The following is a 288,358-nucleotide window of genomic DNA, read 5'->3' on the forward strand; positions in this document are numbered from 1 at the left end:
ATTCATCCAGTCAAACACCTTGATGCCTCTACACCTCTTACCGATACTGTCACAGACAGATACATCAGTGGCTGACAGATTGGTAAGGATGAGGTTTTGTATGTTTTCCCCTGTTGTTGGTCCCCTCACCATCTGCTGCAGAGCCAGTCTAGCAGTGATGTCCTTTAGGACCTGACATGTTGCTGCTGAGCCAGTGTGGACAGTGCAATCCCCCACCCAGAGCACATTTTGCATCAAAGGGTTAATCATGAAGGAGCAGTAATTCATCAGCGAGGGGGGGGGGGGACAGTACGTGGTAATCAGCAGGGAGGTTTCCTTGCCCACATTTAACCAGATGCCATGAGACCTCATGAGATCCACAGTCAACACTGAAGACCCCCAGAACAACTCCCCAACTGTATCCCACGGTGTCACTCCCTCCCCTGGGTCTGTCCTGCTGGCAGAACAGGACATATCCAAGGATGGTGATGGTGGGATCTGGAACATGGTCTCACAGTCATACCTTACAGACAGAGTCGAGAGTGTGGCGCTAGAAAAGCACAGCAGGTCTGGCAGCGTCCAAGGAGCAGGACAGACGATGTTTCAGGCACAAGCCCTTCATCAGGAATGTGTGGCTAGGGGATAGGGGACTCAGAGATAAATGGGAGGAGAGTGGGGCTGGGGGAAAGGTAACTGGGAGTGTTACAGGTAGATGCAGGTGGGGGGGGGTGGCGATAGGTTGTGAGAGAGGTGGAAGTGGATAGGTGGGAAGGGAGATGGACAGGTCAAGAGGGTGGTGCCAAGTTGGAAGATTGGAACTGGGATAAGGTGGGGACAGGGGAAATGAGGAAACTCAGTCATCCCGTGTGGTTGGGGGGTCCCAAGGCAGAAGATGAGGTGTTCTTCGTCCAGACGTAGGGTGGCTCGGATTTGGTGGTGGAGAAGGCCCAGTCCATGTCCTTGGCAGAGTGGGAGGGGGAGTTGAAGTGTTCGGCCACGGGGCGGTGTGGTTGGTTGGTGCGGGTATCCCAGAGGTGTTCTCTGAAACATTCTGCAAGTTGGCGCCCTGTCTCCCCAATGTAGAGAAGACCACATCGAGGGCAACAGACACAGTAAATGAGGTTTTTGGATGTGCAGGAAAATCTCTGACAGATATAGAAGAATCCTTTGGGACCTTGTGGAGTCTTAGTATTTTGATCCAAATGAATGATCTGCCACCCCAATAACATTGAGGCCAAGTCACATGGTGGCCAGAACAGGAAGTGACCTGATGGGGCTTTTATTACAATTGACAATAGCTTTACGGTCATCATTAGATTTTTAATTCCAGACATTCTTCTTTTATTCAAAATGCACCAACTGCTGTGGTGGGAGGTGAACCCTGGCCCCAGATCACCTTTCTACTTCAGCCCCAGTTCCCAGCCCTTGGCCTGATGCTTCACGTAAATCATCTAAATAATTCTTCAACGTTGTGAGGGTTCCTCACCCCTACCATCCTGTCAGGGACCGAGGGTTACAAATTTCCACCACCCTTTGGGGGATCAAAAATTCTCTTTCTTAAAACCCTCTTGGTTTTTAATCATCAATTAATGACACCAGGGTTATTGATCCCTGTGCTGAGGGGAGATTTGTTGCTGCCGACCCTATCCATTGCCCCTCGCAGTTGTGGATATAACTTTGGTTTCGTCCAGTTCTCTCCCACAGCTCCGTCCACTGCGATAGGATGTAAGCTGCTGTGCTGTTGCCCAATCTCGGTTGATGATATTTCCATTTCCCTTATTTCAGTCACCACTCCTACACATTGTGGCCATGGTTCCAGATGACGCCAAAATACATCCCATGTCATATTCTCACACTTCTTCCTGCCATGATCCTTCAGTCTCCCTGAAAAGGCAGGGCAAGGGAGCCTGGGCTCACACAGAATTCACAATTCCTTGTGGAGCCCATGTCTTTTGGATACAGGGTGTGGCACTATCACCGGGCTAAGTAAAATCGAGCAACTGATGACTGGGCATCCATGAGGTGCTGTGGGCCATCACCAGCAGAACTGTACTCCAGCACAATCTGTAACCTCCTGGCCCGGCATATGCCCCACTCAACCATTACCATCAGGCCAGAGGATCAACCCTGGTTCAGTGGAGAGTGTAGGAGGGCTTGCAAGGAACAGCATCAGACGTTCCTGAAGACGAGGTATCAGTCTGGTGAAGCCACCAAACAGGACTATTTGCCAAACAGCATAAAGCAGTAAGTGACAGACAGAGCTCAGTGATCCCACAGCCAATGGGATGGCTCTGCAGTTCTGTCACATCCAATCGTGAATGGTGGTGGATGATTCAACAACTCACTGGAGGATGAGGCTCCACCAATCTCCCCCTCCTCGATGGCGGAGGAGCCCAGCACATCACGGCAAAAGATAAGGCTGAAACTTTCACAGCAATCTTCAGCCAGAAATGCCGAGTGGATGAACCATCTCAGCCTCCCCCAGTGGTCTCCAGTGTCAGAGAGACCAGGCTCCAGCCAGTCTCCAATTCACTCCATGGGATATCAATAAATGGTTGGAGACACTGAATACTGCAAAGACTATGGGGGCCCTGACAACATTCCAACAATAGGACTAAAGACTTGTGCTCCAGAACTTGCTGCTCCCCTAACCAGGTTTGTGGAACAGGATGTTGTGAATCTCACCAGGGATCAAGCTATTTTGGATCTGATAACGTGTAATGAGGCAGCTTTAATAAATGATATGCTCAAAGGATCCCCAGGAAACATGGGATTCTCATTCTCTAAGAGACTTTTATTCATTTTTGGCTTCTCGCTACCTTTTAGGGCGGCACGGTGGCACAGTGGTTAGCACTGCTGCCTCTCAGTGCCTGAGACCTGGGTTCAATTCCCGACTCAAGCGACTGACTGTGTGGAGTTTGCACGTTCTCCCCGTGTCTGCGTGGGTTTCCTCCGGGTGCTCCGGTTTCCTCCCACATTCCAAAGATGTGAGGGTCAGGTGAATTGGCCATGCTAAATTGTCCGTAGTGTTAGGTAAGGGGTAAATGTAGGGGTATGGGTGGGTTGCGCTTCGGCGGGTCGGTGTGGACTTGTTGGGCCGAAGGGCCTGTTTCCACACTGTAAGTAATCTAATCTAATGTAATATTTTTACTTAAAGAAGCTCTTCCTGTCTATTTTGACATTACCTACAAGTTTACCTTCAAAATGTGTTTTCTCCCTTCTTTCCTCAACTTTCTTTACTTTTAAAAACATTCCCAATCCTCAGACACACCAATAATCTTTACCACATTGTATGTTTTTCCTTATAATTGTCCTTAACTTGCCTAGTTAATATATGGGAATCTATTATGAAGGTTGTGATAGCAGAGCATTTAGAAAGACATAGGATGATTAAGCAGGGTCAGCGTGGGTTCATGAGGGGGAAATCATGCCTGATCATTTTACTTGAACTCTTTGGGGAAGTAACAAGCAAAATAGATAAAGGGAAAGCTGTGGATGTAATGTGTTTGGATTATCAGCAGGAATTTGATAAGGAGCCACACATTAGGGTATTTAATCAGAGCCTGTGGTGTTGGGGGAAGTATATTAGAATGCACAGAGGATTGGCTAACTAATGGAAGACAGAGAGTTGGGACAAAGGGGGGCATTCTCAGGATGACACCCTGTAATCCAATGTGTGCCACAGGATCAGTGCTGGTGCCACAATTCTTTAGAATGTAAATGAATGACTTGGATGAGGAAGCGAATGGACTATCACCAAGTTTTTATGGATGACACAAATACAGATGGGGAGGCCAGTGAGGAGAGTGACACACAGAGTATGCAGAGGGATGTAGACAGATTAATAGAGTGGGCAAAACCTTGGCAAATGGCGTAACATAGGAAACATGAGGCAATTCTTCCTGCCAACATCCAGAGAGGAGCAGAGGGCAGTGAAATGTCCCCTACATTGCTGTGGGTCTGGAATCACGTGCAGGCCAGATTAGGGAAGGACAAAATAAAAGTGTCAGGCAGAAGGCTGGAAGAACACAGCAAGCCAGAAGTCCGGAAGAAGGGTTACACCAGAAACTTCAACTTCTGCATCTCCTGATGCTGCCTGGCTTGCTGTGTTCTCCCGGCCTCCTGCCTGTCTAGACCAGGTAAGGAAAGCAGATTTCCTTCCCTAAGGGACATTAATGAGCCAGATTGACATTTCTAACAATTGACAACAGTTTAACAGTCACCATTAAACCTAATTACAGATTTTTTTCATTGAATTGAAATTCCATCACCTGGCATTGTGGGGTTCAAACTCAGATGCCCCTGAAGTCACAAAGCCCACTAAACCATCAGCTCTCTGGAATCCAGTGACAGGCTGAGGCAGAGTTTACAGGAGTTTCTGGTGTCAAAGAAGGGGCTGTTTCTGACAGGGGACAGACACCAAGCAATGGGCCAAATAACCCGCTTCCGGGCTCTAAGGTGCTGAAGAGCCGCCAGCATTTTGTCACCGTTTCAAAAAGTGACAAACACATATCCCATAGCAACCACCGCGCCATCTGCACAAGGCCTGAGGCCTCCTTCGTGAAAGCAAATCAGAGACAGTACAAATCATCATTTAGAAAAACACAAATCAATCATACCTTAACCAGACGTGGACTAGATAAGGAAAGGTCATGCCTGACTAATTGTGATTGAAGTGTTTTGAGGAATTAACAGTCGGTTGATGACAGCAGCACGTGTGACACGTGAGCGAGGTTTTTGATCAGGGCACACCTGTCAGGCTGCTTGGAAAAGTAAACCGTTTGCAGGGACAAAGTTAACCAGTTTCCATCTGAGCCCACCCTGTCTTATTGGAACTGTCCCACTGAAAGGTCATCACAAACCGAAATGTTAACTCAGTTTCTCTCTCCACAGATGCTGTCAGACCTGCTGAGTTTTTCCACATTATGTTTGTATCAGATCTCCATCATCCAAAGTCCATTGAGTGTCTCCAGCCATTCACTTGAATCCGATTAATTCTCCCTTTTTGTATCAGGGCCTAAGAGAAAGGGAGATGTTGGACTCCTCATGCTTTTCCAGTCACACATCAATGACCCTGAGTTAACCACATGGGAGGAGAAAGTGAGGACTGCAGTTGCTGGAGATCAGAGCTGAAAATGTGTTGCTGGAAAAGCGCAGCAGGTCAGGCAGCATCCAAGGAGCAGGAGAATCGACATTTCGGGCATGAGCCCTTCTTCAGGATGCGTTATGTATGACGCGTTAACCACATAGGGCAGGTTAGAAAGCTGGAAGATGGGATAATTTATATTTCACTGTCCCTTCATGGTCACTGGGTCAAAATCTCGGAATTCCCTCCAGAATGTCAATGTGGACTGAATGGACAGCAGCAGTTCAAAATGGTAGCTCTCCACCATCTTCTTAGTTCATAAGATATAGGCGCTAAATTTGGCCATTCGGCCCATTGAATCTGCTCTGCTATTCAATCATGGCTGACATTCTCCTCATCCCCATTCTCCTGCTCTCTCGACCTATCCCTTCAACCCATTGACAATTAAAAACCTGTCCAACTCCTCCTTAAATTTACCCACTGTCCCAGCATCCACTGCACTCTGGGGCAGCGAATTCCACAGATTCACAACCCTTTGGTGGAAGCACACTCGCCCCAGCCCTGTTTTAAATTTTCTCCCCCTTGCCCCTGCTGAAGTGCAAGTAGGGACAGGCCATAAATACTGACCCAGCCAGCGACACCCACATCCTGAGTGAAATTTTACAAACAAAAGGAATTGAATCCAGAAGACAGAGTGATGCATTTGAGGAGGATAAAGATGGTGAAGGGATGAGGTAATGGAATGCTGGAACGTATAAAAGAACAGAGGCACCTTGGAGCACATGCCCACAGGGCTCACAACAGTGAGGAAGGCACACACAATGATAGTCTCTCGCAGCTGAGGCTAGGGTTAGGGAGGTTCACCAGTAAACCATAGTTAGAGGGCTGAGTACAATACAATACAGGAACGACATAGAGGCACAGAGGAGGATATGGAGGATGATCACCAACCCAGTGCCAGGACTGGAGGGTGTGCACCACAAGGAGAGACTGGACACAGCAGGAAGGTTTCCTACAACAGGGGAACGCAGGAGGAGATTTAATCAAAGTCACAGGATGCTCACAGCACAAGTGGGGAGGGAGGGGTGTATGACAGTGACACTGGGTTTGTTATCCAGAATATATTTCGGATCACAGCAATGGTGAAATTGATTTCAATAAATAGCTGGGATTTTAAAAACTAGCTTACCGTTAACTATGTAAACACTGCGGCCTGTTGTAAAAACCCAACTGGGTTCACTAATGTCTTTCAGGGAAGGATATCTGCCATCCCTCCTCCAGTCTGGCCTACATGTGACTCCAGACCCACAGCAACGGTGTTGGTTCTTAACTGTCCTCTGGGCAATAAATTCTGGGCCTGGTCAGTGACACCCACATCCCCTGAACAGGGTAAACGGGAGGAGTACTCAGCTCTCCAGATAAACCTAGTGCCAATGCCTTTACACTGTCACCCTGCACATTCTACCTTTTCAAATAACGCTCTGATTCCCTTGATGAACCTCGAGTGAACCTGCCTCCTCCGCACTCTGACAGCTCACTTCAGACTCTAACCACTCGCTACGTGAAAATCTATCCTTTCACAAGTGGGAATAGATCCCCCAATCTTCTGTGAATCACCCCTCGCGACATTGACTACATCAGTTGGATCTCCTCTAACCTATCGATATCCTCATCCCTGCATCCATTCTGGTGACTGAGAGACAGGTTTGGGGGGGGGGGGGTCTGGATAGAGGGGATCAGGATGCTCTCTTTTCTTTATACAAGAAGTCAGTAAGCAGGACACAACAGTAGAAAGTAAGCGGCAGAATGAATAGAGGGACCTTGAGACACTCTTGTGAGATAAGTATTGGTTTCAAAACAATATACAGAGAGTGGGCCTTTCTCTCCAAGTGACTGGTGGGATACCACAAGGTTCAGTGCTTGGAGCCCAGCTATTCATGGTACATACAAACGACCTGGATGAGGGGTCCTAACTTAACATTTCCACGTTTACGAATGATATAAAACTTCACAGGATTGATACCCAGAGGCTTCAAGGTGATTTAAACATGTCCCAGTTAGTAGATAAACACATGGAACACAACACAGCTAAATGTGAATGATACACTTTGGTGTGAAAACCAGAAAGGAAGGGCGTTATTTAAATGGTAATATATTGGATAGTGTGGACGTACAAAGGAATCATTGTAGCCAGTAAATGAAGGTACTGAGGGGCAGCAAGCAATTAGGAAGCAAATCATACACTGACATTCAACTGTAACAGGATTGGAGTTGAGAGTAGGAATGTTATACAGTGAAATTATACAGGGCCTTTGGTGAGACCACCCCTGGAGTACTGCCCACGGTCTTGGTCTCCATCCCTAAGAAAGGATATACTTACCAGAGGGAGTGCAGAAAAGGTTCACTAGGCTGTTACCAGGTGTGGTAGGACTCCCACGAGGTGAGATTGGTTTGACCAGGTCTGTATTCACTCGAGTTTAAAAGGATGAGGGGGGATCGGATTGAACCATACAAAATTCAAACAGGGCTGGACAGACTAGGTGCAGGGAGGATGTTTCCCTAGCTGGAGTGTCAGGATTCAGGGGTCAGAGTTTTCGGATGTGAGGTAGACCACTTAGAACTGAGATGAGGAAAGATTTCTTCATTCAAAGGGTAATGAACCTATGGAGACCAAGTCACTGAATATACTCAAGAAAGAATTGGATAATATTTTAGATTTTAAAGAGATCACACAGAACAGAGGGAAAGCAGAGATGGGGGGGGGGGGGGGGGGGGGGGGGGAGTCAAACACGATGGTAATGTACAGATGAGTAGGGCCGAATGCCAACTCCTGCTTCTAGTTTCTTTGCTTCTTGTCAGTCAGAGGGAATTGGGGGTATCTCTGAGTCAAACAGGCAGAACCACCCCCCCCATCCCAACTTTAAGAACTGCCACAAACTACAGGGGGAGCTGACAAAGGGGATTGGACTGGATACTGTACTAGCTCTCAGTGCCGGCAAAACCAAGGAACTCATTACTACCTTTCGGTGGGATGTTACTCACACCCCCCCTACACATTAACAGCACAGAGATGGAACGAGTGGAGAGTGTCAAGCTCCTGGGCATGGTCATCCACAACAAGCTTTCTGGGACTCTCCATGTGGATGCACTGGTTACAAAGACCCAACAATGTCTCTTCTTCTGAGGAAATTTGGCATGACAATGTTGACCCTTGCCACCTTTTATAGGTGCACCATCGAGAGCATTCAGTCTGGATGTACCACTACCCGGTATGGCAACTGTACCATTCAAGATCGGAGACAGTTACAGAGAGTGGGGAACTCAGCCCAGACAATCACACAGGCCAACCTCCCATCTATAGAATCCATCTCCCAGGCCCCGCTGTCAGGGAAAGGCCGTCAGCATTCTCAAAGATCCATCCCACCCTGGCAATGTTTTTCTACAACCTCTACCATCGGGGAGAAGGTACAGAAACCTGAACACACACACCAGCTGGTTTCATAACAGTTTCTACAGTACTGTTGTTAGAATACTGAATGGACTCACAAACTGTTAACTTAGCCTGTACCTGTGTTTTTGTTTTTGCCGCTGTTTACCTATTACTTACTATTGATGCTCCTTAACTCTGATCGGTCTGTATTGCTCACAAGACAAAGCTTTTCACTGTGCCTCGGTACACGTGACAATAAATTCAATTCCATTCAATTCAGTTTTTTCCCCTCCCAGCCAGCACAGAGACGATGGGCCGAACAGCCGTCCTCTGCCCTTCCGAGTGCAGACCCTGAACAATCAAACAAGCGGAGTTCTCATCTTTATTCCTCAGCCCCTGCTCACAGCTCCCAAGGAGAGAGAGAGAGAGACCGACACTGGGACTGGAGGCAAAATCTCACAGTAAGTCCAGCGAGTCCGGCTTGGTGTTTCAGAGAATGTATCACAGATCAAACAGCAAAAAGGGACCAAATCAACATGAACTTACCCCTTTGGCCATTCCCACTTCCAGCCCTGGAGAGTTCAACAACATCAAAGCCCCAGAGACCTCCCAATGAGATCACAAACCTCGTCTGGACTCTGACAGCAGCGTCTTTGTCCTTCCCAATCGCCCCTGAGTCGAGTCGCTGTGTTCTCTGTCTCTCCCACTCTCTCAAATCTCTCTCAACTTGTGGCGAACTTTCTTGAGTTTGCAAAGTTGTTGGCAGAAGCTGCCCTGTGGAATTCCTGATCGCGGGGGGTGGGGGTGGATTTAAAATCCCAGGAGAACCCACTCCGGGATAAATGAAGATCAGTTTCTGGGTTTTTTTTCCCCAGGAGTTTGTGAGCACACGTGATGCCGAGGTTTAATATCCCATCGACAACTCTCGGCTCTTTCCGACTCTCTGACCCCAGTCCCCTGTGTCCTATTTCCTTCTCTCCGTGACCATCCCTGCACTTGCTGCGGCGGCGCAAGCCCGAGAGCACAGCAAGATCCCAGTCTGACTGGCACACCCCCTCTCCACCACTTCCTCCTCCTCTGAGGTCGATGTGGGTGGTGACAGGTACCATGAAAGCATTTAAATAGCCAGTTTGGACACGAGGAAGATGCAGGGTCACCATGAGATATAGTTGCAAAATTAGGCCATTCAGCCCATCGAGCCTGCTCCGTTATTTGATCATGGCTGATATGTTTCTCAACCCCATTCTCCTGCCTTCTCCCCATGACCCTTACCAATCAATAACCTATCTATCTCTGTCTTAAATACAGTTAAAAATCATACAACACCAGGTTATAGTCCAACAGGTTTATTTGGAAGCACTAGCTTTCATAACGCTGCTCCTTCAACATATTATTTAGCTGCAGCATCATGTGCAGCTTTCTGGAAATCCAAATAGATCACATCCACTAGCTCTCCTTTGTCTCTGGGTCAGGTCTGTGGACGACACCTTTGTAATCATTAAAAACACAGAAATAGAGAACACACACCGGATCATCAACGCCACACTCACAGGAATCCAATTCACTAGAGAGGAAGAAAAGGACAACCAACTCCCATTCCTAGACGTGATGGTACAGAGAACACCGAACGGAGAATTCACCACAAAGGTATACAGAAAAGCCACACACACACAGACCAAGTCCTAAACTACAAAAGCAACCACCCCAACACACACAAAAGAAGTTGCATCAAGACACTGTTCAAAAGGGCCACAACACACTGCAGTACACCAGAACTGCAAAAAGAGGAAGAAGAACACCTATACAATGTATTCGCCAAAAACGGATACCTGCGCAATTTCATCAACAGATGCCTAAGGGAAAGACAACGGAACGAGGACATGCCACAACCCAAAGGACTAGCCACACTACCATACATCAGGAGCATTTCCGAACTGACAGCCAGACTACTGCGACTACTAGGACTCGTAACAGCATACAAACCAACAGCCACTCTCAGACAACAACTCACCAGAATGAAGGACCCGATACCCAGCATGAGCAAAACCAATGTAGTGTACAAAATCCCATGCAAGGACTGCACAAAACACTAGATAGGACAAACAGGAAGACACATAACGATCCACATCCATGAACATCAACTAGTCACGAAACGACACGACCAGCTTTCCTTAGTAGCCACACACGCAGATGACAAGCAACATGAGTTCGACTGGGACAACACTACTATTATAGGACAAGGAGAAAGTGAGGACTGCAGATGCTGGAGATCAGAGCTGAAAATGTGTTGCTGGAAAAGCGCAGCAGGTCAGGCAGAATCCAAGGAGCAGGAGAATCGACATTTCGGGCATGAGCCCAAAGAAGGGCTCATGCCCGAAACGTCAATTCTCCTGCTCTTTGGATGCTGCCTGACCTGCTGCACTTTTCTAGCAACACATTTTCAGCTATTGTAGGACAAGCCAAACAGAGAACCACCAGGGAATTCCTAGAGGCATGGCACTCATCCACAGATTCAATCAATAAGCACATCGACCTGGACCCAATATACCGGCCACTGCAGTGGACAGCTGGAACTGACAACTGGAAGCGGCAGATTCAAACCACTACAAATGCCGGAGGAAAGATCACAGAAGCGCTTCACAGGAGGCTCCCAAGCACTGAGGATGTCACCTAGACAGGGGACGAAATGTCTGCAACACAAATTCCCAGCTCAGCGAACAGAACCACAACAACGAGCACCTGAGCTACAAATCTTCTCACAAACTTTGAACACCTACAGGTGAGAGACGCTAAGACAAGCCAGGAAATGGGAATCCTGTGCCAACCGCCTAAGCGCCACATATGAACAACTCCGATTCCTGCATGAATGCCAGAAGAATCGAATCCTTCCACCATGTGTCAGATACAGACCACCAGTCAACAATCCACAAGCCAGGGACACAGCCAGACAGAACAGACTCAGGATGATCCAGGTAATGATTACAGACGCTCACAATAGACTTCACAAGTACAGACAAGAAATTGCGCGCCAAAAATCGTTAATTTCAAAAACTACCAATCAGGAATGGACCCGGACCATAGAACAGGCCATCACCATAGTACAGAACAGGACCACACACCACAAAAAAACGGCTCTAAAAGAAAAAAATGGCCAAACTAACACACAACAGAGAGGACACCACAACACACAACTGGGTTAAAAACCTCTCCCACAGACAGCTCACAGACACAGAAAGAACAATACTGGCCAAGGGACTCAACTACAACCACAGGGACGCCAAGACAGCAGACCTCCCAGCAGCAGTAGAATGCAAACTCAGGAACAATGGACTGATAGAAGAGACACAACAAACAGTGAGACAAAGTATCGTACCTATGATAACAAGGAAAAGACAAACACATAACCTCAACACCCAGGAGAGGGAAGCACTAAAATCACTAAGAAACGATAAGAACATAATCATACTACCAGCAGGCAAAGGCAGAATGACGGTCATCCTGGACAAAGCAGACTACATCCAAAAAGCACAACTACTTGCAGATACCAACACCTACCAAAAGAGGGAGTTTGACCCCACCCCACAGCTCACCAATTGGATAAACAACACAGTGAGGAACCTACAAAAAAACAGACAGATAACCAGGTCTGACCTACAGAGAATGAAACCGGAAAGCAACAACACCCCCAAACTCCATGGACTACCCAAAGTACACAAACCAGACATCCCACTCAGACCCATAGTATCACTACAGGAACACCATCACACAAACTGGCTAAAGAACTACAGCAGAAACTGAAACACCTGATCAGCGGATCCAGACACTCTATACAGTCAACACAGGAATTCTTGGACATCATCAGAAATATACACACAGACAAGGAAAAAACTATGGTCTCATTCGATGTAATGGCACTGTTCACCTCTATCGACAAAACCCTAGCCAGAGAAACAATAGCCAACCTGCTGGACATACAGAACAGACAACAGGACGTTGAACCTATCAACAAAGACGGCATACTCAAACTACTGGACCTGTGCCTCACAACACACTTCACATTCAACAACCAAATATATGAACAAATCAACGGCACACCCATGGGCTCACCCATCTCTGGACTCATAGCAGAAGAGTTAATGCAAAGATTAGAACAAAGTCTTACCACAAATTCAACCCAAACTCTGGGTCAGATATGTAGATGACACCTTTGTAATCATTAAAAACTCAGAAATAGAGAACACACACCGGATCATCAACACCACACTCACAGGAATCCGATTCACTAGAGAGGAAGAAAAGGACAACCAACTCCCATTCCTAGATGTGATGGTACAGAGAACACCGAATGGAGAATTCACCACAAAGGTATACAGGAAAGCCACACACACAGACCAAGTCCTAAACTACGAAAGCAACCACCCCAACACACACAAAAGAAGTTGCATCAAGACACTATTCAAAAGGGCCACAACACACTGCAGTACACCAGAACTGCAAAAAGAGGAAGAAGAACACCTATACAATGTATTCGCCAAAAACGGATACCTGCGCAATTTCATCAACAGATGCCTAAAGGAAAGACAACAAAACGAGGACATGCCACAACCCAAAGGACTAGCCACACTACCATACATCAGGAGCATTTCCGAACTGACAGCCAGACTACTGCGACCACTAGGACTCATAACAGCACACAAACCAACAGCCACTCTCAGACAACAACTCACCAGGACAAAGGACCCGATACCCAGCATGAGCAAAACCAACGTAGTGTACAAAATCCCATGCAAGGACTGCACAAAACACTACATAGGACAAACAGGAAGACAGCTAACGATCCGCATCCATGAACACCAACTAGCCACGAAACGACACGACCAGCTATCCTTAGTAGCCACACATGCAGATGACAAGCAACATGAGTTCGACTGGGACAACACTACTATTATAGGCCAAGCCAAACAGAGAAAAGCAAAGGAATTCTTAGAGGCATGGCACTCATCCACAGATTCAATCAATAAGCACATTGACCTGGACCCAATATACCGGCCACTGCAGTGGACAGCTGGAACTGACAACCACTACAAATGCCGGAGGAAATATCACAGAAGCGCTTCACAGGAGGCTCCCAAGCACTGAGGATGTCACTGAGACAGGGGACGAAACTCTGAAACACAAATTGCCAGCTCGGCAAACAGAACCACAACAACGAGCACCCGAGCTACAAATCCTCTCACAAACTTTGGTCATATTATGGTCACTGCCCCCTTGGAGAGGGGGGGCTCCTTCACCTTAAGCTCCCTAATCAGGTCTGTCTCATTACAGTCACCAAATCCAGACCTGCCTGTTCTTTCAGGAACCAACCACAAGCTGCTCCAAAAAAATCCATCTCAGACATTCCACAAATTCCTTTCCTCATGTCCCTGCTCCCACCCTGATTTTCCGGGCCCCCTGCATATTGAAGTCCCTCAGGATTATTGTAATAGTATTTCTGACCTGCCTTTTCTAACTGCGGGTTTATTATCGACCCCACACCCTGACCACAGCTCGGGGCGGGGTGGTGGGGGGGGGGGGGGGGGGAGGAGTTGGTGACTTGTGTATAACTCCCATCCCACAACTCGACCCACACAGATATGACACCTTCCCACGCGGTCACTTTGTGCTATTGATCTACCTTCACGTCTTACTCACAAGGGAACCCCTCCCCTCTGCCCATCCCCCTGACCTTCCGAGGACATGGATCCCTTGGGATATTTAATTCCCAGCCCTGATCCCCAATTTGACCCTGATTCTGTGAGACCCCACAACATTGTACCCATCAATTCCAATCTGTGCTAGAAGCCCTTTTGCCTGGTTTCATACACTGTGTGTATTTCAGTACAACACCCTCAATCCTGCATTCACTACACACCCTTCTTCTGATAGGTGTCCCCTCTCTGTTGGGACTGAAGTTTAATTCCTGATCTTTTCCATACTCTCTGTCCTATTAATTGTTCTTGAAACTTTAAAACCTCTGCTGAGCTCTCCCTCTCCTTAATATTTTTCATAATTTCCATGCTACTGAACCCACCCCCCCCTATTATTTAGTTAAAGCCCTACCCACAGCCATGGTTATGTGATTCACCAAGACCCTGGTCCCAGCTCCCCACTCCCCCAGTGCTGAGGCTAATGTCCCATGAATTCAAATCTGTTTCTCCCACACCGGTCTCTGAGACACGCGTTTCTCTCTTTAGTCTTGTTGACCCTGTGCCAACTTGCTTGTGGCTCAGGTGGTAATCCAGAGATTAGTACCTTTTTTGTTCTGCAATTTAATTTAGCCCCGAGCTGCTCATGTTCCCTCAGCAGAACCTTTTTCCTCTTTCTGTCATTGGTACCTACATGGACCACGATAGCTGGATCTTTCCCTCTCACTCCACGCTCCTCTGCAGCCCAGATGAGAGATCCCGAAATCAGGCGTCAGGCTAGACAGCCCTGGGGACTCTCGATCCTGGTCTCAGAGAACAGTCTCTATTCCCCTGACTATCCGATCTCCAATTACAACGACATTTCTCTTTTCTCCTCCATTTTGATTGGCTCCCTGTCGCATGATGCAGTGGTCAGTTTGACCAACTTCCCTACAGCCCCCACTCTCTTTTCAGAGATGGTCATTGCCTGGTATTTGTGAGCCTCTGTGTCACGTGTCAGGCCAGGCTGGGATGTTGTCTGCTTCCTGCTGCTTTTGGACATGTGTTGAGTGTGAGATGATGGAGTGGTCTGAGTGTGAGATGTTGGGGTGGTCTGAGTGTGAGATGTGAGGTGGTCTGAGTGTGAGATGTGGGGTGGTCTGAGTGTGCGATGATGGGGTGGATTGAGTGTGAGATGATGGGGTGGTCTGAGTGTGAGATGATTGGGTGGATTAAGTGTGAGATGATGGGGTGGATTGAGTATGAGATGATGGGGTGGACTGAGTGTGAGATGATTGGGTGTATTGAGTGTGAGATGATGGGGTGGATTGAGTGTGAGATGATGGGGTAGACTGAGTGTGAGATGATTGGGTGGATTAAGTGTGAGGTGATGGGGTGGATTGAGTGTGCGATGATGGGATGGTCTGAGTGTGAGATAATGGGGGTGAGTGAGTGTGAGATGTGGGGTGGAATGAGTGTGAAATGTTGGGTGGATAGAATGTGAGATGATGGGTTGGATTGAGTGTGAGATAATGGGGATGAGTGAGTGTGAGATGTGGGGTGGAGTGAGTGTGAGATGTGGGGTGGAATGAGTGTGAGATGTTGGGGTGAATTGAGTGTGAGATGTTGGATGGACTGAATGTGAGATGATGGGATGGATTGAATGTGAGATGATGGGGTGGTCTGAGTGTGAGATGATGGGGTGGATGAGTGTCAGATGATGGGGTGGATTGAGTGTGTGATAATGGGGTAGATTGACTGTGAGATAATGGGGTGGATTGAGTGTGAGATGATGGGGTGGTCTGAGTGTGAGATGATTGGGTGGATTAAGTGTGAGATGATGGGGTGGATTGAGTGTGAGATGATGGGGTGATCTGAGTGTGAGATGATGGGATGGATTGAGTGTGAGATGATGGGGTGGATTGAGTGTGTGATAATGGAGTAGATTGACTGTGAGATAATGTGGTGGATTGAGTGTGCGATGTTGGGTGGACTGAGTGTGAGATGATGGGGTGATCTGAGTGTGAGATGATGGGATGGATTGAGTGTGAGATGATGGGGTGGTCTGAGTGTGAGATGATTGGGTGGATTAAGTGTGAGATGATGGGGTGGATTGAGTGTGAGATGATGGGGTGATCTGAGTGTGAGATGATGGGATGGATTGAGTGTGAGATGATGGGGTGGATTGAATGTGTGATAATGGGGTAGATTGACTGTGAGATAATGTGGTGGATTGAGTGTGCGATGTTGGGTGGACTGAGTGTGAGATGATGGGGTGATCTGAGTGTGAGATGATGGGATGGATTGAGTGTGAGATGATGGGGTGGATTGAGTGTGAGATGATGGGGTGGTCTGAGTGTGCGATGATGGGGTGGATTGAGTGTGAGATGATGGGGTGGATTGAGTGTGAGATGATGGGGTAGACTGACTGTATGATTGGGTGGATTAAGTGTGAGATGATGGGGTGGATTGAGTGTGAGATGATGGGGTTGTCTGAGTGTGAGATGATTGGGTGGATTAAGTGTGAGATGATGGGGTGGATTGAGTGTGAGATGATGGGGTAGACTGAGTGTATGATTGGGTGGATTAAGTGTGAGATGATGGGGTGGATTGAGTGTGAGATGATGGGGTGGTCTGAGTGTGAGATGATTGGGTGGATTGAGTGTGAGATGATGGGGTAGACTGAGTGTGAGATGATTGGGTGGATTAAGTGTGAGATGATGGGGTGGATTGAGTGTGAGATGACGGGGTGGATTGAGTGTGAGATGATGGGGTGGCATTAGTGTGAGATAATGGGGTGGATTGAGTGTGAGATGAGGAGTGGACTGTGTGTGAGATGTAGGATGGACTGAGTGTGAGATGTAGGGGTGGTTTGAGTGTGAGATGTTGTGTGGACTAAGTATGAGATGATAGGGTGGATGAGTGTGAGATGATGGGGTGGTCTGAGTGTGAGATGATGGGGTGGTCTGAGTGTGTGATGATGGGGTGGATTGAGTGTGAGATGATGGGGTGGATTGAGTGTGAGATGTTGGGGTGGTCTGAGTGTGAGATGATGGGGTGGATGGAGTGTGTGATGATGGGGTGGTCTGAGTGTGAGATGATGGGGTGGCATGAGTGTGAGATAATGGGGTAGACTGAGTGTGAGATGATTGGGTGGATTAAGTGTGAGATGATGGGGTGTATTGAGTGTGAGATGATGGGGTGGCATGAGTGTGAGATAATGGGGGTGAGTGAGTGTGAGATGTGGGGTGGAATGAGTGTGAGATGTTGGGTGGATAGAATGTGAGATGATGGGTTGGATTGAGTGTGAGATAATGGGGTGGCATGAGTGTGAGATAATGGGGATGAGTGAGTGTGAGATGTGGGGTGGAATGAGTGTGAGATGTTGGGGTGGATTGAGTGTGAGATGTTGGATGGACTGAATGTGAGATGATGGGGTGGATTGAATGTGAGATGATGGGGTGGTCTGAGTGTGAGATGATGGGGTGGATGAGTGTCAGATGATGGGGTGGATTGAGTGTGTGATAATGGGGTAGATTGAGTGTGAGATGATGGGATGGATTGAGTGTGAGATGATGGGGTGGACTGAGTGTCAGATGATGGGGTGGTCTGAGTGTGAGATGATGGGGTGGATTGAGTGTGTGATAATGGGGTAGATTGACTGTGAGATAATGTGGTGGATTGAGTGTGCGATGTTGGGTGGATTGAGTGTGAGATGATGGGGTGATCTGAGTGTGAGATGATGGGATGGATTGAGTGTGAGATGATGGGGTGGATTGAGTGTGTGATAATGGGGTAGATTGACTGTGAGATAATGGGGTGGATTGAGTGTGCGATGTTGGGTGGATTGAGTGTGAGATGATGGGGTGATCTGAGTGTGAGATGATGGGATGGATTGAGTGTGAGATGATGGGGTGGATTGAGTGTGTGATAATGGGGTAGATTGACTGTGAGATAATGGGGTGGATTGAGTGTGCGATGTTGGGTGGATTAAGTGTGAGATGATGGGGTGGATTGAGTGTGAGATGATAGGGTTGTCTGAGTGTGAGATGATTGGGTGGATTAAGTGTGAGATGATGGGGTGGATTGAGTGTGAGATGATGGTGTAGACTGAGTGTATGATTGGGTGGATTAAGTGTGAGATGATGGGGTGGATTGAGTGTGAGATGATGGGGTGGTCTGACTGTGAGATGATGGGGTGGATTAAATGTGAAATGATGGGGTGGATTGAGTGTGAGATGACGGGGTGGATTGAGTGTGAGATGATGGGGTGGCATTAGTGTGAGATAATGGGGTGGATTGAGTGTGAGATGAGGAGTGGACTGTGTGTGAGATGTAGGATTGACTGAGTGTGAGATGTAGGGGTGGTTTGAGTGTGAGATGTTGTGTGGACTGAGTATGAGATGATAGGGTGGATGAGTGTGAGATGATGGGGTGGTCTGAGTGTGAGATGATGGGGTGGTCTGAGTGTGCGATGATGGGGTGGTCTGAGTGTGAGATGATGGGGTGGTCTGAGTGTGTGATGATGGGGTGGATTGAGTGTGAGATGATGGGGTGGCATTAGTGTGAGATAATGGGGTGGATTGAGTGTGAGATGAGGAGTGGACTGTGTGTGAGATGTAGGATTGACTGAGTGTGAGATGTAGGGGTGGTTTGAGTGTGAGATGTTGTGTGGACTGAGTATGAGATGATAGGGTGGATGAGTGTGAGATGATGGGGTGGTCTGAGTGTGCGATGATGGGGTGGTCTGAGTGTGAGATGATGGGGTGGTCTGAGTGTGTGATGATGGGGTGGATTGAGTGTGAGATGATGGGGTGGATTGAGTGTGTGATAATGGGGTAGATTGAGTGTGAGATGATGTGGTAGACTGAGTGTGAGATGATGGGGTGGATGGATTGTGAGATAATAGGGTGGATTGAGTGTGAGATGACGGAGTGGTCTGAGTGTGAGATGATGGGGTATTCTGAGTGTGAGATGTGGGGTGGTCTGAGTGTGAGATGATGGGGTATTCTGAGTGTGAGATAATGGGGTGGTCTGAGTGTGAGATGATGGGGTGGATTGAGTGTGCGATGTTGGGGTGGATTGAGTGAGATGTTACGTGGTCTGATTGTGAGATAATGTGGTGGATTGAGTGTGAGATGATGGGGTGGTCTGAGTGTGAGATGATGGGGTGGTCTGAGTGTGAGATGATGGGGTGGTCTGAGTATGAGATGATGGGGTGGATTGAGTGTGAGATGATGGGGTGGATTGAGTGTGTGATAATGGGGTAGATTGAGTGTGAGATGATGTGGTAGACTGAGTGTGAGATGATGGGGTGGATGGATTGTGAGATAATAGGGTGGATTGAGTGTGAGATGACGGAGTGGTCTGAGTGTGAGATGATGGGGTATTCTGAGTGTGAGATGTGGGGTGGTCTGAGTGTGAGATGATGGGGTATTCTGAGTGTGAGATAATGGGGTGGTCTGAGTGTGAGATGATGGGGTGGATTGAGTGTGCGATGTTGGGGTGGATTGAGTGAGATGTTACGTGGTCTGATTGTGAGATAATGTGGTGGATTGAGTGTGAGATGATGGGGTGGTCTGAGTGTGAGATGATGGGGTGGTCTGAGTGTGAGATGATGGGGTGGATTGCGTGTGAGATGATGGGGTGGAAGATTGTGAGATGATGGGGTGGTCTGAGTGTGAGATGTTAGATGGTCTGAGTTTGAGATGTGGGTTGGACTGAGTGTGAGATGTTGGGGTGGATTGAGTGTGAGATGTGGGGTAGTCTGAGTGTGAGATGTGGGGTGGTCCGAGTGTGAGATGATGGGGTAATCCGAGTGTGACATGATGAGGTGGACTGAGTGTGAGATGATGGGGTGGATTGCTGAGCTCAGTAAGAAAGCTGTGGTGGGTTTCTTGCCCCCAACGCTTGGACAGAATTGGTCCACGGTCTCTGGCTGGATTCCTGCAAGGGCATGCCATTTTGCTGAGACTCACCTGCCCCTTGTACACTGTGCTGCCTTGAGACAGGTGGAAGGATGGGGATGCAGAGGGACAATAGACTGTGGGCAAGGATGTAGCTTTTACTGCACAGACACAGACCACTCGGCCCATCATCTATGTGCTGGTGTTTCTTCTTCTGTGTCCCTCCTGCTCCTATTACATACCTCAATTTCTTTCTCCCTCATGGATTTATCCAGTTGCCCCTTCAATGCATTGATGGTGTTCACCTCAATCTCTCTCTGTGGCAACAATTCCACATTCCCACCGTCCTCTGGATGACGATATTTTACCGAATTCCCAATCACATTTGTTGGTGACTGTCCAATACTGATGGCTCTAGTTCTGGTTCCCCACCCGAACATATCTCATCTACATTTTAGTTAGTAAACACGGTGGCTCAGGGGTTGGCACTGCTGCCTCACAGCGCCAGGACCCTGGTTTGCCTCCGCCCACTCCAGATCGTCTGTGTGGAGTTTGCACACTTTCCGCGTGTCTGCATGGGCGTCCTCTGGGTGCTCCAGTTCCCTCTCATAGTCCAAAGTTGTGTAGGTCAACTAGATTAGCCATGCTAAACTGCCCGTAGTGTCCAGCGATGCACGGGTTAAATGGACTAACCATGGCAAATGCAGTGTTACACGGGGGTGGGTCTGGGTGGGATGCTCTTTGGAGGGTCAGTGTGGACCTGATGGGCTGAATGGCCTGTGTCCACACTGTAGGGATTCAATGATAATAATTTCACCCCTATCTGATCACCCTCAGGCTAGAGAAGAATGTCAGACCTTTCGAAGCTCCCAGATAGATTATAGTTTCAGCTTTGTAAGGCACCTCCATAGATTCCACATCCTGTTGAACATAATATAGAGACCACAGCTATTTACAGTACTCCCGGTTCCGTGCAAATTTCACATGTCTCCACCACGTTACAATTCTCTTCCTCTAGAGGCGTTGATGCATACGTTTCCTTTTGTTGAGAGGAAGCCCTGATGCGTTACCCAAGGGCAGTGTGACTAGACTGAGCAGAGAGCTGGCAATGCACTGCTGAGTGGAATGTGGAACCAAAAACTCTGATCAAATGTCAGTTCTGCACTTCTGCCTGACATGTCAAACACTATCTGGCTGTGTGGTCAATGATTACACAAAAACATCTGAGGAGCAAACCTTTCAAACCGTACTGCAGAAATTCTCCCTTTCGTCAGCTGCACACCCTGAACATAGCAACAGTTGTTCATCATGAGAACCAACTTCCCGACCTCCTGGAAGTGTGGACAATGCTATACTTACGTCCAGCTCAGGGCCCATTCATGTTAGTGTCTAGACTGTCTCCCAAAAACAATAAGGTTTCATTTCATTCTTTAGTCACTGAATGAGTCAGTGAGATTCAGCCCACAGCAGCTCCATGATGCAGGACTCTATGCTGTATGGGCTGTTCCTGGGACGCACACAGAGACTGACATTAACTGTACTTTGAGGACCATCAACTTGGTGAAAGACACTCACTGGTCTGCCCACAGATTTTGGTCTTCCAGAGTAAAAGGTTGACCCTGACAAGTGTTGCAGACTGATGCATTCTAAGGTCCAGATCTATGTGATTTGGAGATGTTGGTGTTGGACTGGGGTGTACAAAGTTAAAAATCAGGTAGGTAAAAACAATGCCTGCAGATGCTGGAAACCAGATTCTGGATCAGTGGTGCTGGAAGAGCACAGCAGTTCAGGCAGCATCCAATGAGCAGCGAAATCGACGTTTCGGGCAAAAGCCCTTCATCAGGAATAAAGGCTACAGGTTATAGTCCAACAGGCTTAATTGGAAGCACACTAGTTTTCGGAGCGACGCTCCTTCATCAGGTGGTTGTGTCCACAACCACCTGATTCTGAAAGCTAGTGTGCTTCCAATTAAACCTGTTGGACTATAACCCAGCTCTATGTGCTAAGGGACACACTAAAGCTTGGGCAACTGCTGCCAAGGCTTGATGGGGAAAGACCACCGTCTAAGGTTTTTTCTGCCAAAGTGTAATGGGGGGTCCTTTCAGTTATCAGACCCTCTTGTTCCCTCACTGTATATCCGTTCAAACCTGCATGAGTAAGAAATGCCTTTGGATTTTGCAATTAGAGGGAATGTAAAATTCCAATGTTTGTTTTTCCTTGATTTGCCAAGTCCTTACAGAACTGTTTAAACTGTTTAAAAGAATAAAATAAAGTAATTTTATTCAGTCTCTCACTGTGTTCCATTTCTCCAAAACAGGAATAACTCATCAAGTCACCCTCAACCTGACACTGAGGAGTTTAGAGATTCCCGTGCCCTCAGCCCCCAGGAGGGGTGGGGGAATGGGCAGGATTTGTGAATGCAGCGTGCAAAACAATGTTTGGATGCACAGAACACAATTTCCAAATGATGCGAAACCTGGAAGTGTCGCAAACAGAAACTTAACCTCAGGGGGGGGACACTGGAGTGGGTGAAGTGGGCAGACAGGTGGCAGGTAAGGGTCTAGGCAGAGAAGCCTGAAGTGATAGCATTTTGGGAAAAGAGCATGGAGAGACACGATAATACAAAGGCTGCAACATTAAAGAGGCTGTAGGAGCAGGGGGAGATGTGAGCTATGTGTGTACAAAGGAGACAGTGAGGATTACAGATACTGGAGACATCACAGTCAGATAAAGTGTGGTGCTCGAAAAGCACAGCGAGTCAGTCCTGATGAGGGGCTATGCCAGAAACATTGACTCCTATTGCTCAGATGCTGCCTGACCTGCTGTGCTTTTCCAGCACCACTCTTTATCGACGATGTGTATACAAAACTATAATAGTGGCAGCACAGGCTGTGGGAGAAGTTCATTAAGAATGTCATATCCTGGGTTTCATTGATGGCAAGGAGATGACACTGAGGATGTAGAAAGCATCTGTTAGACCTCAGTTACAACACAGTCTGTGTGTTACACTTACAGCACAACGTCTGGCATTGGAGAGAGTGAGAGTGTATGAGAGCAGTTCCACAGGTGAGAAAATTTAAGGATGAAGATAGATTGGAGAAGCTGGGACTGGCTTCTTTTTTTTTAGATTAGATTACTTAGATTAGATTACTTACAGTGTGGAAACAGGCCCTTCGGCCCAACAAGTCCACACCGACCCGCCGAAGCGCAACCCACCCATACCCCTACACCTAACACCACAGGCAATTTAGCATGGCCAATTCAGCTGACCCGCACATCTTTTGGACTGTGGGAGGAAACCGGAGCACCCGGAGGAAACCCACGCAGACACGGGGAGAACGTGCAAACTCCACACAGTCAGTCGCCTGAGGTGGGAATTGAACCCAGGTCCCTGGCGCTGTGAGGCAGCAGTGCTAACCACTGTGCCACCGTGCCGCCCACATGTGCCACCGTGCCGCCCACAAAGAGACGGTGGAGAAGAGACGGTGAAAAGGAGAGTTGATTGAGAGGTTTGAGCAGAGTACAGAGGGAGAAGCTGCCCCCATTGTGAAAGGATTGAGGACAAGAAAGCACAGGTTTAAAAATAACGAGTAATAGAAGCTAAAGGGACTTGAAGAAATATGATTTCACCCAGTGAGGGGTTAGGGTCTGGAGCGTACTGTCTGAGAGTGTGGGGGGAGGCGGGGTTATGGGTAATGGTGGGGCAATGAGATGAAGTGACCTGCACTTTTGCACGCTTGTACAGACACAGTGGACTGAATGGCCTCCACCTGCACAGGAACAATCCTGCAATGGAAATGTGCACCTTCCCAGCTAGTTGTGCTTTGCTGTGACCGAAGGAGAGATGATGAGCTGAGCAGTATTACCTGTAAATCAGCCAAGGTTTCCCACTAGTACCTTATCTCTGTTTGCTTAGTAATAATTGGCATCATTCATTCCCACTAACAGCACTTACTCAGCACCATATAACATCTTCACTTATCAGGAATGATCAAGACAATGCTTTTACACAGAATCAACCGATCAGAGTTTTTTGCAAGGTATGTTTGACGGGAAGATAGAATACTTTTGAACAAGGATCTGGGGAGGCTGTGAGCGTGAACCCTGTGTCTTTTCCCTCAGTGTCACATATAGACAGGACAGTTAAGAAGGCATTTAGCACACTTGCCTTCAAGGTGGATTGGATAGGGAGGACAGGCAGTCAACTCTACACTACCCTCTTGACCTGTCCATCACCTTTCCCATCTATCTACTCCACCCCCCATGACCTATCACCTTCACCCTCACCTTCATCCACCTATCACATTCCCAGCTACCATTCCCCCCAGTTCCACCCCCTCCCATTTATCCCACTACCCCCTTGACCCATAAGCCTCATTCCTGATGAAGGGTTTTTGCCCGAAACGTTGGTTCTCCTGCTCCTCGGATGCTGCCTGACCTGCTGTGATGTTCCAGCACCACATTCTCGACTCTGATCTCCAGCATCTCTTTCTCTAGGTGACCTTATAGATGTTTATAAACTAACGAGGAGTATAGATAAGGTGACTTGCAAGGGACTTTTCCCTAGGGTGGGGGATTTCAAGACTAGGGGACACATTTTTAAGGTAAGAGGAAAAAGATTTAAAAAAGCATAGAGTCATAGAGTCATAGAGATGTACAGCACGGAAACAAACCCTTCGGTCCAACCCGTCCATGCCGACCAGATATCTCAACCCAATCAAGTCCCACCTGCCAGCACCCGGCCCATATCCCTCCAAACCCTTCCTATTCATATACCCATCCAGATGCCTCTTAAATGTTGTAACTGTACCAGCCTCCACCACATCCTCTGGTAGCTCATTCCATACACGTACCATCCTATGTGTGAAAAAGTTGCCCCTTGGGTCTCTTTTATATCTTTCCCCTAAACCTATGCCCCTCTAGTTCTGGACTCCCTGACCCCAGGGAAAAGACTTTGTCTATTTGCCCTATCCATGCCCCTCATGATTTTATAAGCCTCTATAAGGTCACCCCTCAGCCTCCTACGCTCCAGGGAAAACAGCCCCAGCCTGTTCAGCCTCTCCCTGTAGCCCAGATCCTCCAACCCTGGCAACGTCCTTGTAAATCTTTTCTGACACCTTTCAAGTTTTGCAACATCTTTCCAATAGGAAGGAGACCAGAATTGCACGCAATATTCCAACAGTGGCCTAACCAATGTCCTGTACAGTCACAACATGACCTTCGCAAACTTTTTACACAGTGGGGTTCGTGTGTGGAGTACATTCCTGAGGAAGTGATGGTTGTGGGTGCAGTTACATTTAAAAAACATTCCAATATGTACATTAATTGGAAATATTTGGAGGGATATGGACCAAACGCTGGCAGGTGGGACTAGTTTAGTTTGGGATTATGGTTGTCATGGAGCTCTGAGGAAAGGTGACTGGACCCGAAACATTAGCTCTGATTTCTCTCCACAGATGCTGCCAGACCTGCTGAGCTTTTCCAGCAATTTCTGTTTCTGATTTTGATTTCCAGTGTCCGCAGTTGTTTTGTTTTTTTTTAATTGGTTGGCATGGACTGGTTGGAGCAAAGAATGTGTTTCCGTGCTGTGTGACTCTATGAGTATATGTGATGCGCAATAATGTTCCCAACATGGGAATGGCCGTGGGAGTGAGGGCAAGACGTGGGCACTGCCAGGACTCCCATGGCATGTCCTTACGCAGGAGACCACAGTCTGGCGTTCAACATCATTGCCCTTAGGCTCAGGGCTGGAAAGGGAAAGGGAGAGGGAGAAAGAAGGGGAGAGAGACAGACAGACAGACGGAGGAAAGGAAGTGAAGAAGAGACAGGGTGAGGGGAAAAGAAAGCAGTGGAAAGAGATCTGTCTCTTGATTAAATTTTTAAAATGTAAACCGTAAGTACTAAGTTAGCCTGGAGCAGTGTTTTATAGAGCAATAAGACCATGCTATTTTCTGGGTCTGCAGATTATGAAGGAGTAAAGATGGCCTTTAATACAGTGATATGATTAGATCAGATTCCCTACATTGTGGAAACAGGCCCTTTGGCCCAACAAGTCCATACTGACCCTCCGAAGAGTAACCCACCCAGACCTATTTCCCTCTGACTAATGGCCCTAAACTATGAGCAATTTAGCACGATCTGCACATTTTTGGATTGAGGGAGGAAACCACAGCACCCAGAGGAAACCCACACAGACACAGGGTGAATATGCAAACTCCACACACAGTAGCCCAAGGCGGGAATTGAACTCAGGTTCCTGGTACTATGAGGGAAACAGTGCTAACCACTGAGCCATCATTCTACCCAGCCACTGTGCCACCCCACTTCCTGGCTCTTCCTGTTGGATATGGGAGTTTAGGGAGAGTTTCCATGTTACTGATGATTATGTCCGCAGAAAGTGTCTTTGGTTGCAAATCCAATCAGATCGCCTGGATCGGTGGGAGTGGCACTTAGAGGCAATGAGGAACTTACAAGAGCTAGGGGTTGTGATGGATGGCAGTTATAGGAAGGGAGAAAAACCGCAGACACAGTCAGGTAGAGGGGTTAGCTCCAGGAAGGGTAAGAGAGGTAGGCAGCTAGTGCAGGGGTCTTCTGTGGCTATCCCCATTTCAAACAGGTATGTTGTCTTGGAAAATGTAGGGGGTGATGGATTCTCATGGGAATGTAGCATGATGCCTGCCTCTTCGTAGGATATGTGGAACAGTCCATCTTCCGCAACTACACTGGCACCACCCCCCACCTTTTCCTCCGCTACATCGATGACTGTATCGGCGCTGCCTCGTGCTCCCACGAGGAGGTTGAACAGTTCATCAACTTTACTAACACCTTCCATCCCGACCTGAAATTCACCTGGACTGTCTCAGACTCCTCCCTCCCCTTCCTAGACCTTTCCATTTCTATCTCGGGCGACCGACTCAACACAGACATCTATTATAAACCGACTGACTCCCACAGCTACCTGGACTACACCTCCTCCCACCCTGCCCCCTGTAAAAACGCCATCCCATATTCCCAATTCCTTCGTCTCCGCCGCATCTGCTCCCAGGAGGACCAATTCCAACACCGCACAACCCAGATGGCCTCCTTCTTCAAGGACCGCAGATTCCCCCCAGACGTGATCGACGATGCCCTCCACCGCATCTCCTCCACTTCCCGCTCCTCCGCCCTTGAGCCCCGCTCCTCCAACCGCCACCAAGACAGAACCCCACTGGTTCTCACCTACCACCCCACCAACCTGCGCATACAACGTATTATCCGCCGCCATTTCCGCCACCTCCAAACGGACCCCACCACCAAGGATATATTTCCCTCCCCTCCCCTATCAGCGTTCCGCAAGGACCACTCCCTTCGTGACTCCCTTGTCAGATCCACACCCCCCACCAACCCAACCTCCACCCCCGGCACCTTCCCCTGCAACCGCAGGAAATGTAAAACTTGCGCCCACACCTCCACACTCACTTCCCTCCAAGGCCCCAAGGGATCCTTCCATATCCGCCACAAGTTCACCTGTACCTCCACACACATCATCTATTGCATCCGCTGCACCCGATGTGGCCTCCTCTATATTGGTGAGACAGGCCGCTTACTTGCGGAACGCTTCAGAGAACACCTCTGGGCCGCCCGAACCAACCAACCCAATCACCCCGTGGCTCAACACTTTAACTCCCCCTCCCACTCCACCGAGGACATGCAGGTCCTTGGACTCCTCCACCGGCAGAACACAACTACACGACGGCTGGAGGAGGAGCGCCTCATCTTCCGCCTGGGAACCCTCCAACCACAAGGTATGAATTCAGATTTCTCCAGCTTCCTCATTTCCCCTCCCCCCACCTTGTCTCAGTCGGTTCCCTCAACTCAGCACCGCCCTCCTAACCTGCAACCTCCTTACTGACCTCTCCGCCCCCACCCCACTCCGGCCTATCACCCTCACCTTGACCTCCTTCCACCTATCCCACCTCCATCGCCCCTCCCCCTAGTCCCTCCTCCCTACCTTTTATCTCAGCCGGCTTGGCTCTCTCTCTCTTATTCCTGATGAAGGGCTTATGCTCGAAACGTCGAATTCTCTATTCCTGAGATGCTGCCTAACCTGCTGTGCTTTGACCAGCAACACATTTGCAGCAATGTAGCATGAACAGCCAAGTGTCTGGTAATGAGACTGGTTCTAATGCAACAAGGGGTACGTTGGGTTCCAAGCAATCGATTGTGATAGGGGACTCTCTAGTCAGAGGGACAGACAGACGTTTCTGTGACCAGCAGCAAAAAATCAGAATGGTGTGTTACCTCTCTGGTGCCAGGATCAAGGATGTCTCAGAGAGGGTGCAGAATGTTCTCAAAGGGGAGAGGGATCAGCAAGAGGTCATTGCACACTTTGGAACGAATGACATAAGAAGGGAAAAGGTTGAGATTCTTAAGGGAGAATATAGAGAGTTAGGCAGGAATTTAAAAAGGAGGTCCTCGAGGGTAGTAATATGTGGATTACTCCTGGTGCTACGAGCTAGTGAGGGCATGAATAGGAGGATAGAGCGGATGAATGCATGGCTGAGGAGCTGGTGTATGGGAGAAGGATTCACATTTTTGAATCATTGGAATTTCCTTTGGGGTAGAATTGATCTGTACAAGAAGGACGGATTGCACCTGAATTAGAAGGGGACTAATGTACAGGCAGGGAGATTTGCTGGAGCTGCTCAAGAGGATTTAAACTAGTAAGGTGGGGGGGTGGGACCCAGGGAGATAGTGAGGAAAGAGATCAATCTGAGACTGGTACAGTTGAGAAAAGAAGCGAGTCAACAGTCAGGGCAGGCAGGGACAAGGTAGGACTAATAAATTAAACTGCATTTATTTCAATGCAAGGGGCCCAACAGGGAAGGCAGATGAACTCAGGGCATGGTTAGGAACATGGGACTGGGACATCAGAGCAATTACAGAAACATGGCTCAGGGATGGGCAGGAATGGCAGCTTAATGTTCCAGGATACAAATGCTACAGGAAGGATAGAAAGGAAGGCAAGAGAGGAGGGGGAGTGACATTTTTGATAAGGGATAGCATTACAGCTGTGCTGAGGGAGGATATTCCCAGAAATACATCCAGGGAAGTTATTTGGGTGGAACTGAGAAATACGAAAGGGATGATCATCTTATTGGGATTGTATTATAGACCCCCCAACAGTCAGAGGGAAATTGAGAAACAAACTTGTAAGGAGATCTCAGCTATCTGAAAGAATAATAAAGTTGTTATGGCAGGGAATTTTAACTTTCAAAACATAGACTGGGACTGCCGTAGTGTTAAAGGTTTAGATGGAGAGGAATTTGTTCAATGTGTACAGGGCAACTGATGCATCCGTGGAAGCGTTTTCCGCTGTTTCAAACAAATTATATGGAATGTTCCAGAACGGGACCTGGGATCTCCCGGGGACATAAATTTCCCATTGAAATTAATGGGATTGTTCCTGATCATTTCAGACCTCAGCGGTGGGTCTTGGAACATATCCTCCACGGGGACGGGAGGGATTACTGTACAAGACAATTTTCTGATTCAGTATGTGAATGTACCTACTAGAGAAGGTGTAAAACTTGACCTACTCTTGGGAAATAAGGCAGGGCAGGTGACTGAGGTGTCAGTGGGGAAGCACTTTGGGACCAGCGACCATAATTCTATTAGTTTTAAAATAGTGATGGAAAGGGATAGAGCAGATCTAAAAGTTGAAGTTCTAAATTGGAGCAAGGCCAATTTTGACAGTATTAGGCAAGAACTTTCGAAAGCTGATTGGGATCAAATGTTCGCAGGTAAAGGGATGTTTGGAAAATGGGAAGCCTTCAGAAATGAGATAACGAGAATCCAGAGAAAGTATATTCCTGTCAGGGTGAAAGGAAAGGCTGGTAGGTATAGGGAATGCTGGATGACTAAAGAAATTGAGGGTTTGGTTAAGAAAAAGAAGGAAGCATATGTCAGGTATAGACAGGATAGATCGAGTGAATCCTTAGAAGAGTATAAAGGCAGTAGGAGTATACTTAAGAGGGAAATCAGGAGGGCAAAAAGGGGGCATGAGATAGCTTTGGCAAATAGAATTAAGGAGAATCCAAAGGGTTTTTACAAATATGTTAAGGACAAAGGGTAACTAGGGAGAGAATAGGGCCCCTCAAAGATCAGCAAGGCGGCCTTTGTGTGGAGCCGCAGAAAATGGGGGAGATACTAAATGAGTATTTTGCATCAGTATTTACTGTGGAAGAGGATATGGAAGATATAGACTGTAGGGAAATAGATGGTGACATCTTGCAAAATCTCCAGATTACAGAGGAGGAAGTGCTGGATGTCTTGAAACGCATAAAAGTGATAAATCCCAAGGACCTGATCAGGTGTACCCGAGAACTCTGTGGGAAGCGAGAGAAGTGATTGCTGGGCCCCTTGCTGAGATATTCGATTAGGAGGAAGAGTTAGTAAGTTTGCAGATGACGCCAAAATTGGAGGTGTAGTGGACAGCGAAGAGGGTTACCTCAGATTACAACAGGATCTGGACCAGATGGGCCAATGGGCTGAGAAGTGGCAGATGGAGTTTAATTCAGATAAATGTGGGGTGCTGCATTTGAAAAGCAAATCAGAGCAGGACTTAATGGTAAGGTCCTAGGGAGTGTTGCTGAACAAAGAGACCTTGGAATGCAGGTTCATAGCTCCTTGAAAGTGAAGTCGCAGGTAGATAGGATAGTGAAGAAGGCGTTTGGTATGCTTTTTTTTATTGATCAGAGTATTGAGTACAGGAGTTGGAAGGTCATGTTGCGGCTGTACAGGACATTGGTTAGGCCACTGTTGGAATATTGTGTGCGATTCTGGTCTCCTTCCTATTGGAAAGATGTTGTGAAACTTGAAAGGGTTCAGAAAAGATTTACAAGGATGTTGCCAGGGTTGGAGATTTGAGCTATGGGGAGAGGCTGAACAGGCTGGGGTTGTTTTCCCTGGAGCGTCAGAGGCTGAGGGGTGACCTGATAGAGGTTTATAAAATTATGAGGGGCATGGATAGGATAAATAGACAAGGTCTTTTCCCTGGAGTTGGGGAGTCCAGAACTAGAGGGCATAGGTTTAGGGTGAGAGGGGAAAGATATAAAAGAGACCTATGGAGCAACTTTTTCACGCAGAGGGTGGTACGTGTATGGAATGAGCTGCCAGAGGATGTGGTGGAGGCTGGTACAATTACGGCATTTAAAGGCATTTGGATGGGTATATGAATAGGAAGGGTTTGGAGGGATATGGGCGGGTGCTGGCAGGTGGGACTAGATTGGGTTGGGATATCTGGTCGGCATGGACAGGTTGGACTGAAGGGTCTGTTTCCATGCTGTACATCTCTATGACTCGAACGCTCTAAGAGGGGAGGGGATAGAGGGAACAAAGGAAGGAAATAATGAAGAGGAGGAATAAAGAGGAACCACCAGCCGGTTTTGAAACAGTTTCTCCCCTCCTGTTGTTAGAATACTGAATGGACTCACAAACTCTTAACATTCGCCTATCCCTGTGTTTTTGTTTTTGCCGCTGTTTACCTATTATTTACTATCGATGCTCCTTAACTCTGTGATCTGTCTGTGTTGCTCACAAGACAAAGCTTTTCACTGTGCCTCGGTACACATGACAATAAATTCCATTCAATCCCCAAGAGGGAGAATGGAATTAGGGTGAAGAAGGAGGGGACAGAGATGATGGTGATGTGGTGATTGTTGTCATAGAATCCCTACAATGTGGAAACAAACTGTTCAGCCCAACCATCCACAATGATCTCTCCGAAAAGTATCCCACTGACACCCATTCCTCTACCTATTATCCTACATTTACCCTGACTAATACACTTAACCACACATCCCTGAGCAATTTCCCATGGCCAATTCACCTGACCTGCACATCTTTGGATTGTGGGAGGAAGCCCATGCAGACACGGGGGAGAATGTGCAAACTCCACACAGACAGTCACCCAAGATTGGAATCAAACCTGGGACGCTGGCGCTGTGAGGCAGCAGCACCAATCGCTGAGCCACCATGCTGCCCATTTTTTAAAAAAGTACCTATTAAATCGTACACTCTGTTCTGTCTCTGCTAATCATAGAATCCCTACAGAGTGTCAGAGAATTAGTAGTTTAACTGACTTACAAACACCCTTCTGCAATAAACTCCACCAATCAGGACTGTTCCTGGGACGAGCTAACTAGTGCATCACTGATTGTTGGTTATCGTAACAACAAGTTGTTAAAGCAGGAACAAGTGTTCCCTCTTAAGTCTGATATCTCATTATTTGAGATCAATGTGAGATGTATCTCCTGACTCCCCAAACCCAGTCCCACCATCTACAAGGCCCAAGTCCAGCGGGTGATGGAATACTCCCCACTTGCCCCTGGATGGGGGCAGCTCCAACAACACTCAAGAAGTTTGACACCATCCAGGACAAAGCAGCCCCTGTTTGATTGGCCCCACAGCCACAAACATCCCCTCCCTTCCCCCACCGACGCTCAGTAGCAGCAGTGTGTACTATCTACAAGATGCGCTGCAGATATTCACCAAAGATCCTCAGGCAGCACCTTCCAAACCCACGACCAGGATAAGGGCAGCAGATACATGGAAGCACCACCTCCCAAAAGTTCCCCTCCAAGCCACTCACCATCCTGACTTGGGAATATATCATCGTTCCTTCCCTGTTGCTGGGTCAAAATCCTGGAATTCCCTCCTTAAGGGCATTGTGGGTCAACCCACAGCACATGGACTGCAGTGGTTCAAAAAGGCAGCTCACCCCACATTCTCAAGGGGCAATTAGGGACGGGTGATAAATACTGAGCCCAGCAAGTGACACCCGTGTACCACAAGTGACTAAAAAACAATGGAACTAGTCAGGAAATACATCTGTAAGAAATCTATGTCCCTAAAGACCAAGCCTCTCTTCTGCCCAAGACATCATGAGGCCAACTTTCCCACTTGGTATCCATGATATCAACTCATACCAAGATGGTGGATAATGGGGCAATGAATCTACCCAGATTATTCCATATGTTTCCAAAGGAATCCAACATTTATGATCGAAATATCCACAGACTGGTCATGCGGATACCCAGGCTAATGCTCTGGGTCACGGCTTCAAACCTGACCATGGCCCCTGCCGAAATTTAAATTCAATGAACAAATAATTTCAAAGAACATCTCATTGAAGGTGACCATCAAACTACCACCAACTGTACCCTGATGGTCAATGGCCAACGATGGTCATTGTCTGGTAGATGCCAGTGTTGTAACTGGACTGGAACAGCTTGGTTAGACTTGCCAAGTCTTCAGTACTATTGCCAGAATGTTGACAGGGCCCATAGTCTTTGCAGTATATAATGCTTCTAATTATTTTTTAATCTCACATGGAGTGAATCAAATTGTCTGGGGACTGGTATCTGTGAAGACCACTGGGGGAGACTGAGATGGATCATCCACTCGGCATTTCTGGCTGAAGATTGCTGTGAAAGCTTCAGCCTTTTACTTTGCCCTGAGGTGCTGGGCTCCTCCATCACTGAGGGTTGGGAATATTTGTGGAGCCTCCTCCTCCAGTGAGTTGTTTAACTGTCCACCATCTTTCCCGACTGGATGTGGCAGGACTGCAGAGCTTGGGTCTGACCCGTTGTCTGTGGGATCACTGAGCTCTGTCTGTCACTTGCTGCTTTATACTGTTTGACAAGTAGTCCTGTTTTGTAGCTTCACCAGATTTTCAGGTGTACCTAGTGCTGCCCCTGCCATACCCTCCTACACTCTCCACTGAACCAGGGTTGATCCCCTGGCCTGATGGTAATGGTTGAGTGGGGGATATGCCGGACCATGGGGTTACAGATTGTGCTGGAGTACAGTTCTGCTGCTGGTGATGGCCCACAGCACCTCATGGATGCCCAGTCTTCAGTTGCTAGATCTGTTCAAAATCTGATCAAAAGACCATAAAATACTGGGGCAGAATTAGGCCAGTCAGCCCATTGAGTCTAGTCTGCCATTCCATCATGGCTGATATGTTTCTCAACCCCTTTCACCCTGTGACCCTTGACCCCCTTACTAATCAGGAACCTATCTATCTCTGTCTTAAACACACTCAATGACTTGGTCCCCACAGTCCCCTGTGGTAATGAGTCCCACAGATTCCCCACCCTCTGGCTGAAGAAACCCCTCCTCATCTCAGTTCTAAAGGGTCATCCCTTCACCCTGAGGCTGGGCCCTCGGGTCCTACTCTCTCCTCCTGATGGAAACATCTTCTCCACATCCTCTCTATCCAGGCCTCTCAGTATTCTGGAAGTTTCCGTGAGATCACCCCTCATCCTTCTAAACTCCATTGAGTACAGACCCAGGGTCCTCACCCGTTCCTCATATGACAATCCCTTCATCCCTGCGATCATTCTTGTAGACCTCCTGTGGACCCCCTCCAAGACCAGCACATCCTTCCCTAGATACGGGGCCCAAAACTGCTCACAAGATTCTGAATGTGGTCTGACCAGAGCCTTATCCAGCCTCAGCAGTACAGCTCTGCTCTTGTATTCCATCCCTCTTGAAATGAATGCTTACATTGCATCTGCCCTCCGAGCTGCCACCTAAACCTGCATGTTCACCTTCAGAGAATCCGGAACTGGGACTCCCAAGTCCCTTTGTGCTTCTGATTTCTGAAGCCTTTCAGTGTTTAGAAAATAGTCTGTGCCTCTATTCTTCCTACCAAACGGCGTAACCCCTCCCTTTCCCACATTGTATTCCATCTGCCACTTCCTTTCCCACTCTCCCGGCCTGTCCAAGTCCTTCTGCAGCCTCCCCACTTCCTCCCCACTATCCGTCCCTCCACCTATCCTTGTGTCATCTGTAAACTGAGCAGCAGTGCTAAAATAAAAGCAAATTACTGCGGATGCTGGAATCTGAAACAAAAGAGAAAATGCTGGAAAATCTCAGCAGGTCTTGCAGCATCTGGAAGGAGAGAAAAGAGCTGATGTTTCAAAGGGTCGGTTTGACTCGAAATGTCAGTTTTTTTCTCTCTTTACAGATGTTGCCAGACCTGCTGAGATTTTCCAGCATTTTCTCTTTTGGTGAGTAACAGTGCTCCCGGTGCCTTTGTACTTCATTCCCTGTGTCCCATTTATCGCGGTGACAGTGCCACACAACACGATGGAGGGTATTCTCAAGCTGAAGGTGAGACTTTGCTCCGTGAGGATTGTGCGGTGGTCACTGTTACCGAAATGTCATGGACAGATGTATCTGCAGCTGGCAGATTGGTGAGGACAAGCCTATGAAGCCCCCATCTTCCTGCTATTGACAGCTCCCCCTCCATCACGATTGGAGGTCCTGCTGGGATTTGGACCATCTGCAAGCTTCCCAATCGTGTCTCCCACAATAAATTCTAAATTATTAACCGATACCGTACACAGCGAGGGTCCCAATCCTGACCCAGTGAGAACTCCACTGGAAACTGCATTCCATTTGCAGCTACCCTTTGTTTCCTGTCACTGAGCCAATGTTTGCCTCATTCCCCTGTATCCCAGGCACTTTGTTAGAGTCTGTGCATAGGTGGGATATGGAATCTTTACTTGTGGTTGTCAGAGAACATTTGGGCGTTTGTTCTCAGCTAAAGGAGGAAGAGGACTGAGAACGTGGGGAGGCCACAACGACAGGTTTGAGGAAAACAGGCCTAAGATCCAACATGGAGAAAGTGAGGACTGCAGATGCTGGAGATCAGAGCTGAAAATGTGTTGCTGGAAAAGCGCAGCAGGTCAGGCAGCACCCAGGGAACAGGAGAAGGGCTTATGCCCGAAACGTCGAATCTCCTGTTCCCTGGATGCTGCCTGACCTGCTGCACTTTTTCAGCAACACATTTTCAGCTAAGGTCCAACATGGCAAAGAGCAGGACAAAGTACACGGTCATTGTGGGTCTTCCCACGGCACATAGACTGCAGCGGTTCAAGAAGGCAGCTCACCCCCACCTACCCAAGAGGCAACTAGGGATAGGCAATAAACGCTGGGCCTGTTACTGATGCCCATGTCCCATGAGTGAATGAAAATAAATGCTCTTCACTTCACTGGGAGAGTGTTTGGGTTGAAAGGTTGTCCAATGCAGTTTTGTTTTGAATTGCATTTTGAGACCATCCAGTTCTATGACATATCCGCACAGAACATAGAGTGCAGTTGATAATGCAGAGGTGCACAGAACCAGTGGGTAAAGGAAATAAGGTTCTCAGTTGTAGTGTTCGTCAGCATCATACAGATGTACAGCATAGAAACAGACCCTTCAGTCCACCTCGTCCATGCCGACCGGATATCCCAACCTAGTCTAGTCCCACCTCCCAGAACCCGGCCCATATCCCTCCAAATCCTTCCTATTCATATACCCATCTGGATGCCTTGTAAATGCTGTAAATGTACCAGCCTTCCCCACTTCCTCTGGCTGTTCGTTCCATACACACACCACCCTCTGTGTGAAAATGTTGCCCCTTTGGTCCATTTTGAATCTTTCCCCTTTCACCCTAAACCGATGCCCTCCAGTTCGGGATTCCCCTACCCTCTGGGGAAAAGACCTTGACTATTAACCTATCTATTCCCCTCATGATTTTATAAACCTTGATAAGGTCACCCCTCAGCCTTTGATGCTCCAGGGAAAACAGGCCCAGCCTGTTCAGCCTCTCCCTGTAGCTCAGATCCTCCAGTCCAAGATCTGAAACTGCATTCCAAACAATGACAAGCAGCTACAAGGAACATAAAACGCCAGTTTGGGGCAGATGGTGGTGTAGAGGGAATATTGTTTGGATCATTAATCCAGAGGCCTAGGTATATGCTTTAAATTTAAACCCCACCATGGCAGCTGGTTGAATTTAAATCAATGAATAAAAACATTTGGAATTAAAACTCACCTCAGTGATCGTGATCATGGTAACTATTATTGGACAAAATCTGCCATCCTTATGTGGTCTGACCAAAACGTGACTCCAGACCCACAGCAAAGGGGTTGGCTCTCACCTATCCTCCGGAATGGCCATGTGAGCCACTCAGTTCAAGGTGCAATTAGGGACAGACAACAAATGCCAGCCTTGCCAGCAACACCCACACCCCATGGAAGGATATGTTTGAAAGGAGATTCACTTCCATTGAAGGCCAGGAGACATAAAGATTGTGGGTCTTTACCTTGAACTCCATGACAGAGACAGCGTAAAAAATCCAAACAGCACATTGAACATTGCCACTCAGTCCAAAGCAAATTCAACTCCAGGGCCCTGGTTAGTGTGGTCGAACAGAGAGACCTAGGGGTTCAGATGCAGGACATTCTGCTGTAATGTGTGTTTCATTAACGCCAATTTGCCCTAACGCGATTGACAAATTGGGGAGACTATTTCTACAGCGCGAACTTTTAAAACGTGTGTTGGCAGTAACGCGATTACATTGCCAACATTTAAGCACTACTTCTGAAGCGTGATTATTCTATAACACAGGATTGCAGAAGAACGCAACCATCGCATTCTTGAAGAACTACCTGAACATAACTCTTTGGGAGTTGCATCACAGGTAGACAGGGTGGTTAAAAGGCATTTAGCACGCTAGCCTTCATTGCTCAGACCTTTGAGTACAGGAGCGGGGACGTCATGTTGAGGTTGTACAGGATGATGGTGAGACCTCTTCTGGAGTAAAAACTACAGGACAGAAGAAACCCTTCAGCTCAACAAGAATGTACCATCAAAACTACACTCAACACACAGACACACACACACAGACACACACACACAGACACACACACACACACTCACATACATACATACATGCGCATAAACAGGCTCTCACACATAGACGGACACACAGACACGCACACACAAACACACTCATACTCACACACAGACACGCACACACACATTCTCACACTCTCATACACACACTGACATGCACACATACACAACACACACACAGACATTCACACACAAACACACTGACATGCACACATACACAACACAGACTCTCACACTCTCATACGCACACACGCGCACACATTGGCTGCCACACTCTCATACGCACACACAGACTCTCACACTCACACACACACAGACATGCACACACGCAGACTCTCATACACATAGACATGCATACACACAGTCTCACACTCATACACTGACACACACACACACACATACACATACACAAATACACTCTCAGAGACACACAGACTCTGACACAAGCAGTGACTTGGATATGCCCTCTCACTGGCTGGTGCAGAGCTCGATGTGATGAGAGTGGGCTCAGTGGGGCATTGCAATGCACTGATTGCATTTGGTCACGACCCTTGGAAAGGCCCCTCAGGGGTGTGTGTGCGTGTGGCGGGGAGGAGGGTGCGGTGTAAGTAATCGTGTGGCAGACACAGCTCACCGGCCGCTTATGGGAGATTCTGACCTCACCTCATTGGGCCTGACCATCAGCCCCTGGCCCAGACAGGGAGGAGAGCCCAGAGCTACCTCAATTATCAAAGAACAACTGAAACCAAAATGGCCGGAGCCTGAGGAAGTGATGGAAGCTCCAGGAGGAAGTAGTTCAAACTGTGTGGGCCTGTTTCTGTTGGAGTTTAGAAGAATTGAGAGGTGACCTTATTGAAACATACACGATTCTCAGGGAATTGACGGGGGAGATGTGGAGAAATTATTTCCCTTTTTGGGGGAGTCTCAGACCAGAGGGCTCCATTTTAGAATAAGGATTCACCCATTTAAGACAGAGATGAGGAGGAATTTCCTCTCTTTGCGGGGAGTGAATCTGCGGAATCCTTTACCACAGAGGGCTGTCGAGGCTGGGTCACTGAGGATATTCAAGGCTGAGATTATTTAATCAGAAAGGGAATCGAGGGAAAAGACAGGAAAGTGGAGATCAGAGCAGCCACGATCTCAGTGAATGGGAGAGCAGACTCAAGGGCTGAATGGCTTCCTTCCACTCTGATATTGCTCCGTCTTGTATTTAATCACAGTTGGTAGCAATACTGCCTGTCGGACGAAAGAAAACCATGTGTCCCTTTCCTTTTCTGACGTTAGGTTCTGTACAACGAAGTGACTATTTCTGGCACCAATACTGAGACAATCTTCCCCACTGTGTGGGTAGAGGCAGGAAGTTATAAAAGGCAATGTTGGATTATGAATGGGTAACATCATAGCAATGGAATCCGAGGCAGTGTGGAAGTGTGAGCTCCTCAAGTTCGATTTGAGAGGAAGGATTGCGTTCTGTGATCGTGAGGTGCTTGGAGCTCTGCACAGGGGTAACTGAGCTCAGAGCCTCTGCACAGGAGTAATTGAGCTCAGAGCCCCCTGGACGGGGGTAACTGAGCTCAGAGCCTCTGCACAGGGGTAACTGAGCTCAGAGCCCCCTGGACGGAGGTAACTGAGCCTCAGACCCTCTGCACAGGAGTAATTGAGCTCAGAGCCCCCTGGACGGGGGTAACTGAGCTCAGAGCCCCCTGGACAGGGGTAACTGAGCTCAGAGCCCTCTGGACGGGGGTAACTGAGCTCAGAGCCTCTGCACAGGGGTAACTGAGCTCAGAGCCCCCTGGACGGGGGTAACTGAGCTCAGAGCCCCCTGGACGGGGGTAACTGAGCTCAGAGTCCCCTGGACAGGGGTAACTGAGCTCAGAGCCCTCTGGACGGGGGTAACTGAGCTCAGAGCCCCCGGACGGGGGTAACTGAGCTCAGAGCCCCCGGACGGGGGTAACTGAGCTCAGAGCCCTCTGGACGGGGGTAACTGAGCTGAGAGCCCCCTGGACGGGGGTAACTGAGCTCAGAGTCCCCTTGACGGGGGTAACTGAGCTCAGAGCCTCTGCACGGGGGTAACTGAGCTCAGAGCCTCTGGACGGGGGTAACTGAGCTCAGAGCCCCCTGGATGGGGGTAACTGAGCTCAGAGCCCCCTGGACGGGGGTAACTGAGCTCAGAGTCCCCTTGACGGGGGTAACTGAGCTCAGAGCCTCTGCACAGGGGTAACTGAGCTCAGAGCCCCCCGGACGGGGGTAACTGAGCTCAGAGCCTCTGCACAGGGGTAACTGAGCTCAGAGCCCCCTGGACGGGGGTAACTGAGCTCAGAGCCTCTGCACAGGGGTAACTGAGCTCAGAGCCCCCCGGACGGGGGTAACTGAGCTCAGAGCCCCCTGGACGGGGGTAACTGAGCTCAGAGCCCCCTGGACGGAGGTAACTGAGCCTCAGACCCTCTGGATGGGGGTAACTGAGCTCAGAGCCCTCTGGACGGGGGTAACTGAGCTCAGAGCCTCTGCACGGGGGTAACTGAGCTCAGAGCCTCTGCACAGGGGTAACTGAGCTCAGAGCCCCCTGGATGGGGGTAACTGAGCTCAGAGCCCCCTGGATGGGGGTAACTGAGCTCAGAGCCCCCTGGACGGGGGTAACTGTGCTCAGAGCCCCCTGGATGGGGGTAACTGAGCTCAGAGCCCCCTGGACGGGGGTAACTGAGCTCAGAGCCCCCTGGACGGGGGTAACTGAGCTCAGAGCCCCCTGGATGGGGGTAACTGAGCTCAGAGCCCCCTGGACGGGGGTAACTGAGCTCAGAGCCCCCTGGACGGGGGTAACTGAGCTCAGAGGCCCCTTGATAAACTGCATAACGAATGAGTGGCAGGTACAATCGAAGCAATTGTGGAACATTGGGGCAGGGTGGGGTGTTGCGATACAGAGCAGGGTGGAAAGATGGGGAAGTGGTGCTTTTGTTTAACAGAATCACAGCATCAGTACGGTGCAAGTGGAGATCCTACAGCCCAGCGTTCCCGATTGGATTTCCAACTCAGCTTCATTTTCCTTTTATTCACATTCATAGGACGGAGGCATTGCCGCCTGGGGCTTGGATTTATTGACCCATTGCTCATGGTACAGAAGGTAGTTGTGAGTCTGTGTGTCTAGGATCATACAGAAGGACACATTTCCTTCCCAGATGGGATCTTACAGCAGTAAAAAGTGAGGTCTGCAGATGCTGGAGATCAGGGCTGAAAATGTGTTGCTGGTTAAAGCACAGCAGGTCAGGCAGCATCCTAGGAACAGGAAATTCGACGTTTCGGGCCAGAGCCCTTCATCAGGAAATGAATCAGGATCTTACAGCAATCCATAATGGTTACAGTCATCATCATTCCAACTTTTTATTCCAGAGTTTTATTGAATTCAAATTCCAATAACTGCTTTGCTAGGACTCGAACCGTCAACCCCCAGAACAGGAGCCTGGGATTCTGAGTGTCCAGCCCAGTGCCTGGCCCATTGTGACTTCATGCTATTCTGCTGTAACCCTCCCTGTGACTGCCTGGAGTTCACTTGGTTCCATTCCGTGCCTCGTACCCTCAGGAAGAGAATCTCGGAAGGGCAACAGCAAGACTTTGCCAGAATGGTCCTGAGGATAAAATGGTTAAAACAAGGTACACAGGCTGGGGTAAGGAAGGGTTTAAAATCATAAAGGAGTTTGCTAGAGAACAGGAAAGTGAGTGAGAGAACGAGAGCACGAGAGAGAGAGAGACAGACACACAGATACACATTCTCCCTGTGCGGGTTTTCTCTGGAAGCTCTGGTTTCCTCCCATAGTCCAAAGATGCAAAGTCAGGGTGGATTGGCCATGGGAAATTCAGGGTTAGAGGGATGTGGGTAGGTCTGATAGGATACATTTCAGAGGGTTGGTGTAGACTTGATGGGCCGAGTGGTCTGCTTCCACACTGTGGGGATTCTATGATGAGACAAAGACACAGCGACACAGAAAGAACATCCCCCTCCCCCTGCTCCCAAGGGTGGAGAATCCAGGAGACAGCAAGGCATTGAGACAATTAAAACAACAGTAAAATAAAAGCAAAAACACAGGAAATGCTGGAGTAATCCGGCAGGTCTGGCAGCATCAGCAGAAACAGAAACAGTTTTTGAGTCTGGTATGACTCCTCATGAACTGGAAAATGGTGGTTTGGATGCTGTTGATGGGGGGAGAGGAGGAGTGAGTGGAACAGATGGTGAGGGGGCCCATGGCTAAAGACAATGGTGGTGAAGGAGAGACAGAGATGTAAAATAGATGTGAATGATAGTGCAAAAAAGAGAAAATGGACTCACTCTCTGCAGAGAGACAAAGTCAACAAAATACTGGCATGGTGCAGGGGTTAGGGGGAGGGGGAAGAGTTACTGGTGGGAATGAGTCACATGCAGTTCGGAGAAAATTTGGAACTCCCTGTCCCCAGAAAATCAGAGGCAGGAGCTCAACTGAAAATGTCAAGGCCAGAACTGGTCAGTTTTTGTAAATGGACAGGGGGCCAACTGGGTGACTGCAGCCGAAGTGCAGGGGAAGGACTCTCCAAGCTGAGAATCTAACACCCCCTCCCCCACACACACACCAGGAGCCTGGGATTCTGGACAACTAGCCCAATGCCTGGCCCATTCTGACTTCAAGGGCATTCTACATGCTCTCCCTGTGACTCTGCACAGTCCTGATCAGAGGGGCTGAATAGCCTCTTCCCATTCCCTTGGTGCCCTTCACAGAACCTGCCAGAATGGTCAAAGGACAGCCCGTTGGTAATTGGGGGTGGGGGTGGGGGGGTTATTTCTGACCTCCACCTCTACCCGTTTCCCCACCATCACCCACGGAACATCAGAGAGTCCTGGTTAAAGAAAGTGTTTTTTTTATTGGGTACATGGCACATGAGGCGTGTTGGGAGGGCACAATGCTTCTTCAGTTCACACTGTCTTCGTCACTGGCATCAGCCTTGTCATCCCGGGTTTCGGGAATTCCACTCTCGTCGATGTTTTCCAGGGAGTCGGCGTGTTGGATGGCGAGCTCAGAGAGCTGGATGGTGAGGAGCTGGCTCTGTTCCGGGTGCAGCCAGGGTTTGTAGGCCGGAGCGTGCATGTGTTTCCATTCCGGGTACTTCAGGCAAGCTTTGTATATCTTCTTCATCGCCTGGTTCCGTTTAAACACAGGGAGATCAGTTCACTCGGGGGTGCAAGGGCAGGAGACAGGCAGCAATGGGTTACAGGTCAAAGGTCAAAATACATGACGACAAGGCTCAGATATCACACCCTCCCCCTGTCCGATGTCACTCTCCCGCCCCATCACTGACCCTACCCATCCATTTAATCCCCCCTCCCACTGCTCTGTGAACACTCTCCCTCCATCACTGACTCTACCCCTCAATTGAACCCCCCCTCCCACTGTCCCGTGTACCCTCTCACAAACATCTTTAATATTAATATACGGGTGTTAAAAACGGATTTCTTGTTCCTTGGGCAGGTTGTTATAGGGTTGACAGCAGTTGGTCAGGAGCAGGAGCTGGGACTGATCTGACAGTGAAGGGAGTCTATTTGAACAATGCTGATGGTTACCATACACCCAGGGAGTCCAAGTGCACGTTTACACGGCTGGTGCAATCTGGTGCTATCAATGGTGACAGTAGAGGTTCCAATGTCAGTTTCAGCACAGGATTGGCCAGGAATCTCTCCTAGTTGGTACTACCAGCCATTGGCTGATAGCCCAGCTTTACCGCGGGATGCACCTTCGTTTGTGGTTAGCTCCTGGCGTAGGATTTGAACCCAGAGCTTCAGGCTCTGCGGCAACAACTCATCAAACACCAGCAAACAGTCTACAGAGTCTAACTCATCCAAGTCTAAATGAATACAGGACTCCAGGACCAGAGGGCACAGTCTCAGAATAAAGGGGCACCAGTTTCAGACCGAGATGGGGAAGAATTTCTCCTGAGGTTTGTGAGCCTTTGGAATTCCTTGTCACAGAGAGCTGTGGGGGCAGAGTCCCTGTGGATATTTAAGGCTAAGGTGGATTCTAGGTCAAGGGTTACAGGGAAAGGGGATGAACGTGGATGTGAGGACTATCAGTTCAACCATCATGTTATTGAATGGCAGAGCAGGCTTAATGGGCTGGATGGAAAAACGCAACGGGTCAGGCAGCATCCAAGGAGCAGGAGAATCGACGTTTCTTCAGCAATGAGGAGAGTGTGCCAAGCAGGCTAAGATAAAAGGTAGGGAGGAGGGACTTGGGGGAGGGGCGTTGGAAATGCGATAGATGGAAGGAGGTTAAGATGAAGGTGATAGGCCGGAGTGGGGTGGGGGCGGAGAGGTCAGGAAGAAGATTGCAGGTTAGGAGGGCGGTGCTGAGTTCGAGGGTTGGGACTGAGACAAGGTGGGGGGAGGGGAAATGAGGAAACTGGAGAAATCTGAGTTCATCCCTTGTGGTTGGAGGGTTCCTAGGTGGAAGATGAGGCACTCTTCCTCTAGCCGTCGTGTTGCTATGGTCTGGTGATGGAGGAGTCCAAGGACCTGCATGTCCTCGGTGGAGTGGGAGGAGGAGTTAAAGTGTTGAGCCACAGGGTGGTTGGGTTGGTTGGTCCGGGTGTCCCAGAGGTGTTCTCTGAAGCGTTCCGCAAGTAGGCGGCCTGTCTCCCCAATATAGAGGAGGCTACATCGGGTGCAGCGGATGCAATAGATGATGTGTGTGGAGGTGCAGGTAAATTTGTGGCGGATATGGAAGGATCCCTTGGGGCCTTGGAGGGAAGTAAGGGGGGAGGTGTGGGCACAAGTTTTGCATTTCTTGTGGTTGCAGGGGAAGGTGCTGGGAGTGGAGGTTGGGTTGGTGGGCGGTGTGGACCTGACGAGGGAGTTACGGAGGGAGTGGTCTTTTCGGAACACTGTAGGGGAGAGGAGGGAAATATATCCCTGGTGGTGGGGTCAGTTTAGAGGTGGCGGAAATGACGACGGATGATGTAATGTATATGGAGGTAGGTGACTAAGATAAAAAGATAGGGAGGAGGGATTTGGGGGAGGGGCGTTGGAAATGCAATAGGTGGAAGGAGGTTAAGGTGTCCACCAAGGACATGCAGGTCCTTGGCCTCCTCCATCGCCAGACCATAGCCACATGACGGCTGGAGGAAGAGCGCCTCATCTTCCGCCTAGGAACCCTCCAACCACAAGGAATGAACTCAGATTCTTCCAGTTTCCTCATTGCCCCTTCCCCCATCTTGTCTCAGTCCCAACCCTCGAACTCAGCACTACCTTCCTAATCTGCAATGTTCTTCCTGACCTCTCCGCCCCCACCCCCACTTATCACCCTCACCTTAACCTCCTTCCACCTATCGCATTTCCAACGCCCCTCCCCCAAGTCCCTCCTCCCTACCTTTTATCTTAGCCTGCTTGGCACACTCTCCTCATTCCTGAAGAAGGGCTCATGCCTGAAAAGTCGATTCTCCTGCTCCTTGGATGCTGCCTGACCTGCTGTGCTTTTCCAGCAACACAATTTCAGCTCTGATCTCCAGCATCTGCAGTCCTCACGTCCTCTGTAATGGGCTGAATGGCCTACTCTCCTTCCCCTTTCTTCTGGTCTTCCAGCATAACAAACATGTGAATAAAATCTCCAGAAAATGCTACCTCTTTGGTGGAACACTGAGTAGGGGACATATTATTTTATATTTGTATGACAACGGATATATAGTTTCTCTCACATTTATAAAAACAGCAACCTCCTTTTCCAATCTCTCTCTCTCTGACCTTCCCTCCACCCCCGTCGTCCCTCCCAACCTCCTCCTGTTCCAATAGCTGAAGCAAAATATTGCAGGTGCTGGAAATCTAAAACAAAAACAGGAAGTGATGGAGAAACTCAGCAGTTCTGGCAGAGAGAGAGAGAGAGAGAGTGTTCATGTTTCAGGGTCAGTGCTGACGTTAGGAAGGCAGTGGGGTTTGAGCCTGTGAAAGGGCTCAGTGAGGAAAAAGTAGAACAGGGCGGCTCTGTGTGGGGTAGGAGACTGGAGAGATTAAAGGGTGTAGATTCCAATGAGAATGGAATCCACCCATTGATGCTTCCGTCTATACTCCCCACTGCCTCGGAAAAAGCCTCTAAACAGAATCATAGACCCCTCCCACCCCAGTTATACTCTGTTCTCCCTCCTCCATTGGGCAGAAAGTATAAAAGTTTGAATACACAAACAAACAGATTCCAGTCCAGCTTCTTTCCCGCCATTATCAGACTCTCAAATGTTAATGCTGATCTCTCTCACTCTGCCCCTTCTCTGTGACAGTAACACTGTACTCTGATGCACTAAGTCCGGTACAATCCGTCTGGTCAGTACGCAAAACCACACTTTTCACTGTATCTCTGTGCATGTGACAACAGTAAATCAACGAACGTAGAATGAGAACAATAACGAAGCAAGAATGATGCTCCATCCAGGGGAGGTATGAATGGCAAAGATCATTCAGAGACTAAACTGAGAGAAAACAAGAGACTGAAAGCAAAAACAGCAAAGATAAGGAACTAAGAAGTGCACAGGAGTTTATGGTGTGAAATTGTTCAGCTCAGATGTCAAAGTTTGTGAAGTGATTCCATAAGGGCAGAGGAGCAGGAGTAGGCCATTCAGCCCATCAATTCTGCTCCACCATTCACAGAGATCATTGGCTGATCTGTTCATCCTCAACTCCACTTTCCTGCCTTTCCCTCTCGATTCCCTTCCTAACAATCGGATTGAAAGCTGGGGAACGGAAGTCATGATCCTGAAACGGATAGACATTGAGTTTGATTGGAACAATACAACAGACCAAGGGCAGAGTGGTCACAGTGAAGTTGGGTGGAGAATTAAAATGACAGGTCCACAGGAAACTCAGGGTCATTGGGGTCATGCTCATGAGCTGAGCTGAGGTGCTCCAAGTGGTCACCCCATCTGGATTCGGTCTCCTCACCTCCATCAGACCATATTGGGAACAGCAAGAATCACAGAATCCCTACAGTGCAGATAGAGGCCATTTGGCCCATCACATCTGCACACCAACCCTCCAAAGAGCAACCCATCCTATCCCTGAAACCCCACACTTCCCATAGCTAATCCCCCTGGCCTGCACATCCCTGGACACCACGGGGCAAAACATTTAGCATGGCCAATCTACCCTAACCTGTACAATTTTGGTCAAATGACACTTACTTCACTCCTTAACCTCTTACCTTGGGAGAGGATCTTTGTACCTGACCTTCAGCATCCTCATTATCCCAAGCCTCAAACCCTCCTTCCATGTGAAGCAGAGGTTTACTTGTACTTTCACTGATCTAGCCACTGGTAGAGTGAGTACACAATGTGGTGATGGAGTGTGTAAGAGGACAACATGGAGATAGAGTGAGTGTGGAAGAGAATGACGTGGAGATAGAGAAGGCAGTGCTGCTAAAGGGAGGAATGTGTTCCTGGTAGGACATGGTGTTGAGAGTGGATCTGGTGGAGAGTGGATCAGTCAGAGGGATTTTGAACATCTCATCGATAGGTCACTGCCGGCACATTCCAAACACAAGCAGTGGGATATTGGTTGGAAACCACATGGGCCAGGGCAGGGGGATACCTTTGCTGCTGAGAAGCAGGTGGCTGTTGTGTTCTGTGTATCTTACACATTCCCAGTTTCCCATTGCTCCACTATCCGTACCTTCAGCTGTGTGAGGCTCCGAGCTCCGGAATGCCATTCCGAAACCTTCCCCCTCCTTCTCTCGCTCGTACTGTAAGGTGCTCCTTCAGATCATGCCCAAGGTCACCTGTCCCTACAGCCTGTGGCATTCAGTGTGCTAAACATTCTTTGTCAACTCTCCCGTGGGATGTTCATGGTGCTACGTAAATGCTTGATATTTACAAGAAATGTTCATCGAACCAATCCAGTCCGCTGTTAGTCATTAGACGTGATGGGTAAACTGGGAGATTAGACAACCATTCGAGCGGGAACTACTGGTGTCACATGATGCAGACAGTCTCCCCATGTGTTTACTCTGCCTCTGCTCTAGGTGGCAGTACAGCTGGAGGAACACTCCAGCCATTGCTGACCAGACACGTCCATCCCCCAGACTCCACCTTCCCTACAAACACTGGGAAGGCCACCTTGTTGTTGGCCCAATGATATTGCTCCCACCGGCCTGATTATCGCTCGCTCACAACATCATGTGGCACATCATCTTCTTCCTCGAGTCCCCAAGGAAATTGGAGAGCGCAGGAGGAGGCCAATGCCATCCTCTGCCGAGTAATCCAGTTCGTCCCATTCCCCTGCTCAATCCTGTAAACTCTCCAACCTTACTTCCCTCAAATGTCTGTCCAATTTCCTTTCAAAGTCACTTCCAACTCCACGCCTCCTCGGGGGCAGCTTAGAAATGGTCTCCCTCAGTTAGCCCCTGGACTGCACTCCCCAAGTCTCCAACCAGTGTTCCCTAGCTCCTGTCCCATCAGCTAATAGGAGACAGGGTTTTCCCACCCTATCCAAACTTTGCCAGAGGAATGAGGATGTCCATCTCCGGGTTAAACATTATACTCACTTTGGGAGCTAGACGCTGCCATGATTGATTCACCACCCACTTTGGTAATGAGCCTTCAGAACAGAAAGGGAGAGAAAACACACAGGTTATTCACTTGGATTCTCACAAAGTCCTTTTCAAAGACAAGGCAACCAGAGACAAAGATCTATCAACTAAGGCTTCACTCACACACAGCCCTCTAAATCAAAGAATCGTATATTCAGGTCCCACTCCAGAAACACGCAATCCGGGTTACGCAGTACTGCACCGTCCGAGGCACACTCTCTCAGATTGATTTTCTTGTTTTTATTTAGATTAGATTAGATTCCCCAGTGTGGAAACAGGCCCTTTGGCCAAACAAGTCCACACCGACCCTCTGAACAGCAACCCACCCAGACCCATTTCCCTCTGACTACTGCACCTAATACCATGGGCAATTTAATGTGGCCAATCCACCCTGACCCGCACATCTTTGGACTGTGGGAGGAAACCCGAGCACCCGGAGGAAACCCACTCAGACACGGGGAGAACGTGCAAACTCCACACAGTCAGTCACCCGAGGCTGGAGTCGAACCTGGGTCCCTGGTGTTGTGAGGCAGCAGTGCTAACCACTGAGCCACCGTGCCACCCCATGGTCTTGCCAGACCATAGGGGCTACTCTCTCATTTGAGAGAAGCGACTGGTGGTGATTTAACCTGAGGGCCACCAAATCTCAGGCGAGGGAAGAGGTTGAGAAGGAGAGTCCTTCATGGTAACCTCAAACCAGTGATGGGAATTGAACCCACGCTGTTGGCATCACACTGCTCTGTAAACCAACAATCCAACCAACTGAGCTAAACCAATTGTAAGGAATAAAGGATCAGTCAGGTTCACAGAGTCAGGAAAGAGAGATCCCATCCAGAGAGAGCTTCTAGCACAGATTGGAATTGGTGGGTACAATGTTGTGGGGTCTCACAGAATCAGGACCGATATGGACCAGGGCTGGGAATTAAATATCCCAAGGGATACATGTCCTATCGGAAGGTCAGGGGGATGGGCAGAGGGGAGGGGTTCTCTTGTGAGTAAGACGTGAAGGTAGATCAATAGCACAAAGTGACCGCGTTGGAAGGTGTTGTATCCGTGTGGGTCGAGTTGAGGAACTGCAAAAGGAAAAAGCCCCCAATGGGAGTTATACACAGGACCCCCCAACCCCACCCCCCGCCCCGAGCTGTGGTCAGGGTGTGGGGTCGATAATAAACCCGCAGTTGGAAAAGGCAGATCAGAAAGACATTATTACAATAATCCTGAGGGACGTCAATATGCAGGGGGCCCGGAAAATCAGGGTGGGAGCAGGACATAAGGAAAGGAATTTGTGGAATGTCTGAGATGGATTTTTTTGGAGCAGCTTGTGGTTGGTTCCTGAAGGAACAGGCAGGTCTGGATTTGGTGACGTGTAATGAGACAGACCTGATTAGGGAGCTTAAGGTGAAGGAAACTCCCTCTCCAAGGGGGCAGTGACCATAATATGACCAAATTCACCCTGCAGTTTGAGAGGGAGTTTAATACAAATCTACAGACTCCCATAACTACCTGAACTACACCTCCTTGCACCCAAGATCCTGCAAGAACTCCATCCCCATCTCCCAATTCCTCTGCCTCTGCCACATCTGCTCGCGTTCCACTCCCAAGCTACCTAGATGCCCATTTATTTTGAACAACGTGCATTTCCTTCCTCTGTCATCCAGACAGCCCTCCACCACATTCATTCCCTGTTGCACTGCTCTAAACCCACCCTCCTCCAAACATGATGAAGACAGAGTCCCCCTTGACCTCACCGAGAACCCCACCAGTTTCCACATCCAACATACCATCCTTAAACACTTCCACCAACTCCAACTAGCTCCCACCCTCAAGAACATCTTCCCCTCCCCATCCCACCTTCCACAAGAACCGTTCCTTTCGACAGTTCGTGGTTTGCACCACTCTCCCCACCAACCCCCCTCCCTCAACCCCCAGGGACCTTCCCCTGCAAACAGAAAAGATGCAAAACCTGCTGGTATCCCACCACCCTCTCCCCTCCATCCAGGGCCCCAAACACTCCTTCCATGTCAGACAGATGTTCACCTGCCTCTCCTCCAACCTAATTTACTGCATCAGGTGCTCCCGATGTGGTCTCCTCTGCATTGGGGAGACGGAACGGAAACTTAGGGAACATTTCGCCAAGTGTCACAGCCGGCCTGCAGGGGCCGACTGGACCTCCCAGTCAATGCCCATTTTTAATTCCCTTTCCTCAGTCCCTTTCCAACATGACCATCCTTGGCCTCCTCCATTGCCACAATAAACCAAATTGCAAATTGGAGGCACAAGACCTCATCTTCCACCTGTCCACGCTACAGCCCAGAAGATTCTGCATTGAGTTCTCCAATTTCAAATAACCTCCCTCCCCATCCCCATCCCCAGACTCCCCTCCCAGCCCCTCTCCGTCCCTACCACCAACCCAATTCATTCTCACACCTGGCCAAACATGTCGCACCCTCCACTTGTCTTCACCAATCCCCAATTCACCACCCTACTCTGCCCTGCCACCTCCTTTATCTGCAGCTTCCCTCCACATCCACCCCCCAGTCCTGAAGAAGGGTTACACCCAAAACATTGACTTCTGCACCTCCTGATGCTGCCTGGCTTGCCGTGTTCTCCCGGCCTCCTGCCTGTCTATTTTGAGAGGGAGAAGCTGGAAGCAGAGGGAACGGAATTACAATTGGGTAGAGGAAATGACATGAGGGAGGAACTGGCCAGAGTTGATTGGAAGGGGAGCCCAGCAAGGCAGGGGTAGATTACAATCCCTACAGTGTGGAAACAGGCCCTTCGGCCCAACCAGTCCACACCGACTCTCCAAAGAGTAACCCACCCAAACCCATTTCCCTCTGACTAATGCGCCTAACACTACGGGCAATTTAGCATGGCCAATTCACCCTAACCTGCACATCATTGGACTGTGGGAGGAAACCGGAGCACCCGGAGGAAACCCACGCAGACACGGGGAGAATGTGCAAACTCCACACAGACAGTCGCCCGAGGCTGGAATCGAACCTGGGACCCTGGTGCTGTGAGGCAGCAGTGCTAACCACTGAGCCACCGTGCCACCCCGAGTTTGTGGGGGTGATTTGGGAGGCACAGCTGAAACCCATCCCAAGGAGGAAGAAACACACTCGAGGGAGGAGGAGCTGACCCTGGCTGGCCGGGGAATCCAGGGACAGCTTAAAGCTAAAGGAAAAGCGGACAATGTGGTGAAGATTAATGGGAAGGCAACGGATTGGGAAACCTTAAAAAACCAGCAGAGGGTCGTGAAAAACCAATGGGGGGGGAATGACGTGAAAGTAAGCTCACTAGTAATGTACAAGATGATTGCAAGGGGTTTCATTAACAGATATAAAAAGGTAAGAGAAAGGCAAGATTACTGGAATAGTGGGCGGCACGGTGGCACAGTGGTTAGCACTGCTGCCTCACAGCGCCTGAGACCCGGGTTCAATTCCCGACTCAGGCGACTGACTGTGTGGAGTTTGCACATTCTCCCCGTGTCTGCGTGGGTTTCCTCCGGGTGCTCCGGTTTCCTCCCACAGTCCAAAGATGTGCGGGTCAGGTGAATTGGCCATGCTAAATTGCCCGTAGTGTTAGGTAAGGGGTAAATATAGGGGTATGGGTGGGTTGCGCTTCGGCGGGTCAGTGTGGACTTGTTGGGCCGAAGGGCCTGTTTCCACACTGTAAATCTAATCTAATCTAATCAAATAAGGATAAAGGATTACTGGAAAATGAGGAGAAGTAAAAATGGGGAACAAAGTAATGGCGGAGGAACTGAATACGCACTTGGCATCAGCCTGCACATTGGAAGACACCAGCAAAATACACAAACTTCAAGAGAGTCGGGGGGCAGGGGGAAGTGTAGTGGAAACTAATCGGCTGGTTAGGCTGACCTCAGTCATTGGGAAAGTTTTAGCATCCATTATTAATGTTGAGATTGTCGAGTAGTTGGAAGTGCACGGTAACACAGGGCTGAGTCAGCACGGCTTCATCAGGGGGAGGGTCATGCCTGACAAATCTGTTCGAATTCTTTGAGGAGGCAATGAGCAAATTAGACAAAGGAGAGCCAGTGGATGTGATCTAGTTGGATTTCCAGAAGGTGCAGTATAGGAGACTGTGAAATAAGAAAGAGCCCACAGTGTTAAACGGAAAGTCTTGGAGGGGGTGGAATAGGCTGAATGACCTACCCCTGATCCCCTGGTGAAAGAGGAAGGAGTGAGGAACAGAGAGAATCCAGTTGGGTTTTCACTGTGACTATTCCCCGAGGGCAGGCTGCTCTGGGATTCCCTTTTCCCTGCTAATGAATGTGGAGAGATGGGGCAGCCTGGAAACGTTCTCCTTAGGGCCAGGAAAGCTCAGGGAAGAGGGGTTCAAAACCACGAGGGGTTTGGTATAAGACGGTATCTAGTGGCATAGTTGCTAGCTCATTAACCCAGTGAATGATCCATGGACCTCGGCAGATGGTGGAATTTGAATTCAATGAAAATCTGGGATTAGGGGTCTAATGAGGATTATGAATCCATTGCTGATTGTTGGAAAAACCCATCTGGTTCATTAATGCCCTTTAGGGAAGGAATCTGCCATCTTTACGTGGTATGGCCTACAAGTGACTCCAGACCCACAGCAACATGGTAAACTCTTAACTACCCTCTGGGCTATTAAGGATGGGCTTTAATGCTGGCCCAGCCAATGAACCTGATGGCTTTTTCTGACAATTGATGACTAAGACTGCCCAGCATTCCTTTAAAGTCCAAATGTGTTTGGGCCAAATCTGCCCAATGGTTCCTCAGAAGATCAACCCCTGGAGGCCAGGATCAGGTGAGCGAACCTTGTCTGTAACCCATACAGCTGCCATGCTCTTCAAATCAATCCCTTTCTCCTCCGTTAACTCTTTATGATCCCAATCTTTGGCGAAGCTATTGGCCCACTATCCTGCTGGTTTAGGCTGCAATTCTGTTCATAAAGCAACCGGCGGTAATGTGAGCATTGAAATCTGTGATCTATGGAGCTCCCAGCACTCCAGGGCTGGTCTTGGTATCACCACTTACCTTTCGGGTCCACCTGAGCCAGGTAAGTGAGGGTGCAGCTATTGGCACTGTTGGTTTCAACCAGGTATCCAGTCTGAACGGAAACCGCCCGAACTCGTTCCTTCCTAGGTGGGTATTTCTGAGGGTACAGGGCAACAAAGGAAACTGAAAATCAGTCAGGACCAACCTTTAATGTTGTAGGATTTCATTCAGATCAACCATGATCAGTCCAAAGATGTTAGGGTGGATTGGTTAGGTTGGATTGGCCGTGCTAAATTTCCCCATAGTGCCCAGGGATGTGCAGGTTAGGGTGGATTGGCCATGGGAAATTGTCCCATAGTATCCAGAGATATGCAGGCTAGGTGGACTGGCCATGGGAAATGGAGAGTTACAGGGATAGGGTGTGTGGGGAGGGTTGGTGAGTTGGGATGCTCTTTGGAGGGTCAGTGTGGACTTGTTGGGCTGAAAGTCCTGCTCCCACACTGTAGGGTTTCTATGATCCTACTAAATGGCAAGGCAGGCTCGAGGGGCCGAATGGCTTACTCTTGCTCATTGATCGTACGTTTGGATATTCACTTTTACCCAGCTCTCTTTAAAAAAGACCTTCCCGTCTCAGTAAACAACTTCATCATCCCATTTCAGGGCATGGTCCCTTTACACATCCCTGTGACTACACTGGAAGAAAATCCGTTGAAATGTTGATTGCAACCTATACATGTCCAAGTCACATTTCTCAGTTTTCTCTCGAGTTTTTGCCAATGGAGTGAATAAAAGGTTTTAAAAATGAAACAAAAACACAGGATGTGGGCATCGTTGGCGGGGCCAGTGTTTGTTCCCCATCCCTAGTTCCCCTGGAATGGAGTGTCCATCCCTCAGCCAGTTCAGAGGGCAAGTTAGGGTCTGGAGTCAATGGAGGCCAGACCAGGTGAAGATGGGAGCTGTCCTTCCCTAACGGGCATGAGTGAACCCAAAGGGGTTTCACAGAAATCAGTTGTGGTTACGTGGTCACTGTCAGAGTAGCATATTACCCTCATCCTTCCTTCCAAACCGTGTCAGACCCTCCCAGGACCCTCAATGAGCCTTCCTTATTGCAGGCGGAGGGGGTGAGCTCGCCGCTCTGTGGATTGGCAACTTACCGAGTGTTTGACCGAGTAGTTCATGATGATGTAATCACTCCCCATTGGTAGCCAAGACCTCAGCGTGACCACATCCCTATTCTTCAATGGCTTTGGACATCTCCCTGGACGTAAAAAAAATAAAAATTCTGGATTAGTGGTGATGGAAAAGCACAGCAGTCCAGGCAGCATCCGAGGAGCAGTAAAATTGACGTTTTGAGCAAAAGCCCTTCATCAGGAAGGGTGGAGAGATAAGGTGAGAGGAGGGTGGGGGTGGGGGTGGGGAGAAAGCAGCATAGAATACAATAGGTGAGTGGGGGAGGGGATGAAGGTGATAGGTCAGGGAGGAGGGTGGAGTGGATAGGTGGAAAAGGACAGGTCAGGTCATGGGGACAGTGCTGAGCTGGAAGTTTGGAGCTGGGGTGAGGTGGGGGAAGGGGAAATGAGGAAACTGTTGAAGTCCACATTGATGCCCTGGGGTTGAAGTGTTCCGAGGCAGAAGATGAGGTGTTCTTCCTCCAGGCGTCTGGTGGTGAGGGAGCGGCGGTGAAGGAGGCCCAGGATCTCCATGTCCTTGGCAGAGTGGGAGAGGGAATTGAAATGTTGGGCCACGGGGCGGTGTGGTTGATTGGTGCGGGTGTCCTGGAGATGTTCCCGAAAGCGCTCTGCTAGGAGGCGTCCAGTCTCCCCAGTGTACAGGAGACCGCATCGGGAGCAACAGATACAATAAATGATATTAGTGGATGTGCAGGTAAAACTTTGGTTGATGTGGAAGGCTCCTTTAGGGCCTTGGATAGAGGTGAGGGAGGAGGTGTGGGCACAGGTTTTACAGTTCCTGCGGTGGCAGGGGAAGGTGCCAGGATGGGAGAGTGGGTTGTAGGGGGGCGTGGACCTGAACAGGTAGTCACGGAGGGAACGGTCTTTGCGGAAGGCGGAAAGGGGTGGGGAGGGAAATATATCCCTGGTGGTGGGGTCTGTTTGGAGGTGGCAGAAATGTTGGCGGATGATTTGGTTTATGCGAAGATTGGTAGGGTGGAAGGTGAGCACCAGGGGCGTTCTGTCCTTGTTACGGTTGGAGGGGTGGGGTCTGAGGTGCAGGATGTGGACGAGATGCGTTGGAGGGCATCTTTAACCACGTGGGAAGGGAAATTGCGGTCTCTAAAGAAGGAGGCCATCTGGTGTGTTCTGTGGTGGAACTGGTCCTCCTGGGAGCAGATACGGCTGAGGCAGAGGAATTGGGAAAACGGGATGACATTTTTGCAGGAGGTAGGGTGGGAAGAGGTGTAATCCAGGTAGCTGTGGGAGTCGGTGGGTTTGTAAAGGTCCAGGAAGGGGAGGGAGGCAAAAAATAAAAACACAAACCAAGTTAGCTTCCTCTCAATTCTCACACAGAATGTGGTCATTACTTTATTATTATCCCTAATTGCCCCTTGAGAAGGCGAGCTGCCTTCTTGAATCGCTGCAGTCCATGGGCTGTGGGTAGACCCACAATGCCCTGAGGGAAAAAAATCTCCAGAAGTTTGACCCAGTGATACTGGAGGAATGGTTTCCAAGTCAGGATGATGAGGGGCTTGGAGGGGAACGTGCAGGGGGTGGTGTTCCCAAGTACCTGCTGCCCTTATCTTTCTAGATGGAAGTGGTGGTGGGTTTGGAAGGTGCTGCCTGAGGGTCTTTGGTGAATCTCTGCAGTGCAGCTTGTAGATGGTACACACTGCTGCTACTGAGCGTTGGTGGTGGAGAGAATGGATGTTTGTGGACGTGGTGCCAATCAAGTGGGGCCTGCTTTGTCCTGGATGGTGTCAAGTTGCTGGGGTGTAGTTGGAGCTGCACCGATCCAGGCAAGTGGGGAGTATTCCATCACACTCCTGACTTGAGCCTTGTCGAGGGCAGAGAGGCTTTGGGGAGTCACGGGGTGATCTGCTCTTGTAGCCGCTGTGTTTATGTGGAGAGTCCAGTTCGGTTTCTGATTCCCCCCAGGATGTTGATAATGGGGGATTCAGTGATGGTAACACCATTGAATATTAAGGGGTGATGGTTAGACTCTATCATGTTGGAGATCAGGTATTTGCACAATGCTTTAAAGCTAACAACACAAGCTGAGAAGGTTGTTTAATTAAAAACAATTAAGATCCTTGGCACAGAGTTAAGGCAGGAGAATCACAGGGGACACAAGGAGCAACCTTTTCACCCGGGGGGCGATGGGTGTGTGGAATACATTGCACAGTTTCAGATTGAGATAGAAAACTTCAACGAGGGTGGCACAGCGGCTAGCATTGCTGCCTCACAATGCCAGGGATCCGGGTTCAATTCCAACCTCTGCGTGGAGTTTGCATGTTCTGCCCGTGTCTGCGTGGGCTCCCTCCCACAATCCAAAGCTGTGTTGGTTAGGTAAATTGGCCACAGGAAATTGCCCATTGTGTCCAGGTTAGGTGTATTAGTTAGGGGTAAATGTCGAGTAATAGGACAGGGGAATGGGTCTGGGTGGGTCGCTCCTTGGGGGTTCGGTGTGGACTTGTTGGGTAGAAGGGCCTGTTTCCACACTGTAGGGAATCTATGATTCATTTAGAAGAATGAGAGGGGCTCCCATTGAAACATCCAGGATTCTGAAGGGGCTTGAGTGGGTCAATGCTGAGAGGATGTTTCCCTCATGGGAGGGTCTAGGACCAGAGGGCACAGTCTCAGAATAAAGGGGCACCAGTTTCAGACTGAGATGGGGAGGAATTTCTTCTGAGGGTTGAGAGTCTTTGGAACTCCTCGTCACAGAGAGCTGTGGGGGCAGAGTCCTTGTGGATATTTAAGGCCGAGAGAGATTCTTGATCAGTCAGGGAATCAGGGATACAGGGAAAAGGCAGGAAAGTGGATGTGTGGAATGTCAGATCAACCACGCTCCTACTGAACAGCAGGACAGACAAGGGGCTGAATGGCCTAAAGCTCTACCTATTTCTTATGGAACCCGAATCTGCTAGTGAAGCTCAGGAACCTGCGAGGGTACAGACAGGAGCTGGAAAGTGGAATTAGAATGGGTGGCTCAGCACATCACACACAAGGGCTGAATGGCCTCCCTATGCTGTACCATTTCAATGGGGGCTTCTCTGTTATAGAGCAATGAAAAGCCAGAACATTACGCTGAGTCTCTTGGGGATGGTGATAGCCTAGGGGCATTATCGCGAATCCAGAGACCCAGGTAATTTGACCTGGATTTAAATCCTGCCACGGCAGATGGTGAAAACTCAAGTCAATAAAGAGCTGGAATTAAGAGTCCAGTGATGACTAGCCAAAACCCTATTCAGGATGTGGAGAAAAAAGGCAGGAAATTGACACTTTGAAAAAGTAATGATATTCATTTGAAGGGATAGTGTGGGAAAGATGGACCAAAGGGCCTCCTTCGGCACCATTAACAGTTCAGAAAGAAATTGCAGTCTAACGGTTACATGTGACTCCAGATGCATAGCAATGGGGCTGACTCTTAACGATTAGGGACTGGCTCCTAAACACTGAGCCAGCCAGTGACACGCACGTCCCATGAATGAATAAAAATGAACTTTACAAAATGCTGGTTAGGCCTCAGCTGGAGGACTGCGTCCAGTTGTGGGTCCCATACTTTAGGAAGAATGTCAAGGCCTGAGAGGGCTGGGTGATGGTGGTGGGGGGAGAGTGGGAATGGGAATGGGAATGGGACCAGGGATGTGGAGAGATGAGAGAGGCTGGAATTGTCCTACTGAGAGCAGGCAAAGTTAAAGGGGGAGATTTAATTGATGGACTCAGAAGTGTGTGTTTTTTGGAAGAGTCAGTGTTAAAGGAATTAAATTGTTCCCAGAGGCAGGATGCTGGCTGTCTCGAGTGCTGTAATTGGCAAAGAGCCCAGAGAGAGAGTGAGCTATCGTGGTCTGCACATGCAGACTGAAAGGTCACTGGAAACAGAATCAAAAAGGGAATTTCATCAATAATTGAAAGACATACAACTGCTCGTCAGTGGGGACAGAGCAGGGAGGGAATGTGAGCTGCCAAATTGCTTTTTCAAAAGGTCACAGCTATTCCCTGTTCTGCCGGATCAATGATCAGGAGGCTGACAAACAGAGTGAAATATGTAGCAGAGAGTCACTGTCTCTGGTGTCCAATAGTGACAGCAGGGTTAAGGCTCCTATCCTCAAACCTCCCCTCTTGCTTGATGGTGATGGCCTGGTGGCATTGTCACTGGATTCTTAATCCAGAGACCCCAGGGAATGTTCCAAGGAGCTGGGCTCAAATCCAGCCACAGCAGATGGTGGGACTTGAATTCTATGTAAATCCAGAACGGAGTCTAATGATGACCAGGAAACCATTGTCGATTGTCGGAGAAAACCGGCTGGGTCAACTAATCTGCCTGTACTTCCCTGGTCTCACCAATACGTGACTCCAGACCCATAGCAATGCAGTTGACTCTAAACCGCCCTCTGGGTAATTAGGGATGGGCAATAAATGCTGGCCTGGTCAGGGATGCCTTCATCTCATGAATACATTTCTTAAAAGTTTCTCATGGTCTCCCCCTCCCCCAGGGATAGCTCCCCATCCCCCACCTTCTTTGTGTCCATGCACAATCAAGTCAAGAACCTTTTCAATTAGCTGGGAGCTTGGGGATGAGAGTGTGAGATGCTGAAAAAGCACAGCAGGTCTTGCAGCATCCAAGGAGCAGGAGGAACCCTTCACCGGGAATGAGGGAGCTTGGGGAGCCAATCACCTCCTATTATTTTCCTACTGCAACACCTCATCCAATCAGTGTTGACGTACCAGCCAATCAGCTCTCTTTTCTCCTGCAGTATAAATTGTTGTGTTCCAACTCTATTTTGATTTGATCCCTGCCCTCCCCTTCACTGTTTTGATCACACAGCATTGTCCTCTTTGATGTGAAGGGCACTGCTTGTCACTGGCCACTCGGGTGTTTTCCTATCTTCCTGGTGGTGGAAATTGAATAAAGATTCGTACACCTTGTGTCTCTCACTGTGTCTCACACCTGCGCGCACACACCATGGGTGCTGGGGTTAAAAATAATAAGCACTACCGCAGTTAGGCGGTATTGTGGGGGTTAATTCCGAAAAAAAGAGAAAAAGAAAAAAAAATAATTTGTTGTGTTCCAACTCTATTTTGATTTGATCCCTGCCCTCCCCTTCACTGTTTTGATCACACAGCATTGTCCTCTTTGATGTGAAGGGCACTGCTTGTCACTGGCCACTCGGGTGTTTTCCTATCTTCCTGGTGGTGGAAATTGAATAAAGATTCGTACACCTTGTGTCTCTCACTGTGTCTCACACCTGCGCGCACACACCATGGGTGCTGGGGTTAAAAATAATAAGCACTACCGCAGTTAGGCGGTATTGTGGGGGTTAATTCCGAAAAAAAGAGAAAAAGAAAAAAAAATAATTTGTTGTGTTCCAACTCTATTTTGATTTGATCCCTGCCCTCCCCTTCACTGTTTTGATCACACAGCATTGTCCTCTTTGATGTGAAGGGCACTGCTTGTCACTGGCCACTCGGGTGTTTTCCTATCTTCCTGGTGGTGGAAATTGAATAAAGATTCGTACACCTTGTGTCTCTCACTGTGTCTCACACCTGCGCGCACACACCATGGGTGCTGGGGGAAATATATATAAAAAAAAGTTAAAAAAAATAAATAAATTGTTGTGTTCCAACTCTATTTTGATTTGATCCCTGCCCTTCCCTTCACTGTTTGATCACACAGCATTGTCCTCTTTGATGTGAAGGGCACTGCTTGTCACTGGCCACTCGGGTGTTTTCCTATCTTCCTGGTGGTGGAAATTTGAATAAAGATTTGTGTATCTTGTGTCTCTCACTGTGTCTCACACCAGCGCACACACACCATGGGTGCTGGGGGAAAAATAAGCACTACTGCAGTTAGGCGGTAGTGTGGGGGATAATAAAAAAAATGAATTGTTGTGATGATTTGAAATTTGGAATTCTTGCATTTCATCCTGAGGAGTGTAACTCCATCGTCACCTCTCTCCCTAAGAAGGTTTTCCACTGAGTGGCTTCTCATCTCTGGTGGTCTCGAGGCTCTCCCCTCAGTCAGAGATATCTGGCCTATGCTCAGTCACCATCAGGACCGACCTCCCCTTGTAACATTCACAGATACTTTGAACTATCTACATGCCCTTGGTCTCCAGTAGCACCATGTCATCTCCAACCACTTCCACCTATCCCTCAACCTTTCATTTTCTAAAATCATACTCAGGATGAGGGTACGATAGGCGCTAGTGAAATTTACTGCTCATCCTTTGAATTGGGATTCATATTGAAGATGTCTCGATTCACTTGTGGGATACTGGGCCAGCATTTATTGCCCATCCCCAGTCGTTCTTCAACTGAGTGACTTGCTCAGCCATGACAGAGGGAAGTTGTGAGTCAGACACATTGCTGTGGGTGTGGAGTCTCATGTAGGCCACATTGGGTAAGGATGGCAGATCTCCTTCCCTGAAGGACATCCATGATCTACGTGGATCTTTCTGACAATCGATAATGGTCTTCAGCAGATTGTCAATTCCAGATTTTATGACCAAAGCTGAAAGGTCATGAGGAGTCCAATCACAATGTTGTGTGTCTGGGGTCATGGGTAGGCCTGGCAAGGGTTCCTTCCTCAACCATAGGGACCATAGTGAAATGGAAGGAATCCTTCCAGCAGCCTGACCGTTCCACCATCACTTCCTCTAAGCAGCTGGTTTTATACAAACTGGACTCACTACCAAACCAAACAAAGGACATTGGTTACACCACCGTTGGAATATTGCGTGCAGTTCTGGTCTCCATCCTACGAGAAGGATGATGTGAAACTCGAAAGGGTTCAGAAAAGATTTACAAGGATGTTGCCAGGGTTGGAGGGTTTGAGCTATAGGGGGAGGCTGAACAGGCTGGGGCTGTTTTCTTTGGAGCGTCGGAGGCTGAGGGGTGCCCTAATAAAGGTTTTGAAAATCATGAGGGGCATGGATAGGGTAAATAGACAAAGTTTTTTTCCCTGGGGTGGGGGAGTCCAGAACTAGAGGGCATAGGTTTAGGGTGAGGGGAGAAATATATTAAAAAAAAGAGACCTAAGGGGCAAATTTTTCACGCAGAGGGTGGTACGTGTATGGAATGAGGTGCCAGAGGATGTGGTGGAGGCTGGTACAATTGCAACATTTAAGAGGCGTTTGGATGGGTATATGAATAGGAAGGGTTTGGAGGGATATGGGCCAGGTGCTGGCAGGTTGGACTACGTTGGGTTGGGATATCTGGTCAGCATGGACGAGTTGGACCCAAAGGGTCTGTTTCCGTGCTGTACATCTCATGACTCTATAGCTGTCCTGCTCACATTTCAACCAAAACTCCTGGGATCAATTGGTGAGACCACACCTGGAGTATTGTGTGCAGTCTCGTGATCCAAGTATGGAGGTTCTGGCGTTAGACGGGATGTACCAGACTGATTTCTGCAGTGGCCACATCCACATGCACTGATCAATCGGAGAATGGCGTCCCCTACCCATGCTCAGTCACAGTAATGTGTACCATCGTCAAGGTGCAGTCTAGGCCACCTCCTTCAACAGCACCTTCCAAATATTGCAACCTTTATATGTTGTGCTCAATGGGACATACGCATCACTTGCTTGGTCAACATTTCACACAATCACAGAATCATCCCAGTGTGAGAGGCTATTTAGCCCATCTTGCCAGTTCTATCCTCTAGTGCCAATCTCCTAGCTTTCCCCCATATCCCCACACATCTTTTCTACCCAATTTGTGTGGCCTGGCATCCATAGCCCTGTTGGACAGGGAGATGTCTGTCTGAAAATGTGTTGCTGGAAAAGCGCAGCAGGTCAGGCATCATCCAAGGAGCAGGAAATTCAATGTTTTGGGCATAAGCCCTTCTTCAGGAAAAGAATCTCCTGCTCCTTGGATGCTGCCTGACCTGCTGCGCTTTTCCAGCAACACATTTTCAGCTCTGATCTCCAGCATCTGCAGTCCTCACTTTCTCCTAGAAGATGTCTGTCTGCCCCAGGATGGAACACTTCCCCACCCCCCAAGGAGGTGGGTATGTAGTGTTGGTGTTCAGGGGTTCCCCACTGGGTTTGGGTCACTCACAAGCGTAATAGCCAACATCTGCATTAACCGTCAGCTTGCCAATGTCGAAGGTCTCGATCATGTTCTCGTCCCATTTCTTGCGATACTCCGCATCGTGGAGAACATCATAGAGGGTCTCGGAGCAAATGTCTTTGCAGAACATCCTGCACTGAGAGAGAGAGCACAAGCCATAACTGTCTGGGGAACACTGACAGACTCCACTCACCTCAAACCCCCTCAGGAGGTAGTCCCAGGATATCTGTCGGCTCCACCCCCTGCCTCAGCTGATCGGCTGCTGAAACCCTAACCCGATCTTCCACCCTCCACCCACTTCACCTCAGCCCTTTCTCCCCTCCAGGGCCCAGGCCCCATCAAGCCCAGGGCTACGCTAGCTCAGCACTGAACAACATCTTAGAAATACTGAACATTGGAGCACACAAAGGCCATTCAACCCATCCACCTGCTCCCCCATTCATTACCATCACAGCTGATCACCCAATTCCATGCCCGGTTCCCATATTCTCCCCAAAGCCTTTGATCCCTTTAGCCCAGGGAACTATATTTATCACCTTTTTGAAAACATTCAATGTTTTAGCTTCAGTTTACTGTGGGGGAAGATTTCCAGAGGCTCCCCACTCTCTGGGTGAACACTCCTCCCCATCTCAGTCCCAAATGTCCCCCGCCCACACACCCCCAGCATCCTTTTGAACCTTGTTGCTGGCTTCAACATTTCTCAAGTTTATCTCTGGCCTGGCCACTGCTTCCTCACCCCCACCCCCACCCCCTCAGACACACACCTCTTCCCCCCCCGCCACCCCCTCAAACACACACCTCTTCCCCCCCCGCCACCCCCTCAAACACACACCTCTTCCCCCCCCGCCACCCCCTCAAACACACACCTCTTCCCCCCCCGCCACCCCCTCAAACACACACCTCTTCCCCCCCCGCCACCCCCTCAAACACACACCTCTTCCCCCCCCGCCACCCCCTCAAACACACACCTCTTCCCCCCCCGCCACCCCCTCAAACACACACCTCTTCCCCCCCCCGCCACCCCCTCAAACACACACCTCTTCCCCCCCCGCCACCCCCTCAAACACACACCTCTTTCCCCCCAGCTCCCTCACAAACACAGATCTCATTCGCCTCCCACTCCCTCAAACACACACCTCTTCCAACCCGCCCCCTCAAACACACCTCCCTCCCTCCTTACCCTCCCCCCTACCCCGTGTTCAGGCACCTTGGTTCAATTCCTGCCAATGGGCAGATGGTGGAATTTGAGTTCCACAACAGAACGTCTGTAGATTAATGTCTGATAGTGACTGTCGTCATAAAATCCCACCTGGCTCTCTCATGTCCTTTGGGGAGGGAAAGCTGTGTCCTACCTGGTCTGGCCTACATGTAACTCCAAACCTCAACAACACTCAAGTGCATGAGGGAGCTAGCCACCCAATGCAGGACACATGTTGGCCTGGCTTGTGACATTCCAGATCCCGTGAAAGAATTTTTAAAAATGCTAAACAAAAGGCATTCTCTGGTTGTTCATGCCTAACCAGATAAGGAGGATTCTAATTCTAGGTCAGTAAGAACTAGAGTCCTGACGATGCCCAAAACGTCAATTCTTCTGCTCCTCGGATGCTGCCTGACCCCGCTGTGCTTTTCCAGCACCATACTCTGGACTGGAGTTATCCTGTGTGGGGGACTGCTCATTGCTGCCCTCTGTGACAGGAATCACATTCCCTGAAGAGGCTGCGTCAAAAACTCAATCATAAACCCCACAGTCTGCTCCAAACACAAACTGCTGCCCATCCTGAAAGGAGAAGAGCAACTGGTGGATGTGTTTCAGTGAGCCAGCAACTCTCTCTCTCCCCCTCTCTGGGCCTGTTTTTCCTGCAGCGTCGGAGGCTGAGGGGTGACCTTATAGAGTTTTACAAAATTATGAGGGGCATGGATAGGATAAATAGGCAAAGTCTGTTTTCTGGGGTTGAGGAGTCCAGAACTAGAGGGCGTAGGTTTAGGGTGAGACGGGAAAAGATATAAAAGAGACCCAAGGGGCAACTTTTTCACACAGAGGGTGGTACGTGTATGGAATAAGCTGCCAGAGGATGTGGTGGAGGCTGGTACAATTGCAACATTTAAGAAGCATCTGGATGGGTATATGAATAGGAAGGGTTTGGAGGGATATGGGCCGGGTGCTGGCAGGTGGGACTAGATTAGGTTGGAATATCTAGTCGGCATGGACGGGTTGGACCGAAGGGTCTGTTTCCGTGCTGTACATCTCTATGACTCTCTCTCCCCAACAGCCTGTGTCTGATCCTCTCAAGCTTGGATCAGGAACACCAGGAGGAGCAACCAGCCAACAGCCCTCAGTTTCCCTGATTGTATTCTGAGGAGGGCTGTGCATTTACTCAAGTGCACTGTCACTTTAAACTTTTGGCAACTCTGGCAAAGCAACTCAGCAGTCCTGAATTCTGTGGCTGTGTGGTTTATACAGAGATGGCAAATGGAGCACTGGACTGACTGGGACTTAGAAGATCATCCCAGAGGGAGCTACATTTGAACCAGAGACACTGCTGTCATCAGGAAATCAGGCAGCTGCTTGTGGGATCTTGCTGTGTGACAAAGGGCAGTGTGATAATGAGCAGAGTATGCTCAAGGGGTTGGCTAATCCACACGGAGGGGGCAAAGATTCTGTCCCGCTACTGGACCCCTGTACCATTGCAGAATATATTAGACGCACCTGAAAAGGCAGATAGGACATGAGAGAATGTACTTCCGACAGTGTGGCACTCCCTCAGCGCTGACCCTCCGACAGCGCGGCGCTCCCTCAGCGCTGACCCTCCGACAGCGCGGCGCTCCCTCAGCGCTGACCCTCCGACAGCGCGGCGCTCCCTCAGCGCTGACCCTCCGACAGCGCGGCGCTCCCTCAGCGCTGACCCTCCGACAGCGCGGCGCTCCCTCAGCGCTGACCCTCCGACAGCGCGGCGCTCCCTCAGCGCTGACCCTCCGACAGCGCGGCGCTCCCTCAGCGCTGACCCTCCGACAGCGCGGCGCTCCCTCAGCGCTGACCCTCCGACAGCGCGGCGCTCCCTCAGCGCTGACCCTCCGACAGCGCGGCGCTCCCTCAGCGCTGACCCTCCGACAGCGCGGCGCTCCCTCAGCGCTGACCCTCCGACAGCGCGGCGCTCCCTCAGCGCTGACCCTCCGACAGCGCGGCGCTCCCTCAGCGCTGACCCTCCGACAGCGCGGCGCTCCCTCAGCGCTGACCCTCCGACAGCGCGGCGCTCCCTCAGCGCTGACCCTCCGACAGCGCGGCGCTCCCTCAGCGCTGACCCTCCGACAGCGCGGCGCTCCCTCAGCGCTGACCCTCCGACAGCGCGGCGCTCCCTCAGCGCTGACCCTCCGACAGCGCGGCGCTCCCTCAGCGCTGACCCTCCGACAGCGCGGCGCTCCCTCAGCGCTGACCCTCCGACAGCGCGGCGCTCCCTCAGGACTGTTGTGGCATTGTTGGCCTTGATGAGGGACTCCAGTTTCTGAAAAGAGTTTTGAACCGGTCACATTGTGTAACAGTTGAGATGCCCTGAGCCATGGCTGACGTCAGAGTTGAAGAGAGTTGCAATCCAGGTGAGTAATATCTGGCTGGCCTCCCAATCTCTTGTTCAAGGTGATTAAGGCAGCTTTATATTCAAATTAAAACAGATGGTCCTGAGCAGGAACCAGTTAAACTGGAAGAACCAGCAAGAGGAAGCCTTGTACTCCCGGGCTGTGTGCTTGATGCAGCAAATCCCCAAAGACCAGCGCACACAATCCCAAATCACTCCAGTTACCTCCCAGATCCATTTCTGGTCGAAAGCAGACAAAACCCAATCCAAGCAGCAAGAGAGAACACGATACAGGGCAGGTGATAACGTCATTGCTTACTGGACTCATAATCAAGAAATCACCAGTTATCAAATCCCACTTCGTCAGATCTGGAAATCTACAATCAACAGTCTGCAGTAACCGGGGAACAAGAACTGATTGTTGGGGAAAACCCACCTGGGTCACTACCGTCATTTAGGGAAGGAAACTGCCATCCTTACCTGGCCGAGCCTACACGTGACTCCAGATCCACAGCAATGGGGTTGACTCCAAAGTGCCCTCTGGGCAATTAAGGGTGGGCAATAATTTTTTTATTGTACTATAAACTTTATGTATAAAAAAAATTCAGCATGTACTAAAGCTACTGAAAAACTTCTGTAAGATCTTTGCAGAGATAAAAAGCAAAAAATTGAAATCCCTCAGAGCATCTCCACAGTTGCAAAAATATAAGGCATTTTCGACTTATTCAGGAAACTATTTATGTTCATATTAATGCCCCGATAATTGAAAGGACCCCATTACACTTTGGCAGAAAAACCCAAGACGGTGGTCTTTCCCCATTGCACCTTGGCAGTTACTGTCCAAGCTTTAGTGCGTCCCTTAGCACATAGATCTGGACCTTGGAATGCACCAGTCTGCAACACTCGGTCAGGAACAGCCCTTTCCACTGGGAGATCACCAAGACTCTCACCAAGTTGATGGTCCTCCAGGCACACCGATGTTTCTCTCAGTGCGCGTCTCAGCAAACAGCACAGAGAATCCTGGTCTGCTCAGTGACCCCCACATCCCATGATGGGAATAACAAGAAAGATAGTTGGTTATGTTATTGTCACCTTCAGTCAGGTGCCAGACCTCCCACACACAGGAACTGTGACACGCCACACAGGGAGGGTTAGCCAGAAACACAGCGTTCCTGAACCTTTCCTGTTTTCTCTCATTCCCGATCACCCCTTTCACGTTCACACACACAGGATGTGAGCATTTATTACCCATCCCTCCCTTCCCTTGCAGGAACGGTAGCGAGCTGAATTCTTGACCATTTGAGAGGTTTGCTTGTCTATTTCATGGTTGAAGGATTTGTGGTCATCATTAGACTTGTAAATTTTTTATCGAATTCAAATTTCACCATCTGCGTTGGCAGAACATCACCTGACTCTCTGGATTAACAGTCTAGCAATAACAGCACAAGGCCATCACCTCCTATGGGGGTTGCGGGAGATCGGAGGTTAGAGGGATAGATTAAGGCTGGAATCCCACTCTCCTTTAACCAGCAAGACGGTTAGGGACACGTCCTTGGTTTTGATTGCTGCCAGTTTGGGGAAATGTGGAGCTGAAGAGCTTTTGCCCAAAACATCGATTCTCCTGCTCCTCAGATGCTGCCTGACCTGCTGTGCTTTTCCAGCGCCACTCTAATCTTGACTCTGATCTCCAGCACCTGCAGTCCTCACTTTCGCTATGTCCCCCATCGTTAACCATCTCCGAGGAATACCCAAATTGAGAGAGATTGGGCTGAAACACCTTTAGCTACACGGTCAATATTGACCCAGCGCTGTAGATGCTGAGGAACTCTAGACCATATACCATTTACTGTTAGTTGTTACTGCACTGACTTGCAATGATAAGAGAGTGCGGTGTAGCTCAAACAAACCGAAACAACAGGCTCTTATGTTCGCCACGCACCCCCGATGTCTCTCACCGTGAAGCCGTTCACATCCAGTAGAATTACTTTGCAAGTGTATTCACAATTGTTATCCAACAAACACAGCAGAAAGTTTTGTTCACAGCAAGGTCCCACAAGCAGGATGGGATAATGTCTAGTTAATCCATTTGGGTGACATTGATTGAGATGGGTGCTACATCACTGCAGGGTTTTGGAAAGGAGCTCCCCCAGGTACTTAAGGTCAAGGTAAAGCCTGCCAAAGTCCCAGCGAGAGAGAGAGAGAGAGAGAGAAAGAGAGAGAGAGAAAGAAAAAGAGAGAGAGAGAAAAAGAGAGAGAGAAAAAAAGAGAGAGAGAGAGAAACAGAGAGAGAGAAAAAAAGAGAGAAAAAAAAGAGAAAGAGAGAGAGAGAAAAACAACTGGTGGTGGTTTAACAGGAGGGTCATTAGCCTCAGGCAAAGGGGGTGAGGTTGAGAAGGAGAGACCTTCAAGGTAATCTCAGCTAGTGCGGGAATTGAACCCGCGCTGTTAGTGTCACAGACCAACCATCTAGCCAACTGAGCTAACCAACATACTGACTCGTGGATGTTCCACACCACAATAGTGACAGCATTTTCGCCAAGAAGTCTTCCCTTGACCGTTGACCTTTGACACTGTGAAGCTATCAGATTCACAACTTTCATTGACTTTTTAAATGTTTAAGGAGCAAGGTCTTGGACAACACTGTAGCAGCCTCACAGCTGCTGTCCCAGGGAGGGGTGGTGTCTGGGGAGATATCAGTACGTGGCACTATTTGCTTAGTGGTGGTTACACAATACCACTATCCAATTCCCCCACACAACAGGATGTGGATAACCAGAAGCTAACCGTGCACAGGAGGTTGGCATGGTGACAGTGGGACGGCGACAGTGGATTAAATCACTAAGAAAGGAAACTAATAATTCACAGGCATCACACAATCAACAGTGTGTAGGTGAGGAATTTTGCACACAGGAAGATCCCACAAGCAGTAATCTGGTGACCAGTATCAGACAAGTGCTGTGCACACTCTGTGTGGTCACCTGATGGAAAGAGGAATGTAAGGACATTGCAAGCAGTCCAGAGAGAGTTGGCCAGACTAATGCCAGGAACAGCTGGGTGAAACTGGACAGTCCAGGCTTGTACCTACAGAGTGGGTGACTCAATTCAAACACGGCACCGTGAGGGAACTTGGCTGGGAACAGGGGAATGTTGAAATGATGTTTCCTCTTGATCAAAGGGTCACTGTTTCAAACTCAGAGGTCACCCATTGAAAACAGAGATGGGGAGAAGTGGATTAAGTGTCCCTAGAACTCTCTCAGGAGGTGGAAGTCCTTGGATATTTTTAAGGCAGAAGTAGATAGATGGAAACATGGAACAATCAGATCAGCCATGACCTTACTGAATGGCACAGCATGCTGGAGGGTCCGAATGGCCTGCTTTTGATCCTTTCTTGGATAGCTGTGTATAAAATAGAGACCGTGCACTAATATTCAGAGTGTGCTCCACACAAACCTCTACAGAAAATTAAACAGAATGTCTCTGTCTTTCAATTCTATCCCTTAAGAGATTAGACCCACTGCTTTTCTTTCAGAGAGGTAATAGCTCACGGCCTTATTGACAGGGGACAGCAGGGTTCTGAGGTCTAACCCTCAAGGTCTGTACCAAGGATCTCCAGACATCAACATCATTGTGTCCAACTAGCAATGCGGGCAGACTAGGGGGAGATGGGGTGGTTGGGGGGTGGGGAGGGATGGCAGGTCATTAGAGGGAAGGGAGGGTGTGGACAGAGGGAGGGTGGGATGGTCAGATCAGTGAGGAGGGACAGTTCGTTAGGGAAGTAGGGTGGAGGGGCAAATTGTTTGGGGAGTGGGGGAAATGGTGGTGGAGGAGAAGGGAGGGGCTGCGGATTGTTTGATTGGGGGGGGGATGATTAGATTAGATTACTTACAGTGTAGAAACAGGCCCTTCGGCCCAACAAGTCCACACTGACCCGCCGAAGCGCAACCCACCCATACCCCTACATTTACCCCTTACCTAACACTACGGGCAATTTAGCATGGCCAATTCACCTGACCCGCACATCTTTGGACTGTGGGAGGAAACTGGAGCACCCGGAGGAAACCCACGCAGACACGGGGAGAATGTGCAAACTGACAGTTGCTCAAGGGTGGAATTGAACTTGGGTTCTCGTCGCTGTGAGGCAACAAAGCTAACCACTGAGTCACCGTGCTACCCACAGAATCCTTTTAAGAATCTTGTAAATTTCCACAAGATATAATGTAATTGTCCTAAACACTGCAGAGTACAGGCCCAATCTCTGGGAGGTGATGTCTTGCTATAGTTATTGCTGGACTGTTCATCCAGAGCTCCAGGTAATGTTCAGGGACACAGGTTTGAATCTCAGCATGGCAGGGTGGTGGAATTTGAATTCAATAGGCTGAGGAAGGGGGTTGGGAGAGTCACATTCCCATCTGCAGGGAAGGCCAGAACTAAAGGGGCTGGTGATACAAGACCCACTCACTGATAAATGGTGAAAGAGATTCAGGAGAATCTGTTTACTCAGCTGGGCTGGAGTGAAAACCGAGAAGAGTATAGAGGCAGTCGGAGTATACTGAAGCAGGAAATCAAGAGGGCGTGAAATAGTGTTGGCAAATAGAGTTAAAGACAATCCAGTCTTTCCTTATAAGACCTTCCCCTCCAGACCAGGAACATTCTGGTAAATCTCCTCTGAACTTTTTCCAGTGCTTCCACATCCTTCCTGTAATGGGGTGACCAGGGCTGCACACAGTATTCCAAGTGAGGCCGCACTAGCCCATTGGTTTGGCAACAACTCTCTGTAAATGAGACCACCCCTTCCACCCTAACCCCACCATCCCATCCCCTCCACCCACCCCCACGCAACCCACTCTCACTCCATCCTGCTGCCTCACAGCGCCAGAGACCCGGGTTCAATTCCCGACTCAAGCGACTGACTGTGTGGAGTTTGCACATTCTCCCCGTGTCTGCGTGGGTTTCCTCCGGGTGCTCTGGTTTCCTCCCACAGTCCAAAGATGTGCAGGTCAGGGTGGATTGGACATGGGGGTTGTAGGGATAGGGTAGGGGGAGAGTCGGTGCTGACCTGTTGGGCCGAATGGCCTGTTTCCACACTGTAGGGATTCTATGATAGTCTCAAAATAATGGTTGGAGTACTGGAGACTGAGATGAGGAGGAATGCGTTCACTCAGACAGTGGAAAAGTCTCTACCCAGAGGGCTGTGAAAGTTCAATCATTGAGTCAGCTGAAAAGAGAGATGGATGGATTTCTCGAGACTAATGATGTTTGTTAATGAATAAATAAAATCTGTGAGGTGTATCTCTCACAGACACAAGGCTGTTTGAAGTGAGTCAGGGGGCCAGTGGGTTTCTAATGGGGGGGGGGGGGGGGCGGTTAAAGCAGAGGAGGAAGTGCTGGATATCTTGAAATGGTTAAAGGTGGATAAATCCCCAGGGACTGATCAGGTGTACCCGAGAACTCTGTGCGAAGCTGGAGAAGTGATTGCTGGGCCTCTTGCTGAGATATTTGTATCATCGATAGTCACAGGTGAGGTGCTGGAAGACTGGAGGTTGGCAAACGTGGTGCCACTGTTTAAGAAGGGCAGTAAAGACAAGCCAGGGAACTATAGACTGGTGAGCCTGACCTTGGTGGTGGGCAAATTGTTGGAGGGGATCCTGAGGGATAGGATGTACATGTATTTGGAAAGGCAAGGACTGATTAGGGATAGTTAACAAGGCTTTGTGTGTGGGAAATCATGTCTCACAAACTTGATTGAGTTTTTTGAAGTAACAAAGAAGATTGATGAGGGCAGAGCAGTAGATGTGATCCATATGGACTTCAGTAAGGCGTTCGACAAGGCTCCCCATGGGAGACTGATTAGCAAGATTAGATCTCACAGAATACAGGGAGAACTAGCCATTTGGATACAGAACCGGCTCAAAGGTAGAAGACAGAGGGTGGTGGTGGAGGGTTGCTTTTCAGACTGGAGGCCTGTGACCAGTGGAGTGCCACAAGGATCAGTGCTGGGTCCTCTACTTTTTGTCATTTACATAAATGATTTGGATGCGAGCATAACAGATACAGTTAGTAAGTTTGCAGATGACACCAAAATTGGAGATGTAGTGGACAGCGAAGAGGGTTACCTCAGATTACAACAGGATCTGGACCAGATGGGCCAATGGGCCGAGAAGTGGCAGATGGAGTTTAATTCAGATAAATGCGAGGTGCTGCATTTTGGGAAAGCAAATCTTAGCAGGACTTATACACTTAATGGTAAGGTCCTAGGGAGTGTTGCTGAACAAAGAGACCTTGGAGTGCAGGTTCATAGCTCCTTGAAAGTGGAGTCACAGGTAGATAGGATAGTGAAGAAGGTGTTTGGTTTGCTTTCCTTTATCGGTCAGAGTATTGAGTACAGGAGTTGGGAGGTCATGTTGCGGCTGTACAGGACATTAGTTAGACCACTGTTGGAATATTGCGTGCAATTCTGGTCTCCTCTCTATCGGAAAGATGTTGTGAAACTTGAAAGGGTTCAGAAAAGATTTACAAGGATGTTGCCAGGGTTGGAGGATCTGAGCTACAGGGAGAGGCTGAACAGGCTGGGGCTGTTTTCCCTGGAGCATCGGAGGCTGAGGGGTGACCTCATAGATGTTTACAAAATTATGAGGGGCATGGATAGGGTAAATAGACAAAGTCTTTTCCCTGGGGTCGGGGAGTCCAGAACTAGAGGGCATAGGTTTAAGGTGAGAGGGGAAAGATATAAAAGGGGCAACTTTTTCACACAGAGGGTGGTACGTGTATGGAATGAGCTGCCAGAGGAAGTGGTGGAGGCTGGTACAATTGCAACATTTAAGAGGCATTTGGATGGGTATATGAATAGGAAGGGTTTGGAGGGATATGGGCCGGGTGCTGGCAGGTGGGACTAGATTGGGTTGGGATATCTGGTCAGCATGGACGGGTTGGACCGAACGTAAAAACAATGACTGCAGATGCTGGAAACCAGATTCTGGATTAGTGGTGCTGGAAAAGCACAGCAGTTCAGGCAGCATCCGAGGAGCAGCAAAATCAACGTTTTGAGCAAATGCCCTTCATCAGGAATAAAAGGGCTGATTCCTGATGAAGGGTTTTTGCCCGAAATGTCGGGTTGGACCGAAGGGTCTGTTTCCATGCCCATAGAGTTTGTATGACTCTATGAACCATGATCAATTAATCATCGAGAAGTTTATAAAATCACAAGGGATATGGAGAGAGTGAATAGTGAAGGTCTTTTCCCCAGGGTAGGGGAGTCCAAAACGAGAGGGCATAGGTTTAAGCTAAGAGGTGGAAGATTTGAAAAAAAGACCCGATGCAACTTTTTCACACAGAGGGTGGTGCGTGCATGGAGTGAGCTACCAGAGGAAGTGGGATTTATTTTTAAAAAGTGTGTACAATCATATTTAAAAGAAAATTGGACAGGCAGATGGATAGGAAAGATGTAGCAGGATATGGGCCAAATACAGACAAGTTCAGTTTAGGAAATCTGGTCAGCATGGACAAGATGGGTCGAAGGGCCGAATTCTGCTCCAATAACTTTGGTCTAAATCAGGAGATCATGGAGGCATATAATCAAGAAGAGCGGTCAGGGTAGGGAGGGGGAAGAGAGAGGTTGAGAATGGGCTAGAGGGGGTGAGGATGGGGGTGGGATTGGGGCATTGGGATGGTGAGGAAGGGAGGGGGTGGAGGGGGGTGATGATAGGGTAAGCAGGGGGGCGATGTTGGGGGAGTGCAGGGGGCGATGTTGGGGGAGTGCAGGGGGGCGATGTTGGGGGTGTGGAGGGGGGCGATGTTGGGGGTGTGGGGGGGTGATGTTGGGGGTGTGGGGTGTGATGTTGGGGGTGTGGGGGGGTGATGTTGGGGGCGTGGAGGGAGTGGAGGGGGGTGATGTTGGGGGCCTTGGAGGGGGGCGATGTTGGGGGTGTGGAGGGGGCCGATGTTGGGGGTGTGGAGGGGGGCGATGTTGGGGGTGTGGAGGGGGGCGATGTTGGGGGTGTGGAGGGGGGCGATGTTGGGGGTGTGGAGGGGGGCGATGTTGGGGGTGTGGAGGGGGGCGATGTTGGGGGTGTGGAGGGGGGCGATGTTGGGGGTGTGGAGGGGGGCGATGTTGGGGGAGTGGGGGGTGATGTTGGGGGTGTGGGGGGGTGATGTTGGGGGAGTGGGGGGGTGATGTTGGGGGAGTGGGGGGGTGATGTTGGGGCGTGGAGGGAGTGGAGGGGGGCGATGTTGGGGGCGTGGAGGGGGCGATGTTGGGGGCGTGGAGGGGGGCGATGTTGGGGGCCTTGGAGGGGGGCGATGTTGGGGGAGTGGAGGGGGGCGATGTTGGGGGAGTGGAGGGGGGCGATGTTGGGGGCCTTGGAGGGGGGCGATGTTGGGGGCGTGGGGGAGTGGAGGGGGGCGATGTTGGGGGAGTGGGGGGTGATGTTGGGGGAGTGGAGGGGGTGATGTTGGGGGTGTGGGGGAGTGATGTTGGGGGGCGTGTTGGGGTGTGGAGGGGTTGATCTTGGAGGTGTGGAGTGGAGGGGATGGGGATGGGGCAGTGGAGGGGGTGGGGATTGGGGGGATGGAGGAGGTGGGGATTGGGGGGGGATGGAGGGGGTGGGGATTGGGGGGATGGAGGGGTGGAGGGGGTGGGGATTGGGGGTGATGGAGGGGGTGGGGAAGTGGAGTGGGATGAGGGGATGGAGGAGGTGGGGATTAGGGGGATGGAGGGATGGAGGAGGTGGGGATTGGGGGGGATGGAGGAGGTGGGGATTGGGGGGGATTGGGGGGGGATGGAGGGGGTGGGGATTGGGGGGGGATTGGGGGGGATGGAGGGGGTGGGGATTGGGGGGGATGGAGGGGGTGGGGATTGGGGGGGATGGAGGGGGTGGGGATTGGGGGGGTGGAGGGGGTGGGGATTGTGGGGGATGGAGGGGGTGGGGATTGGGGGGGATTGGGGGGGATGGAGGGGGTGGGGATTGGGGGGGATTGGGGGGGATGGAGGGGGTGGGGATTGGGGGGGGATTGGGGGGGATGGAGGGGGTGGGGATTGGGGGGGATGGAGGGGGTGGGGACTGTGGGGGATGGAGGGGGTGGGGATTGGGGGGGATGGAGGGGGTGGGGATTGGGGGGATGGAGGGATGGAGGAGGTGGGGATTGGGGGGGGATGGAGGGGGTGGGGATTGGGGGGGATGGAGGGGGTGGGGATGGGGGGGGGGTGGTCAATGTTTGTCACATTGAGGGAGCTGCAGGAAGGCACCCAGGAGGCAGCAGCTCCGTGGGGTATTTGCAGGTGTCTCCCCCCCCCCCGTGTCCCCCACCCCTGGGTGTTACCTTAATCCTGTGCAGGGCTCTGTCTCCCTCGGTCATCTGCACCCAGACCCTGATGCCTGACCCGTCGTGTTTCAGGGACCAGCCGCTCTCCGAGTGACACTCCTCCCGGAACGACCTGAAATCGCCATCGTCCGGCACTTGCACCGTCTCCTTGGCCATTTCTGCTGGACCCCCACCCCTCCCCACCCCCAGCTGCTGCTGTCAGGGTCAGGGTCAGGGCCAGGGCCAGGGTCAGAATCACAGACCCCAAACCCCTTCCCCCCCAAATAAACAACAACCAACAGAGAGAGGGAGAGGGAGAGGGATGCAACTGGAGGGAGACGAATTCAATTCAATACCCTGAGAATTCCGGATTGTTTTTGTTTTGCAAAATTAATGAGGGGTGAGTTGGAGCAGATTTTGGAGACTGGATCCCCCGGTTAATTGCAGCCTCTCCCTCTCTCTGCCTGGATCCCCCGGTTTAAAGGGACACTGCACCTTCCCAGCTCCAGCCCTGGGAATCTGCCGGTGATTGACAGCTCGAAGCCGGGGCTTCCGCATGGTCCTAAGCGCCTCCCCTTCATATTCCATCAGCTTCCCTCTTGGGCCTTTGTCAGATCTCATTTGCTTAACCCGGCCCCTTTGCCTCACAGTCATGGGGATGACACCCAGAGTCATACAGTTGTGCAGCACAGAAACTGACCCTTCAGTCCAACTAGGGTGCACAGTGGCTAGCACTTCACAGCACCAAGGTCCCAGGTTCAATTCCAACCTCGGGTGACTGTGTGGAGTTTGCACATTCTCTCAGTGTCTGTGTGGGTTTCCTCCCACTGTCCAAAGATGTGCAGGCCAGAGTGAATTGGTCATGTTAAATTGCCCACAGTGTTAGGTGCATTAGTCAGAGGGAAATGGGTCTGGGTGGGTTACTCTTCAGAGGGTCGGTGTGGACTGGTTGGGCCGAAGGGCCTGTTTCCACACTGTAGGGAATCTAATCTAAAAAAACTCATTCAGTATATTTAAGATTTAGGTTTTTGTGTATCAAGGGATACAGGGTGAAAGGGGGAGAATGGGGTTGAGAAAGTTATGAGCCATGGTTGAACGGCAGAGCAGACTCGATGGGCTGAATGGCCTAATTTCTGCTCCTATGTCTTATCGTTTAACTTATCCATGCCAACCAGATATCCTAAATTTGGCCCAAATCCCTCCAAACCCTTCCTATTCATATACCCATCCAGATGCCTCTTAAATGTTGCAATTGTACCAGCCTCCACCACATCCTCTGGCAGCTCATTCCATACACGTACCACCCTCTGCATAAAAGAAATTGCCCCTCAGATCCCTTTAAAATCTTTCCCCTCTCACCTTAAACCTATGCCCTCTAGTTCTGGACTCCTCTATCCAAGAGATAAGCCTTGTCTATTTACCCTATCCATGCCCCTCATGATTTTGTAAACCTCTATAAGGTCACCCCTCAGCCTCCAACACTCCAGGGAAAACAGCCCCAGCCTGTTCAGCCTCTCCCTATAGCTCTAATCCTCCAACCCTGGCAACATCCTTGTAAATCCTTTCAGAACCCTTTCACGTTTCACAACATCCTTCCTGTCGCAGGGAGATTCTATCTTTCAATTTCACCTTCCATTCTCCTAAACTCAATGGATACAGAGTTTATCCTGCCTGTCCTACTTTTCCACAGAAGGTAACATTACCACCTCACTAAGGTGTCAGTCAGTAAACCTGCTCAAATGCATGTACATTCTCTTTGAATAAGGAAACCAAAATCCTGCGAAGTATTTCAGAAGTGGCCTCACACACCTGGAACAAAATTTCCCTACTTTCTGCAATAAATAACAAGGAACCCTACTGCATTCAGATGACGCCATCAAAGGGGAACAATGAGCCTGTGGAATTCTGTCACAGGACCATGTGCAGGCAGATGGGATGGATTTAGAATGGCATCATGGTCAGCACAGACACGGTGGGCCAAATGGCCTGACCCTGTGCCGCACTACTCTATATTCTAAATTAAAGCTGTTGAGGTCAAAACATTGAATGTTTTCAAGAAGGAGTTAGAGGCGTTCCTGAGCCTTTGGGAACAGAGGGAAAAGGGTTAGGGCAGGGAAATGGCAGATGGAGTTAAATCCGGACACCTGTGAGGAGATGCATTTTGGGAGGTCAAACGTAAGAGGAAGGTGTACAGTAAATGGAGCATTGATATCCAGAGGGATCTGGGGTACAGAGGAACCTCGATTATCCGGCCTTCAATTATCGGAATATCAAATTATCCAGCAAGATCGCAAGGTCCCGATGTTTGGCTAAACTATTTGATATTTAACATTTGATAATCCAGAATTCGATTAACCTAAAGAAATACTCCCTGCCCATGTCCTTTGGATAATCGAGGTTCCCCGTACGTCTCTGTACAAGTCCACAGCTCTTTGAAAGTGGCAACTCAAATGTATACGGTGGTAGAGAAGGTGTATGGTACACTTGGCTTCCTCGTTCAGGGCATTGAGTATAAAAAAATCTACTAAAAAAATTGAGTATAAAAGTTGGCAAGTCATGTTGCGGCTGTATAAAACTTCAGTTCAGCCACATTTGGAGTGTTGTGTGCAGTTCCGGTCACCGCACTATAGGAAGGATGTAGAGGTTTTGGAGAGGGCGCAGAAGAGGTTTACTGGGATGTTGCCTGGATTGGAGTGTATCAGAGAGGTTGGACAAACTTGGATTGTTTTCACCAGAGTGTCAGAGGCTGAGGGGTCACCTGGTAGAGGTTTATAAAACAAGGAGAAGCATGGACAGGGTGGATGGTTGGAGTCTCTTTCCCAGGGTGATAATGTCAAACACTAGAGGACATTGGTTTACGGTGAGAGGGGGAGAGTTTAAAGGGGATATATGAGGCACGTATTTTACACAGAGGGTGGTATGTGCCCAGAACCCACTGCCAGGGGAGGTGGGAGAAGCAGATACAATAGCAACGTTTTAGAGGCATTTAGACAGACACATGGCCAGGAAGGGAAGAGAGGGATATGGAGCATGTACAGGCAGATGGGTTTAGTACAGAATGACATCATGGTCAGCACAGACATTGTGGGCTGAAGGGCCTGTTGCTACGCTGTACTGTTCTATGTTAAATAGGGGACTGAGTTGGATGATCAGCCATGACCATGTTAAATAGTGGAGAAGGCTGGACATTCCTAGTTTCTATGTTTCTGTGGAACACTTTGTGTTCCTTCTCTCCTAACCCCCACCCCCAAACTCCAACCATCCTTGCCCACCCCTCAAAAAAATCATAGCTCCATCCCCACTTCAACTCATCAGGTCTTAGCACAGGCACAATCCACTGCATTTGATTCAGAAGCTCTGGGGTTTGGTTTGAGGAGGGGGATGAATGGTTGAGATGTGTAGAGTTGTTAGGGTCCCAGATGGAGTTGACAGAAGGCACCTACTTACCCCGTAACAAGATCAGTGACCGGGGGGGGGGGGAGGCAAAAATTGGGACTAATTGTTGGAAAGGTGAAAGGGGAGATGAGGAAAGCTTTGTTCATTGAGAGAGAAATCTGGGATCAACTTACTGAGAGAGGGATTTGGGATTGACTCACTGAGGGGGGGATCAGGGTCTTGTACTCACAAGAGAGGGATCAGGGATCGACCTACTGAGAGAGGGAGCAGGGATCGACTCACTAAGTGAAAGGGGAGTAGAGGCAGGATCCCTTATCTCATTTAAAAAGTGTCTGGAAACACACCTGAACCATAAACCCAGAGGGAATGCTGGGAAGTACTGTGATCAGTGGGCTGGCTCATTTCTCAGTCAGCATGCACACAGTGGGCAGAGTGGCCTCTTTCTGTGCTGTAAGTGTCTCCACTGTTTCTAAATATCCAAGGAGTAGGAATGCACAGAGACTGTGGGAAGGAACAGGAAATGAATTGTCCCTTGGGATAGCCCAGTACAGTCATGATGGGTTGAATGGTCTTCTGTGCTGTGATAGGAAGGAGACAGCTACCTGAACTATTCGCAATAAGCAGGAGAATCCTGAGGGAATGTACCTGGTCAGCAATGAACCAAGTTTGAGACAAAAGAGAGGAGGTCAGTTAGCCAACTGATTGGCCATTGAGAAATATTGCACCATAATCCATTGACTGTCTGAAATTCATTGAGTTTACACTGGAATCCTATAACATTTTAACAAGACAGGACAGGGTATATGCAGGAAGGATGTTCCCACTGTTGGGGGAGTCCAGAACCAGGGGTCACAGTCTAACGAAACGTGTGGTGGGCCATTTAGGAATGAGATGGGGAGAAATGTCTTCACCCAGAGAATGGGGAACCTGTGGAATTCTCAGTCACAGAAAGCGGTTGTGGCCCAAACATTGAATGTTTTCAAGGAGGAGTTAGATATAGTTCTTGGTGCGAAACAGATCAAATGGTATGGGGGAGAAAGCAGGAACAGGAGACGGGGTTGGATCACATCGAGTGTCAGAGCAGGCTCGAAGGGCTGAATGGCTCACTCCTGTTGCTATCCCTGACATTTGTACAAGTGTCCAACGCAGAGTGCTCTCACCATCGCCTCCGGGAGCCCGTCCCATCGAGTCACCCAGTTGCTGAGTTGGTGGAAACTGCAGGGAGAGACAGAAGGATAAGGTGACAGGAAGAGAGGGTGGGGAGAGGATCACATGCAGGATAAATACCAGCACAGGGCAGATGGGCAGAATGGCTGTATTTTATAACATACACTCAATACAGTTCTATTTCAGCAGCCCGGTGTTGACTCTACCTTCCTCATCAAGGTTAAAAATCACACAACACCAGGTTATAGTCCAACAGGTTTATTTGGAAGCACTAGCTTTCAGAGCACTATTCCTTCATCAGGTGATAAAGAGGTAGTGCTCCGAAAGCTAGTGCTTCCAAATAACTTGTTGGACTATAACCTGGTGTTGTGTGATTTTTAACTTTGTCCACCCCAGTCCAACACTGGTACCTCCTTGTCAAGCACAGACAATGTGTTCTGTTTGCCTGTGCTTGGACAAGTGGATGATCAAATCCTTTGGTATTCTAAACAAAAAGAGCAAACAATCCTTATCACCGTTCAGCCTTCAACTTCCCAACTTAACATCACCGCTTGCCCTAGTCCAATCCCTCTGTCCCTTTAACTCTTGTACTTTCTGAATTCTGGTGATGAGCTGTAACACTGTCTCTGAGCTGTGTTTACATTGAACTGTTCTCTCCTGGGGAGACCAGACATGTTCCTGTGTGGCTCACCAGTGACCAGAAAGCCTTGGTAATATTAAAATGACCTGCTGATTCCAGAAGTTTCTTCAGCTGTCTTGCCAGCTCACTTAGTAAATAGATGACATGGAATTTGATCAGACAGCATTAACCCTTGCAGTGCTCAGTTTCAAGGACAGAGAAAAAAAAAGCCTTTTACCTCAAGGCCAGAGAAGATGTGGAATTCCACAAAATGACCAGCACAGAAACAGGCCATTCTGCCCATCTAGTTATGCTGATGATTGGAGCCTCCTCTAAACATACTTTAAGTGCCATCCTCATATCGTTCTATTTTCTTGTATGTTTACCCAGCCTCCTCTTCCATGCACGAGATATTGGTATCATGGTAACAATGTTGGATGAACAAATCAACGGTCCAACCTAATTCTCTGGGGACATGGGTTCAAATCCTACACAGCACTAGTGGAATTGAAATTCAATTAATAATTCTGGAAGAGAAACATTTGCCCAACTCAGTGCCCTGTGTCTACTCTCTTCCCAGCCCTTTAGCCCTAAGAATGAAACGTAACTCTGTTCCTTGAACATATTTAATGTTTTGAACTCCACAGTTTGCTGTGGCAGAGAATTCCCCAGGCTCCCCACTCTCTGAGTGAAGACATTTCTCCTCATCTCAGTCCTAAACGACCTACTCTGAATTCCAGGATTTTGACCCAGTGACACTGAAAGAATGGCGATATATTTCCAAGTCAGGATGGTGAGTGGTTCAGAGGAAAATCTGCAGGGGGTGGTGTTCCCATGTACCTGTTGCCCTTGTCCTTCTAGATGGAAGTGGTCATGGGTTGGAAGGTACTGCCTGAGGAGCTTCAGATTAAGGGGTTGGGAGTCGAGGTTTATGGGCGGACAGGAGGAAATTGGGGTTTAGACCACAGCCAGGTTAGCTGTGATCTTATTGAAAGGCAGAATAGGTTCTATGGGCAGAATGGCCCACTATCTGACCTTACATTCTTACGACTGTATCTTAGCCTGACCGACGCCCCAACAGACAAATGAAGTGAATGAATATGACTGAGGAAGTGTTAGTAGACTCGAAACATTACCTCTGTTTCTCTCTCCAGACCTACTGAGTCTCTCTGGTAATTTCTGTTTCAGATTCTCCTGCACGGAGAGGATATCAGTTATCATGGAGATGAATTATCATCTTGAGCAGCTGCTCTCTGTTTCCGTCTCTCACTCTCTGTCTCTCTCTCTCTGTTGGTCTCTCTCAATGTCTCTCTCTGTCTCTTTCTGACTCTCTCTCTCTCTCTCTCTTTCCCTCTCCCTCCCTCTGTCAGTCTATCTGTCTCTCTTTCTCTCTCTGTTTCTCTCTCTTCCCCCTCTCTCTGTCTCTTTCTCTCTGTCAGTCAGACTGCCAGTCTCTCTCTCTCTCTGTCTTCCTCTCTCTCTCTCCTTCAGTCAGTCTCTCCCTCTCTGTCTCTGTCTCTCTCAGTGGCTCTCTCTCTGTCTCTTTTTGTCAGTCTGTCTATCTCTCTGTCTCTCCCTCTCTGTCTCTCTAAATCTGTCTATGTCCCTCCCTCTTTCTCTCCCTCTCTCTATCTCTCTCTCTCTATCTCCATATCTCTCTCTCCCCCCCTCGGTTTCTCTGCCTCTCTCTCTCTCTCTCTCTCTCTCTCTCCCCCTCTCTCTGTCTGTCTCTGTCTCTCTCAGGACCTCTCTCTTTTCATTGGAAACTCTTTACACCATTTCGATGGTAGATTGACGTTTTGATTGTGATTGGATCCCTGGGTCGATGAGAAAGGAGCAGAGATTTAGTGGAGCCTTTGGGACATTTCCTTAGAGTCCACTGCTGTGGGGAGAGCCTGTCTTGGGATAGTCTCAGGTGGGACATTCTGATGATGTTCCTGGGTTACCAGGGTGGTGGATGTGGAGCAGTATCGTGGCCTGTGGACCCAGTGTCTGTGTCTCGGAGAACACTCGTTCTTGTTATTTAATTCTCCCACTTTACCCAAACTGTTGACGAGACAGTGTGGATGATGTTCCCTCTGGTCTGTAGGATCACGTGTCGGTCTTCCCGCCTCAGCCACCTATCCTGGTCATGGGTTCGCGCTCACACTCACCTCTGGGAGAAAATCTATTCTTCCTCACCCTGCCTCTGATCCTCCCACCAGTTACTTCCATGCTATATCGCCTGCTTATTGACATCAGTGCTGAGGGAGCTGTTACAGACTGATGTTGGGCACTAGGACCTGGGTGAGGAAGAGTCTGCCTCACCTTGAGATCCAGGAAGATAATTGCCAAGTGATAAAGTCACACGTATCCTCAAGCGGGCCAATGGGCAGTTGTGGGTTTCCTGGTTCTGCCAGGTGCCAAGAAGGCTTCCAAGGACAAGAAAAACAGTGTCTGTTTGATGTTCAGAGGTTGTTTCCATAGCACTGCAGAGACTTTTATTACTGCACTCCTTCAGTCCATGGGGCCTCCGGAAAGGTTTGAACTCTGAACCCAGGGAGCAGTTCACAGCAAATAACCTTCACCTGGTGGGAAGGTGACCATTCCAATCTGGTCATGATAGGGAACAGCACAGACAAAATCCCGGAATTCCCTCCCAAAGGGCACTGTGGGTCTACTCACAGCAAATGGACTGGAGCGGTTCAAGAAGGCAGCTCACCCCCACCTTCTTGCCGCATTGAGAATACTGTGTACAGTTCTGGGCGCCACATTACCAAAAGGATGTGGACGCTTTGGAGAGGGTGCAGAGAAGGTTTACGAGGATGTTGCCTGGTATGGAAGGTCCTCTCGAACTCAGCACCGCCTTCCTAACCTGCAATCTTCTTCCTGACCTCTCCACCCCCACCCCACTCCGGCCTATCACCCTCACCTTGACCTCCTTCCACCTATCCCACCTCCATCGCCCCTCCCCCTAGTCCCTCCTCCCTACCTTTTATCTTAGCCTGCTGGACACACTTTCCTCATTCCTGATGAAGGGCTTATGCCCGAAACATTGAATTTCCTGTTACTTGGATGCTGCCTGACCTGCTGCGCTTTTCCAGCAACACATTTTCCAGCTCTGGTATGGAAGGTGCTAGCTATGAAGAGAAGTTGAGTAGGTTAGGTTTATTTTCATTAGAAAAAAGGAGATTGAGAGGGGACCTGATTGAGGTTTACAAAATCGTGAAGGGTACAGACAGGGTGGATAGAGACAAGCTTTTTCCCAGAGTGAGGGATTCAATAACCAGAGGTCACACTTTCAAGGTGAGATGTGAAAGCTTAAGGGGGATACACACGGCAAGTACTTCACACAGAGGTCGGTGGGCGTTTGGAACGCGTTGTCAGCAGAGGTGGTAGAGGCTGGCACATTAGATTCATTTAAGATGCGTCTGGACAGATGCATGAGTCAGTGGGGAGCAGGAGGATACAGATGCTTAGGAATTGACCGTCAGGTTCAGACAGTACATTTGGATTGACTCAGGCTTGGAGGGTCGAAGGGCCTGTTCCGGGGCTGTAAATTTTCTTTGTTCTCTTTTTTTCTCAAGGGGTGACTAGGGATGGGTATTAAATGTCCAGCCAATGAAGCTATTTTTAAAAGCTGCAATGTCTTTCTAGAGTCGAAAAGCCCTCTAACAATTTGTGCAGCAAGGTTTTGATCCTATAATTCTCATCCCTGTTTGAATTCAAACCCAGCTCAGGCTCTGTAACCTCCTCCTGTTCCGGGATCTCGGTGTTCCTCCAGGAAGGGTCTTCAAGCACCCCCCATCTTTAGCTGCTCCACCATGAAGCCGAAACAGATACGGTGGCGTACTGGGACTGTCACTGCATCAAGGAGGAGCAAGTGAGGCCTGCAGATGCTGGAGATCAGAGTCAAAAAGTGTGGTGCTGGAAAAGCACAGCAGGTCAGGCAGCATCTGAGGAGCAGGGGAGTCTTCATCCAATCCTCATCATGGAGATCATGCTCAAAATGTTGACTCTCCTGCTCTTCGGATGCTGCCTGACCGGCTGTGCTTTTCCAGCACCACACTCTTGACTGTGACTGCATCAGTAATGCAAAGCCCCTGCCTGGGGACAGGGTTCCACAGAGCAAAGGGTATACTCTCAGAATAAAGGGGAACCACTTTCAGACCTTCTCTCAGAAGGTTGAGAGTCTTTGGAACTCCTTGTCACAGAGAGTGGTGGGGACAGAGTCCTGGTCACAGAGAGTGGTGGGGACAGAGTCCTTGTCACAGAGAGCGGTGGGGACAGAGTCCTGGTCACAGAGAGTGGTGGGGACAGAGTCCTGGTCACAGAGAGTGGTGGGGACAGAGTCCTTGTCACAGAGAGCGGTGGGGACAGAGTCCTGGTCACAGAGAGCGGTGGGGACAGAGTCCTTGTCACAGAGAGCGGTGGGGACAGAGTCCTGGTCACAGAGAGTGGTGGGGACAGAGTCCTTGTGGATATTTAGAGAGATTCTTGATCAGTTGGGCAATCAAGGGTTACTGGGAAAGAGCAGAAAAGTGGATGTAAGGAATTTCAGATCAGCCATGATCCTATTGAATGGAGGAGTAGGCTGGAGGGGCTGAATGGCCTCCTCCTGGTCCTATTTTTTATGGCTTGAGGTTTTACCTCACCCCCAGGCAGACAGTGAAACTTGAGTAAAGTGTTTTTTGAACAGATGGAACTAATGGGCTGAAGGGCCTTTTGCTGTGCTCCAGAAAGTCTATGAATCTAGTGACGGTAAAAAACACTGTTGGCTGATCCAATCAGATTCACCAATGTCCTTTAGGGAAGGAAATCTACCCTCCTTTCCTGGTCTGCACCACATGTGATTCCAGACTCATGCTGTCCCTGTCCTGGGAGTGTTTGATGAGGACAGTGTAGAGGGAGCTTTACTCTGTATCTAACCCCATGCTGTCCCTGCCCTGGGAGTGTTTGATGAGGACAGTGTAGAGGGAGCTTTACTCTGTATCTAACCCGTGCTGTCCCTGTCCTGGGAGTGTTTGATGGAGATGATGTAGAGGGAGCTTTACTCTGTCTCTAACCCCGTGCTGTCCCTGTCCTGGGAGTGTTTGATGGGGACGATGTAGAGGGAGCTTTACTCTGTATCTAACTCTGTGCTGCCCCTGTCCTGGGAGTGTTAGACTGGGTATTGTTGAGGCAGCTTTACTCTGTATCTAACCCCATGCTGTCCCTGTCCTGGGAGTGTTTGATGGGAGACAGTGCAGAGGGAGCTGTATCTGATACTGGCGGGTAATGTTCATTAAACCATTTTTGAAGTTTAATGATAAACAGGAGGGTATTCCCTGCCAGCTGCTTTGCAAGTGCTGAGTCACTGTTTTGTATATGCTCCTAGAGTGGTACAGTGTTTGAATAATAAACTGGTGTGTTAGTGCTAAAGAAAATAGGATGAAAAACGCAGGCAAATGCTTCACAATTGAGTCCTGGGGCTTTTTGAATTATTTAGAATTTCCATATCTGTGTAATTTGATTGTTCCTTCACTCTAAGTTTGGAATCATTATTTTCCCCACTGTCTGTTCCTCTTTGGCCTTATCTATCTCCCCTGCTGTTTCTCAAGTTGTTCATTCCTTGCTTTGTCTGAAATTAAAGGGCAGTTGCTCATTTCCCATCAAGATTTCAAAGATCAATGTACATTACTATAGCACCTATCCCAAAGGCAGGATGTGCCAAAGTGCTCTAGTGATAATTAAATACTTTTGGAGTGTAGTCATCGTTGTATTTTAAATAGCACAGCAAGATCCCATACACAGAAATTTTCTGTTTCTGAGTGACGTTGGCCAGGACACTGAGGGTAACTCCCTGGTGAGTGGTCAATAGAGCACAAGGGTCAAATCTGCACACCATCGCCAGGAGGACAGCACTCCTACAGTGCGGGCACCAGAACTGGGCTCAAATCTTCCAAACTAGGATATGAAAGAATAACCTTTCAACTTGTGGGAGTGTATTCCTGGGGTTAACTTCAGAATAAAGCTCCTTCTACACTATCCCTGTTAAACTCCCCGAGGGCTGGTACAATGCAGGATTAGATATAGACTAAAGCTCCCTCTATACTGTCCCCAACAAACAAACACTCCCAGGACAGGGACAGCATGAGGCTAGATACAGAGTAAAGCTTCCTCTACACTGTCCCCCATCAAATACTCCCAGGACAGGGACTGGATTAAAAGTGTCTTATGTTTATAAACCTTGTTTTGCTTTACCTTCTGTCCAAAAGCATTTTGTTTTTAACCCTCATTAAGTGTGAAGAAAAGCTTCTAAATTTAAAGTTTTATTTTCACATAGGTATTATTACTTTTGTAAATGGTTTTATTCAAACAAACACACTAGGTCAGAGAGTCCTTATGTGTCAGAGAGCTGGTGACTGCAAGCTCTTGTCGTTTTTAATTGACAGATGTTTATACTGTTGGTTTTCAACAAGAGAGTAAGGTCATTAGTTTTGAATTTCAGAAGTATTTTTTGTTTTAATTGTTTCAGAATCCAGTTTAGTTCACCAGATGACCCCAGCCTGTGGTTAGAAGCAGGTTTAGTGTCCCTCCTGGGAGAAGAATTTGGGGCAGTTCAGGAAAAGAGTAGAACGGTACAGTCTGTGAAGTTTTCAAACCAGGAGAGTCTGGGGACTCTGAGACTGAGAGCGTTTAAGCTCTCAGATTTGTGGGAGGTTTATGATGGTCAGTTTGGAAAGGGCTTCACTCATTATCTGAACAGTCCACAGCAAAGAAACTGTAAGGAGACATGAAGGATGTTTTCAAGAAGGAGTTAGATATAGTTCTTACGGTTAGAGGGATCAAAGGGTATGGGGGAGGGGAAGCAGAACATGGACTGAGTTGGATGATCAGCCATGATCAAATTGAATAGCAGAGTAGGCTCAAAGGGCCTATTGACCTACTGCTTCTATTTACTATTTTTCTATTAATTAGTTAAATAGAAACTTCAAGGGTCAAAATAGGAGTAGAATTTCCCTGGATTTAAATCTATGTAATGGACAGTGTTGGGAAAAGGTTGAAAGTTTGTTTGGTGTGTGAGTTGCAGCCATTCAAAATGTCATCCACTTTCAGATAGCTTGTCTTTATTCTTAATGTATTAGCAAGGTACTGCAGAAGCTAGAATCTGTACTGAAAACGACAAATGCTCCAGATCACAGTGGGTCAGATGGCATCCACAGAGAGAGAGAGCAAGCTAATGTTTCAAAACAAGAAAGATTTACAAGGATGTTGCCAGGGTTGGAGGATCTGAGCTACAGGGAGAGGCTGAACAGGCTGGGGCTGTTTTCCCTGGAGCATCAGAGGCTGAGGGGTGACCTGATAGAGGTTTATAAAATCATGAGGGGCATGGATAGGATAAACAGCCAAGGTCTTTTCCCTGGGGTGGGAGAGTTGAAAACTAGAGGACATAACTAGAGGGGAAAAATTTAGAAGGGACCTGAAGGACAACTTTCTTACACAGTGGCTGATTCAGAGATGGAATAAAATGCCAGAGGAAATGGCAGATGTAGATACGGTTATAATAACTAAAAGGCATTTGGATGGGTACATGAATAGTAAGGGTTTAGGGGGATATGGGCTAACATTAATTAAGGATATCTGGTTGGTATGGACGTCTTGGACCGTAGGGTCTGATTCCATGCTGTTTCGCTCAATGACTCTTCCAGGATGTTGCCTGGGAAGGTGCATTTTAGCTCATTTAAAAATAAGGGGTCTTTAACCCCTTCCCCGGCGACTTTTTTTGGAGAAAACATTTCATTTTCAGACGAACTTTTTATTGCTTTTTTTAAATAGTATTTTTAATGCTGATTATGGAAATAACTTGTTTTTATCTATTTCCAATATTTTACTTGAAATTTTATTTTGAAGATACCATTTTCAGCAAAAAAAAAATTGGTCTTTCAAGTAGTTCATCTTTCGACCACTTCATTTCTTGATCAGGCATTTTCACAATATCCCCAAGCATTTTCAAGGCGAAAAACGCACAAATTTCTGCTTTGTTACAGGGTGCCACATACAATCTCTTTCTCCAGTTTATTCAGCAAAGCGATTAGTTTCGTCCACAACTCGATCAATAATTCTGTTGTCACATAAAAGCCTAAAAAAATCCAAAGGAGTCATATCAGCTGTGTCTTGATCAATTGATATTCCAGGATTTCCAGTGAATGGGAAGCATGGTGGGTGGAGGAAGCATGCATTCTTCCGACACCACATGTCGACACCAAATTCATCCATCCTCCTCCTCCTCCTTCGCTTGAGAGAGATTAGCCATTATCAGACGAGCTTGCACTCTCATCTGATCTATCCAAGCTTCTAATAGAAGGCTCATACTCATTGTTACCTTCTGAGCTCGACATCTGGGCGTAATTTGTAAAACAAAACAGAAAAAAACCGAATGACAGTGTGTGCCCAAAAGTGGTGCGTCGACACTTCTTGCAATGCCTGAGGCGGAAGAGACACAGGTACCAGACCTGTGAGTCACCGAGTATACTCGTTTCTAGCTGAGAAGGGCTCAGAAATGCCGAGAATTGACGTATAAGCTCATCTTTGGCTGTCTTTGAAATTATATGTTTTGATCGAGTTTACTCGTTGCACTCTGAAAAAGACACATTGGGTGAGGACAAGTGAACGCGTCTTTGCCGGGTAAGGGGTTAAGACATAAATGAGAGGAATTATCTTCACTCAGACACTTCCGAGTCTGAGTAATTCTCTTCCCCAGAGAGCAGTGGAGAATTTTTTTCTGTAGTATTTTTAAGACAGAGACAGATGAACTCATAACTAATAAGGAGCTGAAGGGAATCAGGGCTAATGTGGAGTAGAGGCCACAATTCCATCAGCCCCATTAGACCATAAGATATAGGAGCAGAATTAGGCCATTCGGCCCATCAAGTTTGTTCCATCATTCCACCATGGCTGATATGTTTCTCAACCCCATTCTCCTGCCTTCTTCCTGTGACCCTTGACCCCCCTTACTAATCAGGAACTTATCTATCTCTGTCTTAAATTCACTTAATGACTTGACCTCCACAGCCCTCCGTCGCAATGAGTCCCACAGATTCCCCACCCTCTGGCTGAAGAAATTCCTCCTCACCTCAGTTACAAAGGGTCATCCCTTCACCCTGAGGCTGTGCTCTCGGGTCCTAGTCTCTCCTCCTGGTGGAAACATCTTCTCCACAGCCTCTCTATCCAGGCCTCTCAGGATTCCGGAAGTTTTAGTCAGGTTCACCTTCATCTTACTAAACTTCTAAATTATTCTAAATCGAGTACAGACCCAGAGACCTCACCCACTCCTCATATGGCAAGTCTTTCATTCCTGTCATCATTCTTGTACATCTCCTCTGGACCCAACACATCCATCCCTAAATGTGGGGCCCAAAATTGCTTGCAATATTCCAAATGTGGTTTGGCCCCATCTTACTGAATAGTGGAACACTTGCCTTGGTGGGCGCATCTCCAACAAATCTCAAGAAGCTCGACACCATCCAGGACAAAGCAGCCCCCACTTGATTGGCCCCACATCCACAAACATCCACTCCCTCCACCACTGATGCTCAGTAGCAGCAGTGTGTACTATCTACAAGATACACTGTAGAAATTCACCAAAGATTCAAACCCATGGCCACTTCCATCATAAGGATAAGGACAGGGGACGTATCTGCTGCAAGTTCCCCTCCAAGCCACTCACCATCCTGACTTGGAAATGTACTACTGTTCCTTCACTGTCACTGGGTCAAAATCCTGGAGTTCCCTCCCTAAGGGCATTGTGGGTCTACCTACAGCACATGGACTGCAGCAGTTCAAGAAGGCAGCTCACCCCCACCTTCTCAAGGGGCAACTAGGGATAGAGGATAAATACTGGGCCCAGCCCGTGACACCCACATCCTACAAAATGAATAAATTAGCAAAAACACTTGAGAGGCCGAATGACCTATATTCCAGATTCCATTTCCTATGCTCCTAAGGTGTCTCCTGTTGACAAAGGCTTACTGAGATGGCTTCATGCATCCTTTCCATCATATTATGATGCCATTCCCCTTCTGAGGCAGTCCTTCGGCATTTGGGATTAATTCAAGATTAAAGAATGAAGATTGAATGCAAGAATAAAGAGACTATGACCAATCTGTACATAATGTTTGTCAGGCCGCAGTTGGAGTATTCGGTGTAGTCCTGGTCTCTCTACGATAGGAAAAGTGCAATTGCCCTGGAGAGGGGACAGGTACGATTCCTGGAATGAGAATCCTGAGAGTTGCCTGTGATGGAGTGGTTCAACTATGAATACCGAGAGTAGAGAGACATGGGTTGTTTCTTTAGAGCAGAGAATGCTGAGGTTGGATCTGAATAAGCTGTCTGAATGACAGAGGAACTAGGGAAAAGAAAGTAGAAATTGCTGGAGAAACTCAGCAGGTCTGGCAGCACTTTGGGGAGAGTTTTAGGTTCAGTGCCTCTTCAGATCAGAAGCAGAATCACACTGGATTCAAAACGTTAACTCTGCTTTCTCCCCACAGATGCTGCCAGACCTGCTGAGTTTCTCCAGCAATTTCTGTTTTGCTTTCAGATATTCAACATCCGGAGTTCTTTGTTTTATTCTAACTGGTGACGAGGTCCTCCCCTTAGCCAACGGGGTCAATAACCAGGGGCATAGATTTAAGGAAAGGAGCAGGAAGGCATTTGAGGAAAAGATTTTTCACCCAGACGGTGGTAGGAATCTGGACTTCACTGCCTGAAAAGGTGCGAAAGGCAGATATTCTCAAGACAGCCAAGAACGCTTGACATGTCATACCATACAAGGCCACAGGAGAAGTGTTGGGAAAATGGGATGAGGATAGATGGAATCTTGATGACCAAGCTCAGACATGCTGGGCTGAAGGGCCTTCTTCTGTGCTGTTAAAATTCTATGAGGGCCTGCTTCCACTTGGGATTGGTGGGTTCCCAGATAGAGGATCAGTCCAATACACCGCGTGTGCGATTCTGGTGGAGGGAATGGGTTGGAGTAAAACATTCGAAAGGTTTGGTCTGGTTCTGTCCTGAGTGGGCTCTGAGAGGCCAGAGGATCATCAAATGGACTGCAAACCCCAGCATGCAACTGCATGGAGTGGGCAGTGCGCCTGTGTCAGCTCGCCAATAAGCAGGCCTGTTGACCATTACCATTTTTAAAAACATACCCACTCCCCTTACCTCAATTAGCCAGGGACATTTTTAAACTGGAGGATGCTGTGAGATGGCGGGTAGCTGGTGAAGGGAGAGGGACAGCTGGCCACCATGACAATGTTTTATTTCAGGCCGGACCCACTGCAGACCAGGAGGATCATCAGTGGCTGAGGAAAGGAAGAGAACTTGGGCACGGGAAGAGTGGTGACATCACAGAGGAGAGTGGCTGGAGTGGGACTCTTGGTGAGGCAGCAACTTCAGGCACAGCCAAGGATCCCTGGTTACGGTGTGCCCAGAATTTGGAACCTGGTTGTGGTGACCCACAGCACGGACTATTGGTTACTGGCAGGTCCTTGGACTCCTCCATCGCCAGACCATAGCAACACAGTGGCTGGAGGAAGAGCACCTCATTTTCCGCCTAGGAACCCTCCAACCACAAGGGATGAACTCAGATTTGAGTAAAAAATGAGGTCTGCAGATGCTGGAGATCACAGCTGAAAACGTGTTGCTGGTTAAAGCACAGCAGGTCAGGCAGCATCTCAGGAATAGGGAATTCGACGTTTCGAGCATAAGCCCTTCATCAGGAATGAGGAAAGTGAGTCCAGCAGGCTAAGATAAAAGGTAGGGAGGAGGGACTTGGGGGAGGGGCGATGGAGATGTGATAGGTGGAAGGAGGTCAAGGTGAGGGTGATAGGCCGGAGTGGGGTGGGGGCGGAGAGGTCAGGAAGAGGATTGCAGGTTAGGAGGGCGGTGCTGAGTTGAGGGAACCGACTGAGACAAGGTGGGGGGAGGGGAAATGAGGAAACTGGACAAATCTGAATTTGGGGGCGGGGTTAGGGGCGGGGACAGAGATCGAAGTAGGGGCGGAGTTAGACGTGGTGACGTTGCTCGATGTGGGGGCGGAGTCAAGCGTGGGGGCGGGGTCATGCGTCGTGACGGAAATAAGCGTGGGGGCGGGGTTACGTGAAGTGACGAAAGACGGCCCCGCCCCCAGCCCCAGCTCCAGCCCCACACCAGGTCCTAGCTCCCAGCCTTGCCGGATTTTCACCATCCCTCCAGACCTCTCCCTCTCTGAGGATGAGAGATCAGTCCTCAACAGGGGCCTCACCTTCATTCCCCTACGCCCTCGGATTAATGAGTTCAACACGCGGCGAGATATTGAACAATTCTTCCGCCGCCTTCGCCTCCGTGCCTACTTTCACAACCAAGACTCCCGCCCACCCTCTGACGACCCCTTCTCCTGCCTCCAACGCACCCCATCCACCTGGACACCCCGTGCAGGCCTCCTACCCGCCCTCGACCTCTTTATAGCCAACTGCCGCCGTGACATTAACCGACTCAACCTGTCCACCCCTCTCACCCACTCCAACCTCTCACCCTCAGAACGTGCAGCCCTCCACTCCCTCCGCTCCAATCCCAACCTCACCATCAAACCCGCAGACAAGGGAGGCGCGGTGGTAGTTTGGCGCACTGACCTTTATACCGCTGAAGCCAAACGCCAGCTCGCAGACGCCTCCTCTTATCGCCCCCTCGACCATGACCCCACCTCCCACCACCAAACCATCATCTCCCAGACCATCCAGGACCTCATCACCTCAGGGGATCTCCCATCCACCGCCTCCAACCTCATAGTCCCACAACCCCGCACCGCCCGTTTCTACCTCCTGCCCAAAATCCACAAACCTGCCTGCCCCGGCCGACCCATTGTCTCAGCCTGCTCCTGCCCCACTGAACTCATCTCCCAATACCTCGACACGGTTCTGTCCCCTTTGGTCCAAGAACTCCCCACCTACGTTCGGGACACCACCCACGCCCTCCACCTCCTCCAGGATTTTCGCTTCCCCGGTCCCCAACGCCTTATTTTCACTATGGACATCCAGTCCCTGTACACCTCCATCCCCCATCACGAAGGACTCAAAGCCCTCCGCTTCTTCCTTTCCCGCCGTACCAACCAGTACCCTTCCACCGACACCCTCCTTCGACTGACTGAACTGGTCCTCACCCTGAATAACTTCTCTTTTCAATCCTCCCACTTCCTCCAAACTAAAGGAGTTGCCATGGGCACCCGCATGGGCCCCAGCTATGCCTGTCTCTTCGTAGGATATGTGGAACAGTCCATCTTCCGCAACTACACTGGCACCACCCCCCACCTTTTCCTCCGCTACATCGATGACTGTATCGGCGCTGCCTCGTGCTCCCACGAGGAGGTTGAACAGTTCATCAACTTTACTAACACCTTCCATCCCGACCTGAAATTCACCTGGACTGTCTCAGACTCCTCCCTCCCCTTCCTAGACCTTTCCATTTCTATCTTGGGCGACCGACTCAACACAGACATCTATTATAAACCGACTGACTCCCAAAGCTACCTGGACTACACCTCCTCCCACCCTGCCCCCTGTAAAAACGCCATCCCATATTCCCAATTCCTTCGTCTCCACCGCATCTGCTCCCAGGAGGACCAGTTCCAACACCGCACAGCCCAGATGGCCTCCTTCTTCAAGGACCGCAGATTCCCCCCAGACGTGATCGACGATGCCCTCCACCGCATCTCCTCCACTTCCCGCTCCTCCGCCCTTGAGCCCCGCTCCTCCAACCGCCACCAAGACAGAACCCCACTGGTTCTCACCTACCACCCCACCAACCTCCGCATACAACGTATCATCCGCCGCCATTTCCGCCACCTCCAAACGGACCCCACCACCAAGGATATATTTCCCTCCCCTCCCCTATCAGCGTTCCGCAAGGACCACTCCCTTCGTGACTCCCTCGTCAGATCCACACCCCCCCACCAACCCAACCTCCACCCCCGGCACCTTCCCCTGCAACCGCAGGAAATGTAAAACTTGCACCCACACCTCCACACTCACTTCCCTCCAAGGCCCCAAGGGATCCTTCCATATCCGCCACAAGTTCACCTGTACCTCCACACACATCATCTATTGCATCCGCTGCACCTGATGTGGCCTCCTCTATATTGGTGAGACAGGCCGCTTACTTGCGGAACGCTTCAGAGAACACCTCCGGGCCGCCCGGACCAACCAACCCAATCACCCCGTGGCTCAACACTTTAACTCTCCCTCCCACTCCACCGAGGACATGCAGGTCCTTGGACTCCTCCACCGGCAGAACATAACAACACGACGGCTAGAGGAGGAGCGCCTCATCTTCCGCCTGGGAACCCTCCAACCACAAGGTATGAATTCAGATTTCTCCAGTTTCCTCATTTCCCCTCCCCCCACCTTGTCTCAGTCAGTTCCCTCAACTCAGCACCGCCCTCCTAACCTGCAATCTTCTTCCTGACCTCTCTGCCCCCACCCGCACTCCGGCCGATCACCCTCACCTTAATCTCCTTCCACCTATCGCATTTCCAACGCCCCTCCCCCAAGTCCCTCCACCCTACCTTTTATCTTAGCCTGCTTGGCACACTTTCCTCATTCCTAAAGAAGGGCTTATACCCGAAACGTCGATTCTCCTGCTCCTTGGATGCTGCCTGACCTGCTGCGCTTTTCCAGCAACACATTTTCAGCTCTGACCTCCAGCATCTGCAGTACTTACTTCCTCCGGAATTGTGGTGGGCCCAGAGTGTGGATGCCTGGTTGTGGTGGCCCCAGAGCAGGGACCCAAGGTAATGGTGGGCCTGGAGCAGAGACTTCTGGTGGTGGTGGGCTGGGAGCAGGGACCCTTGGCAATGGTGGGGTCGGAGCAGGGATCACTGGCAGTGGTGGGCTCAGAGCAGGGACACCTGGTACTGGTGGGCCTGGAGTGCGGACCCCTGGTTGTGGTGGGCCCAGAGGAGAACTCTTGGTTGTGTGGGCCCGGAGCGGGGACCCCCGGTTGTGGTGGGCCTGAAGTGAGGACTCTTGGCCGTGGTGGGTCCAGAGCAGGGGTGCCTGGTTGTGGTGGGCCCACAGTGGGGACCTCTGGTTATGGTGGGCCTGGAGCAGGGACTCTTGGTTGTGGTAGGGCCGGAGCGGGGACATCTGATTATGGTCGGTCCAGACTGGGCACGCCTGGTTGTGGTAGGCCAAGAGCGGGAAGCCCTTATTTGTGGTAGGCCCGGAGCGGGGACTCCTGGTTGTGGTAGGCCCGGAATGGGGACCCCTGGTTGCTGTAGGCCCAGAGTGGTCGTTCTTGGTTGTGGTGGACCCAGAGGGGTCTCATAGTTATTGGCGTCCCGCCAGCTCCTGTTTACTGTAGGCCCCGAGTGAGGCGTTGGTGGCTGTGGAGCTGGGAGCTCCTGTGGCGTGGGGAGGGAGGGCGAGTGTGGATCCCACAGAGAACTGCCATTGGCAGCCCATCAGTGAGGTGGGCCCAGCAATGGGCAGTGGTAACTCCAGCATCGGTGGCCCGAGTGGAAGGAGTGGACGTGGTTGGATGGTTGGGCAGGGTGGGGTAGGGTGGGGTAGGGGTGGGTGGACAGAGTGAGGGGGTAGAGGTTGGCAGTGCAGCAGTCATTGGTCAGCCATCTCATGGCACATGGTAGAGTTGGCCAAAGATGGACTCTTTTTCAGCATCATCTTTTTATTTTTAAAATATTAATATGGCTGTAGATTGTGTTAACAGTTTGAAACTTGTCTTTGTATTTTATTATGTTTTTCATTGTGAAGTACGTGACAATAAATAATTATCATCATCATCACCACTACCACGTATGGCGCACGGGCCTCTGGGTAATGTAGTTCATGTTGTTTCCAGCAGAACTACAATTCCCAGAGGGTAGCGGGGCCACCGCAGCTGCGCAGTGCTGTCTGTGACGTTGCGGTCAAACGGCCGTAAAGTGAGAGCTCTCCCGTTGCCTGAGGCAAAGCTCTCCATTTTACGGCACGATGGCGATCTCCAGGGCGACGGCCCTGATAACGCGGTACCTTCGGGCCGGCTGCACGCCGAGCGGGGTCCGGTCTTGGCGTCGGCTACTGCTATCGCCGCTGCGGGAACCGGGCCATGGCGCTGTCCCCAACAGATCCGCGTTGGGGCTTGGGGGGCAGTCGCTGGTGCGAAGCGTCTGTCAGGCCCCGGCGCCCGCTCGTGGGTCACTGCACATCCGGCCTCCCACCGCCGGGGGCCGATGGCTGCGGGTCTCCGAGCTGCACATCCGGCCTCCCACCGCCGGGGGCCGCTGGCTACAGGCCTCCGAGCTGCACATCCGGCCTCCCACCGCCGGGGGCCGCTGGCTACAGGCCTCCGAGCTGCACATCCGGCCTCCCACCGCCGGGGGCCGCTGGCTACAGGCCTCCGAGCTGCACATCCGGCCTCCCACCGCCGGGGGCCGCAGGCTGCGGGTCTCCGAGCTGCAGCTCCGCAGTGCGGCCACATGGTGGAGCTTCGAGCCACTGCCCTGGCTGCAGTTGGAGGCTGTGGCCACGGGGAGGCGATCACAGCAAGGCGAGGATCAGGGAGAATGGGCACTGGGAGCACTGGGCAGCTTCTGCACCCTGGCAGCTGCCCTGGTTTATTGCTACAGCAGATCATCAGAGTCAGATGGTGAGTAGCAAACTGAAGATGGTAATGTTGCAGAGATAAAAAATGGAAAATTGGACCAGGAGCAGCCTATTCGGCCCTTCAAGCCTGCTACACCATTCAATATGATTGCTGCTGATCATCTAACTCAGTCCCTGTTTCCACTTTCTCCCCATATGCTTTTGTCCCTTTAGCCCTCAGACCTTGGACTACAGGTTCATAGCTCCTTGAAAGTGGAGTCACAGGTAGATAGGATAGTGAAGGAGGCATTTGGTATGCTTTCCTTTATTGGTCAGAGTATTAAGTACAGGAGTTGGGAGGTCATGTTGCAGCTGTACAGGACATTGGTCAGGCCAGTTTTAGAATATTGTGTGCGATTCTGGTTTCCCTTCTACGGGAGGGATGTTGTGAAACTTGAAAGGGTTCAGAAAAGATTTGCAAGGATGTTGCCAGGGTTGGAGGATTTGAGCTACAGGGAGAGGCTGAACAGGCTGGGACTGTTTTCCCTGGAGTGTCGGAGGCTGAGGGGTGGCCTTATAGAGGTTTACAAAATTATGAGGGGCCTGGATAGGATAAATAGGCAAAGTCTTTTCCCTGGGGTGGGGGAGTCCAGAACTAGAGGGCATAGGTTTAAGGTGAGAGGGGAAAGATATAAAAGAGACTCAAGGGGCAACTTTTTCACACAGAGGGTGGTGTGTGTATGGAATGAGCTGCTAGAGGAAGTGGTGGAGGCTGGTACAGTTACAAAATTTAAAAGGCATCTGGATGGGTATATGAATAGGAAGGGTCAGAGGTCCTTGCAGGTGGGGCTAGATTAGTTTAGGATATCTGGTCCTTATGGACGAGTTAGACCAAAGGGTCTGTTTCTGTGCTGTACATCTCTATGATTCTATAATTATCTGAAATCAGTCAATGTTTTAGCTTCAGCTTTCTGTGGCAGAGAATTCCCCAGGCTCCCCCCTCTCTGGGTGAAGACATTTCTCCCCATCTCAGTGCTGCCCTTAAACTCCAAGCTGGAGTCCCTGGGTCATCCTGCCTCTGTCTTTTCTCGTCCCGTTAGAATTTTGTCAGTTTCTATGAATCCCGCCTCTTCCTGCCCATTCTTCTGTTCTCCAGCAAAACCAATTCAGCCTCCCCATGTGTCATTTCCACCATCCTTGGGATCAGTCTGGTAAATCCTTGCTGCCCTCCCTCGAGAGTGAGGACATCTGAATCCTTCAGGGGCTGAAGTCCAGACCTCACTGGGCCAAGTGTCCAGGCCACATCACAGCAATCTGATTCACCCCTCACTGCCTTCTGAAGCAGGAAATCCGCAGCCCAGCCATTGATGCTCATGGCCCATCGAAGGATGAAAGGGGAAGGAAGCTATGGGGTGTTGAAGTCGACAGAGTGGTGCTGGAAAAGCACAGCAGGTCAGTCAGCATCTGAGGAGCAGGAGAATCAACGTTTCGGGCATAAGCTCTTCCTCAGGAATGAGGCTAGTGGGCTGAGGGAGCTGACAGATAAATGGGAGAGGGATGGGGCTGGAGCCGTGGGGGAAGGTAGCTGGGAAAGTGATAGGTAGATGAAGGTGAGGGAGAAGGTGATAGGTCAGGGGTGGAGGGAGCTTCTCAGATGGCCTCCTCCTTCAAAGACACAATTTCCCCACCCACAAGGTTGAGGATGGATGCCATCCAGTGCATCTTATCCACTTCCTGCACCTCCCCCCTCGAACCCCACCCCTTCCAATGCAACAGGGACAGAGCCCTCTGGTCCTCACCTTCCACCCCACCAACCTCTGTATACATCACATCATCCTCCACCACTTCCACCTACAAACAGGCGCCATCACGAGGGATATATTTCCCTCCTCACCCCTATCCACATTTCAGAGAGACCATTCCCTCCATGATTCCCTTGTCAGATCCATGCCTCCCACCAGCCCTCACCCCATTCCCGGCCACCACAGGAAGTGTAAAGCCTGTGCCCACATCTCCCCCCTCACCTCTGTCTAAGGCCCCAAAGGGTCCTTCCACATCCGACAGAAATTTACCTGTACCTCCACCAATGTCATCGACTGTCTCCTCTACACCGGGGAGACAGGACGCCAACTTGTGGATTGTTTCAAAGAACATCTCCAGTACACCCACACCCACCAACCCCACCGCCCCCTGGCTGAACACTTCAACTCTCCCTCCCACTCCACCGAGGACATGCAGGTCCTGGGCTTCCGCCATCGCCAAACCCTTACCACCTGACACCTGGAGGAAGAACGCGTCATCTTCCACCTTGGAACCCTGCAACCACATGGGATTAATGTGGATTTCACCAGTTTCCTCATTTCCCCTCCCCCCCCCACCTTATCCTAGTCCCAAGCCTCGAACTCAGCTCCACCCTCCTGACCTGTCCATCACTTTCCCCATCTATCTGCTCCACCCTCCTCTCCGATCTATCACCTTCTCCCATCCCTTCATCTACCTGTCACATTCACAACCAACTTCCCACTGACCCCAACCCCCCTCCCATTTATCGCTCAGCCCCCTTGGCCCACAAGCCTCATTCCTGATGAAGGGCTGCTGCCCAAAACGTCAATTCTCCTGCTCCTCGGATGCTGCCTGACCTGCTGTGCTTTTCCAGCACCACTCTGATCTAGACATCTGACCCTTCGAGCCTGCCCCAATCATTGCTGATCTTTTCCTGGCCTCAGCTCTACTTACCCCCCACCCCCCCCCCCCCCCTCACCATAACTCTTAGTCCTTTACTGTTCAAAGAATTATCTATCTTTGCAACTTCTTAAAGCTATGAAGAAGCCTCAACCACTTCCCTGGGCAGGGAATTCCACAGATCATGATCCCATTGATTGGTGGGATGGGCCTGAGAGGCTGAATGGCCTCCTCCTTTTCTGTAATCCGTTTGGATCTCACATGGGTTAGTGGTGCCAATAACTGATTGTGTGGCAACCCTTGATGTTCCCGGTGTGATGTGACTGACCCTCAGTTTCTTGTATTTCCTCAGGTCACTTGCTGCTTGAAGCCGCCCGTTTGAACAATGCACCCGAGGTCAGCAGGTAGGCAGTGCCATTTACAAATGTACGAGTTAGGAGCAAGCATTGGCCATTTGGCCCCTCGAGCCTGCTGCACCATTCAGTACAATCTGACTTTGGCCACTACCGTCCTGTGTATTCCATTTATCTTTTGACTTACCTTTTAGTCAAGGATTACTCACTTCAGCCTTAAAACTATTTGAGTGACCCAGCCTCAGCCACTGTCTGGGGAAGAGAATTCCACAGATGTATGATCCTTTGAGAGAGGATGTTTCCCAATTCATTCTTAAATGAGTGACATTGTTTCTGCATCCAACCCCACCAAGATCTTAAGTGATAACTTAACTACGCACAATGCTCCAACACTTCTGCCCCACTGCTGCCACAGAATGTATAAAATGTCCGTGAGACCACCAACATTCCAAGCTGTGTGACCCAGGACAAAAGCAATTCACACGAGATGTTATCATTAACAGAAATCAAAACCTCCTTATTGTAACTCACTTAACTTTAGCAAGAGAATAGAAAGGATTTGTTGGGTCAAATGGCCTGTTTCCACACTGTAGGGGTTCTATGATAAATGTTTTAATAGGATCAACAAAAGAGAAAGAAAATAGATAGGGTAAACTGAATCCTGATGCTCAAAGGTTCACACAACAAGGTGGGGTGTTATTTTCTCATAAAAACGGATCCAACTACAGATACTGTATATCAGAAACAAAAACGGAAGTTGCTGGCAAAAGTCAGCAGGTCTGGCAGTATCTATGGAGAGAAATCGGAGTTAATGTTTCTGGTCCGGTGACCTCTCCTTGGACTTGCTGAGCTTTTCCAGCAACTTCTATTTTTGTTAGCTATTTTCTCATGGCCTTTTTGCTTTTAGGGGTGATGACACAATTATGTTTGTCTTTGTGATGATCATTCTTAAAAACATGGTTGGTCCGTTGGACCTAGGTCTTGTTTTAGAATTGTTTCTTTTATGGTTTGTTGGTTCTTCTGTCTTATTCCCACACGGTGGGGTCAGAGAGAGAGAGAGAGATGGATCCTTTCTGTCTGCAGGCTGTAGAAGATTTTGTTCTGCTACTGTCTTGGTGCTTACAAGTTCTTAACATCCTGCAGCTCAACCTATCAGAGGGCTGTTGTCAGGCAAATTTACCTGAATGTGAAAGATTCTTGATGATTCTAAGCCTTGATCCTTCAGAGTGTATTGTACAGCTGAAATATACAGCATCAGAAGGGTCACAGGACATGAAATGTTAATGGTATTTTCTTGCTTCACAGATACTGCAAGATATGCCAAGTTTCTCCAGCAATTGCTGGTCTAATATGGAGCATCTGATTTTTGTTTTGTTAGTTTATAGGGTTTGGGGCGTTGCTGGTTCCTCTGGTATTTATTACCCATGAACTGAGTGACTTGTTTGGCCATCTCGGAGCAGAGTCAAGAGTTAACCGCACTGCATTGGGCCTGGAGTCATGTGTGAGGTGTAATGATTTCCTTTTCTAAGGGAACCAGATGGGTTGTCTCAACAATTGACAATGGTTACCATTAACTTAATTTTGTTTGAAATTCAATTTGTATTTCAGCAGCTGTCAATGTGAGCTACATTACCCTGTCTCTTGAGCATAAGAGCAGGTTGTGTTGGAACTGTCCAGGACTTTGGTAAGGCCACAGCTGGAGTCCTCTGTACGGTTGTGGTCCCCGCACTGGAGGGGATTGCACTGGAGGGAGTGCAGAGGAAAATCACCAGGATGCTGCCTGGGATTTGCAGTTTTGGTCTCCTTACCTGAGGAAGGATGTTCTGGTGATGGAGGGAGGGCAGCGAAGGGTTTCCCAGACTGATTCCTGGGATGGCGGGGCTGATGTGTGAGGAGAGACTGGATTGGTTAGGATTCTGTTCACCAGAGTTGAGAAGAGTGAGGGGGATCTCCTAAATCCTGAGGGGACAAAAACCTATAAAATATTCACAGGACCCGGCAGGGAACCTGCTGGAATGATGCCCCAATGGTGGGGGGGTCCAGAACCAGGGTCACAATCTAAGGATACGGGGTCGGTCATTTCGGACCGAGATGAAGTGAAATGTCTTCACCCAGAGAGTGTGGATCCTGGGGAAGCATTTGAGGCCAAAACACAAAGTGTTTTCAGGATGGGGGTTGGAGATTCAGTTGGGGCTAAAGGGACCAAAGGGTATGGGGGGATACAGGAACAGGCAATTGAGTTGGATGATCAGTTACAGCCATAATGATTGGCAGTGCAGCCTGGAATGGCTGCTCTTGTTTTCTTTGCAGGGGTGCTGTTATAGCGCACGTTTCATTTGTGGGAATTTGCTGTAACACGATTGACGAATTGGGGACACTGTTTCCACAGCGTGAACTTTTAAAACCTGTGTTGGGTGTAACGTGATTACATCGCCAACATTTAAAGCACTGTTTCTAAAGTGTGATTTTTCTATAATGTGGGGTTGCACAAGAAAGCAGCCATCGTGTTACAGGAGAGCTACCTGTCATTCTCCATTTCCACAATGCAATCTTTCCAGAATCCGGAGAATTTTGAGTTAGCGCCAATGTATCCAGGAGCTCAGCGGCCCTTCTTTATGCACCAAGGACAAAGTTCATCAAGGCCTGGGGAATTGTCAGCACCTGGCTCTGATAACGTTTCTCAGTCCCTTTTCTCCATGATGATTGTTTTAAATATAAATACAGTGTCTACCAGAAAAGGCCAGAGGCTAGGAATCCTGCAGCAGGTAACTACCCTCCTGACTACCCAAAGGGAGTGAGGTGGAAGGGTTTAGGGAGGGAATTTCAGAGCTTGGGAATCAGGAAACCTGCCTGATGGTGGAGTGATTTGCTTTTTAAAATTCTCTCATGGGTCGTAGGTGTCACTGACTGGGCCCAGCATTTATTGCCCTGTCCCTAGTTGCCCTTTGAGAAGGTGGGGGTGAGCTGCCTTCCTGAACCGCTGCAGTCCACTGCTGTAGATTGACCCACAACGCCCTGAGGGAGGGAATTCCAGGATTTTGACCCAGCGATTAAAATCCAAACTGCTCAGGAGGCCTGAGTTGGTGGATTGCAATCCTGATGAAAGGCTTTTGTCCGAAATGTCGATTTTACTGCTCCTCGGATGCTGCCTGAACTGCTGTGCTCTTCCAGCACCTCTAATCCAGAATGCAGCAGGACATAGTTCAGCCACGATGTGGTATCCAGAGGAAGGACGCAATTTGGGACCGTCTATTTGTTTTAAGTTTGCTGAATGCCTGCAGTTACCAGTGTAACCACCAGGGGGAAGTATTGCTCCATTTGTCAGTTTGTTTGTGTTTTTCTCCTGACTGCTACAAGTAGTCCCATCATCAGGTGTCACTGTGACTGCGTTGTTTGTGAAGGCCTTGTCCTGCAGAGCAGCGTGACACTAGACCAGCTCCTGCATTGCTCCATCTGCCCTGTCATAGTGATATTGCAGCCTGAAAACACAGCATCACCTATAACTCCTCAGTGGTCTCGCCTCACACCCTTGCGCCCATGGACACGCATGGTCTCTCACGTGTGTTCACACACATAGACATGCTCTCATGTGCGCACGCATAGACATTTTCTCACATGCACTCACACACGTGCACACAGATACACTTGCTGTCACACATGCATGCACACAGACACATGCACACATGCTGTCGCACACATGCGAACACACATGCTCAATCTCACGAACCCAGACACGTGCTGTCACACACAGACACATGCTTTCAGACACGCGTGCACACAGACGCATGCTTACACACGCGCACACACAGACACATGCACAAATGCTGGCACACATGCGCGCGCACAGACACACCCCCAGGTATATTCTTGTTCATGCTGTCTCGCGTGTGCTGTCTCTCGTATTTCTCTCTGTCCTGTGTTCCCTGTTGCAGCAAGAAAGACCCGGGTCAGTGGTGTCAAGTTCTGGAGGCGAGTCCCTGACTGGAGGCTGCCAGGCAGGGCGATGGGGGAAGGAGAGTCCCTTGTAGTGGGGTTTTGAAGCCTGTTGTGGTCTGGAGGCTGAGTGTTGGCACAGACTGGAGTGAACGGACTGTAATTCAAGTACTTTTTAAAAACTCTGTATTCCTATGCTGGACTTTATTTATTTATTTATTCTTTCAATTCTGTAGCAAATACTGAAGTACCTGTACCTAGGTACCCTGTACCCAAGATGGTCCATAAGTGGTGACATTACAAATGTGTCACTGCATTTATTTGAGTGCGCATGACAAAAGGTTAATGACAATAAAGGTTAATTCTAAATCTCCTGCACCCCCTCTCTCACATCCTCTTTCACATGTTATCTCTTGCATTTTCTCTGTCATGCTCCCACTCCCTCTCTGTTCTGCTCTCTCTCTTCTCTCTGACGCTCTCTCTCTCTCTCTCTCTCCGTACATGTTGTGATTGGCACCCCCCCCCCCCTCTCCCTGGAACCAAACATCCTCCCCAGGCCTCTCTCTTTTGCTGCCTGTCTCATAACCTCACACCTGAGGTAGGATATCACAACCCGAAAGCAAACAGCCCATAAGGAAGCCGGCATCCCACTCATTCTGTGCTGGCTGTCCATACAGCAACCCAGTCAGTCCCATTCTCTGCATTCTATCCCCATGCAATGTGCAGCAATATAGGAAAAAGGCAGGAGATTGGGCACTGGGTAATGATGACTGTTGATTACAGGCACAGGCACGAAGGGCTGAACGGCCTCCTTCTGCACCATAACATGCAATGATATGGGAAGGAAATCTGCTGTCCTTGCCCAGTCACCTCTCTCCTGTGCCTCCAGACCCACAGCAATGGAGTTGGCTCAAAGCTGCTGTCTGAAGTGAGTCACTCCGTTGTATTCAAGGTGACTCCCCTGTGGATGAGGAGTCAGTGCTGATCTTCCTGGTCATGTCCACATTTTTTTTAGATTAGACTTAGTGTGGAAACAGGCCCTTCGGCCCAACAAGTCCACACCGACCCGCCGAAGCGCAACCCACCCATACCCCTACATTTACCCCTTATCTAACACTATGGGCAATTTAGCATGGCCAATTCACCTGACCCACACATCTTTGGATTGTGGGAGGAATCTGGAGCACCCGGAGGAAACCCACGCAGACACGGGGAGAACGTGTAAACTCCACACAGACAGTCGCCTGAGGCGGGAATTGAACCCGGGTCTCAGGCGCTGTGAGGCAGCAGTGCTAACCACTGTGCCACCGTGCCGCCCACATCTGTTTCTCTCTCTCTCTCTCTCCGATTTTCTCTATTTGACTTTCACAGTTTTCATGTCCAGGCTGTTTTTGTTGACCTTTCTGTCCCATGCCCTTGGCTCTCTCTCTCTTTCTCACTCTTTTTGTTTTCACTCACTCTCCTGTCCCATCACTCTCATTCATCAGTTTATTGTCATGTGTACCAAGGTACAATGAAAAGTTTTGTTTACGAGTAGTACTGGGCACATCATAGTAAGTGAGGATGTACAGAGAGGCACACAGATTAGATGCTTATTGAGACTAGAGAGTCCATTCATCAATCTCTTAATGGCTGGGAAGAAGCTGTTCCTGAACCTGTTAGTGCGTTTGTTCAGGCGTCTGTATCTTCTGCCTGACGGAAGGGGTTGTAGGAGAGTATGACTGGGGTGCGATGGATCTTTGATGATGTTGGCAACTTTTCTGTGGCAGTGAGCCGGGTAAGTGGGGTCACTGGATGGCTCCCATGATGGTCCGGGCTGCACACACCACCTTCTGTAGTTCCTTACAGTCCGGGGCACAGCAGTTGCTGTACCAGGCCGTTATGCACCCGGACAGTATGCTCTCAATGGTGTGTCTGTAGAAGTTGGTGAGGGTCCATATGGACGTGCTGAATTTCCTGTGCCGCCTGAGGGAGGAGAAGCGTTGTTGTGCTTTCTTGACTATCGCATCTACATAGGAGGTCCGGGACTTTCTCTCTTGCACTAATGTGATTGGCAGCTGCTAATAGAGCCAGTGCTGTCATGACAGACCAAATGGCCATTTCTGTGCCATGAGTGTGGTGCTGGAGAGTCAACGTTTCGGGCATAAGCCCTTCATCAGGAATGAGGTTGTGAGCCGAGGGGGTGGAGAGATAAATGGGAAGGAGACTGGGGGGAAGGTAGCTCAGAGTGCAGTTGGTGGATGGAGGTGGGGGTCAAGGTGATAGGGTGGAGAGGAGGGTGGGAAGGAGGATGGACAGGTCATGAGGGTGGTGCTGAGCTAGAGTTGGAGCTGGGATAAGGTGGGGGGAGGGGAAATGAGGAAACTGGTGAAGTCCACATTGATGCCCTGGGGTTGAAGGGTCCTTAGGTGGAAGATGAGGCGTTCTTCCTCCAGGCGTTGGGTGGTGAGCGAGCGGCAATGAAGGAGGCCCAGGACCTGTATGTCCTGGCAGAGTGGGAGGGACAGTGGGGTTGGTTGGTGCAGGTGTCCTGGAGATGTTTACCTTACCACCCCCTCCCATTTATCTCTCTCCCCCCCCCCCCCCCCCCCCGCCTTTGACACTCAGCCTCATTCCTGATGAAGGTCTTATGCCTGAAACAACGACTCTCCTGCTCCTCAGATGCTGCCTGACCTGCTGTGCTGTTCCAGCACCACCCTTTCGACTCTAATTTCCAGCATCTGCAGGCCTCTCTTTTGCCATTTCTGTGCCATAGCAACGCTGTGATTCTGTGAAAGTCCTTCAGAGAAGGAAACCTGCCGTCCTTACTGGGTCTGGCCTACACGTGACTCCTGACTCAGCGCATTGTGCAGACACTTCACCGCCCTGTGGAAATGGCTGAGTGAGGCAGAGCTCAGGGGGCAGTTAGGGACATAGGCAGTTGCTGCTGGCATAATGAGCAATACCCAGATTTCACAAACCGGTTTTAAAATTTAAAATCCTCTTTCTGAGAAGTTATGATTGAAAAGCAGGAAAGCGACTGCAGGGAGTGTTTGAGACAAAGCGTTTTGATATATTTGAGGGTTAGCAGCATCAACATCATCTCGGTTCTGCTGATACAGGTAGAATGTTAAGAAGCTGGAGTGGACCATAAGCACCAACACGAAAGGTGTGGGCCGAATGGCCTGTATGTGTGCAGTGTATTTGATGTACACTGTTCTCTGGTTCACTGTGTGGTCTGAGCCACCAAGAGAATGCTCTGTGTAACCCAGGATCACAGAATTCTAATGGTGTAGATGGAAGCTGTTCAGCCCATCGTGTGTGTGCTGGCTTTCTGAATGAGTATTTCGCTTAGTGCCATTCTCCTGCTTTTTCCCACATGTCCTTCCTTTTCAGATGCTGTCTAATTCCCTTTGGAATACCCTTTTATTTTTAATTCATTCATGGGATTATGTCACATTCATTGTCCATCCCTAATTGCCCAGAGGGCAGTTGAGAGTCAACCCCAGGGATATGGATCTGGGGTCATAGTAGCTCAGACCAGGTCAGGATAGCAGATTTCCTTCCCTAAAGGACATTAGCGAACAGATGGGGATGTCCTCTAACAATCAGCAAAGTGTCATGGTCTTCCGTAGACCCTTAATTCCAAATTTATTTTTTATTGATATTGAATTCTGACATGGTGGGATTTGAACTGGGGTCAATAACTTAGCCATGGTGGGATTTGATCCCATACCTCTGAGGGGACTGTACCTCAGACCACCTGGCCGCATTACCTGGCAAGTCCCCCCTCGATTATTAAGTGAGCCAGCTAGCCCTACACTCTCGGAGTACTTTCCAGACCCTAACCACTCGCTGGGTGACAAAGTTTCTCTTCATCTCACGTCTGCTTCTCATAGAATTTACTTTGCAATCTGTGTCCTTTCATTCTCGGGCATCTCACAAGTGGAAACATTTTTACCAAACTCTATGCAGACTTGTCATGATTCTGAACACTTCAATTAAATCTTCTCTCGGCCTTCTCTTCTTCAAGTAATACAGTGTCCACTCCTTCATTCCATCCCGCCAGTCCCCCGGAGTGCCTGTCCTTTACAGGATCTGACTGAAATGCACTGAGCCTCAGGGGCAGGTGATGCTGTGAGCTCACCGTAAATGACCCAGAGCCCCTACGGTGTCAGCTTGATGCTGTGAAAATCTGTAAGTTAAACAGAGCTTGCACAGGCTCCGGCTTTGTGGAGAGATCTCGGGAGCAGGGGGTCTATTCAACAGTAACAGATTGAAACCCGTTGCCAAACAAGTGGACATTGTAATCGGATGGCAACAGTCTGCCATTGTCAGAGTGCGGGCGTGTTGGTGCAGAGAGGGACAAAAACAAAAAGTTCAAGTTGCTCATCCTTAAGCTGCTGGTGAAGATCCACCTGTCAAACAGGGCAAGCCGAGTCCGAGTCCGAGTCCACTCCGAACGAACCAAGGGGGAGGGGGCTGAGCCCAAACTCAAACACAGCCTCTGGCATCACTCAGCTTCAGCCTAATGTCTCGCAGTCACTCACCCAGAACCCAGGCCAGGTTGAGAGTAAATGCTGTCGGAAACATCTGTCAGGAGCTCGGTCGGTCTTTAGAAGCAGGCTCGTCTGGATTACAAAATGAAATTAAGAAAGAGAGCATTATGATCCATGCTTTTGCATTTTTAAAGTATGTCATCTTTCCCTTTACAAAAGTGACTGGAAACAGCAGGAAGCTATCTCCCTTCTCAAAGCAGCTTCCTTCCCCCCCCTCCCCATTCTAGTAAGTGAAGACTGCTCTACTCACACCCTCTTGATTCCATCCTCAATGGTCTTAAACAAATGTCCAGCATTCTAAGTTTTCATTCTGTTGTCTTCCACCCTCAGTGGGACAAGGAGTTCCAAATATCCTCAACCTTATTTTTAAAGCTGTATTTTAAACAGAGGCTTTCTGATCTGCGTCTGGAAGAACTTGCATTTTTATAGCACTTTTCACAACCTCGATGCCTCACAGTGCTTCAATTTGGCAGGACTCTTACTAGCTGGAATATCACTGGGCAGACTAACGCTCTGGGAGAGAGGTTCAAATCCCCCCACTGCAGTTGGTGGAACTTAGATTCAGTTAATAAATCTGTCATATAAAGCTGAGCCTGGTGAGGGTGATCAAAAGAGGGTGGCACGGTGTCTCCGTGGTTAGCACTGCTGCTGCATAGCACCAGGGTCCCAGGTTCGATTCCAGCCTCGGGCGATTGTCTGTGTGGAGTTTGTACATTTTCCCCTTTGGGTGCTCTGGTTTCCTCCTACAGTGCAAAGATGTGCAGGTCAGGTGGATTGGCCATGCTAAATTGCCCAGAGTGTCCAGGGATGTGTAGGTTAGGTGCATGAGTCAGGGTGAAATGTAGGGAAATGGGTCTGGGTGGGTTACTCTTTGGAGATTTGGTGTGGATTTGTTGGGCCAAAGGGTCTGTTTCCACACTGTAGGGATTCTACATAAAAGAAATGTCTGGTTCACTAGTGAAGGAAATCTGCCGTACATGTGACTCCAGACCCACAGCAATGTGGTTGACTCTTAACTGCCCCCTGAAATGGCCGAGCTAACTGTTCAAGGGACAGTTAGGAATGGGCAAGAAATACCGGCACCCACATTCTGTGAAAAAAGATTATAACATCATAATGGAGAAGGTAGTTCTAATGCGGGTGGTTCCTGGTACCAGCAATGCGTAGTCATTTAGTCAGTTATACAGTGCCAGGTCACCAGAGACAGCTCCCCCTAGTGCCCTTTGAAACAGAGTCTTGGGATTGTGAAAATGGACTGTGGTGGAGGCTGGTACAATTACAACATTTAAGAGGCGTTTGGATGGATATATGAATAGGAAGGGTTTGGAGGGATATGGGCTGGGTGCTGGCAGGTGGGACTAGATTGGGTTGGGATATCTGGTCAGCATGGATGGGTTGGACTGAAGGGTCTGTTTCCGTGCTGTACATCTCTATGACTCTATCTGTTCCCTCCACCTCTGGGTAAACAGGGATTCAGTTTAATGCCTCCTCTAAAAGGTCTCTTCTCCACCAGTGAAGGAGTTTTGCCGGGTAACATTGAAAGCATCAGCTTCGGTTTTGTGCTCAGCTCTCTGGAATAGGCCTACTGATAGCTGAGAGGCAGCTGCAACCTTCCCATCCCTTCATAGCTTGAATTTCGGTTTCTCTGTGCCAATGACCCAGGCTCCCTACCCTTCACTCACCATGCTGCCTTCACTGGAGTTTAGGAGAATATGGGGGGGATCTCTGAGAAAACTGCGAAACCCTAACAGGACTGGACAGGGTCAATACAGGAAGGGTGTTCCCAAAGACGAGGGAATCCTGAATCAATTCTCACAGAATTGAGGAAACGCGATAGGCTGCTTAGGATTGCAATGAGGAGAAATATCTTCATCCAAAGGATGGTGGAATTGAGGCCATAATTTTGAATGTTTTGAGGAAGGTGATAATGTAGTTAATAAAAACCGAGAGAACTGCGGCTGCTGTAAATCAGAGACAAAAACACAAAATGCTGGAAATGCTGAACAGGTCTGTGAGGGGAGATTGGAGTTAGCGTTTCAGGTTGGATGACCGTTCCTCAGAATATAGTTCTTGGGGCTAAAGAGATCAAAGGGTATGGGAAATAAATGGGAAGAGTGTACTGAGTTGGATCATTAGCCATGATCATATGGAATGGTGGGACAGGCTCAAAGGGCTGAGTGGCCTGCTCCCTATTTTCTAAGATTTCGTGAAAGGTTATCTGGAGTCAGTGGGAAAGTAAATTTGAGATTGCTATCAGATTAACAGTGTTCGTATTAAATGGCAGATCAGGCTAGAGGATTACAGTGACTTCCTCCTGCTCCTGTTTTCTATGTGCTAACCATGTTTTGTTTGTTGATGGGAAATGGGGTGTGGCTGGCATTTATCCTCCTGGTGAAGGTGGCGGTGAACTGTCTTCTGGAACCACTGGCATCCTACGGTCAGCAGAATAGTTGATCATGTGCGGGCATTCTAACTGAGCGTCCACTGGTCCTTCCCTCCCCTCTGAGCTCTCTGTATGGCCCCAGTCTCTCTGTTTCCAAACTAGCCACATGTCCTTCTGGCCAGGGCCTGCCGATTACTGAACTCGCAGCACAGCCTCTCTTGTATACTCGCTTTGCTGAACTCGTGAGGATTCAGAATCCCCAGCTAGGAGGATTTTCTGGAGCTCAGCCGATCTCCAGCAGTGAGTGACTCAATGGTGAGAGGAATGCAGCCCAGAACCAAAGCTGATGGAATGCTGTCCTGTATCCCAAAGACTGAAATACAATTACTGGGAACTTTGTTCCAGTTCTGCCAAGGGACCCTGGGTAGATAATATCTGGAGCAGAGTTTAATTCTGGGCACTGCACCTAGAAAGAATACTCTGGTCTTTTTCAGCAGCGATTTGCCAGAATGATACCAGGGCTGAAAGGGTTAGTCCATTAAACCCCACTGTCACTCTGGCAAACTGCTGTGTGTGTTTGTGTTTTCCCGTTATTACAATAGGATGTGCCAGATGTACGGAGGGTGTTTTAAATCAGTCGAGGGATCTTTGTCTCAAGTAGGTGCCTGCACGGAACAGTATCACTTATCACGACATCATCTGCAGCACTGACCAGATGGGTTCCATCTGTTTTCTTTTGGGACAGTTTATATCTGTCACAGGTAGCCAGGCACCTCAGTTAGTCTGACACAGCTGTTGAATGTTCAATGTCCAACTCTCCCATTGCACAGTCTAATTCATTATTGCACTCCCACTGTATAAATCAGCATGTAATACTCTCTCTCTGAGGTAACTGATACTCCATTCCAGTCTCTTGAGCATCCTGATTTTCATTGTTCCATCGGTGGTGGTCGTATCCTTGGCTGCCTGGGTCCTGAGCTTTGGAATTCTCTCCTGAAACCTCTCCCTCACTCATTTTTATGATGCTTCCTGAAGGACCAAGGTTTTGAGTACTGGTACTGAAATGAACTGAATTAGCCCTTGAAGTGGTGTGTACAAGAGCAGGTTAAGAGGCCGGGAATACTGCAGGGAATAACTCCCCTCCTGACTCCCCAAACCCAGTCCCACCATCTACAAGGCCCAAGTCAGGAGTGTGATGGAATACTCCCCACCTGCCTGGATGGGTGCAGCTCCAACTATACTCCAGAAGCTTGACACCATCCAGGACAAAGCAGCCCATTTGGCACAACATCCACTTCCTCCACCACTGATGCTTAGCAGCATTAGTGTGAGTCATAGATATTTACAGGGCAGAAGGAAGCTTTTCGGCTCATTGTGAACATACTGGTCAACAAAAATGACTAAACTAATTGTGTTTTCTAGCTTTTGGCCTGCAGCTTTTGTGGCTGTGGGAATGTAAGTGAGTAGCTGAGTGCTGCTGTGGAAAACAATTCTCCTCTACCATCCCGTCTGCCTTCTACCTCTTCAGAGGGCACAGCCTCACAGTGAAGGGACTTTCCTTCGAACTGAATGGGGAGTTGTTTCTTCAGCCAGAGGGTGGTGATGCTGTGGAACATGTTGCAGCAGAAGGCTGTGGAGGCCAAGTTATTGAGTCATTTAGGGTGGAGTGGTGGCTCAGTGGTTAGCACTGCTGCCTCACAGTACTAAGGGCTGTGGTTCGATTCCACCGTCAGGTGACTGTCTGTGTGGAATTTGCATATTCTCCCTGTATCTGCGTGGGTTTCGTCCGGGTGCTCCGATTTCCTCCCACAGTCCAAAGATATGCAGGTCAGGTGGATTGGCCATGGGAAATGTATTGCCCCATAGTGTTCAGGGATGTGCAGGTTAGGTGGATTAATCAAGGGAAATGTAGTGTTACAGGGATGGGCTAAAGAGAGGGAGTGAGTCTGGGTAAGTTGGTGTGGACTCGTTGGGATAATTGGTTTGCTTCCACACGGTAGGAATTCTATGATGAGTGCTTAATAAAGGGATCAAAGGTTATAGGGCAAAGGCAGGAAAATGGGATTGAGAAATATATCAGCCATGATGGAATTGTGGAGCAGACTCAGAAGGCTAAGGAAATTCAGCACATCCGCAAGGATTCTTGGCATCATAGAAAGCATTCTATCCAGATGCTTCACAGCTTGGTATGGTTACTGCCCTGCCCAAGACCACAAGAAACTACAGTGAGTTGTGAACGCAGCCTAGTCCATCAGGCAAACCAACCTGCCTAATACTGACTTTGTCAACACTTCCCATAGCCTCGGGAAAGCAGCCAATATAACCAAAGACCTCTCCCACCCCGGTTATACTCTCTTCCAACCTCTTCCAATGGCAGAAGTTTGAAAATAAATGCCAACAGATTCAAGAACAGTAATAGAACGTAGAACCTTACAGCGCAGTACAGGCCCTTTGGTTCCACAGGTCAGCACAACATTGAGGGCCAATCTGAAGCCCATCTATCTTAGACTATTCCATTTTCATCCATATACCTATCCAATGACCATTTAAATGCCCTTAAAATTGGTGAGTGTACTAGTGTTGCAGACAGTGCGTTCCACTCCTCTACTACTCTCTGAATAAAGAAACTACCTCTGACATCTGTCATATATCTACCACCCCTCGCTATTATCAGACCCATGAATGGTCCTCTCCTATATCTGATGTTCTCTGGAGCTATAACACTATATTCTACATGCTGTTTTATTACCCTGATGTACTTCTGAATGGTATGATTTGTCTGGTTAGCAGGTAAAACTTTGCCCTGTATCTCAGTACATATGATAAAAATAAACCAAATCAAATCAAAAGCCACTCCCCACCCTGACTTGGAAATATATCAGTGTTCCTTCAGTATCACTGGGTCAAACTCCTTGGATTCCCTCCCTAACAACCTCATGGGTCTACCTACAGCACACTGACTACAGCGATTCAAGAAGGTATCTCACCCCCCACCTTCTCAAGGGGCAACTAGGGACGGGCAAGTAATGCTGGGCCCAGACAGCAACATCCATGTACCTTGAATGAATTATAAAAACAATTCCAATGTGGCTCATTGTGGAATTTTGTCCAGTTTTGCTACTTGAAGTACTTCTGGTCATTCTATTATGCTAATGGACATTGTATAACTGTGGGATGTTCACAGTATGTGGTATTTTGACACCAATCAATTGTTTCCTTTGGCTGGAGGTTGGTAAACTGAGTGCAGGGATTTAAGCTGATGGATAAGAGATCCACAGGGGATTTTAGAATTAGTTTTACAGAGTGAATTGTTATGATCTGAAATGCATTGTTCAAAACAAAGCCAATTCATTGATAACTTTCAAAAAGGAAATGGATAAACACTTGAGGTGGATATATTAATCCTGCTCTGAGGAAATAAGTAAGGGAAGGGGGAACTATTTGGAAATCTTTTCAAGGGAGCTAGTATAAATGCACTGGGCTGAAGGTTATTCACTGCTGGGACTTGTATTTCATGCATTTGTAGAATCCCTACAGGGTGGAAGCAGCCCATCAAATCCATACCAACCCTCCTCAGAGCATCTCTTCCAGACCCACCCCTTACCCCATTCCTGTAATCCTGCATTTCCCATGGCCAGTCCACCCAACCTGCATATCTTTGGACTGTACTTGCATTTCTGTAATTGCTGTCTTTGCTTTATCACAAGTGTTTCAATTCCGAGAAGGATTATCAGACTAATACCTGGAATGGGTAGGTTGTTTTATGAGGAAGGGTTGAGCAGGGTGACTTGTATCCACTGGCATTTAGAACAGTAAGAGGGAGCTTGATTGAAACACAAGGAGGGTGGGTCTTGACAGGATCTGTATGGAGTTGTTCCTTAATTTGAGAAAACCTAGAACTAGGGGCCACTGTTTGAAAATAATGGGCTGCTTGTTTAAGACATCAAAGAGGAGACATGTTTTCTCCTAGAGGGGTGTGAGTCTTGGAAATCTCTTCCTCAAAAGGTGGTGGAAGCAAAGTCTGAGAATAATTTCAAGACCGAGATAAATTCAGAAAGGGGGTGAAAGGCAAGCTGGAGGGACCAAGGAGCTTCGGCTTGTTCCTAATTCACATGTTTGTATTCTGTCGATTTGTGTTTTCCAGTAAAAGGCTCATGGTCCATTAGAAGAGGTGTAGGTTGGCAGTGGGCATGGGCCAGATGACTAAGTTGTGTGTAAGTCATTGTACTGACCTTAATGCATTGCCTTTCCTGTAGGTTGCTGGCCTCTGGTGTCTCCGCCTCTCATCGGCACAAACTGGGTTGGACCCCACTGATGGTTGCAGCAATGAACAAGAACCACAGGTAATCACTTTCACCCACTGACGTCAAACTACTCATGGTGTTGTCATTCATCGCTAGTGTCCTTGTGTAACACCTTGGTCCCTAGTATAAAATTTAACTCCTTAGCCTGTGGATGTGTGGAGCCCTCATACTGTTGTTGATGACAGATCCCACTGCTTACATCCAGGATTTCAGACTTCCCTATCTAGCTGTCACCCAATAGTCTGCTGCAGTGACTTCTCTTCCTGCTCCCATACCATTCCTGCTGGTGTCTTCCAACAGGCTATCTTTGGCACATCATCATTCTCATCTATTCATTTCCCTATGGCAATATCCTCTGAAGACACAGCATGGGTTTTCACATTGGACCATAAGAAATAGGAACTGGAGTAGGCCATTCGGCCCATTGAACTGTATCTCTAACTCCCGACCACTCTTCCATTATTTTTGATGACTGCTCCTCTGACATTCAGGGCTGGTTGAGCAGAACTGTCATAGATTGAACCATCTCTCATGGCCTTGCTGTTATATTTGACCCTGAGATGAGCTTCCAGCTGCAGTATCACTAATACTGTCGAGAGTGTGTTGCTGGAAAAACATACCAGGTCAGGCAGCATCCAAGGAGCTGTGCTTTTCCAGCAGTACATTCCAGACTCTGATCTCCAGCATCTGCAGACCTCACTTTCTCCTAGTATCACTAATACTGCCTGTTTCCATCTCTGTTTCGTTGCCCATTGGGTTCACTTGTAATTGGATCCCTCAGCAATGTCTTTGATCCGCGATCCTTGACTATTCCAATGCTCTTGGCCTCCCATAACTTCTCTGTCATGGCTGACTGGTACTCAGTCCCAGAAGGCTGACTTGTAAAAATTCTCAGTCTTCTTTCGGAACTCCTACATGACTTTGCTCTGCCCTATTTCTATAATCTTTCCCCAACTCTAGTACTCTCTGAGATCCCTGAACTCCTCCACACAACCCTGATTTTATTCACTAATAGAAACAAAGTTTTTCCTACTTATACCAAACCTGCTGTCTTTTTATGGCATCTTCTTTGTTTTTGTTCCAGATTTTATTTACCTTGCTATTGGCAGTCTTGCCTGCAGCAGTCTAGATCCTGATCTCTGGAACTCCTTCCCTCTCTGTGCCTCTCTGCAGCTCTCTTCTTTTCAAGAATCCTCTCCTTCCACATTTGACAAGAGAAATGCAGAGCCCCATTCAGAGATTTGCACACAGTGAAAGTCATAGAGTTGTAAGATGTACAATTGTCCATGCTGGAGGAGAAAGTGAGGACTGCAGATGCTGGAGATCAGAGCTGAAAATGTGTTGCTGGAAAAGCGCAGCAGGTCAGGCAGCATCCAAGGAACAGGAGATTCAACGTTTCGGGCATAAGCCCTTCTTCAGGAATTGTCCATGCTGACCAGATATCCTAAATTAATCTAATCACATTTGCCACCATTTGGCCCATATCCCTCCAAATCCTTCCTCATCATATACTCATCCAGATGCCTTTGAATCTCTGACAGTACAGCACTTTCTCTCTGCATTGCGCTGAGTTATCAGCCTGGACTTTTGTGTTGACTCCTGAGGAATGGGAGGATCAAACCTACACTATTCTGAATCCAGTGTAATACACTGGGCTATAGTTGATCACCCTGGGCACTACACTTCAGGACGGCTACATTGTCCTTGGAAAGGGTACAATGGAGAATCTATAGAATAATATCAGGGTTAGGAGAGTTACAGTCTGAAGAAATGTTGCATAAACCTGGGTTATTTGCCCTTCAGTTTAGAAATTTGAGGTTTTGAGGATAGTGTGCCAAATTGTAAGTTTGCTCACTGAGCTGGTAGGTTTGTCCTCAGACATTTCGTCACCATGCTAGGGAACATCATTAGTGAGCCTCTGGTGAAACACTCATGTTCCGTATTTAAGTATCTTGGTCTGTTAAGGTGGACGTATCATTTCAGGTTCTTTTTCTGAGGTTGATAAATGGGGTCCAAATCGATGTGTTTATTGATGGAATTCCAGTTTGAATGCCAGGCCTCGAGTTCCTGTACGTGTCTCTGTTTAACCTGTCCTAGGATGGGTGTGTTATCCCAGTCAAAGTGGTGTCATCCTTCGTCTGTGTGTAAGGAAACTAGTGATAGATGGTTATGTCTTTTGGTGGTTAGTTGGTGTTCGTGTATCCTGGTGGCTATTTTCCTGTGTCTGTCTGATGTAGTGTTTGTTGCAGTCCTTGCAGGGTATTTTGTAAATGACATTCGTTTACTGGTTGTTGGTACAGGGTCCTTTAGCTTCATCAGTAGCTGCTGTTTAATCAGTTCATCAGTTGTTTAAGAATCGGTGGACTGTGTATATCAGGTACCCATTGTTCTTGAATATGCTGTATAGATATTTTTCTTCTGCTTGCAGAAGAATGGCACTTTACACAAACTCTGTGCTGGCAACTTCTAGGCTTACGGAGCACTGCCACTTTTCTGAAGATTCGTAAATAGATGCCCTGTCTGCCTCTCGCAAGGGAAAGAAAGGTACTACAGTACTAATTCGAAGAAGCAGAGGGGTATCCATCCTATTGTGCCGACCCCAACATTCATCCTTCAGTTAACAGCGCTAAAAGCAAACTGTTCTTTATCCCTTATGGGATCTTGCTGAACACAAATGAACTGTTGTGTCCCTACATCCTGAGACTGCGGAGCGCTCCACGTAAATACCAGTTCTTTTTGTTTCTGTTGCAACAGTTTTTAAAAATATTGGAGCCCAGTTGATTTCGGAGGACTGGTGCAGCAATTCAGGTTGGTCTTGTTGTGTGCCTTCACCCGCTTCACCCTGCATCACGGGTAAGGTGCCAATGCACAGATGATCCTTCAGAGTGCACCTCCCATGGTTCTGACTTCACGGGTAAGCATGGCACAGGCGGGGTATGTAGGCGTAACAGTTTCCTCTTCCAAATCCAATTTCAAACAGCAAGCCTCTGCCACAAACCTGCTTGCAGGTCTCACTGACCCCGGAGAAAAATATGCTCACTCTGCTGTCCTCAGTTCTTTACGGTTCGGAACAAGATGAGTGCCAGGCCAGGAGTCAAGAGACTGTATTCATCCTTGACTGATGCAGTGGAAGAAGGTGCACCCAGTTTCCATGTGTTGGGAATCTCTTCCCCCTGTTCTGTTTATTTTTGATGTCTTCCAGTCACCATCTCTTCAGACATGTGTGTGTGTGGGTGTGTGTGTGTGTGTGTGTGTGTAACATTTTCAAAAGTCCAGCCTTTGATGGCTTCTGTTTAAAAAAAGATGAGAGGAGGGTGTTAGGCAGAGGGGTGGGGGTCATGGGCCACACACTGGGTTGAGGGGAGACTCTCTTCAGCTCGCTTTGAAGTCCGAGCTAGTCTGTTTGTGGTTCGAAAGAGAGAGAGCGAGTGATGGGAAGACCGAGAGAAAAGTCTGGAGGCTGAGAGGATAAAAAATTCACCCTTTGGTCTTTTCCCTTTCTTTTAAGAACAGAGAGAGTGAAAGCAAGGACACAAAGAGTAGCAATCAAGTGTGACTGTTGTCCTTTCCTGCAGCCGGCTGTTGGAATGTGACATGTTCGAGGGTAAAGAACTGAGTGGGAAAGCCTGAGTATACTCTAGTTACCTGGCCCCTGTTTCTTCATTTGGCCCACTTAGCTATCCCTGTTATGTTTTTGTCAACTCAGAACAAATGTATTTTGTTTCACTTTTAAACACATCAAAACACATACAATGTACAGTTTTTTTAAAACAATAGGTGGATTTATCTCCACTTTGTGGACTGCAGCAGTTCAGGAAGGTGGCTCACTGCCACTTTCTCCCTGACAGTTAAGGACAGACAATAAATGCTGGCCCAGCCAGTGACGCCCACGCCCCATGAACAAATTTTTAAAAAAGACTTACAATTGGTGGAAATGTGAAATTAAAACTGTAAGCCATGGGAAAAGACAGGTGAATGTTTAAGGTGTGGAGCCCTCACCTGAACTTCATTTGACAGTAATTAATGCCTTGAAGTGATGTACAGCAATGGGGACACATCTTGAATACTGTATGTCATTTTGCTCTCCTTATGTAAGGCGGGATGTTGATAGCAATTCCGGGAGGTTTACAACATTGATACCTGGAACAAGCAGGTCCTCTCATGAGGAAAACATGAATGTCCACAACGCAACAAGTGTGGAGAGGGGCTGTGATATCTTTTGGCCGCAGGAGGGTCTGCGTGTGTGCAGCTGATGTCACCATGCCAGGAAGTATTTGTAAATGATTGTTATTGATACCATTGCATTCCTTGCGCAGTGTCGTCAGCAGCTGCTGCGTGCCTTGAACTCCGACAAGGAAGGGGGTTCAGAAAGTGTGGTGGGAGGGGTGGCAACAGACACAGTCCCATTCTCCAAGCATGGCATCAAGCTGTAGCAAGAGGCTGGATTGGGCTGGATACCAGGTACAGTGAAGGAGAGGTGGCCAATGAGACACTCTCACAGGGAGGGGAAGCTCCTCTTGTTCAGCCCCAGCCTCCTCCGCCTCCCTGAGATGTCAGTCACACTTGCACTGACTGACTATGCTGCTTCCCATCAATTATATAGAAGGTCTGTTTGTACAAGCATCCCCTGGCATTTATAGCATCCTCAGCCTGTGAGGGAAAGTTTGCACACACTGGGTTTGTTTCTGCTGGAGTTCAGAAGAGTGAGGGATGATTTAAGACAATAAGATGTAGGAGCAGAAGTAAGTCATTTGGCCCATTGTGTCCATTCAATAAGATCATGGTTGATCTGATACACCTAACTCCACTTTCCTGCCTTTTCCCTTTCACCCTTGATTCCCTTCCTGATTAAAAATCTATTTCTCTCAATTTTGAATATACTTAATCACCCAGTAAAGAATTCCACAGATTCACTATGCTCTGAGTGAAGAAATTCCTCCTCCTAACTGGGTTAACCCTAACCCTTATTCTGAGGTTATACCATCTGTCCTAGGCTCTCCTGGACTAGTATGGCTCTGCACTTGGAGCTCAGTTGTTCGCTATATATATATAAATGATTCAAAGTTGTAGACCAAATGTAATATTTCCAAACTTACAGGTAAGCAGGAATGTGAGGAAGGTCAAAAAGGAAGACTTTAGTTGGAAATTCTTTCTGAGGGTTGTGAGACTTTGGAACTCCCTGTGGGGCAGGGTCATGTAGTATTTTTAAGATGGGGTTAAATAGATTTTTGTCAGGCAGGGCATTAAAAGATCTGGAACACAATCTGATAGAATATGATCTTATTGAATTGGGTCAAATTTGTTCCTAATTTGGATGTTCATATGCTTGTAGGTTTGGCCATGTAGTTAATAGTTAAGATACTGAACAAATAATCTTGAGATCCTAAGTTTAAGATCTGCTGTGATATGTTTTGAATGACAATTTGCTTTCAAATAAAAAGTGACAACATAGTTGTCAGATTGTCATTAACAAATCCAGTTGATCCCCTTTCAGGAGAGATACCTGTTATCCTCACCCTGCAGGTGACTCCACGCTCCACAATCATACTGTTGATTTTTAAAGGCCATTAGAAGTAGCTGCTCAGTTGTGTCAAATCTGCTACCAATCTGTGTGAACTTCTCTAGCGCCATAACCCTCTAAAATATCTACACATGTCTAATTCCAGCCTGTTGTTAATCACTAGTATGTCTGGTTTTCATCATGCCACCAATGGAGGCCTTGCCTTCTGTCCCATGCTTATACTCTTAAATTTCCCCCCTTCAATCACTGTTTCCTCTTTTAAGATGCTCTGTAGAACTTGGCTGTTTTGACCAGGGTTTTGGGTGCACATTCATATATCCCCAAACGCATAACTCCATCAGATTTTGATTGAGAACTATCCTGCGAAGTGCTTGCGATGTTTTATTATTCAAGGTGCTACATAAATGCAAGCTCTTGTCCTTCAGGTTGAAGGCCTCTCACTATCTTCTCAGCACAGTTTGTGATGGATGATGCATGCCAGCCTTGACAGTGACCCCCATGTCCTGAGACTGAAGGATAACAGCCATTGCAGAGACCTGTGTTCTGAAACACAGGACTACCCAATAACTCCATTTGTATTCAACTCTTAATTTCCCAATTGGTGAGGATTAATCAATGTAATTCTTGTCTCTGGAGCAGCCAGCTGTAGGTTCAAGTTCAACTTCAGGATATAACTCCTAATCTAGGTCAATGGTCCAGAACAGTCCTGAGTGCTGCACTGTTGGAGGTGCTGTTTTTCACGAGGTGAATGTAAAAGGCCACAGCACTGTTCAAAGAAAAGCCAAGGACTTCCCATCCAATCTTTATCATGCACTAACATCTTTGAGGAGGTACAGTACATTCTCTGACCATTATCATGTTGCTGTTTTTAGGAGCTCGCTCTGCTTAAATTTCCTTCCTCTACTAGCGACGGCTAGTGTGACTCTAAAAAGTGCATCATTGACTCATTTGGATCCTGAAGGTGAAAGTGGCTATAGCAATGCAAGTCTGCCTTTCTTGTGTAAATCTAACCAAGTTATAAATCAGCTGCACAAGAAAGTCAGGAGCCTTTCCAGCAGATGTTTATTCGAAGTTGGAGTCTTGCTGCTGATCCTGGATATTGCGGGCGGTTTGATGTCACGCTCCGGATATTTATATAGCTGTCCAGTGGCCCCACTGCTCAAGGGAAAGCCATGTCCATATTTAATTGACCGCTCGTGTGTTTAGCTTCCTAGCGCCTTGGCTTTTGTGTGTGTCCAGGAGCCCCTCAGTGATCAGCAATCGCCCTGGTTCACCACACATGACTACCCCTTTCCCTCAGGGTTTGCTAAACTCATGCCCCCAGCCCCATCTCTGTTAGGTTTTGGCAAATTCAATGCAATTTCAATTTCCCAAGTTTAGCAGTTTGAAAAAATGATATCCACAATATTTGCCTGAATAAACTGTGTTTTAAAGTCTTTCATTCAGTATTGCTGGATGTGATTCTTTCATTCTTTTCAATATTTCCTCTCTCATTTTCTTTTTCTTTCTCTGTCTCTCTCTTTCTCGTGTGTGTGTGTGTCTCTTTTATTCACCCTCACCCCACCACCGTCCTCTCTCCCCAACACCCCCCGTCTCTCTGTCTCTGTCATGTTTGTGCCTCTCTCTTGATCCAACCCCGATCGTGCTCCCTCTGTCTCTATGTCTATCTCTCATGCAGTCTCTATCTCTCTCTGACCCTCTCTCAGTTCTCTCTGTCTCCCTCCACCTCCGCCTGCCCGATCTCACTTCCTCTGTCTCTATTTGTGTGTCTCTCTCTCTCTCTCTCTCTCTCTCTCTCTCTCTCTCTATCCTTCTCTCTTTCTTGGTGTCTCTCTCTCTCTCTATCTGTGTTTGTCTGTGCCCCTCTGACTACCCTGATCTCGCTGTCTCTCTCACTCTCACCCCACCCCAGTCCCCTCTGTCAGTTGTAGCTGCAGTAAGGTGCACCCTTGATTCTGCAAAGGGAAATGCCTTTGTCAGATGTTGTAGATCATCATTGAACATTGACGCAGTGTTGCCCTCAGTATTACAATTGGTCCCTTAACACCATGTGCGTTACCCAGGCCTTTAGAGTGACCAAGATCACTGCGGGTGAGAATGGCCATTCAGCCCATCTGACTCCATTCACCCTAAGGAAAATGTCAATGTCAACATCAACATATTGGAACATCTGATTGTTTCTTACACTAAGATTGCTCTGTGTGATGTACGCTTTTTTGATAATCGTAAGGATATAAGATATAAACGTCACTGGAAACAATCCTGCCCTTTACTTTTCCTCTATTCATTAGGAGAGTAGGCTTGTTAACAGAGCAGTGCACCCAGTCCACATCTCATTAAAAGTGATGGTTACAGATTCCATCCGACGTAGCTCCATCAAAGTCTTGTGTTCCTTCTCTTACCTAAAGCATTTCCACTTCAAGATCTCGTTCAAACGTGCATCTTTGGTTCCCAGTGTAACTGTCCCTGCATGCCATAGTGCCACAATCCGTATGACACTTGCTTTCAGATATTTCACGACATGTGAAGGGAGATAATGGCAAGGTGGTAATGTCATTGGGTTCACAGTGCAGGGGTTCATGCCAGTGCTGTGAGAAAATCACCATGGCAGCTGCTAACTTCAGTGAATAAATCTGGAATCAAGAGTTACTCTCGGTGCTGGTGATCATGATAACTATCACTGACTGTTGTAAAACCCATCTGGTTCACTAATGTCCTTCTCCAGTCTTTGTTTTTCATCTGCTTGTGGGACATGGATGCTGCTGGCTAGCAAGCATTTACTGCCTGTCCCTAGCTGCCCTTGAACTGAGTGGCTTCTAAAGCCTTTTCAGAGGGCAGTTCAGAGTCAACCGCATTGCCATGGGTCTAGAGTCACATCAGGTAAGGATGACAGATTTTCTTCCCTGAAGAATATTAGTGTGTTAGATGGGTTTTCCTAACAATCAACAATGGTTTCATGGTCATCATTAGATTCCTGCTTCTAGATTATTTATTGAATTCAAGTTCCACCATCTGTCATTGTGGGATCCAGACCTTGGTCCTTAGAACATGAGTTGAGTTTCTGGATTAACAGTCTGGCGATAATACCACTAGTCCATCACCTTCCCATAATCTGGCGTATGTAATCTGGTCTACTTGTGACTCCAGACCCATTCAGTTCAATGGCAGTTAGGGCCAGAAAAACTGCTGAGTTTGACAGAGACCCACATCTCATGAAGGAATAAGAAAAGCACAAGTTGGTATTGTTGCTGACCGTAGTCTGTTTTTTATCCCCGCAGTGTGATGAAGATTCTGTTAGCAGCTGGAGCAGATCCGAACCTCGGAGATGGATTCAGCAATGTGTATGAGACATCCAGGGAGAAACGCATCCACTCTCTCGAGGGTTTGTAGTTTGGCATCATGACTCTCCATTAAAAAGTGACATCAAACTGCCCATGTCCTAACTTGTACCATGGGTGGAGTCCCTCCCCCCTTCATGCTCCTGAGCTAGCAACTGAATTGCTTAAAATGCGCCATCGTAGTTTTTAATTTCTTCCAATTGCTATTTCCATATTAATATCCAGCTTTAAAATCCTTCAAAGTACCTGCACTTCTTCTGCTTACCTGGGATTTAAGCTCTTGAGCATAAGCTCCATAAACTCTTTTCGTCTGCCATTAAGACATTCAACAAAACCCACCTCTTTGACCAAGCCTTTGGTCGCTGGTCCTTGTGCCATCTTGTGTGCCTTTAGTGTTCCCCCAGCCCTCCCCCTTCCATTTATTTCTCCTTCCCCCAGGCTCCCAGCCTCATTCCTATGAAAGGCTTTTGTCCGAAACGTTGATTCTCCTGCTCTTCAGATGCTGCCTGACCTGCTGTGCTTTTCAGGCACCACACTCTCAACTGTGTGCCTTTACTGTCAATACTTCCCCAGTTACTCTGCAGTCACCTTGGGACATTTTGCTAAACGAAAAGCATGTGTGTTCATTTTGCTTGTTATGAGTGGACCATAATCGATATAGGTTTGATTCTGCAATTGGACAGCACTTGCTGAACAATCCTGATCGCTGTAAAAATGCGACTAGCAACCAATTTGAATTTATCAGTCAGGGCACAATGTGATTCACATCTGTTGGAAGCTACATAGATTCATTTGCAGGGATCTGTCCTCTGCAGGAAAAATGAACAGGGGCAGTAATTTCTTGGTGCATTCTTCTGGGAAATGCCTTGGCCAATCAGAGTCAACGTGCTAATCAAACAGTACCTTGTTCTCCTGATTTAGATTATTTAGGTTAGATTAGCTTACTTACAGTGTGGAAACAGACCCTGCGGCCCAACAAGTCCACAACAAGCGCAACCCACCCAGACCCATTCCCCCACATTTACCCCTTCACCTAACACTACAGGCAATTTAGCATGGCCAATTCACCTAACCTGCACATTTTTGGACTGTGGAAGGAAACCGGAGCACCCGCTGACACGGGGAGAATGTGCAAACTCCACATGGAGATTTGCCTGAGGCGGGAATTGAACCCGGGTCTCTGGGGCTGTGAGGCAACAGTGCTAACCACTGCCACCGTGCTGCCCACAATGCTGTGTTGCTCCCTTTGTCATTTGACATTCTTGCATCTGTCCTGATGACTACAAGACGAGATTTGGAGAAATGTAATCTCATAAAGGTGTAACTTTTTGGGGCTCTCTTCCAAAGTGGAGACAGATTTCTTGAATATTTTAAAGCAAAGATAGATTCATACTTTATAAGCAACGGGATGAAAGATTATCGAGGGTAAGCAGAAAGATGGAGTAGACAGATCAGGCATAATGATTGAACAGTCTCGAGGGGATGAGTGGCCTAGTCCTACTTCCTGTTTAAATAATTCATATGATGAAAGGCTTCAACAACAGGTCTTCTTTTTCCCCAGTATGTTTACATGAGTGTGATCAAGAGCCTCACCCTCAGGAACACCCCAGGAAAGGTTAGCAAAGTTCCTTGGAGATTCTTTTTATGATCCTGGCTGATGTCGTTACTGGAAAAGGCAAATCCAGATTGGCTGAATGGATCATATTTTGGGGAGGATTGAATGAGATTGTGTTTCAGTGAAAGACAATCATCCATGCTGCAGATTCCGGTTTAACAATAAAACAGAAGCTTATTATGTAAAAGAAGTGAAGATAAAATAGAATTAACCAAACATAGAGTCATAGAGGTGTACAGCATGGAAACAGACCCTTCGGTCCAACCTGTCCATGCCGACCAGATATTCCAACCCAATCTAGTCCCACCTGCCAGCACCCGGCCCATATCCCTCCAAACCCTTCCTATTCATATACCCATCCAAATGCCTCTTAAATGTTGCAATTGTACCAGCCTCCACCACATCCTCTGGCAGCTCATTCCATACACGTACCACCCTCTGCGTGAAAAAGTTGCTCCATAGGTCCCTTTTTATATCTTTCCCCTCTCACCATAAACAATGCCCTCTATTCTGGATTCCCCCATCCCAGGGAAAAGACTTTGTCTATTTATCCTATCCATGCCCTTCATAATTTTGTAAACCTCTATAACGTCACCCCTCAGCCACCGCTCCAGGGAAAACAGCCCCAGCCTGTTCAGCCTCTCCCTGTAGCTCAAATCCTCCAACCCTGGCTACATTCTTGTAAATCTTTTCTGAACCCTTTCAAGTTTCACAACATCTTTCCAATAGGAAGGAGACCAGAATTGCACACAATATTCCAACAGTGGCCTAACCAATGTCCTGTACAGCCGCAACATGACCTCCCAACTCCTATACTCAATACGCTGACCAATAAAGAAACGCATGCCAAATGCCTTCTTCACTATCCTATCTACCTGCGACTCTACTTTCAAGGAGCTATGAACCTGCACTCCAAGGTCCCTTTGTTCAACAACACTCCCTAGGACCTTACCATTAAGTGTATAAGTTCTGCTAAGATTTGCTTTCCCAAAATGCAGCGTCTTGCATTTATCTGAATTAAACTCCATCTGCCACTTCTCAGCCCATTGGCCCATCTGGTCCAGATCCTGTTGTAATCTGAGGTAACCCTCTTCGCTGTCCACTACACCTTTGGCGTCATCTGCAAACTTACTAACTGTACCTCTTAAGCTTGCATCCAAATCATTTATGTAAATGACAAAAAGTAGAGGACCCAGCACTGATCCTTATGGCACTCCACTGGTCACAGGCCTCCAGTCTTAAAAACAACCCTCCACCACCACCCTCTGTCTTCTACCTTTGAGCCAGTTCTGTATCCAAATGGCTAGTTCTCCCTGTATTCCATGAGATCTAACCTTGCTAATCAGTCTCCCATGGGGAACCTTGTCGAACGCCTTACTGAAGTCCATATAGATCACAGCTATTGCTCTGCCCTCCTCAATCAACTTATATATAATAGTTAAAGACTTTAAAACATGTAGTAAAAATTTAATCCCTAAAGCATTCTTTTATAATAGAGAGAATTCCTTCTCTATACATCCCTATAGTTCGTAATTTAACCGTGGTTTTAAGTTCTGGTCTTCAGAACCTGAGATTCTTCTAGGAACCTTCATTCACCCGTGCTTAAATTTTCTTAGCTTCAAATAACCCCTTCAGGGTTTTAACCCAACACTTCTGATCTGGAACTTGCACTAAATTCCTTACACTAAGCTAATTTTCTTTTAACAATTCTAAACTATCTTTCCCTGTCTGAGGAGCAACTGCTTTACACATCCAGCATTAGCCGGAATCTCGAAGAACTGTCCAGACTAAGACTATAAAAACTTTTCCATCAAAACTATAGTTATATCCCCTAATCACAAGAAAAACATGAATCCCTGACCTTCTAATAAACAGCTTCTTACATTGTTTGCCCATGCAGTTCTCCCAATGTAAACAAAAACCCTTCATCCTCCAGGAAGACATTCTCTCACGCAGTAATTTTTAAAAAAAATCATTGTAATTACTGAAATACGTATAAGCTAATCATTAAATTTAGATAAATCTGACGTGCTGCATTTTGGGAAAGGAAATCTTAGCAGGACTTATACATTTAATGGGAAGGTCCGAGGGAGTGTTGCTGAATAAAGAGACATTGGAGTGCAGGTTTCTTAGCTCCTTGAAAGTGGAATCGCAGGTAGATAGGATAGTGAAGGCGGCATTTGGTATGCTTTCCTTTATTGGTCAGAGTATTGAGTACAGGAGTTGGGAGGTCATGTTATGGCTGTACAGGACATTTGGTTAGGCCACCGTTGAAATATTGCGTACAATTCTGGTCTCTTTCCTATTGGACAGATGCTGTGAAACTTGAGGGGGTTCAGAAAAGATTCACAAGGATGTTGCCAGGGTTGGAGGGTTTGAGCTATAGGGAGAGGCTGAACAGGCTGGGGCTGTTTTCCCTGGAGCGTTGGAGGATGAGGGGTGACTTTATAGAGGTTTACAAAATTATGAAGGGCACGGATAGAGTAAATGGACAAGGTCTTTTCCCTGGGATTGGGGAGTCCAGAACTAGAGGACATAGGTTTAGGGTGAGAGTGGAAAGATATAAAAGAGACCTAAGGGGCAACCTTTTAATGCAGAGGGTGGTGTGCATGTGGAATGAGCTGCCAGAGGAAGTGGTGGAGGCTGGTACAACTGCAACATTTAAAAGGCATCTGGATGGGTATATGAATAGGAAGGGTTTGGAGGGATATGGGCCAGGTGCTGGCAGGTGGGAGTATATTAGGTTCGGATATCTGGTTGGCATGGACGGGTTGAACGGAAAGGTCTGTTTCCGTGCTGTACATCTCTATGACTCTATAAACGTCTTCAGACACACAGAACACCCATATGCCACTGGTTTGAACTCAAAAATCCAAACTCAATGATACATGGTATGAGAATATATATAATGCATTCTCGACTGTGAATCTGGCCTTTAGGAAAGGAGTTTTGAAACTCAGAGTGAAGGACTCAATATGGGCCTGGTATTTGCTCACCAGTTAATGGCTTGTTTGATGGTGCTCATTTAACAAGGTGTCAACCTTGGATTGACGGAGGGCTATTCTGTGAATTGCAAATTGACACAAGTTGCACCTCTCTTGTTTTTTTTTAATTCACTTGTGGGATATGAGAGTTGCTGGCTGAACAGTATTTATTGCCCATCCCTAGTTGCCCTTGAGCTGAATGGCTTGCTTTCCCATTTCAGAGGGCAGTTGAGAGTCATCCAAATCGCTGTGGGTGAACAGAGGCTCCTTTGAATCTGGGGAGGCAGTTTTGGGGAAATAGAGGAATTAAATAGATATTCTGCCTCAGTCTTTACATCCCATTAGTACAAAAGAACTAGTACTAAAGAATACTGGCGAGGAATTAGGTACTATCCCCATCACTAAAGAAATAGCATTAGACAAATCATCCCTAATGCACTTTGAATTTGTTGTTGTAGCTACCCATTCCAATTTGGTTAATCCAATCAACATAAATATCAAAGTCATCTATAATTATTGCTCTATTCTTTTCATATTTTCCTATGATTTGTTGAATTATAGCTTTTCCCACAGATTGGCTACTGTTTCGGGGTCTGACATCACTCCTAACAATGTCTTCTTTGCTGTTTTTTACCCCCAACAAATGGATTCTGCATCATCGAAGTCTAGATCATCTCTTACAGCTGTCTTCCTTTCATCTCTTAATAACAGTGCTATCCCACCACCTTTTCTATCCGTCCTGTCTCTCTGAAAGGTTAAATATCCGCAAATGTTAAGTCCCCAGTTTTGATCTCCTTGTAACCATGTTTACGTAATGACAATGAGATCATATCCATCCTGGTTTGCACGGTCAGTTAGTCCACCTTATTCCGAATGCAATGTAGGCCTATCTACAGCATATGGACTGCAGTAATTCAAGCAGGCAGCTCACCTCCATCTTGCCAAGGGCAACTAGGGATGGTTGAGCCAACATCACATTAACAGGGCATCTATCCCTTCAAACAATTGGCATTCAGTGGAAACCCCTCTTAAAAGAACCCTGTCATTCAAGTCTGCAAACATTCTGGAATCCTGTTTCCCCAAAACCCTCGCAGAACTCTCTTCCAGTCTAAAGTCCTGTGCTTTATTTCTCATTATGTACTTTATTTATCTTTTCACTCACTTTCTTTTTTTGTCATTCCTCTTTACTTTTCTTAATTCTTAAGCTTCAACAGGTAATGGTGATAACTTATTCATTTCATTCGTCGAGGTCCAAAATGCTTTGTTGCCATCTCCACCCTGAGTTTGTGCACTGAGTAAGTTACAGTACGAAGGGACCCAGTGTTGAGGGATGGTGGTATCTCAGTAACAGATTCTTCACCAGGCACCTCACTTCAGGAAGTTCTGCTTTCCCAATGTTGGATGAGGAGGATGTTGTAACCTTACAGGTTGGGGCAGTGTCATTAAAAAGATCCCTATCTTGGTTCAGTACTTACTGGGAATTGCCAGTAACCGGGGGTTCTGATTGAAATTGCTCTCCCTCCCACCAATCATGATCCTGCTGAATCTGAATGGACCACAATCGGTTGTGCTCAGCACAGACACACTTAGAAGTAGATTATCACAGACCTTGGTCTCCCCATTAATATCTCATCTGAAAACAAAACAGAAAAGCAATCCGACAGATAGGCGAGACCCCTTTCTGGGATCTTGCCATGCATAGAATGGCTGCCAAATTTTCCAACGTAGCTCATCAATGTAATTTGTCCCAAGCGATAAATGTGACAAGACTTGATCTAAATTCAGATAGTAAAGGAGATACCATTCAGTCCACTGTACTTGGGCAAGTCTTTTATTAGGCGCCCAGCCCGACTTCATTTTGAAAAGAAACTGGATTCAAGTCCGATAACTTTAAAACATAGGAAAATCAATCTCTCTAAACAAATGAAATCAGGAGAGTTATTTTATTTTTGTTTGCAATTCAATTATTTATTTCCATCTCTTCCCTCCTGCACTAAACTGCTGGTCTCTCTATCTTTTGTGCCCTCTCTCTTTCTCTCTTACCCTCTACCTATATCTCTCCCTGTCTCTATCTCTTTCCTCTTTTGTTTTGTTTGTTTTTAATTGTCAAATGTTACGGAAATATTGCCAGCATCTGTTTCAGTGCCTGCAGAGACAAAGAAGTGAAATTTTCCAGCCAGCTCCAGGTGATGGATGGTGCAGGATTCTCCAGCTGACACTTTATTGAGTTTTCTGTAGTTATCTCATGCACAGACATTTTTTACAAATGATGACTGCTCTGTCACGTCGAACCATGGGGGAAAACAACAATAATGTTTTAATCTTTTTATAGCGGTGGTTGCTAGTATCTGATATTCATCTTCCGTGGCAACTGCTGTTCGTTACACTTTCAACGTCTGAAATAAAAGGGGTCTCCGCCCAGTAAATAATTTTTAAAAACACACGCACACAGCCTCTTACACTTCCAGGTGTCATGTTTGGTTATCTGTTTCTAGGTCTTCTTTCTTATTGTGAAATCCTTAAAGACAAATTCATGAAGATTGGAACCATAGAGTTGGAACCCATGGAGACATGGCTACTGAAAATCTGGCAAGATGTTAGTGCATCCTTCCTCCCTCCCTGACCCAAAATAGTCACTCCTTCTCTTGGTTTTAGGATGTCAAGGCCCAGGGTCAGGATAGCAGCGAAGATTCACTCGATGAACAGCTGTGATTGACCAGAGAAGCTGGGAGCAAACCTCTTAGAAAAGAGCAAGGCAAGGGAATGAAAAACTGACATTTCCACTGTGCCTTGGGCATCCTGAAGCATCCAATAACCAGTGAAATATCATTAAAGTATGGTCAGTATTGACAGTGTGGTATTCCCTCAGTGCTGACCCTCTGACAATGTGGCACTCCCTCATTAGTGCAGTACGACCATCAACCTGATATTGTGCTGAAGATTTCTCCATGACTATTAAAACCAACAGAGGCATTATTTATAATGATGTTTGCCATTTTTTTGCCCACAGTGCTAGTGACCAGAGAGGATGAGTTCAGTAACCGGTTGAATACACGTGCCAGTTTCCGTGGCTGCACCGCACTGCACTATGCCGTCCTGGCTGACGACTACCAGACAATCCAGTTGCTGCTTGAGGCTGGTAAGGAGTTGCTTTTGGTTAGTCTGCTCATAAATTTTAGGTAATTGAATCTTACAGTACAGAAGGAGGCCATTCAGCCCATGGTATCTGTGCAAACTCATTGAAATAGTCATTCTATCAGTTCAACTTGTTGGGAACAGACACTAAACGAGCTTGGGAAAGGGAAGAGATGAATCAGCCCCTTGAGCCTGTCCCTCCAATCAGTCGGATCATGCTTCATTGTGACAACTGTATCTGATCATCTTGACTCCACAGCCCTTAAAATTCTTATTTTACAAACATCTATTAGTGTCTGTTTTGATATGTTTAGTTGAGTATCGTTTTTTGGGGGGAAGGAGTTCCAGATTTATTCCCTCATTTGGAAATCACGCCTGTGTATTGTTGGCTGTGACATCCTTTCAGTTGTCCAAGGTGAAGGAAGGACCTGTATAACGGCAGACCCTCTCAAGTGTTGTAGTGGAGAGTGACCATTGTCGGGCTGTTTGAATACAGGTTATTGCTAGAAAGCATTGAGAAGTAATGTCATTGCAGTCTGACTGTAGTGCGGTGTAATGTCGGTCACGGGCGGTCTGACTGTAACGGGGTGTAATGTCGGTCATGGGCAGTCTCACTGTAAATGGACAGGAATGGCCGTTTGTTCCATGTGTTTGTGTTAGCTGCGTTAAAGAATTATGTAGTTCGTCCTGTCCCCTGACTAGTTCCCATAGCCCAACAAGTATGTTCAGTTCACTTTCACATATTGTCTAATTTAATTCCATTTTATGAGCATATTGTTGAGGAACGGGAGGAAGTTGTTCAGCCCCTCAAGCCTGCTCTGCCATTTAGTAACTCTGGCTGATCTGACTGTTGCTCCTTCTTTCCTCTCTTACCCACTATCCCTTTGATTCCATTGACAGTCAAGAAGCTACCTAACTCAGCCTTAACATAGTCAATGACTCCGTCTCCTGCTCACTCACTAACCTCTGAGAAAATTACTAGTTCTCAGTTTAAAAATCCTATTTCAGACAATGTCCATGGTTCTTACCTTTCTTACAAGAGGACACACCCTTTCAGTCCCCACCCTGTCAAATCCCCTCAGGATTTTGTATGTTTCAATAAAATCCCTTCTCCCTCTTCTAAACCACAATGGCTACAGGCCCAACCCCTCTAACCTTGCCTTGAAGACAACCCTTCATTTCAGCAATTAGTGGAGTGAATGTTCTCTGAATAGTTTCTAGAGCAGTTGTGTCTTTTCTTAAACAAGGAAATCAAAACTGTACTCAGCGCTCCAGATATGGTCTCAAAAAAACGTGTACAACTGTAGCAAAACGTCCTGACCATAGGGTTCCACTCCCTGTGCAATAAACAACAACATTCCATTTGCTTTCTTGATCACTTGCTGTATCTGCAGTTGGAACTTTTTTATGATTCATGCACCAGGACACCCATATCCCTCTCTACCTCAGAGTTTTGCAGCTTCTCTTCACTTAAATAATTTTTAATCTTCCTGCCAAAGCAGGTAAGTTCACATTTTCCCAGCCTGTGCTCCATCTGCCATGTTTTTTCCCACTCACTTCATTGATCCGTATCCCTTTGTTGACCTTTATGTCCTCCTTACACCACTATTTGTGTCATTACCAAATTTAGCAATCATAATTCAGTCCCTTTATCCCAAGTGATTGTTATAGATTGTAAATAGCTAAGATCCTGTTACTGATCCCTGTGGCACACCAGTCATTTATGTTTTGTCTGTTTGAAAATAACTCATTTATGCCTACTCTTGTTTTTGCCTGTTAATTAACCAATTCACTGTCCAAATATTTGTGGTATTCAAACGTTTTTTGCAGCTCCAAGTATACCACATCTACTGGTTCCCCTTTCTCTATGCTGCTTGTTACATCCTCAAAGAGCTCTAAAGAATTATTAAAACACAGTTTCTCTTTCACAAAACCATATTGTAGAAACAGGAAGCTATTCAGCCCTTGAGCTTTGTCCCCCATTTAATGAAATCATTGCTGCTCTGTGGGATAGCTCTTTTACATGCCTTTAAAGTTAACAACTGAACTTGACGTTGTCTGATAGAGATTTTCTAAGTGTTCTGCTGTAATCTCAAATGTAGCAATTTCCCTTTCTTGAAGGAGGGGTTGCATTCAATATTTTTCACGCTGATGGGACCTTTTCAGAACCTAGGGAATTTTGAAAAATTAAAACCATTACATTTGCCACTTCTTTTAAAACCAACACCAAGAACACTGGAGAAACTCAGCAGGTCTGACAACATCTTTGGAGGGAAAAAAGGAGTTAGTGTCTTGGGTTTGGTTTGCCTGTGTCATTTTTTTGTTCTGCAATTTTTTCAGTCCTGTTTTCCATGTCATAGAGTCATAGAGATGTACAGCATGGGAACAGGCCGTTCGGTCCAACCTGTCCATGCCGATCAGATATCCCAGCCCAATCTAGTCCCACCTGCCAGCACCCAGCCCATATCCCTCCAAACCCTTCCTATTTATATATCCATCCAGATGCCTCTTAAATGTTGCAATTGTACCAGCCTCCACTACTGCCTCTGGCAGCTCATTCCATACACGTACCACCCTCTGCGTGAAAAAGTTGCCCCTTAGGTCTCTTTTATATCTTTACACTCTCACCCTAAACCCTTGCCCTGTAGTTCTGGACTCCCCAACCCCAGGGAAAAGACTTTGTCTATTTACCCTATCCATGCCCCTCATAATTTTGTAAACCTCTATAAGGTCACCCCTCAGCCTCCGACATTCCAGGGAAAACAGCCCCAGCCTGTTCAGCCTCTCCCTGTACCTCAGATCATCCTTGTAAATCTTTTCTGAACCATGTGATTGCAATTGTTTTAGGTTCTGCCTTTTCTCTCACTTCTTGATTTACAGTTATTTCTGGGATGCATTCCTCTTCAGGCATTTATTGTCAATGAAAATACTTCCTGACATAAAATTTGTTTATCTAATGTTGCTTCCTCTTCTCTTCAGATCTGTGGTCCTCTGGTAATGGACCCACCTGCTGCTGGAAGCAGTTTCTTAATTTATTCTGTTGAAACCTTTTATGACTTTGGACACCTCTATAATCTCTCCTTAACCTTCTGTATTCCATGGAGTACCTCCCACTGGGAATATCATCCTGTGCAAGTTCCCCCACCAAGCCACGCACTATCCTGACTGGGAAATATATCACCGCTTCTTCAGTGTTGTTGGGTTAAAATCCTGGGATACCCTCCCTAATGGCATTGTGGGTCCACCCACGGCACATGGACTGCAGTGGTTCAAGAAGGCAGCTCAGCCCCACCTCCCCAAAGGAAATCATGAATTGACAATATGTGTTTTCCCAGCCACACAAGGCTCACGTCCATGAACAAATTTTTTAAAAAAAGCTGTCTTGTATCTCCATATTCTGAAATCTCTCATCCCAGGTACCACTATGTAAATGTGAGCTTCCCAGAGTTTGACACGACTGTCCAGCTGACCGGTGTTTTATAAAGAATTTAGTGTAACCTCTTTATTAACTGAGATAGAGTGTGTAAAAGCAAAGGCAAGGGTATCTTGTGAACCCAGGGGTGGGGAACCTGCGGCTTTCTAGGCCATTGTGTGTGGCCTTTTGAATGAATCCAAATTTTGCAGAACAAATCTTTTATTTTTTATTAATATGTTTTTTTACCTTTTATTAATTTTATTTTAATCTTAAAGTGAATGTATTTAAAATACCAAAGAGTAAAAGAAAATTCAACAAAATAATCCTCACAGACTGACGGCTACAGTTAAAAAAATTGGTAAGTCATAAGGGCTATTTCGACACCAGCTATGCTCATGATTTAGTTATTTTAGTTAGTACATAGTGGTTAGATTTTTTCAAAATAATGTGAATTTTGACAAATGTATAATTGAAGTTTCTTGGATGCGGCCTTATTAGATTACAACTAACATAATGCGGCCTTCCAGCAGGAAAAGGTTCCCCACCTCTGGTTTTAACCATTTTCTTGACCTGTTCTGCCAGCTATCATATATATGTTGGTACCTGGTTCTCTCTGTTCCACACCTGTTAGAAAGTGGCATTGTTTCACTTCTTTGGCATCTTCTCATTCTTGCTGCCATCATGAATCATCTCGCATTTCTCTGTCTTCTATTTCTTCTTTCTCGTGGGATCCCATTGTAACAGTTTTCCTGAGGTTTGCTACTGTGCTGTCTCTTGTTTGCTTGTATTCAAGAGTCCTAAGATATTTGTAAAGCAGGTGTGTGAGTGGAATTGCAGATTTGAAGTTGCAGTCAGATCAGCTGAAGGGCCTATTCCTGTTCCTAGCATCGATCTTTGAAGGTGATGGGACCAATGAGAGAGTAATCAGCATAGCATATGGGATCTTGGGATTAGACATAGAGTTAAACAGAGGTATTGAGTGCAAAAATAGTGAAGTCATCCTGCAACCTAATAAAGCCCTGAATAAGTCACAGCTATCGTGTTACAACCAGTCCCTTTCCCCACACTTGAGGAAGGATGTGAGGGTGCTTGAGTGGGTACAGAGGAGATTGACAAGAAGGGTTCCAGGGATGGCGGCTTTTGCTTTAAGACAGAGCAGTGGTCCCAGTATTAACTCCGGCAGAACCCTGCCGCAGTCACCATTATTGTCCTATTTCTGTCCCTCAGCTCCAAGACATCTCTGCAGCAATTGCTCAGGCTAGTGTCCTTGGCTCAACCATCTTCAGCTGCTTCGTCATTGACCTTCCCTCTGTCCTAAGGTCAGAAGTGGGGATGTTAGCTGATGGTTGCACAATGTTCAGCACTAATCCCAAGTCCTCAGATTATGAAACAATCCAGGCCCAAGTGCAACAAGGTATGGACAATATCCTGATTCAAACTGTCAAGTGGCAAGTGACATTCATGCCACATAATTGTCAGGCAATGACCATTTAAGGGCGGCACGGTGGCACAGTGGTTAGCACTGCTGCCTCACAGCGCCAGCGACCTGGGTTCAATTCCCACCTCAGGCGACTGACTGTGTGGAGTTTGCACGTTCTCCCCGTGTCTGCGTGGGTTTCCTCCGGGTGCTCCGGTTTCCTCCCACAGTCTAAAGATGTGCGGGTCAGGTGAATTGGCCATGCTAAATTGCCCGTAGTGTTAGGCAAGGGGTATATGTATGGGTGGGTTGCGGATCGGTGTGGACTTGTTGGGCCGAAGGGCCTGTTTCCACACTGTAAGTAATCTAATCTTGAATAAGAGAGAATCTGACAAGTGGCTTTTGACATTTAATAGTGTTACCATTGTTGAATACCTGTCAGAACACCCTGAAGGTTAACATTGACCAGAAACTGGATTTGACAAATTATAGATATATAATGTGGCTACAAGAGTATGTCAAAAGCTGGGAATCCTATAGCAAATAACTCCTTTCCTGACTCCCCACTTGCCTGGATGGGTGCAGCTCCAACAACACTCAAGAAGCTTGACACCATCCAGGACAAAGCAACTGCTTGATTGGCACCACATCCACAAACATCCACTGCCTCCTCCACCGGTGCTCAGTCGCAGCAGTGTGTACTATCCTTAAGATACTATCTGAAGAAATTCATCCATTCTCCTTAGCAGCACACTCTAAACCCAGAACCACTTCCATATAAGAGGTCAAGGGCAACAGATACATGGGAACAATACTTGCAAGTTCCCCTCTAAGCCACTCATCATCCTGACTTGGAAATATACTGCTATTGCTTCAATGTTGCTGGGTCACATTCCTGGAACTGCCTCAATGTCTTTACACCAAATGAACTGCAGTGGTTCAAGAAGGCAGTTCAACATCAACTTCAAGGAGCAACTAGAGGTGAGCAGTAAATGCTGGTCAAGCTAGCAACACCCACATCCCAGAAAGAAATATTAAAATAATTTTTTTTTTAGATTACTTACAGTGTGGAAACAGGCCCTTCGGCCCAACAAGTCCACACCGACCCGCCGAAGCGCAACCCACCCATACCCCTACATATACCCCTTACCTAACACTACGGGCAATTTAGCATGGCCAATTTACCTGACCCGCACATCTTTGGACTGTGGGAGGAAACCGGAGCACCCGGAGGAAACCCACGCAGACACGGGGAGAACGTGCAAACTCCACACAGTCAGTCGCCTGAGATGGGAATTGAACCCAGGTCCCTGGCGCTGTGAGGCAGCAGTGCTAACCACTGTGCCACCGTGCCGCCTCAAATGCTAGGACATGGTCACCAACTCTGAGATGAACTTTCAGTTCCAGGTTTTCTTAGTGAGATTTGAACCTGTGTAACCAGAGCATTCGCCTAGGCTTCTATATTGCTAGTCCAATGATGACAATATCCTGAGTCTAGAATTTCTGCAGTTTCCACCCTTGCTTCCTTTTTATACAATCTCTGCACACTCTTCAAGGACTTGATGTTCTTCCTGAAGTCTGCTGTGCAGATTTGTGATTGATCCTTGTGAGTTTATCAAGCTTCCGATTTAGCGCTTCTGTACCAATCTGCTTAAACACTTCCTGTGATAGCAAGTTCCACCTGCTTCCCAGTCTGCTAGTTAAAAATGTATCACCTAAATTCTCAATTGGATTTGTTACTGGTTTTGTTACGTGGATGACCCCTAGTTCTGGCCTCTACCATGAAAACATTTTCTCTACATCTACTCAGTTTGTGTCCTTCACAGTGTTCCAAGGCTTCTATAAATTCACTACTTAGTCTTGCCTTTTCTCAAGAATAGACCTCCCACCACCCATATCCCAGCCCAGTCCCAAACTATTTGAGCATTCCTGACTTCTTGGTTCTGGTATTCTTGTAAATCTTTTTAACATCTTACATGGTGCCTTAGTGGCTTTTTATTTTAATAGTGTGCAGACCTGAACTGTTCACAGAATTCCAAGTGTAGTTTAGCCACAGGGTTCTGTACAAGTTTAACATAACATCCCTGCTTTGAAACTCCCATTACTGCAGAAAGAAACCTCACTATTTTGCACTTTTTGTGTTTGATTCGCTGACCTGTAGGAAGAGGGGAAAAAGGAAAGATATATATAAAAAAAGGCTATTTATTCCTTCAAGCTGACCTCATGAGTGGAAAAAGGCTATTTTACCGGCCGTTCACCCATTATTACTCTGTGCACCTCCGCCCGACCCTTTTGTACCTGACTATTTGACTAAGTACTTCAATAATTGATAGGCCTGTTGACTCAGAACCCAATCGATCAGACCATTCCAACAAGCAATAAAATATTACACTTTAATAATGAAAAGCATCATTTTTCCCCTTTCACTTCCACGGATCTCTGGCCTTTGAACCAGGGTAGCTCATAAAGATCTGCCTGGCCAACCTCTTCCCTCCCCAACCCCCTGCCTAGCGTTTCTTTATAAAGGACAGGCAGCTGTCCCTGGCCTTGTAATGTCTTGTTGCCTTCTGCAGTGTCACAGCATTCCCTCTCATCAGACTCCTGGTGAAGGCCACAACCTTTAGGCCCCAGAGCCTTTGAGCAATTAGTCACCACCCACCAGCCCGTCTTTATCTGCGGGTCAACAGCTGGGTGACACCGCAGAGCGGCTGCAGCACGTTTAGAGGCCTCAGCTTATAATATTTGATTAATAACCTCCACGCTCACCCACCCCAACGCCTGTCCTTTTCTCTTCCTCTCGCTCCTGTGCAAACCGGACACAGAGATTCTCCAAACTGGGATCGATCCGATCATCTGTGGGGAAATCTATCCGTCACTGGTGTGAAGTAAGCCCAGTAAATGATGGGCCTGACTTTCTGAGGTGCAGAGTTCACTGACTTTGACTGTTTTTTTTCTCTCTCTCAGCAGCTCTATTGGAATTGCAACTTTACTGGGCAATGGGGGAGGGGCAGAATGAGTAATTCAAAAATCAATATGTGTCATAATAAAAGAACGGCACAATAAGTGGCACAGAATTTTTTTCCAATTGTTTAACCCTTGCAGCTCAGTCAGATAATGTGAGTTTAGTTGGTTCCCTGCCCATAGGAATGGGAGGAGGCCATTCAGCCCATTCAGGCCTATCCCAACATCTAGTTAGATCATGGCTGAACTGAACCTCAGATCTACCTCCCAACCTTTGCTCCCTGTCCATTTTGAACAAAACATTTATTGATCTTGTTCCTGTAAATTTAAATCAACTCACCTGTTGCTGATGGGATGTTGGGAATCCTCTGGATTTGATTATTCCAATGTTTTCCTGCCTGACCCCTATCCCAACTTGTAGTGACTCCCTTTCACCTACCCTACTGCTGATTACATTGTACAGTAGCTCCACAGTTTAAATGTTGACACCCTTGTTTTCAAATCCCACCATTGCTCCTGATCCTTGTAATCTCCTTCATTTCTGCAAACCTCCAACATCTCTGCACTCCTTCACTTTTGGCCTCTGAAGCATCCCTAGTTTTGGTCATTCATGGCCGTGCCTTCAGCTGCCTGTGTCCTGAGTTCTGCAATTGCCTCCCTATACCTCTTTGCATCTCCACATGTCTCCTCCTTCCAAGTACAACCACTTGAACATGTCATTGTTATGCTGCATCTTAACCATGACACTATTTGTGTCACTGAAAATTGTTTGCTGTGTCCTTCCTCACGCCAAGTACCAGATTGACACTAGATACTTGAGTCAGTGTAGGTACAATGAGCTGAATGGCCTTTTTCTGTACTGTTAGAATTCTGTGATTCATCCATCAATCCCTGAGCTCGTTAAATAACACCAAACTGTGCTTCACAGATGCTGCCTTTCCTACTGAGTTTTCCCAGCCTTTTATCCTTTGTTTATATTTCAGACTTTCGGCACCTGTAGCATTTCCCTTTTGTGACATTGACCTCTCTCCTGGCAAGCCCTCCGTTTTGGGATTCTCACCCTTGTTTCCAAATCCCTCCACGGTCTTGCCCCCCCCTCCCCACGTCTATAATCCTCAATAGCCCCACACTCTCCAGGAGCTCTGTGCCGTTCCAGTCCTAGCCTGTGGAGCATCCCTGATTCTAATTGCTCCACTGTTGACAGGTGTCATTCAGCTGGGCCCTAAGCTCTGGAATTCCCTCCTGAAACCCCTCTCCTTTGAAATCCTCATGTAAAGTCTGTCTCTTTGACTCAGCTTTTGGTTATCTGTTCTAATTACTCCATGTTTGGCTTTGTGCTGGATTGTGTCCAACAATGCTTTCGGCCAACACTTCAGTGTAATATTTATCCTGCAACAGCTTCAGTAAAAGCAGATTAAGTAAGTCTTTATCATTGTTGCCGTGTGTGGGATTTTGCAGTGGCTACTGGCTGTTGCACTTCCTACTTTACAACAATGACCGCATTTCATTGGCTGTGAAGTGATGTGGAGACATGCTGAACTCAGGAAAGGTGCTATAGAAATGCATGCTTATCCTTTTTGGAAGTGTACCGAGGCATTTCCTGCATTCAGGAAACTGTGTAGAAACACGTTATTTTCCTCAGTATAAGCCTACACTGAGTAAAGTGTTCATTCTAAAGAAAGGATGCAAGTGAACCCACACATTTTGCTAAAATACTGATTATTGCACATGAAAATGCAGTTTTATTGTGTTCAGTGATATGGAGAGTGACAGAGAGAGACATTAGGCACAGACTCTCACAGCCAAAGACAATGCACTGAACAGTGAGAGACAGGAAAAGACAGGCTGGTAGCAGTTTGCCCAGCACCATTGTCTGGTTACGTTCCAAAATTAGGCTGGTTACTGCAGTCTGGTAAACAGTGATTCAGTCTGAGAGACTATAAACAGTTTTTGAAAGTTGCCCTTTCACCTCTGGTAAATGGAGCCACACGAGAAACACAGTCTCACGAACACGGCACATACGTCTGTGGAGTTATGTCCAGCTGTTTCTGTTCCATTCTCCTGTGACGGGTCAAAGATAGAGAGTACTCTGTTTCCTTATTGATTAGGCCTCCTGTTTTAAAGCAATTACACTTTCCACCCTCCTCTTCAGTGTTCTGAAAGAGGACAGGGATCTTGAAGATGGGAATGGGGTAGTGGCTGGGGATGCAAGTATAGGGGAGGACAGAAAGAGGGGATCCCAGCAAAAAGAGACAAAGCATCTGCTAGCTTCCAGTTGGCAGTGCAGACAAATGTGGCAGCTTCCCTTGCCTGGAGGTATGAGCAGGCTCCAAAACCTAGGGCACGTGGAAGAAACAAGAGGTCTTGACCAGGTCAAGTGAGACAGAGAGCAGAATGCAGCAGGATGTCTCGTCTGAAGAGCATTTATTAACTCTGCACTTGTTTAACAACAGGCTTTAGCAATGGAAGGGAGAGGAGGGAATTAGAAAGGGGCCATGTGGGTGGGGTGGGGGTGAAGTTGTTGTTTAATGATGTGCCCTGAGGATACATCAGTTTGTGGTGATGTGTTGTAGGGGTAACAGGATACTGCTAGGGGACAGGTGCACAGAGCAGTGTCTGTTTTGTGTCAGTGATCAAGGTTCCCAGCTTGGAGAAAGCAGTTGTAGCACAGGGAATAGAATCTGTCAATGTTTTCTTTTTCCCTTTGTCCTTCCCTCCCCTCCCGAAGCATTGCTCCCTACCAAATCCTAAAGCCGTATCTGGCAGTCACTATCCCCAGTCCTTCCTCAGTAACTGTTCTTCATATTTGGTATCAGCTTAGTGCTGAGTAGGTAACACCTTCTGAAGAAGGGTCACTGGACCCTGGACATTAACTCTGCCTTCTCTCCACAGATGCCTGAATTTCTCCAGCAATTTCTGTTTATGTTTCTGATTTCCAGCATCCGCAGCCCAGGTCCTACTCCAACAGATTGTCTCGAGCTCGAGGCTGGCATTCTAGTGTGGTGCTAAAGAGCACAGTGTTGTGAGAGGGGCTGTATTTCAGATGTGACACTGAGATGAATAATAGAATAGAATCCCTACAGTGTAGAAGCAGGCCATTCAGCCCATCAAGTCCACACCATCACTTCAAAGAGCTTCCCACTCAGAATCAGACCCCCCCACCCTATCCTGTAACCCTGCATTTCCCAAGGCTAATCCGCCTAGACTGTACATCCCTGGACACTATGCACAATTTAACATGGTCAGTCCATCCTAACCTACACACCTCTCAAAACGTTGTCTCTCCTCCTCAAATGCTGCCTGACCGGCTGTGCTTTTCCTGCACCACACTTCTCCTCCCATACAGCACCCAGAGGAAACCTACACAGACACAAGAAAATTGCAAACGCCACACAGGCATTCACCCGAGGGTGGAATTGAACCCCGGTCCCTGGCGCTGTGAGGCAGCAAAGCTGACCACTGAGCCACCGTGCTGCCCTGAGACCTTGTGTGTTCCCTCAGAAAAAAAAATCACCAACTGCTGTGTTTTTTCAGTTGGTATTTATTTATCCATTAGAATTAGGTAGAATTTTCATCCATTCCATCTTTTAATTGCCGTTGAACTGAGTAGCTTGCTCGGCCATTTGAGGGGTAATTCAACCACATTGCTCTGGATCTGGAATCACATGGAAGCAGATCAGGCAAGGGTGACAGATTTTATTCTTGAAAGGGCATTAGTGAAACACTTGGGTTTTTGCAACAATTGATATCGTCGTGGTCACAGCTACTGAGACCAGCTTTCATTGAAGTTAAATTCAGCCATGGAGGCATGGCTGCAGAGTATTAGCCTCAGTCTTGGGATTGCTAGTCAAGTAACAATACCCTAATGTGACATCCTTCAAGATTTTAAAACTTTAAACATTCAAGTCGCAGAAAAAAGGGTCATCATTTAAGACAGGGACTAGGAGGAATTTCTTCTCTCAGTGGGTAGTGAATCTGTGGAATTCTTTATCACAGGGTAACAACAGACATTTTTAATCCGTAAGGGAATTAAGGTCATGGGGAATGACCATTGAGATGTTATGGATGCCATAAGAAAATGGGAAGACTGGAGAAACTGAGGATGTTCTCCTCAGAGAAAAGAAAGTTGAGGAGGGACCCATAAGATATCTGTGCAAAAGCAGGCCATTCAGCTCGAGTTTGTACTACCATTCAATAAGATCCTGGCTGATCTGATAATCGTGTAAAAAATGAGGTCTGCAGATGCTGGAGATCACAGCTGCAAATGTGTTGCTGGTCAAAGCACAGCAGGTCAGGCAGCATCTCAGGAATAGAGAATTCGACGTTTCGAGCATAAGCCCTTCATCATCTGATAATCCTCAATTCCACTTTCCTGCCTTTTCCCCATGACCTTCATTCTCTTACTGATTAACAATGTCTGTTGTTATCCTCAGTGATAGAGAATTCCAGTGATTCACTACCCGCTGAGAGAAGAAATTCCTCCTCATCTCTGTCTTAAATGGTAACCCTTTTTTCTGAGACTTGAATATTTAAAATCACAAAAGGATTTTGCTTGAGTAAGTATATGGGAATGAAGTGCAGGAGTAGGCCTTTCAGTCCTTTTGAGCTCGTTCCACTGTTCACTAGGTCATGGTTGATCTTTTATCTCAATTTCACCTTCGTGCACTATGTTACGTTCTTTACACAGAACACGGAACAGTGCAGCGCAGGAACAGGCCCTTCGGCCCACCATGGCTGTGCCAGCCATGATGCTGTTCTAAACTAGTCCCATTTGCCTGAACATGGTCCATATCCCTCTCTTCCCTTTCCTGTCCATGTGTCTATCTAAGTGCCTTTTAAATGTTGCTCTTTTATCTGCTTCTCCCACCTACCCTAGCTGCGTGTTCCAGGCACCTGCCACCCACTGGGTAAAATAAAAAACCTTGCCTTGCCTTGTACATCTCCTTTAAGCTTTCCTCCTCTCACTTAAACCTATGCCCCCGGAAAAAAATCCAATCTGGGAAAAAAGATTCCGATTTTCCATCCTATTCCTAATTCTCTTAATTTTATAAACATCCCTCAGCCCTTGACACTCTCGCGAAAACAATCCAAGTTTGTCCCACCTCTCCTTAGAGCTAATACACTCCAATTCAGGCAACATCCTGGTAAACTTGATTTACCAGGTCTCCACCTCTTTGCTATAGTGTGGCAACCAAAACTGCACACAATGTCCCCAATGTGACCCCTGACTAAATATTTATGCAGATACAACATAACTTGCCAGATTTTATACTGAATGCCCTGAGCGATGATAGCACACATGCCACACACCTTCTTTATCATCTTCTCGACTTGTGTTTCCACTTTCAGAGAGCTATGGACTTGCACTCCGGGATCCCTGTGTCTATCAGTACTCCTAAGGCTCCTGCCATTTCCTGTATACTTTTCTCTTGTATTTGACTTTCCAAAATGTATCACCTCACACTTTTCCAGATTAAACTCCATCTGCCATTTCTCCATCCTGCTTTCTGGCTGATCTACATCTTGGTGTATCTTTTAGCAGCCTGTTTCACTGTCCATAACTCCACCAATTTATAAGCCTTCTACAGATTTACTAATCGGGCTACTGACATTTTCATTCAAATCATTTATATATATTACAAACACCACCGGTCCCAACTCTGGCTCTTGTGGAGCACCACTGGTCACAGATCTCCAGTCAGAAAAACACCCCTCCACAACTGTTTGCTATGTTTCCTCTGACCAAAACAATTTTGTATCCAACCTACCAACTCCCTGTGAATCCCCTGTGATTTTTAGACCAACTTACCATGAGGGATCTTGCTAAAAGTTTTAGTAAAGTCCATGCAGACAACATCCACTGCCCTACCCTCATCAGTCACCTTTGTGACTTCCTCAGAAAACTCAATCACATTTGTGAGCTCAGGTCTCCCTGCACAAAGCCATGCTGGCTATCCCTAATAAGCCATTTGTTTCCAAATGTGAGTAAATCCTGTCCCTAAGAATCTTCTCCTATAATTTCCCTACCAATCTCAGGCTCATAATTTCCTGTTTATCTTTGCTGCCCTCCTTAAATAAGGGAACAACATTGGCTATTCTCCAAGATTAGAGTGGTGCTGGAAAAGCAGGTCAGGCAGCATCCGAGGAGCAGGGAAATTGATGTTTTGGGCAAAAGCCCTTCATTAGGAATGGCTTCATCAGCCCTTGGCTGCTGCCTTACCTGCTGTGCTTTTCCAGCACCACTCTAATCTTGAGTCTAATCTCCAGGATCTGCATTACCCACTTCTGCCTGTTGATTATTCTCCAGCCTCCTGGGACCTCTGTGGCTAAAGAGGATGTAAAGATCTCTGTCAAGTCCCCAGCAATCTCCTCCCTTACCTCCCTCGGTATCCTGGGATAGATCCCATCAGGCCCTGGGGACTGATCCACCATTTTCAAGGCTCTCAACACCTCCTTCTTAATAACGACATGCCTTTGAATATCAACTTTATTTACTTTGTTTGTAAAAGACATGTAGAAATTCTTCACACTGACAGGTGATTGGTTAACCAGATGGCACAAATTTAAAAGTGGGTGCTCCTTCACTGCACGTGCTACAGCGGTTCAAGAAGGCAGTTTACCATCAACTTGCCAAGGACAACTCGGGATGGGCAAGAAATGCTGGCTCAACCATGATGCCCACATCTCACTCACAAATGATTTTTTTTTACACATGGGTTGTTATATTCTGCAGTGTACTACCTGAAAGGGCAGATCCACGAATAAGTTTCAAAAGAATTGGATCGGTATCGGAAAAGATAAAATTTGCAGGGCTTTGGGGAATGGGGTTACAAACTCAAAAGCTCTTCCAATGCATAATGAGCAGAAATACACTGAACCTTTAGAAGGCTAGGCAGGGGAACTCAATTGGACAGGAGGAAAATCTCATCTTTTCAACAGCATGTAAAGGTTTCGCTGTCAGGTTTTCCAAATCTTTAGGAGGGTGAGTTTCCTGTTTGGGAACTTGATTGCATTCATTAGTGTGCTATGAATATTCATCAACACCCCAGCCTGCTGGAATGGCAGTTATTGGTGCAATCTGTTTTAAAAACAGGACACCTATTGGTTCTCACAACTAATTATATTTTTGAGGCATTTACATGGTGGGTTAGAGTTCACCTTCCAAGATCACGAGGGTACAAACCTCTTCAGTGAACTGGCTCCTTCATAACAAAGCTGTTCTTTTGTGCAAATACTCCCCACATTGATCAGCTCACGAGAAGTTAAGGTTAGAGGAGAAAGATTTAAAAGGGACCTCAGGGGCAACTTTTTCATGCAGAGGGTGGTGTGTGTATGGACTGAGCTGCCAGAGGAAGTGGTGGAGGCTGATACAATTGCAACATTTAAGAGGCATTTGGATGGGTATATGAATAGGAAGGGTGTGGAGGGATATGGGCCGGGTGCTGGAAATGGGACTAGATTAGGTTGGGATATCTGGTTGGCATGGATGAGTTGGTCTGAAGGATGTGTTTCCATGCTGTACATCTCTCTGACTCGAAGTCTCAGTTATCTGCAATCTGGCTTGCTGTTGTTAAACCCTGAGTGTTAGGGGTGAAGTGTGCCCAGGCAAACAGGTGTGCCCACCTGAGGCAGCTGCAGTGGATGATGCCAGCAAACCTGACTGGTACAGGCAAACGGGGCTGAACTGTCAAAGGCAGAATGATGAGCCGATGGCACGTGAGTTGCTAAGGATGTTTCTTTTATATTTTAATTGTGAATCCTGTTGTGAGACCGGCAGTACCACTGCACCGCACATTGTACCACATTGACAGCTGTGACGAAGTAGGTAAAAACAATGACTGCAGATGCTGGAAAGCAGATTCTGGATTAGTGGTGCTGGAAGAGCACAGCAGTTTTCCTGATGAAAGGCTTTTGCCCGAAAAGTCGATTTTCCTGCTCCTCGGATGCTGCCTGAACTGCTGTGCTCTTCCAGCACCACTAATCCACAAGCTGTGGTGAAGTGGCAGATATTGATTGCGCATGAGTATGATGCTCTTGAAAGTAGCCGAGAGTCTAGGTGTTTGTCTCAGAAATTCTTGCCTGTAAAATTCAGCACTTTACCTGTGCAAATGTAGCTCATCGCGTGGGGAAAACCCAACCTGCCCCTGAGCGAAAACTGCTCTTACATGTGCCTCCATACTGACTGTAAAATGCTCCCCATAGGCTGGTCTCCCTCAGTGTTGCATAGTCCTGTTTCTTTTCGCCATAGCAGGTCAGTAAGTGTATTGAGCTGGGTTCTGGGCAGATGAACAGTCTGGAGAATGTGAAACTCGGCCTTGTCAACTGATTGCGATCTCCACCTTTGTTAGGTCCTATTAGCAGAAATGGAGTCCATTTCACATCCTGTAATCTTGTACATTTACTCAGGTCAGAGTGTTATCTTCTCCCAACCCCAGCTCCAACAGCTGATGTTCTATTTTGTAAACATTTTAAATGGCCCTGGCACACACTCAATTCAGAGTGGAGAGAGCTTGCGTATGTGCCTTATCTTATCACTTCTTCTCGATGCTGCTGAGCATAACACATGCGCGCGCACGCGCACACACACACACACACACACACACACACACACACAATTGTTGTGAGGACAGCTGTGCAAGTAAACCCACTTGATGGGCAGCAATGTGTCACATTTGGTTGCAGCAGGACCCACAATTATCAATAAGGTCAGTAGCCATTTTTTTTGGTCGTTAACAAAGAGCAGTGGAAGAAGTCGCTTAGCTTTTAGTAGGCCACTAGATACTTACTATGCAGAGAATGGATTTTATAATCCTGGATGGGTAAGCACTGCACTGTCTGAAGAACGGAGTTTTGGATGAACCATTCACTCAGGGGCTGGGTGCCTCCAGGTAGATATAAAGGACCCTGTGGCATTAAATTGGAATACACTTGGATTGTAGAATGAATCAGCACATAACAAGACCACTTGACCCTTCAGGCCTGCACTGGCCATCCAATTATGTTGTGATTTGGAGATGCTGGTGTTGATCTGGGGTTTACAAAGTTAAAAATCTCACAACACCAGGTTATAGTCCAACAGGTTTAATTGGTTGACTCTAGATCTTTTGACAATTACCTTAAGCCTGTGTCTGTCATGGTTCAGTGCACAGTGTTCATGCCTCAGGATGACAGGTTTCCAGGTTACAATGTTTGAGCACAAAGGTCCAAGCTGATGGACACAATCCAGTGCTGAGGGAGCACCACATTGTCAGAGGGTCAGTACTGAAGGAGGTTGCACCGTTGGAGGTACAGTGCTGAGGGAGTGTTGCACTGTCAGAGGGTCAGTGCTGAGGGAGTGCTGCATTGTTGGAATGTCGGTGCTGAGGGAGTGCTGCACTGTCGGAGGGTCAGTGCTGAGAGAGCGCCTCACAGTCGGAGGGTCAGTGCTGAGGGAGGTTTCACCGTTGGAGGGACAATGCTGAGGGAGTGCCGCACTGTCGGAGGGTCAGTGCTGAGAGAGTGCCGCACTGTCACATTAGGTAAAATGAAATCAGATTTTCTGGTCATTATCTTACTGATGATAATGGAATCTTGCTGCCCATATGCTGGCTGCTCTTTTTCTTATTAAAAAAGTAAAATTGCTATTGTCCCAGAGGATCATAGGACTGCTCTCTCATTAGAGAGAGAGAGAGAGAGACACACACACACAGACAACTGGTGGTGGTTTAACCTGGGAATGCCTCAGACAAGGGGGTGAGGTTGGGAAGGTGGGATCTTCGTGGTGACCTCAGTTAAGATTATGCAGTTGTTTCTCATTTCAATCAAGGATTATGGAACAAAAGCAGGAAACTGGCTTTGAGATTTATTAGATCAGCCATGGCCTCATTGAATGGCCAACTTTTGCTCCTGCATCTTCTGCAGAACCCAGATTTGAACACCGACTGAGGACTAACTTGTGATTTACAAACCTTTAGCATTAGTTGTTTTTGTGTTCTGTTGCTGTGTGTTATAAAGACACCTATCCTGTTTGGTATTTTTCAATAATCTTATCTGGCTTTCCTTCTGAATGCAAAGAAAATAAGGCAACAGTTTGCATTGATATAGCACCTTTAAAATATTCCAAGGCACTTTGCAGGAGTTTTATCAAACTAAATTTGACACTCAGCTGCTTACAGAGATATTGGGACAGGTGGCCAAAAGCTTGGTCATAAGAGAAGTTTTTTAAGGAGCATCTTGATGGAGGAGAGAGGTGGAGAGATTTAGGGAGGGGCTGTCAAAGTTTTGGGCCAAGGCAACTGAAGGCAGGGCCAATAGTGGAGTATTTAAAAGCACCAATACTCTTGAGTTCGGGTTTAGAGGGCTGCAGAAGTCTCAAAAGGGTTTTCATGCTGGGTGAGGTTACAGAGACAGGGAAAGGTGAAACCATGAGGTTGAAAATGAGGATGAGGAGTTTAAAATTGACTGGAACTAATGATTTTTGGGGAGTGCAGTGGGTGGTGAATGAAATGGCCTTGATACAAGTTAGAATGCAGATATCTGTTTCTGATTCTATTTTCTGTATTCCAGCATTTGAAATGCCAACTTAAACTGAGGAAATGACCGAGCAGGTCAGAAGTCTTTGTACCATTTCTTAAATGTTATTTCACAGCTCCCTCTGTCTCCCATAGGGAGAACTCATGGCCTAACAGCACGGCCTGAGAAGCAGTGGCAAACTTCCAATGTTTCTCTCTGTCCAGTTGGTGGATTTTATTTCTAAATACCTTGACTCCTCCACACCTTTAAATAATGATTCCTTAATGATTTGCTCAGTAATTTATGGCCTGAGCTGCGATAGTATTATATTGCAGTCATTTTTCTATCCTCATTGATTGTGTGGTTACTGTGTCATTCCTTAATGATTAGGCAAATTCCATTATTGATGAAAAGGAAACTAATTGAGAGTGAGTATTAAAGCAACTGCTCTGGCCTTTAAACAAAGAGTACTACAGCCACACTCGTTGTTTCCCAGGGTTCATTTTGCCTGTCTCTCACTCTCACCTGATTCCAATATAGAACATGATAAGGTGGAGGTGCATGGCATGACTGGGAAATAGATGGAAATGAGAGAGAAAGCAGAAGAAGGGTAACTGGAAAGCAATGAGCAGAAAGAGAGAACGTAATAGGGATACAGAAAGAGAGTGATATTCAGAAGGAAAGAGAGAAATGCAGAGACAGTGGGAGAAGGCAGAGGTGCATCTGAGGCAGCTGAGCTTGCCCTTGTATTCTTGAGACTGGGACATAGTCTGCAAAGAAGCAACCCATTCAGTCTATGCACCTCTTGTCAAGAAGAATGACGAGAAGGAAATGGGTGAGTCTCTGCCACCCACCTATGCCTCGCAAATAACAAAGAAGTCATCCAGACAGTGTTGCTTTGTTAGATCACCAGTCAGGCTTTACTTGGAGAATTGTGTTAATATTAGGTATTACATTTTAAGAAGGATGTCAGAGTTCTGGAGAGGATGCAGAGGGAGATGAACTGATGTTAATATCTGAATGAAAAGAGGGGCTTCAGTTATGCAAAGAGTCATGACGTGCTAGAATTTCTCTCAGAGCAGAGATGGTTTAGGAACAGATCATATAATAAAGGTGTTCAAAACCTTAGAGGTCTACAGCACAGAAAAAAAGGCCATTTGGTCCATTGAAATTTTGTTGGTCAAAAACAACCATGTAATGACTCTAATCCCACTTTCCAGCTCTTGGCCGTAGCTTTGTTTATCTTATTCATTCATGGGATGAGGGCAACGCTGACTGGGCCAGCATTTATTGCCCATCCCTAATTACCCAGAGGGCAGTTAAGAGTCAATCACATTGCTGTGGGTCTGGAGTCACATGTAGGCCAGACTGGGTAAGGATAGCAGTTTCCTGCCTTAGCCAGAACCAGATAGGTTTTTCCAACAATTGACATTGGATTCATGGTCATCGTTTGCTCTTCATTCCAGATTTTACTGAGTTCAAACTACACCATCTGCCGTGGTGGGATTAGAACCTGGGTTCCCAGAACATTTCTGGATCAACAGTCTAGCGATAATGCCACTAGGCCATTGTACCTTGGTATCACAAGTTCATATCTAAATACTTCAACGTGATGAGGGTTTCTGCCTCCTTTACAGGCAGTAAGTTTCAGATTTCCACCACCCTCTGGGTGAAAATGTTGTTTTTCACATCCCACTCTAAACCTGCTGGTTCTTATCTTAAATCTATGTCCCTGGTTGTTGATCCCTCCATCAAAGGGAAAAGTTTCTTTCTGTCTACCCTAGATTTGCACTTCAAAATTTCATATCTCAATGATAATCTCTCAGTCTCATGATTTCCATGGAAAACATTCCCAGTCTGCCTTCATATCTGTTGCTTGTTCCCTTCTTGAATAATGGTACCACATTGGCTGTCCTGCATAGCTCTGGTATCTCTGCTGTGGCTAGAGAAAAATTTAAAATTATTGTCAGCACCTTTGCCATTTCCTCCCTTGTCTCACTCGAATACTTGGGATACATTTCATCCGGCTCTGGATGTTTATCAACTTCTAAGCCAGCCAGACCACTCAGAACCTTCTCTCTTGTGTTTGCTAATTTCTTTAATTATATCACAGATCTTCTCCCTGACGTCTATACCAATGACTGTCATTGGATGTAGGTTTGTTTGCTGAGCTGGAAGGTTTGTTTTCAGATGTTTTGTCATCATACTGGGTAACATCTTCAGTGGGCTTCTGGATGAAGCGGTGGTGGGGTGTAGCCCACTTTCTATTTATGTTTGGGTTTCCTTGGGTTGGTGATGTCATTTCCTGTAGTGACATCATTTCCTGCAGTGATGTCATTTCCAGTTCTTTTTCTCAGGGGGTGGTAAACAGGATCCAAGTCAATGTGTTTGTTGATAGAGTTCCACTTGGAATGCCATGCTTCTAGGAATTCTCGTGCGTGTCTCTGTTTGGCTTGTCCTAGGATGGATGTGTTGTCCCAGTCAAAGTGGTGTCCTTCCTCATCCATACATCCAGAACTTCAACCTGAATTACAAATCTTCTCAAAACTTGCTATCTCTGTCACTAGTGAGCATCAACACAATTTATTTAGAACTGTGTCTACATCCTCTAGCTCCTTGCACAAATTACCACTGTGCCCTTTAATGGGTCCTACCCTTTTCCTCATTATCCTTTTACCCTTATAATAAATGTAAAATATTCTAGGATTTTCCTTTATCTTAACTTCCATTGTTCTTTCATGCCCTCTTTTTGCTCTCCTAGTTTCCTCTTTCAGTTTCTTGTTGCACATTCTGTACTCCACTTCTGCTGTTTTGAAACTGTGGTAAGGGACATACCCTCCCTTTCTCTTAATCCAGTGCTGTATATCCCTCATTATCCAAGCTTCACAAGATTTGTTGGTCCCACCCTTTGTCTTTATTAGAGCATGTTGACTCTGTACTCTCCATATTTCCTCCTTGAATGTATCCCATCGTTCTAACACAGATTTACCTAAAGTTACCTGCTTCTAGTCCACTGTGGCCAAATCGTACCCAATCTTATTAATATTGACCTTTCGCTAATGTAAAACCTTGCTCCCAGGACCAGCCTTGCAGTTTTACATAACAATCCTGAATATAACGGAGTTATGATCACCGACCACAAAATATTTTAACCACTGCTTGGCTTTATTACCTCCAATTAAGGCAAGGACTGCCACTCTGTCTTTTACGGTCTTCTATGTACTGGCTTAAAAAGCCTTCCTGGATGTGTTTTAAGAATTCCACTCTCTCTAAATCTTTCACACAATGACTACCCCAGTTAATGTTGAGGAGGTTGAAATCCCCTGCTACCACTACCCTATTACTTTTACACTTCTCTGAAATATGCCTGCATATCTGCTCTTCCCTATCTGTTAGGGGCCTATCGTACACTTGCATCAATGTGATTACTCCTTTTTGGGTTGTACCCATATGGCTTCATCTAGGAGCCTTCTAAGATGTCATCCTTCCTACTACTGATTCCCTAATCAATGCTACCACACCCCCTCTTCTTTTATCTCATCTGAAGATACTGTATCTGGGAAGTGTGACACACACATATACACACACACACACACACACACACTCACACTCTCTCTCTCTCTCTCTCTCTCTCTCTCTCTCTCTCTCTCTCTCACAGTGACAGTACTAACAACATGCCGTTGTGGTTTAATGTGTGCACTCAACTCATCTGACTTGGTCCTCGGACTCCCAACACTAATATTTATCCTACCCATGCTTGCCACACTGCTTTGTACTTTAACTGATTTATAATGTCCATACTTTCCTGACTCTCTAGCTGTTTTTTCTAATTTTGGCCTTTAATCTACTCTTGCTGAATTTTCTCTCCAGATCCTAGTTCGCTGCCAATTTAGTTCAAACCCTTCCCAATAACATAGAACAATACAGTGCAGAACAGGCCCTTCGGCCCTCAATGTTGCACCGACCTGTGAACTATTCTCAGCTCGTCCCCCTACACTGTCCCATCATCATCCATGTGCTTATCTAAGGATTGTTTAAATCCCCCTAATATGGCTGAGTTGACTACATTAGCAGGTAGGGCATTCCACACCCTTACCACTTTCTGCGTAAAGAACTTACCTCTGACATCTGTCTTAAATCTATTACCCTTCAATTTGTAGCTATGCCCGCTCGTACAAGCTGACGTCATCATCCTAGGAAAACAATTTTCACTGTCTACCCTATCTAATCCTCTGACCATCTTGTATGTCTCAATCAAATCCCCTCTTAGCCTTCGTCTTTCCAATGAGAACAGATCCAAGTCTTTCGGCCTTTCCTCATAAGACCTTCCCTCCAGACCAGGCAATATCCTGATAAATCTCCTCTGCTAACTTCCTCACAAGGAATGGTCCCATTCGAGTTCAGGTGCAACCCATCCATGTTGTATAGGTCCCACCTCCCACCAGCAGTCCCAATGTCCCAGCAATCTAAAGCCCTCCTTCCAACACTGCTTTTCTAGCCATGCATTCATCCAAACTGACGTCCTATTTCTATCCTCATTAGCACATGGCACCAAAAGTAAACCAGAGATTACAACCTTTTGGGTCCTTTTTCTTTAATCTACGTCCTAACTCACTAGATTCTGCTTGCAGGGCCACATCGCTTTTCGTACCTATGTTGTTGGGTCCAATATGTACCATGATTTCTGACTGTCTACCCTCCCTCTTCAGAATACAATCATCTTCCCTGACCAGGCACCAGGGAGGCAACATACCATGCTGGAGTGTATTTTGTGTCTTTGAAAATGTTTGTGTGTTCCCCTTATAACTGAATCCCCTCCCACCGTAGCCCTGCTGTTCTTCCTCCCATCTTGTGCACCAGACCCAGATATGGCTGCCACTGCTTCCCCGCGCAGTCATCTCTCCTAACAACATCCAAAAGGTTACCCCTGTTAGAAAGGGGGATGGCCACAGAGGATTCCTGCATTACCTGCCTCCCGATACTCTGTCTGGTGGTCACCCGTGCCCTTTCTGCAAGTCAAGTTCAGTCTGCAGCTGCAGTGTGACCATCTCACGTTCTTCAGGACTTGCTGAGCATCGCAGGTGTTCCACCTGTAGTTCCAGCTCTGAGGTACAATTCACCAGTAAAACTGGACACTTCCTGCGCTCATGGTCACTAGGGACAACTCGAGCTTCCATGACTTGCCACGCAGCACAGGAGGAGCTTTTCACAGCTGCAAGCTCTACTGCCATGACTTCCCTTTAGCCCCAGAGTTGCTTACTTTATTAAACAAAATCCCAAATTAATCAACACTCCACTGTCCTTTGATGTAATTGTTTGATCTGTTTTCCCAATCAGCAGTAATGGACCCTCAGTTTATTGTGTCCTGCAAAGAAAATAATACCAATCTTGGATTGAGCATGAGCCCACAGCCTTCTGACTTGGATGCAAGGGTGTTGCAAATTGAGTCACAGCTAGCCACACTCATGAATGTCTTTGAAAAATTATTTAAATGTATACTTGTAATGCAAAGGCTTACAAGGCTATAGAAGTATCTTTGTTGGCAAATGGGATTAGAATAGTTCGGTGTTTAATTTTGACTGGTACGGACTTGATAGGCTGAAGGGTCTTTTTCTATGTAGTAGGTCTCTATGGCAACATGAGGTGAAAGGACAGTGGAAGCAGTCAGCAATAAGGGGAACTGGTTAAATGCTTGAAAAGGGAATCACCTGCAGAGCTGTGGGGCAAGGACTGGGGGAATGGGGCTAATTGAATAGTTATTTTACATAGACGATGGACCAAATGGTCTGCTTTTGTGTTGTATCACTCTATGAAGCCCTGAAGACAACAGATGAGAAATGAAACAGTAAGATTAGTTGAGCCCAGTTGGCATAAACAACGCACAACACATTCCAATGCCCTGAACTGCCCACAAACACTGCCAGGGGCTGCAATCCAAATATATATATATATAGTATATATGTATGATTTTTTAAAGTCATCATAAAACTGTGGAATTGATTGCGTGCAAGCAAGCCATTGCAATGCCACCCTTAGGAGTGTCTCTGTACAGTAGCGATCAATATTGCAAAGAGCAGAGAGTAAATCCTTCACTGCAGCAGACATGCTTAGGGGCACGCCACACATCTCCTGGAGAACGGATATTTACCCAGGCTGTAATCTTGTAAAAAAACTTGCTGCTTGTCAAAGATCTACATTGCCTTTTATCTGTGTTTATTTTTCGATGCATCATTTATATAATTTCGCGATAGGATAATGGATAGCTCTGTGAGAGGCTGGTAGGAACATGTGTGAGTGTATTTCCGATGCCTTATCTTTGTTTATGAATCCTTTCCATGACTTTACTGCAATCTATCACTATTCCTGCAACATGACTGACTGATGCTCACTGGCCCGTTCTAGAACAGGACTTCTCTGTGCCGCCAGTAAATTAGCACAGTGGCTCAGTGGTTAGCACTGTTGCCTCACAGCACCAAGGACCCGGGTCTGATTCCAGCCTCGGGCGACTGTGTGGAGTTTGCACATTCTCCCCGTGTCTGTGTAGGTTTCTTCCAGGTGCTCCGGTTTCTTCCCACAATCCAGGTTAGGTGAATTGGCCGTGCTAAATTTTCCATGGTGTTCAGGAATGTATAGGTTAGGTGCATGAGTCAGGGGTAAATATAGAGGAATGGGTCTGGGTGGGATACTATTCGGAGGTCAGTATAAACATGTTGGGCCGAAGGGCCTGTTTCCACACAGTAGGGATCTAATTCTAATCCTCTTCTCAGTTTGTCATTGCTAGGTCTTATACTTAAGAACTCTGTCCCTGACATCCCTGCTGTGTTACATCTTTGCCCCTGGCCTTCAAAAGCTGTTACTTTACCCCACTTTTCCCTACTGCTCAGAATAGGCCAACAGTTAACGAATTCTGAATTAGTGGTGCTGGAAGAGCACAGCAGTTAAGGCAGCATCCAAGGAGCAGCGAAATCGACTTTTCGGGCAAAAGCCCTTCATCAGGGCTTTGCTGTGCTCTTCCAGCACCACTAATCCAGAATCTGGTTTCCAGCATCTGCAGTCATTGTTTTTACCAACAGTTAATGAAACACAGCGTGGGGCAGTAGTTTGATGAGTTACACTCAGCAGAAGAGAGTGGGTGGGGTGAAGGTGGCACATGGATGTGTAACTGTTGAATTGACAATAGCGCGAAAGTTAGGAATGGTGGTTGCCCGAAGTTGGGATTGCAAAGCGGATCAAGAGGAGGAACAAAGGGAAGGTTGTGGATGGAAGTGTTGGTTTGTCATAAGCTGCGGAGGTGGTGTTCTCAATTGGCTTGTTAGGTTGGCCAATCTTGTTGAGCTTTCAAATTATTCCTCATTCAGGTGCTAATCCTTTACTGCGGAACGAAATGGGACACACACCAGTGGACTATGCCAGAGAAGGACAGATTAAAACACTACTGAAGGAGGCTGAGGTGAAGGTGAGTGCAACATCCTAAGCATTTAGGAAGACAGCCTCACTGTCCTGGGGCAGAACCTGCTGCAATGTCTTCAGTTTCTCAAACTGTTCAAAATGAATGTGACCTCTTACCAAGTCAGTGGTAAATGGGGAGGCGATGGCCCAGTGGTATTACACTGGACTATTAATTTGGAAACTCGGCTAATGTCCTGAGGACCTAGGTTCAAATCCCACCATAGCAGGTAGTGGAATTTGAATTCAATAAGGAATCTGGAATTAAGGATCTAATAATGACCACAAAACCATTGTTGTTTGTTAGAAAAACTCATGTTCACTAATATCCTTTAGGGAAGGAAATCTACCATCCTTAACTTGGTCTGGCCTATTTGTAACTCCAGGCCCACAGCAATGTCATTGACTCTTAACTGTCCTCTGGGCAATTAATGATGGCATAGCCAGAGATGCCCACAACCTCTGAGTAATTTTTTTTTAAAAAAGCAACACTTAACTGAGCCACACACATCAGGTGCAGCAGTGTAGTGCTGAGGGAGTGCCACATTGTCATAGATGCCATTTTTGAGTTGAAATCTGAAATGGAGGTCTACTCAGGTGGATGGAAAACATCCACATGACTGCTTGCCCTTCAAGACACCTTCCCTATCTCTGTAATCTGCTCAAGATCTACAAGATCTCAGTACTCTTTCAATTTAGGCTTCTTACACATTCCTGACTTTAATCACTCCCCCTTTGGTGGCTTTGCTTTCAGTTGCCTAGATCTTCTTCATTAAGAAACTTTTTAAAGCCTTTTTTTAAATCAAGCTTTTGTACATCTGCCCCAATATCTCTGATTGAATTGCAAAAATGTTAAGAGTGCAGAAGACGACTTTTGGCTAATCGTGTCTTCACCAGATCTCTGTGTAAGTATTATAACTCACTGCCTTTATTATAACTCCTGTCTTTTCCCATATCCATGCACATTGTTTTGATTTCTATGACCATATAATACCCCTCTTGAAAGCCTCAATTGAACCTGCCTCCACCACATTTCCAGACAGTGCACACCCAGAGTAGAAAAGTTTTTTTTTTCTCAATGTATTTGCTTCTTGGTACCAGAGTATGGCAACATTTGTTTTTTGCATGAGAAAACACTTCTCACTATATTTTTATATATATATATATATGGCAATAAATCTAAATCTAATCTTTTGCAAATTACCTTAAATCAGTGCCTTCTCAATTTCAATACTTTTATTAGAGGTAACAATATGTCCCTGTCTAACGTGTCTAACAATGCTTGATAATTATCCCTGTGAAGCTTTGCAATGTTTTACTACATTATAAAGGCTATACAAAAGTGTTGTTTGTTGAGAAGAACTTCACCATGTATATAAGCCATTCTATATTGGAGGTTGGATGGTGTTCGTGATAAAAACGGAAATTATGTCTATTAGTCTGCTCCAGGCTGCACTCCCGATCAAAATATCGAGAGGACTCAAAATGGGCTGGCATGATGGCTCAGTGGTTAGCACTGCTGTTTCACAGCACCAGAGGCCTTTGTTCGATTCTACCATCAGACAACTGTGTATTGAGTTTGCACATTCTCCCCTGTGTGCATGGGTTTCCTTCAGGTGCTCCAGTTTCTTCCCACAATCCAAAGAGGTGCAGGTTGGGTGGTCATGCTAAATTGCCCGTAGTGTCCAGGGTTGTGCAGGCTAAGTGGATTAGCCATGTGGAATGCAGGGTTACAGGGATAGGGTGGAGGGTGTGAGTCTGGGTGAGATACTTTTCAGAGGGTCGGTGTGGACTCAGTGAGCCAAATGGGCTGCTTCTCTGCTGTAGGGATTCCAAGAGGATCACAGATCATTCAGTACTTTTGTAGGTGATACTTCATTTATTCTTTTATGGGATGTGGGCATCACCTGGTGAGCAGTGTTTATTTGTCTATCCCCAGAGGGTGGTCTGAGCTGCGATCTCAAGCCAATGGTGTAGATATATCCATAATACCATTCAGGAAGAGCTCCAGGCTTTTGAACCTGTGACAGTGAAGGTACAGCAATATATTTCCAAGTCAGGATAATGAGTAGTTTGGTGGGCAGTTAGAGGTGCTTGCAAGGGATGGGTTCCAATATATCTGCTGCCCTTGTCCTTCTAGATGGAAGTAGTTGTGGACTTGGACAATGCGTTGAGGGAGCCTCTGTGAATTTCTGCAGTGCGCCTAGTAGATGGTATACACTGCTGCTACTGAGTGTCGATGGGGGAGTGAATGAATGTAAGTAGATGTGGTGCAATCCAAACAGGATGCTTTGTCCTGTCTGGTATCAAGCTTTTTACATGTTGTTGAAGCTGCACCAATCCAGGGCAGTGGGGAGTATTCCATCACACTGCTGACTTGTGCCTTTTGGACAAGCTTTGGGGGAGTCAGGAGCTGTATCCCTTGGTGCTGGGTGTGCTATGAAATATCAATAGGAGATTTAGTTTCTCTCCAAATAGAGATGATCACTGCTTGGCACTTACGTGATGTGAATGCTCCTTGCAATTTATTAGCCCAAACCTAGATTTCCAGCTGCTTTTGGGCACAAGCTGCTTCAGAATCTGAGGCATCATGTTCAGGTGCTGAACACTGTGTAATCAGCAACGAACATCCCCACTTCTGACCTTGTAGTGAGGGAAGGTCATCGATGAGGCTGCAAAGATGGTTGAGCCTCGGACACTACCCAAGGAACTCTTGCAGAGATGTCCTGGAGCTGAGATGACTGACCTTCAGCAACCACAGGCATCTTCCTCTATGCTAGTGGGTCTCCAACAAGAAGAGAATTTTCCTCTCATTCTTGTTTGCTAGATTTCCTAGTTCAACACTACTTTCCTAGTTCAATTCTGCCTTGATGTTGAGGGAGAGCAGTCACTCACTCCCCTCTGGAGTTCATCTCTTTTGTCCATGTTTAACAAAAACTGCAATGAGATCAGGAACTCAGGGGTTCTGGCAGAGTGCAAACTGGGCACCAGTGAGTAGGTTATTCCTTTACAAATGCCACATGACAAATCTGACTTGCATCACTTTCCCGATGATGGAGAGTAGACTAAGAGGGGCATTAATGGGCCACAGTGGACTTAGCTTGCTTTTTGTGAACAGGGCATTCCTGGGCAATTTTCTACGTTGTTGGGTACGTGTTTGTATTGCAGGTGTACTGCAACAGCTTAGCTATGGGCACAGGTAGGTCTGGAGCACAATTTTCAGCATTATTAGAATGGTGTCAGAGTTTTTTTGTTGTTGACTGACACAGACTTGATGGGCTGAAGGGCCTTTACCTGAGCTGTAGCCTTCTATGACTGTGTATCCTTTGCAGTACTCAGTGTCTTAAGCCATTTCTTTCTGTCATGTGCAGTTACCAAATTGGCTGAACAGTAGCATCTGTGACGCTAGGATGTCAGAACGAAGCTGAAATGGATCATCTACTTGGCAATTCTGGCTGAAGATGGTTGTAAATGCTCAGCCTTGACCTTCACTAAAAGTACTAGGCCATCCATCATTGAGGATGGGGTTATTTGTGGAGCCTGCTTCTCATGTTAGGTTGGCTGAATTTGGTTAGTTTATTGGAATTGGAATTTTATTCATTCACAGGATGAGGGCATCGCTGGCTAGGCCAGCATTTATTGCTCATTCCCCGTTGTGCAGAGAGCAGTTAAGAATCAATCCCATTCCTGTGGGTCTGTAGGCCACACCAGGTAATGATGGAAATTTCTTTCCCTAAAAGACATGAGTGAACGAGATGAGTTTTTACAACTATCAACAATGGTTTCATAATTATCATCAGACTCTAATTCCAGAATTTTATAGAATTTAAATTCCACCATCTGTTATGGCAGGATTTGAACCAGGTCCCCAGAATATTACCTGGGTCTCCGGATTAACAGTCGAGTGATAATATCACTCGGCCATGGCTGCTACTTTCTTTGAAATTTACCCCATTTAACACCGACATAGTGGCAAACTACACAGGGGCTTTGTCTTGACCAGTACACAGTCCTTGAGATGAGGTTGTACAGATATGATACTGTCAAGGGCAGACACATCTGTGGCAGGGAGATGGATGAGGATGAGGTCAAATATCTCTTTCTCTCTTGATTCCTTCACCACCTGCCGCAGACCCAATCTAGCAGTTGTGTACTTTAGGACCCAACCAGCTCAGTCAGTAATGCTGCAGCCGAGCCAATATTGGGCCACTGAATTCTCGCACGCAGTGTACTTTCAAAGAATAGAATCATAGAATCCCTATAGTATGGAAGCAGGCCATTTGGTCCATTGAGTCCACATTGACCCTCCATGGCATATCCTACTCAGACCCACTGCCCCCCACCCTATCCCTGTAATCCTGCATTTCCCATGGCTTAATCCACCTAGCCTGCACATTCCTCGACACTAAGGACAATTTCACATAGCCTGTCCACCTAACCTGCACATCTTTGGATTGTGGGAGGAAACCCACGCTGACATGGGGAGAATATGCAAACTCCACACAGACAGTCGCCCGAGGTGAATCAAATTGAGGCCTCTGTTGCTGCGAGGCAGCAATGCTAACCACTGAGCCACCGTGCCGCCCCAAATATATTCATTTACAGGTTGGGGACATTGCTGGCTAGGCCAGTGTTTATTGCCCACCCCTTTATTGCCCAGAATCAACCACTTTGCTGTGAGCCTGGAGTCACATGTAGACCAAAGATTTCATCCTCTAAACGACATTAGTGAATCAAATGAATTTTTACACCAATCGACAAGGGTTTCTATTGAATTCAAATTCCCCAATCTGCCAAGGCAGGATTCAAACCCAGGTCTCCAGTACATTACCTAGGTCTCTAGATTAATAGCCCAGTGATAATACCACTAGGCATTCACTTCTCCCAAATTTTGAGCCCTTGTCCCCCTCAGTCCTTCCCCTAAGTGGCATTCAACGTGGAGAAGTACTGATACATCAGCCGAGGGAGGACAATACATAGTAATCAGCAGGAGGTTTTCTTGCGCATGTTTGACCGGGTGCTATGAGATTTCATGGGTTCAGAGTCGATGCTGAGGACATCTAGGGGAAATACTTTCCAACTGCCCCTCTGCTGGGTCTGTCCTGGGATCGTGGTGGTGATGACTGAGACACAATTGTGCCCTTAGCATCATACCATACAGAGAATGGCAGGCTGCTGCTTGTAAGTGAACTGTGTCCTTTTGGCTTTTTCTCAACTGCTTGTGTCTTTGGTAACGGCATGATGGGGGTGCACCAAGTTTCAGTCTTTCATTTGCCTTTTTGGTGCCTCAAGGTCATTTTTCTGATTTTTTCCTTTAAGAAGGAAATTTACAGAAAGAACACGTTATAGAGATATGGTGAGTGAGTATAGCTACCAGGTGATTTTGTGTCACTTCTCCATACCGAAGAGAGAGAGTGTAATTTAGTTGCTTTCCTTTGTAGTCTGGAAGGTTTTACTTATTGATTAGACACACAGGTTGACCAGGATCCCATCAAGCTGTTGTTACTATGCTGTACCCATCTGAGCCCACAACAACCGGTCCTGTTAGAAAAACCATTCATAAAACTATCTGTGTTCTGGAGAAAGGTCAGTCGACTCAAAACATTAACTCTGCTTTCTTCCCAAAAATGCTGACAGACTTTGAGTTTCTCTAGGAATTTCTGTTTTGTTTCAGATGTTCAGCATTCTCAATTCTTTGTTTTATCAAAAGCAGATAATTTGTCACTATCCAAACAGACACAGATAGTGCCATTCCATCTAAAATTGCCCCTCAACGACTTCAATAAGGCACCATTGTAGTTACAACTCTCAATGTGTTCCAGCAGCTCATTTTTTAACAATTGCAACCATCTTCTTCCACAATTTCTTTAAAGTGGTATCTTTTCCCATTTTATTTAGTCCACAGTCCAAAACAAAGTGATGTTTACAATCCTGGGACCAAGATAGCCCAAGGAAACAGCATCCCTGCATGTAGACTGGCTAGTGTTGTCAGAATGTACATTTCAATGAGATCCTCTCTCATTCTTCTCAACTCTAGTGAACACAGGCCTCATCAACCCAATCTCTCCTCATGTGACAAACCTGCTATCCCAGGAATCAGCCTGATGAACCACTGCTGCACTCTCCCTTTGACAAGTATATCTTTCCTTAAGCATAGAGACCAAAATTACACAAAGTCCCCTAGCTGTGGTCACTGCAAGGCTCAGTACAGTTGCAGTAAGCCTTCTTTTCTCATGTACTCCAATTCTCTTGCAATGAACCATGTCGTGTGACTTCCCAACAGCTTGCTGCACCACTAATGCTCGCTTTCAGTAACTGATGTACAAGGAAATCACGGTCCCTTTGGACATCAACATTTCCCAATCTTTCATTATTTAGATTATAATCTGCCATTCTGTTCAATTGGCCAGATGGAGAGTTCCACACTTATCCATGTTATACTACATTGGTCATGCATTTGCCCACTTACTCAACTTGTCTAAATCACCTGAAGGATTTTTGCATCTGCCAAATGACCCTTCATCTATGTATTTATTTGCATGTGTTTTCATATTCATGTTTTTTAAAATTCTTTTATAGGATTTGGGTGTAACTGGTAAATCCAGCATTTGTTGCCTATCCCTAATTGCCTTTGAAGTAAATGGTTTGCTCAGCCATTACAGAGGGCAAGTAATAATGAATCTCATTCCTGTGGGTCTGAGATCCCGTGTAAGCTGAATTGTGTAAAGACGACAGTTGTCCTTCCCCAAGGGGCATTAGAAAGTCAGATAGGTGTGTACTAAAATTGCTGATAGTTTCACGGTCACCATTTCTAAGAATAACTTTCAGTTCTAGATTTATTAATTAAATTTGACCAGCTACCTTTCTGGGATTTGAACCCGTGTACCTGGAGTCGGTATGTGTTGATTACTGCACCAGTGACATTACCATTTCACCACATCTAAAATTCAACCAGTGTAGGCATGCCAGTCAAAGCACTGAAATTCAACAGCTTGCAACCTGAAAACACCAGGAGCCAGGAAAAGTTTTATAGACATGCACATACATTCACAAACACACACGCAACAGCCTCGTCTCTCTATAGCAGTTTTCTCATTATGTTTTAGAAAGTGACTGATGATAAATTGCCCAAAATGAAATTTCTTATATAAAAGAAAATGGATGCAGTTGCAAAACAAACACTCGATAAACTGATGGAATCCATCATTCGCAGGGTTTCAAATGGGGCAATAACTGTGTGACAGCTCCCATGTGAAAGGAACACTCACAAAGCAGCTTATGCTGAACCTGAGCCAGGCTAAACATACAGGTCCTTCTGGCGCAAGATGCATCATCCAAACATCTCTTTAACACCCAGATATCTCAGTGTATATAAAATTACAGATCACAGCACAAGGTTTTAATTTGCCTGATATTTTGGCATTCACGTATTTGCATTTGACCTCCACAATGCACACAGATACAAACTCTTATCCTTTAATGTGCAACACTAAATAACAAATAGATTAAATGTTCAAATATTAAACAGACAGCTTTGCTGCTTTTAATACATATTCAGAAACTTTCAAAAAAATGAAGTTGTAAAGCTGGAGGTATTTTGAATAATTTAATCAGAGAATATGAAATAAATAAGGCAGTTTTATTCTTCCCTTAATCCATAAAAATCAGGGTTATTATTTTCTGTACAATTCTTGTTGCTTTCCCACTCTGTGTGTCCATTTGAAAGTGCCACACTCTAATGCGAGGTCAGACTCTGAGATACTGACCACCAACCAGGTATCTCACCCAAGTGCCTATTCATCACCTTGAGATCAATAGATTATTCCTCTCTGTGATGTATTACAGACATGCCAGACACTTCACACATCCACTCACCCATTCACTCTCACTTTACCACACTCTCTGCCCTGCTGTCTCACTCATTCTTTTTCACCCATCACTCCTCTCTCTCTTGTTCACTGTCTTAGCATCTAATTTAGCATCTAACTCTCTATTGCACTCCGACACTCACTGATACTGTGGTTTTGGGTGACAACATGGGGTGATAGGTATGAAATTAGATTTATTGAGTTCAGGAAGTGATTTTCAGGGACTTTGCTCAGTTTCGGGGATCTGGTTCCCAATGAGCAACTTTCATCAGCAATGTGGGAGAAGATACCTTCAATATTGCTGTCAAACAGCATTTACTTGAAATGACATGCTCACAGATGCTTGATTTGGGTTCTTTTGGGAAAACTCAGCTCCTGAACCAAAACATGGACAAAAAGAGCTGAACTCCACGGATGAGATGAGAGTGACTTACAATGACACCCCAGAGTGTTTGCTCGAGTTGTGGCATCAAGGAATCCTAGAAAACTGAATCGGGGAAAACTCTCCATTGGTTGGAGCCATTCCTGGACAAAGGAAGATAGTTGTGTTTGTTGGAGGCTGAAAAGTGGCAAGAAACGTTCAGCCACACAAATGCCAGGAAATGATCAACTCTAACAAAGGAGAATTTAACCAACATCTCGGGCATGCATCACGAATAGACCATTCAGTCCCGTGAGCTAGGTCTGCCATTCAGTCAGACCGTGGCTCACCTATTTCAGTGTCATTTTACTACATGGTCCCTTTCGCCCTTAATGTAAGTAGAAATCTGTTGCTCTCAGACTTGAACAGACTCATTAACTCAGTTTGTCTAGCTCTTTCAAGTAGAGCATTGTAATGGCACACCATCTCTGAGTAAGAATTCTTCCTCACCTCAGCCTTAAATTATTTGATCCTTGTTCAGAGATAAAGAACCTGTATAAAGAATTCAAAGATTCAGTACCCTTTGAGATAAATAAAAACTCCTCATTCTGTCTCAGTGAGTGATTCTTTGCTCCAAGATTCTGGTCTTAGAATCCCCAACAAGGGCAAACTATATCTGCCTCATCTCATTTTTTAAATTCCAATGACTGCAAGCCCAACTTATCAAATCTGTCCTCATAAGACAGTCCCAGGTATGTCCTGTCCACAAAAAAATAAGACAAATTCAGTTATACCCCATCAGTTTCCTCTTGATGGTCAGTAAAGTGATGGAAGGTGTCACCAACAGTGCTATCAAGCAGCACCTGCTCAGCCACTACCTATTCAGTGATTCCCAGTTTGGGATCCCCCAGGGTCACTCAGCTCCAGCCCTCATTCCAGCCTTGGGTCAAACACTGACAAAAGAGCTGAATTCCAGAGGTAAGGGGAAGAGGGACAGCCCTTGACATCAAGGCCACACATTTGGTTGCGTGGGGCATCAAGAAGCCGTGGCAAAACTGGAATCCTTGAGAATCAGAGGGAAAACTCTGCTGGTTGGAGTCATACTGAGCATTTAGGAGGATGGTTCTGGTTGTTAAAGGCCAGTCGTCTCAGCTCCAGGACATCTCTGCAGGATTTCCTCAGGAGAGTATCCTGGGCCCAACCATCTTCAGCTGCTTCATCAATGACCTTCTTTCAGAAGTAGGGATGTTTGCTGATGAGTTCACAATGTTCAGCACCAATTGCGAATCCTCAGATACTGAAACAGTGTATGTTCAAATGCAGCAACACCTGGACATATTCCAGGCTTGGGCTGAAAAGCAGCAAGGAACTTTCAGCCACACAAGTGCCACGCAATGATCAACTTCAACAAGAGAGAATCTAACCATTATCCCTTGACATTCAGTAGCATTACTGTCACTGACTTCCCCCACTGTCAACATCCTGGGAGTTACCTTCACCAGAACCTGAACTGGGCCTGCCACATAAATAAATACAAGGGCTTCAAGGGGAGGTTAGAGGCAAGGAATCCTGAAGTAAGTAACTCACCTCTTCTCCCCAGAGCCTGTTCCCTGTCTAACAGGCACATGTTATGAGCGTGATGGAATGCTCCCCTCTTCCCTGGATGAGTTCAGCTCCGACAACACTCAAGAAGCTTCACACCATCCAGCACACAGCAACCCACTTGATTAGCATCAGATCTACAAACATCCACTCCCTCCATCACTGACGCTCAGTAACAGCAGTGTGTACCACCTGCAGAAATTCATCAAGGTTCCTTAGATAAGACCTTGCAAACCCATGACCAAGAAGGACAAGGGCAGCAGATACATGGGAACACCACTCCCTACAAATTCCTTTCCAAGCTATTCACCATCCTGTCTGGGAAATCACATGCACACATTATGGTGGTGAGTCACCACTGTCTGGGGGGGGCCACTAGCGACAGGCAATAAATGCTGGCCCAGCCAATGACCCCGGCATTCCATGAATTAATAAAAAATATTCACTTCTCTTACAAGTGGAAGTATCTTCTCTACATCTACTGATTGAGTCCTTCCATGACTTTGGTGCCTTTTGAAACAATCACTAAAAGTACTCAGTTGCACCAAAAGTGAAGGAGGTGAGGGATGGTGAATAAACATCAGTCCTGCAGCAACACCAGGAATGTGTTAAGACATCACAAATGTGTTAACCCCCTAACCAGCGTCTTTGTATGTTTGTCTTTTGCTTACAGTACCAGGAAGAGCAAAGGAAGCGAGAGGCAGAGGAACGTAGACGGTTTCCTTTGGAGCAGAGACTGAAGGAACATATCATTGGCCAGGAGACAGCCATCGCAACTGTTGCAGCAGGTATGTACAAAAAAATCGAGGGAGTGTCTTTTATTGGTTGGGGCCGGGGTTACTGCATTGCGAGTTGTGAGACTCCTAATTTATACTGGCGAACGTGACGACTGTAGATTTTGGAGATCAGAGTCGAGGGTGTGGTGCTGGAAAAACATAGCAGGTCAGGCAGCATCCGAGGAGCAGGGAAATCGACATTTCAAGCATCAGCTCTTCTTCAGGAATGAGGCTCATTCCTGATGAAGGGCTTATGCCCAAATCGATGATTCTGCTGCTCCTCAGTTGCTGCCTGACCTGCTGTGCTTTTCCAGTGCCACACTCTGTACTCCTAATTTACACAGTCGTCATTGGCAAGTCTTTTGTTACATAAAGCCCTGCTGTGATTTTACAGAGTGAGTTTCTCATTCCTGCTTCTGAAACCTACACCAAATGAAAAACCAGAAAATTGTGCAATGGTGGAATCTTGGAGCACCAAGAAACGTCATTCAGACCATGATGCCTGTTTTAGCTTTTTGAAAAAGCTAAATTCAAACCAATGCACATCCCATTGTTCTTTCCTCATGGTCCTGCATTCCTGCAAGTCCTTCTCCTTTTAATATTTGTCTAATTTCCTTTTGAAAATTACTTTTTAATCTACTTCCGCCATCCATTTAGGAAGGAAATTCCAGATCACAACAGGGTGTCATGAGAAGAGAAATTCCCCTCTTTTCTCTTCTAGTCCTTCTGGCAATGATCTTAGATGTCTGTCCTCTGGTTATGATGTCTCCTGACAGAGAGACCAGTTTCTCCCTATTTTCTCCACTGACACTCCCTCCTAAATATATTCTGCCTTCTCTACTCATTCTGTATGTAGATGTCATGAACTATTATCACTTCTGGCAGATTGGTTTCCAGGAAATGGATGATGTTGGTGACTGGAACTTGCTTGGTGGCCATGGGATACAGTGATGTGATACTGCCCATAATCATCCTCTGCACCTTCTAGGGTGGGCATTGTATCCTGATCCTTTTGAAAGGACTGAATAGAGTTTTTATTAAAACACTATGCTGCTGCATTTCCAGCTGGTTGCAATCGTGCCTCAAATGAAGCCCCTCTTTCGTCCACAATTAAAAAATGAAATAGTGTGGTACACGTGCTCCCAATGGCCCTGAACTCGTCAGCAAATATCTTTCTATGCAGTTCAGAGAAAGATGTTATTATTACAAATATTATTTAAATGGAAGAAAACCTGCAGAAAGCTGAAACACAAAGTGCCTGGGGGACTTGTACACAAAACACAGAAACTAGCACACTGGGTTAGCAGGGAATCGGGAAGGGTCATGGAATGTTGGCCCTTATTTCAAGGAGGTTGGAATATAAGAGTAGGGAGGTCTTACTGCAACTGTACAAGGTGTTGGGGAGGTCACTGATGGAGCACTGTGAGCTGTTCCCATCCCTTATTTAAGGAAAGATATCATTTCATTGGAGGCAGTTGAGAGAAGGTTCACTAGGATGGTCCCTGGGATGGGGAGGGATTGTTTTCTGAACAAAGGTGAAACAGGTTGGGACTCTACTCCCTGGAGTCTAGAAGAATGAGAGGGGATCCCATTGAAACATCCAGGATTCTTAAGGGGCTTGAGTGGGTCAATGCTGAGAGGATGTTTCCCCTCATGGGAGGGTCTAGGACCAGAGGGCACAGTCTCAGAATAAAGGGGCACCAATTTCAGACTGAGCTGGAGAGGTTTGAGAGTCTTTGGAACTCCTCGTCACAGAGAGCTGTGGGGACAGAGTCCTTGTGGATATTTAAGGCTGAGAGAGATTCTTGATCAGTCTGGAAATCCAAGGATTACCAAAGGGCAGGAAAGTGGATGTGAGGAATGTGGGATCAGCCATGATCCTATTGAACGGGGTAGCAGGCTTGAGGGGCTGAATGGCCCACTCCTGTTCCTATTTCTTATGGTTAAAACCACTGCAAATCATTCATTTCTTTTGCATCTGAGTAGATTTCTCAAATTGATTTTTTTTTCCAAACAGCATTCAACAATGTTAGATATTTGTGAATTTTATATTGTGATTTATAATGTGTGAATTGGAATTGCTTCTTGGAATCTGAAGTGAGAAGACTAACAAGTGTGAATAATTAACAGAAATATATTGGACGTCTGCACCTGTATTAAATGCTATATGGTTGAATAGTTTTGAGCTGTTCGTGCAGGGTTTGTGTTGCAGGGAGCCACATTGCAAAATATTCAGTGTGCCTCAGATTTTATGGAATAGCTGGGTCAGATCTGGCCAGGGCAGAGGGATTGATGCCTCCCTCCTTGATGGCTGTAGAGTTTATGATGTGCATTTGGTTCATCTCAGCACAGGTGCCAAGAGGCATCAGCCTGATAGATTCTTGAAAGTTGTTTGTCAATCTAGCACTCCGAGGCCAGCTGCGATGAAGATATACTGTACTCCTTTTCCAATCTTGTGGCAACAATGGAATATAATGTGGATGAAAAGGGTAACTTTACTCTGTCTCTGGCCTTATCCTCTGTCCGGGAGTCCTGGGAGTGTTTCATGGAGATACTGTGGAGTGAGCGTCACTCTGTATCTAAACCCATGCTACACGAGAACAGTTTGACAAGAACAGTGTAGTGAGGACTTTTACTCTGTATCTAACCCCACTTGTAATGGGAGTGTTTGATGGGACAGTGTGCAGGAAGCTTTCTTTTCTATCTAACCCTGTGTTGTCCTTGTCCTGGCAGAGTAACATCCATTGATGCTAAATGAATACAGAGGCATCTATTGTACAATTCAGCCATTTAGTGACGGGCAGTGGGGATTGCACTGAAAGGAGCTCACCCAACAATTCTATGCATAAGCAGCGTAGGTGTGGTTTGACCTGGGCACCAGGATCGATGGATAGAATGGTCAAATAGCCATCTCCTATTCTGTCCCTTTGTCTTTCTGATAAAAATAGAACAAGCTATTTCAGAGTAATTCAATCAAATATCAAATCAGCTTAAAGAGGAAAGAAAGGTATTTTCCTGTTTTGAAATAAAAACCCTCAGGCAGGCCTGGCTAGAATAATGATTAAATAACAAGATTTACAATGTGCTGTTCTGTGGAAGACCATGCTTTCAGGTTTGAACTTGGTTGCAGGACTAATAAAGTCTTATAGCAAATACCTTTGGTGACACCATACCGGGATTATTGTGTTCAGTTTTGGTTTCCTTGTCTCACATAGGATTTACTTGCCATAGACATGCAACAAATGTTATCAGATTGAGACTAGATTTGGTGGGAGGGCCCTATGAAGAAGGACTGAGGAGTTGGTCTCAGACTCTCTTGGGTGAAGGAGAATGACAGGTGATTTTGTGGAATCTTTTTTTAAAAAATTGTTTCCATTCATTAATGGGCTCTGGGTCACTGTCAGACGCTAATGCCGACTTGCCCTTGAGAAGTTGATGGTGAGCTGGTTGAACTGTTGCACTCCTTGGGATGTTGGGAATTCCATAAACATTAGGGATGGAGTTTTGAGGATTTTGAACCAGTGACAATGAAGGAACAGCAATGTGTTTCCAAGTAAGTGGCTTGGAGAGGAACTTGGTGTTGGTGGTGTTTGCACGTATCTGCTGCTGCTGTCCTACTGGGTGGTTCCAGATTTTGAGTGTACTGTGTGGAAAGCCTTGATAAGTTGTTCTGGTATGCCTTGTAGACACTGCTGAAGGCAGTTCATGTTGAAGCTTGTGGATAGCGAGTCAACCAAGCAGCTGCTTTGTCCTGGATGGCAGTGAATTTTGATCATTATTGGCGCTGCAGTCATCCAGGCAAACGAAGAATATGCCGTCAAACTGCTAAATTGTGCCTTTTAAATGGTGAACAGAAATGAGAAGACAGGAGGTGAAGAGCTGACTTCCTAGCTTCTAACTTGTTCTTTTAGCCACTATTTACATGGCTAGTCCAGTTCAGTTTTTGGCAATGATCACCTCAAGGGTGTTGATGGTGGGGGACTTGGCAATGGTAATGCCCATGGATGGTGGATTCATTGATAGTAATCCCATTGAATGCCAAAGCACAATGGTTAGATTCTCTCTTGTTGGAGATGGTCATTGCCTGGTACTTGTGTAGTGATGTCACTTGCCACTTACCAGCACAAGACTGGATGTTGTGCAGTCTTCATGCATTTCAACTCCGACTGCTTCAGCAACTGAGGATTCATGAATGATGCTGAATGTTGTGCTATCATAAGCAAACATCCTACTTTAAAGCAATGTTGACCCTGATTTCTCCAGCTGCTGCATGAATTTCTGAGGTGTTTGTACCGGACATGAATGTGCTGACACATTAATCTGCATGCACAGACCTCCAGAATGTACAGCTTAGAGACAACGTTGCTTATGATCTCATGATGGACGGAAGGTCATTGATGAAGTAACTGAAGATGGTTGGGCCTGGGACACTACCTTGCAGAGATGTTGTGAATGCTTCAACAACCACTATTATCTTCCTATGTGCTGGGTATGACTCTTCACCCCAAATTTTCATTAACTGCAGTCTTGCTTGGGCTTCTTGATGCCATAGTCAATGAAATGCAGTCTGTATGTCAAATGCAATCACTCTGGACTCAGCCGTGGATTTCAGCTGTTTTGTCCAAGTTTGAAGCAGCGTTTTAATGGGGTTGGGCAAGGGGGCCCTTGAGGAACACAAATTAAATGTCACTGGATTGTTGAGTCATTTGCAAGTACTGTTTGATAGCATTGTTGACATCCCCTTTTGCCACCCTATTGATGATTGAGAGCAGACTGATGGGGCAGTAATTGGCTAGGTGGTATTTGTCCTGTTTTTTGTGCACAGGACATACTTGAGCAACCTTCCATACTCTCAGGTAAACATCAGTGTTGCAGTTGACTGGAACAGCTTGATCAGGAACTTGGCTAATTCTGCTATTTCTCAGCTAATTCCGGAGTCTTCAGTACTATTATTAAACCAAGGTTCACCTGTTGAGGACAGAGAGGAAGAGAAATATTTTTTTCCCTAGAGTATGTTTAATCTGGAATTCTGATCTCCAGTGAGCAGTGCAGGCTGAGCTAATGAATGTATTCAAGGCTAAACTAGATAGATTTTTGAATGATAAGTGGCTCAATCAAGACAGTAGAACGAGACACAAGTGGGAGAGTGAGGGAACGGAGGTGATTTTGGGACAGTGCAGACAAATATAGCAGAGTACACGCAAAGTAATTAAACAGTTCTTAGATCTATGAAGGGTTGGATCGGCTGGGACTTTTTACACTGGAGTGTAGGAGATTGAGAGGCGAGCTTATAGAGGCTTATGAAATCATGAGGGATGTAGAGTTAATGGTAGATGTCTTTTCCCTCGGATGGGGGATTTCAAGACTTGGGGGCACATTTTTAAGGTGAGAGAAGAGAGAGTTAAAAAAGACATGAGGGGCAAATTGTTCACACACAGGATGGTTCATGTGTGGAATGAACTTCCTGAGGAGGTGGGGAGATGTCGGCACAATTACAACATTTGGATAAGTTCATGAATAGGGAGAGGTTTGGGGGGATATGGGTTAGGAGCAGGCAGGTGGGACTGGTTTGGGATTATGTTCAGCATGGACTGGTTGGACCGAAGGGTCTGTTTCCATACTGGATGACTCTGTGACTCGATGTAAATGCATACCTTGTAAAGGAAGGGGCTTGTTAAGTGAATCCTGTTTGGTAGAAGTGTTAAAAGAAAACAGTTTGAGTCTGTGCGTAATCTCCAGCCGTTTCTTCAGCTGTATGGTCTGAAAACTGTCAGGTGAACTGTCTCCAAAACGCTGTGGAAATCAAAGGTTGGGGCTGGGAGGTGGTAGAGAGAGGAGAAAGAGGGCCTGGATGACAGCTATATTAGAAACAACAGCCGAGCGATCCGTCAGTGGATGCTGCTCTGCAACTCTCCCGTGGCACCCATTAGGCCAGACAATGATGGAATTGTATTCCCTGCAGCTTGACTGAGGGCCATCGGCAACTGGAGTTCCAGGGCAGTATGAGTAAGAACCCTGATAGCTCCTGCTGCTGGAGCTGCGAACTGCATTGAGGCTGCAGTTGTCCCTCAGCACCCATCATCATCAATACTGCAGTCCCCTTGCCATGTCAACTGAATGAGTGTAAATCACGTCAAACTGGAGCCTGTGTCCCAGCAATTTTAACATTCTCAAATCGCCCTGAAGCATGGTGTTTTTGGAAAATAAAGACAAGTGTTCTGCTGCATTTCAATCAATTCTTCATTCTGGTTTTGCCAAGAAGTTTCAACTGCTTCCTCCCACCCCCCCACTACCCCAGCCACCACCGCTACTCACTCTCTTTTCTTCCCACTGTTGCTGGCTCATTGAGATTTATAGTTACCAGGCCTTCACCCTCTGTCACTATCTCTCTCTCTCGCGCTCTCTCTCTCTTCTCTCTCTCTCTTTTTCTCACTCACTCTGGCACCTTGTTTATACTTGGGAACCTGTGAAACCAATTCAGTATCAAAGCATTGCTTCCCAGTACTTTACCACAACTCTTCCACTCAACCAGAATTGAACCTCGGAATCCCAGGCAGATTTTCCCAGTACCACTGTTGTGGGAATGCAGCAGTGTAGTAGGATCTGTACGTCAGAAACTTAAGTTGATTCACACACAGACTGAGTCAGGCTATATGGGCAGAGTGAGTAAAACTTACCTCACCTTCTGAAACATCATTCAATACTTGAAACCATTATATCCACTTGAGAGACTAAATAATATTTTAATTCGGTCAGAAGTATACACTTTGCTTGGTGCAGCTCTCTTCAGTATTGACCCTGTGACAGTGCGGCACTCCCTCAGTACTGACCCTCCAACAGTGCGGCACTCCCTCAGTACTGACCCTCCAACAGTGCGGCACTCCTTCAGTACTGACCCTCCAACAGTGCGGCACTCCTTCAGTACTGACCCTCCAACAGTGCGGCACTCCCTCAGCATTGACCCTCCAACAGTGTGGCACTCCCTCAGTTCTGACCTTCCAACAGTGCAGCGCTCCCTCAGCGATGACCCTCCAACAGTGCATCATCTGCATATAAACCAACATTTTCCCAACTACCATCAGTTCTGAGGAAGGGTCAGTGCCCCAAAATGTTAACTCTGATTTCTCTCCACAGATGCTGCCAGACCTGCTGAGATTTTCCAGCAATTTCTATTTTTGTTTCTGATAGTGTAGCTCTCCTTCAGTACAGACCCTCCAACAGAGCAGCACTTTATCATTTCTGACCTTTAATAATTCAGTGATAACTCAGTATTGAAGCAGAGTGTTAGGCCAGTTTGTGTTCAAGTCTGTGGGTGGGGCTCACAACTTCCTGATTCAGAGGCAAGACCAATACCCAGTAAGCCACTACCAATGCTGGTAGATTCACATACAATGCTCACCTCATTGCACCAACATCATCTTTCACTGTTTGACTGATAGTAATCTAAATTTAATGATTACCCTTGGAACTGGGCCCCAGGAAGAGGCACTTTGAGACTTTAAACTTTTGAATAGATTCAGTAGTGTGGCCCCAAACAAATATTATTTCTGTGCAGCAGTCCAGAACTGGAGATTAAAAATAAGCTCATTGCTAATAAACATTTTTCCCTCATCTATTCTATCAGACCCCCACATAGTGAACCTTTACTAACTATGTAGATGAGGTGTTGAATTTGCCTGCAACATGGTGTTTTATCTGATGCGGCCCAACTTAGGTTTCTCCCTTAACATAAGAAACTGGAGGTGTATATTGTGGTACTGAAATCCAACAGATGTTTATTACAACTAACCATTCTGTGCAAACATTACACTCCTATCTAAATCATATCTAAATGTCTGGGCTAATACTACGCTCATAATTTACAATATAGGAGCATGCTTCCAGCATAGTGTATGCTTCAAGTGATCTAAAGTAAGGTGTAGTATGAGATCTTTCTCCTCTCAAATGGCATGCTGTGATGCAGTATTAATATCATGAGTCGGAATGAATGTGAGGAAAGTCAGAAGTCACATGACACCAGGTTATAGTCTAGGAGAAAATGAGGACTGCAGATGGTGGAGATCAATCGAGAGTGTGGTGCTGGGAAAGTACACCAGGTCAGGCAGCATTCGAGGAGGAGAATCAGCAGCATCCGAGGAGCAGGAGACTCCTCAGATGCTGCCTAACCTGCTGTGTTTTTCCAACGCTACGCTCTTGACCAGGTTATGGTCTGATGGGTTTATTTGAAATCACAAACTTTTGGATCACTGCTCCTTTGTCACATGAAGTCCTGATGAAGGAGCAGCGCTCTGAAAACTTGTGATCTCAAATAAACCTGTTAGACTGTAACCTGGTGTCGGGTGACTTCTGACCTTGTCTGCCCCAGTCCAACATAGACACCTCCACATCATGATTGTGAGGTGTAAGGCAACAGTACACTTCCCATCCCTCAAGTCTCTCCACATCAATATGAGATACTCTATTAAATCCAATCAGGACTTCCGGAGAAGCTTACTACCCAGAGACTGAGGGAGAATGTTGGACTCATTGCCACAGAGAGTGGTTGAGGACAGCAGCTGATGCATTTCAGGGAAAGCTCCATCAACAAAAGAGAAAAAAATAGAAAAATAGGTTTTGATGGAATATGGTGGGAGGGATGTTGTGTGGAATGATACAAGCATGAAAACTGGTGCTGGATTAGGCCACTCTGCCCCTTTCTCCCTCCCTTTTATTCAAGGTGATCTGACTGTGGCTTTAGCTCAATTTTTCTGTCTTTTCTCCAACCCCTTGGATTCTGATAGCAGTACAGTATCTGTCTAAGTCTGCTTTAAAACATTCAATGACCCTACCTCCACTACTCTGTGGGGAAGAGAATTTCTTAAACTAACAACTGAAAGAGAAATAATTTCTCCTGATCTCTGTCCTGGGGCTGAGTGGCCTCTTTCTCTGTTGTGTAATTCTGTGTAAAATGTTAAAGGAATGTTTAAGTCCATCTGTTCTCTCCAATTTAAGTCACTCACATTCTGACAGAAAGGACTGGAGAAAGAAACACCACCCCACCCCTGTGTTTACCTCCAACAACAAATTGGTTCAGTAACAATGAAGGAGCCTGGTCACATTCTACTTAATAAGATTTTGACTGGAGCACATGACAGACGAGGTCTGCCTGAAGTGACATGGATTAAACCCCCAGTGAACAAATCCCCCTGTCCCAGTTTTTCTCTCTCTTGTCCAGCGACACCAGGCAACACATGCCTTTTCTTTTGTCTGTCTTTTATTCTATTTGTAGGCCCCTCCATCAATCACTGTCTTTCTGTTTCTCCCCCCACAAAAACCAGCTGTAAATGGTTCAAACTAACAGGCCTGTGTTAATTGGCTAAAACTTGATGAATGGGCCGGGCACGAATCTGACACAGGTGGTGTCTGCTCACATTTATTGGGCAGGTTTCTGGAGAGGCTGTAGGAACCTAATCAAATTTGGGGGGAAATTTGCTTTCTGCCTTAAGCAGGCCATATCGACCATTTAAAGACACAGCTGCCTCTTTGTTTGCACATGACTTGACTACACAGCACTCTTTTTCTGTCTCTCTATCCCTCTATTGACCATCAAGATGTATTGAGACATGACACTTATTATTGCCATTTTGCTCAGGGATGCCAGTTCTGAAGATGTGAGGGGAAGAACATAAATGCCAAGTAGACCAATCAGTCAAAATGTTTCTTTGCTCTGGATTTTACAGAACTGTCCATAGACATATTCCAGTGAACAATAGCAGCAGTGTATGTTATTACAAGATGCATTGTAGCACTGCATCAACACTCCTTAGACAGTACTTTCAAAAATCATGACTTCTAACATGTAGAAGGACAAGGGCAGCAGGTATATGAAAACACCAACACCTGCAAGTTCCACTTCAAGCCATTCACCATCCGCACTTGGATATACATCACTGTTCCTTCAGTATTGCTGGGTCATAATCTTGAAACTCCATTCCTAACAGCATTGTGGGTCTAACCTCAGCACATGGACTGCAGTAGGATGGATGCTGAGAGGCTGTTTGACCTGTCTAGAGTGTTTTGAATTAAGGATATAGTCTCAGGCTGAGGGGGTAATCATTTAGGACTGATCTGGAGGGGAATCCTATCTCTCAAAAGGGCAGTAAATCCTTGAAAGAGTGTAGATACTCGGTTGGTGAGTTTTTCAAATCAAAGATCAATGGGTTTTTGGCCTTGGCAAAAATCAAGGAATATGGAGAATGGAGGGGGAAGTCCTCCCAGACTAGTTGAACAAACACCAATGTAAACAGCACTTATAATGAGTGCCAGGTAACTCGCTTTTACAAAGTCCAGTAATCCTTTCCACAATTTTTGGTTTTTATAGAGGTCATTTTCCCATCTCAGTCTACAATCAAAAAATAGTCATTACTCTGTCCCATCTTCCTTCCTTCTGTCGGTTCCTCCACCTTACATGCCTCTGAAATACCTGTCTAATTCCAATTATCATCTGCAGCAAGCTCCCAAATCTTAATTGATCCGTCAAGGTGGTAGAGTGTTGTTTTTCGGACTGGAGGCCTGTGACCAGCAGTGTGCTGCAAGGATCAGTACTGTGTCCACTGCTGTTTATTATTTATAAAAATGATTTGGATGTGAATATAGGGGAAATGTTTAGTAAATTTGCAGATGACACCAAAATAGGTGGTGTTATGAACAATGAAGAAGGTTACCTCAGAATGTAGCAAGACCTTGATCAGATGGGCCAAAGGGCTGAGGAGTGGCAGATGACATTTAATTCAGATAAATGTGAAGTATTGCATTTTGGTAAGACAAATTAGGGCAGGACTTGTACAGTTAATGGGAGTGTTGCTGAACAAAGAGACCCAGAGGTGCATAGTTCCTTGAAAGTAGAGTGATAGTTAGACAGGCTAGTGAAGAAGGCATTTGGCATATTTACTTTCATTGGTCAGTGTACTGAGTATAGGAGTTGGGAGGTCACATTGCGCTGTACAGGACATTGATTAGGCTCCCTATAGAGTACTGTGCAAAATTCTGCTTTCCCTGATATAGGAACAATGTTGTTAAACTTATGAGAATGCAGAAAAAATTTATAAGGATGTTGCTGGAATTAAAGGTTTGAGTTACAAGGAGAGGCTGAATAGGCTGGGGATATTTTCCACGGAGCATGGAGGCTGAGGGTGACTTTATCGAGGTTTATAAAATCATGATGGGAATGGTAAGAGTGACTAACCAAGATCTTTTTCCAAGGGTAGGGGAGCCAAAACTAGACGGTGTAGGGTTAAGGTGAGAGGGGAAAGATTTAAAAAGGACCTGAGAGGCAAACCGATGGGTGGTGTGTTTTTGGACTGAGCTGCCAGAGGGAGTGATGGAGGCTGATTAGATTAGATTAGATTTACAGTGTGGAAACAGGCCCTTCGGCCCAACAAGTCCACACCGACCCGCCGAAGCGCAACCCACTCATACCCCTACATTTACCCCTTACCTAACACTACGGGCAATTTAGCATGGCCAATTCACCTGACCCGCACATCTTTGGACTGTGGGAGGAAACCGGAGCACCCGGAGGAACCCACGCAGACACTGGGAGAACGTGCAAACTCCACACAGTCTGTCGCCTGAGTCGGGAATTGAACCCAGGTCTCAGGCGCTGTGAGGCAACAATGCTAACCACTGTGCCACCGTGCCGCCCACAACTGCTGGTACAGTTACAGCATTGAAAAGGCACCTGGATGGGTTTATGAATGGGAAAGGTTAGGAGGGATTTGGTCCAAATGCTGGCAAATGAAACTAGATCAGTTTAGGATATCTGGTTAGTGCGGGTGAGTTGGACCGAAGGGTCTGTTTCCGTGCTATATAACTCTGTGACTCTGATCAGTGGCTGTGCCTGCATCGGCCTGGGCCCCAAGCTCTGGCATTCCCTCCTTAAACCTCTCCCTTCTTCTTTAAGATGCTCCTTAACGTAGGTCTACAGGTCTTTCCAAAGTGACGATTGGGATCCTAATGAGCTGAGAATCTGGGATCTCAAGCTGTGGCTCTCTTTCTGTATTACAACAACTATGATCCAGCTGTAATAGGCCCCCGTTCTCGCAGCTTCTCTCCCCCCTCGCACCTTGATCTCTCTGAGGGACCACAGTCATTTTCTGACCTCGAAATGGAGTCACAGTGGGGGGGGGGGGAAGAGTTTGGGAAGGACTGCCTTAAAACCTGCTTCTTTGACCAAGCTTTTCATGATCTGTTATAATATCTTCTCTGTTTCAGCATCAAACTCGTTTAATAATCACTGTGGTGAAGTTTCTTGGGGCATTTTTCTACGTTAAAGATGCAGTGTAAATACAAATTTTTCTTTGTTGTATAATTCTGACAGTTATAGCTCCAGACACTTTAGGATGGAAATTAACTGCAGGCTCATGTTGAATGGGGTGAGGTAGCAAAACTGGAAAGCCTGTGGTCCAGGGAGGGAGGGAGGAGTGGGAATGGAGAAAGGGAAGGGTACAGGAGAGTTGTGCTGAAGATAGCCTCTTAAAGATTGATCGAGCTGCTAGGATTTCACTCGTCATGCCAGCACTCCCTGATTCCTTTCTACAGTAACAGTGATAGAGAGCAGAAAGACAATTCAGAATGAATTGCTACATTACTGGTGCAATAAGGAGAGGCAAAAGCCAATTTCTGCTGCCTTGCTTTTGGTGACTGTTTTCCCCCCCCCACAAGCCCTCCCCCTAATCCCTGTATTGATCTTAGTAAAGTAATACATTGTATTTATGAGAATCAATATCTAGCTAACTTCACACTCTGAAACCTTTCATCAGACCCCAGGAGAAGGCTAATAAAGTAAAATATGTCTTAGTGGTCCCAGCAATGGAGTGACCTCCTGCTACCTACTCCTGCCTGACACCTCGGAGCTGACACCTTTCCAGTCGGGGGTTATCACCTGAGGAATAAGCCATGGTTCAGTAAATAACATTCTCCACCCTCAGTCAGAGTGGTGTAAGTGCAAGTCTCCAAACTAAAACATCAGACTACTCACAACCTCAGTGCCAGTTATGAGGGAGTGCTGCAATGTCTGAAGTGTCATTTTTCTAATGGGACCTTAATCAAAGGCCACCTCTGTGCCAAAGCTGAACAGGCCTCCACAGACATTGAAAATCCACAGTTTGTCGGTGACTGCAGTGTCATTGTCCACTCTGCTCTACATTTGCAAAGCTCTCTCAAACTCTTCAATTCTGTATACTAGAGATGAATTTGTCTTTGACCGTTCCCCCAACAAAATTTAAATCCGCTCGGAGTTGGTAAGCCAAATATTTTCCCTTTTAAATATGTTGAAGGAGAGATTCGGGAATATATTGAACACTTCTCAGATCTTGATCTCAATATTAAACAAACTACAACAGCAAATGTTTGACAACAAAAGACCACTTCAAGTCAAGAGATGTCCTCGTGTACAGCAGACACATCACACACCACACACTCTTGTGCTGCTAGACTATGTATCAACAACACAGATGAGCATTAGAAAAATTTCATCTGCAGTGTTATCACTACATTCTTTGAATTCACAGTAGGGCAACCAAACAAATTCTAATGCATTTGTAGCTATCTACACAAGCATTAAGACAAAATATTTCAAAGTCAAATTCAATGGACTGGTCACTTTGAGGATCGCTGAAAGGTATCATCAGACCAGATCTTATTTTCTCAACTCTCAGCACTGACCCTCGGACAGTCCGGCGCTCCCTCAGCACTGACCCTCGGACAGTCCGGCGCTCCCTCAGCACTGACCCTCGGACAGTCCGGCGCTCCCTCAGCACTGACCCTCCGACAGTCCGGCGCTCCCTCAGCACTGACCCGCCGACAGTACGGCATTCCCTCAGCACTGATCTTGTGACAATGTGGCATTCCCTCAGCACTGACCCTCCGACAGTATGGCATTCCCTCAGCACTGATCCCCTGACGGTGCGGCACTCCCTCAGCATTGACCCTCTGACAGTGAGGCGCTCCCTCAGCACTGATCTCCTGACAGTACAGCACTCCCTCAGTACTGCACTGATTGTATCATTTTGGGTGAAATGGTGAGGTGTCTGGCGTGACTTGAGCCCATTTCATTTTAACTGAGGGTCAAAGCGCTGTCCCCTGAGCCATGACAACACCTGTAGCTACAGGAATAAGTGAGAATGGAGGTGAGGAGCTGGGAAGCTCCTTTATTCACAACCCTGAGTATAAATTATTTCTTCAGTGGCTTCTTCACCTATCCTGATGTAGTGAGGGGTGTGGGGGGTAATAGATGACTCCCCTTCCTCACTGGTCATGAGGCTGCATGTTTACTATTACAAACAAAAATCTTACAAATCATCCTGACAGGCAATGAAAAGGCAAGTGAGTAAGAAGAGGATTCTATTCTCTGGTACATTTGCAAAGATTAAAGACTGACATTTATTTATCATAGTAATCCAATCAGGTTCCTATTATTCAACCATTTCAAGTTTTCCAAAATCCGATTTAGTGCGCCCAGCCAGTCAGGGTGGAACAGAGTCACCCTGAGTCTGTGTGTTTGTCCTTCTCATCCACTAAACACAGAAGGAAAATGTCAAGAGATTTTTTTTTTGTAGTTATTAATCTCTGCATTAGAAGGTTGCGGCCAGTGGCTTTCTGCTTCGCGTACGTGTGCGCCCTCTCCCCACCCCACCTCACCCCTCCCCATCGCGCCAACCACCACCCTGCGCTCGCTTTCGATCGCGTCGTCTTGGCAACACTGAGTGCGTGTCTCGGCAGACACCATGCTGTTTATCCGCATAACTGTGAGGGCAGGCTCACGAGATCCATACAAACTCAATTTAGCTCCTCCTGGGCACTGCTCCTTAATGAAATCTCTGATGGACTAATGGTTGCTGGTGCCTTTTGCGTGGGATGAAGACGGTATAACATCGTGTATACTTAGTGATAATTGTAGGGAGTGGTGGTGGGGGGGGAGCAGGCTGTACGCTGGAAGAAGGATCGATTTTATATATGATTTCTTTCCTCTCTCATTCGCTCTTTACTTTTCTTTTTCTAAATGCAGCCATCCGAAGAAAGGAGAATGGTTGGGCAGATGAAGAGCACCCGTTAGTCTTCCTCTTCCTTGGATCGTCTGGAATTGGTAATTGTTAAATTGAATGACACTGAAACCATTTGCTGACTGGTGGAGAAAGCTCTGCTGATTAGTACCCAGCAACTACAACACAAAAAGACAGATAAACGAGACGTGTTTAACCCCTTCATCACTACATACGTACTTCAGATGCAGAGCAAACGTTTCCACTTCCTTTATTTTTTCTTGAGATGAAAGACAAGTATTTGTGCCCATCCCTCCTGGCCCTTGGAGGAGAGCCTTGCCTAGCCATTTCAGAGGGCTATTGAGAGTCAACCAAATTGCAGGCAGAGGTCAATCACAAGGGGCCCATGAATGACACAGCACTAGTTCAGAAAGAGGCCATTTGGCCCACAGTGCCTGAGCAGGCAGTTTGAGTGAAGAACATCAGAACTAGGAGCAGGAGTTGGCCATCTGGCCCTCCGCCATTTGCTAAGATCATGGCTGATCGTTTCGTGGACTCAGTTCCACTTACACACCCTCTCACCATATCCCCTAATTCCTTTGCTGTTCAAAAATATCTTAGCTTCAAAAACATTTACTATAAAAACCCATTGGAATCCCATTAGTTCTCACCCCATTTCCTTGTGAAATTTTCCTTAACAAATATTTATCCAATTCTACTTTGAAAATATTGCATCTGCTACCCACGTTCTCTTGCACAGACATTACAATTCAAACATTACAATTTTTTTTAATATTCATGAGATGCGAGTGTCACAGGCTGGGCCAACATTTATTGGCTATTCCTAATTGTCGATGAGAAACCGGTGGTGAGCCACCACCTTCGACTGTGCAGTCTATGTGCTGTAGGGATACCCACAATGCAATTTTCTTTAAAGAAAACAGTATAAGATAAAATTCTTCACCTATACCTTCCTTTATTTTGCTAATTATCTTCAATCTGTATTCTCTGGTTCATGTCAACAGAAACTCTTTCCCCCCATTTGGTCTATTAAAACCCTTCCTGGCTTTGGATACCTTGACCAATTTTCTCCTGTACCTTCCCAGCTTCTCTAGTCATCCTACAGCAACATAATACTAATCCTGATAAATCCAGTCTGACAATTGAGAGAAATCTCTTGACCAAGAGAGTGGACTGCATGTGCACATTGCTGCAATAGGAAATAGTTGAGGTGAATACCTGCGGTGCATTTGATGGGAAGGTAGACAAGAGAATGGAAGGAGAGATGAGGGAGGTGAGATGAAGTAAACTGGGAGGAAGTCATGTTGGACATAAATAACATGTGGACTAAATTTCTAGGATGAAGAAGAGAAAATATGTTCCTTCTTTAAGAGTGAGGGGATGTCACTGTCAGGACAGATATTGTGCAGGAAATTCAGCAATGTCAACCTGAATCACTACATCAATTGAAGATGCTCAGAGAAGTTGTGCTACACTATTGGCCTCTCCATGTTCATTCTACTAACCAATTGGCACTAACTATTTATTCCTTCTAAAGATATTGATATTTCTCTACTAATTTCGGCTGGGAGTATAGAATGGGACCAGTGTGGAGGAAGCTTTATTCTGTATCTAACCCCATGCTGTCCCTGTCCAAGGAGTGTTTGTTGGGGGACAGTGTGGAGGGAGCTTTACTCGGTATCTAACCACAGGCTGTCCCTGTCTTGGGAGTGTTTGATGATTCACAGTGTGGAGGAATCTTTATTCTGTATCTAACCACAGGCTGTCATGGCCTGGGAGTGTTTGATGAGAATTGTCCTGTCTGCTTGAATTAAAGTCTTCCAAAGGACCATCATGTTCCTGACATAGGAACTGAGATTGGTGAGGAATGCGTCATCAGAGATTGACCTCTGAACATTTCCAGCAATTTGTGTTTTTAAAAAGGCTTCCTCATACTATCAGTAGACAGGTATGATCCAGACCATTCAGCCTTTTCTGTCTTTATTGATTCTTTGAAAGAGCTGTCCAGATTACTCCCAAACTTCACTCATTCTCTATAACCTTGAATATTGTCTGTTTATAAATATATACATATTTTCATAATAATCTGAAGTGTTACTACAATAAAAAAAAGTTTTTTGGATTTGATTTTTAAAAATTATTTTTACTTCAAATCTGATAGCCCCATCCATTCCCCTTCACTTGTCCTTGTGTGCTTGAGCAGTTAGCTCATTAGTGACATCCCTGGTCATTCAGCTAAATGCAACTATTGACTCCCACAAAGCACGATCAGATTGAAGTTAACCCCAGACCACATGAGACATTAGGACAGGTGATTAAGTGGAGGTTTTAAGGAACCTCTTAAAGGGGTATCGGTGGAGAAAGCCGTTAATAAAGCATACTGTGCTCTCTGCTTTACTGAGAGGTGTATGGAACACAAGAACTTGTATACGGCACTTATTAGACTTTGGAGAGGAGAAGGCTGAGAGATCTCATAGAAGTTTTCAAAATCATGAGGGAACTGGATAGTGTAGATGTGGAGTAACTATTCCTGCTCATAAAAGGAACAAGAACACGAGGGACACAGATTTAAAGTGATTTGCAAAAGAAGCAGCAACGATGCAAGAAAGAAACGTTTTCACACCTGAGAGTATTTAGGGTATTGGACTGACTGGACATGTGGTGGAGACAATCGTGGCATTCAAGAGGGCATTGAATAATTATTTAACTGGAAACAGGGATATGAGGGGAAAAGGCAGGAGAATGGCTCTTAGTCATTTTGCTCATTTGGAGAGCCAGCATAGACGTGATGGGCCAAATGGCCTCCTTCTGTGCCATGTCAGTTTCTTTGATACGAATTAAAAATCTAACATGATGTTAGATCGAGAGTCCATATAGGTCAGTAAGTAGTGGGGATAGAGAATCTGCCTTCTAGCTTCTGTTGATTCTAGACTGGGGCTGTGGGAGTGTTAATGAATTAAATTTTTAGCTTCTCACCATCGTGTGTGGGCTGTGTTTAAATCAACATTGAACATTACAGTGTAGTACAGGCCCTTCGGCCCTTGATGTTGCACCAACCTGTTAAACCAATCTGAAGCCCATCTAACCTACACTATTTCATTATCATCCACATATTTATTCAAAGATCTTTTAAATGACCTTAAAGCTGTCAAGTCTACTACTGTTGCAGGCAGGGCATTCCACGCCCTTACTACTCTGACTAAAGAATTTACCTCTGACATCTGTCCTGTATCTATTACCCCTCAATTTAAAGCTATGTCCCCTCGTGCTAGCCAACACCATCCATGGAAAAAGGCTCTCATTGTCCACCCTATCTAACCCTCTGATTATCTTGTATGTCTCTGTTAACCTTCTTCTCTCTGATGAAAACAGCCTCAAATTCCCTCAGCCTTTCCTCATAAGACCTTCCCTCCAAACCAGGCAACATTCTGGTAAATCTCCTCTGCACCCTTTCCAAAGCTTCCACAGCCTTCCTATAATGCGGCGACCAGAACTATACGCAATACTCCAAGTGCGGCCACACCAGAGTTTTGTACAGCTGCAACATGGCCTCATGGCTGTGAAACTCAGTCCCTCTACCAATAAAAGCTAACACACTACCCCTTCTTAACAACCCTATCAACCTGGGTGGCAACTTTCAGGGATCTATGTACATGGACACAGAGGTCTGTCTCTGCTCAGCTGCACTACCAAGAATCTTGCCATTAACCCAGTACTCTGCATTCCTGTTACTCCTTCCAAAGTGAATCACCTCACGCTTTTCTGCATTAAACTCCATTTGCAACCTCTCAGCTCTGCAGCTTATCTATGTCCCTCTGTAACCTGCAACATCCTTCCACACTATCGGCAATTCCACTGACTTTAGTGTCATCCGCAAATTTACGAACCCAATCTTCTATGCCTTCATCCAAGTCATTTATAAAAATAACCAACAGCAGTGGACCCAAAACAGATCCTTGCAGTGGTTAGGAACATGGGACTGGGATATCATAGCAATTACAGAAACATGGTTCAGGGATGGACAGGACTAGCAGCTTAACGGTCCAGGATACAAATGCTACAGGAAGGACAGAAAGGGAAGTGGGGTGGGGGGGAGGGGGGGGAAGAGAGTGGCATTTTTGATAAGGATTGGTATTACAGCTGTACTGAGGGACGATATTCCCGGAAATACATCCAACGAGGTTATTTGGGTGGAACTGAGAAATAAGAAAGGGATGATCACCTTATTGGGATTATATTATAGACTCCCTAATAGTCAGTGGGAAATTGAGAAACAAATTTGTATGGAGATCTCAGTTATCTGTAAGAATAATATGGTGGTTGTGGTAGGGGATTTTAACTTTCCAAACAGACTAGGACTGTCATAGTGTTAAGGGTTTAGATGGAGGGGAATTTGTTAATGTGGACAAGAAAATTTTCTGATTCAGTATGTGGATGTACCGACTAGAGAAGGTGCAAAACTTGACCTACTCTTGGGAAATAAGGCAGGGCAGGTGATTGAGGTGTCAATGGGGAACACTTTGGGGCCAGCGACCATAATTCTATTAATTTTAAAATAATGATGGAAAAGGATAGACCAGATCTAAAAGGTGAAGTTCTAAATTGGAGAAAGGTCAATTTTGATAGTATTAGGCAAGAACTTCCAAAAGCTGATGGGAGGCAGATGTTCGCAGATAAAGGGACGGCTGGAAAATGGGAAGCCTTCAGAAATGAGATAACGAGAGCCAAGAGACAGTATATTCCTGTCAGGGTGAAAGGAAAGGCTGGTAGATATAGGGAATGCTGGATGACTGGAGAAATTGTGAGTCTGGTCAAGACAAAGAAGGAATCTTTTATGTCAGGTATAGACAAGATGGATCGAGTGAATCCTTAGAAGAGTGTAAAGGCAGTAGGAGTATACTATGCGAAAAAGGGGACATGAGATAGCTTTGGTAAATAGAATTAAGGAGAATCCAAAGGGTTTTTACAAATATATTAAGGACAAAAGGGTAACTAGGGAGAGAACAGGGCCCCTCAAAGATCAGCAAGGCAGCCTTTATGTAGAGCCGCAGAAAATGGGGGAGATACTAAATGAGTATTTTGCATCAGTATTTACTGTGGAAAAGGACATGGAAGGTATAGACTGTAGGGAAATAGATGGTGACATCTTGAAAAATGTTGATATTACAGAGGAGGAAGTGCTGGATGTCTTGAAACGCATAAAGGTGGATAAATCCCCAGGACCTGATCATGTGTACCCAAGAACTCTGTGGGAAGCGAGAGAAGTGTTTGCTGGACCTTTTACTGAGATATTTGTATCATTGATAGTCACAGGTGAGGTGCTGGAAGACTGGAGTTTGGCTGATGTGGTGCCACAATTTAAGAAAGGTGGTAAGGAAAAACCAGGGAACTATAAACCAGTGAGCCTGACCTAGGTGGTGGCCAAGTGTTTGGAGGGAGTCCTGAGGGACAGGATGTACATGTATTTGGAAAGGCAAGGACTCATTAGGGATAGTCAACATGGCTTTGTGAGTGGGAAATCATGTCTCACAAACTTGATTGAGTTTTATGAAGAAGTAACAAAGAGGATTGATGAGGGCAGAGCAGTAGATGTGATCTATATGGATTTCAGTAAGGCATTCAGTAAGGTTCCCCATGGGAGACTGGTTAGCAAGGCTAGATCTCTTGGAATACAGGGCGAACTAGCCATTTGGACATAGAACTGTCTCAAAGGTAAAAGACAGAGGGTGGTGGTGAAGGGTTGTTTTTCAGACTGGAGGCCTGTGACCAGTGGAGTGCCACAAGGATCGGTGCTGGGTCCACTACTTTGCATCATTTATATAAATGATTTGGATGTGAGCATAAGATATATAGTAAGTTTCAGATAATACCAAAATTGGAGGTGTAGTGGACAGCAAAGAAAGTTACCTCAGATTACAACAGGAACTTGATCAGATGGTGGGGGTGAGTGGGTGGCAATGGGCTGAGAAGTTGCAGATGGAGTTTAATTTAGAGAAATGTGAGGTGTGGCATTTTGGGATAGCAAATCTTAGCAGGTCTTATACACTTAATGGGAGTGTTGCTGAACAAAGAGACCTTGGAGCGCAGTTTCATGGTTTCTTGAAAGTGGAGTCGCAGGTAGGTAGGATAGTGAAGAAGGCATTTGGTATGCTTTTCATTATTGGTCAGAGAATTGAGTACAGGAATTGGGAGGTCATGTTGCGGCTGTACAGGACATTGGTTAGGCCACTGTTAGAATATTGCGTGCAGTTCTGGTCTCCTTCTTATCGGAAAGATGTTGTGAAACTTGAAAGGGTTCTGAAAAGATTTACAAGGATGTTGCCAGGGTTGGAGGATTTGAGCCATAAGGAGTGGTTGAATAAACTAGGGATATTTTCCCTGGAGCATCGGAGTCTGAGGGGTGATCTTATGGATGTTTATAAAATCATGAGAGGCATGGATAGGATAAATAGACAAACTCTTTTTCATGGGTTCGGGGAGTCCAGAACTAGAGGGCATAGGTTTAGGGTGAGTGGGGAAAGATAAAGAAGAGTCCTAAGGGGCAACATTTAAATGCAGAGGGTGGTACGTGTATGGAATGAACTGCCAGAGGAAATGGTGAAGGCTGGTACAATTGCAACACTTAAAAGGCATTGGATGGGTATATGAATAGGAATGGTTTGGAGGGATATGGGCCGGGTGCTGGCAGATGGGACTAGATTAGGTTGGGATATCTGGTCAGCATGGACAAGTTGGACCAAAGGCTCTGTATCCGTGTTGTACATCTCTATGACTCTGTGACATCACTAGTAACTGATCTCCAGGATGAACGTTTCCCATCAACCACCACCCTCTGTCTTCTTACAGCAAGCCATTTCAGATCTAAACTGCTAAGTCACCCTCAATCCTATGTCTCTGTAATTTCTGCAGTAGCCTACATGGGGAACCTTATCAAACGCTTTACTGAAGACCATATACACCATGTCAACCACTTTATCCTCATCCACCTGTTTGGTCACCTTCTCAAAGAACTCAGTAAGGTTTGTGAGGCACGACATACCCTTCATAAAACCGTATTGAATATCCCTAATCAAATTATTACTTTCTAGATGATTATAAGTCCTATCTCTTATAATCCTTTCCAACACTTTACCCACAACAAAAGTAAGGCTCAGTCATCTGTAATTATCAAGGTTGCCTCTACTCCCCTCTTGAACAAGGGGACAACATTTGCTCTCCTCTAGTCTTCTGGCACTATTCCTGTAGACAATGGTGATATAAAGATCAAAGCCAAAGGCTCTGCAATCTTCTCTCTAGCTTCCCAGAGAATCCTAGGATAAATCTGTGATTTGATGAAATCCCATCCGGCCCAGGGGATTTATCTATTTTCACTCTTTCTGGAATTGCTAACACCTCCTCCTTGTGAACCTCAATCCCATCTAGTCCAATAGCCTGTATCTCAGTATTTTCCTTGACAACATTATCTTTTTCCTGTGTGAGTACTGATGAGACATATTCATTTAGCGCATCTCCTATCTCTTTGGATTCCACGCACAACTTCCCACTACTGTCCTTGATTGGCCCTAATCTCACTCTAGTCATTCTTTTATTCCTGACATAGCTATAGAAAGCTTTAGGGTTTTCCTTAATCCTATGCGCCAAAGACTTCTCATGTCCCTTTCTGGCTCCTCTTAGCTCTCTCTTTAGGTCTTTCCTGACTAACTTGTAACACTCAAGTGCTTTAACTGAGCATTCACGTCTCATCCTAACATAAACTGCCTTTTTCCCCTGGACAAGAGATTCAATTTTTTTAGTAAACCATGGATCCCTCGCTCAACCACTTCCTCCCTGCCTGACCAGCATGCACTTATCACGGAATGGTAGTAGCTGTTCCTTGAACAAACTCCACATTGCAGTTGTGCCCTTCCCCTGCAGTTTCCTTCCCTAGTCTTTTCATCCTAAATCTTGCCTAATCTTCTAATAATTGTCTTTCCCTTAGCGATAACTCTTGCCTTGCGGTATGTACCTATCTCTTTCCATCACTAAAGTAAACGTAACCAAATTGTGGTCAGTATCACCAAAGTGCTCGCCTACCTCGAAATCTAACCCCTGGCCTGGTTCATTACCCAGTACCAAATCCAATGTGACCTTGCCTCTTGTTGGCCTGTCTACATACTGTGTCAGGAAACCCTCTTGCACACATTGGACAAAACTTGACCCATCTAAAATACTTGAACTATAGCATTTCCAGTCAATATTTGGAACAATCACTATCTTGTTTGTAATTCCCCATTTACATTTCTACTCAGGAACAGCATTTTCTGAGATGTCTCGTGTCACTTGCTGCCATTTGGTTTGTTCTGTCCTAATTGTTCTCACACTCAGCCACTATCGCTGTCACATTCAGTCACTATCGTCATCATGTTCAGTCACTATCACCATCACGCTCGGTCATTCAGTCACAATCACTGCCATGTTCAGTCACCTTTTCCAACATTTTGTGTTGCTTATTGGCCTAGCCTTGTGATCCTATGCTTATTGCCTGTCCCTAATTGCTCTGGAGAAGGTGCTGGTGAGCCATCTTCTTGAACAAAGAGAATTACAGCACAGGAAGAGACCCTTCAGATCTCCAGGCCTGTGCCGATCCACATCCTCTATTTAAACTTGTCGCCTATTTTCTAAGGATCCGTATCCCTCTGCTCCTTGCCCATTCACGTATCTGTCTAGATACATCTTAAATGAAGGTATTGTGCCCGCCTCTACCACCTCCGCTGGCAATGCGTTCCAGGCACCCACCACCCTCTGCGTAAAGAACTGTCCACGTATATCTCCCTTAAACTTTTCCTCTCTAACCGTAAACTCGTCACCTCTAATAATTGAGTCCCCCCACTCTGGGAAAAAGCTTCTTGCTATCCACCCTGTTTGTACCTCTCATGATTTTGTAGACCTCAGTCGGGTCCCCCCTCAACCTCTGTCTTTCTAATGAAAATAATCCTAATTTACTCAATCTTTCTTCATAGCTAGCACCTTCCATATAACCACAGTGTGTGTGGTGTTGGGACACCTGCAGTGCCATTAGGGAGGAAACTCCAGGATTTTGACACAACCACCACAGCAATTGTCACCCAGCATCTCTAAAATACCTTACTTGGACATCATTGCATTGGTACTTTTCAGAACAAGTTGTCACATTGCCATCTTTACAGAAGTAGTTACATTTCCAAAACGTATTTGATTGGCTTTGGGATACTTTGAAATTGTGAGAGGGCAGGTAGGAATGGGCAGCCGATAGAACCGTGATGGATCCCAGAAGGATACGGAACCATTGGTGGTTGGGAGGGTGGTGTTGCAACAAGAACCAAGATTGCTCAGATCTTGAAGTCTCATTAATGAAATGTTACACCTGCACATGGTGAATTGTTTATACTGGACCCTAAGTAACGTCCAATGACAGAGTTTCAGGAAATTGTTGTATAGAAATTATTTATTTTTTCATATTTATTAAGGCCTGCAGCTACTGGCTAGCCAGCTATCTGATCAATGTTTCACAGTGATATCTACCCTGGCCCATTATACAGAAGAGTAAAAAGTGAGGTCTGCAGATACTGGAGACCAGAGCTGAAAATGTGTTGCTGGTTAAAGCGCAGCAGGTCAGGCAGCATCCAAGGAACAGGAAATTCGACGTTTCGGGCAAAAGCCCTTCATCAGGAATAGCTTCTGATGAAGGGCTTTTGCCCGAAACGTCGAATTTCCTGTTCCTTGGATGCTGCCTGACCTGCTGTGCTTTAACCAGCAACACATTTTCAACCATTATACAGAAGGGAAACGTTCAGTATTTATTGCATTCCCAGGTTGTCTATTGCAACTAATTCAAGCAGCGAAGAATATGTTTATGTTTTTATTCCTTCAAAGTATGTGTTCCCTGCTGTGGCTCAGTGGGCATCACATGGAATGAAGGAATCAGTGTTGGGACTACTGCTGCTCACCATTAATATAAACCGCTCTGACTTTGGATTTGCAAACACAATTTCTAAATTTGCAAGTGATACCAAATTAGAATTACAGTCAATACTGAGAGGGACATCAACAAATGACAGCAAGATATTAATAAACTTCCAAAATAAGCATAGATTGGTGCCTAAGTTTTGACATCAGTAAATGTGGATATTAGGTATCTTACTGAACAGCGGAGCAGACTCGACAGGCCACCTGACCTCCTCCTGCTCCTATTTCTTATATAAAAGAGTCCTACAGCAGGGAGACCAGTCCTTTGGCCCAAACTGGTCCATGCTGACCAAAATGTCCATCCACGCTAACCCCATTTCTCTGCACTTGGCCCATATCCTTCTAAGCCTTTCCTATCGATGTATTTGTCCAAGTGTCCATTAAATGTTATTAATGTACTCACCTCAACTTCTGCTGGCAGAAGGTTTATATTACTTAGGTTGTATATTACTTAGAAAAACAGAGTACATGAGGTGGAGAAACAAAGGGGTCTTTACACAAATCACTGAAAGTAGTGATACAGGTTAGCAAGATCTTTTAAAAAACAATCCAAGCACTCGGAAAGTAGCGGAAAGGTTCAGCTTGAAAACTATGAGGATATGCAAAACGTGTGTTGGCTTTTTCTCAGACAAAGGCTCAAGAGTTTTGAAGTTAGGAATGTTTTCATAGTGCAGATATAAAGCAGGGCTAGAGACTCGATGTGAGATAGTCTCCAAAATATCCAAGGGGGACTTTGGTAGGAACATTTTTACCCAGTGAGCCTGCTCCCACAAAATCCTGGGAACAGCAGTAAGCCATTCAGCCCCTTGAAGCTGTCCTGCCATTCAGTGAGATCATGGCTGATCTGTGGCCTGACTCCATGTGTCTGCCTTTGGCCTATATCCCTTTATACCCTTGGTTAAAAAAATTATCAATCTCAGATTTAAAATTAACAACTGATCTAGCATCAACAGAGCAGTAGAAGCAAATGCTTAAATATAATACTATTTAAGGAGAAATAGATCTTGACCTGAGGTAAAAAGGATTATGTCATTAGAATTAAATGAAGAACGACAGCAGGAGTGGAACATAAATTGATTGGGCTGAATGGCTTTTGCCGCTATTTTACTTCCAAAACAATGTCTATGTTCTGAGGATCAGTTGAGGACTCTATTAAAAGTCACACAATACCAGGTTACAGTCCAACAGGTTTATTTGTAAGCACTAGCTTTTGGAGCGCTGCTCCTTCATCAGGTGGGTGGGGAGTAGAGGATCATAAGAAACAGAATTTAAAGTAAAAGTTTACAGTGTGATGTAACTGAAATTATATATTGAGAAAAACCTGGATTGTTTGTTAAGTCTCTCATCTTTTAGAATGAACATGTTGGTTTCAGTTCTCTCATATATAAATCACAAAACCTTTGTAAAGTTACATTCTCAAGTGAACTTTAACAATTGGTTAAAAATCTCACAACACCAGGTTATAGTCCAACAGGTTTATTTGGAAGCACTAGCTCTCGGAGCACTGCTCCTACATGAGGTGGTTATGGAGTACAAGATTGTAAGACATTGAATCCCATTCCAACACCGGCATCTCCGAATCATGTATAACAGTTGGTGTCATTGTCAGTCCAGATAATGTATTAAAGGTGTGAGGTGCCCTGTATGAGACAGTCAGAACATTGTGGCACAGACTGATCCTAATCTAAAAAACGGATTTACAAAATCTTACATGGATTCAAGCTCTAGGTCTGGGTCAGGACTCTGGGTCTGTACTCGGGGGAGTTTGGAATCTGATTCAAACTTACAGAAAACAGAGGTCTGGATAAAGTGAATGTGGGGAAGATGTTTCCAATAGTAGGAGAGACCAGAATCTGAGGGCTCAGCCTCAGGGTGAAGTGACGACCCTTTAGAACTGAAATGAGGAGGAATTTCTTCAGCCAGAGGGTGGGGATTCTGTGAAACTCATTGCTGCAGTGGGCTGTGGAGACCAAGTCATTGAGTGTATTTAAGACAGAGGTAGATAGATTCTTGATTAGGGGATTAAAGGTTACAGGGAGAAGGCAAGAGAATGGCTTTGAGCAACATATCAGCCATGATGGAACAGCAGACTCAAGGGGCTGAATGGTCTAATTCTGCTTAGATATATTACAGTCTTGTAGCTGTATCTTCCAAGCAGTAAACAATAGATCTGCTCCAGAGACTTGACTGGTAAATTCCAACTGACGTTCCAGTGTGGCGCTAATGGAGCACTGTTTTGTCAGAAATGCCATCTTTCAGATGAGACCTTAAACCAGTGCCTCATCTGTCCTCTCAAATGAGTTAATCATTCCCACAGTCAAAACTTCAAAGAACAGCAAGGAATTTCTCCTCAGTTTCCTGGACTGATATTTATACCTCAATCAATGTAACTAAAAACAAAATATCTGCTCATTTTTCCCATTGGTGTTTGTGGGAGAAGTCCTCAGGACATGCCAAACACAATCTAAATGCAAGTTTGCTGTTCATTCTTGGGATGTGGGAACCACTGAGAAGCCTGTCATTGATTGTCCATCCCCAACTGCTCCTTGTCATGACCCTTGGAAAGTACACTGATATTCCAGCCTCATGATTCCTGGTGTTGTCACAAAATTCAAAGATTTAATGAAATTACTCAAATTACTCTAATTTTTTGGTCTGATGAACTCAGGTAAGGAAAAAAAACCTGACCAGTTTTCTGTACATAACAAGAAACTACTGTTTGCTCATAGAGATCAATTCTAATCACAGACAAACAAGTCAATGAATTACCAATGTATAACACTATTGGTCAGGATTCTATCTCTCTTAGCAAGCTTTGAGAAGATTTGTAGCTCAGGTTGCGGTTCTGGATGTAGGTTTGGCTCGCTGAGCTGGAAGGTTCATTATCAGAAATTTCGTCACCACATTAGGTAACATCCTCACTGAGCCTCCGAACGAAGCACTGCCGGTGATTCCTGCTTTCTATTTATATGTTTGGGTTTCTTTGGGTCTGTGATGTCATTTCTCATGGTGATGTCATTTCCTGCTATTTTTCTCAGGGGGTAGTAAATGGGGTCCAAGTCAATGTGTTTGTTGATGGAGTTCTGATGGAATGCCATGCTTCTAGGAATGCTCGCATGTGTCTCGGTTTGGCTTGTCCTAGGACAGATGTGTTGTCCCAGTCGAAGTGGTGTCCTTCCTTATCTGTATTTAAGGATACAAGTGAGAGAGGGTCATGTCGTTTTGTAGCTAGTTGGTGTTCATGTATCCTGGTGGCTAGTTTTCTATCTATTTGTCCAATGTAGTGTTTGTTACAGTTCTTGCATGGTATTTTGTAAATGACATTAGTTTTGCTTGTTGTCTGTATAGGGTCTTTCAAGTTCATTAGCTGCTGGTTTAAACTGTAAAAGACTCAAAATGTTGACTGTGTTTCTCAGTCACCAAATGCTACCAGATCTGCTGAGTTTCTCCAGCACTTTGACTTTATTTACTTAGATCTGATCCTTTGCTTGTAGAATACGGTTATCTCTGTTGCGAGTTGCATCTTCACCGGATTGACACTGATCTTTAGGCATGCATGGTGCTGCTGCTGGCATGTCCATCTTCTGTCTTCATTGAATCAAGGTTGGATCTCCTGATAATGGTCGCGTGGGGGACATACAGGCCCTGAGGTTTGGAATAAGTGAATTTAGTACAGCTCCATGCAAGACAGTAGTGGAAACGATCAGTGTGAAGGTGACACTTTGTCATCACAAAGTCAGTGCGGTGGTCACTCATACCGATACTGTCATTGACAGGGGTAGCTGTAGCAGGCAGATTGGTGAAGATGAGGTCAAGTATGTTTTTCCCCCTTGTAGATTCCCTCACCACCTGCTGCAGATCCAGTCTAGCAGCACTGTCCTTTCAGAGCCAACTAACTCGATCAGTTATGGTGATGAATTTCTACCCAGAGTATGTTCTATGCCTTTGCCACCCTCTGTGCATCGTCCAAATGGTGTTCAATGTGGAGGAGTACTGATTCACCACTGAGGGGTTGGGGTGGTAATCCTTGCTCATGTTTGAGCTGATGCCATACTATTTCATGGGGTCTGCAGTGAATATTGACGGCAATGCTGTCTCCATTGTGCACCCCGGTGCTACACCTCTGGTGAGCATGTCGTGCGCTACAGTGTGGTGATTGTGGTGCCTGGAACATTGTCGACAGTGTGATTTGATCAGGGAGAGACAGTGCTTCCAAATCTGGCACAAGCCCTCAGATACTGGCACTGTCGCAGGCCAAGACTTTCTGTTATTCCCAGTGTCCAGATCAATGCCGGATGGTCCATCCAGTTTCATCTGTTTTGGTGTTTGTAGCTGTTTGATACAACTCAGTATCCGGATTAGTTAAAGGTCCACCCATTTCTATGGGTCTGGACTCACATGCAGACCACACCAGGTAAGAATAGCAGATTTCATTCCGTAAAGGGACATTAGTGAATCAGTTAGGTTTTTGTCATTATTACTAGCTTGTGACTATCTTTCTTAAATCTAGATTTTATTATTTGTTTTGAATTGCACCTGCTGCCATGGTAGGATTTGGACTTGTGTCTACAGAGCATCAGCCTAGGCCTTCAGATTACTAGTTTAGTGATGTAATCACTCTGCCACCACTCCCTGTGATTGAGTGATAACATCATGTATTGCATCCGCTGCACCCAATGTGGCCTTCTCTATATTGGGGAGATGGGCCGCTTACTTGCGGAACGCTTCAGAGAACACCTCTGGGACGCCCGGACCAACCAACCCAACCACCCCATGGCTCAACACTTTAACTCTTCCTCCCACTCCACCGAGGACATGCAGGTCCTTGGACTCCTCCACCGGCAGAACATAACAACACGACGGCTGGAGGAGGAGCGCCTCATCTTCCGCCTGGGAACCCTCCAACCACAAGGAATGAACTCAGATTTCTCCAGTTTCCTCATTTCCCCCCCCCCCACCTTGTCTCAGTCGGTTCCCTCAACTCAGCACCGCCCTCCTAACCTGCAATCTTCTTCCTGACCTCTCCGCCCCCACCCCACTCCAGCCTATCACCCTCACCTTGACCTCCTTCCACCTATCACATCTCCATCGCCCCTCCCCCAAGTCCCTCCTCCCTACCTTTTATCTTAGCCTGCGTGGCACACTCTCCTCATTCCTGATGAAGGGCTTATGCCCGAAACGTCGAATTTCCTTTTCCTTGGATGCTGCCTGACCTGCTGTGCTTTAACCAGCAACACATTTTCAGCTTCAATCTTGAGTGATAACTATTGGCCAAGACACTGCATAGACTCTTCCATCATTCCACAGCTTAATATTTTATCCCGAAGAGGTACTGTTGTCAGTACAGCAGCCTCGCAGTCAGCCTCGGTTCCATTCTCAAGTATCTCGAGTGGCATTTGAACCCACAGCTTTGTGCCTCTGAGGTGAGATTGCTATTAACTGAGGTCACAAAGGCTGCTACAAAAACGCAGGTCACCTTCAGTTTAGAAAAAAAAAGTTGATACAGACTTGATGGCTGCTGATGTTTCAAAACAAGGGCTGAGTTGGAGAGAAAAATCAGTGTAGGGTTAAACTGGTGAGCTGTTACAAGATGTGTATGCAAGAAGCTACCGTTGTACTGGATTGTTACAGCACACAAGGCCTTTCTCCTGCTTATGCCAGCTTTTTGAAAAAAGCTACCCAATTTGACCCACCCTGTGTTTCTTTCTCAGTCGCCCCACAGATTTTCCTCATTTGAATTTTTAATCCAACTCCCATTCGGAAATTATTGTAAATTGTCTTCCACTGCCATGCGCATTCAAAATCACAAAAGCACACTTTTGAAAAACACATTTATTTTTGTCATCTGGCTTGTTTCGCATTTAATTCGAGTTCATAGACAATAGGTGCAGGAGTAGGCCATTCTGCCCTTCGAGCCTGCACCACCATTCAGTATGATGATGGCTGATCATACTTATTCAGTATGCTGTTCCTGCCTTATCTCCATAACTCTTGATTCCACAATCCTTGAGAGCCCTATCCAACTCTTTCTTAAATGAATCCAGAGACTAGGCCTCTAGAGCATTCCACACAGCCACCACCCTCTGGGTGAAGAAGTTTCTCCTCATCTCTGTCCTAGATGGTCTACCCCGTATTTTTAAGCTGTGTCCTCTGGTTCAGCACTCTCCCATCAGCGGAAACATGTTTCCTGCCTCCAGAGTGTCCAATCTTTAATAATCTTATATGTCTCAATCATATCCCCTCTCAGTCTTCTAAACTCAAGGGTATACAAGCCCAGTCGCTCCAGTCTTTCAGTGTAAGGTAATCCCGCCATTCCAGGAATTGACTTCGTGAACCTACGCTGCACTCCCTCAATAGCCAGAATGTCTTTCCTCACATTTGGAGACCAGAACTGCACACAGTACTCCAGGTGTGGTCTCACCAGGGCCCTGTACAGCTGCAGAAGAACCTCTTTGCTTTTATACTCAATCTGTCTTGTTAGGAAGGCCAGCATGCTATTAGCCTTCTTCACTACCTGCTGTACCTGCATGCTTACCTTCATTGACTGGTGTACAAGAACACCCAGATCTCTCTGTACTGCCCCTTTACCTAAATTGATTCCATTGAGGTAGTAATCTGCCTTCCTGTTCTTGCTACCAAAGTGGATAACCATACATTTATCCACATTAAACTGCATCTGCCATGCATCTGACCACTCACCTAATTAGTCCAGATCACCCTGTAACCTCCTAACATCCTCATCACATTTCACCCTGCCACCCAGCTTAGTATCATCAGCAAATTTGCTAACGTTATTGCTAATACCATCTTCTGTATCATTAACATATATTGTAAAAAGCTGCGGTCCCAGTACTGATCCCTGCGGTACCCCACTGGTCACTGCCTGCCATTCCGAAATGGAGCCGTTTATCACTACTCTTTGTTTCCTATCAGCCAACCAACTTTCAATCCAAGTTAGTACTTTGCCCCCAATACCATGCACCCTAGTTTTGCTCACTAACATCCTATGTGGGACTTTATCAAAAGCTTTCTGAAAGTTCAGGGCCCTTACAGTGTGGAAACAGGCCATTAGGCCCAACAAGTCCACACTGACCCTCCGCAGAGTCACCCACCCAGACCCATTCCCCTACGCTATTACTCTATATTTTTCCCCTAACTAATGCACTAGCCTACACATCCCTGAACACTGTGGGCAATTTAGTATGGCCAATTCACCTAACCTGCACATCTTTGGAAACTGGAAGAAACCCAAGCAGACCCAGGGAGAACGTGTAAACTCGGCACAGTCAGTCACCTGAGGCTGGAATCAATTCCGGGTCCCTGGTGCTGTGAGGCAGCAGTGCTAACCGCTGAGCCACCGGGCAAAGCATTCTGAACATTAACTTTTTTTTAAAATTGAGGCTTTTTTAAAAAATTGGGATGAGTTTTATTGGTTTTCTGCCTTCTCAGCATCTGTTGATATTTTGTACAACATCCTCATGGATACTAAATGTGTTTCTCTCCTTCAATGCAGGTAAAACTGAGCTGGCCAAACAGATTGCAAAGTACATGCACAATGATGTCAAAAAGGTAATCTCTCACCTACAATCTGTATAATCTTTTAGCTCACATCACCAACTCCGTTTCCTTAGCACTGACACTGTCGCTCCCTGAGTGCGGAGTCTCCCAGCGCGTCCCTCCTGGAGTCTCCCAGTGCTTCCCACCCAGAATCTCTCAGTGCTCCCGGACCCAGAGTTCCCCAGCACTCGCCCACTCGGAGATTCTCAGTGTTTCCCCATCCAGATTCTCCCACTGCTCTGTCCCAGTTCACAAAGAAAATGTTTGATTCTGTCTGTTCTTTCCTTTGCACTGTAGAAATTCATAAGGCTGGACATGTCGGAATTCCAGGAAAAGCATGAAGTAAGTCAAACGAAAGTCGGAACGGCAAGATCAGAAGCTTGTGGGTTTTAATGGTCCTTCAAGCTGGTAGCTTTTGGGTGGAGCAAAAATACCACAGAATGAACTTACTAAAGTCCACAAAAATTCTTTTAATGTATTAATGATAAAACCAAGGACTGCAGCTGTTCAAGAAGGTGGCTCATGATTACCTTCTCAAGTGCAATTAGGTATGAACAATGTTACCTGTCTTGAGAGCATTTGATGAGGATGGTGTAGAGGGAGTTTTTAATCTTATCTAACCCTCTTGCTGTCCCTGTCCTGGGAGAGTTTCATGGAGTCAGTGTAGGGAGAGTTTTACTCTGTATCTGACCCCATGCTGTACCTGTGCTGGGAGTGTTTAATGGATACAATGTAGAGGGAGTTTTACTCTGTATCTGACCCCATGCTGTACCTGTGCTGGGAGTTAGCGAGTTTTGAGAAGACTTGTAGCTCAGTTGAGGTTCTGGATGTAGGTTTGCTTGCTGAACTGGAAGGTTCATTTTCAGCACGAGAATTCCTAGAAGCGTGACATTCCAACCGGAACTCTATCAACAAACACATTAACTTAGATCCCATTTATTACCTCCTGAGAAAAAGAACAGAAAATGACCTCACCACAGGAAATGATGTCACCAACCCAAGGAAACCCAAACACACAAATAGAAAGCGGGCCATGCCACCAGTGCCTCATCCAGAGGCTCACTGATGATGTTAGTAGTATGGTGACGAAACATCTGAAAACAAACTTTCAGCTCAGCGAGCAAACCTGCATCTATCTCCTGGGAATGTTTGATGGGGACGGTGTAGAGGGAGCTTTACTTTGTATCTAACCCTGTGCTGGCCCAGTCCTGGAAGTGTTTGATGGGGACAGTGTGGAGAGAGCTTTACCCTATATCTAACTCATGTGTGGGTAACACCAAATCAGAACATTGGAATAATTCTATTTTGATACAAATGAAAACAAAATTGAACAAGTTAAAAATGCAAACATCCTTCAGAGTTTAATCCAAGGCGGGAATAAATTGCTCAGTAAAGGGATGTATGTTTCCTAGGTTGCAAAGTTTATTGGTTCGCCCCCTGGTTATGTTGGACATGAGGAAGGTGGTCAGCTCACTAAGAAACTGAAACAGAGTCCGAACGGGGTGGTTTTGTTTGACGAGGTGGATAAAGCTCATCCTGATGTCCTGACCGTTATGTTGCAACTCTTCGATGAGGTAAGCTTCATCTAACTGCCTGTCAGATTTCTGAAGAAGGGCTTATGCCCGAAATGTCGAATCTCCTGTTCCTTGGATGCTGCCTGACCTGCTGCGCTTTTTCAGCAACACATTTTCAGCTCGTGTCAGATAGAAGGAACAGCTTTCATTGCACAGTGGGATAATGACCATTTATCTGTGTGATATTGGTTGAGGGAGAAGTATTGAACCAGGACTACCTTGCTATCCCTTGAAATTGTGGCCACTCCATCTCCTACATGAAAGCAAGAGAGCACAGGGCCTGGGGTCAACAGCTCACCTAAAAAAACAGTACGTCTGACAATGCTGCAGTCCCTCAGTGCTGCTCTGCAATGTCCAAAGGTAATCTGTTTAAGACACTAAGTAGAGATTGAATTCATGACCATGACTCAGACGGGCGAGTCAGTGCCAATGTAGTCATTGATGATGGATGCTAGAGTAGCAAGGAGATGAATGGAAAGGTAGTTATTAGCTTCCAATTGAAATAGTAACCCGACCAAATCAAGTGAAGGATTGTCAAATCAAGCAGCAACTGCAAACATGGGTTTTCATTACCATAGTGATGAACCTTCAATATATAACATTAAAACAAAGATAGATCAATGTCATGTGTTATTTCTTAGTGTGTGGGAATTTGCACAGGGACACAGCTTAAAAGTAAGAGTTTGCCCATTTAACACAGTGAGGAGACATTTTTCATTGATATTAGAGTCATCCAGCATAGGAACAGGCATCTCCGTCCACCTTGACTATGCTGAGCAACAAACACCAAACTGCATTAATCCCATTTCCCTACACTTAGTCTCAGACAGCGGTGGAACTTTGGAACTCGCTTCTCCAGAGGACAGTGAGGGCAGTGTCATTGAATATTTTTAATGTAGAGGTCAAAGATTTTTGACAAGTAAGGGAGCTCAAAAGGTCATTGGGGATAGACGGGAATGTGACACTGAAGCCACAGTTGGGACAGCCATGATCTTACTGCATGGTGGACAACGTCACTTCAGAAGCAGATATGAGTATGAGGTTTGATTACCGGGGCTTAAGTGGTTTTGGAGGGGTCAGTTACTGATGTATGTCGTTGAGCTCTGTGCTGTTTGGTGATGTGGTGTCCCAGACTAATACCTGGAGTGGGAGCATTGTCTTATGAGGAAAGGTTGGAATGACTGGGCTTATATCCGATGGAGTCTTGAATAATAAGAGATGACTTGACTGAAACATGTGAGATCCTGAAGTGTCTTGACAGAATCAATCTGGAGAGAATGTTTCCTGTTGTGAGAGAATCTAGAGCTTCATAATCTTCATCACTGTGATAAGACAGCAACCCCATTAACATTGTATCATAGCATGACAACATTCTAGAGAGTGAATTGGATAGACCATGGACTTGGCTTTATCCAGAAATTCCTTCTGCCTGTTTAACATTCCAACATGATGAAGATTAAATAAATGGTCATCCCATTTCTGCGATCTTCTTGTGTGGCGATTACTTGGCCTGCTTATATGAGTCACTGCTTGTGATACTATTTTGCCCAGATTATTTTGTGACGAGATGATGTCAAGTCTTTGACCTTCCTCAACCCCTGTCTTCATATTTCAGGGAAGACTAACAGATGGCAAAGGAAAGACCATCGAGTGTAAGGATGCAATCTTCATCATGACCTCCAATGTAGCCAGTGAGGAAATAGCAGAGCATGCCCTGCAGCTCAGACAGGAAGCTCAGGAGCTGGGCAAGAAACGCCTAGCTGAGAATCTAGGTAATGCATCGGTTGTGTTGAGGAATATCAAACCCTTATCTGGTTCTGTTTGCTTCATATTGTTATCCTGATATGTCTCCATATTTCTCCCCAGCTGATTATTCTGAAACACAAAGGCATCAGGGCCTCTGATGACATGGTCTTCACAGAGGCCAATCACTACTTGTTTCCTGTAGGGTTCACCAGACATTGGCTGTTTTTCCATTACCAATCACTGGGACAGCAATGCAGTGGTTAACTTTGCCACTGTAAATATCTCAGTCATGTCCAAACCCCAATCAACTAACACAGCGTGGGCTGGACATTACATTTCAGGCAATGAATATGGAGAGGTCAGTTGCAAATTGAGCATGTTTTCACTAACTCGTTAACTAAGGCAGTGGTCAGTCCCACACTGGACGGTGCCTTCAGTAACTGAGGCACCGGTCAGTCCCACACTGGACAGTGCCTTCAGTAACTGAGGCACCGGTCAGTCCCACACTGGACAGTGCCTTCAGTAACTGAGGCACCGGTCAGTCCCACACTGGACAGTGCCTTCAGTAACTGAGGCACTGGTCAGTCCTGCACTGGACAGTGCCTTCAGTAACTGAGATAGCATCAGTCCCACACTGGACAGTGCCTTCAATAACCAGTCAGTCCCACACTGGACAGTGCCTTCAGTAACTAAGGCAGTGGTCAGTCCCACACTGGACAGTGCCTTCAGTAACTAAGGCAGTGGTCAGTCCCACACTGGATAGTGCCTTCAATAAATGAGGCACCGTCAGTCCCACACTGGACAGTGCCTTCAGTAACTGAGGCACTGGTCAGTCCCACATTGGACAGTGCCTTCAATAACCGGTCAGTCCCACATTGGACAGTGCCTTCAGTAACCGGTTAGTCCCACACTGGACATTGCCTGCAGTAACTAGTTAGTCCCACACTGGACAGATGCATGAGGAAATATTGATGACAAGCACAGGTAGGTGAGAGGAAGGAAGCATAGTTTTAGACTTTAATGTAGAGTGCACAGGTAAATATGTGGAGCATTGACCTTGCAGAAAAGATAGTTTGAAGTTTCTAGAATGCTCTTTTGAAGGGAGCTCTCCTTGCTTGTTGCAGATGATGTGATTCTGAGTGAGAAAGTGACCATCTCCAAGCAATTTAAAGAAAATGTGATCAGACCCATTCTAAAGGTAATACAACTATTCAAGTTCATTAGCAACATACATGTACTGAATTGTATTTCAGAGAATTCACAACCAAGAAAATGCTGTTTACCCATCAGTGGTCATTTATGGCATCTTTCTCGACTTCCCCATCAAGATCCATCCTTCCATCAGCCCAACTCTGTAATTATTACTCATCCTCAACACCCTTTGTAATTTAGTTCTCTTAATACCTCAAATAAGCCCTTTCAGAGGGAGGCAGTGCCAGTGTGGTAATCTCACCAGACTGGTGATCCATTGGGCCCAGCTAATGCTCTAGGGGCATGGGTTCAAATCCCACTTGGGCCTCTGTTGAAATTTAAATTCCATATCAGTAATTGGAAGCTAATGATGATGATCATGATAAATATCGTGGATTGTCTTAAAAGTTCACCTGGAAGGAAATCTGCCATCCTTATCCAATCCGGATCTGATTCCAGACTCACAGCAATGTAGCTGACTTTCTTAATTTGCTCAAGGGACATGGATGTCACTGGCTGGACAGCATCTGTTGCCCGTTCCTAGTTGCCCTTGAGAAGGTAGTGGTGAGCTGCCTTCTTGAATTGCTGTATCTTTCTGCTGTCTACCTGGTTACATTTCTTCATTGAGACTTCATAGCAATTGATACAACTGAGTGGCTTGCCAGGCCATTTCAGAAGGTGGTTGAGAGTTAGCCACAGTGCTGTGGGTCTGGAGCCTGTCGGCCAGACCAGGTAAGGATGGCACATTTCCTTCCCTGAAGGGCATTAGTGAACCAGATGAGCTTTTCTGACAATAGACAATGGTTTCGTATTTATCAGTACGTTCTTAATTTCCAGATATTTTCTTTAAACTGCCCTCCAAAATAGCCCAGGCCACTCAATTCAAGGACGATAAGAGATGAATGCAACCAAATACCCTACAATGTTAAAGAAAAATAAATGTGCCACAGTTTGAACACTAATGGTGTCTCATCTAAAATTCTGCTTGTCTGAATATCCACAATACTTCTCACTTTGACAGTTCTTCTTTGGAAAGCATTAAATGGCACTTTGGCATTATTCTCAATCTGCGAGTAAAAAGTGAGGTCTGCAGATGCTGGAGATTTTCCTGATGAAGGGCTATGGCCCGAAACGTCGAATTTCCTGTTCCTTGGATGCTGCCTGACCTGCTGTGCTTTAACCAGCAACACATTTTCAGCATTATTCTCAATCTGTTCCTCTTCCAACCAACCGACTCAGCAGGGAACAACTGATCTGGTTGATATCACCAAATAACTTCCAGGATGGCTAGGACTGCAGTACATTGCCTACAGTCTCTCATCAATCCCTTCCTTTCACACTGAGGATGATTCTACCCTGCCCATTCCCTTATTGCCTGTTGGGTCTTGCTCACCAGTTGCTAACACTTTTCTGTTTGTAGTAACCCACTGATGTATCGTGAATGTGCTTCCATTCAGGCCCATTTCCGGAGGGATGAGTTTCTGGGCAGAATCAATGAGATTGTTTACTTCCTTCCGTTTTGTCACTCGGAACTGATTCAGCTGGTCAACAAGGAGTTAATGTTTTGGGCCAAGAAGGTAAGAGAGGGATTCTGAGCTGAAGAACCAGACTCAGAACTAAAAAAAAACAAAGAACTGTGGATGCTGGAAATCAGGAGCAAAAACAGAAAATGCTGGGACAACCAAAGGTTAATTCACCATGTTGGATCATATGTGATTACGGGTGATTTAATGGCTTGGACAGATGACTGGCTGATGCCCAGAAGACAGAGAGTTGGGAAAAATTGGGTTTTTTTTCTGGATGGCAAGTTGCAACTAGTGGGGTGCCACAGAGTTCAGTCCTTGGAGCTCATCTATTTACAATCTACATTAACATCTTGGACACAAGGATAGAAGGCTCCATAGCCAGATTTGTGGATGACACAAAAATAGGCAGAATGGTAAATTGCAATGAGGAAATAAGAACCTAACAAATGGATATTGATAGGAGAGTGGGCCAAAATGTGGTAGATGGAGTTTAACGTGGATAAGTGTGAGGTCATGCATTTGGGTCGAAACAATAGGAAGAGACTTCAGGGTGCTATGGAGGTGTACTCATTCATGAGTCAATGAAAACTAGCATGCAGGTACAGCAGATAAAGAAAGGGAATGGACTGTTGGCTTTTATAGCTAAAGGAATAGAATATAAAGGTAAGGAAGTATTGTTGCAACAATACAGGGTATTAGTGAGATTACACCTGGAGTATTGTGTGCAGTTTTGGAGGGAGTTCAGAGGAGGTTTACTAGATTGATCCCACGGATGAGGAGTTTGTCATATGAAGAGAGAATGAACAGTTTAGGCCTATAACCTCTGGAATTTAGAAGAATGAGGACAGATCAAATTGAGGAACTCAAGACGATAAAGGATATGGATAAAATAGACATGGAGCAGATGCATCCTCCTGAGGGGCATTCTAGGACAAGTCTTAGAATAAGAGGCAGCAAATTTTAAACAGTTAAGGAGAAACTGCTACTCCCAAAGGGTTGTGAATCTGTGGAATTCACTACCCCAAAGTCCGGTGGATGCTGGGACAGTGAGTAAATTTAAGGAGGAGTCAGACAGATTTTTAGTTGGTAATGGGTTCATGGGTTATGGAGAGAAAGCAGGAAAATGGGGGCAAGGAGCATATGAGCCATGATCGAATAGCTTAACTCTGCTCCAATATCTTATGGACTTACAAACTCAATAGACCTGGCAACATCTGAGGAGAGTAGACAGAGTTGACTCTTCCTCAGAACAGTTCATTAGAGCGGTATCCATATATTTATTTGTTATCCATGGGAAATCCATGCCCCCCCCCCCCCCCAACCATGGATAATGAGGGTGAGATTGCTTTATGTGATCTGCCACTTCCCTCTTTCCCATTATCAATTAGTAGTTAGATGGGAATAAACGGGGCATTTTCATGTTGGCAGACTGTGACTAGTGGAATGCTGCAAGGATTAGTGCTGTGGCTTATTCTGTTTATAATAAATATGAATGACTTGCACAAAGAGAGGGACAGTAATGTATCCAGTTTGCTCATGATAGAAAGCTAGATGGAAGGAGAAGCTGTGAGTCTAACAGAGACTGCAAAGAGATCAGGCTGGAGTAAACAACCAGATGGCAGGAAGTCAGCAGGTGCAGAGAGCAGGTACAAAGGCTAATGGCATGTTGGCCTTTGCTGCAATGGTACTATAGTACAGGAATAAAGGAGTTCTACTACACTACTTCATATTTAATAAAATATATTCTTGGGACTCCATTGGCTAGACCAGCATTTATTATCTGTTAATTTCTTCACTCAGAGTTGTGAACCTGTGGAATTCTCTCCCACAGGAAGCTGTTGGGACCAGTTCATTAGATAAATTCAAGACGGAACTAGACATGGCCCTTGCGGTTAAAGGGATCAAGGAGTTTGGAGAGAAAACGGGAATGGGATCCTGTAATTGAATACTCAGTCATGATCATATTGAATGGTGGTGCAGGCTCAAAGGGCCGAATGGCCTAGTCCTGTACCTATTTTCTCTGTTTCTATGTCCCTAGTTGCCTCTTGAGAAGGTGGTGGTGAGCAGCCTGCCTGAACTGTGTCAGTCCTTGGGATTTAGGGAGTGCTGTTAGGGAGGGAGCGGCAGGATTTTATTTCCCAGTGGCACGGTGGCACAGTGGTTAGCACTGCTGCCTCACAGCGCCTGTAGACCCGGGTTCAATTCCCGGCTCAGGCGACTGACTGTGTGGAGTTTGCACGTTCTCCTCGTGTCTGCGTGGGTTTCCTCCGGGTGCTCCGGTTTCCTCCCACAGTCACAAAGATGTGCGGGTCAGGTGAATTGGCCAAGCTAAATTGCCCGTAGTGTTAGGTAAGGGGTAAATGTAGGGGTGTGGGTGGGTTGCGCTTCGGCGGGTCGGTGTGGACTTGTTGGGCCGAAGGGCCTGTTTCCACACTGTAAGTCTAATCTAAAAACAGCGATATATTTCCAAGTGAGGCCTTCACCTGCTGCCCAGGTGGTAAAGGTTTCCAGTTTGGAAGGTGCAGTTGGAGTAAGAACCAAGGCACAAAGGTGCACGTGTTTACAGACACCTAATAGGAGCCAGTGAAAGAAGAACCCTGTCTGACTTCCTGCTCAGCAGCTCCAGCAATCATGCCGTAATTATCACTCCCCATACCAGCCCAACAATATTAACTTGATGATCAAGCAACAGTTGGCATGTATATAGCACCTTTATCAGAGTAAAATGATCCGGAATGCTGCGCAAGTGCATGATTGACTAGAATCTTGCCACTTTGCCATGTCAAAGTAATTTGGGACAGGTGATCAAAGGTATTTCTTCAGGAATACTTTGGGGATCAGGCAACTGAACGTCCTGCCACCTTAAGTGGAATGATTAAAAGCAAGGGTGTGCCGGGGACAAGAATATGAGGACTGCAAAGATTTTGGAGAATAATTTTGCTGGATGGGTTTATCGGAGAAAGGGGAAAGGCTGTGGAGCAAGTGAAAATTATAATACCAAACATAAGCCTCCCTCCTGAGCACAGTGTTCTGCTACACCAGCTGTACTTGTCCTCAATAGAGCCCCGTCAGAGGAGGTTGCATATTCTTTCTTGTTGTATTTTCCTTAAAGCGGGAATGAAGGGGATGTTGGGTGGCTGTGCAGTAAATCCAGTAAATGTACGACACTGAAATGTCTTTCATTTCCCTGTAGGCCAAACAACGACACAATATCAACCTGCAGTGGGACCGGGAGGTGATGGATGTATTGGCGGAAGGATACAATTTGCACTACGGAGCGAGATCCATCAAGCACGAGGTGAGGCTGGGGGCCAGTGTGAGATTATGGGACAATGCCAGCAATAAATCACAACTTCTGTAAATAAAGCAGATTAAATATGAATATGTCGTACATCACAGTGAATAATACAGCACACTTCTCCTGAGCTAACATTCCAGCAAGGCAGAGAGGGAAATGACAACAAAGTGAATATTCCGGCAGTCTGCTAACAGTGTCAATTTCTGTATATACATTCACTGAAGAGAGTCTGGGAGGTATAGAGTTATAAAATGGCACAACGGAGAAGGAGATTGTTCAGTCCATCAAGTCTATGCCATGTCTTTTATAGAGCAGTTCAGTTAACCCCACACTTTCCCCTAATATCCGCAATATTCAAATATTTTGCTCATTCCTTTTTGGAGGCTACAGTTCCAATTTGTTTCCACCACCTTAGTTGTCAGCAAATTCCAAATCCTAACCAATTCGCAATAAGAGGGTACTAAAAGGAAGAGTAGGACTGATTAAGACCCAAAAGGGGATTCAAACATGGAAGCAGAGAGGTTTGCTGCTGGATGGACTGAAAACTTTCTATCAGTATTTACCAAGAAAGCAGAGGCTATCCAGGCCATGATGGAAAGAGGAAGTTGTTCACTCACTGAAAGGTTGCAAATTGACAAGGGGATGGTGCCTGAAGTTGATAAGGTGCTGGGACTAGATCTCTCAGCTCTAGTTATGGCTCTATGTAATTACCATATTTAACGGCATCTGGATGTGTAAATGAATAGGAAGGGTTTGGAGGGATATGGGCCGGATGCTGGCAGGTGGGACTAGATTGGGTTGGGATATCTGGTTGGCATGGACAGGTTGGACCGAAGGGTCAGTTTCCGTGCTGTACATCTCTGTGACTCTAGTATTGTTTTGGTACATCCTTCCTGCACCTTCTCCAGAGCTACAGTGGCAAGAAGGAAGGATGCTGTATCCAGGGTTTCACAAAGATTTAACATAGAAATTAGCAGCAACTAATTACACCTGTTGCAAACGTTTCGTCCCCTGGCTAGGCGACATAATCAGTGCTCTGGAGCCTCCTGCGAAGCGCTTCTTTGATGTTTCTTCCGGTATTTATAGTGGTCTGTCCTTGCCGCTTCCGGGTGTCAGTTTCAGCTGTCCGCTGTAGTGGTTGGTATATTGGGTCCAGGTCGATGTGTTTGTTGATGGAGTTTGTGGATGAATGCCTTGCCTCTAGGAATTCCCTGGCTGTTCTCTGTCTGGCTTGCCCTATGATAGTAGTGTTTTCCCAGTCGAATTCATGTTGCTTGTTGTCTGCGTGTGTGGCTACTAGGGATAGCTGGTCATGTCATTTCGTGGCTAGTTGGTGTTTATGTATGCGGATTGTTAGCTGTCTTCCTGTTTGTCCTATATAGTGTTTTGTGCAGTCCTTGCATGGAGAATTCACCACAAGGGTACACAGGAAAACAACACACACAGACCAAGTCCTAAACTATGAAAGTAACCACCCCAACACACACAAACGAAGCTGCATCAGGACACTATTCAAAAGAGCCACAACACACTGCAGTACACCAGAACTGCAAAAAGAGGAAGAGGAACACCTATACAAGGTATTCGCCAAAAACGGATACCCGCGCAACTTTATCACCAGATGCCTAAGAGACAGACCACGGAACGAGGACATGCCACAACCAAAAGGACTAGCCACACTACCATACATCAGGAGCGTTTCAGAACTGACAGCCAGATTACTGCGACCCTTAGGACTCATAACGGCACACAAACCAACAGCCACGCTCAGACAACAACTCACTAGAACGAAGGACCCGATACCCAACATGAGCAAAACTAATGTAGTTTACAAAATACCATGCAAGGACTGCACAAAACACTATATAGGACAAACAGGAAGACAGCTAACAATCCGCATACATGAACACCAACTAGCCACGAAATGACACGACCAGCTATCCCTAGTAACCACACACGCAGACAACAAGCAACATGAATTCGACTGGGAAAACACTACTATCATAGGGCAAGCCAGATAGAGAACAGGGAATTCCTAGAGGCATGGCATTCATCCACAAACTCCATCAACAAACACATCGACCTGGACCCAATATACCAACCACTACAGCGGACAGCTGAAACTGACACCCGGAAGCGGCAAGGACAGACCACAATAAATACCGGAAGAAACATCAAAGAAGCGCTTTGCAGGAGGCTCCAGAGCACTGATGATGTCGCCTAGCCAGGGGACGAAATGTTTGCAACAAAAACTTCCAGCTCGGCGAACAGAACCACAACAACGAGCACCCGAGCTACAAATCTTCGCACAAACCTTGAACTGATTACACCTTCCAGAGGCTGGCTACTCTATGGGAGCAGTAGGGAAGAAGTGCCCTGGGTCCCGTCTGCCCGTACTCCTGCATGATTTCCATGCATCTCCTGTCTGGTTTGAGAGCTCAGGTTGATACTGTAATTTTTAAAAATAGCATCTTTACATCATATGCTCTTTCCTCACTCCATGCCCCATGTTATTTTCCCAGGTGGAGCGCCGTGTTGTGAACCAGCTGGCAGCTGCCTATGAGCAGGAGCTTCTACCAAGTGGCTGCACACTCCGCATCGCGGTGGAAGGTTCAGGTGTGGGCACAGGGAGGGAGCAAGACCCGGAACACGGAGAGCTGGACTCCAAGGGAGCAAAGATCAGGCTCGAGATCGTGGAGAAGGACAATAAGTCGCGCAAGCTCAACATCAGGGTTCCGCTGAAAGGAGACGAAGTGGCCCACAGGTTTTAGCACTCACCACATAGGACCTAAACCTTAGCCAAGACTGACTCGCGCCAAACTGACAATAGCACGCCTCCTCCTCCTCCTCTTCCCTTCCTCCGGTCTCTCTATCCCTTCACTGAATTGTGCCTGTCACCTCCACCCCTCTCCCTCAGCATCCGTTGTACTGTGGTATGGGGTCTACAGGTTTATTTTGAGTATACCTTCCCCTCCCTGCCCACCACACAACAGCAAGTGCACCTTCCAGAGCAACTAGTCCATGGGGGCTGAAAGGCCTCCTTCTCTTCCTGTGCAGCATTTGTGAGGGGCTGAATAGCCTCCAATTCCTGGAATTGTCAGAGAGCATTCATGATCGTTATTTATTTTCCCCTTTTGTGAGTGATCCAGGGTTAATGCAACTCATTATAACTCAACATGGACAACGGGAATTGGAATGAGAAAACTGCAGCATGAGTTACAATATCTCACCGAAAGAGAGATACCTTGAATCACTTTGTCTGTGTACAGCTGGATGGTGGCAAGCAGATGCCTTTTTTTTCTGATTTGTCAAATTATAACTTGGACTTCAGACATGCAATGATTGCAGACTTTTATTATCTTACACATCGATGAGGCCACAGCACACTGTAACGACACACACGGACACTTTTTGATGTGGAGTTCACTATCACTCATTGCGTGCAACTGGGGGAGCAACCAAATGACACACCTTTGCCCCATGAGCCCTGGTAACCTGCCCCGCAGAACCTAACATCCAAATCTATCTTCTGTTTCTTCCTCGATGCCCTAACCCTCTTTGAATTTTGTAGGGCTTGAATGATTTGTAAAGGGCCTTGTGCATGTCTTGCCTATAAAAAGCAAGACACCAGATTCCGCCAATTACTGCCCCTTCAGTCTACTTTCGATCATCAGTACTATTGATCAGCACCTGCTCAGTGACACCTGTTTAGGTTCTGCCAGCCCCTGACCTCATTCCAGCCTTGGTTCAAATATGGACAAGAGAGCTGAATTCCAGAGGGGAGGGGAGAACGACAGCCCTTGACATCAAGGCTGTATTCAACCAAGTGTGGCATCAAGGAGCCCTCGCAAATCCGGAATCTGTGGGTGCTGGGGGGGGACGCTCTACACTGGTCAGAGTCATACCTGGCACATTGGAAGATTGTTGTGATTGTTGGAAGTCAGTTATTTCAGCTCCAGGATATCTCTGCAGGAGTTCCTCAGAGTAGTGTCCTCGACCCAACTATCTTCAGCTGCTTCATCAATGACCTTCCCTGCACTATAAGGTCAGGTGTGGAGATGTTCACTGATGATTGCACAATGTTCAGCATCTTTTGAAATTCTTCAAATACAAAGCAATCTGTGTCCACATGGAGTATGGCCTGGACAATATTCAGGTCTGGGCTAATGAATTCATGATATACAAGTGTAACACTGACAAGACAATATCTAACCACCACACTTCCATGTACAGTGATGTTGCCATCATTCAATCCCTCATCATTAACACCCGTACATCAGAAACTGAACTGGACTAATCACATAAATACCATAGGGACAAGAGCAGACCAGAGACTGGGAAATCTGTGAATTCCAATGCTTTTTCCCCCCATCCACAAGTCAGGAGTGTGATGGAATACTCCCCGCTTGTCCGGATGCGTGCAATTCCAACAACGCTCAAGAAGCTAAACACCACCCAGGACAAAGCAGCCTGCTTGATCAGCGCCCCATCCATCACCTCCATCATTCACTCCCTCCAACACCAATGCACAGTGGCAGCAGTGAATGCCATTTATAAAGTACACTGCAGCAACTGCCAAAGCTACGTACTCCACATCCTGGGAGTTTAATATGGGAATCACTGGCTTCAGGGTTGTTACTCGGAATTATATCCCTGTCCCTGCAGCAGTCTGGCTATCCACACAGCAGATGGGCTGCAGTGGTCAAGAAGGTGGCTAACCACTGTCGTCTTGAGTGTGACTGCAGGTGGGCAAAAAATTGTTGACGCGGCCAGCAATGTTCACATCATGTGAAATGATTTTTGTCCTGAATCCAGTTTGACATTCCCTGTGCAAGTGTTGAGCGGGTGCTGCACTTCTGGAGGTGTGATATTTAGATTGAGACATCAAAGCCTCTCCGCTAACTGTCAAGATCAGATAACACTGTTTTGAAGGAGGGCAGGAGTGTCCTGATCCAATATTGTCCATCAGCCAATATCACTTAAACATGATTACACTGCTATCTGTGAGAGTTTGCTGTGCACAAACTGACTGCCCATGTTTCCCTACATGACAACAACAACTACTGTTAAATGTACTTAATTTTGCTGTAAAACTTGCTGGGGATACAGTACCATGAAGGTTTTTTACTTCTCGCCTGTGAATTTAATTGTTCAACAAAAGGGGCACCATCTCTGAGCCCAGTCGTGTCTTCATGTTGTACCTAGTCATACACAATTTCCAGTTAAAGAAGTTGTTTGTAACCAGGAACACTATGTTCTTACTACAATAACCCAACAGTGCTGAGACCAAATCGAGCTTCCCTTTTGGAAGGTTATGTAGGTGCCTGCCAGGTAATACACAGCAGCTGTGATAATGGGGAGTGATTATAAAGTGCATTTTAATACGGAAAATGATTTCAAACACTTCAAGCATGCTTTATGAAAACTAAAATGGAGTCAATGAAGCAGATATTTGTTGCACATGTGTTTGGAGGTGGATTTAATTTCTATTCATTCATGGGATGCGGGCATAGCTAACTGGGCCAATATCGATTGCCTGTCCCTAGTTGCCCCTTGAGAAGGTGGGGATGAGTTGCCTTCTTCAACCGCTGCACGTAGACCCACAGTGGGGAAGATTTTGACCCAGTGACACTAAAGGAGGGGTGATATAGTTCTGAGTCAGGATGACTTGGAGGGAAACTTGAAGGTGGTGGCATTCATATGTAGCTGCTGCCCTTGTCCTTCTAAATGGAAGTGGTCATGGGTTAGGAATGGGATACTTGGGTGGTGTTGGGGCTGCTTCAGTCACACTGTCCATTGTGGTGGTCTCACATGATGTGACTGCTGGTGAACTGACAGGTTTTGAACTAGCTTTATTGTCACGTGTGCTCCCCCACATGAGTAGTAAAATGTTTACAAATTGTCATTTAAAGCATCATCCTCAGTACAAATGTACCTAGGCTATACTGTTTGTCAGCATTTGTGAACTCTGATCTCCCATAAGGGGTGGGCAGTCTGCTCTTCTGCTAGACTCAGTCAACCACAAGGAAATGAGATGGAATATTTTGTCACTTAGAAGTTTATGAATGTAAGGAGTGTCTGAAATAAGAGTGATGAACTTGGAGCATGGATCAGCACTTTGGAATATGATGTTGTGGTCATAACGGAGACGTGGGTTTCACAGGGGCAGGAATAATTGCTAGATGTTCCAGGGTCGGTTTCTTTAAAAAGAACAGGGAGGGTGGTAAAAGAGGAGGGGGTGCAGCATTGTTAATCAGAGAGTGCATCACAGCTACAGAAACAAAGGTTGTTGAGGAAGGTCTGTCTACTGAGTCAGTATGAGTGGAAGTTAGGAACAGCAAGGGAGCAGCCACCTCATTGGGAGTTTTCTACAGACACCCTAATAGTAGGGAGATCAAAGAACTCATAGGCCAGCATTTTAGAAAAATGCAGATGTAGCAGGGTTGTTATCATGGGTGATTTCAACTTTCCCAATATTGCCTGGAACCTCCTTAGTGGAGATGGTTTCGATGGAGCTGTTTTAGTCAGGTGTGTTCAGGAGGGTCTCCTCACACAGAACATAGACAGGTTGATGAGGAGAGAGGCCATTTTGGATATGGTGCTCGGCAATGAGCCAGGACAGGTGTCAGATCTTGCGGTTAGAGAACACTTTGGTGACTGTGACCACAACTGCCTCACATTTACCATAGTCTTGGGGAGGGAAAGGAGCAGTTACCATGGGAAGATATTTAATTGGGGAAAAGGAAATTATGACGCTATCAGACAGGAGTTGGGAAGTACAAATTGGAAGCATTTGTTCCTCGGAGACAGGCAAGAGGGGGTACGATTAAGGACGAGAATTTATTGTCAAAAGGAAGATGGCAGCTTACGTAAGGTGGAGGAAGCAAGAGTCTAGCACAGCTTTAGAGGATTACAGGCTTACTAGAAAGGAGCTCAGAAATGGACTGAGGTGAGCTAGGAAGGGGCTCAAAAAAGGCTTGGCAGGAAGGATTAGGGACAACCCAAAGGCATTTTACTCACAAGTGAGGAATAAGAGAATAATTAGGGAGAAGGTAGGGCCAGTCAGGAATAGCTTGGGAACTTGTGCGTGGAGTCTGAGCAGATAGGGGAAGCCTTAAGTGAGTTTTTTGCTTCGGGTTTTCACTGAGGAAAGGGATCTTGTTGTGAATGAGAGCTTTGAGGGGCTGGGAAATAAGCTTGAACAGATCAAGATTGATGAAGTTGATGTACTGGAAATTTTGGCAAACATTAAAACATAAAATTAAAAGTCCCCAGGGCCAGACCAGATTTATCCTCGGTAGCTCCAGGAAGCAAGAAAGGAGGTTGCTAAGCCGCTGGCGAAGATATTTGCTTCCTCACTGTCCACGGAAGTCTTACAGGAGGGTTGGAGGGAGGTGAATGTTCCTCTTTACAAGAAGGGTAATAGGGAAATCCCTGGCAATTACAGACCAGTCAGTCTTAACGTCTGTGATCGGCAAGGTTTTGGAAAGAATTCTGAGGGATAGGATTTATGACTATTTGGAAAATCATAGCGTGATTAAAGGCAGTCAACATGGCTTTGTAAGGGGCAGGTCCTGACTCACAAATCTTACTAAGTTTTTTGAGGAGGTGACGAGACAAATCGACAAAGATCGAGCAGTGGATGTGGTGTATATGGTGTATTTGATAAGGTTCCCCAAGGTAGGCTCATTCAAAAAGTCAGGAGGTATGGGATACAGGGAGACTTGGCTATTTGGATTCAGAATTGGTTGGCTGACAGAAGGCAGAGAGTGGTTGTAGATGGGACGTATTCTGCCTGGAGGTCAATGGTGTATGGTGTTCCGCAGGGCTGTGTTCTTGGGCCTCTGATCTTTGTCATTTTTATAAATGACTTGGATGAGGAGGTTGAGGGGTGGGTTAGTAAATTTGCCGATGACACAAAGGTTGATGGTATTGAGGGCCAATCAGCTTAACCTCGGTTGTTGGTAAAATTCTAGAATCCATCATTAAGGATGAGGTTTCTAAATTCTTGGAAGAGCAGAGTCTGATTAGAACAAGTCAACATGGATTTAGTAAGAGGAGGTCATGCCTGACAAACCTGTTGGAATTTTTTGAAGAGGTAACAAGTAGGTTAGACCAGGGAAACCCAGTGGATGTGGTCTATCTAGACTTTCAAAAGGCCTTTGATAAGGTGCCACACGGGAGGCTGCTGAGCAAGGTGAGGGCCCATGGTGTTCGAGGTGAGCTGCTGGGATGGATTGAGGATTGGCTGTCTAACAGAAGGCAGAGAGTTGGGATAAAAGGTTCTTTTTCAGAATGGCAGCCGGTGACGAGCGGTGTCCCGCAGGGTTCAGTGTTGGGGCCGCAGCTATTCGCATTATATATTAATAATCTGGATGAAGGGACTGGGGGAATTCTAGCGAAGTTTGCCGATGATACAAAGTTAGGTGGACAGGTAGGTAGTGCTGAGGAAGTGGGGAGGCTGCAGATGGATCTAGACAGTTTGGGAGAGTGGTCCAGGAAATGGCTGATGGAATTTAATGTGAGCAAGTGCGAGGTCTTGCACTTTGGCAAAAAGAATAAAAGCATAGACTACTTTCTAAACGGTGAGAAAATTAGTAAAGCCAAAGTACAAAGGGATCTGGGAGTGCTAATCGAGGATTCTCTAAAGGTAGACATGCAAGTTGAGTCCATGATTAAGAAAGCGAATGCAATGTTGTCTCTTATCTCAAGAGGGTTGGAATATAAAAGCAGAGATGTACTACTGAGACTTTATAAAGCTCTGGTTAGGCCCCATTTGGAGTACTGTGTCCAGTTTTGGTCCCCACATCTCAGGAAGGACATACTGGCGCTGGAATGTGTCCAGCGGAGATTCACACGGATGATCCCTGGAATGGCAGGTCTAACACATGAGGAATGGCTGAGGATCCTGGAATTGTATTCTTTGGAGTTTAGAAGATTGAGGGGAGACTTAATAGAGACGTTCGAAATAATACATGGCTTGGAAAGGGTGGACGCTAGGAAATTGTTTCCGTTAGGCGAGGAGACTAGGACCCGTGGACACAGCCTTAGAATTAGAGGGGGTCAATTCAGAACAGAAATGCGGAAACATTTCTTCAGCCAGAGAGTGGTGGGCCTGTGGAATTCATTGCCACGGAGTACAGTGGAGGCCGGGACGCTAAATGTCTTCAAGGCCGAGATTGATAGATTCTTGTTGTCTCGAGGAATTAAGGACTACGGGGAAAACGCTGGTAAGTGGAGTTGAAATGCCCATCAGCCATGATTGAATGGCGGAGTGGACTCGATGGGCCGAATGGCCTTACTTCCACTCCTATGTCTTATGGTCTAAATGGGAGGGCAGACAGGAACTTGAATTAAGGTGTCATTGAAAAGTCAGCAGCTACAACAATACAGACCTCCTTCAGTTGAGAGACAGGAGGCAGAGAGCAGGAATAAATGGCCCTTTCAACATAGTCACCAGTTGAGTATCATAAAGATGGGTAATGGAGTCTCAGTCGCTTGCACTCAATATTAATTAGTTAGAGGTAGAGATTAGCATTAATGATGGCAGAGCAGAACAAAGGTAGATGAGGAACGTAAGCTGTGAGGGGGACATGACGTGGTTCTAAAAGGATAGAGATGGGTAAAGCACATGGGCAAGAAGATAAATGGATTTAAATGTGAGATTATATGATTGAATAGAAAAGATATGTTTCTTTTCACAAAGGTGTGAAACCTTCAAATGTCAATGCTCCAAGAGATTTGGACATACCCATGTAAGGAGTCACAGTATTCAAATGGAGCTAGCCATTAGGTAAACAGCATGTTGGTCTAATTTTTGGGTGGTCAGAATACAGGAACAAGACAGTCTTGTCCATGTGCTTGTAGAGGGCTTTCTTGAGGCCAAACCTGTAAAACTGTACATAGTTTTGTACTTCATACATCGAGGTGTTGAGTACAAAAGCAGCAAAGTTGTACTGCACCTTTACAAAGTTCTCATTGGGGGTGGCATGGTGGCTCAGTGGTTAGCCCTGCTGCCTCACAGCGCCAGGGACCCGGATTCAATTCCAGCCTTGAGCGACTGACTGTGTGGAGTTTGCACGTTCTCCCCGTGTCTGCATGGGTTTCCGCTGGGTCCTTTGTTTCCATTCCACAATCCAAAGATGTGCAGGTCAGGTGAATTGACCATGCTAAATTGCTCATAGTGTTCAGGGATGTATAGATTCGGTGCATTAGTCGTGGGTAAATGTCGAATAATTGGGTAGGGGAATTAGTCTGGTTGGGTTACTCTGCAGAGGATAGGTGTGGACTTGTTGGGCTGAAGGGCCTGTTCCCACACTGTAGGTATTCTATGATTACGCTGTAACTGCATTCAGTTCACTTTAGCAAATATGTCAGGGTTATTGAGAGGCTGCCGAAAAGGTTTACAAGAAAGGCTGCAGGGTTGGGCGATTTTAGCTACAAGGTTAATTTGGAAAAGTTGCAATTGTTGATGATGAAGCATTGGAGATTGAAGAGAGGTTTGCTGGTGGTGTAGAGAGTTTCGATAGTTTCCCTTTAACTGATGGTACAGGGATTGAGAAACGCAGATTCAGATTCTGGGCAAAAGAGACAGAAAGAAATGAGAAAGCTTCGACGTAGTGAGTGGTTATGTCCTGGAACTCCCGGCCCCTTGTAGGTAGAGAATGGAAATAATTATTTCGGAAGGAAATCAAATAGCCCCTTGAAAGAAATACATTGATGTCGACTACAGGAATAGACTGGGGGAATGGGACTGACTGGATTGGTCTGTGGGGAACTAACATTGACTCAGTGGCCTCAATGAGCAAAGAAGAATACAGCAGAGGAACAGGCCCTTCGGCCATCCAAGCCTGCACCACCACGTTTTGCCCTTCCATACTAAAACTGTCTTCACTTACAGGATCCATATCCCACTATTCCTTTCCTATTCATGTAGTCATCCAGGTATTTCTTGAATGCTACCATTATGTCTGCTTGCACCACCTCCTCTGGCAACATGTTCCAGGCACTCACCACCTTTTGTGTGAAAAACTTGTCAAGCATATCTCTTTTAAACTTCCCCCTCGCACCTTGAACCTGCATCCTCTAGTAATTGACCCCGCCACCCTAGGAAAAAGCCTCATACTTTCCATTCTATCCATGCCATTCGCAATCTTACGAACTTCTAACAGGTCGCCCTGCAACCTCCTGCGTTCTAGTGAAGACAGCCCCAGTCTATCCAACCTTTCTTCATAGCTAAAATACCCCCATAACAGGCAACATCCTGGTAAACCTTTTCTATATCCTCTCCAGAGGATCCACATTTTTCTGGTAGTGAATCCTCTGCCATTCACTGTATAATTGCCTCCTGTACTTGACCTTCCAAAATGCACCACCTCACATTTGACCGGATTAAACTCCACCTGCCATTTTTCTGCCCAGACCTCCAACTGAATTTCCCCGTACCATAATTAATTCTATGACTAAATGATTCTATATTTAAGACAGGACCTATTTGTATTGGAGATACAAAATCCTACATGATTGATTCCTGGGCTGCAGGAGTTGTCCTACGATTGGATTATCTGCAATTTAGGAGATTGACTGGTGACTTCATTGAAATCTACAAAGTTCCTAAGGGTAGATATGGTGTCAGTTTTCTCATGAATCGAGAACACAGGGGTCCAGCCTCAGAATTTAGTGGTAAATTGTTGAGGACTGAGCTGAGAAATGTTTTCACTTAAAAAGCATTGTTGAAGTTTGGAATTGTCCACCCAGATGGTTAAGACTGTGACAGACCATCGTCTTTCCCTCTCAGTGAATCGAGGGATATGGGAACAGGCAGGAGAGTAGAGTTGGAGTTACAAGTCAGCATGACTGTAATGAATGACAGAGCAGGCTTGATGGGCTGAATGGCCTATCCTGTTCCTGTTTCTTGTGCTCTTACATGTAATTAAAACCATCTTGTTCAAAAAGCATTCGATTTAAACCTCTTTACCAATCCACCTTGAAGATTCTGTTTGACCCAAGTGTTTGATCACCTGTTTGAACATCTTTGTTTTAATTCTTGTTTGATATGATCATTCTTATGAAGCAGTTTGAGATGTTTTAATGTGTAAAATAAACTATAAATATATGTTGTAGTTATAAGATGGACCATTAGTAGTGAAGACACACTGGAGGGCTACGACTGGGCTAATTGAAAGTAAAAGGCTGTCATGCATGCCGTGTGGTGTGTGTGTTTGTGATTCACCGTCTCACTACCATTCTCTGCAGCTCTCCCACTCGGCAGCAGCTCAGGGAACCCTGTACAGACCCCAGACCCTCTGATCCAAGCAGTGTAAATAACATTAGCATGCTAATTCCTCCATTCGCTCCCCTTCTTTGCAATTTGCCAAGGGGAATTAAGTAAATTAGCAGGAAAATGCACAAGGATATGTGGTAAACCAAGAGTGACAGGCTAAGGTTAGAGGGCACATCATTAGGCTAAAATATACAGCTCCACAAAGCCTACAAACAATAAAAGGGAATAAGTGTCGGGCGAAAAATGACAAGGAAATTCAATTACTGTAGCAGCCACATGTGAGTCCTTTATAATTCCATTAACTCCTTTGGTGAGTGACTGTCTTTTCTCCCGTGCTTGTAGTAAAAGGCTTTTGTACCTAGAAATGTACGGCCCCAGAGAAAGCCACTTGGCCCATGATACTTGTTGCAGCTCCACTTTGTTAAAGTTCCCTCACTCTTTCCCGAAAAAGATATTTGTCCTTTTCAAATATTTATCAAATTCTCTTTTCAAAGTTCTGCAACCTAAGAGTTTTTAACTATTTGATGTTCCCCATGTTAAGGGCACTGTTGTATGGCAATTTCCTTACATTAGCTTTTCCTAATATAAGTCTGGAATATTGCTGCACCACAGCAAAATGAGGATTTGTCGTGACCGAGAATGCCATTGCCTCTCAATAACAGATCACTAGAACAGTGAACAGGAATCCCAGGCACTGTATACCCTCTGCCTTGACTAATGACAGCCAGTTAATATCACATACGCATAGCCATCCTCATTTGGATCAGGTGCTATATTTTGGGAAAGCAAATCTTAGCAGGACTTATACACTTAATGGTAAGGTCCTGGGGAGTGTTGCTGAACAAAGAGACCTTGGAGTGCAGGTTCATAGCTCCTTGAAAGTGGAGTCACAGGTAGATAGGATAGTGAAGAAGGCATTTGGTATGCTTTCCTTTATTGGTCAGAATATTGAGTACAGGAGTTGGGAGGTCATGTTGTGGCTGTACAGGACATTGGTTAGGCCACTATTGGAATATTGCGTGCAGTTCTGGTCTCCTTCCTATCGGAAAGATGTTGTGAAACCTGAAAGGGTTTACAAGGATGTTGCCAGGGTTGGAGGAATTGAGCTATAGGGAGAGGCTGAATAGGCTGGGGCTGTTTTCCCTGGAGCGTCGGAGGCTGAGGGATGACCTTGTAGAGGTTTATAAAATCATGAGGTGCGTGGATAGGATAGATAGATAAAGTCCTTTTCCCTGGGGTAGGGGAGTCCAGAGCTAGAGGGCATAGGTTTAGGGTGAGAGGGGAAAGATATAAAAAGACTTTTAATGCAGAGGGTGGTATGTGTATGGAATGCGCTGCCAGAGGAAGTGGTGGAGGCTGGTACAATTACAACATTTAAAAGGCATCTGGATGGGTATATGAATAGGAAGGGTTTGGAGGGATATGGGCCGGGTGCTGGCAGGTGGGACTAGATTGGGTTGGGATATCTGGTCAGCATGGATGAGTTGGACCGAAGGGTCTGTTTCTGTGTGTACATCTCTATGACTGTATGAACTCAGTAGCTAGTTTGAATACTACACTAGGTCAACCAAATTTTGGAGTTTTGTCCCACATCAGAAAACTGCTATCAGAGTAAGCAGAACTGATTCACAGGAACAGAATAATTATTGACATTACAGACACCATGAGTGCAGCCACATTTTCTTTAACTATTCATTCACAGGACATTGGTATCATTTATTGCCCATCCCCAGTTAGGGGTCAGACACATTGCTGTGGGTCTGGAGTTACCTATAGGCCAGACCAGGTAAGGATAACCCTACAGCATATTAGATGGATTTCTCTAACCCTTAGTCCAGATTTCCGATCGCAGCATCTGCCATGGCTCCTCAGAACATTACCTGTATCTCTGGGTTAATAGTCTAGTGATACCATTAGGCCATTGCCTTCCCTTTTCACTGAACACTTGTGTGGTTTAAGCATTGTGTGCTCAGAGATCACAGAGTACACATCAGTGATTAAATACAGTGATTTAAATTACATTTTACTTAAATTTGAGATACAGAGCATAAGTACTGATTTTAAAACATCAGATATTACAGAGTGCCTGAGGAAACATGTTCATTAAATTAAAAAGTCAAACTACACCCCCTAGAACATAGAACGTAGAACAAAGGAGTGGGCGTAGGCCCTTTAGCCCCTTTGAGTCTGCTACACCAGTCTGTAAAGATCGTAATTGATCCGAAAGTGCCTGGACACTTTCCTGTCAGTCTCCCATAATTCTCAACTACCTTGTTGATCAAAAATCTGATTTTGCCTTTTATGGCTTCGATGACCCGGGATTTCTCAGGAAGAGACTATCAACCCTCAGAGAGAAACCTCTTCCATTCTTTTCGATCATAAAATTTCTGAGATGATATGATTCTGAAGACCGTTGAAATCAAATGAACAAAATTAACTAAGTTAAAAATCACACTACCCCGGCTGAAAGTCCAATAGGTTTATACAGAAGCACTAGCTTTCGGAGCGCTGCTTCACAACCACCTGATGAAGGAGCGTCGCTCCAAAAGCTAGTGTTTCCAATTAAACCTGTTGGACTATAACCTGTTGTGTGATTTTTAACTTTGTATACCCCAGTCCAACACCGGCACCTCCAAACCAAAATTAACTAATTAACTTTTAAAAACAGTCACTTAATAACGAACTGCAACAAAAACTGCATGTTAAAGGAAACTTTAATTTAAAATTATATTTGTGTCAAAATGTTCTCAGTTCACTCCAGTGTCCACCATGCAAATCCCTGAGATGGTGTCATTGAAATTACAATCTTTGGGATTAGATATCTGATGTCACATCGCCTGATGGTGGAAGAGGCAGTGGTAATGACACTGGACTGGTAATCCAGGTGAAAGCTCTGGGGAGGTGGGCCCAACCCCAATCACAAAATTGAATTGATATTTCCAAACAAAAATCCAAGAGCAGGATCTGGACCAGATGGGCCAAAGGGCAGAGAAGTGGCAGATGGAGTTTAATTCAGATAAATGCAAGGTGCTCTATTTTAGGAAAGCAGATCTTAGCAGGACTAATACACTTAAGGTTCTAGGGAGTGTTGCTGAACAAAGGTTCATAACTCCTTGAAAGTGGAGTCGCAGGTAGATAGGATAGTGAAGAAGGTGTTTGGTATGCTTTCTTTTATTGGTCAAAATATTGAGCACAGGAGTTGGGAGGTCATGTTGCAGCTGTACAGGACATTGGTTAGGCCACTGTTGGGATATTGCGTGCAATTCTGGTCTCCTTCCTATTGGAAAGATGTTGTGAAACTTGAAAGGGTTCAGAAAGGAATTACAAGGATGTTGCCAGGGTTGGAGGATTTGAGCTATAGGGAGAGGCTCAACAGGCTGGGGCTGTTTTCCCTGGAGCGTCGGAGGCTGAGGGGTGACCTCATAGAGGTTTACAAATTTATGAGGGGCATGGATAGGGTAAATAGGCAAAGTCTTTTCCCTGGAGTGGGGGAGTCCAGAACTAGAGGGCATAGGTTTAGGGTGAGAGGGGAAAGATATAAAAGAGACCCAAGGGGCAATTTTTTCACACAGAGGGTGGTACGTGCAAGGAATGAGCTGCCAGAGGAAGTGGTGGAGGCTGGTACAATTGCAACATTTAAGAGGCATTTGGATGGGTATATGAATAGGAAGGGTTTGGATGGATATGGGCCGGTTGCTGGAGGTGGGACTAGATTGGGTTGGGATATCTGGTCAGCATGGACGGGTTGGACCGAAGGGTCTGTTTCCGTGCTGTATAACTCTATGACTCTTTAAGATCATGTAGCCAAAGTGAATTGTAAACAAAACACATCTGATTCACTAAAGGAGGAGTGAGCATCACTCCAACACAAACCCTGAATTCAAAGTTAACTCCTCTTCATAGCATTGATGCTGAGAGAGACATTCTCCCACAGCTAAGTGCAGACAAAGTCAGGACTCAGCAGCAGATAATGCTGAGTTAGGGATGTTAAAAGTCTGACAGGATATGTTACATCCAAGTGAAGTGGGCTGCTGGTGCTGACGTGTTAGTAGATTGGACAGACACAGTGAATCCGCATTAACATCCCAATCTGGCTGAATTTGGGAGTCAGAACTTGAATCAATATTTTTCGACTTAGCATCAATGAAAAAGAAAAGCAAAATGCCAACCCAATTTGCATCTGCATCCTGCTCAGTGATGACAGAGAAAAGGGTTAAAACCTTTAGTAGTGAAATATCTGTCAACACTCACCTCAACTTAACAGCGATGAAGACTGTCTAATGGATTCACTCCACAATCTCAGCTGATAATGTAAAACAATACTGAGGGAGTGCTGCACTGTTGGAGGATCAGTACTGAGGGAGTGCTGCATTGTTGGAGGGTCAGTACTGAGGGTGTGCCTCACTGTCAGAGGGTTATTACTGAGGGAGCACTGCACTGTTGGAGGGTCAGTACTGAGGGAATACTGCAATGTCGGAGGGTCAGTACTGAGGGACTGCTGCACTGTTGGAGGATCAGTACTGAGGGAGTGCTGCATTGTCGGAGGGTCAGTACTGAGGGTGTGCCTCACTGTCAGAGGGTTATTACTGAGGGAGCACTGCACTGTTGGAGGGTCATTACTGAGGGAATACTGCACTGTCGGAGGGTCAGTACTGAGGGACTGCTGCACTGTTGGAGGGTAAGTACTGAGGGAGTGCTGCATGGTCGGAGGGTCAGTACTGAGGGAGTGCCACACTCTCAGGGGTGCTAGCATTTGGATGAATCATTAAATTGAAATCCTGCTTATGGTGTACCCACTAACTTGGCAATAACGCTACATTCTATACATCCCCGTGCGGGGCATGTGCAAATTGTTCTTCTGTAAATTATTGCAAATACATAACAAAATCACCTACAGGCTCTGAAAGTATGTCAGAATGCATACACAACTAAAATGTGAAAATATCATAGGAAATCTGGGGCAATGAACTTTGACAGGAAGAATAAAAGAGCTGACTATTATTTAAATGGCGGAAGACTGCAGAAAGTTACAGAGTAGGGGGATTTAGGAGTCCTTATCCATGAATCACAAAAATGTAGCATCCAAATTCAGTGAGTAATAGGGAAGGCAAATGGACTGTTGATCTTTATTTCAAAATGGATGGAATATGAAATTTAGGAAGCCTTTCTAAAACGTATACAAGGTACCAGCTAGACCACATCTGGAATACTGTTTCGGGCTTTTTATCTAAATAAAAATATACTAGTGTTGCAGGAAGTCCATGAATATTCCAGGCTGATTCCAGATATAGAGGGAGTGTCTTATAAAGATATTTTGAATAGGTTAGGCCCATACTCACTGGAATTTTGAAAGATGAGAGGTGATCATCTTAAAACATACAAGCTTCTCAGGGGACTTGACAGGGCAGATGTGGGAGGGTGTTTCCCCTTGTGGGAGAGCTCATGACCATTGGGCATCATCTCAGTTTAAAGGGGGCAGTACATTTAAAGTGGAGATGAGGAATTTCTTCTTTCGGATGGGAGTGAATCTGTGGAATTATTTACGGCAGAGGGCTGTCAAGGCTGGATCATTGAGTATATTCAAGGCTGAGGTAGACAGATTGTTAATCAGTAAAGGAATCAAGGGTGATGGGAAAAAGGCAGACACGTGCAGTTGAGGATTATCAGATTGGCCACGATCTCACTGAATGATGGAACAGACTGGATGGGCCGAATGGACTGACTTTTGCTCCCTATTTTATGGTTTTAACTCAAGTGAGAATGAGAGATTCCACTGCCACTGCATCAAAGTAAAACAGTGGAAATCTTCCCGATATCGTGAGGACAGATGTATTCTGCAACATCAGGGAAACAGTACTGAGTTCCAGTTTGTGGGATCTTTCTGTGTGCAACTTGTCTTTTTTAAATTATTCATTCATAGGATGAAGGCATCACTGGCCAGGCCAGCATTTATTGCCCATCCCTAATTGCCCAGGGGGTAGTCAACCACACTACTGTGGGTCTGGAGTCACATGTAGGCCAGATCAGGTAAGGATGGTAGTTTCCTTGTCTAAAGGCCATGAGTGAACCAGATGGGATTTTCCCAACAATCAACAATGGATTCAAGGTCATCATTAGACTCTTAATTCCAGATTTTTATTGAATTTAAATTCCACCGTCAGCCGTGGCAGGATTCGAACCCAGGTTCCCAGAACATTACCTGAGTCTCTGGATTAACAGTCCAACAATAAAACCTCTATGCCATCATCCCCTAAAACATTGTTGCCTACAATACAGCAGTGACCCGATGTGGAAGTAGCCCCTGAGTTGCCTTGTGAGATCCTGACACCATGAAAGGTGCTATATAAATTCTCCTTTTGAATGTAGGCCCAGTGGCCTGGAGTTCTCCTGATTTAAAGAGTTAGTTCGCACCAGGATCAGAGGGAGTGCGGAAATGCGTAGTCACTCACGGAGTTCTCTTGTATTTCGACCTGCCCCCATTGAGTAGTCAGACCTGCTCTGTGGCGATATCCATGTTAGTTCGCGTGGCAGATGGGAACAGAATGTGTCTGTTAAATAATAATCAAATTAACCCTTTTTGTCAGCACAATGAGATGACAGTTGGGTGCCTTTTCACCCGCCCCATGCCTTTCACCCAAGTCCAATGGGTTTATCTAATTAACTTGTTTATACTTTTACACACACACAAAAACCTTGTTTCCAGCTTTCAGATATTCTCGGCAAACTCTCAAAGCATCTGTCTGACCCATTGAAGGTTAATCACAGACTGGAACTGAATTCCCATTCATCTCCCATCTGACTATTTTCTTTTGACTGTTTTTCAATTCACATTTATTTCAATTTGACTTTTTTTTCTCACTTTCTCTTTGAATTTTTTGCTCTCTTTTCCATTGCTCACATTCCTGATCTCTCTCTCTCTCTCTCTCTCTCTCTGTCACTCTGTTCAAACTTGTGGGCATCCCACATCAAGTGAAAGTTGTTTGAATTGCTACTAATCCCTTTTACTAATCCTCTTGCACCCGCTCTGGCCCCACAGTTTAAAATTCATAGCTTTCCTAAATGGTTCTTATTGACATTCATGAGGGATCTGGTAGAGGTAAGGTGTGTAGGAGAGGAGCAACAGACACAACAGGAAGGGAGGGTCCAATTTAAAATAAGTGTCACAATAACAGGATCACACAGAGGGATGTGGACTGAGAAAGAGAAGGTGAAAACAGCCTGAGGAATAAAGATATCTTCCTTCTTGCAGGTGAATAAACATGAAGGAAAAACAGTCACAGTAATGGAAGAGCAAGTTTAACTGGATTCACTGAGAATTTTCCGCTCAGTCTCAGGTTCTGGAAGAAAACAAGGAATGACTACAACAGCAGGCTGCATTTATATAGTGTCTTTAATGCAATGAAACATCCCATTGCCCTTATCAGGAAAGTTTGTCACACAAAGACCAGCCACATAAGAAGATGCCAGGAGAGGTGACCAAAGTTTCACCAAAGAGTCCTCAAGATCCACGATGCAGAAAGAGGTCCTTCAGACCATTAAGTCTCTTCTGGTCAAAACAGTCGCCTAACTATTCTAAGGGTAAAAAATGAGGTCTGCAGATGCTGGAGATCACAGTTGAAAATGTGTTGCTGGTTAAAGCACAGCAGGTCAGGCAGCATCCAAGGAATAGGAAATTCGACGTTTCGGGCATAAGCCCTTCATCAGGGCCCGAAACGTCGAATTTCCTATTCCTTGGATGCTGCCTGACCTGCTGTGCTTTAACCAGCAACACATTTTCAACCTAACTATTCTAACCCCATTTTCCAGCACTTGGGCCATAGCCTTGTGTACCTTGGCATAACAGGTGCACACCTAAATTGAAATGAAATAATGAAATAACTTTTATCACACAGTGAGTAGCTGGGGTGTGGAATGCGCTGCCTGGAAATGTGGGGACATGGTTTCAATTGAGGCATTTAAGATGGACATTAGATGGTTACTCAGATTGAAATGGTGTGTGGGGATATGGTGAAAAGGCAGAGATTAGCACTCAGGAATAGTGCAAGGTGTGCTGGGCTGAATTGCCTGCTGTGATTCTGTAACTTTCAAGGACCATGTCCACCTCTCTCACATCCACAGCAGTGTTCTTGTTTGGCTTTGCAGCTGCAGTCACGTAACTGTGCCCACTGTGCTCTCCGTCCAGGCCCCTTTCCCTGCACTGACCTAATGGACCCAATAAATCCCACAGCTTTACACCATAACTTCCAGCAATCTACCGAAGGTGCCCATCAGGCAGTGAGGCTTCTCCACACCCCTCCCACCCTCAGCACCTGCCTATGGGTTCAATGTCAGATTTAATTCCCAAGATTTACATTCTGACTGAGGTTGGAGGGCAGACTGATTCCTTTCGAGTGCCACTCTTCCACTGGTCATAAGAAGTTTAAATATAACCAGGTTAGTGATGTGGACCATCCTATAGGTCAGAGATTACAGCTTAGCTGGTAATCATTTGTTTTCAGAAATGCAATTAATTTTATAATCAATGGATTATTTTTTAGTTTATTAAAGAAACCGATGAAAAACTCATTCTTTTCCGCAGAGCAGGACGAGAGGGAAACAGTTGGCCATTTTGGAAATTGATTGTAAACATGTTTAATGATGCAACTTGAGGAGTGGGGTTTGGTTTCATGTCGCATTACAGCTTATATATACATCTAAGGAGAAACAGAAATACTTAAAATTATGCAGTATTAATTTCAAAGCCCTTCAGCCAAGTCATAGTTAAATTACAAAAGTCATGGATTGTTTCAAATGGAATTCTGATTCCAAACTTATTCTCTACAGACAAACTACTTGTACTGGGCTGTGTACCTGGAACAGTTTCGGCTGGCGAAATCTCTTTTCTGGAGACAGTGGGATGGATTCCAACAAGGCCTCTCCAGAAATCCTCGGCCAGGGGTAAAGTGACTTCCCATGAGTTTCCAGCTCACACACTCTTGTGCAGAGAGTTGCAAAGGATAAGGACAAAATTCAAATAACACCAGGGTATAGTCCAACAGATTCGTTTGAATTCAAATAAACCTGTTGGACTATAACCTGGTGTCATTTGATTTTTGACCTTGTCCACCCCATTTCAACTCTGGCACTTCCACATTAAAGAAGGATAGAGCAATGGGTTCTTACTTCTCAGGCAACTATCAAATTCTCTCTGACTGAGTTTAAAAATACTATAGTCTGATCCCACTTACAAACTGTTCCCTGTGACCTCTGTCTGAAAATCCTTAATTCTAAATGACTCCATCTGAGCTCCCACGAACATTTTAGCGTTTACAAAACATTCTTTCCTTAAAAGGTCAAAACTTTGTGTAGGTAGGTCCACATGATCTTCAAGAATAGATTTTGCATCTCACCTCTTCATAACTGAATCCATAAAGCAGTAGCATTCATTCAGTGCCCTCCCACAGTGCAGCACTCCCTCAGTACTGACCCTCCGACAGTGCAGCACTCCCTCAGTACTGACCCTCCAACAGTGCAGCATTCCCTCAGTACTGACCCTCCGACAGTGCAGCACTCCCTCAGTACTGACCCTCCGACAGTGCAGCACTCCCTCAGTACTGACCCTCCGACAGTGCAGCACTCCCTCAGTACTGACCCTCCGACAGTGCAACATTCCCTCAGTACTGACCCTCCGACAGTGCAGCACTCCCTCAGCACTGACCCTACGATAGTGCGGCACTCCCTCAGTACTGACCCTCCGACAGCGCGGCACTCCCTCAGCACTGACCCTCCGACAGTGCAACATTCCCTCAGTACTGACTCTCTGACAGTGCGGCACTCCCTCAGCACTGACCCTCCAACAGTGCAACATTCTCTCAGTACTGACCCTCCGACAGTGCGGCACTCCCTCAGTACTGACCCTCTGACAGTGCGGCACTCCCTCAGCATTGACCCTCCAACAGTGCGGCACTCCCTCAGTACTGACCCTCTGACAGTGCAGCACTCCCTCAGTACTGACCCTGCTGCCCTCCCTCAGCATTGACCCTCTGACAGTGTGGCACTCCCCCAGCACTGACCCTCTGATACTGTAGCACTCCCTCAGTACTGACCCTCTGACAATGCAGCACTCCCTTAGTACTCTCAATGAAAATTGCCAGAACAGATTATGGATTGAAGGAAATCATGTGGATACATTTTAAAATGGTAAATTAGCATCACCTGTGTGTGAGTTCTGGCCAATATCATGGTGACAATGAAATGAGAATGAGTCTCATTGTGGAAATGTACCATTGGAGAAACAGAACATGGATTGAATTGATGTGTGGATCGATCTCTGGCGAGATTACTTGGTTACAGAGAGATTGATTGGCCAACAGAAATGAGAATAAGGGAAAAACTCAGCAGGTCTGGCAGCACTTGTGGAGAGAGAAACAGAGTTAACGTTTCATTGCCAGTGCCTGTCACTAACAAGGTACCCCAGTAAGAGATAGATAGCTGAGAAACAGGATTGATAAACAGATAGATAGAGAAAAAGATAGATGTAAAATATTGTGGTAATAATCTGCAGTAAATCAAATGATTAAAGATCAGAAAGTCAGCAGCTTGCCAGAGGAGCAGGAGTGAGGAATATGGATTGTAATTTATCATTTTATTTTGGGTGGAGATTGTCTGTTTAGTTTATGGGAAGCCAACAATCATTTGCATTGGCACAGAGTGCTATCTGATTTTTGATGTACGTTCCTAGGCTTCGTCAAATGGAAACATAGGAACAGGAGTAGGCCATTCAGCCCCTCAAGTCTGTTCTCGCATTCAACTAGATCATGGCTGATATATGGTCTAACTCCATAAACCTGCCTTTGCCCCATTCCCTTAACACCTTTGCTTAACAAAATGTATCAATCTCAGATTTAAAATTAACATCTGATCCAGCATCCACTGCCATCTGTGGAAGAGAATTCCAAACCTCTCCCACCCTTTCTACGTGGAAGTGCTTCCTAACATCTCTCCTGAGCAGACTGGCCCTAATTCACAAAATATGCCCCTAATTCTAGAATCTTCAACAATGGAAATAGTTTGCCTTTATCTACCCTGTTTTTCCTGTTGATATCTTAAAGACTTTGATCAGATCAACCCTAAACCTTCTAAATTCTCTCCTCATGGCTTAATCCTTGAACTCCAGGTATCTTTCTTATAAATCTATGTTGTACTCCCTCCAGTCTCTCCTTCCTCAGTTGTGGTGTCCAGATCTCACTCAGAGACATGGACATACTCTCAACAGCAGTATCACAAACCTAATGGCACATCGTAAATGCAGTAATTGTTTTAAATATGACAGTGTATGCATAAATTTGTCAGATTATTCCAAAATATTATATTAATTATAAAAATATCACTTAATATTTATGATAATCAGTTACACAGGGCACTGGTGAGATCACATCTGAAGTAATGTGTGTTACATAAACACCAGGCAATGAGCATCTCCAATAGGAGATAATTTAACCACTCTCCCTTGACATTCAATGGTATTACAATCACTAAGTCCCCTAATATCAATGTCCTAGGTGTTATATTGACCAGAAACTCAGCTGAATTCAACATAGCGGCTACAACAGTGGGTCAGAGGCTAGGGATCCTGCAGCTTGTAACTCACCTCCTAACTCCCCAAAGCCTGTCCGCAAGTCAGAAGTGTGATGGAATACTCCTCACCTGCCTGGATGGGGGCAGCTCCAACAACAGGAAAGCATCTTAACACTATCCAGGACAAAGCACCATTTGATTGGCACCACATCCACAAGCACCCACTCCTTCCACCACCTGTGCTCAGTAACAGCAGTGTGTGCTATCTACAAGATACACTGCAGGAATTCACCAAAGATCTTCAGACAGCACCTTACAAACCCATGATCACTTCTATCCAGGAGCAGATACATGGGAACACCAACCCTTGCAAGTTCCCCTCCAAGCCACTCACTATCCTGACTTGGAAATGGATTGCCAATGTTGCTGGGCCGCAATCCTGGAACTCACTCCCTAACGGGATTGTGGGTCAATCTATGCACATGGACTACAGCGGTTCAAGAAGGCAGCTCACCCCCCACCTTCTCAAGGGGCACCTAGGAACGGGCATTAAATGCTGGGCCAGCCAGTGATGCCCACTTTCCATCAATTAATTTTAAAAAAATATTTGTGGTAACTTGATTTCTAAATTAGTGGTGAATGGGATTTGGTTTCCAGGTATCTGAAAGTCTGAACTGTTTCTTTTAAGAAAGAGTGAGAAAGTCATTTGGAACAATGGCCTAAAAACAACCTTTTCCAAGCAAACAGGTAACTGAACCTAAATGACCCAGCACACTCCCTGACCAGATAATTCCTGCTTAATGTTGATGAGAGTATTCCTAATCTGAACAAAAAGAAAGATGGGAAAGTGCTTCCGGCAGGTTCAGTTCAAGAGAAAAGATCCATTCAAGCAGAAGGAGAGGTTTTAGATCTGTGGAAAGTTCAAGGCCATCAGTCAGAAAAAGAATTATTATTGTTTAGCAGTCTCAAAGTGGGCAAGGTCAGAGAAATGTCAGAGACGTAGCCTGTATCAGGAGATAATAATGGGGAGAATCACATCTGATGATAAGAAAATTTAAAAAATCAAAGTAGGATTAGGCCATTCAGCCCATCAAGCTCTCTCTACTATTCAACATGATCACTGCTGGCCCTCTATTGGAAAGCTATATTCGTATTCACTTCCCATACCCATTGATTCTATTAACCTTGAGAAATCTATCCATTTCTTCCTCACAACTATTCAGTGATTTGACCTCCCTCTCTATGGTAGAGAATTCCACAGGTTCATTCTTGTCCACATGATGACATTTATCCTCACAGTAGAAATGTGCAGAGCGTTACTGCGAGCTAATGTGTGCCATCCTGTAAATTCAGTAAGAAACTGAAGATAGAACATAGGAAGTAGGAGTGGGATTAGACCATTCAGACTTTCAAGCCTGTCCCACATTCAATAAGATTATGACTGGTCTGTCCCAGGTCTCAACTCCTCTTGTGTCTGTTCCTCATAACCTCAACTCCCCAATCTTTTATTTGTCTTCCTCCTCTTCAGATACTTTCAGTGATCTAACATCCCAAAATTCTCCAAGATAGAGAACGATAGACAGTCACTAGCCCCTGGGAGGAGAAATTCCTTTTTATTTCAGTTGGAAGTGAATGTTCCCTGATTCTGTAACGATGACCTCTAGTTTGAGATTCCCCACTAGTAGAACTATCTTCCTTGTCACTTCATAAGACCATAAGTAACAGGAGCAGGAAGAAGCTATTCAGGAAGAAGCCTGCTCTGCCATTCAATAGGATCATGCCTTCTCCAACATTTCTCACATCCACTCCTCTGCCCTTTCCCTTAATCCCCCCAATGATCAAGAATCTATCTATCCCAGCCTTAAGTATACACAAGAGCTCTGCCCCAGACTCCTCAGAATTTGTATGTTTCAATAAAATCAACCCTCATTCTTCTAAACTCTAATGAATAAAGGCCTAATCTGTTTAGCTGTTCTTGAAAAGTCAACATCTTCATCCCAAGAATTTGTTGAGTGAGTGTCTTGTTGAACTGCCTCCAATGCCAGTCTATCCTCTTTAAGATATGGGGCCCAATCTTCTCGGCAATACTCCAGGTGTAGTTTCACTAACACACTGCCCACTGTAACAAGAAATCCTTGCCCTCACACCCACCAGCAATAAAAGCCAAAATTCAATCTGCCTTCTTATTGATCTCAAAAGGAGGTATACTTTGTTATGCTTCAAATCAAGAAGGGAGACACTGGAGCCAGTCAGTCACTGATGTTGGCTGAAGATGCTGTCTCTCTTCCAGATGGGTTAATGAACAGGAGGATACTAATTGGCAGTAACCAGGGAGGTTACTAACCAGTCTCATTCTGCAGAGTTGGATTAAGAAATGATTTGGTGACAATGGGAATGCAGAGAATTGGTTTTAGTTTGGGAAATGATATGAGAATATTGACTTCACGCAGGTAAGGAGAAGAACCAATGGAGTTAAAAGAAATTGAAATAGAGTCGTAGAGATGGACAGCACTGAAACAGACCCTTCGGTCCAACCCATCCATGCCAACCAGATATCCCAACCCAATCTAATCCCACATGTCGGCACCCGGCCCATATCCCTCCAAACCCTTCCTATTCATATACCCATCCAGATTCCTTTTAAATGTTGTAATTGTACCAGCCTCCACCACTCCCTCTGGCAGCTCATTCCAAACACGTACCACCCTCTGTGTAAGAATGTTGCCGCTTAGGCTTCTTTTATATCTTTCCCCTCTCACCCTAAACCAATGCCCTCTAGTTCTGGACTCCCCAACCCAGGGAAGAGACTTTGTCTATTTATCCTATCCATGCCCCTCATGATTTTATAAGGTCACCCCTCAGCCTCTGACACTCCAGGGAAAACAGCCCCAGCCTGTTCAGCCTCTCCTTGTAGCTCAGATCCTCCAACCCTGGCAACATCCTTGTAAATCTTTTCTGAACCCTTTCAAATTTCACAACATCTTTCCAATAGGAAGGAGACCAAAATTGCACACAATATTCCAACAGTGGCCTAACCAATGTCCTGTACAGCCACAACATGACCTCCCAACTCCTGTACTCAATACTTTGACCATTAAAGGAAAGCATACCAAACACCTTCTTCACTATCCTATCTACCTGTGACTCCACTTTCCAGGAGCTATGAACCAGCACTCCAAGGTCTCTTTGTTCAACAACATTCCCTAGGACCTTACCATTCAGTGTATAAGTCCTGCTAAGATTTGCTTTCCCAAAATGCCGCACCTCCCATTTATATAAATTAAACTCCATCTGCCACTTCTCAGCCCATTGGCCCATCTGGTCAAGATCCCGTTGTAATCTGAGGTAACCTTCTTTGCCGTGCAACTTACTAACTGTACCTCTTATGCTCACATCCAAATCATTTATATAAATGATGAAAAGTAGTGGACCCAGCACCAATCCTTGTGGCACTCCACTGGTCAAAGGCCTCCAGTCTGAAAAACATCATCCTCTGTCTTCTACCTTTGAGCCAGTTCTGTATCCAAATGGCTAGTTCTCCCTGTATTCCATGAGATCTAATCTTGCTAACCAGTCTCCCATGGGGAACCTTGTCAAACTCCTTACTGAACTCCATATAGATCACATCTACCGCTCTGCCTTCATCAATCCTCTTTGTTACTTCTTCAAAAAACTCAATCAAGTTAGTGAGACATGATTTCCCACACACTAAGCCATGTTGACTATCCCTAATCAGTCCTTGCCTTTCCAAATACATGTACATACTGTACCTCAGGATTCCCTCCAACAACTTGCCCACTACCAACGTCAGGCTCACTGGTCTATCGTTCCCTGGCTTGTCTTTACCACCCTTCTTAAATAGTGGCACCATGTTAGCCAACCTCCAGTCTTGTGGCACCTTACCCATGACTATCGATGATACAAATATCTCAGTAAGAGGCCCAGCAATCACTTCTCTAGCTTCCCACAGAGTTCTAAGATACACATGATCAGGTCCTGGGGATTTATCCACCTTTACGTGTTTGAAGACATCCAGCACCTTCTCCTCTGTAATATGGTCATTTTTTAAGATGTCACCATCTATTTCCCTACATTTTGTACCGTCCATGTACTTTTCCACAGTAAATACTGATGCAAAATACTCATTTAGTATCTCCTCCATCTCCTGCGGTTCCACACAGAGGCCGCCTTGCTGATCTTTGAGGGAGCCTATTCTCTCCCAAGTTACCCTTTTGTCCTTAATGTATTTATAAAAATCCTTTGGATTTGCCTTAAGTCTATTTACCAAAGCTATCTCATGTCCCCGTTTTGCCCTCCTGATTTCCCTTTTAAGTATACTCCTACTGCCTTTATACTCTTCTGAGGATTCACTCGATCTATCCTGTCTATACCTGACATATGCTTCCTTCTTTTTCTTAACCAAACCCTCAATTTCTTTAGTCATCCAGCATTCCCTATACCTACCAGCCTTTCCTTTCACCCTAACAGGAATATACTTTCTCTGGACTCTCGTTATCTCATTTCTGAAGGCTTCCCATTTTCCAGCCATCCCTTTACCTGCGACCATCTGCCTCCAATCAGCTTTCGAAAGTTCTTGCCTAATACCGTCAAAATTGGCCTTTCTCCAATTTTGAACTTCAACTTTTAGATCTGGTCTATCCTTTTCCATCATTATTTTAAAACTAATGGAATTATGATCACTGGCCCCAAAGTGCTCCCCCACTGACACCTCAGTCACCTGCCCTGCCTTATTTCCCAAGAGTAGGTCAAATTGCACCTTCTCTAGTCGGTACATCCACATACTGAATCAGGAAGTTTTCTTGTATACACTGAACAAATTCCTTTCCATCTAAATTCTTAACACTATGGCAGTCCCAGTCTATGTTTGGAAAGTTAAAATCCACTCCCATAGCCACCTATTATCCTTACAGATAACTGAGATCTTATTACAAATTTGTTTTCTCAATTTCCCTCTGACTATTAGGAGGCCTAAAATGCAATCCCTTTCTTATTTCTCAGTTCTACCCAAATAACTTCCCTGGATGTATTTCTGGGAATATCATCCCTCAGTACAGCTATAATGCTCTCCCTTATCAAAAACACCACTCCCCCTCCTCTCTTGCCTCCCTTTCTGTCCTTTCTGTATGATTTGTATCCTGGAACATTAAGTTGCCAGTCCTATCAACATCCCAGACTGTTTTGATTGTGCTGTGACTAGATCTCATAGAGTAAGACAAGGAATTCATGAAATGGGGAGATGATTTCGAAATTCAGCAATTGCATACAGTTTTACAACATTTAACCAAAAAGGATGAAAGCAATGAGAATGATGATGAGATGTTTAACTCAACTCTGTTAATAGGAATGCAACAAACAGATTTGGAATTGAGAGAATTATGCCAAACAGCCTAAACAGAAACTAAATCGAAATCAATGCCATTATTTGAAAAACATAGCTTTAATAAGGAAATGAGAACCACATCAAATGCCAACTGATGAGGAGTGTTCATCAGACAGTAGCCCCTTTCTGATAATGTAATGTAATGGCATGTAATGAGTGCATCATGAAATTCCAAAGGCAAGTCACTTAGATTTTAGGAAATACAGGTTAAAATGATAAAGGATTTTACAGTCAGGATTATATAAAAATTGACAAATTTTGCCAGACCATCATTCATGGCAGGTATTGTGGAACCTGCACCCTTAATTCCAATATCAGCGTTTGAAGACCGATTGGGCAGGGTCTTAATAAGTTGTATAGCACTCCTACCTCAAACCAGGAATGGGAAACAATATATTTTTAAGGATTGTGGAAGTTTCCAGAAATGGTAGTGAAAATGTTTGCTCAATTTTTCACCAGAAATACAATCATATCAAGATTCCAATTTGGGGGTGATCTAAGATGGCGGCGATCTGAGAAGATCACACTGCAGAGCTTCACATCGCAGCAGGAGCAGGACGGTCCTTTAACCCACCCAACCCAGGTCATCAGGATTTCTTGGGGCGTTGGAAAGATTGTGGAGCCGCAAGAAACATTTAAAAATTGACTTACCTGTATTTTCAGATGTCCAGAAATGCCTATAAACGGAGGAGGAGCATCTGAGGCCAGGCCTGCAGCTCAGCCTGCAGCAGCCTCAGAGCAGATTACTCTCCAGGACCTGGTGAACCAGCTCTCGAAATCTCGGGGAAACAGATTGAAGAGAAGCTGGCTCCAGTCTCTCTCATGCTGCAGAAGCATGAGCAGCAGCTGGGAGAGCTGGCGAAGAGGACGGATGAGGTGGAGCACAGGGTCACAGTGGTGGAAGCTGATGCCAGTTCATTCAAGGAAGAGATCCAAGCCCTGAAGACGCAGATTCGTAATTTGTGTGACCAAGTGGATGATCTTGAAAACAGAGGCAGGAGAAAAAACATTCGGATCATCGGTCTGCCCAAGGGTAAGGAAGGTGAGCGGCCTGCGGAATTTGTTGGAAGATTGGCTTCCGAAATTCCTTGACTTGGAGACTGGCATGAGAGGATTGAAGATAGAGAGGGCTCACCGGGTCGCAGTGCGGAGGTCGGGTCTGGATCAACCCCTCGTCCTTTCCTGGTGCGGTTCCATCATTACCGGGATTAGGAAAGAGTCATGGAGGCTTCCAGACTCCAGGGGAAGGATCCAAAAGGCCCTAATTTATGAGGGGTCTAAGATCATGTTTTTTTCAGGACTTTTCAGCGGCGGTGATCCAGAAATGAAAATCCTATGATGGTGTCAAGAGAAGATTGAAGGAGCTTGGGACTCAGTACTCCCTGAGATATCCGGCAGTGCTTTGGATCACCTTAGATGGATCCATGCATCTCTTTGACACATCGGAGAAGGCAAGAGACTTTGTGGACAAACTAACCTAATTTAAACAATTGTAGTATGTATAAATATTGTTGCTTGGGTATGTGTTTGTCATTCTGTAAAAGAAATGGAGGAAATCCGGTTGGAGCTTTGTTTTTCCCATTTTTTTTCCTCTATTGATAATAATTTGGTTCAAACTATGTCTGGCAATGGTTAAGATGTACATTTTAAATTTCTGAGTTAGGACATACCAAAGGATGGGTGTGGTATTTATTCCCCCTTTTTGTATAAAAGAATGTTTTTTTTTAATTCATATTGATATTCTATGGGGTGTTTATTGTTTTTAGCTTGTGTTTGCGATGCGGCTCTAGTTGGGAGAAGTGAAGGTGGTTGAGATGGTTAGATGCCTATTTATGGGCAGTTCAGGATGGGTAGTTGCCCCCTCCAGGCAGGGGGTGAGTTCCCCTACTCAGCGCTATTTCCACTTTATATGATGGTTTGTTTTCCGGTTTTTGTTGTTCTTTATTTTTAATAATTTTGTATGTTTGTTAAATGTAGTGGTTTTAGATTATGTAGTTTTTATATTTGGTGTATCATGCAACACTAAGGCTCAGCAATTTGTGGTTCGGGTTCCTCCTCTCTGGAATTTAAATTAATCGCAGAAGGTTATGGCTAATGATTTGATTAAATGGTGTACCTGGAATATCAAGGGAAGTCACTCACCAATTAAGAGGAAGAAGGTACTCTTGAGTCTTAGAAAGAAGAAGGTGGATATTGCTTTGTTACAGGAGACACATTTGAATGACAAGGAGCATCTGAAATAACAGCAGAATGGCTTTGACCGAGTTTATTTTTCATTATTTAATACTAGAAGTAGGGGAGTGGCTACATTGGTTAGGAAAATCACATGTTAGGTTCCCAGACCCTTCCCTAATCGCTGTAATGGTTTGTGTGGCACTTCTCTTTCTGGCAAGGTATGCTAAGTATTTGCGTGGCTTGTTACCATGCTCGTATAACCTTTGCTTTGCAAAAGCCAGCTCCTCCTTTGCCGTCTGCGTGAGCATGGAATTTAAATTCAGGGAGTGTGTCTGGGAACCTAACGTGATTTTCCTAACCAATGCAACCACTCCCCTACTTCTGGTATTAAATAATGAAAAATAAACTCGGTCAAAGCCATTCTGCTGTAATTTCAGATGCTCCTTACGGCAGCCTAAGGACTTCAGCACCATGGAGCCGCCTTGTGATGATGCATTGGAAAGGTGGCATCAAACTTTGAAGACAATGATTAGAGTTCATTGCTCAGGTTATTACTGGGAGCACAGTGGCTCGGTGGTTAGCACTGCTACCTCACAGTGCCAGGGACCCAGGTTCAATTCCAGCCTTGGTCACTGTCCGTGTGAAGTTTGCATATTCTTCCTGTGTTTGTGCGAGTTTCCTCTAGGTGCTCCGGTTTCTTCCCACAGTATAAAATTGTGCTGGCCATGCTAAAGTGCCCATTGTGTTAGGTGCATTAGTTAGGGGGAAATAGAGAGTAGGGGAATGGGTCTGAGTGGGTTACTCTTTGAAAGGTTGGTATGGATTTGTTGGGCCAAATGACCTGTTTCCACACTGTAAGGGATCTAATCTAATATCCTAATGAGTGAGATAAAGGAATTCCTTTGTGACTATTTTCCATAAGGACAATCCTAATGAGATACAGGGAGGAATGTGAGGCAGAACTTTATAATGCAGCAAGCAGTACCTCCAATATCAGGTGGTTTGGTGCCATGCCATGAGTTTGGATTCAAGGCAGACTGGATGAGGAGAAGGCAGAGTCGGGATAATATTTGGGCTTAGACTTTGAAGTATCATTATTTCATATCTTTTCATTCTAAATATTGTTATACCTGGTCGTCCTAAATATATCTGGCCCTGACTTAACAATTACATCATTATTAAACTTTCTTTTTCCAGCATTCATGACCTCATGCCCACAAGACTCTCTACCAGTTGAGAGTGTTTTACCTCTGCCCATGCTCTTTACACCTAGTGATGTGCAACTCTGTGGCATCATCACAAGGCTGTTCCATGGTGCTGAAGCCCTTAGGCTGCAGTAAGGAGCCAGAACTCAGTACCTGTGAGGGAGGTGAAAGCAGAGGGGCTGCATAATTCTAAATGGAAATTGAACAGACCTTTCAGAGAAATAAATTTGTAGAGCTCCAGTGATTGGGACTATTGGAAAGCTCCACAAGTAGACAGCACAGATTCAACAGTTGAATGGCATCTTCCTGTGCTGTAGTGAATCTGCTCATTCTCAGGTCTTTTTCTGCCTTTCTCTTTCCACTGCCTTTTCAGCGTTGAGGGTGGTGACAAGGGGAGGGTGAGGATGGGGTGAGTGCAGAGAGAAGGGTGAGGGTAGGAAGGGTGAGGAGGGTGAGGAGAATGGGGAGAGTGGGGAGGGTGGGGAGGGTGAAGAGGGTAGGGAGGGTGAGGACGGTAGGGAAGGTGGGGCAGGTAGGGAGGATGAGGAGGGTGAAGAGGGTAGGGAGGGTAAGGAGGTTGAGGAGGGGGAGGGGGAGGATGGGGAGGGGGAAGTGGGAGGGGGAGGCGGAGGGGAGGGTGGGGCGGGTAGGGAGGGTGAGGGTGAGGGGGAAGGGTGGAGAGAGTGAGGGGGAAGGGTGGGGATGGTGAGGATGGTGGGGAGACTGGGGAGGATGAGGAGAGTGGAGTGGGTAGGGAGGGTGAGGAGGGTGGAGCAGGTAGGGAGGGTGAGGGGGAAGGGTGGGAAAGGTGAGGGGGGAAGGGTTGGGAGGTTGAGGGGGAGTGTGGAGAGGGTGAGGAGGAGTGGAGGGTGGGGAGAGTGAGGAGGGTGGGGAGGCTGGGGAGGGTGAGGAGGGTGGAGCAGGTAGGGAGGGTGAGGGGGTAAGGGTGGAGAGGGTGAGGGGGTAAGGGTGGAGAGGGTGAGGGGGTAAGGATGGGGAGGGTGAGGACGGTGGAGCAGGTAGGGAGAGTGAGGAGGGTGAGGGGGAGTGGGAGTGGGAGGTGGAGGGGAGGGTGGGGAGGGTGGAGCAGGTAGGGAGAGTGAGGAGGGTGGAGCAGGTAGGGAGAGTGAGGAGGGTGAGGAGGGTGAGGGGAAGTGGGAGGGGGAGGCGGAGGGGAGGGTGGGGAGGGGAGGAGGAGACAGTTTTTTGCCCCTCGATGGATTTTGTGATGGGGTCAGAGTTTCCCAATTCCGTTTTACTGACCCTGCCCTTGCTGGACCCTGCCTCCTGCCTGTTGGCTGTGACTCTCCCTCCTGCCTGTTGGCTGTGACTCTCCCTCCTGCCTGCTGGCTGTGACTCTCCCTCCTGCCTGTTGGCTGTGACTCTCCCTCCTGCCTGCTGGCTGTGACTCTCTCCCCGTTTGTTTTGTTTTTAAATTCCTCCCCCGCTCTTTCTCCTTTTCCATTTCATTGCCTTCATTTATTCTTTTCATTAACTTACTTTCTTGATTTTTTTTATTGTCCATCTCCATCAGATTGAACCTTTTCATTATCCTCCTCTTCCTCTTCTCTCAATCCCCATTGGTAATCTCCCGCGGTTTCATCCCTTGGCTTTTGATTTTCTTTCGATTTGATCTGTTGTATTTTAAAACTATTTCCGGTTATATTTTACCTTCTCCTTAGTTAATTTATTTCTCCATCTCAATTCCTTCCTTTAACTCCCTCCCTTCTTGTTATTTTTCCTGTTTCTTGTATTTAAGTCGGTCTCTATTTTCCGCTCTCTATATATTTTACTCCTTAACTCTTTCTCCCATTTATTCTCTGGTATTTCTGAATGTACATTATCTTCCATTTCTCTGTAATTAATGTGTCCCTGTTAAAGTTCTCTTTCTATTTAACGCTCCCTCTATTTGCTGCCTCTGTTTCTCTCTCTATTTAATGATCTTTCTCTTTCGATCTAATATTGCCTATTTAATGTACTTTCTATTTAATGTACTTTCTTTCTCTCTGTCTCTCTCTATTTAATGTTCTACCTCTCTCCCTCTCTATTTAACATTCTCTGTGTCTCTTTCTTTTACGCTCTCAGTGTAATTCTGTCTCTAATTATATTATTGCCACCCTCGGTTTTCAGCTCCCTTCTTGTGATGTACTTTGGTGTGAATTCTCTGTCTCAGCATTTATACACATTCCGCGCTCTCTGACAGTAATGGAAGAAGGAGGTTTTTTCTCTCTCTCTCTCTCTCTGTGTGACCAGCTCTTTGCTGTCAAACACAGTGTGGGGGGAATAACTCTGTTAAAGGCAGCTCCCTTTAATCCTCTGGGCTCAGGGACAGTTGCAGCGGGATCACCGGCTCTGATTATCTCCCACTGGGTTGATTCAATTAAGAAGGATGGGAAGTTCAGGAGAACCCATCAGTGCGACCACTAAACTGCGGATTAACCCTTTCCCCCGCCTGACGCTGCTCAATTTCACTCTAGCTCGAGTCCCTGGTCCTTTCGGTGCTCTCACCAGGACCAGGGTTAGAATCCAGGCACGGCGCGCTGTTTGGTAAGGCCACATACCATTGCAAGTTGCAGAACATACCATTTATGATTCAACCAGTTGGTGCGGAGAGGCGACACAAGGAGAGTTGGAAACACTGACCATTCTGGGAAAGCAGAGAGAGAGAGGGAAAGAGAGAGACAGAAGAGGGAGGGATAGAGAGACAGGTGGAGAGAGAGAGAAAGATATATAAAGAGACAGAAAGAGACAGAGAGAGAGCTGGCCCGAGCACCTGAATGAGTTGTGCCAGCGTGGGTTCAATAAATAAATATCCACACATACTCTCACACTCACACACACTCAGTCATACACGCACACACTTTCTCTCACACACAGACACACACACTCTCTCACACAGACACACACATACTCTCACACACACAAACACACACTCTCTCACACAGACACTCTCTCACACACAGACACACGCACACACACTCACACACTCGCACTTTCACACACAGACACACACTCTCTCACACACAGACACTCTCTCATACATAGACACACACTCACGCACAGACACACACACTCTCTCACACAGACACACAGACACACAGACACTCTCTCACACACACACACAGACACACTCTCACAGACACACACACACAGACACACACTCACTCTCTCTCACACACACAGACACACACACTCTCTCACACAGACACACACACTCTCTCGCACACAGACACACAGACACACTCTCTCTCACACAGACACACAGACTCTGTGTTGAACCTGCATCAGCTGCAAGGCTGTGGCTGGGACAGAGGAGATTTATCTCGGAGTTGATTTTCCTCCTCTGTGCTCATTGCGATCTAACTCTGAAACACGAAATGTCTTTCAGTCATTTTTGTTACTGATTTGGAGATGCCGGTGTTGGACCGGGGTGGACCAAGTTAAAAATCCCACAACACCAGGTTAGAGTCCAACATGTTTAATTGGAAGCACTAGCTTTCGGAGCGACGCTCCTTCATCAGGTGATTGTGGAGTGCTCAGTTGTAAGACACAGAATCTATAACAGAAGTTTACAGTGTGATGTAGCTGAAATTATACAGTGAAACACACTGTAAACGTTTGTTATAAATTGTGCCTTACAATTGTATCCTCCACAATCACCTGATGAAGGAGCGTCGCTTCGAAAGCTAGTGCTTCCAATTAAACCTGTTGGACTCTAACCTGGTGTTGTGGGATTTTTAAATTTTGTTACTGATACATGTTCTTTCTCCTCTCTCCCTCTCTCTCATTCCCCCATTCCCAATCTTTTTCCATCACTCTTCCTTTCTCTCAGAATTACTGTCTTGGACAAATTCCCATTCTCTGTTTTTGATGTTCTGTTCTCCTTCGATCGGTCTCTCTTTCTCTTCCTCCCAGTTTTATCTTCCAACATCTATTTATGTCAAAAACCACACGACACCGGATTGTCGTCCAACAGTTTTATTTCGGAGCGCAGCGAGTGAGAGAGAAGAGCACACAGACACCGGGATCCGGACACAGACACCGGGATCCGGACACAGACACCGGGATCCGGACGGTGTGAGCGGTGTGTCGAGTACCCAGTCTCTGCGGGTGACCAGAGCCCGGCGCTGTCTGCCTGCCCTTCCCTGCTAAAGGAGCGGCGCTCCGAAATAAACCTGATGGACTCGAACCTGGTATCGTCAGTTCTGATCTCTAATCCTGCTCGCCCCTTACTCTCTGTGTCTTCACTCGCTGTTATTTGTTTATTATTATTATTTTACTCTGACTTGCACAATCCGTGTTTTTGTTTGTGTGTTTCTCTCTTGTGTACGCTCTGTCTCTCCCTGTCTCTCACTGTTTCTGGCTCCCTCCCACCCCCGCCCCGTCTGTGTGTGTCTCTCTGTCTGTCTGTGTCATTCTTTCTCTGCCTCTCCCTCTGCGTCTCTCTCTCTCTGGCTCCCTCTGCCCGTGTCTCTCTCTCTCTCGATGTGGTTCTCCACAGTTCTCTCTCTCTCTATTTGTCTTTCTCTGCCTGTATGTCTCTCTCTGTGTCTGTGTGTCTCTACACGGTCTGTCAGTCTGTGCGCAGCTTTCCCTCTCACTTCGTTTACCTGTGCATGTCGCTGTCAGTCAGTCACTCACTCTCTAGCTTCCTCTCTCTCTCTCTCTCTCTGGGAGAGGCTCACACTGGCCTCTCTCTCTGTCACTCTGCATCTCTGGTATCCCCTTGTCTCCATCCTGTACTTTTGTTTCCGTCTGCCTTCCTCCCCTGTCAATCCCAGTTATGATGTGGAGGTGCCGGTGATGGGGAGGACAAAGTTAAAAATCAGCTACCTGGTGAAGGAACGTCGCTCCGAAAGCTGGTGCTTCTAACTAAACCTGTTGGACTATAACCTGGTGTGGTGTGATTTTTAACTTTGTCCATTCCCAGTTATCTTTATATACTCCCCACAGCATTAACACTGTACTACATCACATACACTATACTAATATGAAATTATATAACATATACTATACCATATTAACACTGTACAATATCACATATACTATACTGTACTAATACTATACTATATTACATATACTATATTAACATTATGTTATATAACATATTCTATACTATATTAGCACTATAATGTGCAAAAACGTCCATCACAATACTGAGAGACTCCCTCCTGTGTACCCCCTGAAATAGATTAGTTTAAAGGAGTTTACAGTTGATTCAGTTGAGCTCAATGTTAATGAGGGAATCTCGAAATCCGGGTCACTGAGTATGATCCTCACCTTTACTAACGGAGAAAACAATGTCCAATCATAGGCGATGGTTACAAATAAATTGTTTGAGTGATGGGAGAAAACATTTGTCAAAAACACCTGGTCACCGGCCAATCACAGCCAGTGATTGGTATAAATTGTGATATTTGGCATTCTCCCTTTTGTCCCGGAGCCCGAATCTAAACTCTGCAGCAACTTGATGTTCTTCAGCAAGATTTAGGGATATTTACTGAACATACTTTCCCCACCACTCTGTAACCAAGACTGACAAGTGACGGAATGATCAAAAAACTCAATCTCTTACATATTTTTGCTCTTCATTTCTCCACTTGATCATCCAACTACAGACAGGTCTCTCTCTCTCTCTCTCACACACACACACAGAGAGACTCACACACACACCCACACACACTGACACACACACACACACACACCCACACACACTGACACACACATAGACACACACAGACACACACACACTCACACTCACTTTCATACACACAGACTCACATACACACTGACACACACATAGACTCACACACAAACCCACACAGACACACACAAACCCACACACACTGACACACACACACACTCACATAGACACACACACACTCACTCACTCACATAGACACACACACAGGCACATAGACACACTTAAACTCACATACACACACATAGATACACACGCAGATACACACACACACTCACATAGACACACGCACTCACACGCACTCACATAGAAACACTCAGACACACACACACTCACATAGACACACACTCAGACACATTCACACAGACACACACTCATATAGACACACACACAGACCCACATAGACACACTCAGACACACACTCACATAGACACACACACTCAGACACACATTCACATAGACACACACTCAGACACACGCAGTCACATAGATACACACACTCAGACACACACACTCACATAGACACACACACATCGACACACACACTCAGACACACATACACTCACATAGACACACACTCACAGACACACACTCTCACTCACATTCACACATAGACACACGCACACCCAAACATACATACACTCACTCACTCTCACACACATACATAGATACACCCACACACACACACACACAGCAACACATCCACATCGACACACATACACAGGCACACAGATACACAAACACATTGACAAACGCAATGCAGACACTCTCACTCACATTCACACGCAGACACACGCATACACATACATACACTCACATACATACATAGACACATCCACATACAGACTCACACTCACACACACACAGCAACACATACACATAGACACAGGCACACAAATGCACAGAGACACAAACACATAGACACACACACGACACAGACACACACACACACACACACACACACACACAGGCAGAGTGAACCAATAGAAGAAGAGAATAAACGTAGCCAATCATAGTGACATTTAAATGTACAAATCAGAAATGTACCCCTGGATTAGTAGAGGGATTGAGTTTCGGAGCCATGAGATCATGCTGCAGCTGTACAAAATTCTGGTGCGGTCTACTTGGAGTATTGTGTACAGTTCTGGTCATCGCATTATAGGAAGGATGTGGAAGCTTTGGAAAGAGTTCAGAAGGAATTTACTAGGTTGTTGCCTGGTATGGAGGGAAGGTCTTATGAGGAAAGGCTGAGGATCTTGAGGCTGTTTTCATTAGAGCAAAGAAGGTTAAGAGGTGACTTAATAGTGACATACAGGATCATCAAAGGATTAGATAGGGTGGACAGTGAGAGCCTTTTTCCTTGAATGGTGATGGCGAGCATGAGGAGATATAGCTTGAAATTGAGGGGTGATAGATATAGGACAGTTGTCAGAGGTAGTTTCTTAACTCAGAGAGCAGTAGGGGAGTGGAATGCACTGCCTGCAACAGTAGTAGGCTCACCAACTTTAATGGTATTTAAAACAGTCATTGGATAGAAATATAAACAAGAATGGAATAGTGGAGGTTAGATGGACTTCAGATTGGTTTCATAGGGCAATGCAACATTAAGGGCCGAAGGGCCAGTACTGCACTGGAATGTTCTATATTCTATGATTCCCAATTTGTCTAAATCTGAGCAAAATCTGCTGGATATTGACACACATGGTCAAAGAGATCATTTTTGGGAGGGAGAGGTTCCCTCTGGGTGTGTTCCAGATTCTGCTGTTGGTTGTTTGTGTAAGGGCACTGCATGGTTATAGAATCATCTGAAATTGGAGAATGGGCACTGCACAGAAGCGGGCTATTTGGCCAATAAAACTTATCCTGAATCTCTGAAGGAGCAATCCTCCTATCTTCATCCTACCTTCCCCCTGAACATGCAATTTTTAGGTAATCCCCATTTGAGGGCATTGAATGAACCTATTTCCTCACACTCTCAGACAATACATTGAAGACCCTAACCATTTGCTGAAATAAAAAAGTTCTTCTTCATATCAGCTGTATCTTTATTTTAAAACTGGTTCCCTCAGGTTCTCCATTCTTCCAGTGATTGGGGCATGTTCTCCCTGTCACTCATTTGGACCAAATGATTGGACACTTGGCATCAGAAACATCCAAATTACAATCCAAAAAATTGGTGGAAGTAAAGGGAGCACTGTCAAAACTATACTCATCACGGCAGAATGGAAAATCTCAAAGGGATCAACAATTTATACTGCATGAGGGAAAGGTGCTGCTCAGTTGACGAGCGGACAGAGTATTGTCAAATGACTGGTCTTGATTGAGGGATGAACAGTGCCCCAAACACCAGGTGAAATCACCCACTTTTCTTAATCTATTCCCAGAATGTGGGCATCACTGACTGATCCAGCCTTTATTGCCCAGCTCTGATTGCCCCATGGGAAGGCAATAATAAGTTACTGCCTTTAACTGCAGCATATAGAGTCATAGAGTCATAGAGATGTACAGCACGGAAACAGACCCTTTGGCCCAACCTGTCTATGCCGACCAGATATCCCAACCCAATCTAGTCCCACCTGCCAACACTCGGCCCATATTCTTCCAAACCCTTCCTATTCATATACCCATCCAAATGCCCATTGCAATTGTACCAGCCTCCACCACTTCCTCTGGCAGCTCATTCCATACACATACCACCCTCTGCGTGAAAAAGTTGGCCCTTAGGTCTCTTTTACATCTTTCCCCTCTCACCCTAAATCTATGCCCTCTAGTTCTGGATTCCTTGACCCAAGGGAAAAGACCTTGTCTATTTACCCTACCCATGCCCCTCATAATTTTGTAAACCTCTATAAGGTCACCCCTCATCCTCCGACGCTCCAGGGAAAAACAGCCCCAGCCTGTTCAGCTTCTCCCTGTAGCTCAAATCCTCCAACTCTGGAAACATTCTTGTAAATCTTTTCTGAACCCTTTCAAGTTTCACAACATCTTTCTGATAGGAAGGAGACCAGAATTGCACGCAATATTCCAACAGTGGCCTAACCAATGTCCTGTACAGCCACAACATGACCAGGCTGCTTGGGAGGGAGTCCCAGGGTTTGGATTTGCCTTCCTGAAAGTCCTGAGTCCAAGCCAAGTGGAGTTTACTGAGAGACAGATCATCTGAGCACAGCCTTACACCCTCTGATCCCCAATTCCCACATCCCTGCATTTTTGCATTAGATGGTAAACCAAATGATTCTGGGAGTGTTGTCCTGTTCCCTTTGTCTGAACCTCAGCTAACTCAACAACAGAGTGATTCCAACACAGGCACACGAGAAGAGGGCCACTCAGCCTCTAAAACCTGGTTCAGCATTCATTTGGTCCCTGGTTGATCTGTATTTAAACTTCAGTTAACCATCACTGTTTCACATCCCTTCACATGGCAGAACCAATGTCTGTGTCCAATTCTTCCGCCGTTTCTTTGCTCCCTGAAACAACTTCCCCGGCTTCTGTCTGGAAGGGATCTGTGTTTGACTTTGCTCATCTTTTTCTCTTCACATATTTCTGTGAAGTCTTTCTGTTCCCTGCAATTTTACCCTGTGACTATTTTCTCCTCTTGATCAAACTTTTTGTGTTCCTGCTGGATTCTAATATGTTCCCAGGACTTGGGCTTTGCTGTCTTTTCAGAAGCCCCTCACCCCTTTCCCTATTCTGGGAAATCTCCTCCAGCCCCTCCCCAAAACCTTGATACTCTTCCTAAAATGCGGGAATCAGAATTGGATTCCATCTTCCAGCTAAGGCCAAAGCAGAGATTTTTCATTGTTCAGTGTCAATTCCTCTCTGCCTCCAAATGTAAATGGATGGCCTCCTGTCTGCATTATACAAACAGCAGGTGTTGCTGCCTGTAAAGATAACTGGACATCCCATCACAACACACTCTATTCCCTATTCCCTTTAAACATTCCACCCTTTCTTCCACATTATTTCTCCCCATCCTTCCATCTCAAAAAGTACCAGTTCTCAGGAATGTACTGTGGTTGTCGTGCCCCTGTCTGAAGTCTCTTACTGTCTCCTCTCAGCGTTACTGCGTTTCCAATCAAACTGCAGCAGCTCAACATTGAAAAACATCTGACCCTCAGAGAGAGAGTCAGGCACAGAGAGAGAGAGAGGTCGAGAGAGATAGGGAGACAGAAGAGAAAGAAAGAGAAAGAGAGAGATACAGGACAGAGTAAGACAGAAGAAGAGGTGGAGAGAGACAGAGAGAGAGAGAGACAGCAAAAGGAGAGAGAGAGTCAGGCAGAGAGAGGCAGAGACAGAGACAGAACGAGAGAGAGAGAAAAAGCAACAGAGAAGAGATAGAAAGACAGACAGAAGGAAGGGACAGAGAGACAAACAGAGGGAGGGAGAAAGAAAGAGGGAAAGACAAGGGGAGACAGAGCGAGAGAGAGAGAGAAAGAGAGAGAAACAGAGAGAGAGAGAAAGAGAGAAAGACAGAGAGAAAGAGAGAGAGAGAGAAAGAGAGTGAGAGACTCAGAGACAGAGAAAGACAGAAAGAGCTAGAGACAGAGCATTGGTTTCAGGATTTATCAGAAATCTTTGGACAGAGCTAAACCTCTCACCTTTCTGAGTGTTTGGGACCTCACCTTCAGAAGCACCCCCACACCCCATCCCCCTCCCCCACCACCCCCCACCCCCACCCCCCACCACCACCAAACACACACACACAGTCACTCTCTCTCTCTCCTTCACACACACAGACACATAGAGTCCTCTCCAGGATGAAGGGCCTGTGAGAGTTGCTGTTGAGAGACATGGCTCTCCCTGTAACCGGCTGGGAGTGTGAAATGTTCTCTCTGGGTCGCGAGAGAACCCGGCTGCGAAAATTTAAATAATTTTTAATTATTAAAAAAATTACAAATGCCCCAGTGCGGAAGGAAAGTGTGGACAGAGCTGAGTGCAAATGTCACAGTTCGTGTGAAGATTCATCTTTGAGTTTGATAAAGAGGCGGTTCACCCCTTTCCAATGCACCGCTCGTGCTGTCGCTGTCATTCCCAATATCCCAATTCCCAAAATTGCAATTCCCAATAACCGCCTCCTCTCTGCTTCAGGGGAGTGGCGCTGAGAAATGCAGTCGGGGGGGGGGGGGGGACAGGGAAGGATGTGGAGAGAGAGAGGGGGGGGACAGGGAAGGATGTGGAGAGAGGGGGGGGGGACAGGGAAGGATGTGGAGAGAGAGAGGGGGGACAGGGAAGGATGTGGAGAGAGAGAGAGGGGGGACAGGGAAGGATGTGGAGAGAGAGAGGGGGGGACAGGGAAGGATGTGGAGAGAGAGACGGGGGACAGGGAAGGATGTGGAGAGAGAGGGGGGGGACAGGGAAGGATGTGGAGAGAGAGAGGGGGGGACAGGGAAGGATGTGGAGAGAGGGGGGGGGGACAGGGAAGGATGTGGAGAGAGAGAGGGGGGACAGGGAAGGATGTGGAGAGAGAGAGGGGGGGGACAGGGAAGGATGTGGAGAGAGGGGGGGGGACAGGGAAGGATGTGGAGAGAGAGAGGGGGGACAGGGAAGGATGTGGAGAGAGAGAGAGGGGGGACAGGGAAGGATGTGGAGAGAGAGAGGGGGGGACAGGGAAGGATGTGGAGAGAGAGACGGGGGACAGGGAAGGATGTGGAGAGAGAGGGGGGGGGACAGGGAAGGATGTGGAGAGAGAGAGGGGGGGACAGGGAAGGATGTGGAGAGAGAGAGGGGGGGACAGGGAAGGATGTGGAGAGAGAGAGGGGGGGACAGGGAAGGATGTGGAGAGAGAGAGGGGGGGACAGGGAAGGATGTGGAGAGAGAGCGGGGGGACAGGGAAGGATGTGGAGAGAGAGGGGGGGGACAGGGAAGGATGTGGAGAGGGGGGGGGACAGGGAAGGATGTGGAGAGAGAGGGGGGGACAGGGAAGGATGTGGAGAGAGAGAGGGGGGGACAGGGAAGGATGTGGAGAGAGAGGGGGGGACAGGGAAGGATGTGGAGAGAGAGAGGGAAGCAGCAGGAAGAGATAGCAAAAGTGAGAGAAAGAGACTGACAGGAGGAACCCTGGGAGGGGAGGAATGAGAGAGAGGTAAACAGGATAGAAAAAGAGAGGGGGGTAGGAGGAGAGTAAATACAGAAAGCCAGGAGAGAGGGGCGGAGTGGGTGAGTTAGGAAAGGACCGAGAGGGAAGGAATCACCCAGACAGAGCCAGTTGTGAGATAACAGAGAGACAGAGAGAGAGAGAGAGAGAGTGTGAACAGAGAGTGAAGACAGAGACAGAATGGGAACAGAGAGTGAGTGAATAGAGAGAGAGTGAACAGAGAGTGTGAACAGAGAGAGAGGTTCAGGTGCAGGGAAGGCTAACAACGAGATGGAGAGCGAGCGTATGTAGAAAATGAAACAACCCAAAAGACGAGGAAAACAAAGACCGAGCAGGGGACGGGGTGAGAGCTCGGGGCAGGGTGAAGGATCCTGCATCCCGGTTACTGAGGGTCCCACAGAGCAATGTCACTGGAGTGCGGTTAATAGGGGGAGATGGGGGGAGTGAGAAAGAGAGGAGAGAAGAGCAGAGATAAAAGAGGGGGTTCCTTTAGTTAATGATAGTCTCTTCTCTGTTCAATCTCCTGAAATGAAGGTATTTTTAATGAAGATTCCCAGGAAATTATTGCTTTCAGTCTCACCTCATCACAAGGTGCTCCCAAACTGGGTACAGTCGGGTCCAGAGTAGGGAGGGGGTGGAATGGTTTGCCTGAAACGGTAGTAGATTCACTAACTTTAAGTACATTTAAGTTGTAATTGTACAGGCATATGGACGTACATGGAGTAGTGTAGGTTAGATGGGTTTCAGATCAGTATGACAGGGCGGCACAACATCGAGGGCCGAAGGGCCTGTACTGCGCTGTAATGTTCTATGTTCTATCTGAGGACCAATCTGCGGATCCGTGCCTGGAGCCAGCCTCACAGTGTGTGTGTGTGTGTGTGTGTGAGAGAGAGAGAATGTGTGTAAGAGACTGTGTGTGTGTGAGTGAATGTGTGTGTAAGTGTGTGAGAGAGTGTGTAAGAGTGTGAGTGTGTAAGTGTGTGTGTGTGAGAGAAAGTGTGTGAGAGCATGTGTAAGAGACTGTAAGAGTGTGTGTATGAGACAGTGTATGAGTGAATGTGTGTGTACGAGAGTGTGTGAGAGACTGAGTGTGTAAGAGTGTGTGTAAGAAAGTGTGGAAGAGTGTGTGTGTGTAAGAGAGAATGCGTTGTGACAGTGTGAGTTTCTGTGTGAGTGTGAGTGCGTGTGTAAATATCCCTGATTCTCTCTCCCTCTCTTTCTCCCCCTCCCCTTACTCCAACCCCCTGCCCAGGTCTCTGCCTCCTGGGAGTGGGACATGAAAACCCCAGGGTCAGGGCGGATTCCGGGCACATCCTGCCCCTGGCTTCCACTTTTAAAAATCTTTCGTTAAAAACAGGATTCGGAGAACTCGGCCGAGAGTTTCCTGCCGTGATCGCAGACCCCTCTATCCCCATCCTCACGGGGTGAGTTTATTTACCCCGAGTGTCCTGAAAGGGGGGGGGAGCTCCAGTTCCCAGGCAGATCCCTCCTGGGCTGGGGGTGGGCTGGGGGGCAGCTCCGAGCCGGGAGCTGCCGGGGGTCCGGGGGGTGGGACGGGGTTCGGGTCCAGGACTGACGCGCAGGGAGGGAGGGAGTGAGGCAGGGAGTGAGTGTGGGAAAGGACAGGAAGGAGGGATGGATGGGCTCAGGGAGTGAATGAGTGAGAGGGAGGGAGGGGGGAATGAAAGAGGGAAGGGGAGAGAGTGTGAGGGAGTGAGAAAGTGAGGGGGGTGAGGGAGGGAGGGAGGGGAAGGAGGGAGGAATGCGGGGGGTTCAGGAGTGAATAAGTGAGAGGGAGGAAGTGAAAGAATGAAGGGGAGGGAAGGAGAGAGTGAGAGAGTGTGAGGGAAGGATGGAGGGGGTGAGAGAGGGAGTGAAGGAGGGATGGAGGGGGTGAGGGAGGGAGTGAAGGAGGGATGGAGGGGGTGAGGGAGGGAGTGAGAGTGATGGAGAGGATAAGGGAGGGAGGGAGTCAGGGATGGAGGGAGTGAGAATGAGAAAGCAGAGAGAGAGCTCAATGCCGCTTCGTATTTATAATCAGCTTCTTCAACGTTACTTTAATTGTCCTTTACGAGAACTTAAAGTTAATGAGAATTAGCAGAGCCCTCTTAAAGACTGGAGAATAAAACACCCCCACACACAGACAGACACACACACAGACACACAGATACACACACACACACACACAGACACACACACACACACAGACACACAGATACACACACAGATACACACACACACACACAGACACACAGATACACACACACAGACACACACACACACAGACACACAGATACACACACACAGATACACACACACACACACACAGATACACACACACACACAGACACACAGATACACACACAGATACACACACACAGATACACACACACACAGACACACAGATACACACACAGATACACCCACACACACACACAGACACACAGATACACACACACACACAGATACACACAGACACACAGATACACACACACAGATACACACAAAGACACACACACAGAGACACACACAGACATACACACACAGACACACACACACACAGATACACACAAAGACACACACACACAGACACACACAGACAGACAGACAAACACACAGAAACAGCTGCAAATGTGTTGCTGGTCAAAGCACAGCAGGCCAGGCAGCATCTCAGGAATAGAGAATTCGACGTTTCGAGCATAAGCCCCAAACACACAGAAACACATACATACACACAGGCACACACTGAGGCACATACACACACAGAGACACACACACACAGACACACACACAGGCAATCACACACACAGACACACTGAGGCACATACATACACAGAGACATACACAGGCGCACACACATACTCACACACAGACACACACACAGACACACCTCCACGCAGACAGACAGACACACACACACACATCCACACACACACACACACACGAAGCTGGCTTTTCTGAAAGTCACTGAAGGGTTTTAATATTTTTCCTGATAATGCAGAGTTTCAGAGTGAGTTGTCTCAGGTGGAGGGTTGGTGAGTGAGCTCTGACCGGGAGCAGCTCTGTTCCGTTTCCCGTGAGGGGATGGAGTGTTCCACAGGTACTGTGAGGGATTAGTCCCCCTGTTTACCCCCAGTTTCTGGTCACAGATCCCCCTTCTCCAGGGGCTACCCAGCTGCACGGGGCAAAACACCCCGCGGAAACTTTCAAACAACACGGTTTAGAAACAGAGATAAATAATACCAGGGTGATAGGAAGGAGAGTAGCATTTCCGAGGGAGAGAGGGGAGGGGATGTGAGGGAGAGAGAGGGGCGGGAGGAAGACTGAATGAGGAGGGTGGAGGAGGAATTACTGAGGGAGGGGAGGAGATTGGAGCGAGTGAGACAGCCCTAGATCAGCCCAATCGACAGCAAATGCATTGTCATGTAAAAAAATGGCCCTCCGCCCTTGCTATTGTTTGAAAGTAGTGTCAAGGTTATTAGAGGCTTCTGTAGCTCGGAACCACTGACCTATCCGCTCCTGATAAAACTCAGCCATTCACACTGGCTCATTCAGACTGGACCCAGTTTCTGGGCGAGCTCTGACACTGCCTGGATAGACACATTCCTGTTATTCCATTTCATTTGATCCACTTTCCCAAAAGGAGAGTCAGTTTGTCTCTGTGTATGTGAGAGAGAGAGACCTTACCCCCTACCCTTCTCCCTGTCTTGTTTCTCTCTCCCTTCCCCCCCACCCCTGACCTCTCCCCCAATCTCCATCTCCCTTCTGCCCCGCAGTTCCTGGCCTGCCCCTCTTATGTATAAAATGGATTATTCGTACCTAAATTCTTACGATTCCTGTATGGCAGCAATGGAAGCCTCTGCCTACGCCGATTTCAGTTCCTGCAGTCAGGCTAACAGTTTGCATTACAGTCCCATTCGCTCCAGCTTCGGGAGCGGCCCGGTCTGTCCGACCCTGACACCGGCTACCTGCAACATGGGACCTCTGCGGGAACACCAGAGCTCTCCATACACCACAGGTAAAACCATACAACAGCAGCAGAAACAAGGAACTACAAGGTGATGGGAAGCAGCCCAGGCTTTAGCAATTAAATAGAAAAGTGGACTGGGTGTGGGGTTTAACGGTGTGTGTGTGTGTGAGAGAGAGAGAGTGAGTGTGTAACTGTATTAATGTGGTGATTGGGTTAAGGAGAGGGATTATGGAATAATTGAGTTATATTGCTGGGCTATTACATTCACAGGCAGAATGGGTAATTTAGTTAAGGTCTGTCTACCCATTAAATCAAACAAATATAATCTAATACCTGCGAGGGGGGGATGGAAACTATTTTTTCGCAAACTATTAATACAAACCTTCATAAACCTTGCAAAAAATTATTAATAATTGGGGGAATAATTTCTGACCGTTTTCCCCAAAGTAATGAGGTCGTGTTTTTTTTAGAGAAAGCCTGTTCTGAATTGAATATTTCCTCAGGAGAGAGACAGAGTTACCCTGATCGTGAAATCCTCCATCCAAATAATCTCTTGGTCAATGTTTTCTCTCGGTAACTTTTATAATTTTTAAAAATCGAATGATTTTTACAGATTTGCAAAGGCTGCAAGATTAGGACTGGTCCTTCAGATTTGGAAAGATTTCTGTCTTCATGTTAGTTTTTAAACCATAAAGTGACTAATATTTCCTTGGAGTGTTAGTTTCCTCATTAACTGCGGTATCTCTGTGCGGACTGTTTCTCTCTGTACTGTATCTCTGGCGTTTCTCGGTGTTTATCTGTCTCCAAGTATTTCTGTCTGTCTCTGTATCTCTCTAATATCTATATCTGTTTTTATGTATCGGCCTTTATTAATGTATTCCTCTGTAGATCGCTCAATGTCTATAGATCTCTGCCTTTATGTCCCTGTCTCTGTCCCTGTCCCTGTCCCTGTCTCTGTCCCTGTCCCTGTCCCTGTCCCTGTCTCTCTCTCTGTCTCTGTGTGGGTCGATGCTTCCAAACGTGAGATCCTCTCTGTCTGTCTCTCACTGTCTGTAGTGTCTGTCTCTGTCTCACAGCATCTGTCTTTTTCCGTTTTTCACTATCTAGTCCTCTCTCTGCCTCTCTCTCTTACTACCTTGCTGTCTGAACCTGTCAGTCTCAGTGTCTCTGTCCCTCTTTATCACTTTCTCTCTCACTCTATCTCTGAACCCCTCTCTGTCTCTCCCTCTCTCACTCTATCTCTGAACCTCTCTCTCTCTCTGTCTCTGTCTCTCTCCCTCTCTCACTCTATCTCTGAATCTCTCTCTCTCTCTGTCTCTCTCTCTCTCTCTCTGTCTCTCTCCCTCTCTCACTCTATCTCTGAATCTCTCCCTCTCTCTCTGTCTCTCTCCCTCTCTCTGTCCCTCTTTCGCCGTGTCTTTTTATCTCTCTCTCTCTTTCTCTCGGGCTCTGTCTGAACCTGTAACTGTCTTTGTCTCTCTCTCTCCCTCCCAAAGAAATATTCAATTCAGAACGGCCTTTCTCAGAAGGCATATGGGATTAGATTTATTTCGGATATCTGGTCGGACTGGAGGAGTTGGACCGGAGGGTCTATTTCCGTGCTGACTCTATGACACACACACTCACTTTCTCTCTCTCTCTCTCTCAGCCTGTTGTGAGTGACCGGCTACAGTTTAAAAAGCTCCTGTTTTCAATGTGAACGAATATTGAATTGTTGCCCGTTCCTCGTCACGGGCTAAAATGAGTCAAAATCTATTCGATAAGGCTTAGATTTAACGAAACGAAATCGATGTTTAATAACCCGAAGCAAAATAATTTGATTTTAAATTCGTTCGTTTGTAATAAAAGGAAATAAATTCGGACAGCCAGCGCGAAACGTTTCGGTAAATTCTAGACAATTAGAATTCGATTCCCGACAGTGTGGAAACAGGCCATTCGGCCCAACAAGTCCACACTGACCCTCCGAAGAGTATCCTACCCCACCCATTCCCCCACCCTATTACTCCGCATTCCCCCTCAGTAATGCAGCCCTGAAAGCTATGGGGTAATTTCCCATGGCCAATCCACCCTGACCCGCACATCTTTGTGACTGTGGGAGGAAACCGGAGCACCCGGAGGAAACCCACACAGACACAGGGAGAATGTGCAAACTCCACACAGTCACCCGAGGCTGGAATTGAACCCGGGCCCCAGCGCTGTGAGGCAGTAGCGCTAATCACTGAGCCACCATGCCCACACACACACACACACACACCCCATAGGAATATTGTAGAGGATATTGTAGAGAAACAGTAATCACCAGCAACAGGGGAACATCGCTCCTCCATAGACTTCCACTGACCCCCACACAGTGTCGGTCAAAGATGGGAATGGGTGATGGGTGTTGGGTGATAGGTATAGGTAGTGGGTGATGAGTGACAGGTATAGGTAGTGGGTGATGAGTGACAGGTATAGGTAGTGGGTGATGGGTGATGGCAATTGGTAATGGGTGTTGGGTGATGGGTAGTGGGTGATGGGTGACAGGTGAAAGTGATGGGTAGTGGGTGATGGGTGATGGGTGATGGGTAGTGGGTGATGGGTGATGGGTGATGGGTGATGGGTAGTGGGTGATGGGTGATGGGTGATGGGTAGTGGGTGATGGGTGATGGGTGATGGGTAGTGGGTGATAGGTGATGGGTGATGGGTGATGGGTGATGGGTAGTGGGTGATGGGTGATGGGTAGTGGGTGATGGGTGATGGGTGATGGGTGATGGGTGATGGGTAGTGGGTGATGGGTAGTGGGTGATGGGTGATGGGTGATGGGTGATGGGTGATGGGTGATGGGTAGTGGGTGATGGGTGATGGGTGATGGGTAGTGGGTGATAGGTGATGGGTGATGGGTGATGGGTGATGGGTAGTGGGTGATGGGTGATGGGTGATGGGTGATGGGTAGTGGGTGATGGGTAGTGGGTGATGGGTGATGGGTGATGGGTGATGGGTGATGGGTGATGGGTAGTGGGTGATGGGTGATGGGTGATGGGTAGTGGGTGATAGGTGATGGGTGATGGGTGATGGGTGATGGGTGATGGGTAGTGGGTGATGTCATTCTCTCCCTGCTCCAGACTTTCCTGAAACAGGATGTTACAACATTTCCAGTTGGCTCTGGGCTTTTGTTGATGAGGAGGATGGGTCTCTCTTTCTCAATTTCGCAACAAAACCAGAAACTGCTGGAAAAGCTCAGCAGGTCTGCAGTGTCCGTGGGAGAGGAATCCGAGTGAAGGACTCGGATGCAGTGACCCTTCCTCAGAACCGGATGGACAGCATCCGCAATTCTTCCCGTTTCTATTTTGTTCCAATTCCGCTCGGATTCCGTGGGATCCCGGTCCCCGGGGGGCGGCTGGTCCCTGGCAGAAAGGATCCCAGATTCTGGGAATGATTGGAATCCAGAGGAAAGGATCTAATCCCGGCGGCAGCCGGGGGCTAGTCTGCTCTGGGGAAGGGCCGGGGGCCGGGGGAAAGAGCCGGATTGTTTGAAAGAGCACGCACAGGTACCACGGGCCGAATTGCCACTTGATTCTATGATCAATGTTTGGGTCGGTCCGGATCTAGTCCCGCTCGGTCAGATCCTGAAAACCAGCCGCTATCCTCAGGGTCAGGAGTACAGACCCGGGCAGAAACACCGAGAACCTGACCAGAGCAGGACTAGCATGCTGCATAGGTACGGTGGGCAGAATGGCCACCTGCTGTTCACCACGGCCTCCTAGGAAAAGGGACAGGCAGATTCCAGAGAGATTAGATTCCCTACAGTGTGGAAACAGGCCCTTCGGCCCAACAACTCCACACCGACCCTCTGGGCAGTAATCCGCCCAGACCCATTTCCCTCTGACTAATACACTCTGATGGGCAACTCAGCCTGATCTGCACATCTTTGGAGTGTGGGAGGGGGACATGGTGAGTATCGCTGCTGAATCATCACCAACAGCAAGGACAGCGAGAGAGAGAGACAAACACAGGGAGAGAGACACAGAGAGAGAGAGACAGAGACACAGCGAGAGAGAGAGAGACAGAGACACAGCGAGAGAGAGAGACAGAGAGAGAGCCCAGCGAGAGAGAGACACACACAACGAGAGACACAGCGAGAGAGAGAGAGAGAGAGTGAGAGACTGGAGAGAGAGACACACACACAGACTGAGAGGGACACAGAGAGACACACAGAGAGTCATACACACAGAGGGACAGTGGCAGAGAGAGAGAGAGAGTGAGACACAGAGTGAGAGAGAAACCAGAGAGAGGAAGGGAGACAGCAAAAGGCACAGAGAGAAAGAGAGAGAGAGTGGGGGAGCTGCAGGCTCCAGTCCCTACCTGAGTGACACTGAGTCAGTTCCCACCAACCCCCCAACAGAGAATGTAGGTGGCTATTCGACTACAGGGTGTGTCATTGCCAAGCGGGGCCTCCCACACCGTCTCCCCCAGGGCTCTGGGAGGAGGGAGGGAATGGGAGCAGAATCTGGAGCTTGCTGAGGATGGGCTGGTGGTTACACAGAAGGATATGTGGGGGGGGGGGCAGTTTTGGAGAGGGAGCTGTCTGTGATCGATACTGATTCTGCTGGAACCTCCAAACAGGGAATGAAACATTTGTAAAGGGAGGGATTGTGGGTGGGGGTATTTTCAGTGCCCCCCCTCTCCATGGGAGGGTTTGAATATTCAGAACCAGTCTGAAAGCAGAGCCCCCTCTCAGGGAGGGAGTTACTGCTCAGACCAGGCTCACAACAAAGGGACCAGCCCTGAGCCACTGAAACACACACTCACAACATCACCAATCAGCTATTACACCATTCCTGGATGTACTCGCTTTCTGCCATTCCCCTGCTCTCTCCTGGTGAAATTTTCCTTTTCCAGAGAACAGTCTGGGCTCACCCTGCTTTAGTTTACTCAATCTCTCCACACTCTCTCTCTGGACTTATACACTTAATGGTGAGGTCCTGGGGAGTGTTGCTGAACAAAGAGACCTTGGAGTTCAGGTTCATAGCTCCTTGAAAGTGGAGTCGCAGGTGGATAGGATAGTGAAGAAGGCGTTTGGTATGCTTTCCTTTATTGGTCAGTGCATTGAGTGTAGGAGTTGGGAGGTCATGTTGTGGCTGTACAGGACATTGGTTAGGCCAACTGCTTCAGTTCTGATCTCTCTGCTATTGAGAAAATGTTGTTGAGTGAGAGGGAGAGGCTGAACAGGCTGGGGCTATTCTCCCTGGAGCGCCAGAGGCTGAGGGGTGACCTGTTATAGGTTTATAAAATCAGGAGGGGCATGGATAGGGTAAGTAGACAAGGTCTTTTTCCCAGGGTAAGGGAGTCCAAAACCAGCCTAGGTTTAAGGTGAGAGGGGAAAGATATAAAAGGGACCGAAGGGGCAACTTTTTTCACACAGAGGGTGGTGCGTGTATGGAATGAGCTGCCAGAGGAAGTGGTGGAGGCTGGTACAATTACAACATTTAAAAGGCATCTGGATGGGTATATGAATAGGAAGGGTTTAAAGGGATATGGCCAAATACTGGCAAATGGGACTAGATTAATTTTGGATATCTGGTTGGGTGGACAAGTTGGACAGAAGGGTCTGTTTCCATGCTGTATAGCTCTATGACCATTTCCGTGTCTCTCTCTCTCTCTCTCTCTCTCTCTCTCTATATATATATATATACGCTCTCTCCACTCAATGATCAACATGATGAACAGGTCAAGTACACAAAGGCTAGATAGCTTCTGTGGTTGTCAGGAGATTTGTTGCTGTGGATTTATCCAATATTTGGATTAATAATGTTTCCCTTGAAATGTCGACATGCAACTAACAATTTGCTGTGTGAAGGCACAGTGGTGGAAATTGGAGACACCTTTATTGCTCAAGGCTGGTTAGAGATTTACTTAAAATATAGTTGAAAGGACTGGTGAACAACTCCAGAAAGTAATTCCACTGTGGCACCTAGTGGTCAGAGACTGCAATGACACTGTGACAGTTTACATAGCAAAATCAAATGCAGGATATCAACACAACAAGTTACAATTCCAAAGAGTTGGACACAGCCAAGAGATTTAACTATAGCTCCTGGTGTAGCACAGTGTGTGTGGCTGTTAGCTGTACAGAGCAGGAAGGCCACAGTTTAATCTCTTTACCATGAGGAGGCAGTTAATTTCAGACCATAGATTACAATGATAGAGACACAGCACCCCCAGAGAAAAAGGGTCAATCAGATAATTCAATTGGATTTACAGGACAGACAGAGACTATTCAGCCCAGTTGGCCTATACCGTCATTCATGCTTCATAAGAGTCAGTATCCACCCTCCCACTCCGCACCACAATACACTGCTGCCATAGAAACAATGGAGATAGCAGCAAGATGAGGCTATTTGGTCCCTCAAGCCTTCTACAAGACCACAGCTGACCTGATGTGGTCTCAGCTCCATTTTCCTATCCTATCCCCGCAATCCTTGGCTCCCTTGTCAATCACAAGTCTCTCCAACTCAACCTGGAACATATTTAATAACTCAGCACCCACTGCTCTCAGAGGAAAGAGCATTCCAAACATGAACTATCCTTTGGGAGGAAACAAGGGGAGGCAATGATCTGCTGGTATTATCACTGGACTGTTAATCCAGAGGCCTGGGTAACGTTCCGGGGACCCAGGTTTAAATCCAGCCACAGCAGATGGTGGAATGTGAGTTCAATACAAAACAATATCTGTCTATGGATGACCAGGAATCAATTGTCAGGGAAAGCCCAACTGGGCAGCACGGTGGCTCAGTGGTTAGCACTGCTGCCTCACAGCACCAGAGACCCAGGTTCAATTCCCGCCTCAGGCGACTGTCTGTGTGGAGTTTGCACATTCTCCCCGTGTCTGCGTGGGTTTCCTCCCACAGTCCAAACATGTGCAGGTTAGGGTGAATTGGCCATGCTTAAATTGCCCGTAGTGTTAGGTGAAGGGGTAAATGTAGGGGAATGGGTCTGGGTGGCTTGCTCTTCGGAAGGTCGGTGTGGACTTGTTGGGCCAAAGGGCCTGTTTCCACACTGGTAGGTAATCTGATTCAGTCATGTCCTTTAAGGGAGGAAGCTCCCACCCTTACCTGGTCTGGCCTACATGTGACTCCAGACCCACAGCAATGTGGTTGAACTGCCCTCAGGATAGATAGAACATAGAACAATACAGCACAGAACAGGCCCTTCGGCCCACGATATTGTGCCGAACATTTGTCCTAGCTTAAGTACCTATCCAATTGCCGCTTAAAGGTTACCAATGATTCTGACTCTGCCACTCCCACAGGCAGCGCATTCCATGCCCCCACCACTATCTGGGTAAAGAACCTACCCCTGATATCCCCCCTATACCTTCCACCCTTCACCTTAAATCTATGTCCCCTTGTAACACTCTGTTGTACCCGGGGAAAAAGTTTCTGACTGTCTACTCTATCTATTCCTCTGATCATCTTATAAACCTTTATCAAGTCACCCCTCATCCTTCGCCGTTCCAACGAGAAAAGGCCGAGAACTCTCAACCTATCCTCGTACGACCTATTCTCCATTCCAGGCAACATCCTGGTAAATCTCCTCTGCACCCTCTCCAAAGCTTCCACATCTTTCCTAAAGTGAGGCGACCAGAACTGCACACAGTACTCCAAATGTGGCCTTACCAAGGTCCTGTACAGCTGCAACATCACCTCACGACTCTTGAATTCAATCCCTCTGCTAATGAACGCTAATACACCATAGGCCTTCTTACAAGCTCTATCCACCTGAGTGGCAACTTTCAAAGAGCTATGAACATAGACCCCAAGATCCCTCTGCTCCTCCACCTTACTAAGAACCCTACCGTTAACCCTGGATTCCACATTCTTATTTGTCCTTCCAAAATGGACAACCTCACACTTGACAGGGTTGAACTCCATCTGCCACTCCTCAGCCCAGCTCTGCATCATATCTAAGTCCCTTTGCAGCCGACAACAGCCCTCCTCACTATCCACAACTCCACCAATCTTCGTATCGTCTGCAAATTTACTGACCCACCCTTCGACTCCCTCTTCCAAGTCATTAATTAAAAATTACAAACAGCAGAGGACCCAGAACTGATCCCTGTGGAACTCCACTTGTAACTGGGTTCCAGGCTGAATATTTACCATCTACCACCACTCTCTGACTTCAACCGGTTAGCCAGTTCTCTATCCAACTGGCCAAATTTCCCACTTTCCCATGCCTCCTGACTTTCCTCATAAGACTACCATGGGGAACCTTATCAAATGCCTTACTAAAATCCATGTACACTACATCCACTGTTCTACCCTCATCTACATGCTTGGTCACCTCCTCAAAGAATTCAATAAGACCTATAAGGCAAGACCTACCCCTCACAAATCCTTGCTGGCTGTCCCTAATCAAGCAGTGTCTTTCCAGATACTCATACACCCTATCCCTCAGTACCCTTTCCATTATTTTGCCTACCACTGAAGTAAGACTAACTGGCCTGTAATTCCCGGGGTTATCCCTATTCCCTTTTTTGAACAGGGGCACAACATTCGCCACTCTCCAGTCCCCTGATACCACCCCCGTTGACAGTGAAGACGAAAAGATCATTGCCAACGGCTCTGCAATTTCCTCTCTTGTTTCCCACATAATCCCAGGATATATCCCGTCAGGCCCGGGGGACTTGTCTATCCTCAAGTTTTTCAAAATGCCCAACACATCTTCCTTCCTAACAAGTATTTCCTTTAGCTTACCAGTCCGTTTCACACTCTCCTCTTCAACAATACGGTGCCTCTCATTTGTAAATACTGAAGAAAAGTACTCATTCAAGACCTCTCCTATCTCTTCTGACTCAATACACAGTCTCCCACTACTGTCCATGATCGGACCTACCCTGTTATGGCTGAACCACAAATGCAGGTCTGGCCAGTGAACAAATTAAAAGTTCTCACACTCTCTGGGTAAAGAAATTTTTTTCTGTATTTCTGGTGCATTTATTAGTAATTGTTTTGTTGGTGTGACTGTGGCTTTATACTCCAAATCGCTTTCTCCCTAGATCTCACCCCACCCCATGCACTATGGAGACATCTTTTTTGATGACTGCCTCGTGACTGTTGCTGAGAACAGTGGGTGAACAACTTTTCTTGAAGTATTTGCAGTTCCTTCTGGAAACTTTCTGTTGGATCTACTCCCACTGCCCTTTCAGGCAAGACAACAGCGTGCTGCAGAAAAATATACTCTCCTCATCTCCCGTCTGGTTCATACTAAAATCTGTCATCAGATTAAGTCAGGAGTCACATGACACTGGATTACAGTCCAAACTGCTCCTTCATGGGAAGATGGGAGCAGGATTAGGCCATTCAGCCCCTTTAACCTGCTCCACCATTCAGCTAGACCATGACCAAATGTCTACCCCAATGTTATTTTCCCATACCCTTTATATTTTTAGCATCTACATATCTATCAATTTCTGTACTAGGCATAAGGGCTTTTGCCCGAAACGTCGATTTCGCTGCTTGTTGGATTCTGCCTGAACTGCTGTGCTTTTCCAGCACCACTCTGATCTAAACTCTTTTCTTTCACTGCGCTGTGTGGTAGAGAATTCCAAAGTTTCACTGTCGTCTGAGTGATAAATTGCTCCTTTTCCCAATCCTAAATGCCTTTATTCTGTGTCATCCATGAAGACACAAAGTACTTATTTTGATTCCTCTGCTAGTTCCCTATTCTCCGTTATAGATCCTCCTGTTTTGATTTGTAATGGACCCACATTTGCCTTTCCTAATTTTTTCCTCTTTACATATAAAGAAGCTTTTACAGTCAGTTTTATGTTTCTGAATTGCTGCCATTCATATGGCCCATTAGCTCAGTTGGCTGGTTTGTGATGCCAACAGTGTGTGTTCAATTCCTGCACTGGCTGAGGTTAATATGTAGGACCACCATCACCTGAGGTTAAACCACCACCTGTCATCTCTCTCTAATGAAAGAGCATGGCTATGATCTGATAAAACTATGGCGCCTTTCACATGTTATTTTCTGTTTCTTATTAATTTCTTGGTCCTCCTTTATCGAATTCTAAAATGCTCCAAATCCACAAGGTTTCAACATTTTTCAGTGATTTTATAAACTTTAATCTAATATAATCTTTCATTTCTGTTTTCAACCCCATTTGGATGATTTTTTATGTTGGAGTTTTGTGCCTTCAAGCTATGTCAATTTAATGTAAATCATGAATTAATCATTTTCATTTTCTGACTCTCCCCTAGCGGTTAACTAGCCCTTCATCATAGCACAATACTTATCCGAGACAGCTCGTTCCCTACGTTCTCCAGTTCTGTCAAAAGATTCTGGACTCAAAACGTTAACTCTATTTCTCTCTCCACAGATACTGCCAGACCTGCTGAGTTTCTCCAGCAATTTCTGTTTTTGTTTGAGATACTTCTCTGGTCAGTTCCTCAGTCCACTGACCTGGAAAACCATCTCATTTATAGTCCAGGAATTCACCCTCATAAGCATTTAGTAATAATTAGTTTTACCCAGGCTATAGCTTTGTTAAGGTTCCTGTGATTACCGTATTATCCTGTTAGCTGCACCTCTCATGTCTTGACTTATTCAGTGCACTACAATCTCACTTTGGTTTGGACCCCAAAACTTGCTGCATGTTGATGTATGTTAGCTCTAGCCATACTGATTCTACATCTAAATCTTCTCATCTAAGACACTCTCTTCTCTTATACTGGTCTCCTCCATTATCACCAATGTTATTCCACCTCCTTTCCTTTGTGTTTTCGTTTCTCCTTCCTAAATATTGAGTACCTTTGAACATTCAGCTCCTAGTATTGATCACCCTGCAGTTTAAGCTCTGATATGGTTCTCTATTTGTGGCATCAATTCACCTATCTTGTTACAAAGACATAGCGTTGTAGAGATCTACAGCACACTAAAAGGCCCTTCGGCCCATTGAGTCTGCACTGGCCAAAAACGGCACCTATCTATTCTAATCCCCTTCCCAGCATGTGGCCCATAGCTTTGTGTACCTTGATATCACAAGTGCACATCTAAATCTTTCGTCAATGTGATGAGGGTTTCTGTCTCTCCTACCCTCACAAGGCAGTCAGTTCCAGATTCCCAGCACTCTCTGGGTGAAATCGTTTTTCGCTCACATCCTGCTGTAAATCTCCTGGCCCTTTCCCTTCAATTCGAGCCCCTAGCTATTGATCCCTCCATCAAAGGGAAAGATTCCTTCCTGGGCTGAAAATGTGTTGCTGGAAAAGCGCAGCAGATCAGGCAGCATCCAAGGAACAGGAGAATTGACGTTTCGGGCATGAGCCCTTCTTCAGGAAAACAGATTTCCTGAAAAAGATTTCCTCATGCCCGAAACGTCGATTCTCCTGCTCCTTAGATGCTGCCTGACCTGCTGCGCTTTTCCAGCAACACATTTTCAGCTCTGATCTCCGGCATCTGCAGTCCTCACTTTCTCCTGAAAGATTCCTTCCTGTCTACCCTGTGTATTTTATACATTGCACAATGCTTCGTGGATTCCAATAAAATGTCTTTTAATTCTTTCATTTTTATTATTTTCACCATCTTACCCACTGCCTCATTCCTAAGTTTGCCCTTTCCTGTTAAACTCAGATCTCAATTCCTTAACTGTTGCCTTGTTCTTTCTCTTTACCATATCTCACATGATCCCTCATTCCCACTATTTAGCTGAACGTGCTCTCTACACCCACGTTGTACAATTCACCAGGACATTGCTCTGGATGATGAGAATTACTCTCAATTTCCCCAAAAGTAGTGCCACTGCCTTCGTGAACCTAAACCAAGTTTCTCCCACACCAGTCTTTGAGATGCTGGAGATTAGAGTCTAGATTAGAATGGTGCTGAAAAAGCACAGCAGGTCAGGCAGCATCTGAGGAGCAAGACAATTGATATTTCGGGCAGGAGCCCTTCATCAGGAGCCATTCATGATGAAGGGCTCTGCCCGAAACGTCAATTTTCCTGCTCCTCAGATACTTCCTGATCTGCTGTGCTTTTCCAGCACCATTCTAATCTGGAAACAAAAATAGTCAGAAATCACATAACACCAAGTTTTATCTCAACAGGTTTAGTTGCAATCTCAACTTTTGGAGGGCTGCTGCTTCATCAGATGGTTGAAGGGATTACGCCCTGAAAGCTTGTGATTCCAAATAAACCTGTTGGACTAAAGCTTGGTGTTGTGTGATTTCTGACTGTCCACCACAGTCCAACATCAGCACTTTCACCTCCACATCATGGAAACAAAAACAGAAATTACTGGAAAAACTCAGCAGGTCTGGCATCATCTGTGGAGAGAAATCAGAGTTAATGTTTCGGGTCACAGCTCTGAGAAAGGGTCATTCGACCTGAAACTTTAAACTCTGATTTCTCTCCACAGATGCTGCCAGACCTGCTGGGCTTTTCCAACAATTTCTGTTTAAACTGTGATTGTTTCCCTTTCTTTCCTCCATCGTTTTGAAATGTGTGCGAGATTCTTAGGGAGATATTGCTAAGTTGGCTCAAGATAAGCTCAGGCGACGATATCCATCATGAATGTCGGTTTGTCCTGCTGTCCTCAGTGCCCTACAAGTTCTTCACAGACCACGGTGGGATCAATGAGAAACGGAAACAGCGGAGAATCCGCACCACGTTCACCAGTTCTCAGTTGAAGGAGTTGGAGCGAGTGTTTGCTGAGACTCACTACCCAGACATCTACACCAGGGAGGAGCTGGCATTGAAGATTGACCTGACAGAAGCCAGAGTCCAGGTATGAGAGCTTTCTAAATTCACTCAGTCAGTTGGTTTCTCACCCAGGGGCAGTGGCTATTTGCTCTACTCAGAGTCACAATCCCATCCCATCTGTCCACACGGCTGACCCTGAGCTTCCAGTTGCCTGCCATTTCAACACCCCACCCTGGTTCCTTGGCCAATATCTCTGTCTCAGGCTCGCTGCAGTGCTCCAGTGAAGCTCAGAGCAAGCTGGAAGAACAGCATCTCTATTTCCACTTGGGAATTCTGCAGACCTCTGGACTCAATATTGAGTTCAATAACTTTAGGTCTTTAGGCACTCTGTCCCATGTCCTTACCCCAACCCCCACACACCAGGCCTTGTCATCACATGGACTGCTACCTCAAACATTGCACTGTCAGCCATTAATAGCAGTTATTCATTCCCACAGATCGACCTTTACCCATTCCTTTGTCTGCCCAATTGTTTTCCTCTCTGTTTGGGCTCCATTTCCACCCACTGTTTCCTCCTTACCCCGTTCCCTTCTTTAGCAGTTAAACTGACATTTTCCTAGCTACCATCAGTTCTGAGGAAGGGTCACTGGACCTGAAACATTAGTTCTGATTTCTCTCCACAGATGCTGCCAGACCTGCTGAGCTTTTCCAGCAATTTGTTTTTGGCTTTGAATGTTTCGGCATTCCAAGTGCTCATCCAAGTACATATTAAAGGTTGTGAGGTTTCCCACCTCAACTACCTTCCCAGGAAGTGCATTCTAAATTCCCACCATCCTCTAAGTGAAAATGGTTTCCTCAAATCCCCTTTAACCCTCTCTGCTTTCACCTTAACATTGTGGCCGCTTGTTATTGACTCTTCATCCTCAGGGAACAGCTTCTTTCTATGCCCCCTGTACATGCCCTTCATAACCTTATACCCTCTATCAGGGCCCCCCTCAGCCCTCTCTGCTCCAAAGAAAACACCCCAAGCTTATCCAGCCTTTCTCCATCGCTGAAATGCTCCATTCTGGCAGCATCTCCCCTCTAGTGCAATCACTCTCTTTTGTATGAAACTTCCTGATATAAGCCTGAATGGCCTGTCTCCTTCATCCTGCCACAGGGTAGATGGTAACATGGTGTTGATGGTGCTGGACTGTAATCATGAGGCTCTGGCTAACACTCTCCACCGATGAGTTCAAATCCCACCACAGTAGATGGTGCAATTTAAATTCAGTTAACAAATCAGGATTGGAAATCATGATTCGGAGGTACTGGTGTTTGACTGGGGTGTGCAAAATTAAAAATCACACAACACCAGGTCATAGTCCAGCAGGTTTATTTGGAAGCACTAGCTTTTAGAGGGCTGCTCCTTCAACAGTTACTCTTAGTGATGATGACCATGAAATTGTCATTGATTGGTGTAAGATCCACCTGGTTCATTAATGTCCTTCAGGGAAGGAAATCTGCTGTCTTTAACCAGTCTGACCGACATGAAACTCTGTTGACCATGTCTGAGAAGGGAATCCTCTCGTTGAGTTCAGGGTGAAATCTATTTGTTTTGTTGAAGAAAAGTCTCAAGATTCTATTCATTGAACAGGCTGTGTCTGCCAGACGTCAGAGTCTACTGCGTGTGATTGGTGACCTGACTATATCTGGCCAGGACATCACGGAAACATTCTACATTTTATCCTTTTGCCTTTAAGAATCAATCATTATCCAAAATATTTTTCCAGAACAGTCTCAGCAGAAAAATTATTATGTGTGTGTTTGTGACTGTGCGTATGTGAGAGTGTGTGTGTGTGTTTTGTGGATATTTAGAAGGATAAGCATTCATACCTCTATATTATTGCCTGTGTACATCATTAATTATTGTGCCTGTCTTGAATAAGTTTTGTTTTGATAATAATCCAATAATTGTGTTGAGTAAGAAACCTGACTGAGAGGCCTCTTGTTATGAATAAGGTATTTAAATGGTGATTGTAGGAACTGGAAAAAGTGTTTTATATGATGCTGGGACAGTGGGACTAGAGAGACAGTGATGTCCTTGCCATTGCTCTAATGATTTACACTATTCTCAGTCTCTGAACCAACAAATGTGACCCAGAATTGATCCCACAGCAATGGGTTATACAACCCCAACTGGTCCCTGTCAATGTTAACTCTTCACAGGAACCTCTCCAACACACCTCACCCAATCAGTGTCTCCTACTATTTCGTCCTCCCTCATGTGTTTATTTAGATTCACCTTCAATGTATCAATGTATCATATCAACCATTGGTTGGGCCACTTTTGGAATACTGCATGCAATTCTGGTCTCCCTGCTATAGGAAAGATGTTGTAAAACTTGAAAGGGTCCAGAAAAGATTTACAACGATGTTGCCAGGGTTGGTGGGTTTGAGCTACAGGGAGAGGCTGAACAGGCTGGGACTGTTTTCCCTGGAGCATCAGAGGCTGAGGGGTGACCGTACAGATGTTTATAAAATCATGAGGGGCATGGATAGGATAAATAGGCAAGGTCTTTTCTCTGGGGTGGGCGAGTCCAGAACTAGAAGGCATAGGTTTAAGGTGAGACGGGAAAGATATAAAAGGGATCTAAAGGGTAACTTTTTCATGCAGAAGGTGGTGTGTGTGTATGGAATGAGCTGCCAGAGGAAGTGATGGAAGCTGGTACAATTACAGCATTTAAAAGGCATCTGGATGGGTATATGGATAGGAAGGATTTAGAGGGATATGAACCAAATCCTGACAAATGGGATAGATTAATTTAGGATATCTGGATGAGTTGGACCGAAAGATCTGTTTCCATGCTGTACATCTCTTTGACATAAGTTCCACATTCTTATTCCTCTCCAGGGAAGACTTCTGCAGGATTCCTGATTGGATTAATTTGAGACTATCCGATGGCCCTGACCCGTTCTGATTTCCTACAAGTGGGAACATTCTCTTCAAATCTATTCTGTGAACCTCAGTAACCATAACAATCTTTCTGGTCACACCTTCTTGTGCTGTTAAAACCCTTTCCCCTGTGCTCACTGAAGTACATCGAGTCTCACTCAAACAATGTCTAGACTTTAGAATTCTAATCCTTGTTTTCAAATCACTCCCAGATTCCACACCTCTCCCAGGCCCCAAAGACGTTTTGAGATCTCTGTGCTCCCTCTCTCCCTCTTGTTCTGATTGAACCCACTCCACCCTTGGTAGTTGTTCCTTCAGCTGCCTGGACTCCAAGCTCTGGGATTCCTTCCCTCAACCTTTCCAGCTCTCTGCCTGCTCCATTTGGATGCTCCTGATCAAGTAATTGTTGCCTTTCATAAATAACTCCTGATCCGTCGCCTTCTCAATATTTTGTTTAAGTTTTGAAGCTGCCCCAGAACACCTGATCAAATTGGCATCGATGGGGAACCAGCCCCATTCACATCTCATGAACAAATAAGGAAAGATATCGCTGTGGTCTGGAGTTACATGTAGGTCGGACGGCAGGAAGGACGGCAGATTTCCTTCCATGAGTACATGATGAGGACGGCTTTGTATCTGCTTGAGTTTTGGAGACCAAGGGCTGATCTGATGGTAATGTTGTTGGTGTTTACCCTTTGGATCATGGTTGTTTACATTTCTAATTCCTGATGGATTTCTTCCCCCTCTCCGACCTCCACCCCATCTCATTGCCAGGTCTGGTTCCAGAATCGCCGAGCAAAGTTCCGCAAACAGGAGAGAGCTGCCAACTCGAAAGGGAACGGGAGCAATCCTTCCGGGAAGAAGTCTGACCTTGTATCTGAGGAGGACGACTTGAAGGAGGGAAAATGCGCTGACCCAGATAGCACGGCCAACCCTGGCTGCCCCCCCTCCTCCTCCAGCTCCTCCTCCACCACCTCCTCAGGCCCTATCTCCAGCAGCAGCCCCCATGCAGTCAGCCTGCCCAGTCCTAATGGCTCCCAGTCTCTTAAGACAGCAGCTGCCTGGCCCAACAATGAGCTGCTGAAGGGCCAGGCCTGGCAGCCTACTGACAGTATGAGCGGGCCTTTTGCTGGGGTGCTCTCCACCCTGCACAGAAAATCCAACATGCTCAAACCCAACCTGTTCTAGACAGTGAAAGAGAGAGAGAGAGAGAGAGAGAGAGAGAGAGAGAGAGAGAGAGAGAGAGAGAGAGAATAAAGTACAGGTCAGACAACAAACCACACCTCCCAAACCCAGTTCACAGTCCCCCATCCTCCATACCCCACCCCTCCTCTCATCCTCCCTATCTCCTGTTCCCCACCCCGTTCCCATATTCCATTTCCCCAATGCTCCATTCCCCATTCCCACTCCTTGTCCCTCTACCTCTCCCTCGTGTGTGTGTGTGTATGTGTGGTCATTCCCACCTTACGTATGGGTATAGTCATTGCCCTCACCCGTTCCAGTTGGCACCACTGTCCCCTCCCCCACCTGAGACCCCTGCCCTTGTAACCCTTTGGACTGAAGCCTCACCTGTAGGACCACACAGCCTTCCCTGGGTCAGTCCCTCAGTGAAGAATCTCAATCCCTCATTAGTCGCTCAGAGCCTGGACCTCAGGCTGGCCTTAGGGTTCAGGGTGGGGGTGTTCGGAGGGTTGGGGGGAGGTGGGGGAGGGATTGGGTGTCAGAATCAGCGGGAACCGTCAAAAGGGAAACTGCAGAAACCCTCGGAAAGCGGAAACATCCCAAGCTGTGGGGGAAAGCAGGGGGCTGCACTTTCAAAGTACCAGCACAGAGAGGATGGGCTGAATGGCCTCCTGCTGCACAGGATGACTCCACGATGGATGAAGCCGGAAACCAGCCAATCTGCCCGAACAGTCAAGGCCGGAGTTTAACCCTTTGCTCACTGTTCACTCCTCACCAACTGTCACCAGTTCACCTTCCAGCAGGTTAAAGCACCAGGAACTTTCCGGAATGGTGTGGAAGCAGCAAATTTATCAAGTTGCAGAATTTGTAGAAAAAGCAGCAGATTGGCGCTGGCTCATTATAGGGGACAGTGCAGGTACAAGGGGCTGAATGGCCTCCTCCTACAAAGTCATTCTGAGCCCTCCCTTCATCAGTTCCTGCCAAAACCTTTCACACTCTCTCTCTCTCTCTCTCTCTAAGTGGCCTGAAGAGGTTTTGAAGGAACAGGAGACACTGAGCAGGAATAATTGTTGATATTTTCACAAACAGATCACATCAGGTTCAGCCTGAGGGTGAGGGCTATTGAACTGTGAGAGGAAGCAACAGAACCTATCCCTGTCCCAACCCAAGATGCACTGCAACCAGAGCGTGTAGGACAGGGTCACTGGGGGTGGGGGCAGTCAAGGACTGGGGGAGATAGGGGTGAACTGGGGACAGATTTAGAGGAAGTCATTTCCCAGCCTCTTGCTGCCCAGAGTTTGGACTCTCAAACACCGAGCCCAAGCTGAGGGTCTGGCTATTGATGTGGTTCATATCCATTAGATTATGTGTAAGAGAACAAAAAACCTCAATGGCCCTCTTCAATCTGCCCTCTCCACCAAAACCTCAAAAGATCACGCTCCACTGCGATGCCCCATGCAGTTCCATAGCTGGGTAGCACTCATCACCAAGGTTAAAGAAACTAGAATCCCTCCAGGGTGGAAGCAGGCCATTCAGCCCATTGAGTCCACACCAAACCTCTGAAGAGCATTCCACTCAGACCCGTAACCCTGTGTGGCTAACCCACCTAAACCTGCACATCCCTGAACACTATTGGCAATTCAGCATGGCAAATTCACCTAAGCTGCACATCTTTAGACTGTAAGAGGAAACTGGACCACCCGGAAGAAATCCATATGGACATGGGGAGAATGTGCAAATTCCACATGGACAGTCGCCTGAGGGTGGAATCAAACCCAAGTCCCTCGCGCTGTGAGGCAGCAGTTCTAACTATTGACCCACGACGTCACTCCTAAACCAAGACTCGCTGAGGTGAATGAAAGGTCACCAGGGGCTTGTGGAGCAGGTCCTGAGGGGCATGGAGCAGTGGGAGAGAGGCAAAAAAAAAGGGTTTGAAATTCCATGTTTACCTTCCAGAAATGACTGTCAGTTGAAGAGAGCCCTCTAAATCCAGTGGTGGTCTTCCCACCGAGAGTTGTGATTTTTAAAAATAATTTATTCTCAAATGTATATGAATTAATTTATGTTGACAGGTAAATTGCCTTTCACATGTAATTAGTGAAAGACTGTGTTCTCACTGTATAATACTTTAACCCTAACCATTCCAAGGCAATCAATGGCAGAACTAATCCCCTGGGATACAAACCATTGCATCAGAGACACAGGTCAATATTGTACCACATCAGGAGATATCTGTACACTGACCGATGTCCCTCAGTTCTCTCTCTTTCAGGGAGATATCTTTACACTGACTGGTGTCTCACAGTCCCCTCTCTCTCAACGAGATATCTGTACACTGACCAATGTCTCCCAGTTCTCTATCTCTCAGGGAGATATCTGTACACTGACTGGTGTCTCTCAGTCCCCTCTCATTCAGAGAGATATCTGTACACTGACTGGTGTCTATCAGGTCCCTCTCTCTTTCCCTCAGGGAGATATCTGTACACTGATTGATGTCTCCCAGTCTCCCCCCCTCTCTCTCAGGGAGATATCTTCACACTGACTGGTGACTCTCAGTCCCATCTCTCTCAGGGAGATATTAGTACACTGACTGGTGTCTCTCAGTACCCTCCCTCTCTCTCAGGGAGATAACTGTACATTGATTGGTATCTCTCAGTCCCCTCCCTCCCTCTCTCAAGAAGATATCTGCACATGGAGTGGTGTTTCACGCTCCCCTCTCTTTTCCTCAGGGAGATATCTGTACACTGACTGGTGTCTCTCAGTGCCCCATCACTCAGGGAGATATCTGTACACTGTCTAGTGTCTCTCAGTCCCACTCTCTCTCAGGGAGATATCTGTACACTGACTGCTGAGTCTCAGTCCCCTCTCTCTCAAGGAGATATCTGTACACTGACCAATGTCTCTCAGTTCCATCTCTCTCAGGGAGATATCTATACACTGACTCGTGTCTCTCAGTCCCACTCTCTCTCAGGGAGATATCTGCACACTGACTGGTGTCTCTCAAGTGTCCCCTCACTCAGGGAGATATCTGTATACTGACTGGTATCTCTCAGTCCCACTCTCTCTCAGGGAGATATCTGTACACTGACTGGTGTCTCTCAGTCCCCTCTCTCTTTCCCTCAGGGAGATATCTGTACACTGCCTGGTGTCTCTCAGAACCCTCTCTCTCAGGGAGATATCTGTACACTGACTGGTGTCTCTCAGTCCCACTCTCTCTCAGAAAGATATCTGTACACTGACTGCTCTCAGTGCCCCCTCACTCAGGGAGATATCTGTACACTGACTGATGTCTCTCAGTGCCCTCTCACTCAGGGAGATATCTGTACACTGACTGGTGTCTCTCAGTCCCTTCTATCTCTCAGGGAGATATCTGTACACTGACTGGTGTCTCTCAGTCCCCTCTCTCTCAGGGAGATAACTGTACACTGACTGCTGTCTCTCAGTCCCCTCTCTCTCAGGGAGATATCTGTACACTGACTGGTGTCTCTCAGTGCCCCCTCACTCAGGGAGATATCTGTACAATAACTGGTGTCTCTCAGTCCCCCTCTCTCTCAGAGAGATAACTGTACACTGACTGCTGTCTCTCAGACTCCTGTCTCTTTCTGTCAGGGAGATATCTGTACACTCCCTCTCCTTTTTGAGTGGGAGACTGATGAGTTTGCATTGGTTGCACAGATATACATGTTCCAGTTGATTGCAATTGGGTATGGGTGTAGTCCTCAGCATGTATTAGGGTAATTCTGGAGTTCCAACTGAGAACAATACTCATTAAATATTGTATTATTAAATATGAAGTGTATATAAGTTGATAGAACTGTTATAAATACTGCCTGAGGGTCTCGACACTCCCTTTGTGACTTGAACTAATGTAACATTCTAATGTGCAAATAATTGGTGGGCCTTGTAATCCAGTTGTTACTTTTGACTTTTCGGATCAATCTGTTGAGTGCTGGACCATTTCTGTGATTTACCCGTGCTCTCTCTCATCTGGCACAACATTGGGTTGTGGTAGGGCCATCCCAGTCAGGTTGGTTACTATAAGCAGACTATCCCAACATTCATTACATTCACAACAATGGGGCCTGCACTAACACATGGCCCTGTGCTAAACTAATTATGGCCTTCAGTGAGACTTGTTGTTATGTTAAAATGACCAGGCCACAGATTGAAGGCTTGTAGCTATGGAAACCTAACCAAAGGCCTGTGTACCTTCCTCTTTGGTCATCTTTTCTGTCTTGTGGAAATACATATCCTGAAACTCTGATCCGATCAGTAAGATTGAAAATATTCCCACCTCAGGGAAATCCCAGACCGACCACAAACAGCCAGCTCTCCAATTTTCTGACAGGTAGCGTATCAGAAAAACTAAACAAACCCAATGGTAGCCCAGCACTGACTGTGTCTGAGGTGGGTGGTCATGAGCTCTGAGTTACATCTCATGAAAATGTCTTTTAACTAAACAGAACCAGTCCAAATTTATGCTAAAAAAACAATGCAACATTATACAATCACTTCCAAATCGACCTTAAGCATAGGGTTAAGGAGGCCATTCTCCTGTTTCCCCACTCAATTTGACCTGTGTTATAGTTCCATTTTACCTGACACTCAAAAGATTAGTCTGATCAGACCCAGTGCTATAATGAATTGTTACTCAAAACAGCCTTGTGTACATGAGCATTCCGTTATATCTTGTGAATGAATTTGTCAAGCCATCGATAAATGATTCAACTGTGCACAGCTGTCTAGAGTTTGAAATAAAATAACCCTTTGCTGTACAACTTCAAGGTGGGTCCTTTATTTGGAGAGAGCAGGAGGTTGTCCACTCATAAAAGAAACAAGAATGAGCAGGAAGGTTCTTGTTCTGAGGAAGGGTCACTTGACCTGAAATGTTAACTCTGAATTCTTTCCCAGAGCTGCTAAGCTTTTGCAGCAATTTCTGTTTTTGTTTCTGATTTACAGCATTTGCAGATCTTTCAATTTTTATTATGAAGAGCAGGCATGGACTTAAAGTGATTTACCTATGATCTACTATTTACTTCCCTTTCTCCCTTTAGAATTGAATCGGTAGAGCATCAACACTTTATTTGCTTCTTCCCTTATTAAATCCTTGTCAAAACTCTTGCTATCCTGATTTTACATTCCTAGCCAACTTCCTCTCATGATTAACCTCTTTGCCATTACCTGCTGTTCTTCATAATCTGACATTCATCTGATTTACCTCTCATCTTGCACAGTTAAATATTTTCTCCTTTAATACCTTCCCTGACATCTTTAGTAAACCACAGATGGTGGGTCCTCCCTTTAATCTACAAATATACCTATTCTGAGGTTTATGAATTACTCTTTGAAATGTCTGCTACCATATCTCAATTGAACTATCCTCTATCCTAATTTGCCAGTTCAGTTCGGCTTAATCTTCTCCCTTTCAAACAATGTAAAATTCAATCATAGTTGCTGCTACTTTGGTGTGGGGGTGGGGGTGGGGGGGGGGGGGGGTTAATTGTGAAGTAATTAATTAAGGGAGATAGTAAGGACTAAAATGGTGGAGATTAGATTAGATTACTTCGTGTGGAAACAAGCCCTTCGGCCCAACAAGTCTCCACCGACCCGCCGAAGTGCAACCCACCCATACCCCTACATTTACCCCTTACCTAACACTACGGGCAATTTAGCATGGCCAATTCACCTGACCCGCACATCTTTGGACTGTGCGAGGAAACCGGAGCACCCGGAGGAAACCCACGCAGACACGGGGAGAATGTACAAACTCCACACAGTCGCCTGAGGCGGGAAATGAACCCGGGTCTCTGGCGCTGTGAGGCAGCAGTGCTAACCACTGTGCCACCCACAAAGATCAGAGTCAAAAAGTGTGTTGCTGGAAAAGCACAGCCGGTCAGGCAGCATCCGAGGAGCAGGAGAATCGATGTTTTGAACATAAGCTCTTCATCATTCCTGACGAAGGGTTTATGCTGGAAATCTTGACTCTCCTGCTCCTTGGATGCTGCCTGACCGGCTGTGCTTTTCCAGCACCACGCAAGTCATTAATTAATCCTTTAGGAGAAAGTGAGGACTGCAGATGCTGGAGATCAGAGCTGAGAATTCGTTGCTGGAAAAGCGCAGCAGGTCAGGCAGCATCCAAGGAGCAGGAGAATCGACGTTTCCGGGTTGAGCCTGAAGAAGCCTCCTTCCTGAAGAAGGGCTCGTGCCCGAAACGTCGATTCTCCTGCTCCTTGGACGCTGCCTGACCTGCTGCGCTTTTCCAGCAATTAGTTAATCCTTGCACATTTCACAATACCATGCCCAGAATAACTTGCTCTCTTGTTAATTCCCTGAGGTGTTGCTTTAAAGAAACCATCTTGGAAGCTTCCTATGAATTCCTCATTCAGACTTCCACAACTAATCCAATTCATCCAGCTTGTATATAACAAGCTTGTACATAAAGTCACCCGTGATTATTGCTATCCCTTTAATCCAAGCACTCAAGTTTTTGATTTCCACACATTTTCCCACTTTGTAAAGTGATATGTTTTATTGTTGTAAATCATGGGGCTTGTAGACCATGTGTAGCTGGAAAAGCGCAGCAGGTCAGGCAGCATTCGAGGAGCAGGAGATTTGACGTTTCGGGATTCCTGAAGAAGGGCTTATGCCCGAAACGTCGAATTTCCTGTTCTTTGGATGCTGCCTGACCTGCTGCGCTTTTCCAGCAACACATTTTCAGCTCTGATCTCCAGCATCTGCAGACCTCACTTTCTCCTGCTTGTAGACCATGCCAACTAATGACTTCTTTCCCATAGTCTTCCTCATCGCCACCCAAATGGATTCCACTTCTTGGTCTCCTGATCTAAGATCATTTATAACTATTGCACAAATGTCAATCTTAATTAACAATTCAAACACTCCACTGTTAGCTACCTTTATATTTTTCTTGGAAGTCATATAACCCTCTATATTCAGAATCCAATCCTTATCATTCAGCAGCCATCAGCCCATACAGACTATCAGATCATGCTTTGAGCACTACTGATTTGTTCACATTGTAATCAATGCAATGTGCCTTGCTCTATTCCTTTCTAGTTGATTTTCTCTGTCCCTTCCTAATTGTTCTCAGCTGCTTTTTTATTCATCAAATAGAAGCTCTACAGTGTGGAAGCAGGCCATTCAGCCCGGCAAGTCCATACCAACCATCCCACTCGGACCCACCCCATCCTCCCCTACACCTGTAACCCTGCGTTTCCCATGGCCAATCCACCCTAACCTGCATATCTTTGGATTGTGGGAGGAATCAAACCTAGGTCCTTGGTGCTGTGAGACAGCAGTGCTAACCACTGAGCCATGCCATTCCATTCATGATGTGGGCATCACTGGCTGGGCCAGTAGTTATTGCCCAGAGGGCAGGTAACAGTCAACCACATTGCAGTACGTCTGGCTGGATAAGGATGGTGAACTTTCGTTCCTAAAGGACTTTAGTAAACTAGATGGGACTTTACAATAATCCAGTGACATTACCTCCCATTCCTCATCTCTACGCTTTTCACAGTGAATGTCTTTTCAAATTTGATTCCTTTTCCCCATAATTTAGATTAAAATATCGACTTTCTAATCACGTGGTTTGCAAAACACTGGCCCCAGCATGGATCAGGAGTAGACTATCCCAAAATAGTTTCCGCTTTCCTGAATACTGGTGCCAGAGACACAAACTAGAACCTAATTCTCCATCACCATTGTTTGAGGCATGCAATAACCTTTACATGCTGGAACTTTAGGTACTCGATATCAATTTACATCCAGTACTTCTGTAGCTATTTCTTCTAATATCCTAGATTGTGTCCCATCAAATCCAAAGGTCATATTGGTCTGTAGCCCCATCGTTTCCCTAATACATCTTCTCCAGTGATTGTTATTACACTTATTACCTCTCCTTTTGCCCTTTGAATATGCAGCATTTTTGAAATGCTATTAGCATTTTCTGTCAAGTATATATTCAACTTGACATTGGAAATCTGGAAGAAACATGCAGTATGCTTCAGAATGGTTCTGAAGTCAAACTGAATTTGAAATGCTAATTGCTTCTCTCGCCACAGATACTGCCAGACCTGCTGAGTTTTTCCAGTGTTCTGTTTGCGTTTTGCAATCAACTCCTCTGTAGGAATGTAAGAAAGTGTGACATCATACTCTTCGGTAAGAAGAATCAGAAGACAGACTATTAGTTAAATGGAAAGATACTCCAATAAAGTGCAGCACAGATGGATCTGGGTGTTTTGTGCATGAAACACAAAATCTTAGCATACAGATGCAGCAAGTAAAAAATGAGGTCTGCAGATGCTGGAGATCACAGCTGCAAATGTGTTGCTGGTCAAAGCACAGCAGGTTAGGCAGCATCTCAGGAATAGAGAATTCGACGTTTCGAGCATAAGCCCTTCATCCTGATGCTCGAAACGTCGAATTCTCTATTTCTGAGATGCTGCCTAACCTGCTGTGCTTTGACCAGCAACACATTTACAGATGCAGCAAGTATACAAATAGAATTTCAGCTGACATTGCTCAGGGGTTGGTGTTTATAAACAAGGAATTCTTGCGATTAGTGGGAGAACCTTGAACTAGAGGGTATGGCTACAGAACAAGAGAACACTCATTTTAAAGTGAGATGTAGAGGCATTCTTTCTCTGAGGGAATAAATGCCTGGAATTTCACCCTGGAGACTAGATGTCTGCCAGTGTTTAAAAAGATGGTACAAGGTGCTCAGCGCCATAAGGAGTTAGCACAAAAGAGGAGTTGAGACCTGAGGCAAGTCAATGATGATCTTGGTGAATGGTGGGACAGGCCTGAAGGGATGAATGGCTTACTCCTGTTTCTTATGTTCTCACCAAGAGGCTTATAAGACTGTGCATGGGAGGCAATCACACTGTGTCCCCAAACATATAGAGGTTTGATGGAGCACTCCTCATTTTTCTGCTTATCTTCAGTTCTGAAGAAGGATCACTCAACTCTAAACATTAACTCTGATATCTCCTCACAGATGCTGCAAGACCTGCTGAGCTTTTCCAGCAATTTCTGTTTTCGTTTCTCATTTTTCTGCTCTCCCTTCAAATGTAGTCTCTGCAAAAACCTTTCTGGGAGTAAGGGAAGCAGAGTTACAGAGAAAACACTGTGGATGTGAGGAATGTTGGATCAGCCATCATCCCATGGAATGGGGAAGCAGGTTCAAGAGGCCAAATGGCTTACTGCAGTCCCTATTTCTTAGTCTATTGCGGATATTACAATGACAAATTCCAGCAGTGCCTCAGTAGTTAGCATAGTTGCCTGGGGGCCTCCCAATAAACAAGGCTGCGGCACTCAGCTGAGGGAGGGTTGCTTTGCTGCAGGGGTGTCACTCAGACTTCCCAATTCAAAATTTCTATTGAAATTAAAATACTGTCATTGGATGTAATGGGATTTGAAACAGGACCCCCCTGAACCAAAATGCGGAGAATTCACAATAAAGTAGTTGACTTTGTTACGCAAATAAAAGTTAACAGGTAGGATATATTTGAGATTACAGAGATATGGTTCTGGGGTGACCAAGGATGAGATCTGAACATCAAAGGGTCAGAAAAAAAGGAAAAGGAAGTGGGGGCAGTATTGCTGGTTAAAGAGAACATGAACTCAATAGTGATGAAGAACACTAGCTCCAATGAAGTAAAATCTGAACATGTAGAGTTTAGTAGCACCTCAGGACAAAAAAAAACAATAATAGGTGTTGCATATGGACCCCAAATTGTAGTGGTTATGTTGGGGAAGGTATTAAACAGGAAATTAGAGACTCCAACAATAAAGGTACTGCTGCAGTTATGGGTGACATTAACATGTATAAACAGTGGGCAAATAAAATCAGGTACAATGCCATCGAAGAGGAAATCCTGGAGTGTAAGTGGGATGGTTTCTGGATTAATACATTGAGGAACTAAGTAGAGAACAGGCCATCTTAAGCAGGGTATTGTGCAATAACAAAGGAATAATGGCCAAGCTAGCTGTGTAAGGCCCCTTTGGGGAAGAAACCACAATATGATAGAATTCTCTTCCCTAAAAAGCAATGAATGATTGGGATGGAGTAAGCCTGAGGAGTAGAAAGGTTTCCTTCAGTTAGTTCTTATTTTCTTAATTCTCCTTTATCTCTGAATATTTTGACTTGGCTTGTAACAGCTCTCTCCAATTTGGCCAGTGTCAACATTTTACTTGTCAGTTCGAGCCCCCCCGCCATGAGGTGTGTCATGACATCTCTGAATAGGTTGATTAGAAAAACATAATTGATTTATTGACATACGTAAGGTGGGTACAATGACGACATTTAAAAGGCACCTGGATGGGTATATGAATAGGAAGGGTTTAGAGGGATATTTAGGGTGAAGGGATGGTGTGGAGGAGTTGGACTGGAGGGTCGGTTTCCATGCTGTATGACTCTTGACTCTAGAACTGCAGTTCCAAAGTAAAGCGCTGAGTCATCTAGTGGTCATGATGGGCACTACAAGGATCTAAGACTTTTAAAATGTTAACTTTAAAAGATTTGGAGATGCTGGTGTTGGACTGCGGTGAACAAAGTTAAAAATCACACAACACGAGGTTATATTCCAACAGGTTTAATCGGAAGCACACTAGCTTTCGGAGCGACACTCCTTCATCAGGAGGGCTCAATCCTAACACACACAATTTATAGCAAAAATATACAGTGTGATGTAACTGAAATTATACATGGAAAAACTGATTGTCTGTTAAGTCTTTCATCTGTTTGAATACCATGATAGCTTCACTTCTTTCATGTGTAAATCACAAAACCATTTTTTAAAAAAGTTGCATTCTCAGGTTAGCTGTTAACAACGGTGATAGCTAGACAATATGTTGAAGGTGCTCGCCCCTGTGTTCTCTGTCTATGCCATGATGCTTAGATCGATTCTAATCTAAAAAGTGAGATAACAGAGTTTTACATGAATTCATGCAGTTTTTGAGCTCAGAGTTCTACATAAATGCTTGCAGTTTTTCAGCAAAGTACATTGTAACCCTGCAAGTACAAATTCACCACACAAAATATGTGTGTGCATGTGGGTCTTTGTCTGTGTGTGTGTGTGTCTGGATTGGAGGTTGTGAGTGTGAGAAAGTGTGCGTGTGTAGTGAGTGTAGAGTGTCTTAAGTCTGTGAGGGGGTGCATACGAGAGTGTGGGAGTGTGTGGGTGTCAGTGTGTATAGGAGTGTGTGTGTGTGTGTGTGTGTGTGTGTGTGTGTGTGTGTGTGTGTGTGTGTGTGTGTAGTGCAATGGTGGTCACCTGTAATGTGACATGAACCCAAGGTCCCTGTTGAGGTCCTCCCTATGGGTACCAAACTTAGCTATCAGCCTCTGCTCGGCCACTTTTCGCTGCTGTCTGTCCTGAAGTCCGCCTTGGAGGATGGTCACCCAAAAGTCCGAGGTCGAATGTCCTGGACCACTGAAGTGTTCCCCAACTGGGAGGGATCACTCCTGTCTGCTGATTGTTGTGCGGTGCCCATTCATCCGTTGTTGTAGCCTTTGCTCGGTTTCCCAATGTACCATGCCTCCGGGCATCCTTGCCTGCAACGTATAAGATAGACAACATTGGCTGAGTCACATGAGTACCTGCCATGTACAAAGGTGGGAGGTGTCCCCACGCGTAATGGTGGTATCTATGTCCACACTCTGGCGCTGCAAGACGTGTCATTGTCTTCAGAATAGAACAGATTACTGCAAGGAAGTGTACCGACAACTGAACAACCAGAAACACTACAGTCAATTACCAGCTCATCCGACCAAAGAACACACCCCTGAATTAAACACATTGATCAGAACTTTGGATCCAGTCCTTCAGAGTTCCCTAAGCACCCTCATTCCATGTACTTCTAAAGTAGGCGACTTTTACCGCCTTCCAAAGGTACACAAAGCCAACACACCAGGACGTCCCATGGTGTTGGGCAATGGGACCCTATGTGAGAATCTCTCCGGCTATGTCGATGGCATCTTGAAACCTATTGTATAGGGGATCCCCAGCTTCTGTCGCGACACTACGGATTTCTTACAGAAACTCAGCACCCACGGACCAGTCGAACCGGGAACATTCCTCGTCACAATGGACATTTCTGCATTCTACACCAGCATCCCCCACAAGGCATCACGGCAACAGCCTCAGTACTCAACACCAACTGCCAGTCTCCAAACACCATCCTACAACTCATCCGCTTTATCCTCAATCACACCGTCTTCACCTTGGACAACCAATTCTTCATCCAGACACATGAAACAGCCATGGGGACCAAATTGGCTCCCCAATATGCCAACATTTTTATGCACAGGTTCGAACAAGACTTCTGTATGCAGGATCTCCAACCAACATTATACACCAGGCACACTGACGACATTTTCTTGCTCTGGACCCATGATGAGGAATCGCTGATGAAACTACACAGTGATATCAATAAGTTTCATCCCACCATCGACTACTCTCGACTATCTGTCTCATTCTTGGACACAAACATCTTCATCAAGGATGGACACCTCAGCACCACACACTACCACAAACAACCTCACAATGCTACATTTCTCAAGCTTCCACCCAAAACATATGAAGACAGCCATCCCCTATGGACAAGCCCTACACATGCACCAGATCTACTCAGATGAGGAGGACCGTGACGGACACCTGGAAGTACTCAGGGGTGTCCTCACAAGAACGGGTATGATGCCCAACTCATCGAATGCCAGTTCTGACGTGCCACAGCAAGGAACCGTAATGATCTCAGGAGACAGACACGTGCTGCAACCGACAGGGTACCCTTCATTGTTCAGTATTTCCCAGGAGCTGAAAAACTATGCCATGTTCTTCATGACCTGCAACACATTATCAATGAGGATGAG

General features: G+C 46.5%; 4 protein-coding genes across 11 annotated transcripts in view; 2 read left to right on the forward strand and 2 right to left on the reverse strand.

The window, feature by feature from the left end:
• The window catches only part of LOC132816571 (arf-GAP with Rho-GAP domain, ANK repeat and PH domain-containing protein 1), a 165,886-nt gene extending 156,466 nt beyond the window's left edge, over window positions 1–9,420 (reverse strand). The window contains exon 1 of one of the 3 annotated variants that reach the window (XM_060826344.1): window positions 9,122–9,420. The gene's annotated coding sequence lies outside the window, so the exon portion shown is untranslated. Of the gene's footprint in view, window positions 1–9,041; window positions 9,061–9,121 lie in introns of those variants that run through there. The other 2 variants (XM_060826348.1, XM_060826346.1) reach the window with 2 other exon arrangements.
• A 33,243-nt stretch (window positions 9,421–42,663) lies between these two features.
• On the reverse strand, window positions 42,664–76,019 carry stard10 (StAR related lipid transfer domain containing 10). 2 transcript variants are annotated; one of them, XM_060826909.1, is made up of 6 exons: window positions 75,512–76,019; window positions 62,616–62,763; window positions 54,534–54,637; window positions 53,419–53,536; window positions 48,335–48,387; window positions 42,664–42,958 (listed from the first exon to the last, which is right to left on the reverse strand). In XM_060826909.1, the coding sequence occupies exons 1-6, from the start codon at window positions 75,668–75,670 to the stop codon at window positions 42,731–42,733; spliced, it is 810 nt and encodes a 269-aa protein (XP_060682892.1). In that variant the 5' UTR covers window positions 75,671–76,019; the 3' UTR covers window positions 42,664–42,730. The 2 variants fall into 2 exon arrangements, with proteins under 2 accessions (XP_060682892.1, XP_060682893.1); XM_060826910.1 differs by lacking the exon at window positions 75,512–76,019 and adding an exon at window positions 66,516–66,579.
• Window positions 76,020–96,595: 20,576 nt separating this feature from the next.
• Window positions 96,596–231,456, forward strand: clpb (ClpB family mitochondrial disaggregase). Of its 3 annotated transcripts, XR_009644810.1 has the most exons (17): window positions 96,597–97,310; window positions 100,281–100,332; window positions 115,392–115,478; window positions 124,239–124,342; window positions 131,908–132,036; window positions 157,675–157,772; window positions 168,267–168,381; window positions 183,416–183,493; window positions 200,908–200,963; window positions 201,249–201,293; window positions 202,364–202,525; window positions 204,141–204,297; window positions 205,396–205,469; window positions 206,920–207,039; window positions 210,182–210,286; window positions 212,809–215,031; window positions 231,393–231,456. XR_009644810.1 is itself a non-coding variant. In XM_060826352.1 (16 exons), exons 1-16 carry the CDS (start codon window positions 96,656–96,658, stop codon window positions 213,055–213,057), a joined length of 2,166 nt encoding a protein of 721 aa, XP_060682335.1. In that variant the 5' UTR covers window positions 96,596–96,655; the 3' UTR covers window positions 213,058–215,746. The 3 variants fall into 3 exon arrangements, 2 of the variants coding, with proteins under 2 accessions (XP_060682335.1, XP_060682334.1); XM_060826352.1 differs by lacking the exon at window positions 231,393–231,456 and having other exon boundaries at window positions 96,596–97,310; window positions 204,141–204,177; window positions 212,809–215,746; XM_060826351.1 differs by lacking the exon at window positions 231,393–231,456 and having other exon boundaries at window positions 212,809–215,746.
• Window positions 231,457–258,496: 27,040 nt separating this feature from the next.
• Window positions 258,497–275,472, forward strand: phox2a (paired like homeobox 2A). 3 transcript variants are annotated; one of them, XM_060826913.1, is made up of 3 exons: window positions 258,497–258,719; window positions 271,247–271,436; window positions 275,055–275,472. In XM_060826913.1, the coding sequence occupies exons 1-3, from the start codon at window positions 258,497–258,499 to the stop codon at window positions 275,470–275,472; spliced, it is 831 nt and encodes a 276-aa protein (XP_060682896.1). The 3 variants fall into 3 exon arrangements, with proteins under 3 accessions (XP_060682896.1, XP_060682894.1, XP_060682895.1); XM_060826911.1 differs by having other exon boundaries at window positions 271,247–271,434; window positions 275,059–275,472; XM_060826912.1 differs by having other exon boundaries at window positions 258,506–258,719; window positions 275,037–275,472.
• Window positions 275,473–288,358: the final 12,886 nt, after the last annotated feature.

Source organism: Hemiscyllium ocellatum, chromosome 6, assembly GCF_020745735.1.
Source record: "Hemiscyllium ocellatum isolate sHemOce1 chromosome 6, sHemOce1.pat.X.cur, whole genome shotgun sequence".
Taxonomy (NCBI): domain Eukaryota; kingdom Metazoa; phylum Chordata; class Chondrichthyes; order Orectolobiformes; family Hemiscylliidae; genus Hemiscyllium; species Hemiscyllium ocellatum.

What these genes read in the sequence shown, in the direction of transcription:
- phox2a (XM_060826912.1), top strand. Translation starts at nt 258,506, where the DNA reads ATGGATTATTCGTACCTAAATTCTTACGATTCCTGTATGGCAGCAATG. An exon ending in GAGCTCTCCATACACCACAG is followed by an intron (nt 258,720 to 271,246) that starts GTAAAACCATAC and finishes TGCTGTCCTCAG; the next exon opens with TGCCCTACAAGTTCTTCACA. An exon ending in ACAGAAGCCAGAGTCCAGGT is followed by an intron (nt 271,437 to 275,036) that starts ATGAGAGCTTTC and finishes CCCCTCTCCGAC; the next exon opens with CTCCACCCCATCTCATTGCC.
- stard10 (XM_060826909.1), bottom strand. Translation starts at nt 75,670, where the DNA reads ATGGCCAAGGAGACGGTGCAAGTGCCGGACGATGGCGATTTCAGGTCG. An exon ending in ACTACTCGGTCAAACACTCG is followed by an intron (nt 53,537 to 54,533) that starts GTAAGTTGCCAA and finishes CTGTACCCTCAG; the next exon opens with AAATACCCACCTAGGAAGGA. An exon ending in GGCTCAGGTGGACCCGAAAG is followed by an intron (nt 48,388 to 53,418) that starts GTAAGTGGTGAT and finishes TCTGTTCTGAAG; the next exon opens with GCTCATTACCAAAGTGGGTG.
- clpb (XM_060826351.1), top strand. Translation starts at nt 96,656, where the DNA reads ATGGCGATCTCCAGGGCGACGGCCCTGATAACGCGGTACCTTCGGGCC. An exon ending in CATCGCAACTGTTGCAGCAG is followed by an intron (nt 168,382 to 183,415) that starts GTATGTACAAAA and finishes TTCTAAATGCAG; the next exon opens with CCATCCGAAGAAAGGAGAAT. An exon ending in ACGCCTAGCTGAGAATCTAG is followed by an intron (nt 204,298 to 205,395) that starts GTAATGCATCGG and finishes TGCTTGTTGCAG; the next exon opens with ATGATGTGATTCTGAGTGAG.